This window comes from Pinus tabuliformis, chromosome 2_2 (genome assembly GCF_031772625.1).
Source record: "Pinus tabuliformis cultivar Carrire ecotype Pingquan chromosome 2_2, CPIR1, whole genome shotgun sequence".
NCBI lineage: Eukaryota > Viridiplantae > Streptophyta > Pinopsida > Pinales > Pinaceae > Pinus > Pinus tabuliformis.
The window spans coordinates 261,656,955-261,945,312 of NC_142300.1; the positions used below are offsets into that span (position 1 = coordinate 261,656,955).

Sequence of the window (288,358 nt, forward strand, 5' to 3'; positions counted from 1 at the left end):
AGGTTGATGACTCTTCACCTCTACTTCCCTTAAATTCTCTATACATTTCTTCTACCATGGCTCTCATGGTCATGAAACTGTCCATGAACTGGGAGTCTGATTCCAAGGGACTTTCTTCTGACATTTTCCTCCTAATATAGACTTTACCAATTTCTGGGTTAAATTCAGCCAACTCTCCTTCTCCTAATTTAGGCTTTGTCCTAGTTAGCACTCAACAAAAAAAGAATGCAGCACAAGCTTTTCTAACCTTAGCAACCTAGAGTTCTGATACCACTTGATCTGATATTGATCCAAGACAATTAATAAGGTATTACAGACTCATGTGCATGGATGTGCCTATGTTATTTTATGCAACAGATCGATAAGATTGTGAAATACACAGGCAATGAAGCAGTTAAAGAAAACATAACAGGCAAACATATAAACACAAGAAGTTTAATAAGGAGTTCACCCAATACTCCTGGGCTATGTTTCCCGGTCCAGCCTTCAGTGGTGGCCTCTCTATTATGTTTTCAAAGCAGAGTTTTTACAACAGTGAGCTCAATTTGAGTCTCACTCAACAGATACAAATCAGTAAGATTGTACTTGGATTCCCCAAGTCTCTGGAGTACACAGACTCTCCTCACTGAACTCTTGACCTCTATTGGTCACAGTAGTATGAGCCCAATCTGAGACTCATACATGACAGACATTACAGAGGAGTGCGCTTGAACCTCTCAAGCCTTCTCTGGAGTACACAAACTCTCTGACTCTCTCTGTCTCTATCTTAACTATGGCTTGATGCTGCCTTTACTTCTGTAGGTCAGCTCAGCTTCGCCTCTCTGATTTCGGCTTACTGCCTACTGCTCTCTTCTCTTGACTTACTACTTGATTCTCTCTCTATCAGTTTGTGGCTTTAAAGCTAATTTGCTTCCTGACTGTTCGTTTTTGCTTCCCGAATTTCTGGTTCCCCTGCCTCTGTCCATTTGACTCCCTCTATCCTGCGTAATCAGTCACTATATAACGCCTCACAGGGAGGTGGCCACCTATTTCATAACGGATGAGTGTCAGTGCTCTTGGACATATTTGAAACGACCGTTTTTTCCGTTAACTCCAAGAATACCTGCGAAACACGACCTTCTGCGAACGCATCATCCATATCGGACTTCAAATCCTACATGACCTCGCTTCATAACCTTGTCAAATCCAGTCATCCATTGGAATGCGTCTCCACCGTTGATCTAGGGGCCCCAGATCTGACAGTCATCGTTCATATCGGGAAGCTAAGTAACATGATGTTTACCCGTCTGATGTGAGCGGTTCTCTCTCTCTTCCCCAGGACACGTGCACTCGTTGTATGGCATCGGGCAAAACTCAGCTGAAACCACTTACCACTCGAATCCCCTCTAATATTCTGCTAGTTTTGTGCAATCCCGCTCCGACAGAACTGAAACAATATTTTCCACATTTTATAATTATTTCAAGTCCAAGTGCTCGAGGCTTCTCTTCACTGAGAGGTTTTCCCTACAATATGTGATTAGAGACTTGTCGTTAATCGCATATCAGAAACTACCTCCACTGCTTAAAATTATCCCTGCATTTGTTGGTTGGTGTCACCGCATGTTACCATGGTCCGTCGCTCTTCGTGCTAGATCGACAGCCCTCGCTAATCCGCGCTAATCGCTATTGCAACTGCCTGAGGATTCCCTCTAATAGCTTGACCTTATAAGACTTTTAATCTTTTGCATGATTTTTAGAGAGTTCATGAAAACTTAGAGAGTGTTCTAGGATCCATTTGGATCAATGGTTGTCCAAGGCCCATTGGATTTTAATCTACTCCTTAGTCGTGACTATGTTTACGTCATGGGAGCTCTTGTCTCTTCACTCTTTCGAGTGATGTGTTTCCTTCATGAAGGAAACATTGTGATCATTGATTAGCTGACATTCATTGGTCTTGAATCAACTCCCAATCAACCATCATCCCTAAATGGTTCTCATATGCAAGCAGTATCACCCCCACCACAATTTAATTACATGGCCACCTGTTCCATGCCCACCTCTACTAGTGATCTAATGGATGATATAGTACACCATGTATTGGGGGCACTGGAGCCCAATTTTTCATTTCGACCCAGGCCTGGATATGTATCCCTTCCAGAGTGTTGTTCTCCCATCCGATGAGAACCTCTTGGAATCCATGGCCTCTTATGGGTTGTGATAAATGGTTTGGAGCAGAGTTCCTTGTCTTATGTCAAGCTTCTTAAAAAATGAAACAAGGGATAAGAGATGAGTTCCTTGTCTTGTGTCAAGCTCATTAAAAAACGAAACAAAGGACCATGAGGATAGCTTTTTTACTATGTCAACCTCGTTCAAAAATGAAATAGGTCTCCATGAGGATAGTTCTTTTACTATGTCAACCTCGTTAAAAAATGAAATAGGTCTCCATGAGCAGAGTTCTTTTACTTGTGTCAAGATCGTTAAAAAAATGAAAAAGGTGCCATGAGCATGGTTCTTTTCCTGTTTCAAGATCGTTAAAAAATGAAACAAATCCCTTTCCAATTCAAGTCTTTGATTAGACCTCGTAAAATTCCAGTCAAGTCTTTCACTTGATCTCGTAAAGTGAACCTTCATTCCATCCACCTGTTAGTAACCAATAGTCTACTTAAGTGAATGAAATGAAGCTTGGGGGGCATGTACCTCGAATTGAGTCATTATGTTGGGGGCATGCAAACAAACTCAAGCATAGTTTATCTTTGTTTCAAGCTTGTGTAAAAATGAAACCAAATCCAAGCATAGTTTGTTTCTGTTTCAAGCTTGTGTAAAAATGAAACCATCCTCAAGTATACTCAAGCACAGTTTCTCATGTTTCAAGCTTGTGTAAAATTGAAACCATTTCCACTTTATATCTCGTGATTTCCATTTTTATTAGCTGGTTTTTTCCAGATGAGCCTTGGTTTGTTCATTTCATCGTCACCATCTCTTTGGCTGATCATATGCTTTCACTTGATTGTTTTACCCTTGCTTGGGGAACATCTGTGATGAGTGGTCTTATTAGCCAACCTCTTGACCCTTACGTGTTTTGAGCAGTTCCATCATTATCGGAACCAGTTGCTATCCTTTTATACCACTCGTTCTTCCAGGCAGAGTCATCTTTCAGCTCTTTTCTGAATCTCTAAAATGAAAATATTATCGAGCACTTGTCATTTCTAACTCATTAAAGTAAATTCATTGACGTCATCTCAGTATATGTTTACCCCTTTTCTTGGCTAAGGTTGACTATTCACGAAAAAGGTACACTTTGTTCGATATGGTCAAGAGGTTCCCTCAAATATTGTTTTCCACCTTTTCGGGTTAGAGGGACAATTACGAAAAGGGACATGACCGAGTTTTATTTTTTTCGTCTCTTTTGCAAACTCTCTAAATATGAAAAATACATCGAGTTACTCTTCTTTCGGACTCGTAAAAATTAAACAGCGAAATACTTGTCCCCATGACGAGCCCAAGTTTCTCCTTCCTAGGACTCGTAAAACTTACCAGGATGGATTCATCCGAAGGGTGAACTTATACAACAAGCATATGGTATCCTCTTCAATCTTGTGTAAAAATAAAGAGGTACTCGCGATAAATAGTAGGAAAAAATGAAGATGAAACATCTTTTATATAGGCGGCATGTCGATCTTGAACATGACACTCTTCTGCTCTCGTGTCGGGTTTGGGATATCCTCGCTCAGTCACTTGTCCTCCTGGGTTTGAGTAATCCATTTTTGCCTCTCGTTTGACTATGCCATTTTTTCATATTGACCTTTAGAGCCTATGTCGAGTAAGATGCGGCCACACTCCGGAGTCGTGTCACCAGCGTTGAAGAGAAGTCCAATCTGCAGTTATTTACCTATACATTGTCTGACCCATTGTTATAGTCTTGGATCTCATTCATTTCATTCCATTTTATTCCTTGTTTCGTGTCAATTATGAGGGACTCATCATTTCCATCCTTCGATGGGTCGCTTCCTGTCGACTTCAACTCATTATCCAAGAAGATGACTTAGAAACTCCCTTTTTGTACCTTAGAGCTTGCATGCCCTAATGGAAAGTTCTTCACATCCGACAATGGGTCTTCATCATTGACTTCCGATTGGATGATTCCACGAGTGTTAGACTTCAGTTTCATTATCACATTCACAGATTGCACTGTCGTACCTTGAGAACCATTGTCATTATTGGTGGTTTCTCTCGTACTTGTTAACAGTCCACTTCATTGGTCAGTAATCAGGTGGTTTTCTAGCATGTTCAACTTCAACGCATTTATTTGCATGTTAGGATTCATACTTTGCTCAGGTTGGGATGGAGCGCAAGACCCTGAGTCTTGTCTTATATGACTCAAGTTGCGTGGAGTTATATGTTATTCATGATTGTACACATGTTTCCACTATATTGATGGTTGTGACCATATCGTGGGACTTTATATTTATGATGATCCTCATTATCTGGATGGTTGCACCCATACCATGGATCTTTTCATATAGTCTTCATCATCCGAATGGTTGCGTCCATGTTGTAGATTCATGTCTTGAACTCAGATATGTATATGTATGTGTGTCCTTGATTTGCAAGTCTTCTGATAGTGTGTTTCCTCGTCCTTGCACAAGCTCGTAAAGCATCTCAGCCGCTACTCCTCGTTCTGCCTTCATGCTTTAGGGGGCATCTATTACACAGTATTTTGTCACACCTCCTGCACTTCCTTGTGACATACCCTGAAGTTCCCGAAACATGACCATTATGCAGTGTACTCATTCATGTATACAGCTCAAATCCCTCCTAAGACATTGATTGGAAAATGCCTTGAGATTTCCTTGAAGAAATAGCTCTAAAACCCTAAATTGAGAATCATCGCTCTTATAAGGCTTAAAACAGCGATGGTCGTGTGTTGCACTGTACTTGACCAGTGATGGCATCACTTTGTTCCCTTGCATACCCATGATGATCCCAAAGAGGTAATTTTCCCAAAGAGGATGAGAAGCTTCATGATCTAGAAGCTTCCAGAGCGACGAGCTGGAGGTTGTTTGGCATAGATGAGGTTGAATCCTCCCAAATTGGCCTCTTGGTCTTATCCCTATGAGCTACCTCCTTGAGATGAGGGCCTAATCCTATCTTTGGATAGGTCCTAACTCCCTTTCCCAACCTATAAATTCATCCTCTCCCATTCCCAAATGGTTAGAGGTTGGTTGGTCTATGTCTATTCGCACCCTTATGCTAAGATTGTGTCGAGAGGCTATTCATTTGACTTGGAGAAGGCGTGCTTGGAGAGTTCTTGGCTTGGACTTGGATTACCACTCAAGGAGAGCTTATCAACATCAAGGCTTTGGTTGTAAGCTTCCCTTTATTTTCTAATAATACATAATTGTTGGTTCATCTTCCCAAAATGCATATGTTCATGTATCATTTAGCTTGACATTCCTTGATCAGTTAAGTAGGTTGCTATTGGATTTTCTATTTGTTTTGGTATGCCTTGTTGTGTCTTGATTACTTGTGTAGGTACATAAACACTGGGAGAAGCAGGAACAAGCCCGTGATACAAGTGGTTCAGGATCCTCAACAAAGAAGATCAAAATAGCATCAGAATGAAGTAGGCCATCTCTTTCGTTCTTATTTTTAATTGTAACCTAGGAAGATGTCTAGTTGATTGTCACTTCAGTTGCTAGACCCACTCATTGGACTAGAGGGATCGTGTCTGTCCGCAAAGAGGATTAACCTTGATAATAGGGTTCAAATCAATGTATAGAATATGGAGACAATTTTCCTTCACTTGCAGGAAACAAGAATGCTACCTCTCAAGCATTGAGTCTTGAGTTATTCACACTACCAAATATGGCCATTGTGGGCCTACACGATACAAAATGAAATCCCTTCACTTATCTCTACATACCCTTAGTGATTCTCCTTGTTGTAAGTGCTTCTTGTGCATAAGATGTCCAAACAACTGAGTTCCCTCAGTCTTCCCAACTCAGTTAGAGGGTTTTCTCACTAGTTTCCTTAACCGACATATTTCACTCATGGACTCCCTCATAGGTCTGCCATAACCCAAGGAACTATCCTATCTCCTTGTTTCTGGGTCACTCTCTCACATCCCATGCAATTCGAGTTCCACGCGTGGTTTTACAAGTCGCCTACACACGATAGGTTCATGGTTCATACCTAGTCCCCCTCAGATGGCAGTGTGTGACACACTCCTTTTCTTTCTCTTTTTCCCCTGTCTCTAATGGCTAAACATTTTTTCCCTTTATTTCTCACGAGCATTTCCTCCCATATGAGTGTTTTGGGTCCCTCACATTATGGATTCAACCGAGACCTGCCATATGGTACGTAGCACATGCTTAGGGTAGTCTGGTACCTCCCTCCCCCATATCTCTCATAACTACTTGGTATTTAGGTAGTTCAACTAGAACATTAGGGGTCAAAAAAATTATTTCAAGAAATATAAGAGACTTCATAATCACCTTATAGGTTTCCTCAAGAAAACTATCATTTCATACATCAAGAATCATATATGCAAGTCATTCTTTTTAGCTTTAGTGATTTATAATTTAATTAATAGGATATTTCCGTCAAACAAATTTGGCAAGCTACTCGCAATAACCCTTCAACATTATTATCCTTTAATTATATTTACAAAACTTGGAGATTAGAAAAGGGATACTACTATAGTGCCTCACTCTAGTTGATTGACCTTGATATGACACTAGCCTTGTTATAGCCTTGAGGCTCATACATTATTCATTAAGAACCTCAAGTTGAGGATTTGGATATTTGAATTTTACTATTTGTAGATGTGATAATAATTATTTTCGAGTTTGATGTGATTATGATAATAGTTGGGATGGATTTTTTTTATGACTACATCTAATCATATGATGGATTCATTATTTTGTCTCTTTACATTAGTTCTTGCTCATGGTTAACAAAGATGTTGAGTATTATATCATGGTGATGATTTAGCATGTGAGTATATTGGTGACTAATGTTGTGTACAAGTACTACTAATGATTATTCAGTGTGGCTAGAGACTACCCAGATGCACGTGCATACGACGAGTCAACAACCTCTTATTTAATTTGAATTACATACTATTGTCTCAAAAAAAAAAATAAAGCCCAATTTAAATTTTTTTGTGAATTCCAATGGCATGTTAATTGTTTGCAGGGACAAGTTAGGTGTTTGGTCGAACAACTCACACATGGGTAATGGGGCTATACAAATAAATGGTACTTCATGGGAGGGGTCGAAAAGTGTCCCTGATTGCACATTCTAGCACTCACAACATGACTGGCTCTGAAAGGTGTTAGGATACCTTCGCCTTGAAGATCGTGATGTCATGGGGGGAAATCCCAGATTGGCCCACTCACGAGGATTTTACTTAGGGGGTGCATCAAGGTAAATTCCTTGATCTCAGACACCATTAATCTCACTATAGAAGGCGAGATAGGAGAGGATAACGATCTCCATTTCCGCACCTAGTTTTTTCCCTCATAGACACTGGATGCTTGAAGGGCAAGCGGTGTGGCACCCTTGGAACTTCAAGGGAAGTTCTTAAAGGGATGGACCATCTTGGCACCCTTAGCATCAAGAAGAAACCGATTGGTGTGGCATCGTTGGAACTTCGAAGAGAATTTCTTGAAGGGCATAACCGACTTGAAACCCTTGGTATCAAGAAGAAACTACTTAATATAATTAAGATATTATAATCATACTAATTCACATAATGTGGTAAATGAGATTTTAGAACTGCATTACCTAAATCAAGAATAAACCTTGGGGTAAAGGGAGAATAGGAAGAAATTAAAATATTGGACCAATTGAGAACTCTACCCTTCCCACATTTGGAAAATATTAGGTAGATATTGTGCATATAAAGTAGGTCCAAAGTGCATAATTGTTTTAATAAGCAAAAGGTGGGGGAAGGGACATAGAGTTAATTAGAAACATTAATCCTAAAATACTTTAACCCCATTAAAAAAAGAGGGCAACGAATGAATATAAATAATAATGAATTAAATTAGAGAAATTTAATTTCATGAGAGAACCTCCATGTGGCAAGAGCCAACACAATGATCTCCATCTAAGAGTAATTTAAGTTAAACTAGTGTGTATTTGGGGGACCAAATCTGAGACCTACGACTTGACTGTAGTAATGAACACAAATCGAGCATAAAGGGGGGATCAAGAGACAACTAGGAGAATAAATAGGGAGTCGTGTTGGGCTGAGGAAAACTATTATTTTTGACTAAGAATTTAAGTAAATAATTTAGAAGAACCTTGGTGAGAGGTCGACACATGGGTGGGTGAAAAACCAAACTTTTAAATTAATTAATATAATTATTTTTGCATGAAGTGTCAAATGTCGCCTATGAAGCCTCGTATAGAAGGAACAAGTTATGAGAGCATTTTTTGCCATATTGTTGGATGGATTACATAAAACTATTATGAATGACTATGAAGTTGATAGTGAGTTTGGTGTGGTGGAGGTCATTAGAGTAGAAATTGTTGAGCCAAGGGTGTTTTCTCCATCGGTTGGTATTATTTCTCTAATTTGCAACCACATTGCAGCTCGGGGGTCCGTGGGAAGGAAGAATACCCAAGGAGTATGTTAGGGGGTATGTAGAAAATCATGTAGATTCACAAGCAATGTACTAAAGCACACGGCAATAATCCACTTCTACTGTCAACCAGTGGAAGCCAATAGATTGATGAAAACAATATAAACAAGAAGAACATAAATCAATGGCACATAACACAAGATGTATCTGGGGAAAGCCACTGCTCAAAACCCTGCTATCTATATTGCACATATCAGAAATATGAGTGAAGATACAAAGTTTGTTCTCACTAAAACAATTCCACACAAGTGTTCTCAACTATCTCATATCACAAGCTAGCTCTTGGCCAACACTTAGCCAATTCTGCAGCTCTCCAAGCCCCTAATCTCTTGCGTAATTCTTAGGATGAATAGCCTATATTTACAGGGAATTCATGCTTCCAAAACTGTGCAATCTAAACATAGGATCAATCTTTGATGCATGTGTGATATTTACACTCCAGTAAATAATACCACTTATAGTACATTGTCCCTGCACTCTAGTCTCAACTAAGTCTTTTTATGAATTGACATGCATGAGTTTCTCATGAGGGAATCTTCAGTTAACTAAAGTAGCACTAGTGGATTCATTAGTGCATCAACTGACTATTAGTCCTCTATTAGTTCCAAAAAAAAACAGAACTAATTTAACTGAACTTAACTCAGTAAACTGAGTGATCTAATTTCCAACTCAAGTTAGATGCATACTAGACCCCTAAAACTTAGAGAGAACATATACATGACTACAGAAAGACTTCCAACTCGAAACTCCTACGCTAATTAAGTTAATTAAACTTAATTAACTATTTACAAGTTGCTATGATAATATAATTCGATTTTAATTCTCAGTTTAATTCAAGGAAAAATTAAACTGGAATTTCTTGTTGACATCCTCAACACTCCCTCTCAACAAGAAAAGGATTATCAGCTACCTTGATCATGTTTTTGTGAAACTCGAATTTACATCTTAACAATGCTTTTGTCAAAATGTCAGCATCTTGCTCCTCCGTGGGAATGTACTCTAACAACATAATCTGCCTCAATACACAATCTTTGAGATGATGATATCATATATCAATATGTTTGGACCGATCATGAAAAATTAGATTTTCAGAGAGTTTGATACAACTCTGATTATCGTAGTAAATCACAGTTGCATCCATATGTTGACCAAAAAAACTAACTAGGATCTTCCTCATATAGATGGCCTCACATGTTGCCTGACTCACAGCCATGTACTCTATCTCTGCCGCACTGAGTGCAACTAATCTTTGTTTCCTGTTGTACCAAGAAATTGTCGCCGACCCAATATTGAAGATCCCTATGATGTGCTTTTCTAGTCGAATGGACTCCCTGCCCAATCTTCATCGGTGAAGCCTTGAAGTTTCACTCCCTCTATCCATCTATACCATAATCCATAATGAGAAGTGCACCTGAGGAATCTCAACACATGCTTTGTTTCCTTCCAATGCAGCTTGATAGGCCTAACCATTGCTTGACTAAGTTGGTTAACTGCATAGCACATATTTGGTTGAGTGTTCACCAAGTACATGAGTGAACCCACAAGCTATCTGTAAACAATAGCTTCCACTACTTCCCCTGAAGTATCATCCTCCTTCCTCTAGTTACTTGCTAAAGGAGTCTCCATGGGTTTCCTGCTCTCCATGTGGAATCTCCTGAGTATCTCATTGGCATACTTGCTTTAAGACACAAACGACTCCCCATCTCCCTGCCATACCTCCATGCCAAGAAATTAATGCATGAGCCCTATGTCCTTTATCTCAAACTCTTTTGCAAGGTTCTCCTCGCAAGACTTGATCAGTTGATCGTCACCTGTCAATATGAGATCATCAACATAAAGTATAATGATTAACAGTTTACCTTCCACCACTATGTGGTACAAGTTCGCATCTGCTTCATTCTTCGTGAAGCCCAACCCAGTGAAGTAGCTATCTATCCTAGTGTACCAAGCATGGGATGCTTGCTTCAGCCCATACAACACTATCATGAGCCGGCACACATGCGACTCACGGTCAAATGTCTCAAAACCTTCATGCTTCTCTATGTACACCTATTCCTCAATCATGCCATTAAGGATGGTTGTCTTCACATCTATTTGATGTATCTTCAAACCCATCTGTGTTGATAGTGCCAATATAGATCTGATTGATGAGTACCTTGCAACAGGAGAAAAGGTATCATCATATTCAATCCCCTCTACCTGTGAAAAGCCACGGGCCAAAAATCTAGCCTTATGTTTCTCCCATTAGGGGAATTTTGAGGTCTAAAATGGGCCTCCTAAGAAAAATGTACAACCAAAATAAACTTTATAAGATCCAATAGGATTCAATATGATGATGTCAACCATGGGAGATGATTCACCATTTTTGAAGTAAAAAAGTAAAAAGATAAAAAAATAAAATTACTTTTTAAACTCATATTTTCAACTTATCTCCCTAAGTTTTTATTCAAATTTTGAGTGAGAGGACTCGTTGGAAGCAAAATTTAATTCCTCATCCAAGGAGTACCAATGTTTCATACTTTCGATGGGCCCTACTACCTGAAAAATGAGAAATACATGAAAAAACATGATTGCAATCATATTTTTCATGTAGTAGAGTCCATCAAAAGTATGCAACATGGGTACTCCTTGGACGAGGAATCAAATTTTTCATCCAACAAGCATTTCTGCTCAAAATTTGAGTAAACCCATAGGGAGATAAGTTTAAAATACGAGTAGGAAAAAATAGTTTTTTTTCCCTCTAAAATTTGATGATGTAATCTAATCTTATTTTATTATTTCCACTATTATTTTATAATTTTCTTAGGAGGCCCATTTTAGACCTCAAAATTCCCCTAATGACACTACCATATGCAGCTTGCTTTACCTTGTAAAGCCAATGGGAGATCACCACTAACTTGTCCTTCGGTCTCGGTACCACATCCCAAACATTGTTAAGAACTATGGAGTCATACTCCTCCACCATTGCATCAACCCAAACTAGCCGCTGCACTGCTTCGTTAAAGGAATATGGCTATGTCACAATACATTCGCCCATAAGAGCCATGTATCCAGTGTACCTCTGAAGTGACCTCCTCTGCCTGCACGAAGAAGTGGGTGCTCCCACATTCTCTCGTGCATCATCCAACAATCTGTCAGCCTCTCTGGTGCGCTTTCTTCTCTCTTTGGAAGACTCTGCCTGATTGGATGTCTCCACTCCTGGATCCTCTGCATGTGGCTGCTCCACATCAATCTAAGGCTCCTTAACCTTAGGAGCTAAAATCTCCTCATCCGCATGTAGCTCAAGCTCCCTCTCAAGGGAAACTTGTATGGCTTTCTCCTCATCGAATCTGACATCCCTACGAACCACTATCATCAAGTTGGTCAGAAAGTACACCCGATAGTTGTGAGGTGTATCAGTGTACCCCCCAAATATCTCCAACTCTGTTGGAGGCTCAAGCTTCTTCCATGCATCTTTGGTGACATGGAAATATACCGATGACCCAAAAATCTTGAAGTGACCAACATTTGGCCTCTTGCTAGAATAAACCTCCTCATGTTTTCATCTCAAGTATCTGATGTGGGCTACAGTTCTAAACATAAACCGTTGTGTTGCATGCCTCAGCCCACAAGTGTAGTGGTAGGCCCTGATCATGCAACATTACCCTTGTTGCCCCTATTATGCTTATGTTCTTCCTTTCAGGCACCCCATTATGTTGAGGGTTATGGGGTGTCCCCAACTTTCGTTTAATCCCTTCCGCTACACAGAAGTTCTTAAAATCGTTTGAGACATACTCACCACCATTATCACTCTGTAGAGCTTTAACCTTATTTCCCAACTCTTTCTCCACCAATGCTTTAAACTCGCAAAACTTTGTGAAAGTTTGATCATTTTTTCTGCATGAAAAATATGCGTCATTTTCGAGAAAATTCATCAAAAAGATAACATAATACATGTGTTTGGCCGTGGATGCTGTCGAGAATGGTCCACACACATATGAGTGGAATCGCTCTAGAATAGCCTCTGCTCGATTGTCTATTTTGTGAAAGGAAGACTTGGTGTATTTTCCCAAAGTACACCCCTTGCATGTATCAACTTGCTCAAACGTACCTTTGGGAAGACCGGTAGAGATCTCCTTCAATATCTTCAAAGCCCCATGATGCAAGTGGTCAATCGCCTATGCCACAACTCGCCAACGTCTCAGCTTTGCACCTTTTCTGCTTTTGTGCTCAAAGCAGCACACTCCTCTACCTCCATCTTATAAGATTCTTCACCTGAATCCCTATATTCTTTACTTGACTCGTGGCTATGTGTCGAAGGAACGCCTTCCCTTTAGAGAAGATCACATCATAGCCTTTATCCTCAAGCATGACGATGGATACCAAGTTCTTCTTCAGCCCAGGCACATACATAACATTCTTCAAGGTGAGTGGAGCCCCATGCTCCCTCTGAAAAGTAATCATGCCCAATCCAGTAGCATTATACTTCCCGTCGTCACCCATCTCGATATGTATCTATAGATCTTTCTCCTTCGGCTCACTGAATAACTATTTGTCAACAGTCATGTGGAATAAAGCTCCACTGTTGAAGTACCATACACTTCCCATCATTGATGACACCATGCATGCAATGAGGGAAAATTCCAATTCGAATTGAGAGGCCAAAGCCTCACCCGCCACTCCTCTTGGGGACTTCTTCTTGGACTTCTTGAGTGGACAATTTGTAGCAAAATGGCCCAGCTCATGACAATGAAAGCACTGAACTTTCGTCATGTCTTTTTTCTTACCTCATGATAAGAATTTGATTTGGAATGGGAAGATTTCCCTTTCCCCTTCTTCTCCTTAATCACTAAGGCACAGTTCTCTTCATCATCAGTGTTTGGTGAAGAGAAATCCCTGGTGTTCCTCCTTATCTCCTCCCACATCAAATCCAACCACAGTCGTTCACAATCCGGCAATTTCTCCCGACCATTCAAAGAGCCCTGATAACTATGCCAGCTCTTTGAGAGTCCTAGAAGAGCAAGGCTCACCATATCATCCTCGACAATCGTGATTCCAACACTTCAAGTTCATCATGACATTGAGTGAACTTGGTCAAAAATTTTGGAATAGTCTTGCCTTTCTCCATTTTGATTTTTCGAATTTTGTCCTTCAGTGCCAATTTCCTTTAGTCATTGTTGTTCGGATACAATCCCAACAATGCTTTCCACATAGCATATGGAGTTTCCTTGCCATGGAGACTCGAGACAATGTGGTCTCGAACTCCCTCATGGATTATCCGCATCGCCTTCGCCACACACTTCTTCCATTCTGCCAAATTCTATGCATCTGATGCCGCTGGCTTAGGAATTTCTTAATGAACGAATTCCTTCAAGCCATTATCCTCTAGCACAGCCTCCATTTTGTCCCTCCAGGCTATAAAATTTGAGCTGCCTTCCAAGGCACACTCGAGCCGCAAACCGTAGAACACCACCTACCGATCTTGAAGTATGTATTGCAAATTCGAATTTCACTTGTAACCCAAAACTCAAAACTTCGAAATCTCCTCTAGTATATTGTCTTCAACTTCGATACCATGTAGAAAATCCTATAGATTCACAAACTCATGCAATGTACTAAAGCACAGAACAAGAATCCACTTCTACTTTCAACTAGTGGAAGCCAATAGATCGATGAAAACAATATGAACAAGAAGAAGGTAAATCAATGGCACATAACACAAGATGTAAAGCCACTACTCAAAAACCCCACTATCTATATTGCACATATCATAAATATAAGTGAAGATTCAAAGCTTGTTCTCACTAGAACAATTCCGCACAAGTATGTTTAACTCTCTCAACTCACAAGCTAGCTCTTGGCCAACAGTTAACCAATTGTATAGCTCTCCAAACCCCTAACCTCTTGTGTAATTCCTAGGATGAATAGCCTGTATTTAAAGGGAATTCATGCTTCCAAAACTGCGCAATCCAAACATAGGATCAATCTCTGATGCATGCATGATATTTACACTCCAGTAAATAATGCCACTAATAGTACATTGTCCCTACACTCTAGTCTCAACCAGGTCTTTCTCTGACCTGACATGCATGAGTTTCTCATGAGGGAATCTTCAGTTAACTGGAGTAGTACTAGTGGATGCATTAGTGCCCCAACTGACTGTTAGTCCTCTATTAGTTCCAAAAACAATTTAGAACTAATTTAACTTAACTTAACTCAGAAAACTAAGTGATATAATTTCCAACTCAATTTAAACTCATACTGGACCCCTAAAACTTAGGGAGAACATATACATGACTACAAAAAGACTTCCAACTCGAAATTCCTAAGCTAATTAAATTAGTTAAACTTAATTAACTATTTACAAATTGCTATGAGAATATAATTCGATTTTAATTCTCAGTTTAATTCAATGGCACATTAAACTAGAATTTCTTGTTGTCATTTCTCAACAAACTAGTGAGTTGGCAATGTTCAGTTGAAACGCAACATCATTCACATGTGTATGCGGACAGCACCAAGTGAATGGAAGAAGCAACAAAACCAAGATCAAATTTCCACTTGTAGTGAAAGGTACCTTGTGTTTCTATAAAGTTATATTACTTGTTAATTGTTGTACATAATTATCAATATGTAAAAGTAAAGGATATGACATTGAGTTTTAATTTTGAACTACTAAAAAAATCTTTATAGTGCATCATTACTTTTATAGTGCATCATTACTTGTATTATAGTAACTTAGAATTTTACCTCTTATTTCACTTATAAAAATATGAATATGATTTTCTATAATTATAGTAACTCAGAATTTTACCTCTTATTTCCTTGATAAAAATGTGAATATGGTTTTTTGTATTGAATAACTTGTTGGTATGATTTATGTCTGGTTGTTTAAAAAAAATATTAGTAGTAACATATGAGTGAATTTAGCATCACAAGGATGAACATACAACTACAATGAGTCAATAATAAGAATGTTGGTGAATATAAAGGCATCATTCAACATCCTACGTAGCAAATATTGTATTTAAAAGAGCACACTCCCCGAAAGAACACTTTTATCCTCTTTTTTAATAAAATAATTATTTTGGCATTGAAGCTTTCAAAGGATGATAATATATATGATTGGGAAGCTAATTTAAAGAGGTTTAAGAGTGAGTGCCACATCAAATGGTTTATGGAATTGGAAGGAAATGAAAGTTACATTGTCTTTAAATTACTTTATTAAATAGGTTTAAGAGTGAGTGCCACAAAAGATGGAGCTGGAAGGAAATGAAAATTACATTTTCCTTAAATTATTTTATTAAGATCTATTTTTTAAACGAGAAACAAAATTAGTCTTTTATAATAAGCACCTAAATTTTAGATAAACCCGTTATAAATAATGAAAACTAAATTTGGTATTTCTATTCAAGAGTCTAAATTTTAAGTAAACATTATAATACCCCAACAAAGTATAAATTTGTATTTACCTAGAAAAGGAGACTCAATAATATTACAAAACATTCCTTGCGTGATTTAAGTTGATTTTTGTAGCATCAGATGTGCTTTAGCCTCGATATCTTGTAGAGAGGCTAAGACACATGCATTCTCCCAGGCCCATAAATTATTTGGGAAAATTCCACTTAAAGATGGCTTAATTAAAATAATTAATCAATTTTAATGTATTTCTAAGTCTAAACATAGGAAATGTGATTAATTAAAGCGTATTAATTAAATCTAGTGTGAATCTTCTAGATAAAAACAAGGATCAACTCTCAGTTAATCTTAGACCTTGATTATGTTTTAATCTTGGTCGTTGGTGCTCCAACAAGAGATTATAAGAAGGATTTTGATGGGAAATTGAAGAACACACCAAGATAGTGAGATCTAGAGATCGAATTGTTGAGTTGTTGGAGAGAGATCGAGTGATATTCTTGCAGTGAGGGGCAAGGATAGTAGGCCGGAGGGGATTTTTCCAATCTCGATGAGTGCAAGGCAGAGAAGGGATCGAGAGGTCCAAAGAGGCATCGCAGTGCTTTAGAGGGAGTTCGCAATTTTGTTGGGGAGCAATCGAGATCCAGTGCTAGAAGTTGTGGTGTGAGTCCAAAAGGCCAGGGAGTCGAGTTTCCAGTGGGCAGAAAATCAAAAGGAGGGTGACACAATCCCTTGAGCTGTGACACAGTGACTACATGAGCCCACGCAAAGACTGTGCAGAGATAGCGTAGGGCAGCTCATCAAGAGCCCGGATCAATGTAGGATCTCCAATGACAATGTGAGATATTTTCTCACTACATATTTGCTAGTTTATTCTCTGTATCGGATAGCCAGTTTGGGCATCCAATGATTTGTACTCAAAATACTAGTGCACACTAATAAAACCCTCAATTGCTACATTTTCCAGGGACGTTTGTCCAAAAAAACCGGTGTACTTGGGTGTGTGTTTATTTCTCTCCTATGCAGTATTTTTTTTCCGTAGTGTTTTATGTTGTGGAGATTGCAGTAGATTTATTTCGATGTTTATTGTGTAACACTGTAAATAACTTGATTCAGAAATTAAACAAGTAGGAGAAATTTAATCAGTTGCTACAATAGGGATTCGGGTTTCCGAATTTTCACATGGTAGCAGAGCACAGTTTGTAAGCCAGAGAGCTAAGAGCATGAAGGGAGAAGGAGGTTCAAATTTCTGCATAGGCAGCAATTCGAAACCCCAGGGGCAGCGTATTTCCTTGGCTAGGAGGGTCAGTTTTTCATGGAAATTTAACTTCTATGAGTGAGTCGACAGAGAATAAAATTTTCCAAATCGAAGAGTATCAGAGGCAGAGGCAATAGCAGCAGTTTCCTTGCAGAGCATATCTTCAGCTGGGACACAGATTTTACAGCAGCTTGGTAGTGCAAATAGCGTCAAGAGGGAGGAAGAGCACACACTGAGGGAATTCTTTCCTTAGGGGACTTCTAGCCAAGAAGTTTGAATTTTCCTAGCAGAGCAGCAGTCGATGTGTGTAGGATTTCTCACTCCCAAAGGGAGTGCGAATAGCAAGGTAGCAATTGCTTAGAGGAGAAGAGGAGTTCGACATTTTCTGAGAGATGACATCATTTGGATTGAAAGATCAAGATCGGTTGGACGAAGCCTCCAACTATGTGATCGAGAAGGCTAGAAATTCCTGCCTTCTAGATGAACATGATCTCAAGACCTATACCAATAGTGTGGTAGTTGTACCCGCATATGCAAATCCGCTTAAGCAGTACAAGAAGGAGATAGCGAAAGCTAAGAGGTTGATCCTCGATGGGGTTCGAGATCACGTGGTATCCACATAGTTGGCAAAGATACTGCTCAAAAAATGTAGGAAGCACTAGCTACGTTGTACAAAGGATCTTCTAAGCAATGGAAGATGTATCTTGAGGAGAAGATGAGATGCACAAGGATGCAGAAAGGGGAGCATATAAACTCCTACCTTTCTAGGCTTCAGGATCTCTGAGACCAGTTGTCTTTAGTAGGGTCAGCGACCCAGCCTACAAAGTTGGTGTGATTAGCTCTAAATAGTGTTTCTGAATAATGGCAAGTTTTCGTCCAGAGTATCTTAGGCAGAGAAAATTTGCCAAAATGGGATCTTATGTGGGTTGATCTATAGCAGGAGGAAATGAAATAAGATCTGGTGAAGAGCACCATTAGTGTTGCTAGTAGCAGCAGTGGAACGAAGCAAGTAAAGGAAGAGGAAAATGTGGCCCTCGCATCAAAGGGGCAGCAGGAGCAACACAGGAGGAAGAAGGATGTTTCCAAGATCAAGTGCTTCAGGTGTGGTGAGCTTGGCCACTACATCACTCAATGCTATCTAAGAAACAAGGGTAAGGAGGAAAAGCAGGATCAGCAAGTTGCATCTGCTGAGATCGACAGGTTGACCTCTAAATTGGAGGAATAGTTTACCATAGTCACCAAGTTACCTCCACGAGTTAGGTGGGGTGATTTGGAGTTGTAGCCCCAGAGAGCTACGGGATGGTCAGGATTCTTGAGGAGGTCCACATCATGAATCAATACCTTGCTACGAGAGCCCAAGACATGCATTAGTAGGATGGATCAGTGGCAGTTGGTGCATCCAGGTGCCAAAGTGACAGATGCAATAGCTTGTAGCAATCAGAATTGAACAGTGCAAACTAGAGTTGACAACAATGCAGATGGCACAGAGCAGAGTCAACAGTAGTGTAGAGGTTTCAGTGACAGCACAGAGTCTAGCAGCAGTCCGGACTCAAGTGACAGATGCATCATACTGACCACAATGGTTCAGTATTTTGGATGCTTTTTTGTTGAAGTTGTTGTAGTTGCAGCAGCAGCAGTAGGAGAGGGTTGCAGTGCAGATGCAGTGTTGGAAACAGTTCAGCATAGTCAACAATAGCACGGATGCAGCAATTAAAGTAGCACAGTAGTTGATGGGTAGCAGCGCCAGACATCAGCAGCGCAGTAGGAGATGGTGCAAAGACGGAGTGATGCTTCAATGGGTTGCAGCACTAGAGCACATTCATCGCTAAGAGGCATTGTTGATTTCTATAGCATCGGATGTGCTGTAGCCTCGAGATTTTGTAGAGAGGCTAAGACACATGCATTCTCCAGGACCCAGAAATCTTTTGGGAAAATTTCATCTACCAATTGTTTAATTAAAATAATTAATCATTTTTAATGTATTCCTAACTCTAAACTTAGAAAATGTGATTAATTAAAGGGTATTAATTAAATTTGGTGCGAATCTTCTAGATAAAGACAAGGATCAACTCCCAGTTAATCCTAGCCCTTGATTATGTTTTAATCTTGGTCGTTGGTGCTCCAACGAGAGATTATAATCAGGAGCTTGATGGGCACTTGGAGAACACACCGAGATAGTGAGATATAGAGATCGAATTCTCAAAAGTAGCAGTGCTAAGTTGCCATAGAGATATCGAGTGATCTTCCTGCAGTGAGGGGCAGGGATAGTAGACCGGAGGGGATTTGTCCAGTCCTGGTGAGTGCAAGGCAAAGAAGGCGTCAAGAGGTCCAAAGAGGCAGTGCAATGCTTCAAAGGGAGTCCACAATTTTGATAGTAAAGCAGTCGAGATCCAGTGCCAGAAGTCGAAGTGTGAGTCCAGAAGGCCAGGGAGTCGAGTTTCCAATGGGAAAAAGATCATAAGGAGAGTGTGACGCAGTCCCTTAAGCTGTGACGCGGTGACTGCGTGAGCCCATGCAGACTCTGCACAGAGATAGCATAGGGAAGCTCAACCAAAGCCCGAATCAGTGTCGGATCTCGAGTGACATTGTGATATATTTTCTCACTACCTCTTTGCTAGTTTATTCTCTGTATCAGATAGCCAGTTTGGGCATCCAATGATTTGTACTCAAATTACTACTACATAATAATCAAACCCTCAGTTGCTGCACCGATTTTCCCACATTGGGTTTTTCCAAGGACGTTTGTCCAAAAACAACGGTGTACTTGTGTGTGTATTTATTTCCCTCTTATGCAGTATTTTGTTACGCAGTATTTGATGTTGTGAAGGTTGCAATAGATTTATTTGGTTGTTTATTGTGTAACATTGTAAATAACTTAATTCGGAATTTAAACAAGTAGAAGAAATTTGATCAGTTACTGCAGTAGGGATTTGGCTTCCCGAATTTTCACACCGTATCAGAGCATGGTCCGTAAGCAGGGGAGCTCAAAGACGAAAGGGAGGAGGAGGTTCGAATTTCTACGTAGGCAGCAATTCGAAACCCCAAGTGCAGCGTATTTCCTTGGACAAGAGGGTCAATTTTTCATGGAAATTTAACTTCTCTAAGTGAGTCGATAGAGAATAAAATTTTCTGGATAGAAGAGTACCAGAGGTAGAGGGAGTAGCAACAGTTTCCTTGCAGAGAAGATCTTCAGCTGGGACGCAGATTTTGCACCAGTTTGCTAGTGCAAATAGCGTCAGGAGGGAGGAAGAGCACACACTGAAGGAATTCTTTCCTTAGGGAACTTCTAGCCAAGAAGTTTGAATTTTCCTAACAGAGCAGCAGTCGCTATGTGTAGGATTTCTCACTCCAAAAGAGAGTGTGAATAGCTGGGCAGCAGCTGCGCAAAGGAAAAGAGGAGGAGTTCGACATTTTCAGAGAGATGGCATCAGCTGGGTTGAGAGATCAAGATCGGTTGGACGGAGCCTCCATCTGTGACCTAGAAGGCTAGAATTTTCTGCCTTCTAGATGAACTTGATCTCAAGACTTGTATCGATAGTGTGGTAGTTGTACCCACAAATGCAGATCCGCATAAGAATTACAAGAAGGAGATAGCGAAAGCTAAGAGGTCGTCCTTGATGGGTTTCGAGATCACGTGGTATCTCACATAGTTGGCAAAGATACTTCTCGGCAAATGTGGGAAGCACTAGCTACGTTGTATGAAGGATCTTCTGAGCAGCGAAAGATGTATCTTGAGGAGAAGTTGAGATGCATGAGAATGCAGAAAGGGGAGTGTATAGACCCCTTCCTCACTAGGCTTCAGGATGTCCGAGACTAGTTGTCTTCAGTAGGGTCAACACCCCAGCCTACAGAGTTGGTGTGATTAGCTTTGAATAACGTTTCCGAAGAATGGAAAGTTTTCGTTTAGAGTATCTTGGGCAAAGAAAAACTGCCAGAATGGGATCATAAGTGGGTTGATCTACAGCAAGAGAGGATGAGGTGAGATCTAGTGAAGAGAACCATCAGTGGTGCGATCTACAGTAGGAGAGGATGAGGTGAGATCTAGTGAAGAGAACCATCAGTGGTGCTAGCAGCAGCAGTAGGACGAAGCAAGTAAAGGAAGAGGAATATGTGGCCCTCGCATCAAAGGGGCAGCAGGAACAACACAGGAGGAAGAAGGATGTTTCCAAGATCAAGTGCTTCAGGTGTGGTGAGCTTGGACACTACATCACTCAATGTACTCTTAGAAAGAAGGACAAGAAAGAAAAGCAGGATCAGCGAACTACATCCACTAAGATCGACATGTTGTCCTCTAGATTAGAGGAAGAGTTTGCAATGATCGTCGAGTTACCTCCAGGGGTGAGGTGGGGTGATTTGGAGTTGTAGCCCCAGAGAGCTACAGGATGGTCAGTATTCTTGAGGAGGTCCACCTCATGAATCAATACCTTGCTACGGGAGCCCAAGACATGCAATAGAAAGATGGATCAGTAGCAATTAGTGCAGCTAGGTGCCAAAGTGACAGATGTAGTAGCTAGTAGCAGTCAGAGACTGAACAACACAGAGTCTAGCAACAGTCAGGACGCAGGTAACAAATGCATCATACTGACCACAATTGGTTCAGTACTTTGGATTATTTTTCGTTGTAGTTGCAGCAACAGCAGTAAGAGATGGTTGCAGTGCAGATGCAGTGTTGGCAGCAGTTCAACAGAGTCAGCAGCAGCATGGATGCAGCGATCAGAGTTGTGCAGTAGTTGATGGGCAGTAGAGCCAGGCATCAGCAGCTCAGCAGGAGATGGTGCAGAGACAGAGTGATGCTTCAATGGGTTGCAGCACTCGCTAAGAGGGAGTGTTGATTTATGTAGCATCAGATGTGCTCTACCCTCGAGATTTTGCATGGAGGCTAAGACACATGCATCCTCCAAGACCCAAAAATCGTTTGGAAAATTCCACCTAAGGATGGTTTAATTAAAATAATTAATCATTTTTAATGAATTCCTAACTCTACACTTAGAAAATGTGATTAATTAAAGGGTATTAATTAAATCTAGTGTGAATCTTCTAGATAAAGACAAGGATCAACTCCCAGTTAATCATAGCCCTTGATTATGTTTTAATCTTGGTCGTTGGTGCCCCAACAAGATATTATATTCAGGAGCTTGATGGGCACTTGGAGAACACACCGAGATAGTAAGATCTAGAGATCGAATTCTCAAGAGTAGCAACGCTAAGTTGTCGGAGAAAAATTGACTGATCTCCTTGCAGTGAGGGACAGGGATAGTAGACCAGAGGGGATTTTTCCAGTCCTGGTGAGTGCAAGGTAGAGAAGGTGTCGAGAGGTCCAAAGAGGCAGCGCAGTGCTTCAAAGGGAGCCCGCAATTTTGCTGGTAAAGCAGTCGAGATTCAGTGCTATAAGCCGAGGTGTGAGTCCAAAAGGCCAGGGAGTCGAGTTTCAAGTGGGCAAAAGATCAAAAGGAGAAGGTGATGCAGTCCCTTGAGTTGTGACACGGTGACTGCATGAGACCACGCAGAGACTGCGCAGAGATAACGTATGGCAGCTCATCCAGAGCCCGGACTAGTGTCGAATCTCCAGTGACAGTGTGAAATATTTTCTCACTACCTCTTTGTCAATTTATTCTTTGTATCGAATAGCCAGTTTGGGCATCCAATGATTTGTACTCAGATTACTACTGCATAATAATCAAACCCTCAGTTGTTGCACCGATTTTCCCACATTGGGTTTTTCCGTGGGTGTTTGTCCAAAAACAATGGTGTACTTGTGTGTGTGTGTGTTTATTTCTCTCCTATGTAGTATTTTGTTTCCGAGGTATTTTATGTTGTGAAGGTTGCAGTAGATTTATTTCGATGTTTACTGTGTAACATTGTAAATAACTTGATTCAGAAATTAAACAAGTAGGGGAAATTTAATCAATTTTTGCAGTAGGGATTCAGGTCACCAAATCTTCACAATTTACAATTTAACTCCTTTAAAATGACTATTTGCTAGAATTTAATAATTTTATATTTCCAAAGCCACACTTGTTGTAATCAATATATAAGTCGATTGTCACTTAGATATAAAGCTTTGGAGGCAATGATCACTATCTAAATAGGCTACATCATGGCCTTGAGCTCAAATATCTACTACAATTGACTGTATTTTTTCTACATTAGGTTGTGACATAGGAAAATAACTAGATGCGTTATAATCACACAAAATGTTACAATGAAAAATCAACATGATGGCCAACCAATAAAAATATTAGATTATGTAATTGAAATGTATTGTTTCTATACCAAGTTTTGCCATAGAAAAAAAAAACCATGTGCATTATAGTCACATAAAGTGTTGCTATGAAAAATCAATATGACATTCACCTAAAGAAAATAATAGATAGTGTAATCTAAAGCTTATTCCATATGTAGAAGGTCATTCTATGTGCTCAATAAATGCCTTTTTGAAACTTGCTAAAGCATCTACCCTCCTTAGTCTCCAAAAGATTGCCAAGGATGAGGTCACCAACTCACCCTTCTTATGGTCAATTGGGTTTAGTTCTAGTGGTTGAGAGAAATGTTGTTATCCTCCCTATCCGGGTTCAATTCCTACTTGTGACATGTTGGGCTCATAGACTTTAGTAGTCAAATCACTACATTGAGTTGGGTACCTTGTCCCTTAAACAAGGAGGTCTCATATACCAATTTGGTGTTTGGCTTGGTTGTAACTTTAAAATTAGATTTATTTATTTATTATATATATTTAATGTTGAAAATATCATTTTTGGGTATATATCACTAAGTTCTGGAAAAAAAAAATATTGAGAAAATATTAGAACATATGAACAAACATGAACTAGGACCTGTAGAACTCCTAGAAATAATATAGAGAGCTCAATTGGTTTTACCCTTTTTACTGAGGCATATGCTCATGTAGCTCATGGGATCCATACTCAGAATCATGGAGGGTTACCGTCCACGAAACAGAGGAGTGCTAACAAAGTACCACTTTCCTCACTCAACTCTGAACAATAAGTGCAAAAATATGAGAGGAAGTATTTATCCTCACACACTTATATATAATGTCCACGTGTTTCATGCACAAAAGAGCCAAAATAAAAATAGTGACAATTGATGATGCTTCTTAGATTAGTGGCTTGACTACACTGTAGTAAAACCCACTATCCAAATCCTGTTTTCCCTTATAAATCAAACAGACAGTTATTTTGGTCTTGCAATATTGATCATTAACACACATGTTGCAAACTATCGAACTAATTCTTGAATGGATGAAAATAAATGCCACAATGATCCTACCTATGAGAGCTTAACATATACTTCACTCAGTATTGCACGAACCAGCCCTAAGATGTAATTTATCAATGTTATATCTTTTATAGTCATGTTCTGTGTTTTGACATAAAAAACATGAAACTCTTTTGCTTCTTAGTTTCCGTTGTTCTGAGGTCAGGGTTTTATTTTTTATTTGAAGTCAATGTTACATATATTTTAGATTTTTCTAAGGGTTCACCGGGAGTCTGCCAACAAGGCGCGAGTCCAAACAACCATCCTCGATTTGTGCACTTACCCTTCTGTCCAATCCCTAGCAAAAAACAAAAATGGGATATATGGCATGACACAGATTGGAACAAAAATCAGTTAAATGCAAAAGTACAATGCGAACTAGATATGAGTATCACTCCGATCTAGTATGTCGAATATTTTTAAACTTATTTGCAACTGCAGCAACCCATGCTCTCTCCTTATCTCCATATGCTTGTGGCACCCTGGATATCAAAAAGACAAATCCTCCCGAATTTGTTATATTCTCATCTGACAGAATCCTACAATTAAATGGCTGTACCAGAAGTGAAGCTGCTCCTTTGGGTATTATCTCCCATCCTTGCTCATCTGGAAAGTTAAAAATGTAACATGCATGCAATAGTGTTAGCGATAAAACATATTCTATCGTATGGAATACTAACTGCTTTTCATATGCATCCAAAATACAATTCCCCGTGAAAAGATAGAATGGAACGGTAAAATTCACATTGAGAAAATACAGCATTCTTTTGTTCTGCTCTCCTTCCATCCACTTTACTACCACACTACCCAATTTGATTTGTTTATCTTGAGGGAATCAAGGAATGTTTGATATTTCCTTCCTAACCTGCATTATTTGCAAAATAGAGAGTTGTTGTCAAATGTGACAAGCCCAATTGTTCGATCTTGCCCTTGAATAAATTAAATATATCATCGTTTGATGCTTCTGTTGGCATATCCCAGAAGCCACGTGCACATAAAACTTCTGAATGAAAAATGAGCTGATAGTGATGAAGCCCAGCAGAGAAAAAAGTGTGTTAGAGAATCGTGAATGGAATGGAAATTCACATCAAAATGGCAGCAGAGAAAAGGTACAGAAGTTACACTAATTAGATACAATGTTGACCTTGGAACTCCATACGAATCCACATGGAAAACCACGAATAAGAAAATATTTAGATATCCATCTAAACTTGTAAGACAATAAAAGATCTCACCTAAACCGTGCAAAATAAATAAGACTTTGACTTTCCTATAAAGGAATCCATTGCCACTGAAAACTTGGACAATCTCAAAGGAGAGATGAGTAATAGCATACCACGGACATTGAAATAGTATTCCGAAGCAAAGTATATGACCCCCACGCCAGATCTTCTTTGTCATCAATAGACAGATTTTCTGACATCAGAAACACTTGCCTGCAATCTGCTGGAAATTCCTGGCGTCTCGACGCACTCATACCCTGCAGTTAAAGAAAACTATTACCTTTAGAGAGGGAAGCTGTTTCTATCAAAACCCCTTTACCAAATTAATAGTGGCATTTGATATCTTCAGTGGTATACAAGCACTGAGTTAAGACTGTAAATGAAGTTTGTCACAGATCCAAGCAAAGGCCCAAACCTTAAAGGTTAAGCTCAGTGCAGCTAAAAATATTTCAAAATATCTTAAGATAATTAATGTGTATTAATGGTTATTGTCAGCAACCCATAGATTGCCAGCATGGAATGTTGCTGGGTGGTTTTAGCTAATTGATTCTGTTTATGCAGCCAACTATAGTTCTGAATAGCATATTAACACCTCTATATAAGCATCTTTAGTAATGAAAATTAACGGAATTTTTTTGTGCCTCCATCCAGTAACACCAACTCTCCTATTTTGAGTCACTGTGTTACGTCTAACTAAGTCACATGGTTTGGGTTTGACAATGATTAGGTTTGGTTCGAATTTGAATTTTTTTATGAGGTTGCCATTAGGATTGTTTATATACTTTTTCTGAAAATATATATAGATATACATGTAGGTATAGAAATTAACTTTAAAATGAAATATATGACATAAAATAGGAAGAAATCAACATCTATAAACATAAAATTTATTATGATGGACTTGGAAACTACAGGGATAGATTACGAGCTTGAGCTTGAGCTAAAACACAAGGTTACATGTTATAAATATAATTCATATAAAAATAATAAATGTAAATACAGATATAACAATAATTAATTAATTAATAGTTAGTTAGTTAGTAATGAAGAGGCATTTCTTAGAGACATGACCATTCATGATAGGGCACCTATCTAGGTATATAACCATTCATGATATGGCACCTACCCAGGTATATAAGTGAACCCTCATTGTAATCATTTCTTACATTTTTTGTACATTCAACAATTTTTATATACAATTACTACTTGTCCTACAATGGATACTTACATATTTCAGTTCTTCTGAATTATTCCGTTGTGTATACGAGCTTTGTTCATTATATTCGTATCAGAGTATTCTTTTGAGTATACGAACTTTGTTCATTACATTAGTATCAGAGCCATGTTTTATCCGACTTTTGGCCATCAATTTCGTCAACTTTGTTGCTGTCACAATTCAAGAGTTTCACTACGTAGCGCGAAATTTTCCATTCTATCGGATCCGCTATCAAGGTTTTGGCCATTTAAAAAAAAAAAAAAAAAAAAAAAATATATATATATATATATATATATATATTAAAAAAACCCTAAAAAGAAAGAAAGAATATATTAGAAAGAAAAAGCGCATAAAGACAAAAATTAATCAAAAAAATAGAAGATTATATTAAAAAATAAAAAATAAAACCAAAGGAGAAAAATTATATAAAAAATAATAATTGATAAAAAAAAGGAAAAAGAAGGAAGAATATAGATTATATATTTTAAAAAAAATAAAAAATAAAAAATAAAATTATTATTAATAAAAAAATAAAAAAGAGAAAGTTCCACATATATATAAAACAAAAACATAAAAGGCAAAATAAAAAAATAAAAAGCAAAAATCAGCTCGATTGGCCTAACGTCGTTGCAGCCCGACAAGCAACAAAAACCAGCGACCACTCGACTGATTTACAAAACTATTCTCAGCGATGCACTGCTCGTGCAGTCGGTTCACAGTAGTCAACCACCCTCATCTGTAGGCGCCTCAACATTTCTGCAAACAACCAACGTCCCCTAGTTCCCTAGCACCGACGTCACTGTTCATCCCAAACAACCATTTTTTTTTTCTTCCTCCAGCAACAACATCCGAGCTACCACCGTTTTCCTCTGTCTGATTTATTATTTACCTACCCATATCTGCACACTTCGTAGGTTACCACCTCACCGCAAGGCACCATTCACACTGATGCGTCCGTTCATACTCACCACCAATTCATCCTTTCACCAATCACAGAGATTGCCTGTAATTATCACATTCCATCGTCATTGTGCACGATTAGTTAACACAATTTATACACATAAAAGTCCATAACCATACCCAAGATCCGCTAAGAATTGCATCTTAAGATTAACTAAAATTTTAGTTATTATAACTTAACCAAGGTCAAGGATTAGATGATCAGACCAACATTTATTTAAAATGATACTAAGCCTAAGAAAATAAAGAAATTGTTCTTTATTATTAAGAATACAAAATACCTAGGGAAAAATTGAAATATATATTAAAAGGATTTAAGTGGCCAAGTTATACCCTAAGGTAAAAAAAATTTAAGATTCATTTTAAAAGGAAGAGAGTTATTTAAAAAAAAATATTATTATTATTATTATTATTAGATAATAAAAAGGGATTATCATCTTAAGAAAAGCCAATTCAAAAAGAGATATTTTTGCGAAAAAATCATTATAGTGGAAAAAGTGTTTTTATAACAAGATTATTTGAGAAAAGTAAAAAAAGAATATATTCTTATATTCTCAAAACTTATATAAGAGGAAAAGGAAGCACTTAAGATGAGTTCCACATGCAAGTCAATATTTCGGACTAAATGTCCATTTTGTCTAAATGAAATTGGATATACATGTATTCAAAAAAATTGAAAATTAAGTTATCCAGCGTGTGGAAGATTATTTAGTACAAAAGAACGTCAAGATAATGAGCAGATGCAAATAAAAAGAGAACTCGCAGAACTACAACAAAAGAACGAAGCATTGGAAAAGAGATATAAAGATCTCGAGGATCGGTTTCATGAAAAATCAACAAAAAGTAATGAAGAAATTTGGCGTCTAAGGGACCATAATAAAAAATTACTTGAGAAGCTCAAGAATTGTTCTTTTTAGTATGGTCTTCTCAGTTTTTTCCCTCGTCTTTTGGATTGTTTGTTTTCCTTTTTATTCCTTCTCTGCTCTTTGATTTCTATTCAGTTTTTTTTTTTAATATTACTTGATTAAAAATAAAAATAAGATGTTTTTGTTTGAATAGGTAATAAAATCTTCTTACGCCTTAATTAATTAACATAATGTATAAATAAGCCCGCAGAGGTTTGGTCTCGTGGCCAGCGAACGATCTGTTAAGTCGTCTGTGCCGCTGTGCAAGTCACGAGTTCGGATCTCGTCTTACCCGAGGTCCGTTCTTCTGGGCAGGGCGGTTCCTCCTAGAGGTTCGACCCTGTGTAACGCGAGTACAATACCACCACCGTTGCCAATTCTACTAGTCACCAAAAAAAAAACATAATGTATAAATAAATAAATAAAAATTATACCTGAATATAGATGAAGGAATTTTAAAGATTGAAACTAATTATCCCGTTATACTTTTAAATATAAATAAATAAAATTTATAATGAATTAACTAACTAATTAGAAACAACTATACTTTTTCTCAATAGTTCTTCAATGACTTTGTTAAAATTGGCAACCAGGGAAAAACTTCATGTGGGTCATCTTATTCATGGCTGATAATATTTTTATTAGATTCCTTTCATCGAGAGGTGTAGGATTGATATAAAGATCATCCGATTCCGATAAGTATTCATGGAGATATGAATTTATTTTGATTATGGAATTATTATCAAGCCGACTTACAACTCATGTAGGCTCAGAAGCCCAACAGTCGCATCTATTCAAACACCAACGTTGTGTATAAATACAAGAGGACTTTTCCTCATTTGCACTCACTCTTCTCATCACATCTCTCTCTCTCTCTACTGCGCAGAAATGAGTCTCTTCTTTACTGCGCAGAAATGGGTCTCTCTCTCACATGTGAAGCCAAAAACTGTTGAAACTGAAGCCACAACTGCAGAAGTAAAGATTGACATGCGTGGCCTAAAAGATCTCCTCATCTGAACTGCGCTATAGGTTCATCTGAACCTCCTCTGAAAGCCGCAACTTTTGGTGGTGGAATGAAGTCAATCCGATGAACAGTTTGCAAGATATCGACTGCCCTAGTTTGAAGCCGGAAACTGCTGAAACTAAAGCTGCAACTACAGAAGTAAAGATTGACCTGCGTGGCCTAGAAGATCTCATCATCTGAACTACATTATAGATTCATCTGAACCTCCTCTGAAAGCCACAACTTTTGGTGGTGGAATGAAGTCAATCCGACGAACGGTTTGCAAGATATCGACTACCCTAGTTTGAAGCCGGAAACTATTGAAACTGAAGTTGCAACTGCAGAAGTAAAGATTGACTTGTTTGGCCTAGAAGATCTCCTCATCTGAACTGCGTTGTAGGTTCATTTGAACCTCCTCTGGAAGCCGCAACTTTTGGTGGTGGAATGAAGTCAATCCGACGGTCGATTTGTGAGATATTGTCTGCCCTAGTTTGATAAAGAAGCCGCTAATGCTGATGCTGCTGATCTAGGGTTTGCTACTGCTGATATGAATCAGATTTATTGTACTATTTATCTCTGTTGAATTATTGAAGATAAAAGGAGATTTGATCGAAGGGTTTCCCCACACATTGTGGGGTTTGTCGCTGGCTAGCCACCACATCTTGTGTCTCTTGTCTTGGCTTGTTTTATGTCGATCGTTTAATGTTCTATCTACACTTTACTTTATGTACATGTGATTGCTAATCTGTGGAATATAATAAGGAAAAGAAATAAACGGTTATAAGCATAGAACATACCATAACTTAACATGGTACCAGAGCTGAGGTGAAGACAAAGCCCGAGCAAGAGCAAGAGCAATCACCGAAGAGAAGATTGGTGAGGCTATCCTAAAAGAACTATGGGGTCCTCAACACTCTGTCGAAGGCAAGCTTCGTAAGAAAGATGACTATCACGAATGGAAGATGTCTATTGATCTAACCCTAGACGATCCAGGAGTGCTAGACCATGTAAGAGGCAATATTGTTGAGCCTCCATCAAATGCATTCGCTGCTACATGGAACAAATGGAAAACCGAAGAAGTCTAAATAGAAGATCATCCGGGACTATCAACAAGCACTTGGTGGCCTACATCTCTGAACTAGACACCTCCAAGGAAATCTACGATAGACTAGGAAATGGCACTCACAACTCTTGGAGGATTACCATCCGAATGGTACGTGTTCAGGACTACTCTTTTGAACTATAATGTAATTCTTGGTTTCGAGGAATTAATGGCTAGATGCATTCAAGAAGAAACAAGGGAAGAAGAGCAAGAAATGCCCATGCCTAAAGGTCCTCCTGCTGCCTTTTCTTCTCATGCTAAGAAAAGAAATAATTCCGGGACTAAATCAAAAGGAAAGGCTGGACCTAAGGGTGGAAGAAAAGGACAATGTTACATCTGCGATAAAGCAGGTCACTATGCAAGGGAGTGCCCTGATAGAAAGGACTCACACCGGGACGATGATCAAAATCCCTCTGATGGCAAATCAAAGGAATGACAAATTCAACAGCAAAGGTAAGAGGAGAGCTGGGGATCGAGGAAGAGGACAACCATTCAAGAAGGCTAGAAAGTCTAGGATGTATTAAATGCACCTAACCTCAAAAAGAACCTAGTGTCCATCTCGGCAATGGAAGACAAAGGCTACAAGGTAACCCTCAGCAATGGCAAGGTATGTATATGGAAAAATAATGTTAAAGATGCCTTTACTCTTGGGTTTAGTGTTGATTCATTATATCAAGTCAATGGAAGTCCGCTAGGTGTCATGTCTTATGACACATCTCTCAGTCCGAACTTTGGCATCGGAGGTTTGCCCCCCTTCATTACAAAGCTCTACCCGATGTAAGACAGATGGTAACAGGGATGCCCGAATACCAAGTAGAGAAAGAAGGTGTATGTCCGGGATGTGCCGAAGGAAAGCTCAAAAGGGGACCATTCCCCTCGAGCCAAAGCAAGACCTTCGATATATTACAGTTGGTTCACTCAGGCATATCTAAGGCTGGCATTAAGAGGGAGACTACTACACCACGTACTCCTGAGCAGAATGGTGTGGCGGGAAGGAAGAACCGCACGATTGTGGAAGTTGTCCGGGCCATGCTACATTATCAAAGACTTCCGAAGTTTCTATGGGCTAAAACTACAAACACTGCCGTATATGTACAAAATCGATGCCCTCATCAAGCATTGGGTTCCAAGACTCCTGAAGAAAAGTTCACCGGTAAGAAACCTGATGTTTCTCATTTTAGAATTTTTGGAAGCCCTGTATATTTTCATGTGCCGAAAGAGAAAAGAAATAAATTGGGTGCATCTGGAAAGAAGGGAATTTTCGTGGGCTATGGTGAAAATACTAAAGGCTATAGAATCTATGTAGCCGGTCAAAGGGAAGTTGTAATTAGTCATGATGTCACCTTTGACGAAGATATGGCTCTCAGCAAGGTGAACAATCTTCCGACTTTGAGGAGCTCTCAAGAAGCCGACACCGGGGAACCGAAAGAAAAGGATGATGAATCAATGCCTGATGTAGAAGAACCCATGGATCTGATTGATCCTCCTCCACATGAGCCTTCCTCTTCTAGGAAGAGGCCTTCATGGCTTAGGGGACTACTTGATGATGCTGAAGGACATTCTGCACCCCGAGGAACCTTTCGTGAAAGTAAGAAACCTAATAGGTATCAGGGATACCTGACCATCATGAGCACGATCATACAAAATAAGCCTTCATCATTCTCAGACGTCGTCAAGCATCAAGTATGGAAGGATGCTATGACCGAAGAATGAGTCTATAATGAAGAATGATGTCTGGGAAGTAGTTCCCAGACCCCAAGACAAGACAGTTGTTACTTCCAAATGACTTTACAAGATAAAGCATGCAGCAGATGGAAGTACGGAAAAGTATAAGGCTCGTTTTGTTGCTCGTGGTTTCTCCCAGAAGGAAGGTATAGACTATGATGTGATATTTGCACCTGTTGCCAGATATACGACGATCCGCTCGATCATAGCCCTTGCTGCTTCACAAGGATGGAACCTACATCAGATGGATGTCAAGACTGCGTTCTTACATGGCTCGATCAAAGAAGAGGTCTACATGGAGCAACCCGAAGGATTTGAAATTTATGATCGAAAATCTCATGTATGCAGGTTGAAAAAGGCTCTCTATGGGCTAAAGCAAGTACCCCGAGCATGGTATGAGAGGATCGACAGCTACTTGATGAAGCTGGGATTCAATAGGAGTGAAGCCGATACTAACCCTTACTTTAAGGTTGAAGATGACAAGCCTCTCATACTGGTGTTGTATGTGGATGACCTCTTTCTAACAGGTGCAGACCCTCTCATTCACAAATGTAAGAGGGAGTTGGCTTCTGAATTTGAAATGAAGGACCAAGGACTTGAAGTATGGCAGAAGCCAAGGGAAATTTTCCTATCTCAAGGAAAATATGTGGTAAAGATATTGGAAAGATTTGGTATGATGGACTGCAAGCCTATGACTACCTCGGGGATCTTAACTTTTAGAAGTTATATGGTAGTGATGTCGGACCGGATTTGGGAAATGCCTCTGAGTTTCAAAAACTCATTTGCGTTGATGTTCTTGGTGAACCTCCTTCCGAACATATGTTTTGCAGTTAGCACTGTGAGCTCATATTTGGTTGAGCCTCACTGCATTGATGCCAAGAATCTTCTAAGATATCTTCATGGCACAATTACTAATGGATTGAGATACACTACCAGAAATATGAAACTGCATGATTATTCGAATGCTGATTAGGCAGGTAGTGCGGAGGATCACTGGAGCACTTTTTAGTGTCGTTTCTCTTTGGATTCTGCTTCAATATAATGGATGAGCAGGAAGCAGAAGTCAGTCGCCATAAGCACCACCGAGACTGGATACATATCTACGAGTATGATCTTGTATGAAGCTACCTGGTTGGGGAAGCTCTTCAGTGAGCTATTTGAACAAATACCATTGTGATTCTCTATAACAACCAGAGGTGGGATTCGATTATTGAGGAATCCCGTATTCGTCGATTGCTCCAGCAGATAGACATCATCTGGGATATGGTAAGTCGATGAGCAAGGAGGCTCCATCACATTAAGATGATGTACAAGTCAATACACCTTGTCAAAGCCCCGAGAAAATATCTAATCTGTGATTTTCCCAAACGACTTGATGTCGTCAAGAAACCCTTGTGCAAGGGTCCTGCATGTTGCATACATTGAGCTCTGGGAGCTCTAAGGACTTGCGGTTCTTACTGGAGCAACATACGACCACAGGGTGACTCACCCTCCCTTGGTGGTGCGCACTAGAACAAGATGACTCGCTCTCTTGTGGGACAAGATGATTCGCTTTCTTGTGGAACAGGATGATTCGCTCTCCTGTGTAGCAGGATTGATGTGTTCTCCTGTGAGGCCTGGATTGATCTGTTCTCCAAGGCGATTGTAGCAGGATTGATGTGTTCTCCTGTGTGGCCTGGATTGATGTGTTCTCCATGGCGACCTGGATTGATGTGTTCTCCATGGCGATTGTAGCAGGATTGATGTGTTCTCCTGTGAGGACAGGATTGATTAGTTCTCCTGTCGAGGCATCCTACCCATGCAGTTTAGGACTCATGGGAAGTACCTCTCATCTGATCAATGAGCAGGGAAATGAAGTTAGGGACCATAGTAGTACCGATGGACGCATCGTTGTATCTACCGTACTCCCTACGCTAGGAGGACCTACATTGATCTGGGATCAATGGTACTGGTCTGGGACCAGTGGTACATACTCCGAGACTGACTTCGTGTCAGTGCAGTACTGGTCTGGGACCAGTGAGAGTGGTACATACTATGACGCTGACTTCGGGTCGGTTGAGATTGGTCTGGGACCAGTGGTACACTCTTTGAGACTGTGATACTGGTCTGGGACCAGTGGTAGGAGTGGTACTTACTATGAAGCTAACTTCGGGTCGGCTGAGACTGGTCTGGGACTAGTGGTACGCACTCTGAGACTGACTTTGAGTCAGTGGAGGATGATACTGGTCTAGGACCAGTGGAGTTGTACTCACTATGACGCTGACTTCGGGTTGGTTGAGACTGGTCTAGGACCAATGGTACATACTCTAAGACTGACTTTGAGTCAATATGATACATCCTCGATCATTTCTTCTTCTTCATAATTCAGACAAACACAGAGCAAAACAAAACAATGCAAGAGCAGAGCAGAACAGAGCAAAACAGTACCAATTAGTACAGGGTAGAACAAGACAAAGCAGAACAGGCAGGATAGAGCAAAGCAGGGCAAGGGTCAGGCTGTACAGGGCAGTGCATTTGATGGATGAATAGTAACGACCGATAGACAGATTGCAAATGAAGTTCTCCCTGGTTAAGAGGGAGTGTTAAAATTGGCAACCAGGGAAAAACTTCATGTGGGTCATCTTATTCATGGCTGATAATATTTTTATTAGATTCCTCTCGTCGAGAGGTGTAGGATTGATATAAAGATCATCCGATTCCGATAAGTATTCATGGAGATATGAATTTATTTTGATTATGGAATTATTATCAAGCCGACCTACAACTCATGTAGGCTCAGAAGCCCAACAGTCGCATCTATTCAAACACCAACGTTGTGTATAAATATAAGAGGACTTTTCCTCATTTGCACTCACTCTTCTCATCACATCTCTCTCTCTCTACTGTGCAGAAATGAGTCTCTTCTCTACTGCGCAGAAATGAGTCTCTTCTCTACTGTGCAGAAATGGGTCTCTCTCTCTCACATGTGAAGCCGGAAACTGCTGAAACTGAAGCTGCAACTGCAGAAGTAAAGATTGACCTGTGTGGCCTAGAAAATCTCCTCATCTGAACTGCGCTATAGGTTCATCTGAACCTCCTCTGAAAGCCGCAACTTTTGGTGGTGGAATGAAGTCAATCCGATAAACGGTTTGCAAGATATCGACTGCCCTAGTTTGAAGCCGGAAACTGCTGAAACTGAAGTTGCAACTGCAGAAGTAAAGATTGACCTGCGTGGCCTAGAAGATCTCCTCATCTGAACTATGTTGTAGGTTCATCTGAACCTCCTCTGAAAGCCACAACTTTTGGTGGTGGAATGAAGTCAATCCGACGAACGGTTTGCAAGATATCGACTACCCTAGTTTGAAGCCGGAAACTGCTGAAACTGAAGCTGCAACTGCAGAAGTAAAGATTGACCTGCGTGGCCTAGAAGATCTCCTCATCTGAACTGCGTTGTAGGTTCATCTGAACCTCCTCTGGAAGCCGCAACTTTTGGTGGTGGAACGAAGTCAATCCGACGGTCGGTTTGTGAGATATCGTCTGCCCTAGTTTGATAAAGAAGCCGCTAACGCTGATGCTGTTGATCTAGGGTTTGCAACTGCTGATATGAATCAGATTTATTGTACTATTTTTCTCTACTAAATTATTGAAGATAAAAGAAGATTTGATCAAAGGGTTTCCCCACACATTGTGGGGTTTGTCCCTGGCTAGCCGCCACATCTTGTGTCTCTTGCCTTGGTTTGTTTTTTGTCGATCGTTTAATGTTCTATCTACACTTTACTTTATGTACATGTGATTGCTAATCTGTGGAATATAATAAGGAAAAGAAGTAAACTGTTATAAGCATAGAACATACCATAACTTAACAGACTTTTAGTTAGATTCCTTAAATTTAGTATTAGGTCAAATATTTAACTAACTAATTAGGTTATCCATTTAAGAAACATTTATTATTTTTTCTTATTATAATAATATTATAAGTTTTTATTTAGTTTATATAGTTTTAATAATAAAAAAGGTATATAAATTAGTTATTGATTTATACTCATTGTAGTTAAATACAAACAGTTACATTTAACCAAATATGGAAATAAATATAACAAAACTAACTTATTAATTAATTAACTAATTTTCCCTGTCCCTATCTCTTGGTCCAATCCAGTTACCCAGTCAAATATAGTTGTTTCCTGGCCAAATATAGCCGTTGAATGATCTGCTCTCTCTATTTAACCTGTAGCCATGATCTGGTTCTTCAACTTGCCCTGACGACGAACCACACTTGTTGGTCCGAAACACGTCGACAAATGAATTATGATGTGATTTTTGCCGAAAACTCTTCTCAATAAATTCCAAAGCTACCAGGAAAAAATTAGAGGAAGAAAATGAATGTCTTGAGAAGAAATTCAACAAGAATCTATCAGAAAAGGAAGAAGAAAAATTACGTTTAAAAACCCTTAATCAAAGGTTACTACAACAAATCAAAAATTTTAAAGATGAGAAAGAGACTAAGAATAAAGTCAACAATCCAGAAAGCGAAGATCTTTTACGTCTAAGGAATAATAACCAAAACCTTTGTACACAAATAAATAAGCTTAAAAGTAACAAGAAGTCACTAAATGACAAGTTAGAACAACTTACTCAAGAAAAAGTATTGAAGTCTCCACCCGTAATAGTCCAAGTCAAAGATAAAAGAACAAATATTGATCTAGTCAATATCACATCTCAAGAAGAGGATAAATTAGCGAAGGTGAAGATGTACTTAGAAGTTGTAGTCCAAACAACAAAAAATTCAAGTGAAGATCTCACAATTAATCAAGCAATTTCTGAACCTGAAAGAAATCAGATGCCCCCAATAAAACAAGAAATCACCCTGAACAAATTAGGGCAAAATCAAACCATAAGAGCTCTTTATCGACATCCGAATTGTTGAAGAATGTAACTAGGTTCAGCCTTCATATTTATATTTGAGTCAAAGAATGAAAAAGAAATTATTATTATTATTATTATTATTATGACTTATTAAAGCATGGGTTTCATGCTTGGGTCATCATGTTTTAGGTCAAAGTCCCCATTGAGAACTTCTAGGATTTATTTTGAGCCATTAGAGTCATTGTCCATTTAAAGAGACGCTTCTTGGGCTTTTGAATAATGTAAAAAAGTTTATTGTTGAGTCAAATAAGGTATTTGTCACCTCCACACCAAGTCGACCTCAAGGAGATCAAGTCAGCCTCAAACTAGGTAATTCGACCTCACCTAAAGCCTATATATACAAGCAATTCAAATTCATTTGGAGATATCAACTCAAGAAGTTCGATCTACATCAAAGAAGTGCAGAAAAGTGTGGAGTTCAAGGTGAAGAAGAAAGAAATACAAATCGAAGGTTTTGGGCCATCTCTTTCTCTCTCTTATGCGAAGTTACTGGGCTAGTTGCTCGATCGAAATTTTACTGTTGTGAGGGTCGAAGTTCTGAAAGTGTTGGGTCAAAGATTCTACTGCTGGAAGGTCGAAATTCTGGATTTGTTAGGTCGAAGTGTTGTTGCTGCAAGGTCAAAGTTCTAGGTCGAAGTTGCTGGAAGGAGAGGCTGACTTAGTGGTTGGAGGAGGTCTGGGTCTAGATTGAAGAGTCTTGGATTATCTCATCTTAACTACTAAAGGAAAAAGTTTGACTAGGTTTTCCCCTAGATAGGGGTTTTTCCCTAGCAGAGTGCCTACATCTTGTGTCTCTTGTTCTTGGGATTTTCATACACATATAACTTGGTAATTGGTTGATGAAAGATAATATAACAAAGATGTAAAAGAAGCCAATACAATTCACAAGTAATTATCAAGAAAGACAAATCTAACCCTAACTTTACTAGCATTGATTTCTCAACATGGTATCAAAGCTAAAATCAGGAAAGATTGGAGATCACTCCATTGGCTTGAAAGAAAGGACTACTCCCTCTATGATAAGATACTTGAAAATGGGATTCAACATTGTAGGACGCTGGATCAAAAGGGTCATCTACAACTTATTCAACAAAGTCAAAGACAAAGGGTTTTTGGCTGTGTTGACCACTACGTGTCAACTACCCATAGCAGCGCACCCACTTTTCTTCGCAAAAGGGATAGCGCTTGATTGATGTGCCCGTGCCATTTGACAGTCATCGTCGAACTGATCATGTTATGTTGTAAACCCAGTCTGCATGTGTAAATTGTAAATAATCTTAGCAGATCTTAGTCATGTATGTAAATTGCCTAGGTGGACCTAATTTTCTAGTGATAATCTACGCTCCGGAAGGTTTTTTGTCTCACCGATCCATGATCGACAGAGTTTTCCTTCAACCTAACCGCAATGCCGGAATGAATTTTGTCATTAGAATCTTAGGGGAATCCTAGTGCGTTGATCTGCTGGATTATAATTGTGACGCAGAACTGGGTGGTCCATGAGGGTCTATCTCAAATGAGTTTTCCCCCTTGAGATGTAAAGTTGTTAAATCATGATGTAAAATGTCTTGAAGGTTAGAAAATGTTTTATCCCCTCATAAGTCCTAAGTCCTAGGTCCTAGGTGATTTTTCCAAAATGCTAAGTTTGAGGATCTAAAAAAAAAATCATAAAAGATAAAAATAGTTTCTTTTTTTTTTTTAGTCTTTAGATTAGATTTTATTTCTATTTAGGATTTTAATTTTGATTTTTAGTTTTAAAGAAAAAAAATATAAAAATGTATAAAAAATAAAATAAAATAAATAAATAAAATTGAAAGGCTTAGCTAAAAGTTGAAAAATCATTTTGGTGTCTTTTTGTGGTATTTTTCTATAGCTAAATGCACTTAATGTTTATTTATAAGTTGGCTATGTGAAAGTGGTAGTGGCCAGCATTTAAATTTTGTGGTCGCTTAAAGCATTTAATCTTTTAAAATTTAATTGTTGGATCATTATTAAAGCGTGGAGTTTATTGAATAGCTTGTATTGCTTGGGATATTCGATGATAAATTATTGTTTTACATGGTTTATACTTCTGCAACATTTAACAAATAATCTTTTAATCATTAGCTCCATAAGGCACTGGTACATTAATTTTTAAATGAATCAAGTGCTAAGTTGCCTTGTTGTGTCTCCCAACCCAACTAGTCCACAATTCGTCATCTATTGTCCCATAGGGTCTACCCCCCTTAGCCGCGGGAGACAGCTTAAACAGAGAGATTGGAGATCAGGATGACAGCCCCCCATCTGAGCGTTGTCGTGACAATCTATGCGACAACATTTTTTGGCGTCGTTGCCAGGGATAGAGTTTTTTTGTCCCTGGCGTTTCATCGACATTCATCTTCTCATTTCTCATCATTCTTTCATCTTTCTCATCTCTCATTTGAGCTAGCAGATTCAAACATTTTTTGGCATCATTTGGATCTTTTCATCGCCTTATCTTTTGTCATATCAACAGCTTCTCTTCGATTCATTTCTTGTCTGGGTGGCAACTCCATTTCTTTTCTTTTATTTTTCCCAGACGAGAAGCCTCCCTCATATTTGCTTGTTTGTTGCTTTTTGGATCCTAGAATTAGATTCATTGTTCAAGTGGCAACTCCACTTCTTTCATCTATTGATTTTCTTGAGCAGAGATCTTGTTCTATCATCCATTTGGTCCCTCGTTATTCATCATGGATTATTCGTTTAAACCATGTCATTTTAGTGATAATCTCCATGATTTTCCGGAAGAGGCCGTTTCTAAATTGTTTTTGTTCTCAGGTGGTGATTCAGTCGCTGTTAGAAAGCATATAAACAAGTTTACTTGTGTAATGATCATATATTGTAGACTTCCTCAATATAATCATGAAGATGACAAAATGCGTCTATTTGTCCGTTCTTTTAAGGGTGATGCTTTGAACTGGTTTAATAATTGTCCTGAAGATTCTCTCACTTCTTTACAAGACATTGTCGATGCTTTTAAAGATAGATATGGTGATCCAGATAGCTCGCCTTGTGCCCTTAAAATTGTGCAATAGAATGAAAGTAATCTTGTAAAAGGTCCAGCTGTCGATGAAAGATTTGAAGACAATTCTTCCTATCAGAATGTGCCATCTACCTATACCATTGCAGATCAAATCCATGAGAGTGGAAAAGCAGGGACAAATTGTAAAAACAGTGTTGACAATGAAAAGGAAGATAAGAAGCAAATTATACAAGAACTAATCCGGCTGGTAAAAAATATGGAGATCAATCAAACTAATTTTGCCAATGATGTGAGAACTTTATGCACCCACCTGGAAAAACGTAATAAAGAGATGGAGATCATGAAAATTAAACACTCTGATTACATAACCGACATGCAAAATCAGCATGCTAAGGAAATTGAGGCCATGAAAACTAATCATGACACAGAAATTAGTTTTATGCAAAGCAAGTTATCAGGCTTAGAGGAAAATATGACGACCATGAAAGCTAATCATGATAAGGAAATTAATTCTATGCAAAATAAATTATTGACCATGGAAGAAGACCATGCCAGGGAAATCAGTGCTATGAAGGTTGAACACTCTAGTTAGATGGATGCCATTAAAATACAGGTTCAGAAATTTCAACAGCTATCAGAGGATGAAAGAAACCAGGGAATGTCAATAGATCAAGAGCCTCCTTATCTGTTACAGCAAGCTCCATCTTATTATGAGGTCCTTTGTTCCGCTAAAAAGTGGATAATTGAAGGTGACCTGGGTAAAAGGGAAACTAATAATCAGATTGATGCTCACACGGTTAATCCACCAGTCATTAAAGATCAAGTTATAACTCATGGCACCTATGAGATTGGTCCATCATCCTTGACAGGGCAGATGCAGAATGAAGAAAGACATGTCGCGCATATCTTACATACTTCATCTGAGAGCTTTGAAGCAGAAAGTTCCATGTCATCAGTGATACAACGTCCCACGAAGAGAAAACACAAAAAGAAAGAGAACGAGAAGAAGATTTGATGCATCAGACGACCGCGAGCAGCTTGATTTTCGGATAGGAAAAAGTCCTACCATATGCAGAATTGGACATGGCATATCCGACAAGCAACCGACAGATTTGCTTGAAAGCAGGCAAATGCTCATATACACTATATTGAAAACATCTGATGCCATGGAGCATCCTCTGTATTTCTAACCCTACTTGTTTTTTCAACATTTTCATTTCTATTTTAGATTTAGATTTACTTTTCTTGTTACTAAATAGTTAATAAATGAAGAGCTTATATCTTCCATGTGCTTAATGTTATATGATGATTTTTTGGATGGACGCTACTTATTTTTGGTTGTGTGTTGCATGGGTGCAGATTCTGGATTCTCACATTTCTATAGTGCAGCAACGTGTCCCCAAGTAGAGCCAAATGTTGACCACTACGTGTCAACTATCCATAGCAGCGCGCCCTCTTTTCTTTGCAAAAGGGATAGCGATTGATCGACGTGTCCGTGCCATTCGACAGTCATCGTCGACCTGATCATGTTATGTTGTAAACCCAGTCTGCATGTGTAAATTGTAAATAATCTTAGCAGATCTTAGTCATGTATGTAAATTGCCTAGGTGGACCTAATTTTCTAGTGATAATCTACATTCCGGAAGGTTTTTTCTCTCACCGATCCATGATCGGCAGAGTTTTCCTTCAGCCTAACCCCAAAGCCGGAATGAATTTTGTTATTAGAATCTTAGGGGAATCCTAGTGCGTTGATCTACTGGATTATATTTGTGACGCAGAACTGGATGGTCCATAAGGGTCTATGTCAAATGAGTTTTCCCCCTTGAGATGTAAAGTTGTTAAAGTCATGATGTAAAATGTCCTGAGGGTTAGAAAATGTTTTATCCCCTCATAAGTCCTAAGTCCTAGGTCCTAGGTGATTTTTCCAAAGCGCTAAGTTTGAGGATCCAAAAATTAAAAAATAAAAATAAAAATAAAAAAACAATAAAAAAAAATAAAAATAATAATAAAATAATAAAATTTTAAAATAACTAAATAAATAAATAAAATAAAATTTTAAAAATAAATAAAATAATAATAAGTCAAAGTTTTAAGAAAATAAATGCAGAATTTCAATTTTTTAATATATTAAAATGCATTTAAAAATTCGACGGATGAGATTAAAAGGGATTTTGATCGATCATTTTGACATGGATCACTCAAACTAGCCGTTGGGAATTTTTCCTTTAAATAGGGTGTCAGGGGTCATTTGATATGAAAGTGGATCTCAGAGTTTGGTGCTAAAGAAAGCTCTCTTGTAGTCATTTTTTTTGTGCAATAAAGAAAGACTTTGGGGTTGAAATCTTGCTGGTGTTACTCTTCTAAAGGTGTTGTAAGATGATTTATTTTTCTGCATAATTTTGTTTTCAGCGATAGATAATAGCTTGACAAAGATTGATTTAAGCATAGGTATCTTGTTTGATCTTTGGGGTTTGAATGATAGTTTAGATTCTGAAATATAATGGCATGTATCTCCATTTGATCTGGATTGCGCTATTGTTTTCTCCCTCTATGTTAATGGTTGATTTTAAGTTGTGCAGGAAATCTTAGTTTTGAGTTTACCGGGGGTTAGGGGAAGTTCTCAGCTGAACCAGCCAACTCCTGGATTGCATTTTCTGAAAGAGCCCAGCTAGTTTTAATCCCAAGCTTATCATCTGAACATTTTTATGAATGCATGCAGGGTTTTCTGGAGTATCTCACATTAAGTTTAGAATTCCGAAAATATTACTGTGGATTATTGACAAATCTGGCTGCTTAATAGTCAAAAATTTGTAAATATTGTAAAAAAAATTTAACTGTTTTAGGCTTTTTAGGTTTGTTTCTTTCACATTTTACTTCTTGGTGTTCTGTTTTTGCTATTGCAGGTTGCAGGTACAGATTTTAAAAATTTGCAGGGTTTTCAGCAGACAATCTGAAGCAGCGGTTCAAAATTTTAAGAGCCTTGGTAAATCTTAAGAGGGTTTTCCAATCCATTTATCTGTTGTCTGGGGTTTCATCAGGCAATCTCAAGCAGTCTGCAGCCCAAGGTTTCATTTTTGCAAGGATAGTCTTCAACGGATTTTCAAATTTTCTGAGGGAGTTTGATGGTTTATCAACGCTGCCTTCACACTACTAAACGCAGCTCAACTCGTGGCTCTATCTCCTTTGCTCATCACGCAATCTTCAGCACTTTACGCTGCCATCTCCTCTTAGTCTGTACGCATTTCCCTCTGGCATCCTCAACTCTTCCTCATTGTTATTCCTCCTCTTTCCAACCTGCAAAAATCTCCTACGCTGCCTCCTTTCCAAATTTCTCCAAGCTGCCTAAACCCTCATCGCTTTCCCCCCTTGCTGTCTGCTAAACCTGCAATCAAATATTTGAATCCGTGGCCTCTACGTCAATTTTTTTTGGGCTCCATGTTGTTGCACGCAGTGATTCTACTTCTATTGCAGACTTCACCTAATCCGCAGCAAACATCTGCGTGTTTCTTTCACGCCCTTCTCCACACCATCCATCCGTCTCAAACCATCCCTCGGTCTCCATCGAGCTTCTCCTTTCCGTTGTTTTCTTTAATCTTTCACGCAGCTGAACCTTCCATTCAAGCTGCCAACTGCCCCACGCAGCCTTCAACCTGCAAGTTGCATCTCCCATGTTGCGATACTCATCTGCACAGTGTACCTCCTTGCCTGCTCCAAAACCTGCAAGCAAACCCTCGGAACTGTGTAGCAAGCAAACAAATCAAACACAGATTTCTCGCCATCGATCTTACGTCAGCGACACCTGCAAACTCATCTGCAGCTCCACGCATTTGCTGTCAAACCTGCAAAAAGGGTGCACCCTCATCTCCTGCAAATACGTGTGAGTTCCCCATCGTACCCGTCCAGCTCCATCATGCAACCATTATGGCCTTCAACCTGTAGAGAAAAATCAAAGAAAAAAATAAAAATAAAAATGTAAAACGCGTTTTCTTTTTTACCTTCTGTCCATTCATAGGTTTAGCATGCGTATGGTAAGATATTGGTTAGTTTAGGTTTAGATTTTATTTTATTTTGAATGTAGTTTAGAATTTTATTAGTTTTGTTATTTTAAAATGTCACTTTCATTTAATTAGGGTTTGATCTTTAGTTTATTTTAGTTTTGATTTTTCTTATTTTAGATTAGTTTAATATTTAGATTTTGATTTTAGTTTTAAATTTTTGTTTTAGTTTAGATACGTTTCCCTTCAAGTCATGTTTCAAAAAATAAAAATTTTAAATTTTTGTTTCACAAAAAAGTTTAAGTTTTAGATTTTAATTTAGATTTTATTTTATTTTTTCTATAGTTTAGTTTAGTTTTATTTTTTATATATCAAAAATCAAAAAAAAAAATCATAAAAGATAAAAAAGTTTCTTTTTTTTTTAGTCTTTAGATTAGATTTTATTTCTATTTAGGATTTTAATTTTGATTTTTAGCTTTAAAGAAAAAAATATATAAAAATGTATTAAAAAAAAAAAATTGAAAGGCTTAGCTAAAAATTGAAAAATCATTTTAGTGTCTTTTTGTGGCATTTTTCTATAGCTAAATGCACTTAATGTTTATTTATAAGTTGGCTATGTGAAAGTGGTAGCGGCCAGCATTAAATTTTGTGGTCGCTTAAAGCATTTAATCTTTTAAAATTTAATTGTTGGATCACTATTAAAGCGTGGAGTTTATTGAATAGCTTGTATCGCTTGGGATATTCGATGATAAATGATTGTTTTACATGGTTTATACTTCTGCAACATTTAACTAATAATCATTTAATCATTAGCTCCATAAGGCACTAGTACATTAATTTCTAAATCAATCAAGTGCTAAGTTGCCTTGTTATGTCTCCCAACCCAACTGGTCCACAGTTGGTCATACATTGTCCCATAGGGTCTACCCCCCTTAGCCGCAGGAGACGGCTTAAATGTAGAGATTGGGGATCAGGGTGACAACCCCTGGTCTGAGTGTTGTCGTGACAATCTGTGCGACAACAGGCTGCACTCACAGGTTCACTCAATGATAACAATGCATGGATTATTGATAGTGGAGCATCAAGGCAAATGACAGGTGATAACAAACAACTTCATACTCTATCAGAAGAACAATCTTTTCATGCAGTGGAATTCGGAGACAACAAAAGATATGTTGTTAAAATCCTGGGATCAACTTCTTTAAAGCTAGACAATGGAACAAAGCTACATCTCAACAATATACTATATGTTCCAGGTTTGAAAAAGAATTTACTTTCAATTTCTTGCTTAGAAGATAAAAGTGATAGAGTTACTTTTGTAGACGGAAAGGTTTGACTTAGGGTAAATATTCAAGCATCAATAAAGCTAGAGTCATTGGAATTCGGGAAGGAAGTTTATATAGAGTATTGACACCATCTCCTCAAGTCCTAGTTCACATGGAAATCAATCCCATTGAACTATGGCATAGAAGATATGATCATTTACATTACAAGGTTATTCCCTCTCTCAACAAATTGGTAAATGGCATTCTCAATATTAAAGAAGATCATGAAGGAATTTGCAAGTAATGTGTCATAGGAAAGAATACAAGGAAACCATTTACAAGTAGTGAAACAAGGTCTAAAAAATTGGACCTTATCCATTTAGATGTATGTGGGCCTATGTCTGACAAATCACTTGGAGGTCATCTCTATTTCGTAACCTTCATTGGTGATCACTCTAGAAAGACATGGCTCTATCAACTCAAAACAAAGGATGAAGTATTTGAAAAGTTCAAGGAATTCTAGTCTGAAGTAGAGACCTTAACCGAAAGAAGAATAAAGACTTTAAGATCCGATAATGGTGGAGAATACACTTCAAAAGAAATAATTGCATATTACAAAGAAGCAAGAATTAAGAGGGAGCAGATTGTTCCCTACAATCCCAAACAAAAGGGAGTTGCATAAAGGAAGAATAGAACACTTGAAGAATTTATTTGAACAATGATCTTTGATCAAGACATTCCAAAATTTCTATAGGGAGAAGCTGCAACGACTATTGTATATATTCAAAATAGAAGTCCTCATAGAATCCTCGATAATATGACACTCAAAGAAGCATTCACAAGAAAGAAGCCTTGTGTGGACCATCTCTGAATCTTTGGATGTCCCGCCTATATCCATGTTCGAAAGGACAAACGAAAGAAGCCAGAGTCTACAAGCATTAAAGGGATTTTTGTTGGCTACAGTCTTTCTTCAAAGGCATATAGAATCTACATCAAATAAGGAAGACACATTGAAGTAAGTAGAGACGTTATATTTGATGAAAATCGTGCCTACAAAAGATCCAAAGATATTCCTATTGATTATGATGACGAAGACATACCACTATTCGAAGAAGAAGAGCACCATGACAATCCTACTACAAATCAAGAAGAAGAAGAAGGACCAAGTGAGCCTATTCAACCTGTGATCATACCCGACACAAGGAAAAGGCCAAATTGGTTAAAAGCTACTCTTGAAGATGTTGAAGGACATGGCGCTGCGAAAGGAACCTTTACGGAAAGCAAAAGACCAAAAAGATAGTCTAGATATGTTGCATACATGACAAAACTAATAGAAGTTGAACCAACTACATTTGAGGAAGTTGCTCATCAAGAAGTATGGAAGAAAGCCATGCAGGAAGAATATCAATCCATCATGAAGAATGGGGTTTGGGAAATTGTTCCTAGACCTAGTGACAAATCGGTTGTCACTTCCAAATGGATCTACAAGATCAAACACGCTGTTGATGGAAGCATAGATAAGTACAAAGCTAGATTTGTTGCTAGGGGTTTCTCTCAAAAGGAAGGCATAGACTATGAAGAAACCTTTGCACCTACTACAAGATATACTACTATAAGATCTTTGGTTTCATTGGCTGCAACAATGGGATGGAATATCCATCAAATGGATGTAAAAACAACATTTTTGAATGGGACCATAGATGAAGAAGTATATATTGAACAACCTGAAGGATTTGAAATAAATGGCAAAGACACTCATATGTGTAAACTCAAGAAGGCCCTGTATGGTTTGAAGCAAGCTCCTAGAGCATGGTATGCAAGGACGGATGCATACCTTCTATGAAATCGGGTTCGTCAAAAGTTCTACTAATCCAAATCTCCATATCAAGGTTGTGGATAATGAGCCAGTCATTATTCTACTATATGTGGATGATCTATTTAGTACAAGTGTAGAGCGAAGGATACAAGAATGCAAGAAGATGCTGACAGCCGAATTTGAGATGAAGGATCTGGGTCTAGGACTGGAAGTATAGCAGAAACCTGGAGAAATCTATTTGGGGCAAGAAAAGTATATAATCAAGTTGTTGCAGAAATTCGATATGATGGATTCCAATCCCATGACTACTCCCACGATCACCAATCTCAAGAAGTTAAGAAGCTCTGACTGTTAATTTTAGGTATGTTCTGCTAATCCAAATCTCCATATCAAGGTATAGCAGAAACTTGGGGAAATCTATTTGGGGCAAGAAAAGTATATAATCAAGTTGTTGCAGAAATTCGGTATGATGGATTCCAATCCCATGACTACTCCCATGATCACCAATCTCAAGAAGTTAAGAAGCTCTGACTGTTAATTTTAGATATGTTCTATGCTTAGAGCAATTTATTTCAATTTTCACAGTGAGCTCAATATCTTTTCTAGATTAGCAATCACATCAGCATTAAAGTAAATTGCAGATAGAACATAAACATAGATCGCAGAAGACAAGCCAAGACAAAAGGACACAAGATGTGGCGCTAGCCAGGGACAAACCCCAATGTGGGGAAACCCTTGATTAATTCTTCTTATATGTTCTTCAATAGTTCAGCACAGAGAGAGAGAGATAGTATATTTACAACAGAAGTCAACACTTTGTTTATCTCAATAAGAGCATAGATCATCTCTAAGAAGATGATACATGAGATAGTTGAACTCAATTGAAGACATGTTGCTTCAATTGATTCTCCAAGGTGACTCCTTCACCTATCATTGTGTTGCACCTTGCCATCATGCTGCACCTCACCGTGCTACACCATGTTGCGCCCATCATCACTATGCTAGACCTCATGACCATGTTGCACACAGCATACTACTACACCTTATGCTGCCACTGCTGTCCCATGTGGCATACTATTGTCCCCCTGTTAGTGACATTGCCATTCCATGTTTGCTTGTTGTCCCATTGTTTAGCATGTTGTGCCATGTCATAGCTTGTTGTCCCAAGTACCAAGCTCCAGCAAGCACCATGTCCTATTGTACCACTTACCATGTTGTTGTTCCATTGTAGCCTTGTTGTACCATGTCATTGCTTGTTGTCCTATTGCTTTCTCCACCAAGTGACCTTGTTGTCCCATGTATCTAGCTGCCAACACACCATACAAACGTTGCTCCAAATATGTTTGTATATTGTTGTTCGTGACTGTTCTGGTTAGGGCACTAGGGCAACCCTAAACTCCTCACACAGTCCTTGAACAACCCTCTGGAAAACTGCAGCACACCCTCATGAGACACCTCCCCTAGCACGTTGTTGTTTTGGGCATGTTTGAGCCCTCAACCTCTCCACGTTGTCCCTGTTTTGAGGTGGTTAGGACTGCGGCCTACCACATTCCCACGCTGTCACCTACAGCCCACTCAAAACAGGCTTCCTTTACCTTTTCGCTGCCCCAAACAAACCTGAGATCACCCTTCTTCAACTCGGCCTTCAAGCTCAGCTCCTCGGCCCTCTAATAGCAGCTCGGTTAGCCTTGAACCAAACCTTAACTCCCTTGCTACGTTGGCCTCTTCTTGTAGCATCATACCCTGCCCTTTCTTGTACCCAAGACACCTCAATAGACCTGCGTCTAGGGCTTGAACAAACCTGTGGTTAGGGTTGGGGAGACTTGCGGTTAGGGCAGATTTAGGGCAGCATTAGGGTTGCTTTAAAACTGCGGCTAGGGCTTGTTAAGGCCTCCTCCATAGCTGCGTTAAACTTCTTCCATGAGCTCCTTTAGATCAACGTAGATCCCTTCCATAGCTTCGATGGCCTGTCTTCTTTGCTGCGGCTAGCGCAGCGTCCTTTCCTCCAACATCTAGGGCTTCCACTCCTTGATCTCTCTTCCACTAAAACCCAAAACAAGTGGAGAGAAATCAAGAGTGAAGTGTGCGTTGAAATGACAATCAAGTCACCTCTTTTTATACTAAAACGTTGAGCACATGTGGGTGTTATTTAGTTGTTGGCAGACCTTGATGAATTGCCTTATAACACAAATACATTCATAACTCCATGAATACTTATTGGAATTGGATGATCTTTAGATCAATCCTACACCTCTCGATGGGAGGGATCCAAGAAAAATATCAACTGCCATAAATAAGATGACACACATGGAGTTTGGCCCTAGTTGCCAATTTTAAAACTGACTCAAGTCTCGTAGATCCTACCTCATATCGAAAGTTGGTGGGTTCTCTAATGTATCTGGTAAATACTAGACTGGATATATGTTTTGCTGTGAACATTCTTAGTCAATTTCAATTGGAGCCTCAACATGATCATTGGATCGCTGCCAAGCATATATTGAGATATCTACGAGGTACTATTCATCACTGCCTAAAGTATGATAGCAAGGAAGTCAAGCTGACGGGTTTTACAGATTCTAATTGGGGTGGCAATGAGACCGATGGAAGAAGCACTACTGGTGGATGTTTTAGTTTGGGGTCTGTGATGATTTCATGGATGAGTAGAAAACAAGATCATGTTGCTTTAAGTAGTGTTGAAGCTAAGTATGTGGCTGCATGTGAAGTGGGAAAGGAGGTTGTATGGTTAAGGAAGCTTTTGTCAGATTTGTTTGAAAAACCTCTTAGTCCTACAGTAATAAATTGTGATAATCAAAGCAACATTAAGATGTTTGAAGATCCCATGCTCCATGCAGTGACTCTATCATTTTATGACTAGATGACAAATAATTCCTAAAGACTCTAAATGGAAGTCTTGACTCAAAAATAAAATCTCTTACTCATGAAACCCATGAAGCAAGTAATACAATAACTTTATTTTTCTCTTTTACATCTCATTACATAAAATCATAATTACATGTCATTATGAAGACCGAACCTAGTTACACTTTTCAACATTATGTTCCAAGGAATATTGAAGTTTGCAGAATCTCGTCCTATGATAACGATTCATTACTTCAAGTGATTAGAAGATTCCAAAGAAGATTAATCTTGGATGGTCAGATCCATTCTCAGTCCGACAATTGTTTTTATCACTCAGAGGATCATATCTTCTTATATCAACGAAGATGGAAGTTCTGAGACGAGAAGATATTCGAAACAAGAAAAGAGATCTTGCCCTTTCATCAGTAAGCTTTGAGGATGAAGCTTTTTGAAGAGAGGGACAATGTTATGAATATAATTCATATAAAAATAATAAATGTAAATATAAATATAATAATAATAATTAATAATTAATCAACTAATAGTTAGTTAGTTAGTAATGAAGAAGCATGTCTTAAAGAAATGACCATTCATGATAGGGCACCTGCCTAGGTATATAAGTGGGCCCTCATTGTAATCATTTGATACATCTTTTGTACATTCAACAATTCTTATATACAATTACTACTTTTCCTAAAATGGTTAAATATTTCAGATCTTCTAAATTATTCTGCTGCGTATACGAACTTTGTTCATTGTCTTCGAAGTATTTTGAAGATTATTGCTGCATATACGAACTTTGTTCATTACATTGGTATCAGAACATTCCTCTGAGTATACGAGCTTTGTTCGTTACATTAAAAAAAATTTAGCTATGGACTCAATCAATGGCCATGAGGTTTGACGAACCTCAAAATTTATTTTAGGTCCACCAAATTTCGAACCTCAAGCTACAAGTTCGACAAACCTTGTGACATAGACTAAGTTGTAATGTCCCTTTTTCTAAGCGTTGGGAATGTGCAGCCTCTCAGTAGCCTGGGCTATAAATTAAAATTAATTGTGGGCTATGAGGAAATTAATTAATTAAAAGTGACTAAGAAAAGAGAATATTATAAAGTCACTTTACTAAGAGAAAAGATCAGCCATGGGTCTTGACCAATGTATTCGATAAGCCATCATAATAAAAGGAAAAACAAGAGTTCATTCAGGGACATGAGTGAATGGTTTGGTGAATTGATTTTGTGGCTCCCTGAGCTTGTATGAGGGTTTGTAACGCTGAGTGTGAATCATCTTCGTGGGTGATACTATCCTCCCAAGGGATCTAACTATTCTCTAGTTTCAATATTGCAAGATACACCCTAGCTAGTCATTTGGAGGGATCAACCAAATTCCTCATTGGAGCCTGGCCAGGAAGAACGAAATTTGGAATGTTTCTTAAAAGGTGGAAGTAGCGCACTACTGCATACAAGGGAGTCCAGCCACACAAGGTTTCCCCAACTTATTTATTGTCAAGTTCCTTTCAAATGAATTTGAGACAATTTCCTTCTCCATAATAAATAAATAAATAGTTGGGGTTTTGCAGTGGAATTTGTCTACAAGCTTTATAATAATTGGTTTTAAATCTACCAAATTCTCGACAACAATTATTGTGTTTTTTCTAGAGAAATTTCATAGAATAATTTTTGAGAAATTAAATAATTTTAATAAGGGATAATACAATGGTATTCGAGCTAGTTTTTGTTGAAAAATGTGTAACCAAGTTCGGTCTTCATAAATATGAAATGTACTTTTGAGTCTTGTATATTGTAAAATGAAAGAAAAATTATTATTGTTATTTTTGTAGCATGGGTTTCATGTTCAAGGTCTTTTATTTTAGAGATCAAGCAGCCATTAAGTGCTTCTAGGGTTTTTCCTAGGGTCAAGAAGTCAAAAGAGTCATTGTCATATGAAGAAGACCTCATCGGGAACATTGTACCCTGTAAAAAGAATTATTTTTGTATTTAAAAGTGTCAAAATACCCTCCAAGACCAAGTCGGCCTGCCAACTAAGAAGTCTGCCTCAATTAGGGCATTTCGTCCACCTCAGAAGCTTATATATAAGAGGGAACTCGACCTCCAATGGACATCAATCATTCTCTCATCACTCAAGCAAAGGAGAAGAAGAAGAAGAAGGCTAGCGAAGAAAGAAGAAGGACGAAGGACAACTGTTTAGATTATTTCTCTCTCTCTTTTCACGCTTGCAAAGGAAGGAGGCTAGGGTTTTGCTGCTGCAAGATCGAACTTGGAGAAATTGTTCAAGAAAGGTTTATTAGGTCTCCTCAAGCCCTAGAAGAAAGAGAAACTCAAGTGAAGGTCAAAGGATGCCTTGGAAGCCTTAGATTTTCTCACACGTGTGAAGGCAACAGCGATTTCAAGGGTCGAAAATATTAGACCTGCAGTAGACGCCGAAATTTTGTAGCTGGGGGTCGAAGTTGTGTAGCTGGAAGAGATTTTACTAGGTTTGACTTGGACAAAGGAAGCACATCATCAAGAAGGTTGGACTTGGCCTTGGAAGGGTATTGGTCCTGGTCTAGAGGTCTTGGAGTTCATCATTTGAAGAATCTATAACAGAATAGATTTGTGGGTTTTCTTCTCAAGTGGAGAGGTTTTGGCCCTGGATTGCAGCCTATATCTTATGTTCCTACGTACTGTTGATCTTCTTGTTTTGGCAATTGTTTGATGATAAGAATAACATAATAATAAGAGAAGAAGCTAATAAGAAAGAAAAAGTAAAAAGACATCACAAGCAGTGATCAAGTTTAAGAGAAATCATCCTAACTATAGCCCTATAGATTTCTCAACAATTTTCCTACCAGCCTAAAGAGTTTTAATTGAGAAATGTTTCAGCGGAATATGCCAAAATTGTTTGGTGGAGCAAGTTTCTGTACAAAAGATGAGTTCGACTAGTGGAAGCCTGGAAGTGCAAGTGCAGAACGAAACTACCACCTTCCATTTTTCTTGTCCATGCTATGGAAACCCTGACGAGGCATTTCTCGCCCTAAATTCCTTCCACAAGAAAATAAGAGAATGATAGATGAGTAGTCCAAGCTTCAAATCACAAAAAACGCATCGCCCCAAAACTACAAGTTGTGAAATCACAGGAGGCAGTACAAGAAAGATCAATCATGGCTGACAAGAAGAGATAACAAAACCTTTGCTCGCAATCCCTCATAGTTATTTCGTGGTATCCCCTCATCAGCAAGTTGCAGCAAAGTGAGTGGCAAAGTGACGCATTAGGCACGACAACGGGTACATCGAACAATATTTGGGTTCACAGAGTCAAATTCATTGACTATTATGGTCGCATACAAAATCATGAAGTAGTAGCACATTGTAATTAAGGGTCGAGAAGAAGTAACTATCGAGGTCGATTAGGAAATTGGCTGAGACCAGGGTGTAGCCTAGTGGGTAGTAGAGAGGATCACGGCCATATCACATGAAGAAAGACGACATATAATAATGGAATTGAGGCCCAAAGTCGTAGTTGCACATCGAAGGAAAGTGTCAGGTTCAAAAACCCTCACACAGGTTGAAAACAAACAATTATTTGCGAGTCGAATTATTTAACATACCCTAGGCCGAATTGACAGTAGAAATTGTATTACTCATATGGCAGGGACCAAGTTGATTAGGAGGGTGAGACTATTGTTGGGACCGAGACCAACTATTTTAGTGGCAAAATCCGAATTGGAGGGTCTATTTAGCTAAGTAATTCTCGAGGGCCGAAACCCCAATGAGCTGCAAACACATTTGTGAATTAGAAATCGAGATTCAGTGGGCAACCAAATTAATTTATTGAGGGTCAAGCCTCTCCTTGCTGTAGCCAAGAGCTAGGAGGCTACATATCCCATTAGTGATAGGCCAAATCGATTGTTAATTTCATGGAGAACGAGATCCACAGGATGGCTATGTAAAGTTGGAGGGCCGAAAATTGTGGCAGTATGTTGAAATGGGGTAGATCTATGTCTAAATCTTCTCATCTAAAATGCCTTGTGTTGAGTGCTAGAGAGATATCTTGTCATTAAAGGAAGATCGAATATCCTTGCTGCTAACAATGGCGAGTTTTCTTGTGAAATTTTTCATGAATAGAACAAGGTTATTTCGCAATTATAGTTTCTTGTACCAGCTGGTCCAGTTTATTATTCAGTAGCAAATAAATTATTGGCCAAAACCATTGTCTTGTAGTAGCTGAGAGTTATTGTTTAGAGGGGCAGCTAATTAGGGGACGAGGAGTCCAACGATAAGCATAGTAACCATTTATCGAGGACTATCCTGTAACAGAAAACTTTGGTATTAGAGCTCTGCAATCAAGTGCGCAATTGGCCAGCTTGGCGAGAAATAAGTAAGCACAGATTTGAAAGCAAACATACATACAACCATTATGAACGAGTCCATAACTGTTAAAATTGGCAACTAGGGCCAAACTCCACATGGGTCATCTTACTTATGACAGCGGATATTTTTCTTGGATTCCTCTCTCCGAGAGGTGTAGGATTGATCTAAAGATCATCTGATTCTGACATGTACAAATGAAGTTATGAATTTATTTTGATTATGGTCAAATTGTGTGGTAATATCTTCCTTGACAAAAAACATAGATGCGATGAATCCGGAAGAAATTACCACACAAAATGCAGATCGCAGAAGCCTCAAATCTATCATTTTCAACCTATATGGTCAAATTGTCAAGGTCAGTCGGCAAACTTATGTACGCTCAAAAGCCCAAGAGTCACGTCTATTCATCCTCAACATTGCATATAAATAGAAGGTGACTTATCCTCATTTGGACACACTCATCTTCACACTTCTCTCTCTCTCCCCTCATTGATTGGGTACGGATTTCTGGGCCTCTCTCTCTCCACACGTCCAAAATTTCAAGAGGTCGAAATTTCAGCAGAGCGAAATTTTAGAAGGCCAAAATTTCACGAGACCAAATTTCTGAATAGTTTGGCCAAGCGTTGACCAGCATGCGTTGACCTCCTTTGACTGCGTTTTCGTGAGGACTATATCTGTTTAGGCAGGGTGCATTTCTGGGCACAAAAATCAAGGCTAAACGTTGATTGTTGACCAGCGTTGACTGCAAACTTATGTAGGCTCAAAAGCCCAAGAGTCACGTCTATTCATCCTCAACATTGCATATAAATAGAAGGTGACTTATCCTCATTTGGACACACTCATATTCACACTTCTCTCTCTCTCCCCTCATTGATTGGGTACGGATTTCTGGGCCTCTCTCTCTCCACACGTCCAAAATTTCAGGAGGTCGAAATTTCAGCAGAGCGAAATTTTAGGAGGCCAAAATTTCAGAAGACCAAATTTCTGGATAGTTTGGCCAAGCGTTGACCAGCATGCGTTGACCTCCTTTGACTGCGTTTTCGTGAGGACTATATCTGTTTGGGCAAGGTGCATTTCTGGGCACAAAAATCAAGGCTAAACGTTGATTGTTGACCAGCGTTGACTGCAGCTAGCGCTGACCACAGGTGGTCTATTTGACCAGAATTTGAATAGTTTGAATTTGACTATTTTGAGGATTGTTTTATCTAGCTGTTTGGAGGGCGAAGTTGAATGAAGTTGACCGATTTGCTGAGGGTCAAATCTGCCCTATTGACCAGCGTTGACTTTTCTAGTTAGGGCTCTTTTGTTGCTATTAAATTATCAGATTTGCAAATTGTGCTATCTCTCTCTGCTGAACTATTGAAGACTAAAAGAAGATTTGATCAAGGGTTTCCCACATTGGGGTTTGTCCTTGGCTGGTGCCACATCTTGTGTCCTCTTGTCTTGGCTTGTTTTCTATTGTTTATGTTTATGTTCTATCTGCATTTTACTATCATGATGATGTGATTGTTAATCTGAATATTGATATTGGGCTAATAAAGAAATTGAAGTAAAATTGCTCTAAAGCATAACACATACCATTGTTGCCCATTATTAACAATAACATATTATGTATATGAATGCACACATACGAATGCAGTGAAAATATAGAACAGCCAACACAACCACTATGAATAAGCGTGGGAATCAGTGCCAGAAATGAAAAACATCTTATTACTATTGCTGCAAATACAAGCATATATATTGCAATTCATCCAAGCCCAACAGTGGAACATGGGTTGCTCATGCCATTATCTAATACAACACCCTAGCCTCACTTTAGCTCACCCTCCTAGCTTCCAAGAGTTGAGTGCCTCTAGCTCTCAAGCACAAATCAGTGATCTAATCCTAGCCCCAACTCAAGTGCTAAAGTCCCCTAACAATGAGGCGTGAGGGCACATTTATAGAGGTGAGGTAACTGTTCACCTACCGTGACCTTTGACCTCCTCTCACGACTTTTGAGCTTTCTCATTGCTCTCTCTCATCTACTGACTGTTACATGCTCGAATCAATATCAACAAAGTTGTTAGTATTATGATGAGAAATATTTACATTATCATAGCAAAGGAGACATAACGTTGTTGTTGGAAACCTTAAAATCCTTGCAGTCAATGTTGCTATACAGCCATGGGAATTCACATGAACTGTTGAACAAGCTTTAGGTGTTGATCTGCGATATTGAATGTCCATTCGCTTGCTTCTACATCTACCACTAAGGCTGACATAGTGCCTTGGGCTGCTACATGAATTTGGATAGCTTGTTTGTCAAATCCTATCCATGTTGCCTCCATTGGAAACATTAGCTCCCTCTATTTTGCTTGCACGCAAAACATATTGGTCATATACGTAGGCAATTAAAATCAAATGAAGAAAACATAACATGTTCATGAAAAGTACATATCAGTTTTGGACCCCTATATAGTCCATTCCATGTAGCTATGTTGTCAGGGCAAGTGGCCTTTGGAGGGTCTTTCTCAATCATGTTTTTATCCATAGACCTACTATCATGCAGCTTCATTCCCCTATAGTGCTAAGAGGCACGTATGCTTGTCTCTCTGGACCTGTTTTTTGGATAGCCATACTACTCCTCAGGAAGTGGATCTTCTTTCTCTATAGCCTCTTCAGTATCTCCTTCATCAATTTTGTAGATAACCTGTCAGTCTTGTGTGCATCCTATAGTTGTCCATGTTACTGTATCTTGGTACAACTCCTTTCAGGTACATTAGAATTGAATGCTAGCCCTCTTGGACACCTCTCAAAGATCAAAACTAGGTTTCTATTCAATGGCTCCAATGTTATTAACTTACATAAAAGCTATAACCATATTTCTGTCCACCTTACTATGTTTTCCTGAAACCCCTTGATTGGCATGGAGTTATCCAAAGTATGTGTCAGAATTATGGCTCATTTTGGTAAAGGCGAGGCCACTTCTTTGCTTCTAAGGGTCATAGAACGAAAGGCCAACCATGCCCTTCCCAAGTCGTACGTGTGGAGCCATGTGCAGGTGCGTTGCCCACGTGCTAAGGCTGCGTTGTGCACTGCTCTAGGAGAATCAATACGCAATGGCGCAACTTTTATAGCACTTATGAAATATGCATTGTCAAGACTAATTGCAAGAGTACACTATATGCTCTTTATTTCACTTAATGCACTGTCCAACTTCTGCGTTGAGCATGTTTACTTGGCATTATCTCTTCGATTTTATGCAACACTGTTGTATGTAGACTTTGTCAAAACAATGTCTTACTTTATTACATTAGCACATGTGATACCCCTTATTCTCCAGCACAATACTTTCTTCAATGGTTACATAAGTCCGGTGCCAATGGTCAACAATCTTGATTGAGGTCATGAGGAGCTCAAGTGACATATTGTGGCTTGTGGAGAGGTCGCCAGAGAGGGATGCGACTTAGACAAATCGCATGGTTGCATTTTAGTTTAGGTCACAACTCTAGTCTTTTGTTGGGGCTGACAATTGTGATTATGCGACCACACAATGCTAATCAGATAATCTGAGGGTAAAACAAGTTGCGAGGTCACATTACAATGGAGTTTGCTCACTCCGGCTGCTTCTCTGAGGCTCTGGAGTGCGATTCTGCAACCCGGGTGAAAGTGCGACTCACTGGAGGTTGCATAGTCGCGTTCAGAGGTGGTCGCACTTTATGGGCGTATCCCTAGGGTCTGTAATGCGGTTTTGCGACCCGGAGGCATGGGACTATTCAAATCCCATTTTCAGAAGTGCCACTTCAATCCAATCGCATTTGGAAGATGGGACCTCACCCAAGTCACTCTCACAAATCCATGTAAACTAGGATTCTGTTAAATTTGAAACTAAAGATGTGCTTGGAGTGCCAACATTGTAGCACAACCTTTTGGCCACCACTTTAGAGCATAAAGATGCAAGACGCATTGCAAGAGACACAGTATACTTGTATCTATGCTCAATGTATTCTTTCAACAACTCTTAACTATTCTTGTGAATATTCTTTAAACGCTGCCCTGGCATAATTCAACATATTGCATAATGTATCTGACAATGTGTTCCACGCCCATTTTAAACAGTCTTCAGCATTATTTTGTATTGGTATGGTGAATGGTTAGTCACCTTATGTCCTTGCAATAGATCGCACCACCTGTGATAAGACAATCATCATAATACATGTTGTGCGCCTTTTAGGTTTGGTCTATTGCTACTATTCCAACCAAGACATATCCATTGTTTCAGCGTTCAACTTGCAGCTGGATTTTCTCTTCCACTCGACATATATATATTAATGTCCATCTGAAATGCTAAGTGGCTTGCGCTCAGTGGTATTTGAGGCCTTCGTCTTTCAAACATGCATTTAAAATGTCGTTATGGTATGGTGATACTTAGGACAGACTCCTGACCCCTCTTTCAAAAGCATGTTCAGAATGGTCATTTGGATTTGAGTATCCTTTGAATAATTTTGTTCAGATACGGAGTTTGAAGATGTTCATTGCCCCGAAATATTTCCTTTGGACCCAAAAAGCTAATGAAGATATGTTTCTCACTCACTTATTGCGGCCATTTAACCATAAATTTTGACATCCTTTACCATTTAATATTTATGTAGCATTTTGGAATGCGTGTTAGCTTTTATGGTGAACGCATGTCTTTGATCATCCTCAGCAAAAAAATTCCTCCATGTGAATTTTGGATACATCATGATGATTTAGACTCAAAAGAATTAACCATTTATTGATTTTTAAATACCCACCAAACCATGTCATAAAGAATTTGCCTTTGTGGTGTGTTTGCCTTGTTTCGACTTCATTTTTTATAGCACTCTTCTCTTACATTCGCTGCACGTTTTGTTCCTATCTTTTGTCTCATTACCTTGACAACGGGCTGGATGGTCCTAGTTTCATGGTGTTAATTGTGCCTTCATGCAACTGTCCTTCACCTCACCCAATGAGCATGTGCTTCCTTGAATTTGGTGGCCACGCTGCAAGTCACAACCGATATATATTTCAAGCTTGGTAATAAGACAATTTGAACTATTATATTATAGATTTCAAACTACCACTTTCGTGAGTGAATGTCTCTAATTGAAGCAACAAAACCCCTAGGCCGTATTACATTTGTGAGATCAACATCCAAGATGCAACATGCACTGTGTAAGTAAGTGCATTTAATGATTCACCATTTTGCTAGTGGCACCCTTTTCAATTTTATTTTATTTTTTTATTTTCAAACTAAGATTCGAAATGCAAGATGGATGGTGGAGGTTACAAAAAGTATCCAAGAGAGTTTTGGCAAAATAAATTCCATAAATTCTAAGGAGGCCTCTAGGAAATTTTGCAAATACTAGGACTCTTTTGATTGAGATAGAGATTGGTAAGAGCATTCATTTTAGAGACTCAAACTGAAAGATTAAACGGTCATCTTCCTTGGGGCATACAAACCAAGTTGATGATCGAAACATCATGTGAACCCTTAGCATGAACATGCGAACCTTACTGCTTCTAAAATTCCATGCAACCACGTAGGAATTCAAACCTAAGAATGCTAGACAAAGAATGAATAGAGAGATGAAACATGGTCAGTAATGAAGGATATACCTACCATTTGTATAATAGAGAACGTGAGGCAAAAGAATGCATCGCTAGAATAATGGGAACATATACCCTAATGCACTCCAAAAACCGGGATAAGCAATGGCAGACACACGCAATGAGGGGCTATAGGGTTTCGAAAGAGACAATAATTACCAAATCCCTAATGCACATGCTGAGATGGGGAACCAATCATGAACCAAGGGGGGTATGATATGCAACGATTCTTACCATGATGTTAAACAATGCCGATGAGAACATGTATTTGAATTAGGTTAAAACATGGAGGGAACCTTTGCTTTGACAATCTAGGTTTTTCTGAAACCTTAATACGGTCAATCATAAGGAAAGCCAAGTTGAAGTCTTGCTCATCCACACACAATTCCTCTGTTGATTACGATGCATATTATGGAAAGGTAAGTTTCAAAGTCACGGGAGACTCTTAACACATCATTGAAGTAACAAACCTTCAAAACCCTAGTGCAATAAATGTAGTCGCAAGATAAGACAAGTCAAAAGAGTGTAATATTCATTGGATGAATGGGCACATTGACAAGGTTTGATAGAAATGAGTTAGGGGAGATTTACCAATCAAAACCCTAATGGCTTGAAGCGAGCAAAGGGGGGACCCAAAATTCTAAATATGCCCAAAATTTGGTTGTTGTTATAGCGGCTACAACAAAACCAAAACAAGGGAAAGCAAAATTGTCCATCACAACAGGAAAAGTGGACTAGTCACAGGGGTGGAATTGGTAAAGGAAAATACCTTTTATAGTCAAATGGTGCTAAGGACAAAGGAGCAAGTGGAACTATAGAGCATGCAGTCAATGCCATCCTTCGAGAAGAAAAACGAGTAGAAGGAGAAAGGGCTGGTAAAGCACAACCCTCATCGTCTACAAATACCATAACATAGGAGGAGGAGAGAAGCTTTGACACTCAAGGCCGGAATGTTGAACTGAATAGGTACGAAGAATCTGCAGATTTGTAGAGACTTGAGGAGAGATATAGTTTGCAACAAAAGGATCATGAATCACCTCCTCCGGTGAACTCACCAAAGGCTCAAATGGAAGTATTGGATGAAATGGTTGAGCCTTCATGTTACAGACCAGCCATCAATGAAGTGCAAGCAAGCGTGAAGACATCCATCGTGGCTACAAGGCTTTCAAATGATAGTCACCAGGAACACTCTTGGGAGGAGATTAAAAAGACCTTTCAACAATAAAGGACAAAACCAGGGCACTAAGGGCACAATACTACAGCAAGACAGTGCGCTTAAATAGTTGGAAGTTAGGTGTGCTGAGACAAATAGCAATCTTCCCCAAACAAATCCCAACCAAATATTTATCACCAAACCCAATCTTCAGATGTCTCGCTATTTGTGCAGGGGTCAAACTATTTCAGAGGAATATCACAAGAATAATTTTTGATAATGCATATGTTGAAGAATGATATTAGGTCTCATTTTATAGACATGTCTTGGGTTGAGAAGGGCTTCAAGAAGACCTCTGACTTCTAATTTTGAGGGGGGTTTTCTAATTAAGAAAAACATTAATTTTACTGCGTTAAGCCCCAAGCAAGAAGGTCGCTTGCTTTTGGTGAGTGGATTGACTTTTTAATTTATAAAAGACACCTCTAGTGAGTGCTAAACAATTTTATTCCCTCCACAAGGTGATTGCATCATAAATTATGATGAAAAACTCTTAAGCATGATGTTTAATAGAAAACAACCAATGGTAAGGTGCCATGTCACCACCCCTTGAGGTTTTTACCCATTCACTAGGGTCTTCAACTTTAAACACACATGTCTCTCAAACCGTGAGGCCTCTCGAGGTGTACCACATACCACCGGAATCAGCTTGACAAGGAGAATCCATATAGGGTGGTATGGATGCAAGAATCAGTGATTTTCCATGTCATATTTGTCAATGAAAGCGGGGCATCTCCAAGTGTTATTTGGTTTGACATCAATGACAACCACCTATCAAAATATCTCCCTTTGGCATTGACGGCAACACACGTACTCCCCCTACGATCACTGCTCCCCCCGACATCATGCCTCTAACCTGCCTAGCTTGCTTTCTCTCCCCCTTTAACATCAATGGCAAATAGTAACTCCCCCTGACATTTTTTCTGCTCCTATGGACTTGTAACCTGCCTCTACTCCCTCTATCTTCTTGATTGGATAAAAAAACATTTTAATGTGAACTTGGGAGAATCCCAAGTTTTTGGTGAATATACTCAAATGTCTCATGGGGCAATGGTTTAGTGAAAATGTTAGCTATTTGCTCCTTTGTCCCAATATATTCCACCTTTATGTTCTTCTTTGCAACCTGTTCTCTAACAAAGTGGTACTTTATCGGAATGTGTTTGGTTTTTGAATGCATGATAGGATTTTGGAGATGCTTATGGTGTTGGTGTTGTTGCAGAACATTGGAATGGGCTCATCAAACTTGACTTGAAGATCTTGCAATGTTTGTTTCATCCAGAGGACCTGAGTACAACATGTTGTTGCTATATATTTTGCTTCCGTTGTAGATAAGGAGACTGAAGATTGTTTCTTACTTAGCCAAGACATAAGACAACCACCTAGATAGAAATTTGCTCCACTAGTGCTTTTACGATCATCAACACTTCCTGCCCAAAATGCATCTGTATAGGTTGTGATAGTTAAGTTATTTCCTTTAGGATACCATAAGCCAAATTTTGTTGTTCCCTTGAGATATTGAAAGATTCTCTTCACTGCAATGACATGGGACTCTTTTGGTGTTGCTTGGAAACGTTCCACTTGTCCAACTTCTTGCATTACATTTGGCCTAGAAGTTGTCACATATAGTAGACTGCCAATCATGGATCTATACACCCTATAGTCTGCATCTTTGGATAACTCATTTGTGCTCAAATTGCAACCTGTCACCATTGGTGTGTTGACCGGTTTACAATCTTCCATCTGAAATCTATTCAACATTTCCTTGATATATTTGGTTTGACAGATGAATAGCCCCTTGTCTTCCTGAGAAGCCTGAAGTCCTATGAAGAATTTCAACTCACGAAGTAATGACATCTCAAACTCACTCTGCATATCAACTACAAGCTTCTTGTTTATCTTGTCATCATCACTACCAAATATGATGTCATCCACATACACTTCAATGATGGTCAAACTGTCACGTTCAACCTTTACATAAAGGTTGTTATCAGCGTTTCCTCTTTTGAAACCTTGTTTCTGTAGATATCTGGCAAGACGAGCATAACAACCTCTATGAGCCTGTTTGAGACCATATAATGCCTTATTCAACCTGCAAACATAATCTTGTTAGTGAGAAAAAATCCCTCAGGTTGTTCTATGTATACCTCTTCGTCTAATTCTCCATTCAAAAACGTTGATTTTACATCCATTTGGTACACTTTGATCTTCCTTGAACATGTATAGGCCAAGAACATTTTAATGGCTTCCATTCTGGCAACGGTAGCAAATGTTTTTTAGAAATCTATTCCTTCAACCTACATATCCCTTGCAGACCCATCTTGCCTTGTTCCTGGTAACCTGTCCATGCTCATTCAGCTTGTTCCTGAAAACCCATTTTGTGCCAATGACATTTTTATCCTTCGGACGTGGAACCAATTCCCAAGTATCATTCTTTTCAATTTGATCCAACTCTTTGTCATAGTTGTTATCCAATGTTCATCATGACTAGCTTCTTCAAAATTGTTAGGCTCAAATGTGGCCAAGAGTGCAAGATGTGCTTGTTCTGACATTTGTAGCCGTCAGTTTCTTCTAGTTCAAATCCCTTCATTAATGTCCCCAATGATTTGATCTGAAGGATGGTTCTTTTGATGCCATTTCTTGGGAATCTTCAAAGGTGCCTGTTGTTCATCTCTTGTTTCTTCTTCGTTGGTTGTTGTTCCCTCATTTGACTTCACTTGCTCTGGGGCTTCCTCTTTGACCTTTTCTAGTTTTGCCTTTTGTGTCTTTGGTTCGCCTAAACATAAGCTTCCTTGTTCAATTTTTGGTCCACGAGCTTCATCAAACATTACATTAATGCCTTCAACTATCTGATTAGGTATCTGATCAGGTATCTAATTATAACATATGTATGCTTTCCTTTTGCATGAATAACCAACGAAGATGCCTTCAGCTACTCGAGAGTCAAATTTTCTTGTTTTCTGGCCTTCCCTTTTAATGTAGCATTTGCTTCCAAAGACTTAGAAATGTTTGACATTTGTTGGTCTTCCCCTCCATAGTTCATATGGAGTCTTATCACAGTGGCTTCTAAGCAATCATGTGTTTAAAATATACACAGTTGTATCAACTGCCTGAACCCAAAAAAAATTGTCCAATTTTGAATCATTGAGCATTGTTCTGGCCATCTCTTCCACAGTTCTATTTTTCCTTTCGACAACTCCATTTTGTTATGGTGTCCTAACTGTTGAGAACTGTCTCTTTATTCCATGTTCCTCACAATAGTGCAGAAATGCTTTGGATGTGAATTCTCCACCGTTATCCAATCTCAAACATTTGATCTTCAAATTAGTTTCATTTTCAACCATTTCCTTGTAGATTCTGAAACATTCAAATGCTTCGGACTTATTCTTCAAAAATTTGATTGTTGTCATCCTAGTATAATTATCAATCATTAACATGAAGTATTGTTCACCATCTAATCCTTTAGTCTTCATCATTCCACACTCCACATAGATCAGTGTGTATCAATTCCAATGGTTTTGATGTGGAATGTTCTTTCATCTTGAATTCAACCCTTATCTGTTTTACATGCTTGCAATGTTTACATGTAGCGCTGGTAGGTTTTGAAATCAACAGCATTTCTCCTACAGCTTCCTTTTTGCTAATTTTGACGAGATTGTCAAAGTTCATGTGTCCCATCTGTATGTGTCAAAGCCAACTTTCGTCTTCTTTTGCCAAGAAACAACCTTTAACAGTCTCATCCAAAGAGTATATGTCGTTTGGAGTTCTAGTTGCAGTAGCCACCGATTGGCCGGATTTCCCTCTTCTTATTTCACATTTCTTTGACTCAAAGAGCAATGTGTGTCCTTGATCACACATTTGACTTACACTCAGCAGACAATGATTCATATTTTCAATGAGAAGCACGTCCTCTATTGTAGCATCCTTGCTTCCAAGCTTGACTGTACCTATTCCTTTAACATTTGCAAATCTGTCATTTCCAAAAGACATCGTTCCACCCTTTCCTTCTTTAAGAGTTATGAATTTATTCTTGTCTCCGTTCATATGCGTTGGGCAACCACTAGCAACATACCATACATTCTTCTTGATTTAAGCTTTTAGGGAAAGTGTGCATCTTTCAATTTTCTTCCTCCAGACTTGAGAATTTTGATTCTGTTGTGATTCCCTTGGGGGAACAGTTAACCTGCAATCTTTAGCCAAATGTTCAAAATTGTTGCACTTATAGCATTCTACTTCATTGCTCAAATGACCAAACTTCTTGTAGTTTTGCTTGTAGTCCTCTTGCAAGTTTTTGGGATCCCTGAAAGACCTTCCAAAGCTGCTTTTGTTTCTACCATAGGCTTGACAATTTATAGCTTTATGTCCAAAATTTCCACATGAATAACAAACACCAAGAAAGATATTTTGATACCTAAGGGGGAGACCTTATTCGCATCACTGTCCTGCATGATCCTTCTTGTTGATCTTGAACCTTTTGTTCCATTGGGTCCTAGGAATCCTCTTTCCTTCTCAGTAGATCCTCTACCAATTATTGCATAAGATTTCTATTCATTTCCCTTTTCTATTGTGCGAGAGGTTGATCCTTTAACAAATGTTTCCTTGTAGTCGAATCTTGTCTTGTCATTGTGCATCTTTTGACTATTGATGAGCTCATCTAATGCTTTGGAGTTGTTCGCAAAATTTTGCTGAACATTTCTCGTCTTCTTTGCTTCCTTACGTAGATAGATTATCTTTGCTTCTAAATCTTCTCTTGCCTTGTTGCTTTCAAGTTCTTTTTTGAGAGAATCTTCAACTTTTCTGGCTTCTTCCAATTGTACTTTAAGGTTGATAATGGCTTCTTCTAATTCTTTATTTTTCTTATTGAGGCTTCTGGAATGATCTTTTGCTATCTTCAATTCGGTTTCAAGAGATTTAACATTTTCTTTTTCAACCTTAAGATCCTTTATAACTCTGACCATCTTGTTTTGAAAATGAATCTTGTCCATCTCTTCTTCTTCTTCCCCAGATCCTTCCTTCTTGTTGTCCCTATCCATGAATAGTACTCTTCCTGTATTGTTTTCTTCGTCATTGTTACTTTCTTCTTCAGATGTGGGCTTGTCTTCTCTAGAGAAAAATATTTTCTTAAAGCCTTTCTTTTTGCCTTCTTTGTTGAATCTTCTTTGACCCTTCTTCCCTTTCTTGGATTCTTCTTCATTCTATTGAGGACAATTAGTTGCAAAGTGACCAATCTCTCCACAATTGAAACATATTAGTGGAAGTTCACCTTTGAACTTACCTGTTCCTCAGTTCATCTTTCTCACAAAGTTACCAATTTCTTCATCTGAGTATTCTACTTCTTCGCAACTACTGTAGCCTGGTTTTGATTCTTATTTATCCTTTCCAGTCTTATTGGAAGTTGTGAATGTTGCTTCTCGGTTAGATGGACCATCTTCCTGTTCAATCCTCATTTCATAAGATGTAAGAATCTCGTGTAGCTCTGTAATGTCCCTTCCTAAATTATTTTGGAACATGATTAATTTCTACATTTTGGGGCCGATTTTGGAGGTGATGGTGCCCATTCGATTGTATTAGGAGGCTAGACTTAGTAGAAGTTATTTCGATGTGGTTAATTTGTACGTGGGGGCCACCCACACTAGGAGAATATGCATTCCCTAGTTCAATTTGCATGGAGGGGAAATAGATGGTTAAGTGAGGAACCCACGATGGAGGGAAAATGGAGGGAAAAGTGCTCCATGAATTCTATATAAGGCAACTCTCCTCATTTCAGCATCTTATCTTTTGACATATTGAACTCAATCTTAGTTGCTCGAGCTGCTTAGCCGGGTTACTGTGTTGTTTAGCACACGAATGTCTCCGAGCGGAGATCTCAACCCTTTCTTTGGTGGACTTTGAGTGCCATCCCTAGAAGGGAGTTCTTCTTCATCTCAATTTGTAGCAGAGCAAGAAGACGAGTTACAGCAGTTGTAAGTCGAGTACCAGCATCAGGGGGAGTAACAACAACGCAGGGATTGCATAGTCACAACGTGAGGCACTCCAGGAAGTTGGGGAGATAAGAGCATCCTTCATCATTTTCAGGAGTATAGAGGGAAGCTACAGACAAGAGGGCCATCCTACACACAGCTCTCATTTCATCACACGCAGCACTGCGTCATCTCCTCCATGACTGTGCAATCATTAGAGTGAGACTCTTTGGGCAGCACCATCTGGGGGAGTTTGGAGCTGGGAGGTTGGGAGATCATTTGGAGGGCCATTTGAGGAGGATTGTTGGAGTTGGGAGAGCAGAGATTGACAAGATCAGTCACAGCAACAAAATTCAAAATTGGAGGAGGGCAAAGCTGTGAAGGGTCAATTTTTGAAGGTTGGAACCAAGGGAAACATTCTCTAGGTTTTTTTGAGTTTTGGTTAAGGATCACACTCCTAATTTTATAGAATTTTAAGGGCAGATCTAAGGGGTCAAACAGGGTTCACAACTCAGCCAGCATCTAGAGGAGCTACGGGGAATTTGGGCCAAAATTATGAGGTCAACATTTTGCCAATTCCTTTGTGGGTTACTCTAGGTATTTGGTGGAGAGGCCGGGGCTAATTTCCCATCATTTTCTGACCGCCGGAGGTGGGGTTTCCAGCAGCATCTTTGCAGCAGACAGCATAGTTTCACAAGGGCAGCGCAGGGCATCATTGCAGCAGTTATTTGTGCCATATGGACTTGACATATTACCACCTGGGCATGATCACACTTTTCATTGAGGCAAGCCCAGGTGCACCAATTCCACATTATTGTACTTTCCTCCCAGATTATAATAAAATGGCTCAGCTGTTGGTTATTCCTAGACTTTTTATGGGTGTGCACTCAACGTTTCAATTGTATGGTGTTGTTTTTATTGTTTGCTTTGCATAGCACTATTTTTCCTAGTTTGGAACATTACAGTGGTATCAAAGCATGATCTTGGCCCAGCTATGGGAAACTAGCCAAAAGATCATGGAAGCTTTGGGTATGAGTGCACAGTGACGGGTGAAACCGAAGACAAACCCATGGCTCAATAGAAATCCAGTATGCAGAAATTATGGGGTAGAATTCATTAGGACGATAAGCGGTTGGCCCAGTTGAGGAGGGTGATAGACCAAACCCATCCTCACCCTTACAAAAGAGGCATTAGAGGTGATCAAGTCATAGGGGTGCAACCATCTACATCATGTGGGGAAAGTCGACCAAATCATGGCACCAGATCTCCTGAAAAGGAGCACGCAAGATAGAGACAGTTAGAGGGTGAAACCAGGGGGGCGATTTTGTTGGTGGAGACCTAGCTTTAGATATCAGGAGCCTGAGAAGGAGGTTGAGCATGATGCTGAGAGCCCACAGGATGGTGAGGAGCACCCGATGTGGCACAGGAGTCACCTTTATTAGAGACCTCTTTGATAGCCCCAATTGACACCTTGGTGAAGAAGATAGAGCCATCTATTGAGGAGGAGCCCCCCATGGACGAGATGCCAATAGTTGCTGAGGTATCTGGAGTTGTGACCGAGTTCACAGGCGATAGATGCCCACGGCAGTTCCACCAGTTTCAGGGTGACCTTCTAGCATTAAAAAGGAAGGTCACATTAGTGCGTGAGGACATTTTGCAGCAAAACGAGGAGCTGGAGGGCATGAGAGCGGTTTGTGCCGAGTCCAGGACCAAATTGACTCAGGTTGGGGAGCGGTTGGATTCCCTACCAATGCGGCTAGAGTGCACGTTGGAGCGTGAGAGCAGCCCTCTTTGGGCATACATAGACGAAGTTGGCAGCACTGTTAGGTTACCTTGACCCATTGGACAGAGAGAGACAGAGCTACCTAGTCAGATTTTATGTATTGACCATGATAGTGAGATGAGACACCCTGAGTTGCATAGAGTGCAACACCCGCATGTTGAGGTTGTTCTATGTGCGGGAGTTTGTGCATTTGATCCCTCTCTTGGGGTTGGGTGGCAAGAGATTTTGAGTTGGTACCCAGTGGAGTGGGCTATGGAGATGGTAGTGGACCCAGGTGGAGCTCAGTAGGAGTTTCCAGGCACTGGGGATGCTGGAAGCCCCGACTGGCATTGGGATCCGAGAGGGACCACCTATCATTTCCCAGGTATACCGGTTGACTACGACCTAGAGGGTATAGTTGACCTAGCAGTCGAGCGTGCACCTCCGCTAGGAGAGTTTCGGTCAACACCAGTGGCCAACCAGTTTATGGACAGGCTTCTTGGGTTGACTTGGTACGACGTTTGTACACAGGATCACGGGGTGATCAACACACTCTGGCAGGAGTTTGTCAGAGGAGGTGGCATTGGCAGGCCACCAAATGGCACCTTGTATGGAGTTGGGGATTCTTCACTTTTGTGTGGGGCACAGAGGACGCAGAGGAGTAGCGCAAGGGTAGCATCACTGTTGACACATAGGGAGATTCACTTCTCGGATCCCTCAGGGAGGATTTGGAGTGAAGATCCATTCACCAGAGGGTATGATGATGCGACGATGGAGGTGATGATACCGATCAGGTGTGGGCCAACGCATAGGGACACAGCTTTAGGCCATCTCATTCGGGGATGGGTAGGAGCATTTAGCGTGGAGCATTGGCCTGCAGATGGGCATGGTTGAGTGCATGCAGGGAGTGACCAGTGCAGTGACACACGAAGGACATAGGACAGTACAAGATGGCATAGCCATAACCGGGGGTATCCAGTGGTGTACAGGGACAGGTTGCGGCATACAGTGGCATGTCGAGGAATGCGGTGTTGCTTAGGGGTGTGCAACGACGCATGGTGCGACGCAGCGGGCTCTTGGAGCATTGCCTCCAAGGAGGCATATGGACAGGGGCATTAGGTGTATCGTTGGATGCAACTCACCTAGGATCGATGAGGACATTGTTGAGCATCTAGGGACACCATGCTTAGCGGAGACAGGGCTTCGAGGGAGTTATCAGCAGATCCAAGGCGGAGAGTGTCGTCTGTAGGATCACTCTTGGGCATTACGGCAGAATTTTGATCATACCATTTGGGACATACCTGCCCATCATCCTCCAGTGTTGCTTACAGTCACAAAGTGTTTGGTTGTTTCCCCTTGACACTCTCCATTCAGGCAGCAGGGTATGGGAGGCTCACCCTAGACAATTGGATGAGACACTGCATGCCATGAGCCGGGAGGAGACGCTTCAGTTGAGACCCTTGGTAAGTGCACGAGCTGTCGAATACAAGCTTAGGGATGGCATGGTTGATAGCCGAGGTAGCATATATTCCACCCATGAGCTCACACTTGAAGGACGGTGGATGGTAGACTTCGTCTATAGGAGGGTACCCAGACTCCGAGCAGTGTCGAGGTGTATCATCAGGAGTTGGGATAGTGGATTTCACTGTGTGGTCTGGCAAGAACAGGGCAGGTTCACAAGCATGGGACCTAATCCTTATACTTGGGGTCCACCCAGAGAATACATATAGGGATCGGAGATGAGGACCAAATGGGTTCTAGCTGGTAACGACATTATGTAGCGACATCCTATGAGGGGTGGGAGTTATGAGCTCCCCTTATGTTTGGGGAATTTGGGGTCCGGTTGGCGAGCAGATCACTCCACTTTATGACGAGCAAGGCCATGGCAGAGGATGATCCAGTTCACTTTGGGTTTGACACATGGGGGATCACTGAAACCTCCACTGCATGGCGAGGCAGACTTGTCCTGTTATGGCGAGGAAGACTTGTCCTGTTATGGCTTAGAGTTGAGATTGGAAGTGGAGGGGTAGATATTGGCATCATGGAGATGCTCGGGCAAGATTAGCTTGACTCTCACAAATTTTTCGCCACTAGGCCTCAGGAGGGGAGGATATTGTCTGCGCACAATGGGGAGTATGTCATAGTCAAAGTAGAGCAGTGTCAGCATGGTGGCACCACTTTGGGACTAGCAGGGAACTGGGGCATCACATCTCTTCACAACTCAATAACCTTTAGGGATGAGTTGGCTGCTACAGGGGGAGATCATACAAATCTTCCATTAGGCTTTTGCAAGTCATTGATGGAGCAGGGGACTTCTGGTACTTGCACCGAGCAAGATAATGAGTGGAGCGAGGGGAGCTTCATGTTGGGCAGGATGGCCTGGGATCCTGGTATTGAAGGATTATTTCATATTAGGGCAATGCAGAGGTCAGGCACGATCCAGTGGCACATTTGGGACCCTGGCACATTTCGCAGTGACAGTGGGGAGCAGCAGTTAGAGAGGATGCTTGCTCAAGCAATGCTTGAGGACAAACGATTCTTGGTGCATTGGAGGAGCTTGCCAGATGAGGATGCCACTTGGAGGGCGAGCACATACTTGAGCATCCAACACTAAAGTTGCTTGGGGACAAGCAACATTTGGGAGGGGAGGACTGTAATGTCCCTTCCTAAATTATTTTGGAACATGATTAACTTCTACATTTTGGGGCCAATTTTGGAGGTGATGGGGCCCATTCGATTTTATTAGGAGGCTAGACTTAGTAGAAGTTATTTCGATGTGGTTAATTTTTACGTGGAGGCCACCCACACTAGGAGAATATGCATACCCTAGTTCGACTTGCATGGAGGAGAAATAGATGGTTAAGTGAGGGACTCACAATGGAGGGAAAAGTGCTCCGCGAAATTTATATAAGGAAGGCAACTCACCTCATTTCAGCATCTTATCTTTTACATATTAGCCGGGTTACTGTGTTGTTTAGCACACGAATGTCTCCGAGCAGATATCTCAACCCTTTCTTCGGTGGACTTTGAGTGCCATCCCTAGAAGGGAGTTCTTCTACAGACAAGAGGGCCATCCTACACGCAGCTCTCATTTCATCACACGCAGGACTGCATCAACTCCTCCATGACTGCATAGTCATTGGAGTGAGACTCTTTGGGGCAGCACCATCCGGGGGAGTTTGGAGCTAGGTGGCTGGGAGATCATTTGGAGGGCCATTTGAGGAGGATTGTTGGAGTTGGGAGAGCAAAGATTGACAAGATCAGTCACAACAACAGAATTCGAAATTGGAGGAGGGCCAAGTTGTGAAGGGTCAATTTTTGAAGGTTGGAACCAAGGGAAACCCTTTCTGGGTTTTTATGGGTTTTAGGCAAGGATCACACTCCTAATTTTATAGAATTTTATGGGCAGATCTAAGGGGTCAAACAGGGGTCCCAACTCAGCCAGCAGCTAGAGGAGCTAAGGGGAATTTGGGCCAAAATTCTGAGGTCAACATTTGGCCAATTCCTTCGTGGGTTATTCTGGGTATTTGGTGGAGAGGTTGGGGTTAATTTCCTATAATTTTATGAGCACTGGAGGTGGGGTTTCCAGCAGCATCTTTGCAACAGACAGCACAGTTTCACAAGGGCAACGCAGGGCATCATTGCAGCATTTATTTGTGCCATATGGGCTTGACATATTACCACCTGGGCTTGATCACACTTGCCATTGAGGCAAGCCCAGGTGCACCACTTCCACATTATTGTACTTTTCTCCCAGATTATAATAAAATGGCTCAATTGTTGGTTATTCCTGGACTTTTTATGGTTGTGCACTGAATGTTTCAATTGTATGGTGTTGTTTTTATTGTTTACTTTGCATAGCATTATTTCTCTTTGTTTGGAACATTACAAGCTCCTCCATGCTAAGGTTGTTCAAGCCTAATCTATCTTCTAAGGCAAACTTTAGGATTAAATCTTGTTGGAAGAGATCTTAGGACTTTTCGTACAATAACCTTTTTATTGGTTGGTTCTCCTAGTCCTTCCAAGGCATTTGTTACTTCATCCACTTGTTGAAAGAAAGCTACAATGTTCTCATCTTCCTTCATCTTCAATTATTCAACTGAGCTCTGCAAATTTGAAGTTTTGCTTCTCTGACCTCTGAGTCTCCTTCATATATGTTTTGAAGCTTGCCCCAAAGTTCCTTAATTGTTTTACAACTCAACACCTTAACATAGAAAAATTGAGTGAGTCCACTCATAATGGCATTCTTGGCTTTTACATCATAGCCCTGTTCGACTATTTCCCAAATATCATATCCTTGTGCAAGTATATATACCTACATCCTTCCATTCCATGGTGCATTAATTTGTCCATCAAATAGAGGAACTCCATTCTTGGTGTACTCCATGATCTCCCTTCAACGGTTAGACTAATTTTACAAGGACCAGCTCTGATACTAATTGCTGGAAATACTGAGAGGGGGTGAATCGATATTTCTTAGCAATTAGTAGCTTATTAATCTTTTAAGAGCATTAATTAATCTTCAGTAGTAATTCAAAACATGAATAAATAGTAGACACGAGAATTAGGTGGAAAACCCCCTCCAGGTCAAAAACCACCAAACGTTTTTCTAATAAGTTATAGTAATCTTCGGCTCCAACTGAAAAGAAAGCCCCAAGTCCCTAGAACTCTAGAAAAGCATTCATTCTCAAGCTCCCACTAGAAGGGCACCCCAATGCCTTGGTTTTATCAGGAGTCAGTTGAAAGGATGCTCCAACACCCTAGCAAGTTCCAACTTGCCCTTGCACCACCCTACCACCCTGAAGTGTTTTCAAGCTCCAACCTGAAGGTGACTTCAACCACCTACCTAGCACCAACTGACCACCCTCAAATGACAATAGATAAAATCAACTAATGTGGGCTCCCGTACCAAGGACAATATACCACTTACAATTAATAGACTTCTTTTTGACAATGGTAGGCTCCCCTACCAGGGATAATGGCCAACTTACAATGAATTGACTTCTTTTGACAATGGTAGGCTCCCATACCAGGGATAATGGCCTACTTACAGTGAGTTTGGAATCTTGGATATGACAATAGATGAAAGCCCAAAAAAAACCTTATAGCAATCAAAACCCTTACAATTCTTGAGATATGTAAACAACTGTACCTTGATGATTGAACTGTTGTAGATGATTCAAGATGATGTAATTACCATACCGTTGTGGATGATGAAGTCCTTATGAACAGTCACCAATCACGGATTCAACTCTTCAACTTCTTCTACTTCAGAATTCCTCTGTATCTGCTACACCACTATTCTACCAAAATTTTCCTTGTTTATGTCATCAATGATAAGCAACAGTAATGCCACTACCAATGCCTCCAAACATACCATGTTATACTGCAGAACCACTCTCACTGCTCAGAGAACAATAGGGAAGTTTCAAGTAGCCCTGTAGGTGCCACTGGATGCTCAAGAATTGCTTACTGTCAAATTGATGTGAAATTCTTGCTACGAAGTAAGAGACTATCGTAGCAACTTCAAACTGCTAACAGTCAACCCTCATGACCAAACTGGGTCAGCAATCATAGGATTTTGTACAATACATTTTCAAATTGCAAGAAGACTCACCACTTCCTTGATACTGCTGCAACACACTTATTCTGACTGCAGTAATAGTGACAATGAAGCCAAACTCGTATAATTAATAATGTTGCTCAGAATGGTCTGCTTTAAGTGATGAAAGCCCTAGTCACGATTTTGATCCTTCTGAAGATGTAGACTTGTAGCACGCTGATGTTTCAGGACAATTTTGTGATTATACAACCTCTTAGGTCGGCTTCACTTCACAATAGGACAGTTGACACAACCATAACTGATATATATATATATATATAAGTCTGCTTCTGGAACAAGGTAACAACTCAGAAAACTTCTATACCTTTCTTGTGTGATTTGAATACCCAAAATTGTTATTGTGCAGTGTGGAGTTGCCTTAATATGCATGTTTGTGTCCTTAGCTTGATATATATATATATATATATATAAGTCTGCTTCTGGAACAAGGTAACAACTCAGAAAACTTCTATACCTTTCTTGTGTGATTTGAATACCCAAAATTGTTATTGTGCAGTGTGGAGTTGCCTTAATATGCATGTTTGTGTCCTTAGCTTGATATATATATATATATATATATATATATATATAAGTCTGCTTCTGGAACAAGGTCACAACTCAGAAAACTTCTATACCTTTCTTGCATGATTTGAATACCCAAAATTGTTACTATGCAGTGTGGAGTTGCCTTAATATCAGTGTTGAAAATATCGGTATTGGCAAAATATCGGCGAGAGTCCAAAAAACATCTTATCAACCATATTGGAGAAAATATCGGCAAAATATCAGCAAATATCGGCAAGCATAAAAAATGCATAATATATTCATTTTTTTTCAGATTTTTAAGCATATAAAGCAATAACAACATGAAATAAACACATTGGCACATAAATATGAAGAAAGCACTGATATATATGATGTCAAATAGAAATGATACATCAAAGGCGATACCAAATCCTGTTGATCCCTGATAATTGTCCATTCAATAACTCAAATGTGGAGAACCAATACAAAATAAAAGTATCTCATCATCATGAGTTATATGTAGCAAAACAAATAAAACTAGCAGCTATCTATCTGAAATCACTGCCCTCTCCCCCTTTTACGGGAAAACATGATGGGCTATTTGTCAGGCCTGCCCCTAGTAGTAGAAGGCCTTGGGCCTACCTCTGCACCTAATGTCAAATAATGAGTGTTAGGTATGGAGTTGTGCTCTCCTATATCTATAGCAGATGGTGTTGATGTTGATGCTCCCACAATGTCCTCCTCCTCCTCCTCCTCTTGCTCCTCCTCCAAGTGTTGCTCCTCCTCCAGGTCCTCCTCTTGCTGCCCCTGTTCTAATGGATCATCTAGCTCTAACCATGAAGTTGACTCTTCCAAGATGGGCTCCTCAGACTCCACCCTCCACTGAGACAATACATCAATATTGTCTAAGGAAATGGCATCTAGATCCATTGGTGCTTCTATTTGCCTTACTCGAAGTCGGATGTTGTAATGCACATACACTAAATCATTGAGGCGTGCGAACTCCCACCTGTAAGAGTGTCAAAAAAACTAATGAGTCTTGACTCTTGACACTTGAAGGTCTTAAATTAAAAATTACAATAAGTGTAATTGCTCAACTGAAGGTTGGAGCTCAAAGTTATACCTGTTGTGCTTTTTTGCGTGTATTTTCTCAAATACACTCCAATTGCACTCACACCCTGAAGAGCTACATGTTTGACTCAAGATTCTTATGGCCAATTTCAGCAAATTTGGTGCCCTTGCACCATAGCTTCGCCACCAAATATCTACAACAAAATAAAGAAATAAAAAATTCAAAAATTTAAAACATAATTAAACTTTCAAATAAAAGTTACATAATTGAATTTTAAAAAAAATAGAATTATAGGGAAATTCTAATTTCTAATGAGTGATGACCTGTCACTTACGAGGCATGAAGAGGGTCCTTTCCTTAATAGCATCATCAAAGCCAAATAGGCCAATACAATCCCAATAAAATTGTATCTCGTGATTGATTTTGCTACAAAGCTCAGGATCAGGTACCATCCTATGAATACAGGAATGGAGCCCTTCCATCACCTCACCATCAAAATCAAAGCCACACTTATATGAAAATGCGGGGTTGAGGAAGAGTGTTGCTGCATGAATGGGTCGATGAAGCATCTCTTTCCACTGACTATCAATCACATCCCATAACATCATATGCCTATCAAGGCCAGCAGAACCCTTGTTTGCATAATAAGAACAAATGGCCTCCTTAGCCCTATCCATGACCTCATACAAATAAGCCATTGCAGGCTTCTCCCCATCTACCAATCTGAGAACCTTTACTATAGGTTCACTAACTGAGCATGCTTCTTCTACTCCACGCCAAAACGTCTCAGAGTACACCATTTTTGCAATGGCTTTCCCGTCCTATCTCCTGCGGTATCTACAATTACGCCAGTCATCAAACACTAACATTTGCTTCAACTTGAACTGACATCGAAGCAAAGGCTGGAGAGTAATAAAGTTTGTGACAAAATGTGTGATCGCAGGACGCCGCAACTCCTTGTTTCTAGTGAACTTCCTCATGAGGCTAAGGACAAAAGCATGGTTATAAATAAACTTGGGGACGCTTTTAGCCATATCAACCGCCTCCTTGATGAAGGAGAGTTTCCCCATATCCTCAAACAGCAAATCGAGACAATGTGTTGCACACGAAGTCTAGAACAATGTGTGATGCCTCTCCATAAGCATCTTGTCGGCAGACACATAATTAGCTGCATTGTCTGTTATGACTTGCACCACATTTTGCACACCAATCTCCCGAATGAACCCATCTAACAACTCACATATCGTTGTTGCATCTTTGATATGTTCTGATGCATCCATTGATTTAATAAACATGGTGCCTTTAGGACAATGTAAGAAGAAATTTAGAAGGGTCCTACCCTTCCTATCTGTCCAAGCATCAGACATCACTGTGCATCCAGTAACTTCCCATGTTTTTTTCAACTCCGCCAATCTAGAGTTGATGTCCTGCTTTACTGCTTGAAGAATTGGCCCCCGCAACTCCTCATATGTAGCACTTTTTTCCCTGGACCCACAACAGCAATAGCATCACACATTGTCTGCCAAAATGGATTGGTTTTGGTGATGCTGAGAGGTAAGTCGCTCCAAAAAAGACACCTCCCCATGACTCTATCTGCTTCTTGCTTCTCCTTTTTTTTAACAAGTGATTTTATGCCAAGTTGTGATCCATGTCCTATTCGTGGAACAAAAAAAGGATGACCTCTCACTAGCAGTAGCAGGTGATGTTGTGGAGTCCCTCCCACTACCCTCAGCATCAAAATCAGGAGAAGATATCTCAAAAGATCTACCTGCATGTTCAACCTTGTTTCTTTCTGTCTTTTTCATCAATTGCCTCAAGAGCTTTTTGTATAAGCTCCAGACTAGAAACTGTACAAATCCCAACATCATGTCAGGTGAGTCTAGCCAGATGGTATTTCAATCGTGTAACCCCTCCTATCATCCTGGTCCCACATAATTTGCATGTAAGATATGCCTAATTTGTCCCACCATCAAGCTCCCCATACTCCCAAATGGGTCCAAGGCTTTTGGCATGTTTGAATTTTGTAGTGAGCTAACTCAAACCTAGGGCACCAAAAAAAAAAATTGGAATTAATAAGTAATAACCACCTCATTTTACAAAATAATTTTTTTGCTACATTATTTGCAATGTGAATTCAATGAAAAACCATAAATGACAATAAGAAGGTGCATTTGAAAGTTAAAAAAAAATGGAGTTTGTTGTCCAAATATGGAGAAAACACTTGCATTTGCTCATGGGCATGAAAATCATAGCAAATGGACAAAAAAAAAACAAGCAAAATGTTTGTAGGCAAATAGGCAAGCAAGAATAATCCTAAGACTATCAAAAAATTCATTAACATAGGGGTTTATTTGAACATACCTGTAAAGCCCTGAAATTTTTAACAGGATATAACTATTCAAAATATAAGAATTTATCAATTTGATGTTAAGTACCTACCTGATGTTGTAGGTACTACAACATCAGGTAGGTACTTAACATCAAATTGATAAATTCTTATATTTTGAATAGTTATATCCTGTTAAAAATTTCAGGGCTTTACATTTTGGTATCAGAGCTATGTTCAAACTCTCGGATCTGTTAAGTCTGTTAAGATAAGGTTACATTTGAATTCAAAAAAAAATATTATGTTCTAAAGTCATTTACTGAACTCTTGAATAATGAAGAGACAAATAGAGGGATTTTACAGTGGTTGATTTTTACAATGATGTATTAGTTGGATAATTATAGAGACGTGAAGCTTGTTCTATGGCTCCAATTTCAGGGAATTAAGTCTATCTCCAATATAGCTTATCGTATTGCTGAAGACTCCACGATAATACATATAGGGTTTCAGGGTCTCACTAGAGGTCCTTATGTTATTTAATTCAAATATCATCTAGTGTGAGAATCTATCACTGTATTGATTTATCATCTTAGATATTCGTCCCTGTAATGATATGACTCATACGTTATGTAATATGTGTACACCAAAGAGCAAAAAAATAACAAACCATTGTAAATTAAAAAATAAAAATAAACAAATAAATAAAAATAAAAATTATATATATAGTAAGTCAGAACTAGTAATACAAGTTTATTTAAGCTTCAAAAACAATTATGTAAGTCTCCTCAGTGTTATTAATGGCTCATTGATGGCGATTTTAGAAGATGATTTCCTCAGAAAAGAAGCCAATGTTGGACAAGAGAATGATGGAAGTATTATACAATTTATGCCCAAAAACAAAGAACTGATAGACGGCCAAGGTCGGTGATTTGCATCTGCAACGACATAATTTCATCTGTTTGTAGTTATTTAAGTCCTTGTTGAACTGATATTACACCTTCTTCTGCCAAATATTGTCTAATTTCTGGCACCAACGATAGAATTCTCAAAACTCCACCGCTACCACACCGATGCCAATAGCAACCAAATTCTGAATTACAAAAAAAAAAAAAAAAAAACAAAAAATTATCACAGCTACTAAACTACACACTAGAACTGCTTAGCTGCTAAGCATGAGATTCGAACTTATTATGCTAATACTCACGCTTCACAGGAGTCTCACCGTTGTTCAATAGCTTATGAGAATACCTTCCATGCATTGTTCCATTCTCCCTCCATCCTGAGTATTGTTGGTCATTTTGTGTGTTGCTGTCTATTTTACCATAGGTGAATATTTTCCTTAGCCACAGCGTAGCCTCTCCGCAAATCTTATGCACCTTTTAGAATGAAACTAATGACCCTGCATGCATTATAAAAGCCAAAGTGCTCATACATCGTTTTTAAACACCTGACATGTCGAAACTCATTTCTTAGGTGGCGTTTGGTGTCAAACGATGATACTAATTGCCTAAACCTTTGACGTATGTCAACCACCGGTGGATAGAGGAACATCTAATCGAATGATTATCTTTCTGTATCATCGTGGGGTTCACAAAATATACATTGAAGAGTAATGATGTGTCACTTCTATTCATAGTTTTGCTGATAGGGTAATCACATGGTAGCATATCCCGGTTATAATCGCATATGACGTCTAGCTATAAAGCAGATGTTCCATCAATCCATCAAAACGCTCCCAGGCCTTCACCGCCTAGAGCTCAAAAGGTCACGAACAGGGCGTTCATCGAGAGACGGGTGGCAGTGGAGACCCCCAAACATCACAGTGTTTGCGCTCTGACCCGAGAGCCATTGTAGGCATATATTAGTAAGTAATGACATGTATTAGTCACAATATTATAAACAACACAAGCAATATAATAATAACCCATCGTAAACCATCTCCGCTAAAGTTTTCAATATCTCGAATGGCTACATCTTGTATAGGGTTTTACATCCTTCAGCCTTCGACTCTGTGCTTAAAATCCTCCTCATGTACAGCGTTATCCATTGCTCGGCTCTGTTGTGCAAGAAATGCACACTTACAGAAGAGAAGTAAGAATCTGTACTGGAAAATGCCACTTTTGTGGGAGAAAGTGGTAAGTCGTCGAGCTCTAACGTGCAATTTCTTCCGGCAACCTGTGGAAGAGGATAAAGCCGCGGACAACGATGAAAGAAATGGAGGACTGGAACCTGAGCGACCACCTTTCGACTTAAATATGGCCGTAGTTCTTGCTGGTTTTGCCTCCGAAGCTTACACTACACCCACGAAGAAAGTTGGAGTACGTGAAATTGATGCAGGAGAATGTGAAACAGTTTTTCTCTCAAAGTGAACAGTTCCTCCATGAGGTGTATGAGGGTCAATTACTTGTTAAATTGAAGAAAGGGGTTAACTTGCCTACGATGGATCCATGGTGGATGAGAGCAATTGACCAAGAGCCAAAAGAACCAATCACCATATTGTAAAAGATGTTATTGAGCATGGAAATGGCCGAGCTGGTGTGCAAGACACAGTTATCTACATGGGCAGCACATAAATTAAAGCAAGAGTGGTACTCTGAGTTGGATAATTCTAGTGATTTTGATTCAGTGCGTGGTAGTTGGAGAGATGAAGATAGTGCTCCTGACATTTCTGGGGAGAGCAGGTTATTGTCTCCTGTTAACACTCATAGAATTGAGATTTTACAAAATAGTATTTTGGGGAAAGAATTTCAGAATGTACATTCTGATGCTGGAGAATCTCTCAGCCCTTCTGTAGAAACAGTTAGAGAAGACACTAATGATTCCTCAGTGTTTGAAGGCAACACTTTGGCAGATGAAGAAACACACTTGGATTTGCAGAATTGATATGTTGAAAATTTTTACCATGAATCTCAGGACATGGAGAGAGGTTTTCTTCCATTGGATGGATGGAGAAAAGCCCAGTATATTACCTACAAAAGGGAGTACACTGGTCTATTAGAGACTGAAGGGCAGGAGGTTGAACCAAAGCATCCTTTGACATTTGATGAATCTTCAACAAAGGACGTTGTTTCTAAGAGAAGTTCAGCATTGGGTGCTTCAGCTGCTTTAAATACTATAGATTTGCATACTACAGAAAGCAGAACTATATGTAAGCCACCAATAGTGGAAAGAAATGGTGTGACTGTTCACTTGGGAATTTTTAACTCAGCATCAACGGTTTCTAAAAAACACATGCCTGACTTCAGAGGTCAACAATGTTTTAAATAGAGGACAGAAGAATCCGGGACTAAAGGAGATTCTGGCTTCATATGAGCACTCTGCTGGGTGATATTAGCCTCTATTTCTGTGTTAGTCCTCACTGATTTACCCCTCTTCAAATTCCCCATTCATAAGACCAGTCTACCTAGTATAATCACACTCCATATCCATGCTAATGACAACAGCTTCTCCACTCTTTTGAAATTCTAAGCTGCATGTTCAGTTTCCTTTGCACACCTATCCATTATCTTCATGCTAAACTGAGCAATTTGCATTGCTTGTTGATAACCATCAGTCACAATTTTTTTTTTAGAAAAGTAAGGTCATTAAGATTCTGTGGATAGGTGGCTTCTAGTGTAAACTAAGCTGATCTCTCAATCTTTTCAGGTTCGTCTACCAATGGATAAGTCTTATCAATACTTCCACCCTCTGTTTCCATAACCGTTTTGACTATCTGCATAATATGTCTACAAGAATCAGTTGCACTTTTCCACACATTCAATACTAATTCATTAGACTGCTGTTTAAGATGAGGCTTCTAATCCGTGTCAATCTGTGAAGGGCCCAATAAAAGGAGAATGAGAAATGCTTTCCCTCATTTTACATTTAGACTTGATTTCGAAACTAAAGACATTGTAGAACTAAAATTTATTTTCCAACAAAAGTTTTACTATACACATTGGCTATTTACTAATCAAATTATTAAGACTTGTAAAAGGAAAGGCTCTATCGAATTAGAATTTTTTTTAGTCTCTGAGTTTTCACTACATCACTTTCACTCAAATTAGCAATGACAAAATTGTCAAATTTCTTTGATTCTGTCAAAAACGAAACCTTCAGATCCTCAATGTTTTGGAGCATAATAATATCAGTACCAAATGTTTTCTTCCAAACAAACCCATTATCATTCTCCATTTCTACATCTATGACTGCATCTCCTCTTCCATGACATTTTGAATCTTTCAACAACGCATTAATTTCATTGTGCCTGTTAAATTGAATTTTGGTCAGAGATTTTCATTTGGTAAGCACGTGAGCAGTCTGAAAATCAAAAAAAAATCTATCGAGAATTGACAATTGTTTGTTCATTGTCATTTCCTAACAATTGTAATTCATCCAGGTGACTCCTTTAAACCCTTGATTAAATTCATGTTTAGGAGGATTCTCATTAATGTGAACCAGAGGTTTTAAAACCTCTTGCAATCCAACCTTGTGATGTCTAGTTCAGCAATCTCCATGTCATGCATCTCTGGAATAGCTTGACAACTTTCATCCAAAAAAAAATGAGTTGAAAATTCCTTGCGTTTGAACTCTCTAACTCTCTGACTCAAGCATGTTGATAACACCTACAAATTCTACCATGCTTCGGATTTATCATTTCTCTGATAATCGAACAAGCATTTCTCCCAATTCCTCCACAAAAACTTCTCAGAGTTTCACTAAAGTTTTTTTTTTTTGACATACAATGGCAATATTTGCAAATGCATTGTTGCAGAAACTTCATCCAAAGAATTTGTAACATGCATTCTTACATCATTCTGACTGGTTTCATCCAGTGACAAATATAAACTATTGCCTCTCCCACCAACACAATAATTTTCACAATGCTTTTGCAGGCATAAAATTGAACTCTGAACAAACTGCCTCAGTTACTGCATTCTTACTGTGAACAAAGCACCAAAGGAATGGCACACTCTTCACCATCATCTGGGAACACACTACCTAGTGAGAGCCCACATTCTCCAGTTGTAATGAAACAAATTCAACACCAATCTCTGAAGTCTTGACCTTGAATTTTTCTTTCTCAATCTCTTCTTCATCTTTGTCAGCAACTTTTTCCGTCATGCATGGCACATCTGACCCTACTACTGTTGCTTCCTTGATGTCCTTTCCAAGGTTTTCAATGACAAAGTTTTCCTCCACATTGTGTGCTCGGACTCATTACAATAAAATGGCCCAAGCAAAGTCACAAAGGATTACTCTGCACCACCTACAAGGATATTAAATGTTAAATAAACTATTTTAATAATTAACTCTTAACTCAATGCCATTTTCAAGATATAGGAATAGCCATTCCTTCAAAAATATTTTTATCAGTAATTGCAATGTATATACCTTATATATATACACATATATATATTTCAAATCATATTGCTCAAAGATTTAAAGGTTGTCCTCTATTTTAGAATAGGTAAAATACGATTTGAACAAATGTTTTCAGAGAGGTTAGAACATAACAGAAACATATATGTGCCGAAAATTTGGGCATATCCAACCTTTTGACCAAACCATCCAACTAAGCTTTATCCAACTCGCGTATTGTTACCAAGATTCACATGCTAAATATGTGCCGAGGAAAGGCATGCCCAAGTAAGCACAAAGATCAAATTATCTGCTCAACTGGGCATATCAAACCTGAACTCTAATGCCTGTTAACTATGCAACTTCAAGTAGCAATGAGAACCAATTTTACAATTACTTCAATCTGAAATTATGATGCATTACTCAGTACACGACTTCAATTGTCTTCCATCTTGTTGTATTCTTTCAAATGCTCTACAGCCTTCATTTAATTAACATTGTTAGGATATAAATACCAATATGAAACTTGCTATAAAATCTAAATCATGAATTATGTTATGAATTAAGATATCTATAAATTTGTCTCATTGATGCATATGCATATGATTGATGAGCTAGAAATAAAAGAATAATTACAAGTTAATATGAAAGCTAATAACATGAGCTGGATATGGCCAAGTATGTTATATTGTAGATAACATGTATGAATTATACAGAAATTGTTTACTTTGAATATATTAATGCATATGTTATAATGTATGGACAAGTTTTTACATCGCAGATAGCATCGTTACCAAAATGACCACGTGATGACAAAAGTTTTAAGAACAATTGAGGCTCAATAAGATTCCATGATAGGGTGATAACCCTAGTCCTACAGGGAGGGGTGGAGGTATTACCCACCGTTTATCCTCCAAAGCATGGAGTCATGGGAGCACTGTGCGAGTCACGCTCCCCTAGATGTGTGATGATGACTGCCGGATGCCTACTGAGAAATCAAGTCGATATAGTCGACACAGATCAGTATAGTTGAAGCCATGGCATACTCCAGTAGAGGAAGGATAGGATGGGAGCGGAAGAGATTAGGAAGGATAGGATGATTTTAGAATAGCTTGGGAACCCGGCTGGGACAAAGCATGGATATTAAAGTTGTAACAAAAAAAAAAAAAAAAACCTATAAGTTTTCAAAATATAAATTTTAAAGTGTCCCCACATTAAACGAAAATCCAATTATGGAACATAATCCTTACATGATTATACTTATCGCTAAATAATTACTAATACTTTATATACCCTAACTTCAGGACGAAGTTTTCTAAAGGAGGGGTGTATGTAAGGACCCATCTTAAATTAATGGGGACATAGAGATATTAGCATGCACACGAGACATGCATATGATAGCTACATATGCATGCATCGCCTGCACTGCACTAGTATATATATTAGTTAATATTGAAAAAACGTCCGTATTTAGGTAACGAATTAACTATTGAAATGAATACCCAACTTACAAGAATATAGTAGGGTATATGATATACGTACCACCACCATAATACATATATATAATTCTACTATATAAAATTAAAGATAAATGCAGTATAGTGAACTCACAACAAAGGAAGTATGTACCCTACTACATACAAAGGAACTATACCCAAAAGTATTATGTACAAAAGAGTTATAATATACATATTATTCTACAAAAGAAACAACATATTCTATAAAATCAAAGGAAAGTATACATATATATATAGTGAATATAATAAAGAGAAGAATATATAAAACCATAATACTATGAAAATAATTCGATTTAAACAAAAGTGAAACATAACATTATGATAAAGGAGATACTGTATAAATAAGAGTGCATGGTCAGCAAATTGGGAAGGGAGAAGGCGGTGACCGCCTCTGCAACTTATGAACTTATCAAATTAAAACAATAAAGAAAGGGGAAGCGGTGGAGGAGTCTCTGGGGGCATAAAAGGAGGAAGGGTACTATAGAAAAGGGGACATTCTTTTATACAGAGGGAGGCAGAGGAGGAACTAAGAAGAGGAAGACACAGAAAATAATGGAGCTTGAGCAGTTGTTCTTTAGACTTTTGGGCACGGGGGCCAGAATACTTCTGATTTGAAGTATTTTGGGGCTAGGTGTTGAGACTGTACCTAGTTTCGCTGGGAGGTTTTTGGTCTTTTGGTAACGGAAGCGGGAACTGGAGCAAATGAGAAGCATCTTCAGCCAGGTAGGTACTCAACATCAGGTAGGTACTTAACATCAAATTGATAAATTCTTATATTTTGAATGGTTATATCCTGTTAAAAATTTCAAAGCTTTACAATACCTGTTAATGGAAGAAATGAAATTGTCTCACTGTTCTTCAATCTTAGATCAACAAAATCTTCGTTGTTGGTGGCGATAATGGCTATTCAACACTCAAATCCTCCTTGGCAGCAAGCACATAGCTCTCCCCTTCCTTCTCCAACAATCAGAAATGAAAATGAATGAAAAAAAAAAAAAAAAATCAGCCTTTTCTAGCCGCGACGGCAATTTTTTTGTGCCTGGGCGATATTTTGCATCGTAGCGCGATATTTTCCCGAGATATCGCCGATATTTCAAAAATATTGCGATATTTTCGGGGAGAAAATATCACGATATCTCGTCTCCTCGAAAATATCGCGATATTTGCGAATATCGACGATATTATCAATACTGCTTAATATGCATATTTGTGTCCTTAGCTTGATACCTGAATTGCACAGAATTAGGGCCGAATGGATAAGTGAAAAATTGAAATGTTTCACTACCTTGAAGGTCCTAAAAGTTGTACAAATCAAGTCCTTTTGGAGAGCCGAATTTCAGAGATCAAGCTATCATTTTGAAACCTTCAAAATTGTGCCAAAATGAAGCCCTAAAGAAGGGCTGAGGTCTTTTTCTTCCAACGAATCCACAAATGTATAATTCCTTCTTTGATCAAGAGAACATGCTTCAAGAATGCCTCTCAATATCTTGTTATATACCTCACTGTTTGAATCTTCCCTTGCAGTCTTCTTCCCAAGATTTTACCATGGATCCTCACTCTCCAACATTTCTCAACAACTGCGAAGACTGTGGCATTCTGTTGGATGAACAAAACTAGCCCTAATGGAGGGTCGAAGGGATTAGAGATCCTACATTCAAGTGGGACTTTCTTCGTTGGTCCAATTTGATGCCCTAGAGCCTTTTGTTGCCCAAATTACACCTGCAAAAAAGCTTCCCTAAACGGATCCCAAGTCCCAACCAAACATTTATCACCAAACCTTACCTTCAGATGTCTCACTGTCTGCACAAGCGTCGGACTATTTCAGAGCAATATCACAAGAATAATCATTTGAAAATGCATATGTTGAAGAGTGATATTAGGTCTCCTTTTATAGACATGTCTTGGGTTGAGAGGGGCTTCAGGAAGACCTCCGACTTCTAATTTTGAGGGGAGTTTTCTAATTAAAAAAATAAACATTAATTTACTTGCCTTAAGCCCCAAGCAAGAAGGCCGCTTGCCTTTTGGTGAGTGGATTGGCTTTTTAATTTATAAAAGACACCTCTTGTGGGTGCTAAACAATTTTATGCCCTCCACAAGGTGATTGCATCATAAATTATGATGAGAACTCTTAAGCATGATGTTTAATAGAAAAAAACCAGTGATAAGGTGCCATGTCACCACCCCTTGGGGTTTTTACCCACTCACTAGGGTCTTCAACTTTAAACACACATCTCTCAAACTATGAGGCCTCTCAAGGCATGCCACATACCATTGGAATCGACTTGACAAGGAGAATCCATCTAGGGTGGTATGGATGCAAGAATCAATGATTTGCCATGTCATATTGGTCAACGAAAGCGAGGCATCTCCAGGTGCTTCTTGGGTTGACATCAATGACAACCATCTATCAACAGTGTGTCAAGACACAAAATGAAATGTTTACTAGGAAAGTATGGAAATCATTGAAGAGAATGATAGGTTGAAGGAAGAAAAAGAGAGGTTGAAAAAAGAGAATGCCTTGTTCAATGTTGCAGGAACCCTCCGCCCCCCCCCCCCACATGGATCAAAGGCAAAAACTGCAAACCGTGCGGATCTGTGCTCAAACCATGAACCCAAAAATCAAAATCACACTTCACTTGAATTATGAATAAACATGTTTCCTGGACCTGTGTGAACCTTGACAGGTCCATGCACAGTTCTAGAACACTTCCCACGTGGTTCCAAATAGAACACGCGTGATTCTATGGGGAGGATTTTTTTATTTTTTTTATTTTAGTCAATTGTTGTTTAAGTGAGGCCTAGGGTGAGTTCAGGGAAAAGGGAAAGGGAGGATGAGGTTAAAAGGCCTCTTCCCCCTCTCTTTTCCTCATTCTTTCATCTTTGGCTTGAGTTTGGAGAAGAGAGGAGATAGCAAGCTTTTGAGATCATATTTGTGAGAGGTTGGAGGAGAGAGCAAAGGAGAGCTTGGAGTAGAGGAGGAGGTTGGAGGGTTGAAGAAGAGCTACCATCTACCTCAAGTTCTCAACTTCTTAAGAGATGAAGAGGTAAGTGCAAACCCTAGTTAAAACTTAAATCCCTCATTTTCTTGTCATTCTTGTTTGTATGTTTTCTCCTCCTCTCCTACTCCTTCCTATTCTTTCTTCTTCCTCATTATATTGCAGGTTGTCCATCTAAAATGGTGTTCCTTTGGTTTTTCATACAATTTTTTGCTTTCAGGTGTTAATGGTGGTAGGCATAGAAGGGAAGAAATGGAAGATAGTGGTCACACTCATAGTGACGTTGTATGATGAGGAGGAAGGGTTTGAAGGGGAAGGGGATGAAGAGGGCGCTGAAATGAAAGGAGGAAAAACTGCATTAGGACCTTTGTGGAAATTTGTGCCAAAACTTGAGGGGGGGAGAGGTAGTGGAACCTTCAAGTTTATATGCCCCCACGATCGTCATGGTGGAAAACCTTATAGTGGTTCATATACTCGTGCAAGGAGGCATCTTTGTGGGGTAATGAATAGTGATGAAAATAAGGGTGCCATAGAGATCTCAATTTTCCCTAAGCTATCAATGGAACAAAGGAAAAAATACATCAAAATAGTGAAGGTTGCACAAAATAAACAAAGTAAGAAACAAAAACTTCAGTCTGGTGCAAGTGCAACCTCTAAATTTGATGGCCACGCTTCATCTCCTCTTAGCATTTCTAGAACCTCAGAATCTAGAAGAACAATAGCAGGTTTCCTGAATATTGGTGGGAGGCATGATGTGGATGTCGGTTTCTTTGTCATTGTGGTATACCATTCAATGTGCTTCGCTCTCCCTACTAGCATGATTTGGTTAAGGCCATCAATGAAGCCCGAAAAGGATACATGGACCCCAACTATGAGAAAGCTAAAAATTTGTTATTAGACAGAGAAAAAGAAATATTCATAGAGCTTTGACACAATTTATAGATTAGTGGGTTGATTACGAGGTATCCATTATTTCAGGTGGTAGGGAAAATGTTAGTAACCAACATTTGATAAATGTTCTTAGTGTTTTTGTTAGTAGTGTAGTGTTTTTTATGTAAATCCCTTAGGGAAAATTTACCCCTAGGGTTTGAAAAGAGCAATGAACAGTGCAACCATTATTCAGCAGCTCATTCACATGAAGCTAATTGAACAATACATAATGACTTTAAGTTCACAATTCTCCCAATTTCACACTGTAGTGTTAATTCATAACATTTTCTATTACATTAGCTAACCCTACCGTCCTAATATTTCTCGATCTGGCCTTCAACCAGCCTTTTGATACTTCTTTGTTGCCAACCAGCCAAACTTCGTTGGCCACAATTTGATGCCACAGAACTCCTTGGAGAAGGTTACATAGATGATGTCGTTGTTCTTGAATCAACCTGAATTTGCCCAGACAGACCCTCGCTGCCCAGACCAGATCTCGGGAGGGTTGAGCAGTCGTAATAGGCAGACCGACAGCTCTCAACAGGACTCTAAATTGTACCTAAGTGTAAGTCACTACCATTTGATGTAGTCATTGCCACAATAGGGCCTCCAATTTCAAACACTGCCACAGATTACGACGTTGCCACAAAATTGCCTTAAAAAATATTACAAAGGCAAATCGTTGTCACAATACAATATTCCTTTTAATTATTTTATTAAAATTTTCAGGAAATTGCTTCAGCAAAATTTGCCGCAAATTCTCTTAAAAGAAAATGGCACAATTTCGTACAAGAAATAACAACACAAATGAATTTGCACATAAACCCCAAAATGCTACACCTCAAAAATACACATGAGACATATCCAGCAAAACTCAACCTGGATTAGAAACCTATTACAAACACCAGCATATACCTAAATGACTGATAATAGTTCCTCCTCACTGGATCAACTAGATTAGCCTCAGGTCGAGAAATCACCAGAAATGAAGCCCAAATAGGTGATCCCCACTTCAAATGGACATATCTACTCCAGATCTTCTCACCAACTAATGTCGATGAAGCTCTATGATATTTATGAATGAAATACCACAATAATGAGTTGGGGTTACGTCTAACATACCAAGAAAACTATTGAAAATAGTAGTAAGAGTGGGTCTTCTCGACTCGTGCCTTAATCAAGAAAGACCACGATTAGTCCTTCCTTTACCATGCACGAGTTCATGGTGATAGGACAATTTCATGGAGCAGTTTATTCATGCGCAGAATTGGAGGCTCATTTATGTTCAAATTTAGAAGAGTATGAGTGGGAGCTTCAAGTTCTAATTGAGGCAAGGACGAGTTGAAGAGTCAGTTCGACTTAGTTAACAAGTCAAACTCAACTCATGTTCTAAATTTGGGTTTCCCGGATATAGCATCATTGAATTGCTTAAAAGGAGGACAAAAGGCACAATTATTTGCATGAGTTCGTGTGAGGAGAGCTTCTTGCTAAGAGAACATATCAAGGAGGAGCCTATATGTAGATTTGAGAGAGAATTCCTTGTTGGTTTGCATTAGGATTTAGGAGTAAATTGCTAAAGAATAGGAGCCTATTCTGCGCTAGGAAATAGGAGATTTCCAATGCTATGAAATAGGGAGAAACTACACAATGAAAGAGGAGTTGGATCAAGGTTATTTGCAAGGTGTTTCAAGCTTAGTCTAAGTAGTGAGAACTAGTGTGTTTTCTATTGAAACAAATTTCCTTGTAAAGAGATCAAATTGTTCAATTTTTGTTAATAAATTCTACAGCAAGGAGAGAGTTTTCCCAGTTGGGTTCCCTAGAAAAATTATTGTGTTATTGTGTGACTATGTTTCTTTATCTTTGTTTCTATTATCCTACTTATTTAGAGTAGAAAAATTATGTGTCTTAGTGAATCGAAGTTAGTTTCAGATTCTTCATCATAGTGGTTGCAAAATTTCAAGGAAAATCTACATGGTATCAGAGCTAAGAACAGTGTAAAGACCAACACCAAGAAGTTCATATTTGTGAGGAACAAAGATCAGATTTGAGTAGAGCAGTTCTTTGGACAAGGAGGATGGTGTACCAAGGACTGAGAGCATATCATTGTTTAGATGGAGCATCGAACTTCTCCTCATGGAAGGAAAGGATCACAATAGTGTTGGAGGATAATGAGGTGGGAGAGTTTATCGAGAATCAAATTCTGCCACCTCAAAATCCCCAACAGTTGGCCCAGCACACTAAGAATGATATCAAGGCAAAGAGGATTATACTAGAGGGGGTCAAAGATCATATTATTCCTCCCCTATGTGGGAAGAAGATAGTGTATGTGATGTTCAAAGCCATATTGGATCTGTTTCAAGGTACCAGTGATGCTAGGAAGTTAGGTCTCAAGGAGAAGTTAAGGAGCATCAAGATGACCAAAGGAGATCCCATCGTCTCATATCTTTTGATGTTTACGCAGGTTTGAGATGAGCTAGGTTGTGTGGGTGTCACTATACCAGAGAGTGACCTCGTGAGCTTTGCTCTACTAGGACTTTATAAGTCTTGGTCTGGTTTCCAAGATGCTATCAGTGACCGAGAGAATTTTCCTGGTTGGGAAAGATCACGGACTAACTGTGTTCAAGAAGAGATCAATAGATGAACCAGAGATGGTAGATCAGCAAAGAGAAAGGATGAGGAAAATTTTGATCTTGCAGGGAAAGCCAAGGGCAAGAAAGCCAAAGGGAAGGCCAAGTCCAGTCAGAAGGGCGAGAAGAAGAAGAAGGATCTGAGTAAGATCAAGTGTTCCCATTGCCATGAGTTTGGGCACTATGCTACTAAGAATCCCAAACAAAAGAAGAGATCCAGCAAGGATCATGTGGTTGCATTAGCTAAGGTAGATGGGTTTGCTTCTCAGTTTGAGAAAGATTTCTCATTAATAGCTTTCATGTCAAGCTCAAGCATAGCACGTGGTATATTGATTCCAGAGTGTCCTTCTACATGACTAGGAACAAGGAGTATTTTAGCCAGTTGAAGGAGAAGGACATGCAGTTTCAGATCGAGCTAGGAGATGATGGCAAGTTTGCATCTAGGGGAGTCAGTACTGTCAGCTTTAAGAGGGAGTCCAGGAGCCCTCTCCATCTCAATGATGTCCTCTATGTTCCAGGCTTGAAGAAGAACCTTATTTTAGTAGCTACCCTCAAAGACAAGGGATATGATGTCATCTTCAGCAAAGGTAAGGCGTACCTCAAGCACCTAGCTTCTAGAGCAGTGACGCAAATAAGTGTGAGGGTGAAGAACCTTTACAAGTTGCAGGCTGAGACATGTGCAACCTTGTGCAGTAAGGCAAGTGGTGCATGGGTCACTTGCATCATGGGGTGCTGAAGATTCTTCAGCAAATAGCCACAAGATTACCATCATGCGGTTTTGATCAGCATGACATGTGTAAGGCATGTACACTTGGAAAGTATGCCAAGACTTCTTTTCAGGGCCAAGACAGCAAAGCCAAAGGGATTTTGGAGCTAGTACATTTATATGTATGCAGGCCCTTCCCTTCTCCATCTCTTATGAGACATAGGTATTATGTCACTTTCATAGATGATTATTTTCGTAAAACTTGGATATTCTTTATGAAGAAGAAATATGAGGTCTTCTCCAAGTTCATGGAGTATAAGGCCCTGGTAGAAAACTAGCCAGGGAAGAAGATCAAAGCATTGAGGAGTGACAACAACAGGGAATGTCTCCAATGCCTTCAAGGATTTGTGTGAGCTGATAGCACCCCATAACCCTCAGCAAAATGGTGTGGCTAAGAGGAAGAACCGCAATATTGTTGGAGGGCCAAAGCCATGTTGCATAATCAACGACTGCCTATGTTCTTGTGGGCAGAGGCATGCAACACTGCAGTATTTTTATAGAACAGGAGTCCACACAGCGTTCTTAGATGAGTTACACTAGAGGAGGGTTTTCACAGGCAAGAAGCTAGGTGGTTTCACACTTCGTATCTTTAGCACAAAAGTTGACTGCCATGTGTCCAAACATAGTAGGAAGAAGTTGGAGCCCATAGTAGAAAAGGGTAATTTCATGGGATACAATTGTTGAGAAACCAATAGGCTAGCAAATTAGGGTTGATTTCTCTTACTTGATAATTGCATGTGAATATTTGTTGGCTTCTTATTTCTTTTATTATGTTCTCTTCATCAAACAATTACCAAACCATACAAAACATGAAGATCATAAGAGACAAAGAACACAAAGATGTAGGCTCCAAGCCAAAGAAAAACCTCACAAGGGGGAAACCCAAGAAATCCTCTTCTTATAGAATCAGATCAAATTGAGATATCCAGGATCCAAAAACCAAGACCAAGACCACCACAAAACCCAAGTCATCCCTCCTTCAAAACCTTCTCAAATCCAAGTCAAAGTCAACGCTAGTGAAACTTAGTCAAATCTGTTCAAATTTTAGAATTCAGACCTACAATTCGGACTTGTAATTTCATAGAGTAACCCTAGAACCTTCGCATGTGTGAGCAGAAATGATCCAGGTGGATGTTGGTGGCCACCCACCTATCCCATTTGGACCCCCACAACTGTCTCTTTCAGTTTTTCTGTTTCCTTAATTATAGCACAGCTTACTATTTTTAGCATTTTTTCGGGTCCTAAACTTCCGGAGCCGTTTTGAGGCCCTAAACGACGTTTTTTGGGAAATCCACCGCAGCGATTTTTCTGTTTAAAAATCGTCTTTTACGTCGTAGTCCTCGAAGAGATCTTTCCAACGGGCTATCATGCGCGTCAAACGGAGATAGTACGACCAATTCGCGACCCCCGGAAGTTGATGCACCAACTTACCCAAAAACGGGGCCCACAATTTGGTGTTTCAACTTCTAGGTTTAGGTTTTGGAATGTGAAGGGTTTTCCATTGTTTCTCAACAATAAATAGGCCCTCGAGCCTCATTGTAACACAGTTTTTGGAGAACAGTTCAGAGGCATGTAGCCGACACATCTCTTCTCAGAGATAAGCTACCATTGCCCTAGCTGGGTTTTCCATTTCTATTTGTAAGAATATTTCAGTGAAATGAAGTATTATTTCCGCTGCATATTTGTCTTTATGGTTATCTCTGTGTTTTATTGCGTTCCTGTTTAAATTCAGTGGTATCAGTGGTATCAGCGCGAGGCCTTGACTCATACACAGCATCAGCAACAGAGGGATACAGTCATGATAGAACACAGGAACAACTTCTCCTTACCCGGAGGGGTACCACACAAGTTTCAGGTGGGCGACAAAGTTTGGTTACATTTGCAGAGGGAGCGCCTTACCAAAACCCATCAGAAACTCAGACCACTTCGACATGGTCCTTACACCAGTAACAAGGCTATGGGAAACAATGCTTTGAAGCACAACATTCCTCCATTCCTTCGCTTGCACCGAGTGTTCAATGTGGACCATCGCCGACCATGCTCCCCACCATTTCTGGACACATCAGAGATTGCAGAACAGCTCACCAGAGACCCAGCTCAGCAGAAGCTTCCTCATCTCAGAGAGGAACTCAACGCAATGGGGACCATTGCTTCCTAGGGGGGAGGAATGATCCAGGTGGATATTGGTGGCCACCCACCTATCCCATTTGGACCCCCACAACTGTCTCTTTCAGTTTTTCTGTTTCCTTAATTATAGCACAGTTTACTATTTTTAGCAGTTTTTCGGGTCCTAAACGTCCGGAGCCGTTTTGAGGCCCTAAACGACGTTTTTTGGGAAATCCACCGCCAGCGATTTTTCTGCCTAAAAAAAGTCTTTTTCGTCGTAGTCCTCGGAGAGATCTTTCCAACGGGCTATCATGCGTGTCAAACAGAGATAGTACAACCAATTCGCGACCCCGGGAAGTTGATCTACCAACTTACCCAAAAACAGGGCCCACAATTTGGCGTTTCATCTTCTAGGGTTAGGTTTTGGAATGTGAAGGGTTTTCCATTATTTCTCAACAATAAATAGGCCCTCGAGCCTCATTGTAACACAGTTTTTGGAGAACAGTTTAGAGGCATGTAGCCGACACATATCTTCTCAGAGATAAGCTACCATCGCCCTGGCTAGGTTTTCCATTTCTATTTGTAAGAATATTTCAGTATTTTACATCAATGAAATGAAGTATTATTCCGCTGCATATTTGTCTTTATGGTTATCTCTGTATTTTATTGCGTTCCTGTTTAAATCCGGATCAAGAAATAAGGCACAAAACAAGATTTTCTCTCTCCTTTGATTTTCACTGGTTTCTCCTCTTCTTGGCATAGAAATCGAAGTTGTCAGTGAATGATGAAAAGAGGTTGAATTTGTCTTATTTATACACATCTAGGAGGGTCGAATAGCTGCCTCTTCTAGGCCGAGTTGTCCAAGAGGGCTGACTTGGTCTTGTAGATGACAAAATTGACTTTTGGACTCGGATAAAATGATTTTTTCCTTAACTTACAAATATTCCAAATGGGACTTTGACTCAATAATATTTCTTTAACTCATGACAAATTTTCTTTTGACTCAAATAACCCTACAAGCATGAAGAACATGCTTTGACTAGAAAATAAAATAAAAATAATAATAATTTATTTTTCTTCTTTTGTTTTTACATAAAATACATGTTGATACAATTACAATGATAATTAAGAAGACCGAACCTAGTTACATTTCCAACACTCCCTCTTAACTAGGGAGGTATTTATAATGACACAACAGGATACTCTCAAATTACAATATTCTCATATGAAGGGATTCACATTGATAAGCATCATCATAATCATAACCATCATTGTCAAACATAGCAAGGCTTGACTAACAAACTCTATCTCTCCACTAGATTAGAGCAAAATGCTAGGAGGCATATATTTGGACACCACCATTGCCTCTCAAGGCACATACCCCATTCGAATGTTCACCAGGTATGTCCTTATAGGACTATTCTTGTCAAGGATATCTATTATCACCCATCCTCAAAGAATATCGGTCCTCAGGACTACTCTTATCTTGGACACCCTATCCTCAAAGAGTATTGATCCTTGGGACTACTCCTATCTTGGATATATTTCTTCAAGAAGTATTGGTCCCAGATGCTTATCTAATCCACCATTCTCCCTACCAATGCCTTCACTAGGCTTACGGTTGTTACTCTTGGCCATATTGCATGACACATGGAGAATATGGTGTCCACTCTCACTCCCTCTCAACAAGGGAGGAAATCTTCACTCCTTCTCAAACAGGGAGGAACAACCACAAGTTTAAGCTTGCTGTTGGGTTGTGTTATATTCTTTCCACGACTAGCTCCCCTAGTTAACTAGGGGGTTAGAGGGGGGGCTCCGCCCCCCATTCGTCGCGTCAATTGTGCAGCGAGGGGGTCACAGCGGGGGCAGGTAGCCCCCCTCTACGAGGTCCAGGGCAGCGCCCTGGGGAAAAATATTTTGGACCCTATATTGGGTTGGGCGAACCTACCTATGGTTTTGTGCATGGTTTTCGCACATGGTTTTGGACACGATGGTTTTTCGGTCCATGGTATTGGATGCTTCAGCATGTATATATATATATATATTGTAACATTGAAAGGAATATTATAAAAAATCAAACTGGTAGTCCCAGTTTTGGGATCCAGGGAAAAATCTCTGTATATGTGTTTTACGTGTTATGCTCTCGCATTGTTTATCTTCTGTTCTTAGAATTCGTATGCAAGTAACTTCTGTACAGGGTTAAAACCTACACTTGTTTCATATAATACTCATCAATGTATCGGCTACATGTTCTTCCATGGAGATCTGTTGTAACTGCTTTGGCTCCTAACTACATCACACTTTTGAATCATAAAACACTTTGAACTTCCTGATTTTCTAACATTCTTTATGTAGCTTTGAATCTAGCATGTCATCAAGTAGTTCGTCAAACAAGCTTTATGGAGCCAAACTTCTTCACAGCTGATCACACAAGCCTTCTCAACTTCTTTCTTCATGCTGCAACAGAATTCTGCTTTCCATGTAATAATATCAACTTCCAATCATCTATAGTATTTCTAACAACAGTACCAATCAAATCAATCAATTATAGCTCCCCCTTTCCGGCTAAGATGGGTGAACTTCTTCTTAATCAATATCGAATCCAACATATCGTCAAACTGTCTTACACGAGCTTGCTGCCATTTCTACCTCCACACTTCTGCTATATATTCTTTCTAGAAACCATACGATATTCCAAATACTATTGATATCATTTTAAGTTATCAGAGTTGCCTAACTATATATGACCTCCATTCTTGCTGCTAGCTCCCACTGAAATCGGTGTTTACTTTCTTTACATTATTTTTTAAATAATGTCGTCAATTAGTGTCGTCATAAATTTTGCAAATAATTTGTTCTACTGCCATATATTAAACAACCATTTTGGCTATCCTTTTCAACTATCAGACCAAGACATATCATGCTTTTTGCCCAAGTATATTATATGCATCATGTTCTTCCTCCAACTCCCTCTGAATATATGAGTCTTCTTATGAGATAGTTGATCACAAAAACTTCTTCTAGAGTATGCTTCTTTCTTTTAGGCTGTCATAAAACTGCTTCCTTTTGTAGAATAGACTTCTGTTATGTTCCTTTGATTCTTCCATTCAGATGTTAGAGTTTGCTAGGTTAATGCTTGAAACAAAATATCATGTTGTAGAGACTTCTATAAATGTTGCACGATGACCTTGACTCTGTTAATGGTTCTGCTTCTATAGTAGATCCTTGTAGTCCTTCCCTGCTAAATGACTGCTTCTAGATCTTCATTATAAAACTGCTAAAGCGGCAGTAAAACATTGTATAAACAAAACTTGCTAGATGATATGGTGATTGCTTTCAACTCTTTGTGAGGATATGTAACAGAGTGTTCCTTGCTTTATGCTTTTCCATGATGCTATAATTTGTGAATCTCAGAATCTCCTTTTACTTCAAATATAACTATAGCTTTTATGGTGACTTGTAATTGTAGACAACTTTTGATGACCCAAACTATATGCTTTCTTTACAAGTTCAAGAAAAACTTTCAACCTTCAAATATAACTGCAACTGCTACTCTAACTGCCATCTTTTAACAACTACTTGTAAACCTGGTATTTGCCAACTCCATCAATAGTCGAGATCTTTGTTGTCTTCAGTCTTTGGTTTCTTCCCAGGTTCTTCATCTTCTGCAATGTGTGCTCCACTTCTCTCTTTCCTCTTGTTGTTCTCCTTGTTCTTAGGATCCTTGGGACAATCCCTTTTATAATGTCCATATTCATTGCAACCAAAGCATTGCACTTTGGACATGTTTCAGTCTCCACGTGGTTGATTGTTGTTGTTGTTGTACGACGAGGTTCAAATATTCCAAATTTTCCAAACTTCTTCCTTGATTTGGCAGCAAAAGTTTGAGACTATTCATTGTTGGGTTCAGTGTCATCCTTGGCCTTCAATCTTGTTTCTTCTAGAACACATAGATCCCACAGTTCATCAAATGTTGGAGCATCTTTTCTTGAATAGATGCTGGTCACAAAACTACTCCAATCTGAAAGTAGAGCATTGAATACACAAGTAGTTAATTCAGAATCAGATATGACTTCTCCAAGCCCTTGAGGTTGATCTTTCAATTTCGAGATTTTCACAAGGTATGAGGCCAAATCTTCAGCTTTTGATATCCTTGTTCTGTAAAGTTGATTCCTCAGGGATATTTTTTGACCTATAGTATTGACAGAGTATAATTTTACCAATTTGTCATGGACTTCTTTTGATGTGGTCAAATCTTCGATAGACTCAAAGAGAATTCTTTGAGCCCTAATTTCTCCCTTATTGTACTTGGCCACTTTTTGAGCATTGTTCTTGTCTGGTACTAGAACTTTGCCTTGTACAAAATCCATGACTTCATTTTCTATGAGAACCAAATCAATTCGTTTCTTCCAAGCCTTGAAATTTGAGGCTCCATCAAGTTTGTTGTCTTCCGTACAGATTGATGCCATTTGAGTAGAAACTTGAGACTAGAGTACTTACTTGTTAAAGGAGAATATGTTGCTATGATGATGCTTCCAAGAGTCTTCAAAAGTGTTCTTGAATTGATGCCTGCAATAGAGATGTCTTCTAGGATGGTTGCTACAGCAATATCTTCAAGCTGCTATGATGATTCCTTCAATGATGGATGATGAGTGAGTAGGATTTCCAAGAGCCTTTAATAATGTCAAAAGAGAGAGATAATTGTCGTAAATGTCTTCTTTAAAAGTAAATAATGATTGCTAGAAATATGATGATACTTGGGTCTCCTGCTGCAAGAATTTTTTCAAGTGGTGTTGTTGCACATTGTGTCTTCCAATGTAGCTGATGCAAATGTGTCTTGAGAAAGAGATGATTGTTGTAGAGATGCCTTCAAATGTGCCAACAAAAGTGAACTTCAAGCTTGCTTCTCCTCACCTAAGCTCTAATACCATGTTGAGAAACCAATAGGCTAGCAAATTAGGGTTGATTTCTCTTACTTGATAATTGCTTGTGAATATTTGTTGGCTTCTAATTTCTTTTATTATGTTCTATTCATCAAACAATTAACAAACCATACAAAACATGCAGATCACAAGAGACAAAGGACACAAAGATGTAAGCTCCAAGCCAGGGCAAAACCCCAAGTAATCCTCTTCTTATAGAATCAGATCAAAGTGAGAAATCCAAGATCTAAAAACCAAGACCAAGACTGCCACAAGACCCAAGTCAGCGCTCCTTCAAAACCTTCTCCAATCCAAGTCAAAGTCAACACTAGTCAAACTTAGTCAAATCTGGTCAAATTTCACAGTGTAACCCCAGAACCTTCACATGTGTGAGCAGAAATAGGGCACAAAACAAGATTTTCTCTCTCCTTTGACTTCACTCTCTTTCTTTCCTTTGACTTTCGCCCGTTTTTCCTCCTCTTCTTGGCACAAAGATCAAAGTTGTGAGTGAGTGATGAAATGGGGTTGAACTTGTCTTATTTATACACATCCAAGAGGGTCGAATAGCTGCCTCTTCTTCACCGACTTGTCCAGGAGGGCCGACTTGTCGAGGAGGGTCAACTTGGTCTTGTGGATGACAAAATTGACTTCTTGACTCACAAAATTATATTTTCCTTTACTTATAAATAATCCAAATGGGACTTTGACTCAATAATATTTCTTTGACTCGTGACAAATTTTCTTTTTACTCAAATAACCCTACAAGCGTGAAGAACAAGCTTCGACTAGAAAATAAAATAATAATAACTTATTTTTCTTATTTTTTTTACATAAAATATATATTGATACAAGTACAATGATAATTATGAAGACCAAACCTAGTTACATTTCCAACTACAATGAGACAGCTCAGACATACAAGGTGTATCTACTAGGACTCAAGAAGATAGTTCTCAAGCGGGATGTGAGGTTTGAGGAGTCCAAAGCTCTGAGGGAATCCTTAGAGCGAGAGCAGGTTGCAGTACCTAAGATGGAGGAGCTACTTGTTCCTAAGGAGGAGCCTCAACTAGGATCACAGATTGAGTCTCAGCCAGGTGGAAAGAGGGTCGCATAGCAGAATCCACAGCAGGATGCAAAGTTGGATGATGAGGAGAAGAGACCAGGACGAGAGCAGACAACTACTCAATTAGAGACTCCTAGCATAGGGAGGAAGAAAGCCAAGTGGGCCGAGAAGTTGATTCAGGAGGCCCAGGAGCAGGTTGAAGCTCCTAGCACCATGTTCAGGCAAAGCAAGCAGCCACAGAGGTACACAAGATATATGGCACTAATGACAAGGATGGTGGACACTGAGCCTTCTAGTTAGAAGGAGGCAGCTTCTTAGCAGGTTTGGCAGAATGTCATGCTGGAGGAATATTCCTCCATCATGAAGAACAATGCCTAGGAGATTGTGTCATGACCTGAGGGAAAATCAGTAGTAGGCTCATGTTGGCTGTACAAGGGGAAGCATGGAGCAAATGGGAGTGTGGAGAAGTACAAGGCCAAGTTTGTGGCCAAGGGCTTCTCACAGATTGAAGGCATAGACTATGATGAGACTTTTTCCCCAGTAGCACGATATTCATCCATCAGAACTATTATGGCACTTGCAACACAAATGGGGTGGAAGATCCACCAGATGGAGGTGAAGACAGCATTCCTCAAAGGAGTGGTTGAGGAGGAAATTTATATGGAGTAGCCATAGGGGTTTGAGTAGTTCAGCAGAGGCACATGTACAAGCTAAAGAGAGCTCTTTATGGGCTCAAGGAGGTTTCGAGAACATGGTACACTCATATTGATAGCTACCTTCGAGGATTGGGCTTCATTAAGAGTGAGGCGGATGCCAACCTGTACTACATCATGGTTGGAGGGCTTCCACTCATTCTAGTGATGTATGTCAACGACCTTATATTGACTAGAGCAGATAGCTTGATCCAAGATTGCAATGAGGGCCTTGCAAGGGAGTTTGAGATGAAGAACATGGGGCTTATGCACTATTTCCTTGGCTTGGAGGTTTGGTAGGGTGATGGTGAGATCTTCGTGGGACAGGGGAAGTACACTACAAAGATTCTCCAGAGATTTCATATGCAGGATTGCAGGCCCATGGCCACGCCTCTAGTCACAAACTGGAGGAAGGTGGATGCTAGTAAAGCAGAGCGAGTGGATGCTACAGTATACAGGCAGCTCATCAGGTCATTGATGTACTTGGTCAACACACGACCTGATATTTGTTTTGCAGTCAACTAGCTAAGCCAATTCATGATGGAATCGACCAAAGTTCACTAGGTTGTTGTGAAGCTTGTTTTGAGGTATCTCAGATGCATAGCAAATTATGGATTTTGGTATAGATAAGTGATGGAGTGAGGCTTGAGGGCTTCACAAATTCAAATTGGGCAGGGTGCTCCACAAATCGGAAGAGTACTTCAGGTGGCATCTTCAGCATTGGGTCAGCAGTTGTTCCCTTGTACAACAAGAAGCAGAGATCAGTTGCACTCCGTTCAACAGAGGTCGGGTACATGGTTGCTAGTCTGGCAGCATGCGAGACTATTTGGATGAGGAAGTTGCTTGTGGGACTTTTCAGACAGGGGATGGAGCCTACTGTGATACATTGTGATAATCAAAGTTGCATTAAGCTCTCTAAGAACCCAATGTTTCATGATCGCTCAAAGCATATTGAGATCAGCTATCATCATCTCAGGAATTGTGTACAAAAAGGGAAAGTGAAGTTACCGTGCATTCCAACAGAGGAGCAAACAGCAAATATCTTGACCAAGGCATTGGCAAGAAGCAGTTTTGTCCATTTTAGAGATAAGTTGGGAGTTGTATAGTATCCCTTCTGTGATGCAAGAAAGTGTTCCCTCTGCGGACAAAGGCAACCCCTCTAGCCCAAGAGTGGGTCTAGACACAAACAAGGACAGATCAACAATAGTTTTCCTTAAATAGTCATAGTTGGAAGCCTACCTCAACCGGTGGTCGATGGAGTTCCGTTGCGCTGCTCCAGCTTCCGCTTCCTTCTCCTAATGAGTGATCAACCTGAAACAATGCAAAGGAAATACAACAAAACACGTAACCGGAAAACAACAATGATCTATTTACTCACAAAGTCACGAAGTCATGAACTATCAAGTACATTACACACAAGACATAGGAAAATATCATTGATTGTATTAATAATGCAATCAGAGTAAGCTTACAACCAAAGTCTTGACGTCACAAACCTTCTCAAAGGGATCCAGCCAGCATGTTCTTCAAGCATTCACTCTTTGAAGATGGACCTCCCAACATACAAGTCTCTCTCACTCACAAGTTTTACACAAGATTAAGGGCACTTCACAACCTTCCACAAGTTATCAACAATCCCACACTTGTCACACTCACACCAGCTATCTAGCAAACTCACAAACACTAACAGCACTGCTCAACTAGCCAACTATCAGAAACTAGCAATGCATAGCAATAATGAGAGTTTAAATAGGAGAAGGAGTCTCCATGAAAAGTGGAAGAGTGAGCTTATCCCAAAGGAAGGTAGCACAATTAATAGAACAGCCACGCCAAAGAAAGGAGGGCGATACAAACTATGCCAACAACCAGGTCTGGAGTCATCTGGAAGGCTGACTGCTGGAACAAATTCACCCAAGGAACAAATTCACCCAATCTGGATCATCGCGGTGGCATAACTGATCTATAGCGCTGACACCGCTATTGAATAACGTAGCTAGTCAAGTCATTGCCAAAGATTATAAACAACCTCGCGCTGGGACATAAAATCGGACCATCACGGGAATCAAGTGTACTTCCGCGATGGCAACGCATCTAGACCGTTTAGGGGCGCCCTTCAGCGCGTATATTTAGTCCATAGACGCGATGATGCAGATAACTTAGGAAAAGTGGGTCATTTGGCAACATCAGAGAGCATTTGTCTAATGTGAGCATGTTTGACTTGGACACATGACACAGTAGAAGGACTGGAGTGAAGACAGTGACAAATTACTGTGTAACAGATGCCCCCTAAAGTATGAAGCCCGAGAGAGTGAGAGGGGTGAAATGCTTTACGAAACTGACTGAGCTGGAACACCATCTGGAAGAACATGCACGCAAGTACAACTGATATATCTGATAATGAATTACATGTAGTCTAGGCATGGGCGCAGCCATCCAAAAGACATATGAAATGGGTCTGTGGTATGGACGCAGCCATCCAGCTAATGAGACCATGATAATGATAAAGGTATGGTCGCAGCCATCCATGAGGACTCAGGTATGGTCGCAGCAATCCATCAACGAGTCATGTAATCATAAACCAATCCATGCAGCCCGAACATATGTAATCTGAGTTCAAGGTCTTTAACCCATCCGTCATAGTACAAATTCTAGCATGCGAATAGATGTGTTGAGGTCGAGCATGATAGAAAGTCGCTTGATTACCGGTTAATGATGGACACCGTTAACAAGCGCGAAAGAAACCACCAATAATGCTAATGGTTCTCAAGGTATTATCTAGCACAATCCACGAAGTGTGAAAAAGGAGCTGAAGTCGAACACTCGTGGAATCACCCAATCGACAACTGTTAAATTGGCAACTAGGGCCAAACTCCATGTGGGTCAACTTATTTATGGCAGCTGATATTTTTATTGGATCCCTCTCGTCGAGAGGTGTAGGATTGATCCAAAGATCATCCGATTCTGATAAGTATTTATGTAGATATGAATTTATTTTGTTTATGTAATTATTATCAAGTCGACCAGCTCTTATGTAGGCTCTAGAAGCCCAAACGTCATGTCTATTCATCATCTACACATTAGTATAAATATAAGAGGATTTGATGTCATTGAGACACACTCTTCATGTGATCTCCTCTCCACGTCTGGGTTTTTGGAAAAGGAGAAACGTTGAGAGTATATGCTAGTGTATAATGCCCTAGCTACAGTACAAACATGCCCTAGCCGCAGGTCATAAAGACAGGACATACGCTGGTCTTTGAGACACTAATAATCACAACAATGAATTCGGTCTCCATATCTATGCGAAGAAGACTGTTTTAGAAGTGCGAGTTAAGGGTGAAGGAGCCACAGAAAGGATAGCCGCAGAGATACTCTCTCACGTACGAATCTAGGTCATCTATCTATCTGCTCCGTTTGACAAGAAAATTACTCGGTCTTGAGTATATCTGAATAGCCGAATTATTCGAGGAACAGTGACAAGATAAGCGAGGCTGTGGGAGAGCTAGGAGAGCCCTAAATCCTCTGAACAGGCAAGGGTTCTGGTTATAGTTAATGCTGCACGACAGACCTGTGCATTCCTCATGAATACAGATAGATGCATCGCATGACAAAGAGCAGTCTCGGCATCTGATCTCGCATGACAAGGAGCAGTCTCGGCATAGATCTAATTCCCATGATGACAATCTCGACAATACAGATAGATGCATCGCATGACAAAGAGCAGTCTCGGCATCTGATCTCGCATGACAAGGATCAGTCTCGGCATAGATCTAATTCCCATGATGACAATCTCGACAATGCAGATAGATGCATCGCATGACAAAGAGCAGTCTCGGCATCTGATCTCGCATGACAAGGATCAGTCTCGGCATATAGATCTCGGTGGTTTTCCTGTGGCAGTTTAGATGCGATGAACAACTGTAACTCAGATTACCTAAAGCAGATCTACTCTTTTGCACATTGTCTCGGCTTAATGAGGATTACGTATATGTTATTGTCTTGGCATAACCACAATGATGAAGCAGGTTTCAGTATTGATCAAGAGCTTCTCGGCATACCTGTAAAAGGAGACATACAGTGTCAATAATCATCACAGTATTCAGATCTAGTATTCTTGATATGAATAAGTATCTCAAAGGCAGTCAAGATGATAAGGATCATAAGTAGTATGATCATTACAGTCTCAGCATGATGAAAGAAGCAATAATCATCAAGTCAAGGAGAGTCAGCTTTGGCTAGGAGCAGTGTATAGGATCATGATCTCACAATGATCTCATCCTACAATAATGTACAGTCGTGATCTTCATAGGTGCAGAGATCATCTCAATAATAATCTCAAGGAGAAGTCATGGTGCAGCAATGATGCTCTCAAGAACCTTGCGTAATGAAGTTCTTGATGCAGTAGTGATGATCTCTGAGGTGCTGCAAGGATGATGATCCCACCAGCATGATGATGAATGAGACAACATGATGATGAATGATGATGGGCATGTTAGTAAGGAACAACATAGTGTTTGATGGGAGCAGCTCAGTGACCAAGTGTAGCACAATGACGGGTGAAACATGAGTACGAGCTGCAACACTATGAAAGGTGAAGCAGACACCTTGAAGAATCAGTTGAAGCAATATGTCTTCAACTGATCTCATGCAGATATCAAAAGTCAAAGTGTTGACTTCTATTGTAAATGTACTATCTCTCTCTCTCTCTCTCTCTTTCTCTGCTGAACTTTGAAGAACATAAAAGAAGAATTGATCAAGGGTTTCCCCACATTGGGGTTTGTCCCTGGCTTGCGCCACATCCTGTGTCCTCTTGTCTTGGCTTGTCTTCTGCGTTTTATATTTATGTTCTATCTGCAGTTTATCGTAATGCTGATGTGATTGCTAACTGTGAAAATTTAAATAAACTGCTCTAGCATAGAACATACCAAATCTTAACATGGTATCAGAGCTGAGGTGAAGACAATGCCCAAGCAAGAGTGAAATAGCAATCACCAAAGACAGTTGGGACAAGACAGAAGGATCAATGGGTTCCTCATAATTCACCGAGGGTGAATTCAAAGCAAAGAATGTTATCAGAATGGCGCAGCGGAAGATTTTGATGGTCCATCTAAAGATCACTTCGTTGGGAAGTTCGGATCTAGGGGTGGAAGGAAAGGCGGATGCCTTGTTGAAATAAGTTCGGCCGTTATGCGCAGGAGTGTCCGAATGGCAAAGACACATCTCTTGATGAAGATAAAAACCATTCCTTGGACATCTTCAATGATCAAAGGAATGGCTGGTAATGCAGGTCATCAAGGAAATGGTCGATTCTTCCATGAAAGCAAGGAACCCCTGAATCTCTTTTATGTACCTAATCGAACCTGATGTCCATCTCGGAAATGGAAGTCAAAGGTTACTCGGTGGCACTTATCGATGAAAAGGTACGTGTTTGAAAATAGATCTTTTAAATATGTTTTTGAGTTCAGGGTTGTATCAAGTTGCAGGAAGTCCACTGGGGACCATGTCCATTGACTCAACACCGAAGGTCTGTGAGTCAGATGGTGACTAGGATGCCTGAATTCAAAAAGAAGCATGAAGGTACATGTCTGAAATGTACCGAAGGAAAATATTATAAGGGGACCATTCCCCTCATGCAGCAAGTTCACAGGTTTGGAACAACCCGAGGAGTTTGAGACTCATGTATACAGGTGGAAGAAAGCCCTCTATGGCTTGAAGAAAAACACCTCGGGCGTAGTATGAGAGGATTGATAGCTGTCTAATGCAGCTGAGATTCACTAGGAGTGAAACCGATCCAAACCATTACTTGAAGGTTGTGGATAATAAACCTCTCGTACTGGCACCTATGTCTGACAGGTGCAGTCCCTCTCATTTATAGGAGACAGAGGGAGTTGGATTCTGCATATGGAAAGATAAGCTGCAAGCCTGTGACTACCTCAAGGATCTTAACTTTAAGAAGTTATATGGTAGTGATGTCGGACCTTATTTGGGAAATGCCTCTGAGTTTCATAAAATCATTCGCGTTGATGTTCTTGGAGAACCTTCGTCCGGACATCTGTGTTGCAGTTAGCATGGTGAGCTCATATTTGGTTGAGCCTCACTGGATTGGTGCCAAGAATCTTCTGAAATATCTTCCGGGCACAATCTCTCATGAATTGAGATACACTGCCGGAAATATGAAACCACATGATTATTCGAATGATGAGTGGGCAGGCAGTATGGAGGATCACTAGAGCACTTCCCAGTGTTGTTTCTCTTTGGAATCTGCCTCGATATCCTGGATGAGCAGGAAGCAGAAGTCGGTGACTCCAAGCACCACCAAGGCAGAATACATTGCTGATATTATGGCCTTCTGTGAGGCAGTCTGGTTGCTGAAGCTCTTCAGTGAGCTGTTTGTACACATGATGAATACCACTATGATTCTCTGTGATAACCAGAGGTGGGATTCAATTATTGAGGAATTCTGTATTCGACAATTGCGCCAGCGGACAGACATCAGATACTGCCTTATCTGGGATATGGAAAGTCGATGAGCAAGGAGGCTCCATCGCTCTGAGATGATATACAGGTCGCTAAAGCCCCGGGGGAAAGATCAAATTTGTGATTTTCCCGAATGACTTGGAGTCATCAAGAGACCTTTGTAAAAGGGTCCTGCATGTTGCATACATTGAGCTCTGGGAGCTCTGTGGGGCTTACAGAATCTACTGGAGCAACATACGACCACAGGGTGACTCACCCTCCCCTGGTGGTGCGCACTGGAACAAGATGATTCGCTCTCTTGTGGGACAAGATGATTTGCTCTCTTGTGTAGCAGGATGATTAGTTCTCCTGTGAGGCTTGGATTGATGTGTTCTCCATGGCAATTGTAGCAGGATTGATGTGTTCTCCTATGAGGCCTGGATTAATGTGTTCTCCATGGAGATTGTAGCAGGATTGATGTGTTCTCCTGTGAGGCCTGGATTGATGTGTTCTCCATGGCAGCCTGGATTGATGTGTTCTCCATGGCGATTGTAGCAGGATTGATGTGTTCTCCTGTGAGGACAGGATTGATTAAGTTCTCCTGTCGAGGCTTCCTACCCATGCAGTCTGGGACTCATGGGAAGTACCTCTCATCTGATCAATGAGCAGGGAAATGAAGTTAGGGACCATAGTAATACCGATGGATGCATCGTTGTATCTACCGTACTCCCTACACTAGGATGTCCTCCATTGATCTGGGATCAATGATACTGGTCTGGGACCAGTGGTAGGAGTTGTACATGTTATGACGCTGACTTCGGGTCGGCTGAGACTGGTCTGGGACCAGTGGTACATACTCCGAGACTGACTTTGTGTAGTGCAGTACTGGTCTGGGACCAGTGAGAGTGGTACATACTATGACGCTGACTTCGGGTCGGTTGAGACTGGACTAGGACCAGTGGTACACTCTCTGAGACTGCGATACTGGTCTGGGACCAGTGGTAGGAGTGGTACTTACTATGAAGCTGACTTCGGGTCAGTTGAGACTGGTCTGGGACTAGTGGTATGCACTCTGAGACTGACTTCAGGTCAGTGGAGAATGATATGACTCATTCTCGATCAATTCTTCTTCTTCATAGTTCAGCGGAGATGAGCAGAGCAGAGCAGAGCCAGCAGAGCAAAGCTAACAGAGCTGAGCTGAGCAGAGCAGAGCCAGTAGAGCTGAGCTGAGCAGAACCAGTAGAGCTGAGCAGAGCAGAGCCAGCAGCGCTAAGCAGAGCAGAGCCGAGCCAGCAGAGCTGAGCAGAGCAGAGCAAAGCCAGCAGAGCTGAGTAGAGCCAGCAGAGCTAGGCAGAGTAGTGCAAGGCACTAATGGCAGAGATAGTACAGTCGTACACATGGATCAGCGGATGGAGTTCTCCCTAGTTGAGAGGGAGTGTTAAATTGGCAACTAGGTCCAAACTCCATGTGGGTCAACTTATTTACGGCAGATGATATTTTTATTGGATCCCTCTCGTCGAGAGGTGTAGGATTGATCCAAAGATCATCCGATTCTGATAAGTATTTATGTAGATATGAATTTATTTTGTTTATGTAATTATTATCAAGCCGACCAACTCTTATGTAGGCTCTAGAAGCCCAAACGTCATGTCTATTCATCATCTACACATTAGTATAAATATAAGAGGATTTGATGTCATTGAGACACACTCTTCATGTGATCTCCTCTCCACGTCTGGGTTTTTGGAAAAGGAGAAACGTTGAGAGTATATGCTAGTGTATAATGCCCTAGCTACAGTACAAACATGCCCTAGCCGCAGGTCATAAAGACAGGACATACGCTGGTCTTTGAGACATAAATAATCACAACAATGAATTCGGTCTCCATATCTACGCGAAGAAGACTGTTTTAGAAGTGCGAGTTAAGGGTGAAGGAGCCGCAAAAATTAGAGCCACAGAAAGGATAGCCGCAGAGATACTCTCTCACGTATGAATCTAGGTCATCTATCTATCTGCTCCGTCTGACAAGAAAATTACTCGGTCTTGAGTATATCTGAATAGCCGAATTATTCGAGGAACAGTGACAAGATAAGCGAAGCTGTGGGAGAGCTAGGAGAGCCCTAAATCCTCTGAACAGGCAAGGGTTCTGGTTATAGTTAATGTTGCACGACAGACCTGTGCATTCCTCATGAATACAGATAGATGCATCGCATGACAAAGAGCAGTCTCGGCATCTGATCTCGCATGACAAGGAGCAGTCTCGGCATAGATCTAATTCCCATGATGACAATCTCGACAATACAGATAGATGCATCGCATGACAAAGAGCAGTCTCGGCATCTGATCTCGCATGACAAGGATCAGTCTCAGCATAGATCTAATTCCCATGATGACAATCTCGACAATGCAGATAGATGCATCGCATGACAAAGAGCAGTCTCGGCATCTGATCTCGCATGACAAGGATCAGTCTCGGCATATAGATCTCGGTGGTTTTCCTGTGGCAGTTTAGATGCGATGAACAACTGTAACTCAGATTACCTAAAGCAGATCTACTCTTTTGCACATTGTCTCGGCTTAATGAGGATTACGTATATGTTATTGTCTTGGCATAACCACAATGATGAAGCAGGTTTCAGTATTGATCAAGAGCTTCTCGGCATACCTGTAAAAGGAGACATACAGTGTCAATAATCATCACAGTATTCAGATCTAGTATTCTTGATATGAATAAGTATCTCAAAGGCAGTCAAGATGATAAGGATCATAAGTAGTATGATCATTACAGTCTCAGCATGATGAAAGAAGCAATAATCATCAAGTCAAGGAGAGTCAGCTTTGGCTAGGAGCAGTGTATAGGATCATGATCTCACAATGATCTCATCCTACAATAATGTACAGTCGTGATCTTCATAGGTGCAGAGATCATCTCAGTAATAATCTCAAGGAGAAGTCATGGTGCAGCAATGATGCTCTCAAGAACCTTGCGTAATGAAGTTCTTGATGCAGTAGTGATGATCTCTGAGGTGCTGCAAGGATGATGATCCCAACAGCATGATGATGAATGAGACAACATGATGATGAATGATGATGGGCATGTTAGTAAGGAACAACATAGTGTTTGATGGGAGCAGCTCAGTGACCAAGTGTAGCACAATGACGGGTGCAACATGAGTACGAGCTGCAACACTATGAAAGGTGAAGCAGTCACCTTGAAGAATCAGTTGAAGCAATATGTCTTCAACTGATCTCATGCAGATATCAAAAGTCAAAGTGTTGACTTCTATTGTAAATGTACTATCTCTCTCTCTCTCTCTTTCTCTGCTGAACTTTGAAGAACATAAAAGAAGAATTGATCAAGGGTTTCCCCACATTGGGGTTTGTACCTGGCTTGCGCCACATCCTGTGTCCTCTTGTCTTGGCTTGTCTTCTGCGTTTTATATTTATGTTCTATCTGCAGTTTATCGTAATGCTGATGTGATTGCTAACTGTGAAAATTTAAATAAACTGCTCTAGCATAGAACATACCAAATCTTAACAACAACCAATGATGAAAGTCGACTGTCAGGGGCGAAGAACTTGCCATTGAGGCATGCAAGCTCTAAGGTACCAAAAGGAATCTCTAGATCAATCTCCTAGATAATGAGCTGATGTCGACAGGAGACGACCCGTCGCAGGAGGGCCATAATGTTTCCCCCATCAACGACACGAGATAAGGAACAAGTAGTAGATGGTGAAACAGAGTATCAGAGGAGAAGGCGAGGGTGTAAACTGCAGAAGGATTATACTCTTGAACATGTCGGCGACACGACTCCGGAGGGTGGCAGCATTCAGGTACCAAGGGATCAGAGGCTTAATGGAGATGGCATGGATCAGATGGAATAAGGGTAAATGACAACCCAAACCCGCGGAAGGCCAAATGACGATGTATGGACGTCCCAACCCGACAAGAAGCAAAAGTGTTGATGTTCGAGAGTGACTAGTTGCCAATGATGATTTCCAAATTTTCCCCCACCATTGCTGGCGAGTACCCCTGTTATTTTTTAAAACAAGCTTGAAGGGGATAGCATATGCTTGTAATATAAGCTTGACCTTGGGTTGAATCCAACCTAGTAATAGTTTAACGAGCCCTAGGGAGGAGAAGCTCGAGTCTCGTCATGGTGACAAGTCCAATGTCGTCAAGGTTTAACAGTTCGACATAGGTAAAACTCGGAGTCTTTTTCATGTTTAGAGAGTTTGAAAAAGACACGGAAAAGAAAACTCCAGGGGGGTCCTTTTTCATAGATTTGTGTCTCTCGAGCCCGAAAAAATATAAAACGATACTCGAAAGAACCGCCCGACCATTACGATCGAGGAGTACTTTTCATAACTAGTGACTTCGACCCGAAAAAGTAGAAAAGCGGTCGGAATCACGTCGTTTCGTAACCAATAACGAGCTTGAAACAACAAAGACACAGAAATCTTTTCGTGTTTACACAGTCAGAAAAGAGTTGAAAGCAGACCTCCATTTTTGTTCTTTTTAACGAGTCAAAAAGGGAAAAAATACTCGGCAATCTTTTCATCTTTTACGAGTCAGAAAAGAGCTTAAAGGTGACTCGTCCTAGAGGAACGAGTGGTATAAAGGGTAGCAACTGGTTCCGGTAATGGTGGAACTGCTCAAAACATGTAATGGTCAAGAGGCTGGCTAATAAAACCACTCATCACTGCGGTTCCTCAAGAAAGGAAAAACAACCAAGTGAAAGCATATGATCAACCAAAGAGATGGTGGCGATGGAATGAAACAACCAAGCTCATCTAGCAGAATTTAGTGGATAAACGGCAATCACGAGATGTAAATCAGGTATGGGTTCATTTTTACACAAGCTTGAACCATGGAGAACTCTGCTTGGATTCGGTTTCATGTTTACACAAGCTTGAAACGAAAAACTATGCTTGTTATAAGTTCGCATGCCCCCAACATAATAACGCAAATCGAGGTACATGCCCCCCAAGCTTCATTGCATTCAACGAGGTGGATGGAATGAAGGTTCACTTTCAAGATCTTGGAAAGACTCGACTTGGATATTACAAGATCTTAATCAAAGACTCGATTTGGAAAGGGAGTTGTTTCATTTTTTTTAATGAGGTGGACACAGTAAAAAAGAACTATCCTCATGACTCCTTGTTTCATTTTTAAACGAGGTTGACATAAGATCAAGAAACTATCCTCGGGCACCTTGTTTCATTTTTTAACGAGGTCGACACAAGAAAAGAACTATCCTCAGCACTCCTTGTTTCATTTTTTAATGAGGTTGACACAGGAACAAACTATCCTCGTACCCTTGTTTCATTTTTTAACGAGGTTGAGACAGGAACAAACTATCCTCGTAACTCTTGTTCATGGGCCACACGAGAACATGGCTCCCAAGAGGTCTTCGCGGGATGGAAGAAACGCACTCTATAAGGAATACATGTCATGATGCACCAATGACAGATCGAGTTCCAAAGCCCCCAATACATGATGTACAAGACCATCTGCATGATCATTAGCAGAGGTGGAGACGGAATGGGTAGCCACATAATTGACCTGTGGCAAGGAAGGTACTGCTTGCGAGCAAGAACCAAGAGGGGATGACAGCGGCGCAGGAGGACCGGGGACCTAAAGAACAATAATTGATCTATGGTCACCACTCTTCTGTCGTGTGGAAAACAAACCACACGGAAAAGCGAAGAGACGAGGGCCCCCATGGCATAAACATAGTCACGGCCAAGGAGAAGACTGAAATCTAAAGCACCTTGGACAACCAGTACATCTATATAGACGATTTTGCCTCCCAAAGTAACAAGGAACTTCGGAAGGATCCCTAACAGTTGACTGGTTCCTCCGTCAAATGCTAACAAATGCTGTGCAACCGGCACAAGCTGTGAGGAGCCCAAAGTTGCCAAGTAGTGGAAGGCATAAGACTGACACATGCACCCTCATCCAAGACAGTGCCAGGTACTACCTTATCATAGGCATGTACTGTAATCTGGAAAGGCACATGGGATGGAAGGCGGAATGTAGTCAAATGACTCCAATCGAAAGAAACGACTGAACTACTTGGTGGGGGAATCATATGATTGCCCCCCTGCTCTACAGGAACCGAAGGACACTCGTGATCCGCAGGGATAGGAGGGTCGTTCTCGGATTCAGGAGAATCTGACTAGAAGAGAAGAACATGAGCATGACACTCTTCCGAAATAGAGTGATCAACAGGTGGTGAACCTAAGTTAACACTCTCCCTGACCAATGGTTGGTCTGGAACAGGCTTAGCACAGCCAGGCTTGGAAGGAGGACAGACAAAAGAAGAATCTAAGTCAATCTCTTTGTCAATCGGGAGAGGGTCTGAAGAGAGCCTCTGATAACCAACGAGAAGTTGGGGTGAAGAAGCTGTAAGACCTTCCAAAACGGCAGAAGCTTTATCCAAGAGTGGACAAAGGTGAAGGGGATGGTTGCCTTCACATAGCCTACAGGGGAATCGAATCTTCCCTTTCTTCTTACCATTGCAAGTTGATATGGTAGTATCGCCATGAGCTTCAGAGGACAATGAGGGACAAGCCGGATCATGAGACCATACTTCTAAGATCCTAGGAATGCCAAGACAATCACGAAGAAGGTGGTCACCCTTGCACAATTTACAAGGAAACTTAACCTTCCGCAGAGGAGCAGAAGGTGTTCCGACCTGAGATGTACTCGGAGCAATAGCTGCCTCACGTTTATTGGACTTCTTCTTCTTCTTCATCTTCTTCTTCTTCTTCATAGACTCCTGGTTACTAGATGTGAAACTTTCACCAGGCGAAGGAGGAGAGGAAGAGGAAGCAACAGGGGAAGAAGGCGTAGGCTCAACCTTGGAATCAACATGTCATGGTTCGGACGAAGGAGACGGTGGAACAGGAGTCATGACACTCGAGACCACCAAGGTTGAAAACAACCAAACGGGTAAACCTATGGTTAACCCAGGCAAGGACAGTGTTGCCATATATAGACCACCGGAATTTCCAAAAGGAGGAAACGGACCAGGATTTCCATCTGGGGGAAAACCTTGGCCCGGTAGATTCGGGGAATGTTGCCATCAAGAACGAGCCTGAAAACACTCTTCCCACAACCAAGAACTTGAACTGTTACCAGGAATGTTTCGTGGGCAGATAAATTTTATGACACAGGAACAACACTTTACCTTTTCATGTTTCAAGAGTCGAGAAAAGGACGAAAAGGTGACTCTATCTCTTTCGAGGTTTAATGAGCCTGAAAAGACAAGTGCTCAAATGGACCTTTTCTTTTAAGGAGTCCGAAAAGGAACGAAAGTGACTACTCTGGAAAACTAGGCAAAAGGTTTACCATACAACCCGTAAAACTGCATATACACCTTGGCAGTCATATGAAAACCAAGGACTTTCCGTACGGCAGTCAATCTTCCCGAATGTTGTGTTTGGTGCGTTACGGGTTGCAAGGCGGCAGACACGGCTTCCTAAGGATAAAGGATGATAACCTAGTGGGGTCTCCCAACATATACTCGACGGTACATGGGAGCACAATTCCGTACTAGACCGCTATTGAGTCACAAAAGGAGGAATCACCCAACCTTGAGTGCAAACAATAGTGACTAGGTTTAATGATGTCGGAGCACGTCTCTAGCCTAGACCTCTAAATAGTGTGCGTTATGTTCCAATGCATTGTTAGGTTTATTCAGTTCATTTTAAAGTTGATCTTGAATTATGTTTCAGTTTCCAGGCCCTACCGTATGTATATCAGAAACCTAGGATGCAGCTAGAATGAGTAAAACATCTTTCATTTCGATGAAGACCTACTTACAGAAAGGTAGAGAGTTCATTCCCAAACCAAGACAAGCGAATGCAAACACTAAGAAACACAATGCATCAATACACTAATCTCACGATGCATCGATACTACTAATGAAAGATTTAAAATTTGCTTTCCAATTTCTCAAACATGAAAATTTGTAATGCAAATGTACTTCCACTTTCGTATGCTAAATGAATGCAAACTTTTAATTTTTCTTTTTTTGAATTTAAAGAGACAAACAAGCAAGTCTGGACTCTGAACTGATCGATCCAAACAATTGTGATCTATGCTTGGTAGTGAATAAATTGAATCAACATAAAAAATTGGTTCAATGATCGACACTAAAAATCAACCAGCAAGAAAACAAGCAGTGAAAGAGCCTCAAGCAAATCAATAAGACGGTTGTGGATGAACCTTGAACGGACAAGTAACCTAAGCAAACGGTTTATCGACGAAACTTCTAAAGGGCCAGGTCACATGGTCTAAAAACACAAGACTCACTCAATGAAATCAAAGAGACAATACCCTAACCAAAAGCAATTAAAACAAGCTAATGAGAGACAAGAAACAATAGGGGATAAACAAGATTGATGAATTCAGGAGGTAAAAAGTTGTAAAAACAACTTTACAGGAATCATCGCAAGTGTTACACTGACAACTAGAGATGTCATCGCTAAATGAGATACCATCGCTAGTGATGGACAGACAACTAGAGATATCAGCGCAAATTTTACACTGACAACCCGAGATGATCGCAGAAATACACCTATTTTCCGCGATGATGCGATTTCGAGAGTCGTCGCGAGAATTAAACTAGCAACACGAGATCATCGCGGGTGAAAAGCTATAAAGTGGCGATGACATCGCGACTGTTAGGCTTTTTCCGCAATGATGTTCAAAAACAATGACAAATGAACAAAAACTCCCAAACAAGAACTAGTCAATCCAACAGACAACAGAGGGATTTCCCAAATCGATCTAGGTAACCCAAAAGACTGATAATTAATCCCCAAAATTCAAAAGAGACAAAATCAAAATCAAAACAAGAGCAAACAAGAGAAGAACATAGGCCAAACTCCCCAGTCGAGTCGCCAATTTGTGATGCAGGAAAGTGTTCCCCCTGCGAACAAAGGCAACCCCTCTAGCCCTAGAGTGGGTCTAGACACAAACAATGACAGATCAACAATAGTTTTCGTTAAATAGTCATAGTTGGAAGCCTACCTCAACTGGTGGTCGATGGAGTTCCGTTGCGCTGCTCCAGCTTCCGCTTCCTTCTCCTAATGAGTGATCAACCTGAAACAATGCAAAGGAAATACAACAAAGCACGTAACCGGAAAACAACAATGATCTATTTACTCACAAAGTCAAGAAATCATGAGCTATCAAGTACATTACATACAAGACATAGGAAAACATCATTGATTGTATTAATAATGAAATAAGAGTAAGCTTACAACCAAATTCTTGACGTCACAAACCTTCTCAAAGGGATCCAGCCAGCATGTTCTTCAAGCATTCACTCTTTGAAGATGGATCTCCCAACATACAAGTCTCTCTCACTCACAAGTTTTACACAAGATTAAGAGCACTTCACAACCTTCCACAAGTTATCAACAATCCCACACTTGTCACACTCACACCAGCTATCTAGCAAACTCACAAACACTAATAGCACTGCTCAACTAGCCAACTATCAGAAACTAGCAATGCATAGCAATAGTGAGAGTTTAAATAGGAGAAGGAGTCTCCATGAAAAGTGGAAGAGTGAGCTTATCCCAAAGGAAGGTAGCACAATTGATGGAACAGCCACACCAAAGAAAGGAGGGCGATACAAACTATGCCAACAACCAGGTCTGAAGTCATCTGGAAGGCCGACTGTTGGAACAAATTCGCCCAATCTGGATCATCGCGGTGGCATAACTGATCTATAGCGCTGACATCGCTATTGAATAATGTAGCTAGTCAGGTCATTGCCAAAGATTATAAACAACCTCCCGTTGGGACATAAAATCGGACCATCGCGGGAATCAGGTGTACTTCCGCAATGGCAGCGCATCTAGACTATTTAGGGGCGCCCTTCAGCGTGTATATTTAGTCCATAGACGTGATGATGCAGATAACTTAGGAAAAGTGGGTCATTTGGCAGCATCAAAGAGCATTTGTCTAATGTGAGCATGTTTGACTTGGACACATGACACAGTAGAAGGACTGGAGTGAAGATAGTGACAAATTACTGTGTAACACCTTCCTTGTTAAGAGGGAGTGCTGAAAATCGTAGGCCTTCTTTACTCGTGCCTTAGTCAAAAAAGATCACGATTAGTCCTTCCTTTAGCATGCACGAGTTCGTAGTGATAGGACGAGTTCATGGAGTAGTTTATTCATGCACAGAATTGAAAGCTCAGTTATGTTCAAATTTAGAAGAGTACGAGTGGGAGCTTCAAGTTTTAATTGAGGCACGGACGATTTGAAGAGTCAGTTCTTCTTAGTTAACAAGTTAAACTCAACTTGCGTTCTAAGTTTGGGTTTTCCAGACATAGCATGATCGAATCGCTTAAAAGGAGGACGAAAGGCACAATTGTATCATTATTTTTGCACGAGTTTGTGCGAGGAGAGCTTCTTGCTAGGATAGTGTATCAAGGAGGAGCCTATATGCATATTTGAGAGAGAGAATTCCTTGTAGGTTTGTGCTAGGATTTAGGAGTAAATTCCTAAAGAATAGCAGCCTATTCTACGCTAGGAAATAGGGAGAAACTGCACAAGAAAAGAGGAGTTGGATCAAGGTTATTTGCAGGGTGTTTCAAGCTTAGTCTAAGCAATGCGAACTAGTGTGTTTTCTATTGAAACAGATTGCCTTGTAAAGAGATCAAATTGCTCAACTTTTTGTCAATAGATTATACAGCAAGGAGAGGGTTTTCCCAGTTGGGTACCCTAGAAATATTATTGTGTGATTGTGTTTCTTTATCTCTATTTTTATTCTGTTGCTTATTTACAGTAGAGAAATTCTATGTCTTTGTGAATCGAAGTTAGTTTCAAATTGTTCATCATAGCAGTTGTAGAATTTCAAGGAAAATTTACAAAACCCAAGGGTTTTCATCCTAGGGCTCTCTAAACTTGAAAACCAAGTTCTTAAACTTATCAAAGAGAAAATATTCCAAATCCAAAATATCCCAAATGACTTGCTTTTCCCCTATTTTAAAGATTTAATGGATCTCTCTTCAACCTTCTAGAAGCACTTTGACTTTATTATTTTATTTTCATGCTAGAAGCTTCTCCCTTTTATTTTATTTAAGTGACTCTTTTTATTTCATTTTATTTAAGTCACTTTTAATCCGGAAATTGATTAATTTGCCTCTATGAGTCCTTTAGCCACTAAAAGTCACTTTTCCTCACCCCATCCTGTAGATCTCTTCATCCCGGTTCAAGTGAGCTATTACACTAAGGTGTTTCTCCAAATAGCACCTTTAGCGTTTTTAATTAAAATATGCTTAATAATAACCCTGTTTTACAGGAATCCTCAGTATGCAACGGAACCAAGAATGAACTGTGTAGAACTGACCCTAATGATGAAATATAGCAAGCAAACCCTGTTGGATCCAATAAAACTCCTCCAAAACCCTCTAGGCCCACCAATGACGTAATTTCGCTCCTGTTACCTGGTTGATACAAAACCTAGAAATCCACACAAACCACACAGTAAGGGAAACCAAAAATGGGGATATTACAAGAAAATGGGCCTCAAAACCCCCCACTGCCACAGGTAAGTATTTGAGGATGGTTCGTTGGCTTAGATGACAATTCCCTGCCCAAATAATGCTAGTAACCCTCGCTGCCACATAAATTAGCCCTTCAGAAACCCAACGTTGCCTCAAGACTATCCCAGTTCCAACGAACTATTATACTAAGGTGTTTCTCCAAATGATTCGCTTTAAATAACACCTTTAGCGTTTTAATTAAAATATGCTTGATAATAACCTTGTTTTACAAGATCATCATAATGCAACAGAACCAAGAATGAACTATGCAGAACTGACCCTTATGATGAAATATAGCAAGCAAACCCTGTCGGACCCCATAGAACTCCTCCAAAACCCTCTAGGCCCACCAATGACGTAATCTCGCTCTTGTGACCTGGTTGACACAAACCCTAGAAATCCACCATAACCACATAAGGGAAACCAAAAATGGGGATATTACACACAAATGGGCCTCAAAACCCCCCCGCTGCCACAAGTAAGTATTTAAGGTTGGGTCGTTGGCTTATATGACAATTTCTTGCCCAAACAATGCTAGTAACCCTCATTGCCACATAAATTAGCCCTTCAAAAACCCACCGTTGCCTCAAGAAACGTCATCTCTTCCCAATAGTACCTCAAAACAATGCATTGCCACATCAATCTCCTTCAAATTGGCAGCATGCCAAAGATAAGGTTGTTTGCTACCTCGCTTCCCTTGGAAGCCTAGAACAAGCCCATGCTTTCACAGATTTTGTCCTTTTTGCTGCCCAAACAACCACAAAACCTTGATGCCACAGATTTGCTTCCTAAAAACCCTTGATTGCCACAAATAGATGGATGATGCCTCATCAATTAGGTTAATATAATAAAGAGAAGGGATTGGCTAGGGTGGAATCTTTCACCACCAAAACCAATCAGAGATAAGGCGTCTTAAAACCCTCCAAGAGCCTTAACTCACAAATCAAAAGATCAACAATCCATGATGAGAAAAATTATTCTTGCCAAAACAATGCTAGTAACCCTCATTGCCACATAAATTAGCCCTTCAGAAACCCAACGTTGCCTCAAGAAATGTCATCTCTTCCCAATAGTGCCTCAAGACAATGCATTGCCACATGAACCTCCTGCAAATTGGCAACATGCCAGAGATAAGGTTGTTTGCTACCTCGCTTCCCTTGGAAGCCTAGAACAAGCCCATGCTTTCACAGATTTAGTTAAATTCTTGTGAATTTGGTAGCTCAAGGACAAATTCCCTCCATTGGACAATCTTCCTCGCCAAGTTGCACTGAAATGGATACGAAAACGGGGTTTGAAACAGATACGGCAAGTTTTCAAAAAATATGGATACGATACGGAAAGGAAACGACATATATATATCTATATATATACACACACACACACACGCACGACAAAATAGAACTTTCATATTACCATTCATCTTTTAGAATCTAGATTCTATATTTAAAAATACATAATCATCATCATGAAATCCACATAAACAAATCATCATCATCAATTCAGCATAAACATTGTCATCATCATTAGTGATTATCATAACATTCAACCTAAGTTGCAGGAAACGCAGGGGAGGGTCCGTTTCCGTACGGAAACGAAACGGAAACGCGTTTCCGTGTACCGTACGGCCTGGAAACGCGTTTCCGGCCGTACGGTCACGTTTCCATGGGCGTTTCCCCGTTTCCTCCAAAAAATCACTTGTTTTTTAATTTTTTTTTTTTTTTTTCTAATTAGTTTGTAAATTTTTTTAGGGTTTCTAAGCTGTTCTAGAAACCATTTCTAAAGTTTCTAAGCCGTTTAAGTAAATGTATCATTAATGCTTTATGATTGCACATATGTATATTAATAATTTTTAAATGTTTTTAATATATATATATATATATATATATATTATTATATATATTCGCGTTTCCCCGTTTCCAAAATTTGGGGAGGTCGCGTTTCGTTTCGCTTCCGCGTTTCGTTTCGCTTCCCCGTTTCCCCGTTTCGTGCAACTTAGCATTCAACATATCATCAAGTTTATGTTTTCCAATTTCAATCATCAACATCATCACCAAAATTAATAATGCTATATGCACACTACATAGTGCAAATTACAAAATGAACTATGACTGGCAGTCTACTATCATATGACATATTATGGTATTCAATGTTCATTGTTCAAAAGTTTAAAACATCATCATAAATTACATTTACATATCATCAAATATGTCTTCATCCATGTAATTAAGATCCACATCATCATTTGGATCCTCTCCATGAGTGGGAGCACTGCTGCCATGTCCACTTGAAGATGCAATTATTGGTGCTTCCTCATTAAACAAAGTCATATGAGACATGGCATTCAATGTCATATCCAAGTCAAGAAACTCTGGAAATGGATCCAAAACCCTTAAAAATGCCCGAAACGTTTCAGAAATAGGATTCTGCGTTTCCAAAAAAATGGAAACGTTTCAGAAATAGGATCCTGCGTTTCCAAAAAACTGAAACGTTTCTGTGCCGTTTCCATCCCGTTTCTGTGCCATATCGTACCCGTTTCTGTTTCCGAAACGCCGAACGACGTTTTTGGGGTTTTGGAGGGACGTTTCTGGTAACTTAGCTTCCTCATCAAGGAAGACCACTTCTAGCCCTTGGAAGAATTTAATTTGGTTAAAGAAAAATATATTTTTAATATGGAAACCCACGTGCACAAAAGGACAGGTCGGCCCAAAAGAGAAATTGGACACCCTTGGATGGTTAAAAATACAAGTCAAGTGACCCTCATTTGGTGACAAACATTAAGCATTCTCTTCTTCTCTCTTCTTTCGTTTGACTCGCACAGGTTTGAAGTTCGTTCACGAAGATTGGTTCGTACAGGTCCGAAATTGCAAAGTCCAAAGCTCACAGGTGTGATTAGGGTTTTTGGTTCGTAGCCGCGGGCTTGCCACATGAAAATTTTGGTTGTAGCCGCACGCACAAAAGCCTCTATGTGCAGCCAGAAAGTTTCAGCTGCACATATATCTGTCTCTTCGTACGGCTAGGACCTAGGGTTTCATGTGACAGTTGACCACAAATGTTGAACATTGACCACAAGCTTCTGAATCATGGTTTTGATTAATATTATTGTTGGGTTCATCTCTAGGATATGATTTGGTTAATTTTGTTGGATAGTCTTGTGAATGAAGAAATGGATTATTGTACTCTCTCTTTGTTGAACATTTTATGACAATCTAATAAGAAGAAGAATTTGAAAGGGTTTTCCCCCTTTTGGGGTTTTGCCCTGGTCTCCGACCAATCCTGGTGTCTCTATGTGTGAATGCTTTTCTTCTATTGTTCCTTTATGTTCTGTTGCATTGATGATGATATTGTTCTTTTGGTATAATTGTATATGTTGTTAATGATGTTGTGGGGTAAATTCAATATGTAAATAATGAAATGCAATTATCAAAGCAAAGAACAATGTAACCTTAAGAAAAAATAACATTTATTACATGATCAAGTTTGCAGATTCAGATCAACCAATAATTGGGGAGGTGTATGAGCAGACAAATAGCATGTTGGGGAAGATTAAAGACATTGTCAAGCCTAGAGATATCATCTCGTACAATTATATTCATGTTGAGGTGGAAAAACAATGGGAAATGCTAAACATTCCATTGCATGCCTTAGCATATGTTCTTACACCTAAATATTATCATGTATCATGGTTTTCAAAACCAGCACCTGGTGGGGGGGACCAACAGAAAACCACACCAAGATCTAGAGGTTCTGGTTGGTTATATGAAAGCATTGGACAAATTAGTCCTTGATGAGGAGTGTGACACCATACGAAAACAATTGAGCCACTATATCCTTGCCAATGGTGCATTTGGGACCAAAATGTAGTTGGAGATCAAGGGAAGTTTTCAAATCTCAAGTGGTGGAACATACCTAGCGTTGCTACTCCACATCTACAATCTTTGGAAATATAGGCACTCTCACAGGTGGAGAACACTTCTTCTATAGAGAGTTGGTGGAACACCTATAGTTTCATCCACATTGTCAAAAGAAACAAGTTAAATATAAATCAGGCAAAGAGCTTGGTTTGTATCATTACAACTTGAGATTGTTGTCTCATTACTATGAGGCGGCAAAGACAAATAAAGACTTGAAGGTTTGGGACAAAATTCCAGAGGAGGCCAATTTGGAGGATGGAGTGTTGTATTTAGATCAATTGGTGGATGCTCTTATCCAAGATGATTATGATCGTGTTCAGATGCCACCCCGATCCAATGCCATGGTCCCCATGTACCAATCTTCAACAGCAGCAGCAAGGGCTTCATCTTCACTTCCACAGCCACCATCTTCTTCACTGCCACCACATGGAGGCTGACGTAGTGGTCGTGGTGGTGTAAGGAGGAGAAATTAGTAGATAGATTCACAGTTCACTACTTTTTTATCATAGTCTATAGATGATAGATTAGAGTCCCAGACTTTAATGTTGTGAATCCGAACTTTTCAGTCTTCCTATGTGCAGTTGGTGGTGGTCAGGTGGCCTATTTTGTAAACATTACTATTTGGTCATGTTGATAGCTGCTAACTTGCTAGATAAGTTATTTGAATGTTTTATCTTCTAATGGTCTACTTTCTATTATATGCTTAAAAATTTGATACTTTCTACCTTCTACTATCTATGATATGCTTAAAATTTTGATGTTTGTTTGTAATTGCTAGAATCTAGATGGTTGATGCTCAAATTATGGATGCCATATTTATTTTGATTTATGTACAAATATGCATGTTTTCACATCTTCTGCAACTAATTTGGTATTTTGGATGTTTTTATAATATAAATGCAAAATAATATATATAATAGATGCTTCCAAAGATTTTTGGAAAATCACGCTTCCAACACTTTGCTTCTTCGTACAACACTACACTGGTCTCCCAAATTTCAATATTGAGCAATAGGGTGTGCGCATGTAATGTCCCTTAGGGGAAATTTACTCTTAGGGTTTGAAAGAGCACATGATAATTTGCACTAGTACCACAGTGTTTCTACTAATTTCAAATAGAGATGATTATTAAATGCACCACAATATAAACAAGTAGTTGATTTTACCAACGATACCAATAGTATGTAGCAAGTTACAATTCTCAATCCCACTCCTAGTATTGTTACTCTAGCAAACCTTGTTGTATAGTACTTGTCAATTTACAAATAGTGGCAATCTTTATTTTAGCACAACCGTAATACAATATTAATTAATCCTATTAGAAATACTATATATTAGGTACAACCAACTTACAAGTTTTATCAATTCCTTGCCTCAGGACACACAATACCTTTTATTGTTCAAGTTACACTTCACAAATTTGGTTGAATAGAACTTCACTACCATCTAGAGAAGCCCTAATAGGCTTCGTTGTCCAAATAAGGGATTTGACCAGTGATGATAATATCGGCGATATATCGCCGAAAATTGGAAATATCGTGATATTTTCAGCGAGCCGCAATATCACCGAGAAAATATCGCGATATTTTGGCTCAACACCAGGCCTGATCTTGTTCCAACAACTGACAAAATTGACCAATCATGCAGCCATTACATGAGCCTTTGCGCAATGCTTGCACAAGCCCCAACTCACTAAGCCCGGAACTGCAAGAAAAATGACATCTTGGCTAACACTACCTCTAGGAGAAATTCGCTTGGCCTCCTGGAGAATTTCAGACCAACAGCTATTGAATTTCTCTCTTCAGCAAAATCAATCTCCCTCTGAAGCCTTTTGTGTTGCCTCTACACAGCTCCACTTGGAAATACAGCCCTTCTGCTGCTGACTCTCCGAATCTGGAAGAACTTTCCTCTGAACTCACTGTCCATGCCCCTCTCTATCTATGCTTCCCTTCTGAAGCTCGAAGTCCTCCAACAAGAATTGCTCTCTAGAAAAATCAAACTCTCCAAGGAAATTGATCTCTGTGTGTATGTTCTCCATCTACCCATCGACTTCTTTTTATAATCTTCTATTGGACCTCCAACGACCAAGATTAAATCTTAGTCGATGGCTAAGATCATATCTGAGTCAATCCATGTGAGTTTCTCGATGATTCACATCTTTCTCAATTAATACTGATTAGGAAATATTTAAAAATAGGATAATTATCTGATTGAGACACTTCTAGGTGGAATTTCCAGAAATGATTTCTAGGTTATGGAGAACTCTTGTGTTTTAGCCTCTCCACAAAGTTTCGAGACTAGAACACCTTTGATGCTACAAAAACTAACACTCAGTACCAAACTCATAAGCCTACAGGTTGTTATCTGATGATCTTGGTCTTGTAATCAAACATTTTGCTATGCAAGCCACGTCTTTGTGCCTGTATATCACTTCCATTTTACAAAAACTAACACTCAGTACCAAACTCATAAGCCTACAGGTTGTTATCTGATGATCTTGGTCTTGTAATCAAACATTTTGCTATGCAAGCCACGTCTTTGTGCCTGTATATCACTTCCATTTTCTTAGTTGATATAGTTTGAGGGCCACCATTGGACATACGTCTCAACATTATTTTGTTGCCATTTGATGTTTGAAATTCCATTTCCATCACCCAGTAGTTCATTGAGAATTTTCCTATCAAGTACAACCATTGTACCCCTAACACAACATTAGTATCTACAAGGTCTACTATGTAGAAATCAGCAATGAATGTGTAATTACCCAGTGTCACGCTTAAACATGGGATCACCTGCGTGCATGTCATGTTGTACCCATCAACTGCTCTCACACCAAAGCCCTCAAATTCTTCTATGGCAATACCTCTTCTTTCCACCAAAGTTGCATCGATGAAATTGTGCATAGCTCCACCATTGACCAAAGTTGTGATTTGTTGCCCCTGTATGACCCCCATGATCTGAAGGTGTAATACTTAGGGACTCCGGAGAGAGAGGGGATAGTACCACCCTTGATTCTTGTACAGGGTTTCTTGTCTCCTTTGGCCTCCTCAAGTGATTGTTCTTCCCCGTAACTATTAGGCTCCTTGCTTGGTGTTGGCGTTGTATCATCTTCATCATCACTGTCGAACACCACCTCAATATAATGGATCTTCCCCTTTCCCAAACATTTGTGACCGAGTCCCCATGATTCCTTGCACGTGAAGCAGATTTTCTTCCTCCTCAACTGGCTTCGAGTCTCCTCATCCAACATGTCCTTCCTAGTCCCATCTTTCTGAAATGGTTTCTTATCTTTGTCCTTAGAAGGGATGAGTGGTTTGGATGGAAATTTCATCTTTGGTCCTCCATCTCCCATATCTCGTGTCTTGGTGATGGCATCATGTAAGGTGGTAGGTTTGAAAGTCTTGACCCAGTCATGCAATGGTTTGGCTAAACCTTCTATGAAGAGCATGACCAATCTCTATTAAGATATGTTTGTCACCATGACCGATATCTGCTGGAATTCTAAAATGTAGGACTCTGGTGTCCCGGTGTGCTTGAGTTGTGCTAGTTCTCTTAAGTGTATATCTGGATCCTTTCAGTCGAATCAATCTATCAATATTTGAATGAATTCCTCATAAGAGGTTATGCTGGCATGTCCCAAAGTGACCAATCATGGTACCACCACTCATTTGCTTCCCCTTCCAAATGCAAAATGATAAATTTGATAGCATCTACTTCCAACAATGGTTAAGTTGGAAGTAGGGTTTTGGTTTTGTACCCAAGCCCTTGCCGAGAACTTGGATGACCCACCGAAAGAGGGAATGGACAGTTTCCCAACCTTGTGCATTAGATCATGATTTTGTTGTGCCTTGGGCCTATTTCTATACTTAATGCTACTGAACTCATGAAAAGTCACGGTTGCTCGTACATATTCCCCTAATGATGCATGCACCCAAAATATTATGTAAGGTCTCCATTCTGTTATGTTGCTCCTTGAGTTGCTGCCCCCTAACCATCTAAAAATTGGGGTAGTAGAGGTCTATGGTTCCTTCTACTAGTTTCCCCTGTGTTTGCTTGTTCAAAATTGTTGAAGGAGACAGGATTATGGTTGTTTCTCCCTTTTGGAAAACTCTCATTACCACCATTAGCAGCATTGTTACTTGTAATTTTTAGATTTGCCATTAATTGGGCAAAAAAATTGGGTCATTAGTTGTTGTCCTTGAGCCATCCGTTGTTGCCCTTGTGCTATTTGCTGCTGCCTTTGGATTATTTGTTCTTGGCCCCTTGATAGCTCATTTAAGATGCTAGAAGGGTTATCTTGCTCCTTTTCTTCCATGACTGAGTTGTGGGCACCCCTCTTCTCTTGAACTATAAGTTCTCCCTATCTTCCGAAAACATCCAAGGTTCATATGCTCACAGGCTCGCAAGATGCACAGGTCTAATACCACTAAATGTCCCTTAAGGGAAATTTACTCTTAGGGTTTAAAAGAGCGCATGATAATTTGCACCAATATCACAATGTTTCTACTAATTTCAAACAAAGATGATTATTGAATGCACCACAATCTAAATAAGAAGTTGATTTTACCAATAATACCAACAATATGTATGTAGCAAGTTATAATTCTCAATCCCACTTCTAGTATTGTTACTCTAGCAAACCTTGTTGTATAGTACTCATCAATTTACAAATAGTAGCAATCTTTCTTTTAGTGCAACCGTAAAACAATATCAATTAATCCTATTAGCAATATTGTATATTAGGTTGATTCCACACACATACCACCAACTTACAAATTTTATCAATTCCTTGTTGCCTTAGGACACACAACCACTTTTACTGTTCAAGTTGCACTTCACAAATTTGATTGAACAAAACTTTGTTGTCATCTAGAGAAGCCCTAATAGGCCTCTATGTCCAAATAAGGGATTTGACTACCACAATTGGCCTCAGATAAGGGCACAAAAGTGATCCATGGCCCAGAAATGCTCGAAGACCTTGCTGCCACAGATATTCCATCCCAGAATTACCCTTCATTGCCCAAATAGTGTCACACAATCCCACTGTCATAGAATTTGGCCTGGAATAGACCTAGGTTAGCAAATAAGCCTTCATTGCCTCCAGAAATGTTCTTAAAGAGGGTTCACTACTATATAGAGAGCTCCAAAAGTAGCTCGCAGCCACAGGATGTCTCCTTCAAACCTTGTTGCCCAAGGAAGCCTCAGATGTCCAACAATATTTGAAAAAGGTGGCCTCAGAGGCCCTCGCTGTCGAGTTAGGGCATTCATTGCCACAAGAAATGCTCCAAAAAAGCTTTGTTGTCATAGAATTATGCCACGCTGCTTCAAGTAAGTCTTCTTGTTTGGTTAGGGCATCCACTGCCACAAGAAAATGGTTCTCCAAGGTGGTCACTACCTCAGGTAAGGTCTCAGAACGCTTTGCTATGAAGTTTATCCCTTCAATAATTTTTACTGCCATAGAAAACTCCTTCAAAAATCCTTGATTGCCACAACAAATGGATAATTCCTCAAAATTTACATGAAGTAGAGTAAAGGGACAGAGGGATTGGCTAGGGTGGAATCTTTCACCACCGAAACCAACCAGAGAAAAGGGGTCTTAAAACCCTCAAGGGCCTCAACTCACATATCAGACAAAATCAAGAATCCATGATAAGGATTCTCCTCTCTCCTTTTCTCCTAATTTTAATTTGAGGGGCTAACAAGTTTCCATCCATTTTGCCCCAAATTTGGCTTCTTTCACAAGTTTTCCTCCAATTACCCCAATTTATCTAATGCTACCCCAATAACATTGAATAATGGGATTCCCCCTCTATAAATGACTATAGCATACGGGGTTGGATAAGTTACTTCATCCTCCCTTGGGCAATTAATTAGAAGAAGACATTACAATGCAGAGGGTGTGCATCTGGCAAGAATGCCAAGGTTGCTTTTCCAAGCAACGAGAGCAAGTCGAAAGTTATCTTGGATCTCATTCATTCAAATGTGAGCGGTTTGATGTCAGTGACATCAATATAGGGAGCAATGTACTGTGAGACATTCCTTAATGATTACCCCAAGAGGACATAGATTACTTCATGAAGACCAAGGATGAGGTCCCCAGTTGGTTTCGGGAGTTCAAGGTTCTCATGGAGAAGCAGGCAAGAAGTAAGATCAAGGTATTGAAGTCAAATAATGGGGCGAGTACACTTCCAATGACTTCAAGTATTTTTGCAAGGACGCAAGGATCAAGAGGGAGTTGACAATTTCATACAACCCACAGTAGATTAGGATTGCAAAGAGAGAGAATCAGTCCATCATCAGTGCTACCGGGCTATGATTCATGACCACGATCTGCCTATGTTTCTTTGGTTGAAGGCATGTAATACAGTAGTATATATTCAAAACAGAAGTCCTTACATAATATTAGGGGACAAAACTCCAGAGGAAGCATTCACTGGGGTGAAGCCAGAGATAGTGCACTTCCGGAATTTGGTTGCCCAATATACATCCATGAGCTTGTGGAGAAGAGGACAAAGCTAGAGCTTTTAGGAGAGAAGGGTATATTTGGGGGGTACAACAGGACTTCAAAAGCTTAAAAAATCTTTATTCCAACACGAATGAAGACAGTTGTGAGTAGAGATGTGAAGTTCGAAAAGAATTTCGCATATAGGAAGTGTCATGAGCCACTACTAAGGACAAAGGACAAAGAGAAGGAGCTTCCAAAAAATGAATATCATTTAGCAGCTTCTAGTTCAAGGAGTCAGACATCATCTGGGGAGGAGGGGTCAGTAGTTCCTCCCAACTCTGTCAACAGACCCAGATGATTTCCACGAGCATTGAAGGATGCTCAGGAGCATGTTGAGGCTCCTAGGAGCACATCCAGGGAGAGCAGGCCTCCGAAGAAGTTTCCAAACTATATGGCACTAATGAGTAACATCATTGAGAGAGTGTTGATGTCTGTAGCATCGAACTGGAAATTCTGCACAGATCTAAGAATCAAAACGTGTGAAAGTCATCCAAAGCCTTCAACCTTAGCAAATTCACTTTAATTAAAAGAATTATTAAAGTGAATTGTTTTTAATAAAAAGTGAGTTTAATTTTATGAGATGTAAAGGATTTTACATTAGTGAATTAGAAGAATTTTAACCGTTGATCTTAAGGTAGGTGAGATCTAATCTTAACAGTCAATTACTTTGGAGATTAGGGTTAATGGATTCAATCATAACTCAAGATTATGAAAGCAAGGCCAGGTGAAGGAGAAAGACGCAAGAGAGACATTGAGTGAGTGATTAGGAAATCTCAGCAAGGGTGATAAAGGACTTTCATCCAGAGATCAAGTCCAAAGGAGTCTGAGTACAAGCAGATGGCAGTAAGAGGAGAAAAACCCAAGAGCCAGAAATTGAAGGATAGTTGTACAAACCATACAACCATCACAGCAGCAGGGCAGCAAGGTCTTACAGCTGCAGGCAAGACATACAATGCGCGGGCAGGGCCAATAAGGCCCCAGGCAGCCACGAAGTGTGCGAGCAGGGCCATACAGGCCATGAGGGCAGCTGTAGCAGGGGTTTCTCCAGCAAAATAATTCACCAGGCTTTTCTTGTAGTTTGTATTTTCCTCAATGGAACATTTTCCCAATAAGGGTGCCCTTGTAGTCTTTGAAGAAATAAAAAATAAAAACAGATTTGAAGGGCAGAAAATTTCTCTGTGCGTGTGTTGAAATTGGATAATTTGTTTCCGCTGAAAATAATTTATTTTAACAGTTAAAAATCCCAGTAATGCATTTTATTCAGTAAGCTGCAATTTAAATTAATTCAGAGAAAGGAAATTACTAGGAAGTAATTTGCCAGTTTACTGGGGTTAGGAAATTCAACAAATTGCAATCAAGAACATGTCAAAATTGTGTAAGGCCTGGGGACTCCAACCACACAGAACAGCTAAAATGGACGGTCTACTCAACTAAGAAATTCTCAAGCCAAGTAGAAAGAACAACATGGGCACTGCACCAAACCCGTGGTCTGCAACCAACAATGGTGGCACACTGGTTTTCATCTAAGGAAAAGAAAGGGAAAATCCCTTGGTCAGATTGCAAGTGCCAGTGCAGGCCAACCGGACAAATAGAATAGGGAGTGATTTTGGCAAGGAGAGATCCAGACCACAATTGCAGGGACTGAAGCTCTAGCATAAACCCTAACCCTTTCTCCTCAATGAGATAATTAATATGATCATATCATACTATTTAGAGAGCACAGTATGCTTCCAGCAAATCAAAAGGGGAAAAATTAAAGACTTTTTATCAAATCAACCAGACTGGAGAAATATAAACCCCGGTTTGGCCATATATAAAAGCTGTTCTCAGATTCTAAACAGCAATCCATATGCGATGTAACAGCTTACAATCTTTACTTTCCAAAAAATCACTTTTTCTGTAAAATTCAAGCAAGTCAGGTAGCCTAAATGATTGTCCCCAGAAGTTCTTATACCGAGGTAGAGTCTGTCAGTGGTATTGGATTTGAAAGCCCTACTGCAGGTGTAGGCAATGACCCAAATATACTAATGCTAGCATTTAACCATTAGCAAATGCTACCATAACCACTAATGACAAGACCAAACTCACTTTTTCAAATTTAATAAAATTATTACACAAATGTTTCCGGATGCATCAAGCTGAAGAAAGTGTGGAAATTAAAATTTCACTTTGCTCACAACAGAAGCAGATGGCAAGTTGAGGGAGATTTTAAAAAGTGTCTCTATCTTCTTCCCAGTATGCAAAAAAGGATGTGCAAAAATAAAAACAGACAAAAAGGCACTAAGCTTAGAGCACATACTTTCAGGAGTCTACCGGCAAATGGAAGGCAGACAGCAATGGATGCCAGAACAAGCCCCACAGCTTCTGATCTCTGTCAAGATAGTTGGCAGACAGGAGTTGTTTAGATAACCTTTGTCGCATAATAATAAATAAAGATTCCTTCTATAAACAAGTTAAGGTAAAGACCAGAGGACTGCTAACTTACTAACTGTGCTGGAGTCGCCGAATTTTGGGACAGAATATGATTTAACCCCAACAGAAGGCCACATACAATACCAATGACTCGAGGCAGATTGGACTCGTCAAAACCCGGTATTCCTGCAAAAACCCAATACATTTTATGGACATAACTTATAAGAAGCTCACGTGTTTCTGATAAATGCAATGCGGGAAACAATTTTCAAAATTTCCATAAATCCTAACAATAGCCGATCTTTTTAGATGCAGATTACTTGAATTTCTGTTCAGATAGCAGTTTTGTAAAAATGAATAAGACACAATGGACTATTTGTGGAAGAGAACATCGCACATACATCCAATCCAATAATGTTCAAAATGCCTAGGATTGAAGCGATTGCGGGAAATCAAATTAAAATCAAGGCTAGATATGGTGGAGTCTCGAACCCAGAGTAAAGCGGAATACAGATAAGTCAATTTCTGAAGCCATATTTTGATCCTCTTCTCTCGAATTGGTGGCATGAGCCACCAAGCTTTGCTTTCGTGTTCCTTCTCTCTGGAAAGCATGGCATTCATATTTTTTCGCGATTGGGTAGAAACTATGACTGTCGCATACTCGATTTGCGCCATTGTAAAAAGTATGATATTGATATTGGGATTGATATCGAGAAAATGGCACACCGTTATCGAAAACCAGCGACATAAATGGGTGGCAGGAAGCGGCCATTACCTTCCCCAGAGCATAAAAACAAAATAAAATAACCACTATTTTGACATGACCATGATTCAGGATAAGAAGATAATTTAAACGTGTCCACTTTAATATTACTATATTTGTCTGTATTTGTGAGGAGTTGCCATCATTGAACAAGTGGGGAGTTGCAAAGTTAACAAGTCCCTCCCTTGGGGTATGTAAGTCTTTGCCGAGCGAGACTGGTGCTTAGAGAGCAGCATATCCAGCAACCGAGGTTCGTATGGTTGGTTATGACTTGAAGTAAAAGAATATCCAGATCTAGCGATTGAAACAACAGTATATCGGCAAGCAGCACGCGGTGGAGGGACAGCATAGGTTGCAGAACCTAGGGTTGCAGGTGGTGGAGATCTAGATCGTGTGCAGGTGCTGGTGAAAAGTCAAGTGCTGGTGCAGCAAAGTAGCTTTGTCCACCACTCAAGACGTATGGGTACAAGGCACTTCAGTCTCCAGGCATGTTTTTGTGTAGAGATTTCTGGAAAAAGCTATCCTCGAGATGCATAAAGAGTTCATGGAACTGGATGTAGAATCAAACAATATAGATTTAGCTGATTTAGCTATTTGAGTAGACTTTTGTTCCTGCTCTATTTCACTTTCATTATATTCAGCGCGGCTTCCAAAGATGTAGAATTTTCGATCTTCTTTTATGTCTATGATAAATGGAAATAAGATAGGGAATGTCCAGCAATCGCCATCTATGATTAATGGAAATAAGATTTAAGGAATGTCCAGCAATCGCCATCAAAGGTGCATTCATATGCTTTTCAAAACAGAGGTGATTCTTTAATCTGGCAACAGTTTTACAGAGCTTCAACCTAAATGACTGGGCAAGCAATTTTGCACCGGCTCTTAAATATGCATGAGTAAGTGGGATACCCTGAAATGTTTCATGGTGTTGTGGTACTTCGATTTTCTTATGATCATTTCCGTTTTAAGTGGTTAAGTTTTTAAAATTCACTTGATTGTTTAGTTTTTTTTTTAATTTAAAATGAAAATATAATTATTTAGTTTTTTTTTAAGTGGTTAAGTTTTTTAAATTCACCTAATTGTTTAGTTTTTTAAAAATTTAAAATGTAAATATAATTATTTTGTGTTTTCAGTGGATAAGTATTTTAAGTTCAACTAATTGTTTATTTTTTTAAATTTAAAATGAAAATATAATTATCTGTTTATGATAATTTGAGTGGGTTTAATGGTTAAGAGTATGTGTTTTCTCATGACTTGTCATAAGTTCAAAACCATAGGGGTAGAGTATGTATGCCTTCTTGGACATCAATTAGGTGTTTGGATTGGTCGTGACCTTAAAATTGGATAATAATATTATGAGTTTGTATAATTTTTATTAATATAAAAATTATAAATATTCATAGGGTATAGTTGGGTTTGTTAAGCATTATTTATAATAATAAAAGTTTCACTCAAGCACGAATGGTCAAAAGAAATTTAATTTACCATGAAAATTTATCTCTAGTCATTTGAAAATTAATTTATCTATAATCAATCCACACTATAATTTGGCTGAACTTGTTCTATTTTGTTGATGAAAAAAAAGGTTTTTATGTAATGTAATTGTACTTTGTTTATAATTTATTGTTATCCCTTAAAGTAGGCGTGGGATATTGCATTTAGTTTGTGGTTAAATCTATATTAATTTAGGGTTGACTAAAAATATTTGTAAATTTTCCATAGTTTTACTTTGCACATTGAAATTTAATATTTTTTTACAATATTTTAATTTAATTTTCTACAATCTCATTGGCCATCGTATTCAACATGTTATTGCTCAATGCATAAATTAATGAGCAAGTACAAAGGTCTTATCAATTAATATGCAAGGTACAAAAGTCTTATCATAAATTTGTATTCCTATGTTTAATTAAATAAAGGTCTTCTTATGTTAAATTAAATAAAGTGCAATAGGGGAGGGACGCCATTACCTGTGCGCCCTCCCCTCCACCTGGCGGACGGGCACGTTGCAGGCACGTGGCCTCGTACGACACCACGCCAACTCAATCCGCCACCTGTTGCCGAACGTGTCAAGGGTTTAGGGTTTATTAAACGAGCATGGAGGGGCTCATTTCCGCCTTTACCGCGCGATGTATGCTCCGACTGTGGGTTTTCTGTTCAGGTCTGGTGGTTGTTCGAAGCCCTCCGCCGATGATGGCGCGGGAGGGCTCCATTACCTGTGCATGAGGTCCGCCATTGTTGAGCTCTTGTCCGCCCATTGCTGTTCAGCCAGGACCGCCGGTGGTTTAGGGTGGTCCGCCATTGTTGAGCTCATGTCCGCCAATCGCTGTTCAGCCAGGACCGTCGGTGGTTTAGGGTGGTCCGCCATTGTTGAGCTCATGTCCGCCAATTGCTGTTCAGCCAGGACCGTCGGTGGTTTAATTCGTGCTATTTGCTGTTTGGGGAGGAGCCAGTACCAATTTACAGGTAACTGCAAATTTCGGTGGTATTTGACTGGTTTTTTGGGTTTTTTTCTTCTGCATTTGCTCATTTGTTAATTTTTTCCAATTGTTGCAGGTGTGGCAGGTCCGGCGAGCACTGGAGAAGGTCCGCCGAATGTGTGGCGAGCTCTGGACTGATGGCTTCTATCCGGTAGGATTTTTATCCTACCAGCCATTTTCTGAAGTGTTTTTCAACACCTCTCACCGTGTGTTTCTCAACACCTCACCTCGCTTATTGGAAGTTTTGTTGTAGCTTTTCGGTGTTAAGGTCTTGTGCTTTTTTCGGTGTTAAGGTCTTGTGCTTTTTTCTGATATAATGGTAGCCCTCTGGTTTTGTTGAATGTATAATTTATTAGCTGCTTTGTTGAAGGGTTTAGGGTTTTGGATTCTAATGGCAGCTTGGTTTTTCTGATATAATGGTAGCCCTCTGGTTTTGTTGAATGTATAATTTATTAGCTGCTTTGTTGAAGGGTTTAGGGTTTTGGATTCTAATGGCAGCTTGGTTTTGGTTGCCATCTCCAAAGCTTGCAGCTAGTGTGAGACTCGGAACATACGGAAATGATGTTGTAGCTTTTCGGTGTTAAGGTCTTGTGCTTTTTTCTGATATAATGGTTTTCTGATATAATGGTAGCCCTCTGGTTTTGTTGAAGGTATAATTTATTAGCTGCTTTGTTGAAGGGTTTAGGGTTTTGGATTCTCATGTGTATATTTCTTAATAGGAATTGTAAATGCTCTTCCGAGGCCAAGATATGCTATTTTTACTACACCTCTTCGCGTATCCACCAGGAGATTGTGAGGCTTCAGGTCCCTGCCATATTATAGGCTGCCTTTCAATATTGGAGCATGAACAGAGAATGTTTCAACTGCCTTTCGAGCTTCTGTACCATTCCATATAATTTAGGCATACTTCATGAATTGTAAGACTCCTAAGCCGGTGGTGTTCTAAGTTGTTTGCTTGTAGGAAGTTTGTCAGACTGTCTTAAGGTGGCTAAGCTGTTTCTAGGGTTCTACTGCGTCTAGTCTTGTTCTGAGGGTTTGAAGGGAGTTATACAGATAAGATGGTATGCGGATTCCTTCCTAAGCAGGTATTGGAATTGAACCACTAGTTCTTTGATATCATGATTTGAACAAGGTTACTGCTACTAATTTGAATACATCTTATATGTGTTAACACTATCATACCTAAGCTTTGAACAGTGTTAATTGAGTACCCCACTAGTTCTGTCCAATAATGATTGTTGTTGTATTTTATTCTTATCGCTAGTTCTGTCCAATAAAGATTGTTGTGGTATTTTGTTTGTATCGCTAGATGGAAAGTATCTCCAACAACAAGTAGCTCTAACATTGTTTCTCTTACATTTACTCTACTAGGAGTTGAATAGGGATAAAGTCTACAGAAATATCAAAGACTTTGGAGGAGTTGCCCAAGGCCATAACGCAATACAAGAATTGAATTGATGTTTATATGGAACCATAAAGTAATAAATAGTGGGTAAAGTTACACTATCATTACATGGATCTTCTTGAAGCGTGGTTGAGCTTACGAGTAGTCTAACTTATGACTACTAGATTGTTTCACTTTCTTATATTCTTTTTTCACAATATTTTGGGACCTTAACGCATGCTCTAGGATGTTTTCTTTTTGTTTTTCCACCTTATGTTTTCTATGAGATGTAAGGTTGTTTGCTTGTAGGAAGTTTGTCAGACTGTCTTAAGGTGGCTAAGTTGTTTCTAGGGTTCTACTGCGTCTAGTCTTGTTCTGAGGGTTTGAAGGGAGTTATACAGATAAGAAGGTATGCGGATTCCTTCCTAAGCAGGTATTGTAAGGATTCAAGGTCTAGTGTTTCATTCCAAAGATCTAGCTTCCTCAGTCCTTCTAAGCTAATGTCTCAGACCATCTTCAGATTGTCTCTGTCCTTCTTCGGAATGTTGGTTTGCTTCTTGAAGGATACTAGAGCCTATGGTGTAAGCAGCTTACGTATTATTCATATATTATGATAGCTTGTTTCTCTGTATTGGTTACTAGTAATCACAATGCATAACCTTATGGACAGTGTTCACATAATCTACATGCCTTAATTACGATAAGCTCTTGTTCCTGTATTAGTATAGCTTGATTACAGTGATATCATAACTCTTACATATTACTGATATAAGCTCAATGTAAGGATATGGAATATGAAGCGTATAGTCTAATCACTTACACGGGATCAATTGATGTACCATATATAATTGACTAAGCTTAAACTCCATATTAGTAGAAGCTGTAATACATTTATACCTATAACTATTTCACACATATGGCTCTGATTCCCATTGAATTGATTACAATGAGTACTCTTATTCAAGCATTGTGTTAGCTTCTCACTTCCATGGGACTAATCTGATGAATACCGATATAGTGCTTGCAGTAGTTTGGGTTAGGTTCCTAAAGACTATCTCCCATGTTTGCCTATGCCATTCAATTTTGTCTATCACATGCATTTTGTTCGTTTCCTTGGAAAAATACTTAGCTCAATTATTTTAGAACTATATATGACTACATATTTGATTATATTAAAATCAGATTTGTTGGATTTATTTACTTATTTATGGTTGAGAATTTATTTGCAGCTCTGTGTCTTATTATCTCAGTGTTTCAGGTTTTCTTCAACAAATTTAAATAATAATTACTTCAAAAATGAAGAAAATGACTTCAAAGAGTCCAGTAGTTCCAATTGTAACTCTTTATGATCTTTGTGGAGTAAATATGTTGTGTAGGCTTTAAGTTTAGTTCAGTTTTGGTTTTGAGCTATTGTTGTGTATTGACTTCTTTCTGTATTCAATAGAAGATGGATGTGTTTGAGAGTTGGGATATTTTACAGAAGTATGTGCTTGTAGGTAAGCTTACTTAGATCTAGGTTATTCTTTCAAAGTTGAAAAACTGCTTACAGTGGCCTGCTTTCTATGATACTTGTTGACTGCAATGAATAATTAGATCTAAAGCATATTGCTACGGTGACTGCATAAATACCATAAGACAATAATAATAAGCCCAAGACCACTGCACATTGACCATAAGAGACTAATAAAGTCATATGTTTTTCTGTTGGTGACTTTCCAAGTGTTTATCTAAGGTCTGGTATATGTTTTCTGATATCTGAAATATGCTTTTCGAGATCTGGTGTACTTGTTTTAGTAAGAAGAAATCAATTTGCTAAGGTTTAATATCCATAAGAAATCACTTATCAGTGTTGGGAGCATCATTTTGAAGCTAATGGTGAAGTATTAAGTGATTTATTTTGTGAAATATAGTTCATCTTTGCAGTGGAAAAAGATGCCCCAAGACATAATATGAATTGACATAACAATTTCAAAAGGGAAATAAGTATCTAAGTTATCATTGTAGTGTATTTTGTGGACTGATATCATTTGTGCTTAACTCGCAAATAAAACTACTTTACAACCAACCAAGCTGATGTTGGCTTTTCAATGTAGTGAATGCATAGCACCATAATGTTGTTAGTGTTTCAAAGCAATAAAACAACCTAGGTTGTAAGCCAGAATGTTTTTGTGACAAGAAAAAGACACAATCCATCCAAAATCCACATCATAATGTGGTTACAAACAAAAACATATGACACCCCTATTCTTTATGGCCCTGAGAATCTTGAGTGCCAAAACTCCCCGAGTTACCTTCTTGAGCCAAGTAGGTTGGCCTACCTGTCAAGGGTTGATTAGGAAATGGTTGATTGCTGCCATATGATTGACTCCAATTTGCAGCTTCCAACCATGGAGGTATTGAGTACCCATACCTCACATTTGCACTACTGGTCCCTGCATTAAGTGGAGGTGTGTAATGAGCATACATAGAATTGGCACCAACTCTGGTAGGAATAAGGCAAGTGGGTAAACCCTCAGTAGTATAGTGAGGCACTTGAATGTTTATGAGATCTTGGAATAATGGTGTATTATCTGCAATGGAGTCCAATGAGTTTGAAATAATTCTGGTTTCATTAGCTATTCTTGTATCATTGTCAACCATATTGATCATCCCTTGTTCCTTTTCAAGCATTTGTTGTGCCTTTCGTTTTTCCTTTTCCTGTCTTGCCATTTGCTTTTGTTGGTCCTTAATTTGCCTTGCTTTATCTCTTTCAATCTTTTCATCTGCTCGATGTTGTGCGGCAACAATCCTTGCTGCCTTCTTCTCCTTGACTAGATCCTTCTTTTTCTGTTTTAATTCTTGCATTTCAAATTTCTTTTTTTCAGACTCAACTAACAGGGTTATATAGTCCTCTGAGGTGAGTAACTGTGAGCTTCGGCCCAGACGAAGACTACCTGGTGCACCTTGCTTTTTTTTCATTGATACTCTCTGTACTGGTAGCTTTAGGAATTGTCCAAGTGTCTTCTCCACCCCTCCCACCTGCATGTCATTGCTTGGTACTTCCCTTCCAGTTTCTGTTGGAACTGATTGAACTATATCATTATCTTCATTTGATGCCTCATTATGTCCTTCATCTTCTTCCATTGATATATTGTCCACAAAAAAATGAACAATTTCACTGTTCAATTCTGCTGGTTGTGAGGGCATGTTCATGCTTTCTTCATTGGTTGCTGAGACACTATGTGCATTCATATTGATCATTGCTTCTGCTAGCCATGAAGGTGGGGTTACTTGGCTTGGCAATGTCAATTGGTCATTGTCAACTGCATGTTCAGCAATAACATTAACAATATCAACAACAGGAATTTCATGTTCTTGAGTTGGTGGAACAATCTCCATGTTACTGCGAATTTGTTCATTGTTATATTGTGTTTCACATACAGCTTCATCATCTTCAGCATATAAGTGTCCTTGAGACAAGGAAATCATATTACCAGCTGCAACAACATCATCTTGGTCATCTACTTCTTGCACTTCAACACCTGTTTGGGCATTCCCTTCTTCCTGACCATCCACATGAAACGCTTGGCTACAACCAGTATCATGCATGAGAGCATCATAGTTCAGTGGCCAGATTCCTGTCCTCCTAAAGCCAGCCTTGATATTTGATGGTGTCAAAGCCCTTTTAAAAGCTTTACTTGCAAGCTCTGCTAGCTCAAACCTTTTCACCTCAACCCCTGGATTCTTTGCCATCCATGCAGCACGCTCCGACCTGAAATAGTTCTTGAAAGGGCCAAACACACTAACATCAAGGGGTTGCAGTCTATGAGTGGTATGAGCTGGCAATGTCAATAGGTCGATGCCTAAATTGTTTGCTTCCTCAATTGTTTGTACAGCCATGTGGCTCCCATGGCCATCTAATATCAAAAGGTGTCTGTTATTAGGCGAGACGCCACCTGGTACCGATGCAGCAAAGTGAAAAAGCCAACTTAGAAACAGTTCTTTAGTCATCCATGCATGGGGATGTGCAGCCATGCATGCACCTGGTTCGCAGTTCTGTATATAGTTTTTCAGTTGATTTTTACCTTTGAATAGATAAAATCCTGGGATTGAAGTACCAATTGCATTAACACAACATAAAATAGTTATCCACTCCCTGCTCTTGGGCAAAATCTTTGGCACATTTCGGCTCCCTCTCTTGGCAATTACCCGCATGCCACAATTCCTCCCTGCCTGTAAACCTGTTTCATCACAGTTCCATATATGGTCTGCTCCATAAGAATGTTTATCATAAGCACTAGAAAGTGTGTCATAGAATTTTTGCACAACTGCAGGGCGCAAATTTAATGCTCTGTCTCTGTCAAGGCCCTCAGCAGTACGCAATACAAGTTCTGGATGCCTTTTTTTAAACCCAAACCACCATGATTTACCAGGAAACCCATCTTTGAATGGGTTTGGCCTCCCTTGACAGATTTGAGCAACTGTTGATTTGAGTTGTATCAACTCTAGCCCATGTCCCAGTTGGGCCATCTCTTTACACCACTCAACCACCTCGGCCTCCTCATCCTCAGTCATAACTGTAAGAGGCCCTCTACGTTTTGTATGAGTCAGTCCATTTATCCAATAATGTATTGATGAGGGAGGAATACCATGTTTTTTTGCAGATGCCCGAACTGAGTATCCATTAAACTCTATGTCGTCAATTGCAACTAACATTTGTTCTTTTGTCCATCCTCTTATAGCACTGATTTTTTTAGTTGAGCTTGCCCCTTGGACTGTTGTTGATGGTGGTTCTGTGGTTGATGGTGTGTTAACATCAGCAGCTGTCACATGGTCATCTTCAACAATGTTCCCTGGTGCATTGCTGGCATCGACATCAGCTGGCCTGTCATCATCGGACGATGTGCATCGCAGCTGCGCACCCCTTGTCACTCTCCTGCCACTTCTCCTTGTACGAGCAGAGTAACTTCCTTTTGCCATAGATGCAACAACCTATAAAATTATTGCATGCATTTAGACATTAGAATATATGTTAAATTATGCTTTATTACTTCTGCAAAAATTATCCCTATGAAGCTGATGATCGAATAATTCCTGTAAGCTAACCTTCAATTCCTGTAAGGTAAGCAACAAATAAGGTCAACAAATAAGGTCAAAACAAGATTTTTACGATGGAGGTAAACTTGTGCTTTTATTTACATTATTGGGACATGTCTTCCTCTGCTTCGCATATCTGGTTACAAAAACTTAGAAATGCTTCCCACTTGACTGATATGGAATTTGTGAGTTTGATTTTAGTTTTTCATGTAATGTCTAAATGAGTCTTTTTCTCTATCTTTACATAATTTCAAAAGAGTTGAAATTATTGCTTCAGTGCTTCCTGTAAGGTAAGCAACAAATAAGGTCAACAAATAAGGTCAAAACAAGATTTTTACGATGGAGGTAAACTTGTGCTTTTATTTACATTATTGGGACATGTCTTCCTCTGCTTCGCATATCTGGTTACAAAAACTTAGAAATGCTTCCCACTTGACTGATATGGAATTTGTGAGTTTGATTTTAGTTTTTCATGTAATGTCTAAATGAGTCTTTTTCTCTATCTTTACATAATTTCAAAAGAGTTGAAATTATTGCTTCAGTGCTTAGTATTTTATTGGTGTTTACCATGCTTACTGGAAATTTGAATCGTTGAAATTATTGCTTCAGTGCTTAGTATTTTATTGGTGTTTACCATGCTTACTGGAAATTTGGATTCAGTGCCCTGTTTTGATTGTTTCCTTTACAGTTACTCTGTCTCTTCTTTCAATTAATTTGTCCTTAGGCTTTTTGAAACAAATGGCTTGCATCTCCTCATATTACTTCACCGATAGTTCACTAAAATCCTATTTAGTTTGTTCCATGTGCTTGTTGCATGAGCAAAAATAAGCGCGACCTTTGTAAAATGTGACTGAACTTAAAATTCGGCTGAGAGGTCTCACTTTTCATTATATTTTGATATATTTGTGAAATTTTCTCTCGTAATCATGTAAGTTCACGGGTTTCTTCAGTATCTGTTTTTCCTGGTATACCACTTAAGCGCGACCATTGTAAAATGTAACTGAACTTAAACTAGTATTTCTGAAATTGGCACCTTTAAAGTTTTGAGTTTTGCAGCTATGGCTTAATAGCGAGCTGGATTACTAATGTAGCCCAAGTATTTTTAAACTTAAAAACACCTGTTTTATTAAGCAGACTTAAAAATAACCCACAGTCGGAGCATACATCGCGCGGTAAAGGCGGAAATGAGCCCCTCCATGGTCGTTAAATAAACACTAAACCCTTGACACGTTCCTTAACAGGTGGCGGATTGAGTTGGCGTGGTGTCGTACGAGGCCACGTGCCTGCAACGTGCTTGTCCGCCAGGTGGAGGGGAGGGCGCACAGGTAATGGCGTCCCTCCCCTAGCCCAAGTATTTTTAAACTTAAAAACACCTGTTTTATTAAGCAGACTTAAAATCTAATAGCATCTTGTCCTCTTATTTGATTTGCTGTCTTTCTGAGCAATATGTTTGATAGCTTACTGCACTAATTTGTTTGTAATCCTAGAAAAAATGATCTATAAACTCTGTATAAAAAAGGTTAATTGTAACTGTATAGGTTAACTGTCACCACCCTATGGACAGAACTGTAATGTAAGAAATCTGATAAATGAATGGACAGAACTGTAATGTAAGAAATCTGATAAATGAAAACAATGAAAACAGAACTGTAATGTAAGAAAAATCTGATAAATGAAAACAGAACTGTAAGAAGATATAACTAACTTGAATATATTGGCCACTGTTTTGTGATGTTGTCTTCAAGTTTGCTGAATAGTTTGAAAGCATAAGATGCAACTTCAACAGTGGGTGGATTTGTTTTATAGTTTTGGGGACTTGATTTTAATTGGTGGACATGGATGCACATGGATTGCAATGGCTTCATTTTGAATGTGTGGTATGGATTTAATTTGCTGTGATCTAATGGTTGGGAATTGTTTATTTGTTGATCCATGTGCTTTGATTTGTTTTAATGAGAAATACAATGAGTTGGGTGTCATTTATTGCAGTTATTGGGTCTGGGTGTCATTTATTGAACAAAGTGGATTTAATTGTTATTGGGTTGGGTGTCATTTATTGAACAAATTGGATTTAATTGTTATTGGGTTGGGTGTCATTTATTGAACATAGGGTGCTTAGTTGTTGAACAACACAGCAGTTATGGCTGACATACATTCCTTTTGTTATGTGCAGGTAGGCATATTTATTTGGGATGCAAAGTTGGAGTTCTCATGAGTGGGGGTTGAAGTGACTGCTGTTTTGTACTTCTGGAATAGACCAGTTTGGAAGCCTTTATGGCTCTAGCTGTTTTCTACTTGGGTCAATATGTTTTGCAATATTAAGTAGTAAAATACTATTTATGGACAGTTGTGGGCCCAGTCAATGTATGGGTGATTTTTGGACATAATTTAAAACTTATTTATACATAATGTTATTTATTTCTGTTTAAAATTTGGTTTCACAAGTCTTAATCACTGGTGGTTTGGTGGGACCAGTATTATATCAACTACTGGTCCCTGCACAAGAATAGGAATCCCTCCCCTAGCTAGTAGTAAGAATAAATTTATATACTAGTATATCTAAGGCCTGATATGTAGTATACTAATACCTCTTATTCTAAGGGATGAATTTATATGTTATAAGCATAATTTATTGATATATATAATCAACATGATACATGTTGACATCTAATCATTGGGATTGGGTGAATATATGTAAATAATGTAAATAGTAAATAATGGAGAATAGGAATATGAAGAGACACTCGATAGTGAAACCCAAGAGTCTCTCCCTCCTTGTATATATCCATGAGCAATCTCAATGAAGAAACACAATTTCATTTGAGGAGCCTCCTTGCCTGACATGGTATCAGAGTCATCGTTATTTTTGGCTTCCCTCTTTGCCCTTGTAACTCCCTCCTGCCTATGTCCTACCTATTTTGCAAAACTGACACCTTTGTCATTGCTTCATTATCTGCGTTAAGGGTTAATCTACATCGAAACTTGTGTTGTTGGATGTTAGGTCCCTATTATACTAGTGTATTCCCCCATTATTATTGTCATTATAACCCCTTATTGTCATTGTTGTCCCATGTTGTCCCCATATTGTTATTATTATGCCCCATAGAAGCCCACTATTATTATTGTTGTGCCCTTACATTATTATTGTCATGCCGGCTCTGATTATATTGTGAACCCTTAAACTCCTATATATAGAAAGAAGGTTTTGTCATTTGTACCATCCAAGAATTATTCATTTGTGTAATGTAAAAGAAGTTACCCCCTCGAAGACGCTAATTTTGAAGTCGTTGATCTATCTCTTATTCTATTTTGTGAGTTGGTTGCATAACATTTGGTATCAAAGCTTTGGATTCTAGGGTTTTGCTGCTTCAAATAGGTTATTGTGGCATTTTCGCTATAATTTTTTTTCCATGAAGTTTCAAAAGCATAAATTAAAACCCATTTGAGCCAAAATCTTGGTGAACCTCGTATACGAATTTCAGATTTTGTCTCGCTATATTTTCGGAGATATGATCTAAGGAAGTTAGGGTTTTTGCAGGCTCCAGAATTCGATCTCAAACAGGTGACCTTGGGAGAATCGTCACAACTTTCTCTCTAAGAATCGAATTCAAATTTCTTAAGAAGTGACAGAAAAAGGACGGAATATAGTTTGTTAGGTATCATTTCAGGGCCGAAGGTCGAAACATTGACATGTGGCACTCGTATAAGTTTGCTCTATTGAACTAGTTTATAATCAGGTCATTGTGGGAGATTGTGCATAACTCTTTCTTGGAGAATCGTATCTCGATAAGACTTGTGGTTTTGGAAAGAGGACTCAGAGGGCTAACATAGGAAGAAATTGCAGGCACTGGAGATCCGAACTTACAGAGATACATCAGATTCAATATCAAGCTCCTATAAAAAATGTAGTTTTTTTGCATAAGTTTTGTTTGAGAAAGTAGTTTGAAGTGATTCAAATGGAATTGTGAAGAAAAATTATCATTAATTTATGAACCGAAGAAATAAAATGGAAACACCTAGTAAGCAACCCAAAATCTCTACTGCGACACATGAATAAGAGGAAGAAATGCAACATGATATATCAAAATTACGAGACCAAGCGCAACAAATTTCGCTCTCACAAAAAGTAATAGAAGCTAAGATGGATGGTTTGAAGAATGGCATTAATGGTATAGAAGCAAAACTGAAAGGAAACATTGAATATTTGAAGAAAGGCATGGAAGGCTTGAAAGAAGGTTTGACAAAGTTGCTACAAGAAAGGCTTCCTAATGGCGAAAGGAAGTAGAGGAAACTCATGCTGAGAACAAAAGAAATGTTAATCATGATTTGAAGAAAGACAACATTGAAGATTTGAAGAAAGACATGGAAGGTTTGAAGGAATGTTTGACAAAGTTGCTACAAGAAAGCTTCCTAATGGCGAAAAGGTAGTAGAGGAAACTCATGATGAAAATAAAAAAATTGTTAATCATGATTTCATAGACTCTAACGTTGGATTGAAGACCCACCACGTTCCAAAGATCGATGTGAGGAAGTTTGATGGTAAGGATCTCGTAACATGGATACTACATATGTAACAATATTTTGATCTCCATAATGTGCGAAACACACAAAAGGTACACATTGCAACTATATATTTGGAACCCAATCAGTTTGTATGGTATTGATGGCTTTGCTCTCGTAAACAAACTATCACTTGGTCAATTTTTACGAAGGAAATGATAACACATTACGAGGATACAAGAAAAACACCTTCTTTAGCCAATTGATAAATCTCAAACAAAAGGGTTCAATGCTGGAGCACATTGAGGACTTCCAAAAATTGAATATAAGGGTAAATGATATTCCATATGAGTGTAAGATTGATGTGTTCATATGGACTTTAAAGGATAACATCCAACATTAGGTTCACCTTTGGGAACCTGATTCATTGAAGAAGGCATTTAGGTTGGCAAGAAAAATTGAAAGCAATATTATGGCAACAAGGAAGCCTACCACTCACAACTATAAAGATGGAAGTGTTGTTGCCCCTAGCCTTCCATAACCTATAAGGTTGACACAACAACAATTGGAAGAAAAAAGAGCAAAAGGGATCTGTTACAGTTGTGATAGCAAATACACTAAAGGTCATAAGTGTGCTGAGAAGAAATTATTTTACATAGATTGTGAAGAGAAGGAAGAAAAGGAACAAGAAACGTCAAAAGAAAAGGATATGCACCAAGGACCAGCCCTAGAGAAAGAAGAAATGAATTTGACCATATCTTGTAATGCACTAGCAGGAATTACCACTCCTCAAACTCTCAAGATAGAAGGACATATCAAGAAGAAAAAGGTAATAGTGTTGATTGATTTGGGTAGTACCCATAATTTTATTCATTGTAAGATAGCCAAGGAATTGAATTGCTTCCTATATCCAGCACCAGAGTGTCAAGTGATGGTTGTAAATGGAGGAACCATAAATTGCTCTGAAAAGTGCCATAATATCAAGCTATCCATGGGAGAATATGTATTAAATAGTCCAATGCTTTTTATTCCAATGGGTGGTGTTGACGTTGTACTAGGAGTCTAATGGCTATAATCTTTGGGGACGATATCTTTTAATTTTCAAGAACTTTTCTTGATTTTTTTTTGGGAATGAAAAGAAGTTGAATTAAGGGGTATCGCAGGGAAACTAGGAAATATAATCAGCTCTAACGGTATGACAAAGCTTCTAAAGAAAGAACAACGGGGCATAATTGCACAATTATTTTCATTAGAGGTTCCCACATCGAAATCATCTATTTCTCCAGATCTCCTAAAAGTCTTGGACAATCATTCCAAGGTATTTGAGACTCCCAAAGGCCTCCCACCTATTCTTAATCATAATCATGCTATTCATTTGATTCCAGGAAATGTTCCTCCAAACATCAAGCCTTATAGATATCTTTATGCCCAAAAGAGTGAAATTGAATGTGTGGTTGCATAAATGCTAGAGGTTGGTATAATTCAACCCAGTCAAATTTCTTTCTCTGCTTCAATAGTATTAGTGCACAAGAAGGATAGATTTTGGCGCATGTGTCCGGATTATAGGGAGCTCAACAAGCTCACTATTAAAGATAAATTTCCCATTCCCATCATTGATGAATTATTGGATGAATTACATGGAGGAATTTACTTCATCAAGCTAGATCTTCATTCAGGATATCATCAAATCAGAATGAAGACTGAAGACATTCCAAAAACAACATTTAGAACTCATGAGGGTCATTATGAATTTTTGGTCATGTCTTTTGGCCTTACCAATGTACCTTCTACATTTCAAGGTTTGATGGATTCCATTTTCAAACCCTTTCCTAGAAAATTTGTGTTAGTATTCTTTTATGAAATACTAATCTACAGCAAGTCTTGGAAGGATCGTGTTCAACATGTTGATAGAGTGCTCAAAATATTGGAGGAGAAACAATTATATGCAAAAACTTCCAAATGTTTCTTTGGAGTACAAGAGGTAGAATATCTAAGTCATATTGTCTCTCATTAAGGTGTTAAGGTAGACCCTAGAAAAATTAAAGCCATTAAGGAATGGAAAATCCCCACATCCATAAATCATCTGCGCAGAATTCTCGGTTTGACAGGGTATTATCACAAGTTTGTTAAGAATTATAGGAAAATAGAAGCACATCAAACAACATTACTGAAGAAAGTTGCAATTTCTTGGACTCTAGAAGCAACGAAGGCCTTTGAACATTTATAAAGAGACAATGTGCCGAGCATTGATCTTAGCTACGCCAGGCTTCACAAAAACCTTTATTGTGGAATGTGATGCCTCATGAAATGGAATTGGTGTTGTTTTAATGCAAAAAGGAAGACCCGTTGCTTTTTAAAGTCGTCCAATCAAAGGAAAGTATTTAGACGAAGCTATTTATGAGAAGGAAATGTTGACAATACTACATGCACTTAAAAAATGGCGACCTTACCTAATGGGAAGACACTTCAAGGTAAAAATAGATCATGATAGTCTTAAATACTTTTTAGAGCAAATATTATCTTCAAAAGAGCAATAAAAATGGGTCACAAAGATGTTATGACTTTGAAATCATCTACAGAAAAGGGAAGCAAAATGTTGTTGCAGATGCACTCTCAAGAAAGGATGAGGATGTAAAAGCATTGTTTTGTGTCATTTCTATCATCCAACCAGATTGGATAAATGAAGCAAGTGATGAATGGAATAATGAAGAAGAAGTGTGGGCACTCATTCAAAAGTCGCAGCAAGATCCCAGTACATCTAATACATTTAGTTGGAAAAATGATTCGTTATGGTACAAAGATCACTTATACCTTTGTAAGAATTCCCAACTCAAACAAAACATTCTTCTAGAATTGCACACCTTTCCCTTATGAGGGCACTCAAGATTTTTAAAAACTTACCATAGGGTTAAGAAGGAATCTTTTTAGGATGACCTTCAATCTGATATTCAAAATTTTGTGGCCGAATGTTTGGTTTGCCAACAAAAAAAAGTTGAGACAATTAAGACCTCGAGTCTGTTACAACCTTTATCCATTCCAAGTCAACGTTGGGAGGAGGTTTCAATGAATTTTATCACAGGTTTACCCAAGTCCGAAGGAAAGAGTGTCATCATGGCGGTAGTTGATAGACTTGACAAGTATGCACACTTTTGTGCATTATCTCATCCATTTAAAGCTAGTACAATTACTACTGTATTTATGGAAACAATTGAAAAGCTACATGGAAACCCAAATATTATTGTAAGCGACAGAGATCCTATTTTCACTGGAAAATTTTGGACCAAATTATTTTCTTGTATAGGTACTCAGTTAGCTCATAGATCATCATATCATCCTCAATTTGATGGGAAAACTGAGATAGTGAACAAATGTTTGGAAGGTTGTCTTTGTTGCTTTGTATTTGATAAAAAAACACAATGGGTCAAGTGGTTGCTTCTCGTTGAATGGTGGTATAACACTTCCTTCCATACTGCAAAAAAATGACCCCATTTATGGCACTTTATGGATATCATCCATTGTCCATCACATCATGTTTAAGAGAAAATTCTAAGATTCAAGCAGTGGAAAATCACATCGAGCATCAACAACAAGTTCTCCAACTCTTAAAGGATAACCTCACTTTGGCGCAAAATAGAATGAAACAACAGGTATATCAACATCACAACGAAATAAGTTTTGATGTAGGTGATTGGGTATTTCTATGACTACTACAAAACAAACAAATGTCCCTCAAACAAGCTAAGAAGCATAATTAATTTTCACCAAAGTATTATGGTCTATACAAGGTGTTGCAAAAGATTAATACTATGGCATACAAATTGGAGCTTCCTGCATCTTCCCGAGTGCACCTAGTTTTCCTTGTTTCATGAGTAAAGAAGGTTATAGGTGACAAGCTCCCAGTTCAAACAATATTGCCAGAACTTGATGAGGAAGGAAAATCATATTAGAACCTGAAGTAGTCACAGAAACAAGAACTCGACAACTACGAAATCGATCAATTTCAGAGTATCTCATCAAGTGGAAGAACTTACCCGCTGAAGATTCCACATGGGAGGATGAGTATTTTATACAGAAGCATCGAGAACTACTCAAGCGTTGAGGAAAACATTTTTAATGTGTTGAAATTTGTGTTATTAACGTCGTCCATATGTTGTCTGCAAGTATCACAGTTAACGTTGTGCCATACCACCACTACATCGCCCGATTTCTTATCGTATTACTTGCAATTGGTTAACGCTACTCCAATGCACAACCCATACCACACTCTAGTTTTTTTAATACATGTGTTTTTAATATAATTGCATTCCAATATATTATTGTGTTGTCGCTCTTAATATATAACGATGATCGGTTTCTCCGCATTGAACGTTGTGTATCATATTACACGGTGCTCTCCCGCCATACAACGTCGCTCTCTCCTCAATGCTGCATAAAGTTTCCTCCCAAGGCCCTAACCCACCTCCCTCTGTCACAATGGTATCATACCTCCCTCCTGGTTTTATATAGCTATGTTTTTTATACGACATATTCTCGACTCCCCAAACCACATTTGTTGGTTCATTACCTCTCATATGTATTACTGTATAACCCAACTAGTCATACACTCCTCCCCGTGGCATACACTCCACCGTTAAACACTACATACCATTGTGTTGCATTGTGTCAGTCAACATCCTCCATATATTACATCCTCTCGCCATACGACTCACCATACCATACCATCCATTAATATCGCTTCCCACATAGTGTTCTCGGTTATAACAGATACATAGTTGGTGACTGGTATATAACGTGACCCCTCCACATTACTCTGCCATATGTAACGCTATCCATACCTCCCCTTCGTAATACCTCTCCCATGCTACCTCCCCCAAATACTCCCTCCCCCATATACCACCTTGCCCAAATTGCACCTTTGTCCTATATATATCAGAGTTTTTTTTACAAGAAATTACCACTAGAAGTGAATTTTATTTTGCAGTACACATATTTTTAAATGCATTTATTGATCTATATAGTTGGAGTAGTTCTCCCTCTGGGAAAGAGAACTATCCAGAATGGTCACGAAAGATAAAACACACTCATTTTCAATGAGTTGTGGAAAGGAGTTTGTGTAGGAGAAGGAGATGATGAATCAACAAATCCCACCTCAGATAAGGAGATTGTAATTTAGGAAAACAAGAATAGAAAGGCCTATGACTTGATTGCAGTATCTATAAATGAAGAGGTGAGTCACCATATTTCATCATTTTCAAATGCTTTTGAATCCTTAAAGAAGTTGAAGGAACTCTATGACTCACACTTTGAACTTGAAGTTGTCCAATTGATGAATAAATTGTTCAGTCTTGAATTGAAAAATGATGACCCTCTTGCTTTAGCATCAGAAGTAAGATCTATTATGCATGATATCAAAACCACTGATGGTCAACTATACATTCATCTCATACCTTTTATCAATGCACTATATCACACTTACTCAAAATATCTTGAGTCATTGCAAGCAAGTGGAAACCTTAAAGAGATTACCTTTGACTCCCTTGTGAAGAAGTTTGTTGAGAGAGAGAAACCTTTTAGGAAGAAGACTGCTCCTCAATCTTATGAAGAAGTTGTGTGTCTTGCACATAGAGAGAAGAATCATGCTCAATATTCTCCTAGAGGAAGAGGTGGTCGAAGAGGAAATGGAAGAAGAAATTTCATAGGCAAGGGGGGCAGACACTCTCAAGGAGAAAAGTTTGATCTTCATTGCATACATTGCTATAAAGATGGACATGATGCATCTACATGTAAGTTGCCTTGGGAAAAAATTGCGCCAAAAAGAAATCAAGCCAAAGGTAAAACCAATGACAAAGAAAAAGGTAAATCATATGAATCCTCTCACTATGTTGTGGCACATTGTAATATTGGAGTAAATGGAGACTTGTTCAATGCTTCACTTGCTTCTTGGAAAAATGATTAGTTGCTTGATTCAGGGTCAACTTGCCACATGACTTTTAGAAGAGATTTTTTTGAATAATTTACTGACAATGTTGATGGAGTAGTATACTTTACAGACAAATCAAAACTCAAGCCATTAAGGCTTGGCACAATCAGGCTCAAACTTTCTGGTCTTCCAGACTTTCTTCTACATGATGTTTTTATATCTCCTTGAATTGAGGAGAAACTTGTTGTCCTTGGTCCACATCCGCTAACAAGGACAATCCATTCATAGTTTGATGGCAAGGTTGAGGTCAAAAAAGCATCAGATCACTCACTTGTCATGATGGGGATAGAAGAAGAAAGACTTTTAAAGTTGCAAGGTACCTCTGCTCATGCACAAACTTCTCATACAATTCTCATTATGATGAAGGTAAATTTCCATTAAGTCTTTTATGGCATGCTATATCTGGACACTTGAACTATGGCAACCTTTGCTTGTTGAAGGAAAATGGTGTTACTGGTTTGCCTACAATTCCTAAGAAAACATAAATAATGCGATGCATGTATTCTAGGAAAGAATAGCAAACAATTTTTTCATGATTCACATTCCAGAGCACATAGAAAACTTGAACTCACTCATTCAGGTTTATGTGGTCAAATGCATGTTCCTTCTGCAAATGGTAATAAATATATGATGACAGTTATTGATGACTACACCAAAATGTGTTTGGTTTATTTATTGAAGAACAAATTTGATGCTTTTCAAACATTCAAGAACTTTCATACATGGATTGGAAATGATGCACAATCTCATATTGGCTCTATTCGCACTGATAATGGAAAAGAATATACCTCAAATGAATTTGAAAACTATCTTTGTGAGCATGGGATCAAACATCAAACAATTGTGCCTTATAATCCCCAACATAACGGAGTAGCTGAAATAATGAACAGGGCAATCTTAAATATGGTACATTCCATGATGTTTTTCAAGAATGTAAAATTGATGTTTTGGGTTGATGCAATTTTATGTGTTGTGTATGTAAAGAATAGATGTCCATCTAATGCTACTAGAAACAAGACTCCTTATGAAATGCGGTATGGCCACATTCCTTCGGTAAAGCATCTCAAGGGCTTTGGTTCCACCTTCTATGCCTTGATACCAAAGGAACAAAGAAGAAAACTTAGTGCAAGGAGTCGTAAGTGTATCTTCTTGGGGTATTCAAATACCTCCAAAGCATACCATCTCTATGATGAAGTTAATAAGAAGTTTGTTGTATCTAGAGATGTAATCTTTCTTGAATCTTCCAAAGCTGACAATGTTGTTGAGTGGCAACTCGATCGCTTGGATAGATTTAGACATGCAAAATCGTTTCAAGAATTTGATAATCATATTCCACATCTTGAAGGGGGGATTCCTATACTGGATCAATATGTGAAACCTTCTTCTAAAGCACTCTCTCCCCCACATGAAGCTCCAACCACTGACGATACTTTGAGTGATGTGATTGACAAAATTGGGAGACTCAATATTAATTCAGTCCCAACTCAATCAATTGATCAACTTGAGCCATCTTAGAAAGGTCCTCCAAAATGGCTGACAAAGACACTTGAAAGTATTCATCTTGATGAGGTTGGAAAGACATGAATAAGAAATTCAACTAGGCAAAATGGAGGTGATGTAGATGATTTTGATTCACCTGTTGATATGGATGTTTCTTATGATTGTGAACTGAATTTGTCTACAAATTTTGAACCAACTTCCTTAAAATAAGTTGATTCTCATGATGAATGGAAAGAAGCAATGCAAAAGGAGTATGATGCCTTGATAAAGAATGGCACTTGGAAGTTGGTTGATCCTCCATTGGGAACCAAACCAATTGGCTGCAAATGGGTTTACAAGAACAAGTATAAAGTTGATGCCTCACTTGACGAGCACAAAGCTAGGCTTGTGGAAAAAGGTTTTGCACAGAAGGAACGGGTCGATTATGAGGAGACTTTTGCCCCCACAACAAAATGGGCTACCATCTAGACACTCTTTGCCTTGGCAGCTCAGAACGGTTGGAAATTCCATCAAATGGATGTAAAAATTACTTTCTTGAATGGAGATCTGAAAGAGAATGTTTTTATGTCCCAGCCAGAAGGATTTGTTGTGAAGGACCAAGAACACAAAGTATGCAAGCTTGTGAAATCCTTGTATGGCCTCAAGCAAGCACCGCGAGCCTAGTATGAAAAGTTAACTGAGCATCTTTTGAAACTCAACTTCAAACATTATGATCTTAATGATGCAACTTTGTTTGTCAATAAAGTTGGAAAAACAGTGGTATATCTTATGGTGTATGTAGATGATATTTTGATGACAGGGAACAATGAGAGCTACATTGCATCCATAAAGAAGGAATTGAGGAAAGGTTTTGAAATGACTGACTTGGGTTATGTTCACTACTATCTTGGTATTGAAGTAACTCAAAATCTGAAGTTTATATTCCTCTCTCAGAAGAAGTAAATTGGAGATATGTTGAACAAGTTTGGCATGGTTGAGTGCAATCCTTTGACTACTCCAATGGAATAGAACTTGAAGCTCACATCCATTGAAGGAAAAGAATTTGAGGATGCAACAAAGTATAGACAACTTGTAGGAAGTCTCAACTACCTGAATACTACCAGATCGAACATTTCATTTGTTGTTGGAATCCTCTCCAGGTTTATTCAAAAGTCTTATGAGGGACATGTTGTGCTGCAAAAAGAGTACTAAAGTACTTGAAGGGAACTTAAGACTTTGGACTCAAGTATACATAGGTGGGCGACCTCAGCTTGATTGGATACTTTGATTCGGACTTTGATGGAGACAAAGAAATTGGGGTATCTATTTCAAGTTATGCTATGAGTCTTGGATCAGGAGTTGTCTCCTGGAGATCACGCAAATAATTAGTTCCTGCAGATTCCACAACAGAGGTAGAATATGTGGTAGCAATTGAGGCAACAAAGGAAATTGTGTGGCTCAGGAAAATTCTGGAAGATTTGCAGGTGAAACAAGTGCATTCAACTCCACTCGTGATTGACAACACCTCTGCAATAAAGTTGGCCAAGAACCCAAAGTTCCATGATCGAACAAAGCACATCAATATAAAATACCATCTGAATCGACATCATGTTGAGGCCAAGGCAATCTATCTGCGCCATTGTTCCACTAATGAGCAGATTGCAGACATCTTCACCAAAGCGCTTGGAAGAGAAAATTTCGAAAGGTTCAGAATGATGCTTGGACTCACCAACATCCCTTCATATTAAGGTGGGGAATGTTGACGCCTAATCATTGAGATTGGGTGAATATAGGTAAATAATGTAAAATAATGGAGAATAAGAATATGAAAAGACACTGGGAGGTGAAGCCCAAGAGTCTCTCCCTCCTTGTATATATCCATGAGCAATGTTAATGAAGAAACAAAATTTCATTTGAGGAGTTACCTCCTGGCCTGACAATACATATAAGCACTAACATGATAGAGTTTCAGTTCCATTCGGCAACATCTTCCAGCTGTGAGCAAATTAATTATAGAGGTTGCAGTACTCGTCAACTGCATCTTGAGTCTGTGACTCCACCCACGAGCAAATTAATGGAGGTTGTAGTTCTATTTATCTTTGGCTTGAAGCGATGACTCAAATTAATATAAGAAATGTGGCCAACAGGGAACCCATGCCACTATATGTTAATTTTATAAATTTTTAGAATCTAATGTTTAAAAAATATTTTCTAAATCCCGCAAGATGTTTTGCAATTAAAAATTAAAATATTTTTTGTTATTAAAAAAATATTTTCTAATTAATAAAATATTATAAATGTAAAAATTATATATATATCTATAATTTATATTTTTTCAAATAATTAAAATATTAATAAAATTTAATAATTTAATATCTCTAATACTACATAGTAGCTAGTGTAATATAAATTTTCAATTCTTTAGTTCACACTTATTCTAAAGTTAATGAATGCTTGAGTCGGCTAGTGGAATACAAATTAATAATAAAAATAACATATTTAACAATAACATATATTTTAATTTAGCTATATTTAAACTAAATAGCAAGGACTAGCTATTATGTAATTTAGCTATATTTAAACTAAATAATAGAAACTAGCTACTATATAACACTTGTTTATTTCATTTTCAAAACATATAACTATATATAAAAATTAATTTTATATTTTACATAATACTTACATAAATATATATATTTATTACATTTTAATAAACATTTTTTTTTGAGGAATATTACTAATTGTCCTCGAGGATTATATTACTAATTGCCCCTGTTTGAAAACCTTCCGCACTTTCCACATTTCATCTAGTTTAAATTTTATACTTTGTACTTAACCCATTTCAAAATCGTGTGAAAGTTATTTCTAAGTCGCAATGCATTCTCCCTTCTTGATGATGATGATGATGGTTAATGTCCATTGAGACCAAATTGGTCTATCGGACCTATAATTTTCTTAGTTCTTAATTGTTTGGCTTCTCGTCATTCTTGGCGAGATTGGTGCTGTAGCTTTCTTTTTTTTCTCTACAGTCTTCCAACTTCCTTTATCTTGCATCTCCTTCATCTCTTCTAGTTCTTGGGACATTGGTGTCTTAGCTTCGCGATCTGTTGTTTTCGTCCTTTTGAAGATAGTCGGAGAAGAAGTTTGGTCTGGGAGATCTAATTTGTTGTTAAATGAAGATTTATTTTGTGCGGTATTCGAATCCTCATAACTGTTGATGCTTGAGGGGTTGTCGAGTTCACTTTTTTGCTGTTGGGCAGGGCTTTCCCTGTGCTTGTCTTGAGAGTTGTTTCTTTCTTGCCCGGTTTCTTGCAATTCAGAGTTTTCTGGAGAGTATTCTTCCTTGATGACAGTGTAATGTTATTTTTGTGCTCCTTCCCACCATGTAGATTTGTGGTGATTCTTTCTAGCATAATTTTTCTGGGAGGCTTTTGGGCAATTTTTGGCTAGATGGCCTGTCTCAAAGCATGATCGACATCTAAAGAGGACACTTTCATAATCGAGTTTCTGGTTCCACACATAGTCTTTACTTGTTAGGTTTATTTCAGCTGGGAATCCGACATTGAAGTCCATTTCCACACAGATGTGTGCATAGGTAGTTCTGGCATATTCCTCTGTTTCTAGGCACCAACAGTAAAATTTCCCAATTGCATTTCCAATGGCTTTTAGTGAGGAGAGATTCCAGAGATGCAAGGGTAGGTTTGGCAATCTCACCCAAACTGGTGCTGAAGTTATGACTATTGTTGAGGGATCGAATGATGGGTTCCATGGCTTCATGAATAGGCCTGAGTTTTCCCAAAACCAAGGACCAGAATCTAGTATACATTGTCTGCTTTTAGGTTTTTCAAAATCCACTATAAAGAAACCCTTAGCACAGGGGTAGATATTAATTTCATCAGAAATGGCAGGCTTCCATACCTCCGAGAATGTATTATTTGTGGCCGCAAATGTATGAATGTGATTCTACCAAATATAAGATTGAAAGAAGTTTTTTTTTTTTTTTGACAGAAACGGGTATGGGGTGTTTATATTCCTCTTGGGCTAAATGCCAAAAAACTGATTACATAGAGGAATTCTGTGTCCTGGTGCGGTTCACTTTTGTGAGTGAGCATGCCTCTAAAACTTGCAGACTTCTTCCTTGATATAGCGTCTATATTTTCAATTTCTGTAATTTTCCCCCACTTGGAGATATAAACAAATTGCTTTAAGAGAAAACAGTAAAACATGGCAGCATTCAGATTAAGGGATGGGATCCCATGATTCTTCTTTGTCTTTCTGCTTGATCCCTGTTGAGAGGAGAGCAACTTTATTGGCCTCTTTGTCCGCCTCTTTATTGAGGGCTCTCAGCACATGGAAGTAATTTAACTTCTGGAAGCCTTTTCCCAGGTCCTTGATTCTAGTTATCAGTCTTGCTAACTTGAGGTCCAGCACTTGGGAGTTAGATATCATTGCATTTATAATAATTTGAGAGTCATCAATTACATTAGCCTCTTCAATATTTATGTCTTTGAGGAACTTGAGGCCTTGAAATAGGGCAAGAGCCTCTGCTTGAATACTGGTTGTATGCCCAAGCCCCCACGCGAAGGAATGGATTATTTCCCCATATGGATTCACAATGACACCTCCTGCACCGGCTTTGCCCGAGTTTCCCTTTGCTGCCCCATCAAAGAAGAGAGAATGCCTTGAGAGCAATTTGAGCCAGTCTTGAAAGTCATCTTCAGATTTTCTTATTTGCCAGTTTTTGTTAGGGAGAACGATTCTGACTGCTGGTTGGAATTGCAAGTCAAGGAGGGAACCCCAAGTAATGTCCTGTTGGCTGAGGTTAGTATTGTCTTTAATATCAACTAAGCATTCCTTGATTTGGCATTTAATTTTGATTTCTAAAGCCTTGCTGTTCTGCTTTGTGCTTCTGAAAATTCTTCTATTGCGTTCAAGCCAAATCTGCCAGCAAATAATCTTTGGAAGAGTGGCCCATGCTGTTTTAATTACCTGGTTTTTAGGAGGCGGACCTGGGTATCTGGCTGCCCAATTGGAGAACAGCTCCACAGTGGAACAAGGCATCAAGAAGTTGGGATTCAGATTCTGAATGAAGGAGAGCCAGATTTGCTTGGAGAACTTGCATTCAAGAATTAAATGAGCAACTGTTTCAGAATTTTCTTTGCACAACGAGCATATGGATGGCCAGTGAAATCCTTTCCTTTGCAGAATATCATACGTTAGGATTCTTCCATGACAGAGTTGCCAAGCAAAAAAATCGATCTTGGGCCATGAGGGAATGCGCCAAACTCCTTGCCAAGGTGCTGGATCAAGGGCAACGTGAGGTCTCTCATTTAGTTTGATGTAACCCATGGAAACCGTGTAACCTCTGTCAGTCGATCCCCATCCTTTCAGATCCTTTTTCCTCATTTGCGTTGGTGCCAGTCCGTGGAGATGATCTAGCAACGTGGTCCATTCACTGCACAGTTGGTCCGGCACTTCAACGTTTTTCCAACCTGCCCAAGTCGAATCTCACCAAAGGGAAATGTCCCAGAGAGTGCGCAACCCTTTTCTGTCCATCCAGGAGCACAATTCTCTGATGGAGGTTATGTTTTCAATAGGATCCATATTCATTATTCTATCGTTCCAGATGCTAATCTTTCTGTCATTCCCAGGGATCCAGAATGAGTGCATTCTGATTAGAGGGCCTGCTTTTGCATACAGCTTGAGGAATGGCGAGTTCTGCAATTGAATCTCATTCTTGAGACATCTTAGACGAGGACCTTTGAAATATTTTTTCCATAGAGCCAGCTGGGCCCATCCAGGTTTGGGCGCAATGATCCTCCAAATGGTCTTTGCTGCCATAGCCACATTCTGCTGAACTATATTTTTGAAATTCAATCCACCTTCCCACAACGGCTTGGTAATAGTTTCCCAGCTGATGAGAGGAATTTTCTTTTCATTCTGTTTTCCGCCCTTCCAGAAGAACCTACGCATAAACTCATCCATTTTGTTTAGAGTGGTTACTGGAGCGAGAAGACTTGCAAATTGGAATAATGGGAGGCTGGAGAGCACAGATTTTATAAGGACTGACTTGCCAGCAGCGTTGAGCCAGCGATAGCCCCAGGTTTGGATCATGGACTTGAATTTTTCAAGCTGAGGATGCCAGTATTTGATTGAAAGTCTTTTATGAATAACAGGGAGGCCCAACTATTTAAATGAGTTCCAGGAGGATGAGGCTGCAAAACCCAGACAACTAGAGATGGCAGAGAGGATCCTGGGTGAGGTGTTCCAGCTGTATATGTGTCATTTATTCTTGTTTAGAGTGCTGCCTGAGACCTTATTGAAGACATCCAGGGCACCTTTAAACTTAGAGGTAGAGGAGAGGGTGGCACTGCCTAATAGCAGGGTGTCATCCGCAAATAAGGCATGATTTATGCTTTTGAACGCTCTAGCTATACTCAGGCCATTGATTTCATGATCTTGCATCTTTTTTTCTAACAAGAAGCTGAAGACAGAGGCTTGGATGACAAAAAGCAGAGGGGAAAGGGGGCAACCCTGCCTAAGACATCTCGAGGCTTTGAAAAATTTAGTGGCTCTTCCGTTTATAAGGGGGGCTATCCAAGGCTCTGAGATACATTCCCGGACCCAATTTATGAAATTTGCTCCAAAACCAAATTTGCACATGACTTTTAAAAGGAATCTATGGTTAACTCGATCAAAGGCATTTGCTAAATCGAGTTTGATCACCATACCTTGTTCCTTTCGGAGAAGACTTGAATGTATTGCCTCTTGAACGAGAGTGAAGTTGTCCACGATTTGCCTTCCCTGGATGAAGCCTCCTTGATTTTCCAGAATAATTTTTGGCAGGATGGGCTTAAGTCTATTTGCAATGACCTTGGTGATTATTTTGTACCCAGTGTTGCATAATGAGATCGGGCAAAATCTGCTAAAGTTGTTGGCGCCTTTTTCCTTTGGTATGAGGGCTAGGAAAGCGGAGTTAGTGATGCCTCCTATTTTCTGAGAGTTTTGAGACTTTTGTATCATTTTGAGAAGGTCCTTTTCAACAATCGGCCAACAGACTTGAAGAAACCTGGCGGAGAAGCCATCTGGCCCCGGGGCCTTGTCCGGATCCATGTCAAAGAGGGCCTTTTTAACTTCCTCTTTAGTGATTTTGGCCTCTAGGATTTTGTTCATACGAGGAGAGATTGCTTGAGGGATGATGTATAGCAGCTCTTGGTGATGGAGTGACTCCTGTTCATCACTGTACAAGTTTTGGAAATGAGATAAGGCTGCTTTTTTGATGTCTGCGAATTCCTTGTACGTGCCATTGTCTTCCTTGATCTCAGAGATAGTGTTAAAGCATTTCCTGGCCTGGGCTTGCTTATGAAAGAAACCCGTATTCCTGTCCCCTGCTTTGAGCCACAGGTTTTGAGATTTTAATCTCCAGTATTCTTCTTCGGCTAAGCAGGCCTTATGATAGCTCTGTTGCAGCTGAGTTTCTTGGTCTATCATCTCCTCTGTGATTGTGGCGCTCTCCATGTGGGTTTGATGAGTGGCAAGAGTGGCTTTGATGGCTTTCCTTTCTGTTGCAGGATTGGAGAGGGTTTTGGCCCAATGTTTCAGGACTCCTTTAACCCTTCTGAGCTTTTCCTCCCAAATGAAGAAGGGTGAACCTTTGACAGGCTGGCTCCAGCAATCTTTGACGGTTTGCATGAAAAGGGGCTCCTTTACCCAAAAGGAACTAAATCGGAAGGGGATGGGGCCCAGATCTAGGTGGGCAAGGAGCTCTAGCTTTACAGGCTTGTGATCCAAGACACTACTTGCAAGTATGTGCATTCTAGGTTCTAGTCCAAGTAAAAAGAAAGAGCTTTGAATGAAAAACCTATCTAGCCTGGCAGCAATATGTCCAGGGCCTACTCTTTCATTGGACCATGAGAACTTACCTAATGAGGGCTTGATGTCCAGCAAGTCCCAATCTTGCAAAAGATCCTCCGCCCATTCTCTTGCCGAATCTCGGACTGCACTTCCTCCCCTTTTTTCAGATGAGTGAAGTGTGAGGTTGAGGTCTCCAGCAATGATTGTATTTTCCAGATTTTTCAGGTCTGCTTGTCGTCTTATAGTGTCCTAGCAATCCTTTTTCTCCCGGATATTAACTGGAGAATATACATTGAAGAGACTGAAAATTTCCTTTGTGTCAAGATTCTGCATTTTTAGCAACAGCCAATGAGTGTTGCTCGCTTCAAAGATGAGAGCATATTTATTGGAGTTCCATAGTGTACCAATCCCTCCCGAGGCACCCCTGGCTGAGATTGCTCTTGCTTCACTTTTAGGCCACAAATTTTTGCTTGCTTGCAGGAAGATTTTGTCTTCCAGCTTGGTCTCCTGGACGAGAAGTATGTCTGGGGCTTCTGTTCTTATTAGATTTCTTATGGCTTCTTCCTTAACTTTGCTCCCCAAACCTCTGCAATTCCAGGAGATGACCTTCATTATTTATGTTTCTGGTGGGCTCCCTTGGAGCCTTGGGGCTGATTTTTCATCATTTTGGGCTTTGAGGCTAGCAATTTTTCGAGAGTTGTTTGGCTGCCCTGTAATTTATCTTTGTAGGTCTGCTATTCTCTTTTTTCTTTGTCTGTTTTGCGGGCTCTTGTGGATCTTCTTACCAAGGTTTGGGACTCCCCTATTTCTCCTTCTTCTTCTGACTCATCGATTTCTTGCTCTTCTTCCTCATCTTCTAGGGCCATGCCTTTGGGGTTTTCAACTTCTTTGGGGGAAGCTGGAGGCGTGCTTTTACTTGAAGAATCTGGTTTTTGAATTTCTACCTCTGGTGTGTCTTCTATCGGCTGGCTTAGAGGGTCAAATTTGTTTTCTTGCGCCTTTTTGGGAGGAGGCCTCTAGGAATTCACCTGGAGATTGCCTTTGCCGGAGGGTCCACCCTGTTTCTGCCCCTTATGATTGGCTCTTGCTCGTCTGAATTGATTCCAACCCTCTTCATTCCCTTTCTCTGGCTCTGCATTGGTCGGACAGTTTCTAGCGAAGTGCCCATAAACGTGGCATTTCCTGCATTTGAATGGCAGTTGTTCATAATCCAAGATCTGCACATGGGACCAGCTTCCGACTTTGATTTTGATTGCCTCTGGTAGACCCACCTCTAGATCTACCTCTACACAGATCCTGGCACAATCGTACTGATCCTTGTTGCTTGCCCGATCTATGAATTTCCCGAGGGAGTTGCCAATGTGTTTCAAGGAGTCCCAGTTCCAACAGTGAACTGGCAAATTTGGGAGCCGAACCCATATCGGGACAGCCTTGGGAACATCGACCGCCGGGTCAAAATCCGGGGTCCATTTGTTCAGGTAGAGACCCTGAGGACCCATGAAATACGGCCCATTTCGAAAGATCAGATTTTTGTCTTCTTTGGAGGTAAACTCGAAAAGAAAATACCCTCGCCCTAGGAAGTATGAGGTAACACTTTGACTGATCAGGGGTGCCCAATTCCTGTTGACCCATTGCTCTGTAGTTTTCGGAGAGGGCCAAAGTCCCGTGAATTGGCCAATAAGTCTGCGATCCGCCAGCGACAAAGCTACTTGCATGGGGGTCTCCGGAGGCAAAGAGATCTCAGGGATTTCATCGAGTTTCTTGACGAATTTTGAGGCATTGCTTCTTTTTTTCGGAGGCAAGCTTGCTGGTAGCTGATTAAAAGTGTCAACGGCAGGATCAGAGGGCGAATCTTGGCCCTGTGTCTCCATATGGTCAGGCTTGGTGCCGGCTGCCACAAGGGCAGCGCAGCAGCGGCCACGCCCTAGCCAGAGGGTCGATTGACAGTCTTAGATTCGATCCAGACTGGTATAGGCAGGCCCGCAGGGAGGATAAGCCGCAGAATGCGGGGAGGATCGCAGGTTCAGAGCTCGCAAAGGGCGGATCTCGAGGGGAGCCGAGGCGCAATTGCAGAGCTTCCAGGACGTGATCGCTCTTTAAGATTGAAAGAAGTTTTTAATATTAATATAACTGTAATTTTTTTGGAGAAGATCATATTAAATTTTATTTTTGACGTGTTAGCCTGGTTTATTATCAAGATAAGATGGAAAATCAGATCATGACAACGGATTAAATAGAATCAACAATAAAGATAATTTATTTTTGAACATTAAAATCTAAGAGTTAGTTTTGATATTAACAAAAATATTTTAATGTAATGAAAGTAATTGTTAGAGTCTCCTTGTTAATTAAAAAAAATATTATAATTCCATAAATAAAAAATATCCAAATTAAATAGATTAATATTTTGATCAAATTTAAATAATACATTAAGGTCAAAATTGATTAAACTAAGGTTAAAAGAATAGGTAAATATTTAATTTTGAATAAATAGAGACATATTTTATTTATTTATTTATATAAATTGTGAGTTTAAGATATACAGATTTATAACTAGATAAATATTTATTTATTTATTTAGTTCCTTGTTTATTTATGAAAGTTTTGAATAAAAATAAATATATTTAGAGTAAATAAATATTAAGATTTGAAATACAAAAATGGATATTGATTTTGATTAAATAAATAAATATTTCATTTAGTTTTGATTTAGAAAATGAATAAATATTTAGTTTTGGCTAAATATTTTATTTATTTTATTAAAAAAAGGAAATATATACAAAATTAAAGGAAAAATAAAAGTAAATATACTAAGGAAATAAGACAAACAATATAAAGGGAAAAGGTTCAAATAGAAAGGAAAAAAGAAAAGTACAAACAATAAAAAGGTATGAAAGGAAAGTAGGTCTCAAGAATAAGAATTTAAGAGACGGGAATACTATGAATAACTAAATGACAACTAAAAGAAGATCATATATATATATATATATAACAAAACAATTAAAATAATTAAGAAAAGATGAAAACTAAAATTAATTAATGATAAAGTTAAATTAAAAAAAGAAAAGAAATAGAATGTAGAAAAATAATAAAAATAGAAATAGAATTCGATGAAAAAAAATCAAAATTAAGAGGAAAGTGCAGGGACCCAACAACTACTATTTTCCAGCCATCATCTTTATTTAGATTGTTTGGCCTCCTTTCAATTTCTATGGCCTTCCTAAACTTTTGGTGATGAAAATGATCAATCTTAACAATGACCCAAATTCTTTAATGCAGATGTGATCTTTCGGCTTTTCGGCATGTTCTGCGATATTTGAGGAGCGGATTCTCCCATAATTAATGTCGATTGTGTGCTCTTAAATTTTATGATTAATTGAGCGATCAGTTTCACCAATGTAGAGGTTCCCGCAAAAACATGAAATTGCATAAACACCTTTCATATTCTTCAAATCAATCAAATTAAAGAAACATATTAATTTGATTTTAATGGTACATTAATATATTATTGAGTTCTACCCAAAAAAAAAATAAAAAAAAAAAATGTAATGATAATTTAAATCTCACCTCTGTATTCTCAAGCCTATACGTGGGGTAATGGGCGTTGCTTGGAACATTAATCCTCTAAGCAAAGACATGGATTGCCAATGTGCAATGAAGTCAAATGACAAATGATGTGTGTTTTAAGCTTGAGTTACCCTAGTTCGTGCTTATGTTTAGTGTTGTCTCCGGTCGTTAACTAAAAATGAGTAATGTTTATTTGATATCAAATTATGCCATGAAAATTTCCCATTTCTTAAGATTTAATTTTTCATGGTCAAAGTAATAAAACATTTTATTAACCACAATTGTCGTAACCTTGACCTAATTTACCAAATCACTACATCATAGTATGTAATGATTCTAAGAGTTCTTAACATCATAGCACCATGTGAATAATTGTGTTTAAGGTTATGTTATTATTATTTATCGAAATTACATCTAACAATGCTAATAACATTTTAACAATTTCAACCACGTCAACAAATAAATATTCAATAATATTAATACTAGTTTAAAAATATAATACAACAAAGACTTGCATTTTTCTTGCAATTATAAATTATTTGATGGTATCACACATTAAAATATTTCATTTTTATTGTGCCAAGCTATAGTTAGAAGTTACATTAAATAAATGTGGTGTATGAATGAAAGAAAACACATAATTACATATATAATTTTATATACAAATCTAATTAGAATTATTTTTAATATTGAAAGAATAATGATACCAATTTTTTTTTTTATATTTTTTAAGGGAATGGGATATCTAGACCCAACTTTTAAGGTTACTTTATGGAGATGGGTTATTCAAATTCCTCTTCCTCCACCAAACTCTTGTCTAATGTCATCGTTGTCTTATGCTCATCAAAAGATTTCCAATGATATAAATTTCATCAAAATTTGAGTTTTGGAAGCAAATGTCCAATTGAAGGTGTGTCCTCCCAAGCATCACATCATCATATGTACCATTTCTAGGTAACAGTCTCTTTGCCCCGATGTCCCCATCATATAATGCCACATTTTCTACACATGTTTGACACATGGCAGTCCCTTTCCACGTGTCGCCACTTCATAGGGCCACATTCTTAAAAGGATATGTCAATCTAAGGATCACATTTGGATATGATATTTCCAAAAATCCCTGCTATAATGATTTACTAGATCTATGAACTTCCATATTCATCCAATATTTTTAAAACTTCCACATCCTAGTTTTTCCTTTTTCCCATTACAATCAACAAGTTGACCTTCTGAATAATCTAGATCCAAGAAATTTCAAAAGTCCCTTTTAAAAAGAAAATTTAGATATTTGAACTTTCGTTATCTACAACTTTTTTCCATCCACATCACCTCTACCTCGATTTCCATATGGCCTCCACCTCAACATCATTGCACGACTATGATCCTTTTCAGCACTTGCCACATCGACCTAGGTCCTCATAGGTTAAACTCCTAGTCATCTAGCTATTTGGATTTTTATCTTTTATAGATTCATCTGGATCCATTTGAATACGAAGAAATCCAAAAGGTCTCATTTTAGAAAAACTCTAATTTTTCGAATTCCACATTACCCTTCACTACAATAGAACAGGTAAATAACGCCTAAAATAACGTCGGAATTTAGTGTATTTCAGTCCACGAATTGGACACCTTTTTCGGCACAAAAATGCGCGCAACCAAGTCTGTTTACCATAGCATCAAATTTAGCGGCCAAAATTATGTCAGAAATAACATCGGAAATAGCAACGACAATAACGTCATCGATAGCAACAACAATAGCAACGACAATAGTGCCAACAATAGCAACGGCAATAGTGTCGGCAATAATGTCATCAACAACGCCGTAAATAGCAATGACAATAATGATGAAAATAACGTTGGCAAAAACAATGGCAATAGCGCCAAAAATAGCTCCAAAATTTCACCAGAAATAGCGGCAGAATTAGTGCCAGGATTTGCTTCCAACTTGGGTTTTGGTTTGGCTTCCAGTTTTGTGTCCAATTTTTCTTCTCGTTTTGCTTCCAATTTTGCTTCTAGTGTGGCTTCCAATTTGGCTTCCATTCTTGCTTCTTTTTTTGCTCCCAAGCATTAGGAATAGTTTCAGGTTTAGCGCCAAGACTTACTTTCTGTTTGGCTTTTGATTTTTCTTCCCATTTTGCTTCTAGTGTGTCTTCCAATTTGGCTTCGATTGTTGCTTTTTTTTTTGCTTCCAAAAATGATTATTGTTTTACATATAGTTAAATTAATATATTTTATTTCAATTTAATTAGTTAAATACATTACGTCTCTTAAATAAGTTATATGATTATATAGTAAGTCATATGAATGCATTTGAAATATTTTATAGGATAAAATTTATAAAGAATTTTTAGGGAAAGAGACATCCATACAAATTAACATCATTATACTTATTACATCTCCATTAAAATAGAATCTACAACATCCGATATATATAAAATAACAAGATATTATTGTAACATGATCATCATCTATAATTAAAACAAGAGAGTCAAATATCGATAATTTAAGTGAATTTGAGCAGTAAATCAAAGCCATTATACGTAATAAATATGTATCCAAATCGTCAAACACTTTCAATATATAAAAATTGACGAGTCAATATTGATAAGATCATCATCATATATAACTAAAATAAGTGAAATTCGCATATACTAGTAGATCAACAACATGTGAAAATGATACATGTCCAACCGTTGACATAAGTCAAAATGATACATCATGTACATATGATATAAATAAAAATGATAAAATTATGTAAGACAAAATGATACAAGTCAATATGACACGTCATGTCCAAATGATATAAGTCAAAATGATACATGTCAAAAAAATACAACTCAATAATATGGCACTGGAGGCCATGAAAATGATACATATGATAGTAACCATGAAAATCGACATGAGAACAATATATCAAATATTATCCATGCTACAATCTATATGATCATGAATGTTACTTGTTGCTACCAACAACTGGGTCATCACCATTATGATCATCATCATCATCATCTGTATCGGCATCAACCTCACTGTCATTTGTATATGTGTCATCATGAGCATCATCTGACATCTCAGCATTGGACCTAACATGATCTGAATATATGTGATGATCATTCAAGTCTTCTGGAAGATCCTTGTTCTGCAGAAAAATAAAAAAATAGAAAGAAAAATTATTATTTATTTCATGCAATAATTAATTTATTTGTTATATATTTAATATTACAACATATGAAATGAAACGATAATCATATTACATCATATCAAAGTATACATAACTTAGTTACGGATCAAACGGGAACTATTACCTCAAAACGGGTATTCGAGCCCAAAAACCCCAAAAAAACATGAAAAAACAACCTAAAAATAAAAAGCGTTGATTCTGCATCACCATTTTTTTTTTCAGAGTAAATTTTCAATATTTTTTAAAAATAACAGTAAAAAACAATAAAGTCATTTTGTTTGGTGCAAAAACACCTTGAAATCGAAAAGTGTTGATGCCAGAATAAAGTCAACATTTTTTAATAATGTCGTTAAAAATAAAATATCATGACTCTGAAAAACTTTAAATTTCCAACAATTTTCAAGCATAACATTAAAGATAAAATATCATGTCTTTGAAAAGCCTTAAAATTCCAACAATTTTTAAGCATGACATTAAATTTAAAATATCACTTCTTTGAAAAACCTTAAAATTTGAACAATTTTCAGGCATGGTGCTAAGAAAAAATACTTATAATTGTTTTCAACCGTAACATTAAAGATAAAATATCACGACTTAGAAAAACATTAAAATCTTGACAACTTTTCAACCATGGAATTAAAACCAAAGATTATGACTACAAAACAATCTTAAGTTTTCAAAATATTTCAAGCATGACATTATGGAAAAATTTTATGACTAAAAAAACTTAAAAAATGAACACGTGAATAAAAGAGTTATTATACCAAGAGTATATATTTTTTAATGCTAAATGTATAGCGATTTTAAAATTTTAGCATAAGACAACTTGATACATTGCAAAAAAAAAATTAAACATCAACTATCAAATTGACATGCAATGTAAATGGACTCAACCCATTGTAATGAAAACTTAAAAACCAACTATGAAATTGACACATTGTGGGGGCAGACTCGATTCATTATAAAGAAAAACTTAAAGTCAATTATGAAATTGCACGTAATGGGTTCGGATTGCTAGACAAGCATCGACACAGTGCCTACAATATATATATATATATAAGAAAACAAAAATTCAAATACTAAAAAAAAAAAAAGAAGAAAGAAAGAAAGAAAGAGAAAGAAAGAAAAAGAAGAAAAGAAAAGAAAAAATAATAAAACATAAAAAAAAACATGACAAAAAAATCAAATATATAGAAAGGACAAACAAAAACTATAAAATGTAAAAAAATTATCAAAATTAACTTGTAAAATTTTAGAATTAAAACAAAAAAAACAAATATATATATATATATATATATATATGGGGGAAAATATTTCAAAAATAGACATAATTTAAGAAGAAAAAAAAGAGAGTTAAAGATTAACGAAAAAAATCAAAAACAATTTTCTTTTCAAGTTAAAAAAATAAAATGTTTGTCTCGGGTAGCTTAAGTGGCAGTGGCCGTGGAAATGAAGTTTCACCGAACCAGAACCCTTAGGGTTCAAATCTTGCGCTACCCTGCCATCGTAGCGAGGTGAACAATGGACATGTAAAAACACGAAAATCGAAGCCCTACCAAGCTTTAAAAAAAAAGTTAAAAAATAAAATAAAATAAAACCAAAGAAGAAATTTAAAAATAAGAAAAATAAAAAAGTTACAAAAATAAAATAAAACTTTAAAACTTTAAAAAAAATTCCCCAACCACCATGAGGCCCAACCGGGGTGGAAAGAGAACGATTCACGACAAAAAATAAATAAATAAATAAACCATACAAATGTAAAAAAAAAAAACCAAAATTAACTTGTAAAAATAAAAAAATTAAATAATATATATTAAAAAACTTCTTCTTTTTTTTTTTTTAAACCTCATTTAAAAAAAAAGTTAAATTAAAAGTTAAAAAAATTCGAAACAATTAAAATTAGAATTAAATAAAAAATAAAAATAATTTAAATTAAAAAAAAATCATGCCACCCGCCACACCTCCCTCTGCTCCACCCCACCGTCGTTGCGCCTCCCTACCCCTGCCGCCTGACCCAACTCCACCGCCCTTGCTTTGTCTCCCCCCTTCCCTCCCTGTCTCACTCCACCCCTCCTCCCTTGCTCCCTGCCCACCGCCTCCCTCACCCACTCCCCACTCCCCCTCCCTTGCTCCCCGCCCGCCCGGGCCGCTGGCCAGCACCCAAAGGGTCGTAAAACGATTCTGGGAATCGACCTGCGACCCTTTGGTTGTTGGCCGGGGGCCCGAGCGGATGGGGGATGGCTGCGTGTAGCCTCCCCCCTGCCCGTCCGCGCCCCCGGCCAACGACCAAAGGGAATCAGCCTGCGGCCCCTTGGGCACTGATTGGGGGCTCGATCGGGCGGGGGATGGTTGCGCGTAGCTTGCCCCGGCCCCCAGCCAACAGCCAAAGGGTCGCTGGCTAGGGGCTAGGGCAGGCAGGGAGGGCAGAGTGGGGAGGGTAGGAGCAGTAAAGGGGGTGGCCGGGGAGTGAGGAAGGGGGGCTGTGTTGGGGAGGGGAGAGGGAGGCATGGAGCGGGTGGGTGGGGTGAGCGGGTGGGGTGGGGGAGCGATGGGGTTGCGTGGGGGGTGGGGGAGTGGTGGGGTTGAGTGGGGAGGAAGAGCGACGATGTGGTGGGGCGGAGTAAGGGGTGGCAGTGTTTTATTTTTATTTAAATTTTTATTTTTTTTTTAATATTTTTTGTTTCTAATGTTTTTTAATAGATTTCTATAAATTTAACTAAAAAAAAATCCTAAATTTTTATTTTATTTTATTTTTCTATTTTACTTTTAATTTTATTTTTTTTAATTGATTTTTTTTTTTCTTGTAATTTTTTTGAATGGGTTGTTTATTTTCTATTTTTAACTTATAAAATGGTTTTAGATTTATTGTTTTTGGGTTTAATTTGTTTTTCCGTAAATTATTATTTTTTTGAAAAAAAAATATTTTTGTTATTTATGATATTTTATTTATTATTATTATTATTATTTTTATTTTCTTCCATGAATTTTTTATTTTTACAAGTTAATTTTGGTTTTTTTTTTTTACATTTTTATGGTTTTTTTGTTTTGTTTTGTTTTTTTTATTTGATTTTTTTTGTCATGTTTTTTAATTTTTTGTGTTTTATTGTTAATCCAGGTTGTCATTGATGTCAATATAGCACTATTTGTGATGAAAAATTCTTTGATACATGATTGCCCATTGATGCCCATTGATCATAATGCTCTAAGTTTGATATATGATGATATGATGAGATGGAGGACCCAAGTGGATTGAACAACAAGAGGTCAATTGAACGACAAATTACGCGTCAATTGAACAACAATTGAACATCAAATGACGCAGGAGGTCAATTGATCAGCAATTGAACAACAATTGAACAACAAATGACACAGTAGATCCAGTAAAGTAACAGGAGCAAGAAGCCAAAGAGTAAGATGAAGAGTTTATCGAAAGCCATCAAAGAAACAAGTCACGGTAGCAACAACTATCAGAAGAGTGGGGGTAGGAAAGTACAGACTTCCTTGATCTTGGCTGAAGTCCCACACTCAATCCTAGCCGTCGATCTCATAGTCAACCCTTAGATCACGGTCAATTGCGGGGGTTAAAGCCGTTTTTAATCCATGTGCCATTTGAAGTCTTGCAAATCCTCCGATTGCGATAACATTGTGGACCCGCTACACCATTATAATACGTCCTAAAGAAATATCGCATCCGTCGCATATCGCAAGTCTTGAAGAAATGTAACGATGGTAAACTGCGATTGCAATAAGACTTGTGGACCCGACAGACCACCGATTGCGATGGAGCTATGGACCCGACAGATCTATTGACGACTGTTTAATATTATATCACGTCCATTTCATCGGCAGTATGAATATCGGCCATGTTATATTGGTGATGTTAAGAGTTACGATTGCAATTGATGACGTGGATGTGGGCCCTCATTGGGTACGGTCTCTCCTACGAAATCCTTCGTAAATAATGAGTCTATTGTATGAATATTAAAAAAGGGCCTCTCTAATATAATTTTAATATGCAACATCTATTGTAATTCGACCTCTCTTCCAAATGAATGTGTCTTTTGAGTATTGGTGAACTCGAAGAGACAGAGGAAGTTGAAGATCGGGAAGTCGAAGGTCAAGTGAGCACAGAGGAAGTCAAAGATCAAGCGAGTGAAGAAGGTCGAGTGAGCGTAGAGGAAGCCGAAGATCAAGTGATCGAAGAAGGAAGCCGAAAGGTCCAGCGGAAGGAGAAAGGAAGCCAAAGCGCGAGCGAAGAAGGAAGCCGAAGGGCCCAAGAAACTAAACGTCAAACATTCTGTTGACTAGGTTATTTATTGAAAAGCTCAGACCTGTTTTTTGAAGTGATTTCAGATAACAGTTCAAAATGACGCTCTGCGGATCTAAGAAGATTATCTAAGTATGAACAGGGGAGGGTTGTTTTTTTAATTGAACGCACAATATGAAACTGTGACAGTCACTCCTCTGAAGAAGTCATTCTTGAAGCAGTTACTCCTGAAGCCTCACTCCCGAAGCAGTCACTGTGACAGTAAGAACAGAGGGTTGAAACAAAGTTGTTTTTTAAAGACATTGAGGCCTAGCGCAGATATCTTGTTGATAAGTATCAGTAGATCTTGAAGACATTATTGGAGATCATGATGGCTATTTGAAATCATCATGAGGTAAATTTGCAGACTCTGAGTGGGAAATATGAAGAGTTGTGAAGACTCCTTCATATGAAGACAGGTTGTCATTGATGATGTAGCATGGAGACTACAGTAAAGCTGTAGATTAACAGAATTCAGTGAAGAAGATTTTGGGAGCAAAGAATTACTACCAAACATATCCAGACAATATATAGCAGAGGTTGGAGCCCTTGGGGTTGGTGCCTCAGAATTGGAAGGATTGGTGTCCTTGGAGTTGCCGCTCCTAAATCCAAGGTTGTTGCCTTGACAAGACAGGGTTTGTGCCTTGGAGGTTGGAGCCTCACAAAAAGTCCAAGTTGGTGCTTGGAAACGTGTTGGAGCCTTATATATATTGTATCTGATTTATTGTAAACATTATATCAATAAAAGCATTTATTCCTATTGTTCATTTTGTGTTCTAAATATAAATGATTTAACTGGTAAAAATAACAATTGAAAAGGAATACTGATTCACCCCCCCCCCTCAGTATTTCCAACAATTGGTATCAGAGCCAGTACCTTCACTCAAAGCCTAACAGCTTGAAGGACGATCATTAGAACACAAATGGCAAAGCCAAGGAAGAAAGTCTCCAATCCTCCTAAAGATGTGTCTCCCTCTACCACTGAAATAGAAGACAATCAATTTGTGGAGGCTCCATGGTTCAATGGAAACTTTGATATATGGGAAGCAAGAATGAGGAATTTCTTAAAGACTCAACACATTGAAATTTGGAAATCAGTGATAGTTGATAGCATGATGGATGGAGAATCCAAGGAGTACAATGCAAAGGCAATGAAGGCAATTTTGAATGGGCTACCTGATTCTATAAAGAACAATTTAGGAAAATGTTCGTCAGCGAAGGGTATATGGGACAAACTTCATGATCTTCACTCAAAAGGAGCATTGAAAATGATTTCTAGTCAAGAAAATGATGGAAAACAAGAAGAAAATCCAGAGCCCATCAAGGAAGCTGAAGATAAGAATGATGACATCAAGGCTAAAGAAGAGCTAGAAAATGAAGAGAATGAAAAAGACTCTGTAGAAGATCTCCTCACTAAACTTATGGCTGCCATGGAAGAGATTATCAATTTGAAAAAGGAAAACGAGAAACTTAATAAGAAAGCACTAGTTGGTGACCAAGACCAAACAAGGAAGAAAGTTGACCTTTTCAAGCTTCAAGTACAAGAAAGGGATGAAAAGCTTGCCAAGCTTAAGAAGGAATTTCATCAAAGCAAAAGAAAGCATCAGGAAGAAGTCATATCCATGAAAAATCAATTGGATAAAGCAAATAAACGGGAAGATACCTTGTCAAGTCAACTTGAACAAAGGCACAAGAGCTTGAACGAACTTGAAGAAGAGATTGGTCAGTACAAGGTAGAGGTATACTCTCTCAAATCTCAACTACAAGAAGTAAGAAAGTTAGTACAAGGAGCTGAGAAGACAATGGAAGCATTGGCAATCATAGAAGGACAAGTTGATGAAGTAGAAAAGGAGAGAAATGCCATGACATGTCAACTAAAACCAAAGGATGGAGAAATCTTCAAATTAAAATCTAACATCAACCTTCTCAATTCCGAAACATGTAAAGCTACAAGGATCAAGGAAGAAATGGAGAGCAGTCTAGCAAAGGAAAATGAAGAAATCTTCAAAATTAAGTCAGATATCGTCTCCCTTAAATTAGAAGCAAATGAAGCAATACGTATTAAGGAAGAGATTAAGAAACAACTTGCTAAGAAGAATAATGATTATGAAAGATTGGAAGAAGAGATTGTCTCCCTTAGGAAAAAGGTTGAAGGAATGGACAAAACCTTGAAGAACTCTGAAGCCTTGGATGACATGCTCAGCCATCAAAGATGCCCATTTGATAAATCAGGTCTTGGGTATGCAGGTGAATCCTCAAGCAAGAATGATAATGCTTCAAACAAAAAGGATGTGAGGAAGCCAGAAAGAAATGTTGATGCTCCCAGTTCCAGCAAAGGCAAGGAGAAGAGTCAAGGCAACAATGGAAGAAATCTCGCTCCAAGAAGAAATGTAGATGATGTCAAGGATGCGAGAAGCAATGGTTATCATCAAAGGATCTCAAGGCAGAAAGACTTCAGAAGTACATCAAGGAAATCTCCATCTCCCAGGTACCAAAGTTTATTTCTTGGTTATTGTTATGGTTGTACAAACTTTGAACACATGGAAAAATATTGTAGGGCATATCATAAAGATAGATATTATGGTCCCCAACAATCTCCGAGGAACAATTTTGCAAGAAGAAGTCATGAATTCTTATTCATGAACAACATAGAATGCTTCAAGTGTCATAACATTGGTCATATGGCACGTAATTGTAACTTGATTTGGGCACCTACTCAAGCTAGAACTATGCCAGATAAGAAAGTTACACAAGTATGGAGAAGGAAGCAAATACAATTTGAAAGTCCCTTGAACTCTCCAGCCAACAACACATGTTGTTGACCTGATCTTCGACAATCTAAGCATTTGATGGGGAGACTCTGCCAAAAGGAAGATCATGCATACAGTTAGGGGGAGCTTATGATGATTAAGCATTCTTGCAGAAGCCATCTGTGAATGGGCCTTATGTAATCCTTGATGAGCTATATTAACAATCATTCTTTGATAAAGATCATTTCTCAGGAGCACTACATTGAAGAACATGATCCTGTGACCATTCTTTGGACTGTTGTTGAAGATGTTCTCCACTTGATCACGAAGTAGAAATTGGAGCAGCAGAGAAGGCCATCCAATGCTAGAGAAATAGGGACAATAACTATGTTTTTGGTATTACAGAAGTTGAATGTCTCGACTCAGGGATATAATGTGAGAACAGATAAATCAAGGACAGTAATAGAGGCTTTCTTTGAAGGGAAAATCAACTAATAGTTTTTCAATTTTGTAGCAGTAACATGAATCCTGATATGATTCCGAAGTATATGAGGTGTCAGTTGTTAGAGGAAGATCTGGAAGGATGGATTTATAAGGGCATAATGCCAGAAACAGGGGAGGAGGTGACTCTCAAGGTCGCTTACACACATTTTATAGAAGGAATTCCCCCCACTTCCATCAGAGAGATGTCAATTTTACGGATGCTGTCCGATAGCGCCTACAAAATCGTCAAGTTGCGAGATGTGGAATGCTGAAAGAGTCAACACGACAAACTTCGCCTTCATATAGTATTTGATGATATGAAGTTGAACCTTTTTTATTTATCAACATATATCAGACACAGTCACTCACAATACTGCCCCTGGTTATCAAGAAAATTATGTACGAGCTTGTGAAAGGCATTGCTTCTATGCACGACCATGGCATCATGCACAAAAGCTTGAATCCTAAAGCTATATGGATAGAAACGGAGGATAGGGAATTTGTGTCACTGAAAATTGCAAGGTTTTGTCTAGGAAGAGCTACCGATTTATCTGGCAAGGCTTATACGAAGAGGGTAGGGGTGCGCTGGTACGTATCTCCCGAACTGCTCTTGGGTCAGGATACCTACTGTCTTTCTGTTGACATGTGGAATGTCAGCTGCATTTTTGCTGAATTGTATAGAAGGGAGCCTCTCTTTGTGGGATGGAATGATTTCGAGATTCTTCAGGCGATCTTCAGCTTGCTCGGAACTCCAAATGAAGAAGTTTGGCTGGGAGTTTCACAACTCAGTTATTGGCATCCTTTTCCTCAATGGGAGCCCTGTGATCTCAGAACCGAAGTCCCAGATTTAGATGATGATGCTTTCGATTTGTTATCGAAACTGCTGGTATGTGACCCTTCGAAGAGAATCTCTGCCAAGCGTGCTCTGTTGCATCCTTATTTCTCTGAGTTGAGTAGAGCATAGCTACACAGTACTTTGAGAACGTGTCCCTCTCCAACATTTAAATTTTTCATAGGACAGTTTGTGAACGGGTAGATGCAAAAATATAGTTTGAGTGGGTTTCCACTGCTCGAAGGTAATGAATACTAAGTATACAATGTGGATGTCACAGTACTGGCTTGAAACTACATGAACATGTGAAAGAAAATATGGTTTGATGCTTTGAAGGAATCCTGATTTGAAGAAAGATAGCGAGAATGACAATTTCAGTGGCATCTTCTCTTGATTCAGACTATAAAGACTCCTTAATTCTGACTGTGACGACAACAAAATTCAGATTGCAAAAGCATAAAAACTTGGACTTGAACATTTGGTGTATGGCTATTTGAAGCCTATTTGGAAGCATTGAAATGGAGCATCTTTAATCATTGTTGAAAGCATTATGAAGAAGTTTTAAGACATGAAGAGGTTGATGATGATGCAACAATCCTTCTATCTTGAGTAAAAAGAAGAGCACCATGACAGGGGGAGTAACATACCCATAGAAATATACTATTCATAAAGTACAGAAGCAGTTCGACAGGGGGAGTCCTTGTGCACTCCTTTGCCATTGATGTCAAAGGGGGAGAGAAGAAGAATATTGCCATCAACAAAAAAGGGGGAGATTGTTAATCTAGGTTGTCATTGATGTCAATATAGAAGTGTTTCTGATGGAAAATTCTTTGATACATGATTGCCCATTGATTCCCATTGATCATAATGCTCAAAGTTTGATATATGATGATATGATGAGATGGAGGACCCAAGTGGATTGAATAATAGGAGGTCAATTGAACATCAAATGATGCATCAATTGAACAACAATTGAACAGAAATTGAACAGCAAATGACGCATGAGGTCAATTGATCAGCAATTGAACAACAATTGAACAACAAATGATCTAGTAGATCCAGTAAAGCAACATGAGTAAGAATCAAAAGAGTAAGATGAAGATTTTATCGAAAGCCATTAAAGAAGAAAGTCACAAGAGCAACAACTATCGAAATATCGGGGGTAGGAAAGTACAAACTTCCTTGATCGTGGCTGAAGACCCGCACTCAATCCTAGCCGTTGATCTCATAGTAAACCCTTAGATCACGGTCAATTGCGGGGGTTAAGGCCGTTTTTAATCCATGTGCCAGTCGAAGTCCCGCAAATCCTCTGATTGCAATAACAATGTGGACCCACTGCACCATTATAATACGTCCTAAATAAATATGGCATCCGTCGCATATCGCAAGTCTTGAAGAAATGTAACGATGGTAAACTGTGATTGCGATAAGACTTGTGGACCCGATAGACCGTCGATTGTGATGGAGCTATGGACCTGACAGATCTATTGACGACTGTTTAATATTATATCGCGTCCATTTCATCAGTAATATGAATATCGGCCATGTTACATCGGTGATGTTAAGAGTTGCGATTGTGATTGATGACGTGGATGTGGGACCTCATTGGGTACGGTCTCTCCTATGAAATCCTCCGTAAATAATGAGTCTATTGTATGAATATTAAAAAAGGGCCTCTCTGATATAATTTTAATATGCAACATCTATTGTAATTCAGCCTCTCTTCCAAATGAACGTGTCTTTTGAGTATTGGTGAACTCAAAGAGACAGAGGAAGTCGAAGATTGGGAAGTTGAAGGTCGAGCAAGCGCAGAGGAAGCCGAAGATCAAGCGAGCGAAGAAGGAAGCCAAAAGGTCGAGTGAGCGTAGAGGAAGCTGAAGATCAAGCGAGCGAAGAAGGTCGAGTGAGCGCAGAGGAAGCCGAAGATCAAGCGATCGAAGAAGGAAGCTGAAAGGTCCAACGGAAGAAGAAAGGAAGCCAAAGCGCGAGCGAAGAAGGAAGCCGAAGGGCCCAGCAGAAGAAGAAGGAAACCGAATGTCAAACATTTTGTTGACTGGGTTATTTATTGAAAAGCTTGGACCTGTGTTTTGAAGTGATTTCAGATAACATTTCAAAAGGATGCTCTACGGATTTAAGAATATTATCTGAGTATGAAAGGGGGAGGGTTGTTTTTTTAATTGAACGCACAATATGAAACTTCGATAGTAGGAACAGAGGGTCGAAACAAAGTTGTTTTTTAAAATACATTAAGGCCTAGTGCAGATATCTTGGTGATAAGTATCAACAGATCTTGGAGACATTATTGGAGATCATGATGGCTATTTGAAATCATCATGAGGTAACTTTGTAGACTCTGTGTGGGGAATATGAAGAGTTGTGAAGACTCCTACATATGAATACATGTTGTCATTGATGATGTAGCATGGAGACTACAGTAAAGCTGTAGTTGACAGAATTCAGTGAAGAAGATTTTGGGAGAAGAGAATTACTACCAAACATATCTAGACAATATATAGCAAAGTGTTGGAGCCCTTGGGTTGGTGCCTCAAAATTGGAAGGATTGGTGTCCTTGGAGTTGGTGCTCCTAAATTGAAGGTTGGTGCCTTGACAAGACAGGGTTGGTGCCTTGGAGGTTGGAGCCTCACAAAAAGTCCAAGTTGGTGCTTGGCAACATGTTGGAGCCTTATATATATTGTATATGATTTATTATAAAGATTATATCAATAAAAGAATTTATTCCTATTGTTCATTTTGTGTTCTAAATATAAATGATTTAACTGGTAAAAATAACAATTGAAAAGGAACACTGATTCACCCCCCCTCAGTATTTCCAACATTTATTACCAACATGAAAATCACCAACATTTTAAAAAAATTATCCACACTTGATACATTAGAAAATTTAAAGTGTAAAAAATAAGCCCTCTAAACAAAAAGGGTTGATGCTCATCAACACTTTTCAAAATCATGATGAAGATCACTAACAAAAAAAATATGTTCACACTTGATACATTAAAAAAATTAAAGTGTCAAAAATAAGCCCTCTAGAAAAATGTGTTGATGTTGCATCAACATTTTTCAAAATCAGCATGAAAATCACTAACATTTTAAAAAAAATGTTCATACTTGATACATAAAAAAAAATTAAAGTGCCAAAAATATGCTCCAAAAAAAGGGCGTATTTTGAATCACCATTTTTCAAAATCGAGTGATTTTTTGCTACCTCAAAAAAATGGGTACTAGGTAATTTTATTGTTTGATCGGTAACTATGTTACATATGATAATAAAATTTCAAATAAGTTACAACTAAAATGTCATTCCAATGAAGATTTCAAGATCTAGTGAGAGAACAACCAGAGCTCAAAGACGGGAAGAATACCGCTTATTTAGATATATGATTATCAAGTTGATAGGTGAAAAAAGAAACAAACATCAATACAAAGCATCAGATTGAATTATGTTTGATATTAGAAGAAAAAGTGACAGTACTTGAAACATGTAAAGCATAGCACCAAACGAATTGCGTAAACTTATATGACTTTCATTTCAAATATGATGACTAAAAACACTTATGAAATTGCACAAGAAAAACATCATTAGGAAAATTGTTTGATAAGCATCACTAAAAGAATATTTGATATAAGAGTTCAAATACTTTTGCCTTGAAATCTCTATTAATCTCAAAATGGAGTCAAATACAACACAAGTCTTTTTCTTCAGAAACCAACCCTTCTCTCTACTTTTTCATCTAATTTATACAAAAATTACATAAGCTTTGAGATCCATAATATCTAGAAAGTTTTAATTACAAAATACTAAAAATATATACATATCTTGATGACTTTAAATTAAACCTAAAAAATACATTTACAAGGAACAAGTGATGCGTTGACACTTTGAAACATAATCCACCGTGGAAAAAAAGTAGGCATGTAGCATCTGCTGAAGATGTGGATTTGAACTGGTTACTGACATTCTAGAACAAAATCTGGAAAACCCCATCTTTATAGCTCCAATATCCTAATTTGATATTGATTGATCTGCTCAAAATAACAATTTCCTTTTGATCTATGCCCTGAATTTACCCTATCTTTCCAAGATAATGCTTATTGTATAAATATAGCCTCTAGAAATATTTGACAAAATCTATATCCTTATCGTTGTCAAAATTGTGTTGCTAGGGAGTACTATTCAAGTGTTGACAAAATATCTGGGTATACATTGTCAAAATCAAAACAGTGAAAGCATTGCCAAACTATTTGGCAATGTTGTCAAAAACAAAATCAAAGATCAATGTTGCCAAAACATCTGACAGAGTTGCCTTTTCGATGCCCGTTTTAATGTTTCTGTTGCTTCTAACAAGAGGTCCACATTGCTTGACTTAATTTGTTTTTTGTTTTTGCTTTTTTTTTTTTTGCCTTGGGGCCCTGTTTTTCTCCTTTACTTTGTTTCTGGATCTTCTTATTTTTAGAGGAACTTGAAGCTTTCTCTTTGTTGATTGTTAAGTCCCTTAAAGGTGTATCATCAAGATCAATGACTTGATCCTTCAAGGTTTGGTTCTACCGCAATTTGGAGTTGAGCCTAAGCTTATTTGTGGGCGCTGTTAGCTCTGCTACATGTTGTGGATCTTCAGAGGACAGAAGTGGGCTTGGTCCTTGTTTTGGCCCAAAGGAAGCTCATACCGATCACTTTCACCTTCCCCTCCACCTCTTCCATCCTCCTTCCACCTCCATTTCCCGGGACTTGCTATCAGAAATCATATAAAAACCTTCATCCTTGAGCCCCAAGCGCTAAAGTTAAAACCACATATAACCCGCGCCCATACGACTCTCCGCCGCAATCGCAATCACAATCGCAGCTTTCAGGAGGTCTTTTATAAGTCATGCCTTTAACATTGCCGATGGTCGATTACCGATTGCCCCTATCGGATGCGATATTGCTGTTAAATCATGTTACAATGGTGTAGTCGGGTCCGGGCTTTAATCGCTATCGGCAAATCAGCAAACGTAAAGGCCCAAAATTATCAAAGGAAAGTGCCGGACCCAATATGACTCACCGCTCCCATGTAATAAATTTCAAGTCCGCTTTCCGCCTCTGATAGTGTATTTGCCATATTGCATAGTCTTCCCCGGTCGTCAAGCTCCGTGTACCTTCAGCCCCCGATAACCGTTGGATCTATTCGCCCAAGATCCAATGGCTCAGGACTGTTTATTCTCGCTTCTTCCTAATGTCTCACGTTGATAGATCTCCGCCATCCATCCATGTGATCCAACGGCTGATATTTGTTCCCGTCTTGCCCATTCATCCGCCATGTAGTCTTCATGTCCATAGCCTGTCCTGTGCGCCCGAAGGAAGAAGGAGGCTAGTATCCAGTACCTGGCGCATTTGCTCCTCAACAACCGCTTTCAAGAGACAGAATGGCCGAGAAGGAAAGGACATGCCTCGAGCAGTTGAATGCATTTATCAGTTATGGAACTCCTTCCATATAACACTCCACCTGCTCGAGAAGGACAACAGAGCATCCAAGAAGGTCAAATTCACTCGCAGACACAGTCAGATTGCAGCAGAGACCCATATTAGAGAGTTAAAGCAGTTGGTGGCCCATTATGACCCCTCCATGCATAGAATATCAAAGCATTTTTGTAAAGAAACCCTATATATACCTAGAAAACAGATGTAATCAGGGTTGATGGTTGTTGTTTTGATGTAAGGTTCAACTTCTGGAGACTGTAACTACTTTGATACTTGCAGCGTCTAGTCTTCATTTTCAGCTAATACAAGCTTCTTTTGCTATTAATTGCTCACTTTCCATTTATACTCTGTTCTAGGTTGTGTCTGTTATGCATTTGTTCACGTGCTCTTGATACTTAGCATTAGAGGGGTTGTCATCCCACCTCTCTGTTGAAGTCTAGTATGTATCATTGAATGTGTTATGCAGGTTTCTGTTTACTTGGTGCCAGAGAGCTGTCATCTTGTCTGTGCATTAGAAAATAGATTTGCAGACCTCTTTACTGGTTGCAGCCGGCCATCACATGGTCTTGTGCATCTGCTGGTGTGGTCAGTATTCTCCATGTACACATAATCCTCAAACTGTGAGTAATTGGTGGTCTAAAGCCTTGTAGTCTGGGGGTGTTCACCCATGTTTGGAGTTAAGCATAGTAGAAGTGGTTATTTGGCTTGAACAAGCATCATTCCTTCCATTCATCCATTTCCAACATTTTGTTGAGTTTGTAATGTTCCCGAGCATCTATGAGATACAACCTAGGAGAGTTTCTTAGGGTGATAACATTAACTGGTGCCGTTGCAGGGGAGAGGAGATTGAAGCTCAGCTTCCGTGGGAAAATGACACAGTTCCAGATTTTGATGATAGACAAAGTCTGGGCACATTTCTGGTTGTAATCATCTATCTGGCGACTCCACTGGAGGAAGACCAACCTTTGGTGACTCCACATCACAGTCCTGGCTCAGTTTGTGAGACGTACTCGAAGAAATCCTCAGAAATCACCAGCTGAACCAGTGCCTGACCCTGAGAAGATCATTAAGTAGAAGAAAACATCGCAGAAAGGAGCATCAGGATCAGGTAAGCCCAAGAAATCTTATTTGTCTCTGCACGAGGAGTTTTTAGTTGAGAATACACAGTTTGAAGATTTGAAGCCTAGTATTGCTAGTGAGGAAATACCTGTAGAGATTCATAAAGCTCCTTATCCGTTTAGTTCCCCTTTGGATCTCAGTCCAAAGAAAGCATCCCATACGGTCCCTAACATCCCCGTGTCTCTGTCATCCATTGCATTTTCCTATACTACTCAGCCTGCCAGTATCCTTCCACATACCCTAGTCATGGCAGGCCAGCAAGCACCTACAAAGATAGAAAGAATCGTTGCTGCTAGGTATGGACCTTTGGTCTTGCCTGTTCCTTTGAATCCCATGCCTGCGGGAGAGTATCAGAAATACATGCCTAAATTCACTGGTACAGAGGGAGTAACAGCTGAAGAGCACCTTGAGTCTTTTTATAGCTATGCTGATAATCTGGATATAAGTGAAAATGATGTGTGGATGAGAGTTTTTGTCCAGAGCCTCGATGGAGAGGCTAGAAAGTGGTTCAGAGAATTGCCCCCTGGATCTATTGCTGATATTGAAGCCTTAGATGAAGCATTTTTGAAGCACTGGGGAGATAAGAAGGACTTGCTGTATTACCATACTGAGTTTGGTAACCTGAAGAGGGAAAATGGGGAGTCATTGCCTGATTTTAATAAAAGATTTAATCATATGTATAATAAGATACCAGCTGAAGTAAAGCCTACTCCCACCTCTACCAAACTCACTTATGCCAATGCTTTTGACTCTGATTTCTGCCTATTATTGAGAGAAAGAAGATGTGCTACCTTAGCTGAAATGCAAGATGCAGCACTAGAAGTAGAATCTAATGTTATAGCAGCAGAAAAACTCAGAAGTCATGCTGATAGAAGGAGGCAGAGAGGTGAAGCTTCTTCTTCCTCTGCCTCATCTTCCGATCCCAAATTTGATAAAATGACTCGAATGATAGAGTCATTGGCTGCTGAGATATCTAAGCTGAAGGTTGAACAGAACTCAGGGAAGACAAGGCTCCCAAATACATTTGCTCCAAGAAATCCAAATCCGTTCAAAAGAGAAAATGAGCAAACACAAATCATTCAGAAGGGTAAAGAAACTAACGAGGATCAAAGAGTTAAAGCTCCTTTCCAAAATGTAGTCATGGAGGAGGAACAGATTGAAGATGAGGATGAAATTCATTGTATGGAAGATAAAGGCAGTGCTCCATTTTTTACCTTCGCTGCGTATGAGGAATCTTTGCTACAAGAACAAGACAGTCAAAGGTGGGACAGAGAGGCTGTTCTACAAACTGAGGAGCAACGAAGATATAATCTGAGGTCAAATGCAAAAAATGTCAAGGAGAATCCTGCCCAAATAGCTGCTATCCATACAGAGTCACAGAATAGTAGACAGAGAAGACCAGCAACTGATCCTGTCATTCTCAAAACACCATTTCAAGAGGTAAGAGGTATTGGCAAGTCTCCTTCCCCTTTCAGCTTTGAGTCAGAAGTCCAGAAATTAAAAATATTTGTAACTCTGATAGAACTTGTGAAGAGTGAAGTGTTTAGAAAGCCTATCCTTGAAGCTCTTGAGCTGAAAGCCACACAAACCTCCACTGACTCTGTCAATTTGCAAGATGATAAGCCTGCAGTTGTGCTTAGCCCGATGACCAAACCTGCTGATGATAATTCTCCATCTTTTTATGTCTCCTTGACTATTCATGATAAAGTCCTCCACAATTGCCTGCTAGATACAGGGGCCAGCCACAATTTAATGCCTAAAGTTGTCATGGAACAGTTAGGCCTTGACATCACCAGACCACATCATGATTTATTCTCATTTGATTCAAGAAAGGTGAAATGTATGGGGTTGATTAAAGATTTAGCCATTACCCTAACTCAGCTGCCCATGAAGAGTATGATCATGGATATGGTGGTAGCAGATGTCCCTACCAAGTTTGGCATGTTGTTTTCAAGAGGATGGATTAAGAGACTAGGTGGGATGCTACAGAATGATCTATCTTACGCCACTGTCCCTGTTTTTGGAGGAGAAAGCAGGAGATTATACAGAGAAGCACAGTTGGCATATATCATCAGTGATGAGAAGAATCCTTCTAATCATCCTATTTATGTTGTGGACACTGATTTTGGAGCATGTATCCTCCAAATTGAAGAATCTCAGAAGGCCTTGTTGCAGCTCAAGTCCTTGCCTGATAACGTCCACCATTGGAAAGTTTTTGAGGATGATGATGAAGTGAACAGATTCTTGCCAGTCATTGATGAATTTTCTGACATGCAAATTGACCCAGAGAATGAAGCCTTGCAAGAAAGCCCCCAATTCCAGCTTAGAAATAAGATTGGCAAAGATAGTATTGTCCAACTTCCCAGCAATCATATTCCTAAGGGTCTAATTCCTCTAGAAAGACTGTTTGACCAGAATGACGTGCCTTATAAAGCTGCCCAAAATGAAGATCAGTCTGCAGTCTGTAAGCATAATATAGGGAGTCCAGGTCAGCCAAAATATGTAAATCTGTCCACTCATCTGTCTGCTGACCAAAGTTCAGAATACTGCAATTTAATGAGGCAGTTTGCTGATGTCTTTGCTTGGGAATATAGTGACCTGAAAATGTATGATAAGAAAATCATCCCGCATAAGATTCCTTTAGAGAAAGACACCATACCTTTCAAGCAGAAGTTGAGACCAATAAACCCTTTGCTCCTTCCTCTGATTGAAAAAGAACATAATGAGGAAGAAGACATGGCAAAAGGGATCACTAACTTAGCAGAGGTTCATCAGATCATAGAACAACTGATTGAAAGGTCTACAACACATCAGAAGAAGATCAAGGAAGTTTTTGACAGAAGGACAAAAACAAATAATTTTCAGGTTGGAGACTTGGTTCTGAAGTGGGATGCACTAAAAGAAAAGAAAGGAAATCATGGGAAGTTTGACGCTTTCTGGACAGGGCCTTTTATCATTTCTCAGATTCAAGGGAACAATACCTTCATGCTGAAAAGCATGGGAGGAGAAGCAGTTTTTGATGGCCCAGTTAATGGGCGTTTTTTGAAAATTTATGTGGTTTAAGGTCTTTTGGCCTTAAAATTGTAAATATTTTGTTTTATTAGTTTAGTGTAAGCAAAGTAGACTCCATGCCCAATGGAACACTAGGAAATTTTTCTAATTTGTTTTTCACAGGAAAGGCATTGATCAACAAGTTCTTGAGACCTCACATGGAGGATCTCATCCCCAGAAGGAGCCAGTGTTAGCTCTGATACATGTTGTGGCTCTTCAGAGGACAGAAGTGGGCTTGGTCCTTGTTTTGGCCTAAAGGAATCTCATACCGATCACTTTCACCTTCCCCTCCACCTCTTCCATCCTCCTTCCACCTCCATTTTCTGGGACTTGCTATCAGAAATGATATAAAAACCTTCATTCTTGAGCCCTAAGCACTAAAGTTAAAACAACATATAACCCGCGCCCATACGACTCTCCGCCGCAATCGCAGCTTTTAGGAGGTCTTTTATAAGTCATGATTTTAACATTGCCGATGGCCGATAAACGATTGCCCCTATCGGATGCGATATTGCTGTTAAAACATGTTACAATGGTGTAGACAGGTTCGGGCTTTAATCACTATCGACAAATTGCGTGTGTGTAAAGGCTCCCCCTTGACTTCCGCTGATGTGATCTAATTGCTATCAAAAAATCGGAAAACGTAAAGGCCCAAAATTATCAAAGGAAAGTGCCGGACTCGATATGACTCATCACTCCTGTGTAATAAATTTCAAGTCCGCTTTCCGCCTCCAATAATGTATTTGCCATATTGCATAGTTTTCCCCAGCCGTTAAGCTCCATGTACCTTCTGTCCCCGATAACCGTTGTATCTGTCTACCCAAGATCCAATGGCTCAGGACTGTTTGTTCCCGCTTCTTCCTAATGTCTCTCGCCGATAGATCTCCGCCGTCCATCCATGTGATCCAACGGCTGATATTTGTTCCCGTCTTGCCCATTCATCCGCCATGCAGTCTTCACGTCCATAGCCTGTCCTGTGTGCCCGAAGGAAGAAGGAGGCCAGTATCTAGCACCCGACGCATTTGCTCCTCAACAATTGCTTTTAAGCGACAGAATGGCCGAGAAGGAAAGGACATGCCTTGAGCAGTTGAATGCATTTATCAGTTATGGAACTCCTTCCATATAACACTCCACCTGCTCGAGAAGGACAACAGAGCATCCGAGAAGGTCAAATTCACTCGCAGACACAGTCAGATTGCAGCAGAGACCCATATTAGAGAGTTAAAGTGGTTGGTGGCCCATTATGACCCCTCCACGCATAGAATAGCAGAGCATTTTTGTAAAGAAACTCTATATATACCCAGAAAATAGATGTAATCAGGGTTGATGGTTGTTGTTTTGATGTAAGGTTCAACTTCTGGAGACTGTAACTACTTTGATACTTGCAGCGTCTGGTCTTCATTTTCAGCTAATACAAGCTTCTTTTGCTGTTAATTGCTCACTTTCCATTTCTACTCTGTTCTAGGCTGTGCCTGTTATGCATTTGTTCATGTGCTCTTGATATTTAGCATTAGAGGGGCTGTCATCCCACCTCTTTGTTGAAGTCTAGTATGTATCATTGAATGCGTTATGCAGGTTTCTGTTTACTTAGTGCAAGAGAGCTGTCATCCTGTCTGTGCATTAGGAAATAGATTTTCATACCTCTTTATTGGTTGTAGCCGGCCATCACATGGTCTTGTGCATCTGCTAGTGTGGTCAGTATTCTCCATGTACACCTAATCCTCAAACTGTGAGTAATTGGTGGTCTAAAGCCTTGTAGTCTGGGGGTGTTCACCCATGTCTGGAGTTAAGCATAGTAGAAGTGGTTATCTGCGTTGAACAAGCATCATTCCTTCCATTCATCCATTTCCAACATTTTGTTGAGTTTGTAATGTTCCCGAGCATCTATGAGATACAACCTAGGAGAGTTTCTTGGGGTGATAACAGGCGCTGTATGGGATTTTCTCATCCCATACATCTCAGCTAAAGTAACCTATTTTTCCTTTGGATGATTTGGTTTGGCCCTCTAAATCCCCTGTTTCACTGAGCTTTACTTCTAAACCCTCCTCATGTTTATCACTACGAAACGTATTAGTAAGGTTCTCATCTGGAAACTCTAGAAAGTGTTCTTGATGGGAGGTTGAAGGCTTTTCCTCAAGAACCCTCTTACCCTTTCATACATATACCATTTCTACCACAGCAAGCGAAACAGGGTTTTCAATGTGTTTGTCCATGGAAGATTTCCTTTTGTTTCTGGTAAGGACAAATGAGATTGATTTTTTGGAATTTCAACAGTCTGGACAGGGTTTTAAACCTTTCTTTGTTTCTTTCTTTTAATGGTATTAGGCTTGACAGAAACTGACTCAACAAACCCTCCCCAAAATAAGAAATGCTCCTAAGTTCTACCAATTTTCCTCAGGTGATTAATAATTGACAATTTAATTAAACCAATGGTGAAAGGAGAAGGAGGGATTCTTTTGACTCTTGAGGGAATAATTATGGAAAATTTCTCTTGGGGGCTTGGCGGAAAATCCAACAATCGGGCAAAGATGCTCGGTCTTTTCTTGGGGCTAACCTTAACATCCAAAAGGAGCATCAAAGATATAACTGTCATATGTGACTCCTTCCTAATTATTCTCCATCTTAGAACAAAGACTCCCCCAATTGATAATATGCTAAGTTAACTATTTCATCACATCATTACTATTCTGGGATCTTTCTCTAATTATTCCCCCTACCATATCCTTCAGAGTCTCAATAGTGATGTTGACCTCCTCGCCAACAAAGCTTGCCTCTTGGCGGAAGGATAAGTAGAAATCAATGGAATCATTGACCAAACTATCATCCCCTAATTGATGTCTATGAAGTATATTTATTACGCCTCCCTCATCCCATGACTTCTCCATTTTGTTGAAACTAAGTTAGTGGGTGGAAATTTGTTCCCCCAATTCCTATACATTCACTCCCCCCTCATTCCTCAACGTTTAATCATTAGCGTCATTAGAATATGGTTAGTCAGACTACGACTTAATTAGCGTCCTCATAAATATGGTGACATCAACAATGATGGATGGACTCATTCCATACCTGACAATCGTGGCAACCTACAAGGCTCGAATACATGCAAATGTGTGGCATTCATTGGCATTAACTATGGCCCTTGTCATCCTTTTCTCAACATCTACGACTCCCATTTTAATTACCCTCTCCAGTGAGCCATTCCCATGGGATATGAGGAATATTAGACAGGGGAGTGAGGTTGATACCATGGCGAGCGAGGAAAATGCATCTTTAGGGAATGGGAAGTTAATTGTCTGGCTTTGGGAACCCGGCTCAGGTGAGACAAATTTGCAGTCACACATGGATATGTTCTTCCGAATGGAGTTAAAATGGTGGATATGAGGCATAGATTCCTCAATTTCAAATAAGCAGCTTCGGGAAAGGGTCATCGACTCTCTGAGTCTTGAGAGAAAGGTGACTTCATTTCGTCAAGCAAAGAACACTTGGGAATATTGGGAATTTTATGTGGAGTTTCCATAAGCTCTTCATATTTTTTGGATTTCATATCTCGGTAGGAATTCCAGGCTTTGTTATGTCGAGAGCGGAAGGCACAACATTTTTGTTGATTCAAAGGTAAAATTCTCCATTCTTGGCTCAATTTCCTTAATGCTCCATCAAACAAGCATTGGTGTTCCTGAATTTCTGAATTGTAATCTAGAGCAAGGTCGAAGTGGGGTTTTGGGAAGGGGTGATATTCTGTTGAATTTATTTCCTGGATAGGTTGGGTAATTTCCTTTGACGTAGGTATCCGCGTTATCTCGTCCAATTCTGAACTACTCTATCTATATTTGGTTTGCGTCGCCGCATCTATCACCTATGGATTCAGTTTTGATACTGACACTTTTCTCTAAATTATTTAAAACCATTTCCGTAGGGCCCATGAAGAGATGATTGCAGATATCTATGAATTGTAGGTCCTAATTTACAAGTGACACGAGGCAGATAAATTCCAAACATAATCAATGGAGGCCCAACAAAATAAAATTAGTTGGTCAGAGGATGAAGTGGATGCTCTGCGCAACATTACCATGGACTTGAACTTCCAACTCAATCATCCTCCAATCCCTCCAAGTGATCATCCTCAAGACTTTGATCTCAATCATCTTGTTGAGGATTCTGATATGACTTAATGTAATGGTAGGAGTTAAATGTACTTTGATGGTGTTCCAATTTTGTTGCGTATATACATCTAGAACAAAAAGAGTACTTAATCAGTTTGGGGCTTTTGCTGTAATTTGGGATGAGGTGGATAGATTAAATTTGGAATTCCAAATGCCCAAGAGAAAATCAACAATTTTGTTGTGTATATACATCTAGAACAATAAGAGTACTTAGTCGGTTTGGGGCTTTTGCTGTAATTTAGGATGGGGTAGATAGATGCAATTTTGAATTCCAAATGCCCAAGACCAAATCAGTAATGTAAATCTCCCGAGTATTTTCCGCGATCGAGGACAAACTTAATGAAAAAAATACTCATTTTTGTTAAAAAATGAATTGCATTGCATTGATAATTGATTAATGAATTGCATTGGAAAAACTCATTGAGTTTTAGAGACATCATTGTTTTATATATATTTATTTTCATAATGATCCATGTTGATGAGATAAACAGGCCATAGGCCTACTATTTATGGATCATATGTTATCAAAGCAGCTGAATTTGTGGCCTTGAAGGAGATGTAGCACCATGAGGATAAAATTGAGGGGGGTACAAATCCATTTCATATTTCTTTTCAAAGCTTGAAAGTGGGCAGCCAAAGAGATGTTTCTGCCGCTCAACACTACACTAGCACTTGGAGGATCAAGAAAACAAATTGAGAAGCACAAAAATAGGTTTTCTCTAATGATGAGAGAAGAAGACTCAATGTCTGTCATCATTTAGAGCAAATATGATAATGTTCACTTAGACCTTTGATTATCATGTTGCTACTCAGGAAAAAAGAACAAACCATTACAATAGAGCATCACAATGAGTTAGGTGCAGCTTTAGCAGAAATGGTGAAAATATTTGAATCTCATAACTATAGAGCGTCTCAACAGAGATGAATTCCATGAAAGTTAACTTTAAATCAAATATGAAGACTTAACATCCATGAAATCTCACACAGGAAAGAAACATAACTAAGGAAACAAACTAATAAACACCACAAAATGAATCTCTGACATGAAAGCTTTAATACTTCTGCCTCAAAAATCTTATTAATCTAAAAAATAAAACATAAACAATATAAGTATGTTTTCAAAAAAACCAACTCTTAGTTCTTCGTTTTTCACAACTTTATAGAATTTTACAAATGGAAATCCATAGTTTTTGGGCAATTTTAATTACAAAATACTAAATATATATATGTATATATATATTTAATCTATTAAAACTAAAAATGAAAATACATTTACAAGGAAAAAATAATGCGTTGATAATTCATGAAAACAAAAAGTGGCCTTGTAGCTACGAAGTCTGCTGAAGATGTGGATTGAAACAGGTCAAGTATAAGTTGCAGCAAAATCTGGAGAATCCTTTGTTTCTAGACTCAACGTCCTGCTTTGATGTTGACTAATCCACTCAAAATGGAAATTCCCCTTTGATCTATGCTTTGTCCTTATCAAGATATTGCTTGTTTTGCAATAGATATTCTCCAAAAAGATTTTGAAAAAATCCATATCCTTATCGCCTTAAAACTATGTTGCTAGGGAGTACAATTAAGGTGTTGACACAATATCTGGGTATATGTGTTGTCAAAATCAAAATAGTGCAAGCATTGCTTAAACTTTTGGCAGCACTGTAAAAAACAGATCAAAGGTCAGTGTTGCCAAAATATTTGACAGCGCTATCAAAAATAGATCAAAAATCATCCCTACCAGAACATTTAATAATGTTATCTTTGGGATATTTATTTAACATTTTCTGTTGCGCCTAATAAAAGGTCAACGTTGCTTGTTTCAATCTATTTTGTCTTTTTTATTTTCTTGGCTTTAGGGTCCTGTTTTTCTCTTTTAATCTTTTTTCAGGGCTTCTTCTTCTTAGAGGAACTTGAAGCTTCCTCCTTGTTGATTAGAAAATCCTTCATAGGTATATCATCAATAACATTGACTTGCTCTTTCAAAGTTGGGTTCTGTTCAATTTAGAGTTGAGCCTATGCTTATTTGTGGGCCTTATATGGGGTCTTGTGATCCCATATATCTTAGCTAGGGTAACCTCTTTCTCCTCTTCCTTTTGTGCTAGTTTGGATTATTGGATTTGATCTTTTAAGTCCTCTGTCTAACTGAGTTTAACCCCTGAGCCCCTTTCTTGTTTATTATTTCTAGGGTTATCAGTAGGGTCATCTTCTAGAACCTCTGGAAACTATTTTTTAGGGGAAGCTGAAGTGTGTTTCTCAAGAAACCTCCTACTCCTTACATACACTTTTTCTCCCATAGGAAAAGAAACAAGGTCTTCTATTTATTTACCTAACGAAGCTTTTCTCCTGCTTTTGGTAAGGACAGAGGAAATTGTTTGCTTTGGAACTTCAGGAGTTTGGATAGGGTTCTTAGCCTTTCTTAAATTCTTACCCTTTACGACTTTCGAATTGGTAGTGATTGGTTCAACAAACCCTCCCCGCAGTAAGAAACAAACTCAATTTCTTCCAATTGTGCTCAGATGATTGAAAACTAATATTTTAATCAAACCGTTATGACAAATGAAATGGGGGGAAGACTTGGGTTTTGCTCTAATTTTTTCAGACAATTTCATAAGAATGTTTAACAAGAAAAATGGCATGTTCATTCTTAATTGACTGGCTAAATGAGCCAAAAAATTGAAGTGGTACATGGAAATTCTATCATACCTGCCCTCACATGTAAAATACATTTGTATGAACTTTAGGGCGTCGTTCTAGGTGGTTTTGATCCACGTTCTTTACACATTCATCCTCCAATTTTCATTTAAGTGCTCTTCCTTCAGGAAAAATATTATGTTTATATCCAGAAGGTTTTGGTTTTTAAACCATTTATCCACATAACCAGGCAAGCATGTTGCCTCAACAATGACTCCCTCTGTAACTGGGAATGAAATGTCAGCAAGAGTTACCACATTCCCATCAAACCCCTTTGCGAAGGTCCTAGAAACATTATAATTGAACCCCTAGAGCCTATGACAATACTCTGTCGAACCCACCTGCTGTTATGGTGGAAAAATTGCTCTTGCGGACAAGAGAGATCTCCCTAGACTCTAAAGAGATCTAGTAACAAACAAAACAAGTGATTGTTTCCTTTCCTCAATTCATAATTGAAGCATAATGTATGAGATATGCAAGAGCCTCTTACCTTTCTACGAAATTCCTATGGAAGTCCTTCCGATGCTTTCAAAAGCCTTTCCTCATTGCTTCAAAGGAAGATCTACATAAACATGAACAAACAAGGCATAAAAGCATATTGTAGATAAAGATGAAACCCAAAGCAAATGAAACTTGCCACATATAACATATCATAGGATTAAACCAATATTCAGTTATAAATCATGCAAAAGATCAAGGAGCTTTGCAAAGAGAATTAAAACAAGTGCAATTAGGAAAGAAACAATTGCTTGTATTAATATTTAAACAAGAATAAGCAATGCAACCTTGCCTTGATGATGTAAGCTTCTGTCCAATGATCTTCAATCCTCTGCTTAGGTGACAAGTTTTCTAGCCCTATTCCAACAACATAAGTTTTCATTCAGAAGTCCCCCCTTACCCTTTGGCCTGTATTGAATTTATAGGCCAAGAGGAGGAGGTTTGAGATCCTCTTCTCAAGGGATGAGATCCTCAAAAGGAGGGATTAGGGTTCCACAAAGGGAGGAAGTTTTCTCCATGAACAGAGGGATGAGGCCCAAGTATGTAGAATCTTTAGGCTTTCAATTGGGAAATATTCCTCCATCAAGGCTCTTGGAAATCACTTTTTATTTTTGCTCGCGTTAAGTGATTTGTGCAGTTCATAGTGGAAGACAGAGCACATATTTGCACATGCCATAATGGTAAAAATTGTGGTTGCACAGATTCTGGCTAGGAAACTACGCAAGTTCTTAAAAGTAGGTTTCTGAGCAATGTAATCCAGGATTCTTGTTGTCTTTGGGATTGTTTTGCTTCTAACATTATAGGGGAATGCTTGGAACACTTCATCAGATAGCGATAGATCCAGATTGGCCGTAATTTTCCAGATGGTGACAAAATGATGTGTGACAGATTGCCCCCTAAAGTGCAAAGTCAAAAAATATGTTTAAGGACTGAAGCACTTTGTCATGCTAATTTCGGATTAGAGACCATGGTTGGAGACCTGAAACAATCAATCAAGGGTTACAATACATATCTTCATATAATCATCACTGAGGCAAGCATTCCCATGCTGAGAGAAAAAGTATCTCAAAGAATTAGTATGGAAATGTACAAAGATTCATGCCATTAATAGACATAGTATGGGAACAACCATTGAAAATGGATCCATCTTTACAATAATGAACATTTAAAGCTCCACGCATCCTGGATGAATGGAACTAAATCCAGGGTATTGGTCTTCAACTCTATCGATCAGTAATACGAATCTAACCATGTGAATGAATGTCTCGAAGTCATACATGGTAGAAACCACTTGATTACCAGTCAATGATGTGAACCATTAACAAGTGCAAGAGAAACCACTAATAATGACAATGGTTCTCAAGGTACCCTAGTACAATATATGAGGTATGATTATATGCCTTTGAATTCAAACACTCATAGAATCATTCGATCAAAGGTTAATGATGAGAACATGTCATCAAAAGCAAGAAACCTGCCATTGAGGCATGCAAGCTCCAAGGTATTAAAGAAGGTTTCTATATCAACTTCCTAGATAATGAGATGAAGTCGATAAAAAGCGATTTGTCGCAGGAGGGCCTACGACACAAAACTCATGTCAAGTTTTGAAGAACAAATTTGGAGTTATCAGGACTTCCTTAGGGATGGTCGACATGATTGAGGGCTATGAATTGTAAGGTAACTTTAACTAAAGTTGGACTTCTCTTGAACATATCGACGACACGATATTTTGACTTGGAAAAATTTGACTAAAAAATAAGACCCAAAACCAAAATGAAGGCTTTCAATGAGGTATGATTTCCAAACCCAGACACAAAGGTGACAGAGTGTCATGTTCAAGAGTGACATACTGCCTTCTTACAATACAAAAACAAATGTTTCTTCCCAATTCCTCCCCACCATTACTGTCAAGTACCTATTTATTTTTGTGTAAGCTTGAGGAGGATAACATATGCTTGTCATGTAAGCTAGTCCTTGGGATAATTCCTTCAAAGTATTTTTAACAAACCCTAGGAAGGAGAGGTTCAGTCTCGTCATAATTAACGAGTCCTACAATGTTGTCTTTTAACGAGTCCAGTGAAGGGGTAACTTGATGTCATTTTCATATTTAAAGAGTTTGAAAAGGCATACAAAGAAAACTCATTCAACTCTTTCAATGTAAATTTTTAATGAACCCAGAGAAAGTAAAGCTTGATGTTTTTCATTTTCAGGGAGTCAGGAGAAAAACATAAGCAAACTCCAAAATCTCCTTTTTCGTAAATTTAGTCTCTCAAGCCCGGAAAAGGGTTAAATAATGTACGAGAGAACTCTTTTGACCATGATTAGTCAAAGTATACCTTTTTCATAAATATTCCACATGATCTGTAAAAGGGGTAAACTTATATCAAACAGACATTTGTTGTTTTCTTTAACGAGTTCGAAACAAACAAGTGTACTCGACAATCTTTTCACATTTCGAGAGTCGTAAAAGAGCTTAAAGGTAACTCTAGTATTTCACTTTTTCTTAATTTTTAAGAGCCCAAAAAAGTGATAAAAGTTTACTTGTTGCCAAAATGATCTATTTTTGTAATTAAACCTATAAACTGCACATTCAAAATAAAAAAATCATCATAACTGCTCGAAAAATAGCAACGAGGAAAGGATTTTTAAAGCATAATATAAATAAAGATGAAACCCAAAACAAACGAAAGTTGCAACTTAGCACATATCATAGGATTAAACCAATATTCAGTTATAAATCATGTAAAATATCAAGGAGCTTTGCAAAGAGCATTAAAATAAGTGAAATTAGGAAAGAAACAATTGCTTGTTTTAATATTCGAACAAAAAGAAGCAATACAACCTTGCCTCTATGATGTAAGCCTCCTTCCAATGATTTCCAATCCTCTGCTTAGGTGACAAGCTTTCTAGGCCTATTCCAACATCACAACTTTACATTCACAAGTCCCCCCTTACCCTCTGGTATGTGTTGAATTTATAGGGATGAGATCCTCAAAAGGAGGGATAAGGGTTCCACAAAGGGAGGAAGTTTGCTCCATGAATAGAGGGATGAGGCCCAAGTATGTAGAATCTTGAGGCTTTCAGTTGGGAAATATTCCTCCAGCAAGGCTGTTGGAAATCACAGTTCATAGTGGAAGATAGAGCGCAAATTTGCGCATGCCATAATGGTAAAAACTGTGCCTATTCAGATTCTGGCTAGGAAACCACATAAGTGCTTAAAAGTAGGTTTCTGAGCAATTTAATACATGATTCTTGTTGTCTTTTGGATTATTTTGCTTCTAAAATTGTAGGGGATTGCTTGGAATACTTCATTGGATAGCGAGAGATCCAGATTTGTGGTCATTTGCCGAATGGTGAAAATATGACGTGTAACACCTGCACAAAACACTCATATTGTTTTGAATAAGCTTCAATAAAGTTTGTTCCCTTCAACTGATCCTTGCACAAAGTCCCTTCCTTTCCCATCTTCGTGAATTGATCTGGAAATCACAGAAGAATCGGTAATTGATTAGGCATTGTTTTTGGAACAAACAACCGAGAGCTACTTCCATGAAAACCCAACACAAGAAACACAAAGAAGTTATAACCTTAATCGTAAAAATATGGAAATTCAAATTAACAGGTGGACATAAAATGAATAAACCCCGCGCATCCATCATACCCACCATGCGAATTTTTATTTCGGTCATCAAGATTTTCTGTTGGTAAATTTGATTTGATTGGTAAATAATGATTATAGTGTGTGACTTATCGGATCAGATATTTTACGTCACATGGTGTCAACACATTTGACAACACCTCCCTTACAAAAATGCATATTATTTGTTGCCATTTGTTTTTGCAGCACCTTCTTTTATATCATTAGAATTGGCGCCACCAAAACAAATGGCAACGCTCATAAGAATTTAGCAGAACTTAGATCCTAAATCCCCAATTGAGCTGACCTCAAGACTTTAAATGTGATAACAGCCTCATCGATATAGGAATTACCAAACTTTGATGGGGATTCAGGCTTGGAGATCCAAGAATCATAAGGCTTCTTTCTTTCCAAGACAATCATCCCATGCTCCTTAATACATGTATCTTGGGTCTATAATCAATCCTATGTAATGTGCTCTCAACCCAAGCATCCTGAAGTGAAGTGCTCATTCGCCTAAGGTATGCCATGTGTCCCAATGCTCCTTGGGTCAACTTCCTTTCATCCTATTTCCTAGTCCTCATCATCTAAGGTAGGTCCACCTCCTATTCCAAGAAACCATCTTCTCAAACCTTGAGAACTGATAGGTTCGTTGAATTATGAATGAGATATGAAAGTCTACTTTCTCCATATGAAGTGTCATATATTGACTGTGGGGAACGTCTCACTTGAACAAACCCATGTCCCAAGAGTGTGGGGAGTGTAGGGAACAAGTCTCTTACGCTTAAGAATGCACCCCCATGTAACATTGCAAAAACTTTGGAGGCTTGGTTTGAAAAAAATGTTGTCGCCTAAAGTGTACACCTAAGGCGCAATACTCAGAACAAGGGTTGTCACTCTAATCCCTATTCACTCTGTTTAGACTTTCTCCTAGCTAAGTCAAGGGGGGTAGTCCCTAAAAGGTGAAAACTAAAGGATGAAACTTTTAGGAACAACAAGTCTAGGAGATATGAGGGTGAGACAATTGTTATTAATGCAACTTAATTATTAATTGGAACAAGTTTAAGAGTTTATAAGCAATATTTTAAAATGGTAAGATCAAATGAGGCAGATATAAGATGTAAAGGTGATAGACTAGTGCCTTAACAATGTTCAAGGGAAATTTAGAGACTAAATATATGTTCAAACTACAATAACAACAACGTTGCAAGAAGTGTTAGAAATGGCACAATATCAAATATGAGTAGCTAAAAATTAATTGCACAACAAGGATAGCGTGTACTTTCAATAAAATGCTCAAGACAATGATGACAATGTAAATAGACAATGAGAAATATAATCAAACATGAGTACAGAACAACAATACAATATTGCAAGGAAGATATAATACCCACAATGATAGTTATGCCACAAGATATTAAAAGTTAGAAGGGTGGAATGGAAAACTAAACTAGTTGGAATGCAAGATCTTGGTTACTTTTAGTTAAATGCCTAGTCTAGATAAATCCTTCTTCTCAATTATTTTGAAGTTAGTCACAAACACAAGTTGTAGAGAGAAGGTCCAGGGAAGAAATCTAGGGCTTTATTAACGATACCTCCCCTTGCTTCTAACTACCCAAGTGCCTCTGGTGCTACAAGGACTATGGCCCTAATGATTGCAAGGTCACATGTGTTAACCATGAATGAGGATCTAGCCTCTCAAATTAGATGAAGAAGGTGGCCCTCAAACTTTCTATCAACTAAGTTTAGGCCTGGAGGTAAATTTTTAGGATGCAAGGCTAAATTCTAGGATGAAAATATAGTTGCTTCAAATGAGACAATGATATCAAAATTGCTTTAAAGAGAATTAATATCAATGTGTTTGCAATCACAAATGAGATAACTACTTCAAAGATACAAGATTGCTAGAAAATAACAATGCTCAACTAAACAATAAGAAATTACCTCAACGAAAAACTAACATTAATAGATGTTCATATATTAGAGAAAATCCCACAATGCTTTTAGGTAATAGTGTGTTTATTAGATGTTCTCACTTGTTTAGACAATTGAAAATGCAAGAAATTTATAGAGATCTCACAATTGTTAAATGGTAGATGAGATTGCCAACATTGATTAGAAAGATTAATTAGATCAAAATTGTAAATGAAACAGACAATAGGTTTTTCAAGTGCAACTTAGACCAAGTAGTAGTGCAAGGAATGCAAGTTAGAAATGCAATCAGATTGTAAATGTAATTAAACTAGATTAGAAATTCAAATGCAATAGGATCAAGTTAGTGAATTAGTAGGTTAGCTCTTCCTTTAAAAAATGAGATAGAGGATGCCAAAGGACCAAAATCCAATGCTCCCCAAAAGAAACATTTGCTTTTATTAATGAGGTTACAAGGAGGAAGAAGCCCTTTGCCAAGATAAAAGACCCTCTACTCAGGTCCTTTCTTTCAAGTCAGGCCTTCAAATTTCAAACAGGCTCCAACACAAGCCTACATCATAAATGTTCCTATTCTAATAGCCATGTCCCTACATATCTGCTTAATTCATTCAATATATATATATCACTACAAAACAAATGTTTTAGACCTCAATACACCCTTCATCCTACCATATGGCAAATAATTTCTAAGACAAGTGCTAAGACTCAAGATCATCCCTAGTGTTAGCATTCATCTTCATTTATTCTCTATGGTTTATGTCACAAACTCAAGGTCTTCCTCTATTGCATCACACAATCACTAAGAACTCTCCATGACAATTATATAGATGGAATAATGAGTACAATGTAGACAAAGACATTCTCTTCCCCCTAGACATAGTAGGTGAGTGAGGCCAACATTGGTAAAGTTGACTAATTACACAAGCAAATTAATTTAATGCACAAGATAAGGTCTTCTAGTGAAGTGCTCTCTCTCCAAGGTATACACGTCAAGAGACCAATCCTCAGGTGGCGCATTCTCTAAGCATGGGTTGCAAGTGTCAAGTGGTCTTCATCACAAGGCTTCTTTCTTTCCAAGAAAATTATCCCATGCTCCTCAACGCATGTATCTTGAGTCCATATTCAATCCCATGTAATGTGCTCTAAACCCAAGAATCCATAATCAATCCCATGTAATCTAGTTTGTTGTCTATGGATTATGTATTATGTTGTACTTAAGTCTTTGAGCTTTTCCAAAAAATTATACTAAAAGGGAAGGGGGGAGGAATATTAAATGAAAACAAAGGAGAGAGAATTATTTGGGTTAGCACACTTGCATTTTTTCTTGCTATTTCCAAACCAAAATGCCTAGACACAAGTTTCTAAAAAGGTGTCCACATCAATGAGCACCAATGGTTAAGCACCATGCAATTTCAACGGTGGATCGACATAGGTTCATTGGCAGTAGCATCATATGAAAATAGGCCACACCCAGTAACAAAACTATTAAGTTAGGTTGGGGGGGGGGCACAACGCGGGATTGTACTCTCTTCGATTATCCGAACAACGACTATGATCTATTGCGCCACCCCAACTCATTTTTTGGAAAAGCGCAAGTGTGCGTAGTGCAGGGCGGTAAATTGTTTTCAAAACCGCCCTTGTTCTTATCATGTGGCATATCCATTTGTCAGGTGAGTCTACCTGCCACCTCACCCAACCACATCAGCCCCACTCCACATCACATCCTACATCATCCACCCCCTGAGTCATTTTCCTACCTCATTTCCCACGTTATTTCCCTATCGCATCATTACTCTCGTCTAATGCGCATTCCATCGAATTTCCCGCTACTATCAAACTCAAACAAGAAAAGGGTTTTATTTATAAGTCTTGCATGTTCCTTGTCCCTTTCAAACTGTAAGCCACCTTGCTTTCGGCATCCAAGTCAGCTTGTGAACAACACAATTTGACTTCCACTGCTACCCTCTGGTTTTAGGTACTTATACACCTCACTAAACCCAATTATCATCATGTTGAAGTTAAATAAGTCTTAGAAAATTTCCCCAAAGCCTGCAAGCTCTAACCCCTACACTAAAGGAACACTGATGGATATTGAAGAAGAGATACACGACCCAAGGTGCTCATTGGAATTCAACTAGTTTCGTCGTGACTCTTGGGGAAATTTTCTAAGCAAACAAGATGATTTTGACATAGTGAATTTTGGTTTGTATCATATGTTAACCCCAAGCACTTATCACTTTCCTGAGTTTGTGACTTGGTTGGCTTCTACATATGTCCCTCAGAGAAACTGTGTTGCATCTTCCACATGAGAAGTTATCCTTTAAGTCACCTTTCATATCATTCATAATTCTTTTTGTTTCCCTAATATCCAAAACCCAAAGCCATCCAATGAAGACTCACTGACTCTATAATTCACACAATTATCAGAAGAGAATAATTTATCTTGTTTGAAATAACTTCACTACCAGGGACACCAACTCCTCAGCCCGTTGAGACCTATCCTATGTATATATTTTCTCAAGATGCCCAGAAGTTCTTAGCCTCAATTTTGGTGCTACTTGGTTAAGACGAAACCACCAATGTGACTAGGTCAACCTTAGGGTTTATGAGCCACATGTTAGAGCACACTGGTTTTTTAGACATACTTGAATTCCTAGCTAAATCCACTAATCTCTAGTTTGGGAATTTCTACATTGCCCATCTCTTCATATATATCTCCATTCTGGTCTACTTATTCATGTATGTTCATATGGATAAATTTGAGTACCTAGGTCTAAACACTTTTGACTCTAGTAACGAAAGAAAAAGCGTGATTGAACAAACATAGATAGTCAAACGAAAGCATGAAAATCAAGTATTTTTAGATTTTCTGTCCACTTTTATGGCCATCATCTACACTATACTGAATGGAACACCACCCCCAAGGATCCTCCCACAACAGAAGCAATTATTGCAGTTGAGTAAGGATCCAAAAGTGGGAGATTGGTATTTTTTTTAGGATTTTACTTAGATAAGGATGTATTGATTTGATGAGAAACCATACAGATTGCCAATATTTATGCCCATGAGGGTTTTCTCTTTTGAATTTATTTGACAAAGCTTATATGTGGACAAAGTTCATTTCTTTCCTAGGCGTAAAGGATACATGTTCAAGTTAGGAAATATTGTGGGTCCATTCATTGTAAATTCTAGACAAGCTCTAACTTATGTTGAAGACAAGATTAAGGAGTTCCATTTTGAGTATGGAAAGAGATGGAAATATGATTGTCATCATATTATTTTTGATAGGATAAAAAGTGTCAAATAATCCCCTAATACCCATGAAAGTAGGCCTAGAATAGAGTGGAAGGAAAATTAAGAGGTTTGACCCATCAATGAAGAATTGGAGATTGAGACGCCCGCAGCCAAAGAGAAAATTTTGAAAAGGAATAATCCTGAAGCAATGGATATATATGTGGATGATTTGAAAATGGGGCACTAAAGGCTTCTTGTGAGCTTACAAGAACCTCTCCCACTTCCAAAGCTTAAATATTCCCAAGAAAAGTTGATTAACCAATGCAGAATTAATAATGTGCTTGAACATAGGTGTATGCTTATATTTTTTTTAAAACCGTTATGTGTTTTAAGTTCACTTGCTTATGCTGATATAAAATACATATGACAGTAAATAACGCAGTAGATAAGCAAAACATGCATAGCAGCAAGATGCAGCAATAAAACAAAACACATAACAACAATATTAATTTGGAGTTCACCCAAAACTCTTGGGCTACGTCTCTTTGAGCTCTAATCAACTCAACTAGGCTCTCTGGGATTATGGCATCAGTTCTTTTACAAGCTCCATGCTCAACTCCACTAGTTTACACAGAGCATAATGGGCTTAGAACACCATCTCATCCCTGGCTTTGAAGCTCTCAGCTTTTTGGCTCTAGCTCTGGCTCTCAACTCTAGCTTCTCTGATCTTTCTCTCGCCCTCTGTGTGCATCAATGGTTCGCTCGACCTCCAAGCGACCTTTTGCAACCTTCCAACGACCTTTAGCAGCTTTGCAGCCAATCAATTGTGCTCTCTGGCTTTTCACTCTCTCTCTCAGCTAACAGCTCTCCTTCAATGACCTCCAACTCTCTACATGTTAGCTACAACAATCTTCAGCGACTTCGTCAATTGAACTCTCTGACTCCTTTGAGGCATTTTTCCGGCTCTGCGGCTTCCCTAGCCATTTTTTTGCGTGTAATCATCCCTCTGCGGCTTCTTTGCTCTCTGTCTCTTCGACTGGCCATCTGGCTTTGTGTCTCTGTGGCTCTGCACGTTCCCAAACGCATCATTGTCTACAAAATGCCTGCTTGCAGCGTGGCATAGTGATCAGGAGCTGTTACAAAGGGATTGGGGCCTTTTTCCAGGCAAAAGCTTGAAAATGGACAAAAATTCCAATACACAGAGATTTTTCGAAAAATACACTATCGGGCGTGAAATTCGGACTTCAAATTCCATTAAATCGCCCCTATAAACCCTATCGGGTCCACCATTAGTCGCATATCGCATCGCATAGGTGGATTGGCCAAAACCCCAAATACACGGGAATACATTGAAAAATTTGAATTCCCAGACTTCAAAAATTATAGAATCGGGTCTATTATCCCGTTGAGTCTGGCCTTTTATCACTTACCGCTATCGCAATCACATTGGCCCTATTATTGGGGATTTCCAATCACCGATCATCGATTAAATCTGGACCGCTGATCTGATCCCTGATCGGACAGTCCATATCGCATCTTATATCGCTATCGCATCGGTATTTTGTGTCGGGGATCACCGATCTCCTGATCGCCGATTAAATCATGGTCGTTGATCTCTTTTCCGATCTGAAGGCTGAGATTGCACACCACAAATCGACATATCTCATATTGCATTTGCTACGGCCTGGGGGTCTTTCCTTATATTATTTGCATATGCCAACGTCGATCGTTGCAGTCACTTCATCGCCTTGCCTGGGGTCCCGACATCGGGAAAAGGCCTACCTCCGATGCGATAAGTCGGAGGTTCCTTCCGCCTCTGCTTTACGTCCTCCGCTCGACCCTTCCGATGCGATTTTCCTTTATAAAGCCTTTTAGACCAATTTTTAGGATAAATGCTTCCTTTTCAAAGGACAAAGGCAATCTTCTTTCTATGATAACTTCTGCATCTAAGGTCTGTTTTAGCCCATTCAAGTTGCAGTAGATCCAGAATGAAAAGATATACACAATGGGACTATTTCCAGGAGCATCCTTAGACTTTCATTTTCCTTTATGAGGAGCACTTAGACTTAGAAGTCTATCCAAAATCCATTTTGGATCGGTGGAGGAGGTATAGAAATTAAAGAAGGATAAGACACATCATAAGGACAAGGATGAAATATAGGTGAAATTAACAAGAAGTACCTCTGAGCAACCAAGTTTTCACATGATCCTAGAAAACCCAGAGCAAATTGTACCATCCAACTCCACAAACCTGAAAGTGGCTACAATGGAATGGAGTTCTTCTGTTCTAGATACAACATTAAAGATTATCATAAAATTGAAGAAAACAGTCAAAGAGAAAAGGGAGAGACGATGACTCAACTAACCAAACATGTATCATCTTCTTCTCATACCATATTTTTTTAAGCAATGGACTTGGAGAAGAACCAACTCAAGCTTTCCTTTTTGCATCCTACTGCTCAATTACTCTCTATATGGGTTGAGTTTAAAATTGTGTACTTTTCCCTCAACACTACAAATGTTCCTCTGCATGACAATATTAATTTACATAGGCAGATTGGTGAGATGATATATCATGATCAGAGCAAGGCCTTTTTGTCGATAATTTGTTACATGTCATTCTGTCACCATGACACTTGACCGTTAAAATGGATCTCTCGTCATCCATAAACATGTTCCAATACACTCCCTTAGAAGTCAAACAATCAAAAGCCCTTGAAGAAGATGTGAATTTTGGGTAAAATGGCTTTATGAATTGTTAAGTATTACCTGTGCACTTTTCCTAGTCAGTTTCCGTGCATTTGCAGTTGCTATCCCTAAAAATTGCATCGAACTGCGCTCTGTCTTCCACTATAGACTACACACATAACTCAAAGAAAAGTGAAAATAAAAAGTGAATTCCAGAAGCATTGTTGGTCAAATATATCCCAACTGAAAGATTCTAGGTCATATCTATTCGAGCCATACCCCTCAATCCATCTAGCTGATTCCCTCTCATCAAGGAACCCTAATCCCCCAATTAGAGGATCTCATCCTTCTCTTTTGGATCTGGAACTTCTTCATCTTGGCCTATAAATTGACTAGAGGATAGAGGTATTAGGATGTTCAAAAAAGATACACTTATGTCGTTGGATTTAGATTGGAAGGCTTGTCAGCTAAAGAGAGGTTTAGAGGCATTTGGGAGGAACCTCATGATATCAAGGCAAAGTTTGTAAGGCTCTTGTTTATCCTTTAATTAATACAACTGAATCATTTTTTCCATTGTATTGTCTTATTGAAATGATGAATGATTTATACTTCTTTTGATATTCATTAAGATGATTTCAATTTCTAATCTCCTTGATGATTAGAGTAAGCTTGTTTGAATTCTTATGTTGCATATGCCTTTGATCTCTCTTATGTCTGTGATTGTAGGTCTTTTTGAGCATTAAGAAGCTGCACCAGGATGGAGCAGGGATCTCCATCAAGCATTTCGAAAATAGGTGAGAGGCTTATTATCCTACTCTTGTATTTACAATTCAAATGAAATAAGCTAAGGGAAAGAGTTATTCAATTGTCAGTTTGTTTCTAGTTTCCTTTAGGATCTAGGGAAATCGCTCTTGTCAGCAAGAGGGGTTTATCCACCATAAAAAATTGGTGACTTCACTGGGGAACGTTTTTGTTCTCTTCTCTTTCCTTGGTTTTGCTTTTCGATCTTTTTTGTTTAGCTCGACCTAAGTCTTAACAAGTTTACGGTCTTTCATATATTCTGGTTTGATTTATTTCTTTTTTATTTTTTCTTGGACTTCCCAGATCTGTGCGGTTTTTGTTCATCCACAAAGCACATATATGAGCATTTGTTGCCCCAAAAACTACGTGCATGCACATTGAACTATAATACTCGCTTGCACAATTTCTAGAAATTTTTGAAATATTAGGTTTTCTCCTACCCAGAGTCTAAATTTTGGTTTCTAAATGTGAAATCATATTTGTTTTGATTGTCCAATACCTTTTCTGAACTTGTTTGAGTGCTTTGGTGAAGTATTTTTGGGAATCAATCCCTTTTGCAAAATTGATTAGGGTTTTGTTTGGCTTGTTTGCTGATTGATAAAAAAGAGATAGGTTGTTGTCAAGATCAATGTATTCCTGTCTTTTTCTATCAAATACACTAGATCCATTATTAATCTTGCTTTTTTGTGATCAATTTAATAAAAAATTAGGGTTTATCAAGAGTTAGTGTTTCGATGAAATTTGCTTCTAGTGCTGCATTGAAAACATGTCATTTTTATTCCAGTACTGAAGTTTGATTAGGATTACACTTTAGGTGTTGATTTCATAACATTCATTCAAGAATCTTCATTTTAAGGATTTTATTGGGTGTTTTGAATTTGATTTCCTTTGGTTGTTGCTCAAGGATTTGTCTCAGCTTCTTAACAATTTTTTCATGTTTTTACTTTCATTTTTGTAAAAAAATAATTCCCCCTCAGTCACCGGGGGGTAGAATTGTGTCTGAGTGTTAATCGCCTTTGAGTGTCATTATTTTTTATATTTGGAATTTTCACCCGATTTCCTTTACTTACACTTGGTTGGTTCTTTAGTTGTATTGGTGAAGGAAAATAGTCTTGTTGTTCTTTTGCTGGGAATCATCTTGTGTTTGTTTTGAAGAATTCTCTTGCATATATTACATTTGCATGGTTAGAATTCTCATTTCATGAACGAAAGTGTGCATAGATTACATTTTCATAGTTGATTCAGGTCCAGGTGTGAGGAAGGACCCTTCCAAGACCTTTTACTTTCGTGATGTGTTAAATTGCATTTTTAAAAAGAACATAAATGAATACATCTGCATGTTGTAAACAAGAGGAGTATGACAATCATCAAGACATGAAAACATAAGCCGTTGATAACGGAGTTCGTCCAGGAGGGATTACATTTCCGGGCCCCGATGTCAAGATGGTGTAGGCCGCTGCATTAAGTGCTGTCATTAGTGATGATGTACATAAGAGGTGACATCGCTATTGTTAGTGTCAGTATTTGCATCCTGCCATCAATGATCAAAAATCCTCTTTTCATATCATTTTAAGGGTCCGATTCAGAATTTTTTTATCATTCCACTAGGTCATGCAAAACAATTAGTCATTGATGGTATTCCTAGTCCAAAAACATCACTCTTCCATAAATGTGTTTAATTGCTGGCATAGTTTCATATCTTGTTGACTGTACATCATCCATAAAGTTATTTTTATCATCCCATTTGTATCAGTCATGAGGTCATTATGTCATCTTGAAATTCAGTCCTTCAAGGTCTCATTAGGTCTTTAGGGTTTTTCAAGGTTTCATTAGGTCATTAGGGTTGCCAAGGCTCCATTCCATTGCATAATACCAGCAAGTAAAGGGTGTAAAGAGAAATGCTTATTTCATTATGTAATTTTATGTCTTTCAAATGTAATAATTTCACCATCCCAAGCTGTTAACTCGGTGTTCCAAAGATGCCAGACCATCAAAAGATCATTTTTTCAAAGGAAATATTCAAGTGAAAGGGTAAAGTTTCAAAGGGTTAAGTGCATGCCAAAGGGAGTTGTTTTTCCTAAGGGTGTCCAAATCATCATTTTCCACAAGCACTAAACCCTAATTTCCTCACCCATTGAGCTAGGGTTGGCTATGAAATCAGAGACATCTAAGTATATGAGGCATAAGGGAGGTCATTTCAGCGAGTATGAGGCCATTCCAACTCATACACATCATGTCTCCATCATTTTCAATAAGTCATTCCAAGGGACAAATCATTTGCCACACATAGGGATGGTTTTTCTTCAAACTATGTTTTAGACAAAACATGGAAGAATTTGGAAAAAGTGAGAGAGGTTTTTGTCCACAATAGGCCAACGAAAAACAACCTCCTTCGCTTTTTACATAGGTGTCATGGTTTTAGAGAAATGTAAAAAATATTGTTTCTACAAGAGAGTTGCTGCACTTCTGGAGTGACCTTGGGAAAATCAAGATTTCTCCTAGATGGAGTGACCAAATGACTTGCTTGATGATTCAAATGAGAACTAGACACAGAGAGATTTCCAATGAGCTATCATGAGTTCAATTTGGAGTTGAGGAATACCTCCAAAAGTTGACTAAAACAACACTCTGCATTTTGGCAGCCTCATTCTACACATTTTGACTAGTCTTGGGTGATTGCACTTTTGACAGGGAAAATGAGCTCCAAATTGAAAAATTCAAGATGTTCTAGAAAGTAGATTCGAAAAGATTTCCAACTAGCTATCCCTTGCATAATTTGGACACAGGGAAGGTAGTCAAAAGTTGTCTGAAATTGGCGTTGCGCGTTTAAAAAGTGGCGCTGCGCATTCAGGAGGTGGCACTACGCGTCTGGGTTGGCGCTGCGCGTTGAGAAGAAGGGCCATAAAGCCCTCAAAACTTCAAGAAACTTCAAAATTTCTCTCTCTTACCTTCATTTCAAGTAAGTTGACCTACCTCACTTCAGTTTTGGTTTGCAAATCAAACTTTTAAGCATCATTTCCCATGGTAAATATGAAACCCTAAATTTGCCCCTAGTATGCCTAAAACCCTGAACCCTCATTGTTCATCCTATCACCTATCACTACAACTCTAAAATATTTCCCTATCCCTTTCTCCCTTTATCCTTATTCCATATCATTCCTATCCCTTTATCCCTCTTCTCAAAGGGAAATTTCTCAAACAAAACAAGCCCTCCCTCTCATTTTTATCATTCCTACTCCCTCATTCTTTTTCCAAACCATAAGGTCATCTCTCATACTCACTCCTTCCATACCTTCTCTAGGGGTACACAACTTCAAAACTTAGCAAACATGGACAAGGAAGACCTTCCAGTAGTGCTCAGGTGAAGACAGATGAGAAGGCCAAAGAGACTAGAGCTACTGAGGTGCCCGATACCTACATGACATATCAGAGGGACACAAGGAGATTGTTTGTAGCTGATAACATGGCCTATCATTACAGGACCCGAAACAAGATTTTCAATATGAGGGTTAGGAAGATGAAAACTAGGCTAAGGCGAGCTTTGAAAGGCAAAAAGGAGGAGGATAGGCTTAAGATGCTTGCTGAAGCTTCCTTGGCTCATTAGGACACTTGATGATGGTGCTTCTCACCAATTTTGGGCAAGTTTGGAGAAATTTTTGTCATTTGCCAATTTTTGAAATTCTACACAAAGGAAAACTGCCTAGACGTGCAACGCCACCGGTGCTATGCTTTTCCTAGGGGAACCCAATGAAGAAATGGTTTGCATTTTTGGATTAAAAGCTATGAGGACATGCACCCTAGCAATTTTCAAATTTTTTTGGGCAGAACTGGTCCACCAAAAGGTAAAAAAACACCCTAAAAATGACATTTTGCCACTTTTTGGATACATAGAAGAAGTCTTGGGAGAATCAAGTTTTGAGGGGTCAAATGAACTTCAAATATAGAAATTGTAGGTTTTTTGGAAAGTAGACTTGAATACCTTTCCAATGAGCTATCATGAGCTCAATTTGGATGTCAGGAAGGCCTCCAAAAGGGACATAAAAGTGGCGCTGCGTGTTGGGCCAGTGGCGCTACACGTAGGGCAGTTTTTGCTCAGGATGCCTATTTTTCCAGTTTTTGACTATGTTCATGGATTCTCTCTCAGGGAGGATGATTTATATTTGTAAATTATGACTTGGCATGTAAATGTGATAGATAATAGTAATAGAGGGTAGATTCATTGCTTTAGAAGTTAGTTTGAGCTCAAATGAATCAATTTTTCACTTTTAGAGGCAAGTTGTTGAAATGCCTATATTCCTGTTTCTTGTTCGGTATTAGTTAGATTAGCTCCTCATCTTAGGGATTCAACCCCTGAGTATGGGAGGAGGTTGAATTCATGTCTATATCTTCTTCTTCTTTCTCATTGTAAAGGGTTGGACTCAATTGGATGCTAAGAGCTTGATTGTACACCTTTTGTAAGCAGTTTGGCAGGAGATTAATAACAATTGCAACTATTTTCATGGGATTCCTGTGGTATGAGTTTTAGTAAATTTTCTTCTGATGTGATCATATGTTAATGTGTTTTTAATACTTTTTTAATCATTTCATTGCTTTCTAAGTGAATGCTTTCAAGTTGATAGGCAGAATCCATTACATCAGTGCTCTGCCTTGGGAAACCATTCACATTTTCATGTTTTCTACAATCTAAGAAGGATCCATGGTTTTCACATGCTCTTCCTAGCCTCTCACCAGTCTAAAACATCTCACCTCATTAATCCCTTGAGTGCTAAAGCTTATGTCTACCTTGCCCAATTGAACACCCTGCAATTCTGACCTAATTCCATAGATCTAAACTTTCCAACTCCTCCTGATCTGGCAAAACCCCTTCAAAATCCAATCAAAACTTCGTACTACTATACCTAGCCTAGTATCCTTTACCTGATCCAGTCATCTTGGCTGAGATCCTTTACGGAGAGAGCCCTCTCCCAGCCTAGTAGGGCTAGCTACTTGGCTAAGCATGGTTTGTGGTTACCCTAGAATTGCCTTCCTTCAGCCTGAGGTTCAATCCAGTTGATAACATAGTGGCGACCATACCAAGGAATGTAGTTTTATGTTCCTCAACAAAATGTATCAAGTTTAGATCTGATTGTTTATGGTGGACAACGATCAGACACTGGAAGGCTAAAATCATTCACCTGGCGACTCCAAATTAGTTTCGAGATCAGATCCAAGGACTCCACTAGAGGATGAACCCGACCATCAGAAACATGAAAGGACAATATGGAAAGATCAGGAATTCAATTTGGAATTTCATCCAAGACATTACGTTCTTTGTTATAAATTATTTCTTCTCTTTTCTTGAGAATGTCAAGAAGGCTTTACAAAGTATACTATATTTGAGAAAATATTCTAGACCAGCATGTGACTCCTTCTCCTTTAATATTGCAAATACAAAATATTCGCATGCCTTTGATCTTGATCAAGACCCTTCTTCCAAATCTTATGATGACCGTCTTCAAACTGATGAGCCTCAAGAGATCAAGAATAATTATACAGCTTTTGTATATACTCCTATACCTTGTAAAATTCTGAATAGATATAAGCCTTTGATTTTACCTCCTATATCCCATGCTTTCCCTAAAAATCATTACCTATATCTACCAAGATTTGATGGTGAACGTGATAAAATCATTGCTGAGAGACATGTACTGAATTTTGAGTCTTTTCTTGACCTTTTTGAAGTTGATGAAGAGGATGTCAATATTAGGCTTTTTGCTCTGTCTTTGCAAGGCAAAGTCAAGAGTTGGTTCAAAACCCTGCTTGATGCGAGCATCTCAAATTTCCAACAGTTCGTCAAAATTTTCCTCGATAAGTGGGTGGTCAAACAAAACCCTTTATTAGTTCTAGAAGAGTATAACCAACTGAAAAGATTGTCAGGGGAGACTGTACAAAAGTTTTCTGCTAGGTTTAACCAATTCTATTTTTCGATGCCTGCTAATATAAGGCCTCCTCTTGGATCCACTCTCTTGCACTACCTGGATGCCTTTGATCCAGAAATGGAGTTTCAACTGAGAGAAAGGAACCTTGCAACACTTGAAGAGATGCAAAATAGTGCAGTAGATGTAGAGGCTAATCTGCTGATCAAAAGGGAAAAGTTGAAGGAAGGAGAGAGGAAGAACATAGATCCAGAGGAAACGACATCTTTAGAGGTAAAGCTTGAAATTTTGGTAAGTGCAGTGGAAGAGATGATGTAAAAGATCACCACAAGGAAGAGTATGATGTTCAAGACCATGGCTCGTTGACTGAAGAAAAACAAGTGGCTGATCCAAAACATTTTCTTTCTTATCCCAGTTGTCATAGATATGATAATGATTGTTTTATAGATCATCTTGGAGAAGAGAGATCTGTTGATCTGACATGTATGATTGATGATGTGTTTTATATTGACGATTTGCCTAAGTTTGATTAGTATGATGATGATTATGTTCTCCAAACAGAAGCTAGTCTTGCAGACGAAACACTAACTGGTTTGTGGAAGGAGGAAGTTCACTTTCAGCAGCTCGGTGATCAGCCGATGCATATCAGCTATGGGAGTGAGGAGGAAAGTGGAGCAAATATTTAAGTAAGTGAAGGATCTTTGCCTCTTTGTTTTACTTCGTTTTAGTTCATCAGAGACAACTTTCGTGCAATCAGAAATCAACCATCGATAAGTTTTGATCTTGACCATCTAGAGGGCAATGAAATCCTTGTTCAAGAATTCCGATATCTAGATTTGCAGTCCCCCGAATGCCATTGAATGTCATATTGCAGATGAAGACTTGGAAGCTGGAACATATGATCAAATGATGCAAGATGATTTCGTACCATTATGTTTTGAATCATTTAAGTTTTTGAAGGGAAATTTGCATAGTATATCTTCAATAAAGGATGAGCAGCCTGTAGAAAATCATGCAATCTCATTGGAACCAATAGAAAATGGGTTGCAACAGTCGTTTCAAGTTTTTCACGATCTAATAGATGATGTGTTGGATGGTATCTGCAGTCAAATTCCTCCTCCATTAGCTAACTTTGAGCTTGAAAAACGTCTTGATACAAACTTGATCCGATAACTAGTTTCTTTGTCATTTTCAACAGGAGTCTCATCACAAAACTCAGATGAAAGTTTGCATTCATGGTATGAGGAGAAGCAACGTAATCTAGTGGATGAGCTAAGTCCCAGTGCACATGAATTTCAAGATCCTCATGCAGTATTTTTGGAGTCTGATAGAGAATCCATATTATTCAATCTGGGAAAATTTGGATCTATTTACAAGTTTTCCTGGGAGTTGCATTTCAGTAGTTCTTTTTTCTTGCTCATAAACAAGCACTTGCGGAGAATTCAAACAGCAGCCAGAATGCTTACTTGGTTGCATTGGTTGTTTCTTTTCACTTGATCAGGTGATGAATGGAACAGTTAGAGTAGGTTTTCTTGAATAAGCTTCATTTTGAGCATCTTTTCTAGTTTTTCAGCTGTGTTTTAGTATTGAGTCAATTTTTAGTTGAGTAAAAGTCAGTTTGTGTTGTCAAGTCGTTAATTTTCAGTCATGCATTTCAATTTAAGTTTTTGACCGTATTGGCCCACATGGTTAGGCACTTGGTCTGCGGTGTTCTTGACACCTCCAAGGAGTTGCCATCCCCAATAAGGCTGATGCTAGTGTTAGTATTTGCATCCTGCCATCAGTGATAAAAAATCCTCTTTTCATATCATTTTAAGGGTCTGATTCAGAATTTTTTTATCATTCCACTAGGTCATGCAAAACAATTAGTAGCTGATGGTAGTCCTAGTCCAAAAAAATCACTCTTCCCTAAATGTGTTTACTTGCTGGCATAGTTTCATATCTTGTTGACTGTACATCATCCATAAAGTTATTTTTATCATGCCATTTGTATCAGTCATGAGGTCATTATGTCATCTTGAAATTCAATCCTTCAAGGTCTCATTAGGTCTTTACGGTCTCATTAGGGTTGCCAAGATTCCATTCCATTTCATAAGCCCAACAAGTAAAGGGTGATCAAATAACACCCTTCACCATGTGAAGATGATTTGTAAAGAGAAATGCTTATTTCATTATGTAATTTTATGTCTTTCAAATGTAATAATTTCACCATCCCAAGCTGTTAACTCGGCGTTCCAAAGATGCCAGACCATAAAAAGATCAATTTTTCAAAGGAAATAGTCAAGTGAAAGGGTAAAGTTTCAAAGGGTTAAGTGCTTTCCAAAGGGAGTTGTTTTTTCCCAAGGGTGTCCAAATCATCATTTTCCACAAGCACTAAACCCTAATTTCCTCACCCATTGAGCTAGGGTTGGTTATGGAATCAGAGACATCTGAGTATATGAGGCATAAGGGAGGTCATTTCAATGAGTATGAGGCCATTCTAACTCATACACATCATGTCTCCATCATTTTTCAATAATTCATTCCAAGGGACAAATCATTTACCACACAGAGGGCTGGTTTTTCTTCAAACTATGTTTTAGACCAAATAGGGAAGAATTTGGAAAAAGTGTGAGAGATTTTTGTCCAAAATAGGCCAAGCAAGAAAAACCTCCTTCACGTTTTACACAGGTGTCATGGTTTTAGAGAAATGTCAAAAATATAGTTGCTACAAGAGAGTTGCTGCACTTCTGGAGTGACCTTAGGAAAATCAAGCTTTCTCCTAGCTGGAGTGACCAAATGACTTGCTTGATGAGTCAAATTATAATTAGACACATAGATATTTCCTATGAGCTATCATGAGCTCATTTTGGAGTTGAGGAAGACCTCCAAAAGTTAACTGAAACAACACTCTGCATTTTGGCAGCCTCATTCTGTACATTTTGACCAGTCTTGGGCGATTGAGTTTTTGATAGGTAAACTGAGCTCCAAATTGAAACATTCAAGATGTTCTAGAAATTATACTCAACAAGATTTCCAACGAGCTATCCCTTGCCTAATTTGGACACCGGGAAGGTAATCAATAGTTGTATGAAAGTGGCATTGTGCGTCTGGGTTGGCGCTGCGCGTTGAGCAGAAGGGACATAAAGCCCTCAAAACTTCAAGAAACTTAAAAGTTTCTCTCTCTTACCTTCATTGCAAGTAAGTTGACCTCCCTCACTTCAATTTTGGTTTGCAAATCAAACTTTTAAGCATCATTTCCCAAGGTAAATATGAAACCCTAGATTTGCCCCTAGTATGCCTAAAACCCTGAACCCTCATTTTCCTCCTATCACCTATCACTACAACTCTAAAATCTTTCCCTATCCCTTTATCCATTTATCCTTATTCCATATCATTCCTATCCCTTTATCCCTCTTCCCAAAGGGCAATTTCTCAAACAAAAAAAGCCCTCCCTCTCATTTTTATCATTCCTACTCCCTCATTCATTTTCCATCCCATAAGGTCATCTCCCATACTCACTCCTTCCATACCTTCTCCAAGAGTACACAACTTCAAAAATTAGCAAACATGGACAAGGAAGACCTTCCAGTAATGCTCAGGTGAAGACATATGAGAAGGCCAAAGAGACTAGAGCTACTGAGGTGCCCGTTACTTACATGACATATTAGAGGGACACAAGGAGATTGTTTGCAACTAATAACATGGCCTATCATTACACGACTCGAAACAAGATTTGCAATATGAGGGTTAGGAAGATGAAACTAGGCTAAGGCAGGCTTTGAAAGGAAAAAAGGAGGAGGATAGGCTTAGGATGCTTGCTGAAGCTTCCTTGACTCATCAGGACACTTGATGATGGTGCCTCTCACCAATTTTGGGCAAGTTTGGAGAAATTTTTGTCATTTGCCAATTTTTGAAATTCTACACACAAGAGAATTGCCTAGTGGCGCTGCGCTTTTCCTAGGGGCACCCAATGAAGAAATGGTTTGAATTTTTGGATTCAAAGCGATGAGTACATGCGCTCTAGAAATTTTCAAAGTTTTTGGGGCAGAATTGGTCCACCAAAAGGTCATAAAACACCCTAAAAATGACCCTTCTACCACTTTTTGGACACACATAAGAAATCTTGGGAGAATCAAGTTTTGAGGGGTCGAATGAGCTTTAAATGCAGAAATTTTACGTGTTTTGGAAATTAGACTTGAATACCTTTCCAATGAGCTATCATGAGCTCAATTTGGATGACGGGAAGGCCTCCTAAAGGGACCTGAAAGTGGCGTTGCGCGTAGGGAAATTTTTGCTCTGGATGCCTATTTTTCCGGTTTTTGACTATGTTCATGGATTATCTCTCATGGAGGATGATTTACCTTTGTAAATGATGACTTGGCATGTAAATGTGATAGATAAATAGTAATAGAGGGTAGATTCATTGCTTTAGAAGTTAGTTTGAGCTCAAATGAATCAATTTTTCACTTTTAGAGGCAAGTTGTTGAAATGCCTATATTCCTGTTTCTTGTTCAGTATTAGTTAGATTAGCTCCTCATATTAGGGATTCGACCCATGAGGATGGGAGGAGGTTGAATTCATGTCTATATATTCTTCTTCTTTTTCATTGTAAAGGGTTGGACTTAGCTGGATGCTCAGACCTTGATTGTACACCTTTTGTAAGCAGTTTGACAGGAGATTAATAAGAGTTGCAGCTATTTTCATAGGATCCATGTGGTATGAGTTTTAGTACAGTTTATTCTTATGTAATCATATATTAATGTGTTTTGAATACTTTGTTAATCATTTCATTGCTTTCTAAGTGAATGCTTTCAAGCTGATAGGCAGAATCCATTACATCAGTGCTCTGCCTTGGGAAACCATTCACATTTCATGTTTTCTGCAGTCTAGGAAGGATCCATGTTTTTCACATGCTCTTCTTAGCCTCTCACTAGTCTAAAACATCTCACCTCATCAAGCCCTTGAGTGCTAAAGCTTATGCCTACCTTGCCCCATTGAGCACCCTGCAATTCTGACCTAATTCCCTAGATCTAAACTGTCCAACTCTTCCTGATCTGGCAAAACCCCTTCAAAATCCAATCAAAACTTCATGCTACTATACCTAGCCCTAATATCCTTTACCTGATCGAGTCATCTTGGCTAAGATCCTTATGGAGAGATCCCTCTCCCAGCCTAGTAGGGCTAGCTACTTGGCTAAGCATGGTTTGTGGTTACCCTGGCATTGCCTTCCTTCAGCCTGAGGTTTAATCCAGGTGATAACAACTATCATACAAGGAAAATGTCGTCACATAGGAGTGGCTTCAAGAGATGTTCTGATATAGGAACTCTCCGTAAAAAAGACTCCTATCAGTATGACACAAAACTCATGCATGATTATCATCCCGCCAACATGGCATACAAGGGATCTCTATGCAAACATACATGGCGACAACATGAGTATCCCATCAACATGAAGACAAAGGGATATCAAATAAAACATGACGAATCATGACAATAAGTACATCACACAGATGATTCCGCATCACATCATGTAGAAATCATGAAATCAAGTAAGAAACAGGATCCCACATCGAACATCAAACAGGGATCTGTGCACCACAATCCGTCGAAAAAAGAAGTACATGAACACACTACATATACCTCACATCCTCGGGCCATCTGAAGAAGCAGATGTCAAACTGCTGAAGCTGTTCGAACCATCGATCTCACGACATCGAATTGCATGGAAATGACTGCTCGCACATGAATGCTAACACCTGCACTCCACTTAGAAAAGTGGTTGAAAAATGAAATGAGAAAATGGAAAATCTGAGCAGACCATTAGATTTGTGGCATCGAATAGTGAAAAATCGAATGTCAAATTTCTGAATTTTGAGAAAATAGAAATATGGGGCTTAAGGAATCTTTTAGATTCCCCCTAGATTCCTCAAAGATTCCCTCCTCCGGGTCCTCTGTAAATAGGCTACTCAGATCAGGAAACTGACTGCGCCATCGGGTTCGTATCACTGAGAAGTGTAAGGTCGACACAAAGTTTTTCCAATTCGGACATTGCGAAAATTTCACCCTCCTGGAAATTTTGCTAAGTCATGCTTCCACCTGCATAAAAATTAATTAAAAAATTAACTCTGCCTCGTTTTTCGTGCCTGCTCCTGGTTCCTCCATCTGCCTAGGCGCACTGGTGAACTGGGTTTAAATAATAAAAAGGTGGTAGACTTCATAAGGAATCCATTGTGGCGCAGTTGGTTTGAGTTTCCTTTGTTACAGAGGAGGTCGGGTGATCAAACCACACCTCCTTAGTTTTTTACATACAAAATTCTTTAATGGGAAGGGAGGTTGGGCTGGTCCCACCTTGGGCGGCCCGCCCACCTCAGCTATCCCCTCTCCTTGGTTCGTAACTTTTTTTTTAATGGGTGGTTGAGGCTGGGTCCGCACCCCAAGGGCTGGCCCACCTTAATGCACGTTGTTTGTTTTGAAATGGGGTTGGGTCCGTGCCTAAGGGCCAACCCACATTAATGCACGTTGTTTGTTTTGAAACGGGGTTGGGTCCGTGCACAAGGGCTGGCCCACCCAATCTTGTGTGTACAGTATAGTGGTTCTGTGGGAGGGGCCGGGGGTAGTGGCCTGCCACCCTTTTTCTTATATATATTCTTTTGTTAAATAAAACAAATTGTGCATTTTTTAAAATTCAGATTTTGACCGAAGGAGTCGTTTTAACCAACCAACAATTTTGCCAGGAACCTGGCTAGAGTTGGCCGGATTTCATCGGCCATAAAAACTCCAAATTGTGTCTTCATTAATCTTGCCTAGTCAACAAAAGTCAACCAAACTTTGACTGCCTCTATCTCCTTCATCCAGACTCGGATTGGAGTGTCGTTCACACCGTTGGAATCAGGGTGACGACTACTTCGACCTGATGTCAAGTTAATCATCTTTCTGACACTTTGAATTTTGAGCCTTTTCCATGCCACTTGTGTCTGGAGATCCACCTGGATCAATCCTCCCCACTGAGGAGCTTTTGGTCCTCCAAAAGCATGAAAAATAATCTGCAACTTCTCTATACCTTGTATGCATCACAAGCATCCTGAAAGGTCTCGCTTCCATCTCCTTCACGTTTGTTCTTCAGATCCTTAAGCGATGAGCCGACACCTGCAACCTTTGTAACTTGCAGTACATTGTTTTGAAAATTACATGCTAAATTTACATGACCAACTAATGACCCAAGCATCCCACAGCTGCCACGAGTTTATAACACATACTCGGTGGTCAAATTTACAACAAGATGGACGCAACACCCCAACTACGAAAACAAGGCCAACATATCATTGTTGCTCCAACAAGTGATGGAAAAAACATCATCATTGCGACACATGATTTACAAAGATAAGGCCAAACACTATTTTCTTTGACAAGTGATGGAAACACGACATCACTTTCACGGTTTATCATGCCACAAAAAATAAGACCAAACATCATTTTTGCTGAACAAGTGATGGAAAACACATCATCACTTTTACATTTTGAAATGCAACAAATGATTTACAAAAGCACGACCATGACAAGCTAACATATCTAGAAACCATTTTTTACTTATCAAGGTGAATGGGTCACCTCCTTGTGGCAGTTTTGCTTGTCGAGCAACTGTTTCATTTGGTTCATGCATCGACACTTTGTCTTTGAGGCGCTGCTCTAGATGGAGCCTCCAACAAGTGGCTCTGTGATGGCCACTTTTGTCGCAATGACTGCAATAGGTTTTCTTCTTGCAGATCTGTTTAACATGTTTCTTTACTTGTTGTTGAGAGGATCTTTCACGCCTCATCATTTTGTGTGTTGTCATTCTTTTCCAACACTCATAAAATGTATGGTTATGTAATCCACAAAGGTACCTATTTTTCGATTCCATGTTTTACTTTAATCTCTAACAACATGATTATAACTGAAATGAACATTCGAATATCGAGAGTGGTTATACCTTTCCTTGCTGTCTCCGGTGTAAGTATGGCGATGAGAGCTTGCCTTAGCTCTTTCCTTGCAATGGACATTGCCATGGGATGATGGGGATGTGTTCCTATCATTCACTTTCCTCGACGATTTTGACGATGTCTCGGAAGCATCTGACACCTTTGAGCATTCCCCTTTGGTGTATCCCATGCCTGCAAATTGAGGTCGCTACACAACCTCCAATGGTTGAGTTATGCATTGGTTATTAATACCAAGTTTTTCTTCCTTCTCATGCCTCGTCTTGGTAAGGAGCCTCATGTTTGTCTCTGTAATTGGGATCTCCAAATATCCAACAGAAATCATACTACGTGACGATGAAACTTAAAGGAAATCAACATCTTTTACCTCCTTTGTGGATTTGGAAAGAACTGATGATGGCTTCTCATCATCTGTCGTTGGTGGTTCGCTAGCTATCTCGGCGCATTCCCTGACTTCCTTTCTAACATACCCAAGTCCTATTTGACAGGGAAATTCTTCTACTTTGATGGGGTTGACAATGCCTTGGCCATTAACGCCTAAGCCTTTTCCTTCATACTCCATTTTCTTCAACAGTTTGGAGCCAATTCTTGTGGTGTGATTTTCAAAAACAGCGAAATCATCATCAGGATACATACATGAATTTAGAGAATTACTTTTTACCTCACATGGGTCATGCTACATCTTTTTCAAGGCCTCGTACTTTGCTTGCAGCTGCCGTAGTAAACTATGCTTCTCCTCTTTCTCTTCATGTAGAAGCATCTTCAATTCAACGTTCTCTGCTTGAAGATTCTGGTTGTTGTGTTTCAATTCTTTCAGGGCCTCATCCGTGGCTCGCAACTAACGTTGCAATCACTCCTTTTCCTCTGTCTCTTTCTATAGAGTTTCATACATTATTTCCACCCTTTTGGAAATTTTGAGCATGGTCTCATATATCGCTTTTTCATCCTCTGTCGCTGCACGTTCCATTGTTCACGCTGCAATTCACATCCATGCAAAGACCGCTTTGATACCACTTGATCTAGGTCTGGGTGTGGCGAAGGACCCTTACAAGACCTTTTACTTTCGTGATGTGTTAAATTACATTTTTAAAAAGAACATAAATGAATAGATCTGCATGCTGTAAAGAAGAGGAGTATGACAATCATCAACACACGAAAACATAAGCTGTTGATAACGAAGTTTGTCCAGGATGGACTACGTCTCCCGGCCCCAATGTCAATATGGTGTAGGCCGCTGCATTAAGTGCTGTCAATAGTGATGATGTACATAAGAGGTGACATCGCTATCATACAAGGAAAATGCCCTCACGCAGGAGTGGCTACAAGAGATGTTCTGCTACAGGAACTCTCAGTAAAAAAGACTCCTATCAATATGACAGAAAACTCATGCATGATGATCATGCCGCCAACATGGCATACAAGGGATCTCAATGCAAACATACATGGCGAAAACATGAGTATCCCATCAACATGACGACAAAGGGATCTCAAATAAAACATGACGAATCATGACAACAAGTACATCACACAGATGATTCCGCATCACATCAAGCAGGAATCATGAAATCAAGTAAGAAATAGGATCCCACATCAAACATCAAACAGGGATCTGTGTAGCACAATGCATCACAAAAAGAAGTACATGAACAAACTGCATATACCTCACATCCTAGGGTCATCTAAAGAAGTGGATGTCAAACTGCTGAAGCTGTTCGGACCATCGATCTCACGACATCGAATTGCATGGAAATGACGGCTCACACATGAATGCTGACACCCGCACTCCACTTAGAAAAGTGGCCAAAAAATGAAATGAGGAAATGGAAAATCTAAGCACACCATCAAATTTGTGGCGTTGAATAGTGCAAAATCGACTCTCAAATTTCTGAATTTTGAGAAAATGGAAATCTGGGGCTTAAGGAATCTTTTAGATTCCCCCTAGATTCCTCAAAGATTCCCTCCTCCGGGTGCTCTACAAATCGTCTGCTTAGATCAAGAAATTGACTGCACCATCGGGTTCGTGTCACTGAGAGGTGTAATATCGACATAAAGTTTGTCCAATTTGAACACTGCGAAAATTTCACCCTCCTAGAAATTTTGCTTAGTCATGGTTCCACCTGCATAAAAATTAATTAAAAAATGAACTCTGCCTCGTTTTCCGTGCCCACTCCTGCTTCATCCATCTGCCTAGGTGCACTGGTGAACTGAGTTTAAATAATAAAAAGGTGGCGGACTTCACAAGAAATCCGTTGTGGCACAATTGGTCTGAGTTTCGTTTGTTACGGAGGAGGTCAGGCGGTCAAACCCTCCTTCCTCCCTTTTTTACATACAAAATTACTTAATGGGAAGGGAGGTTGGGCTGGGCCTGCCTTGGGAAGCCTACTCACCTCACCTGTCCTCTCTCCTTGGCCCGTATCTTTTTTTTTTAATGGGTGGTTGAGGCTGGGTTCACGCCCCAAGGGCCGACCCACCTTAATGCACGTTGTTTGTTTTGAAACGGGGTTGGGTCCATGCCCAAGGGCCAGTCCACGCAATCTTGTGCGTACAATATGGTGGTTCCATGGGAGGGGCCGAGGGTAGTGGCCCGCCCCTCCACTAATAAAATTTCTTTGGATAGGAATGGGGTGGCGGGGTTGGTGGCCCGCCACCCTTTTTTTATAATTTTTTTGTTAAATAAAACAAACTGTGGATTTTTGAAAATTCGGATTTTGACCGAAGGATTTGTTTTAACCAGGCAACAATTCACCCAGAATCTAGCCGAAGTTGGCCGGATTCCGTTTGTCGGAAAAAGTCCAAATTGTGTCTTCATTAATCTTGCCCAGACAACAAAAGTCAACCGAACTTTGACTGCCTCTATCTCCTTCATCCAGACTTAGATTGGAGTGCCCTTTGCACCATTGGAATCAGGGCGACGAGCACTTCGACCCGATGTCAAATTAATCATCTTTCCGCCACTTTGAATTTTGAGCCTTTTCCATGCCACTGGTGTCTGGAGATCCACCTGGATCAATCGTGTTCGTGGAAATTGTGAATAGATTACATTTGCATAGTTTTCAAGCAAATTGTGCATAGATTACGTTGCATGGTTTGCAACTCAGAACTTTGAATTGCATTGAAAAATTAGTAGTACATGCTGGAGTTAATATTTTAAAGAAGAACCTCTTTACTTACTCTAGCTATAATTCATTGAAATGAAGAGATTAAAAATTTCAGATTTGTTGCATTAGAGTTTTGAGTCAAGTCATAATACCATTAGTTTCACGTCTATTTACCCTTTGAGTAAATAACAACTTAATAACACAATGTTAATAAATTCATTTAGAATTTTTATTATTTTTAGGGATATTTACACCTACAATAGATTAGGTTGTAGGGCTTTGGAATAGGGAAGTGAGTAAATTTTCCAAAGTTGCAGACAAACAATAGAATCTTGTGATATGGAGATAAATCCAATTATTTTAGTTTTGCTAAGGGAAGCTCTTCTAACACATGAGTTAAGCATGAGATCATGTCAGACATGGTGAAGTGATCTTACCCACTTCATTGGCTATGATAGAGTGATTTGCACGTATTACAACGGTGCCGAAAAGTACTTGGGGTCACTTGAAAGTAAACCTCTAATTATGCATGTTGAGGAGCTTTCAAGGGGATTGAGCTTTGTTACTCTGCCCTTGCATGTACGTCTGATTTGCGACTGTTCCCCCAGGTAAAATTGTTGTAGTTGGTAACTTAGTGACCATAATCCTAGGGCTGTTACCTGAGGTGACGACAGAGGGAAGGTCCTGTTGTACCTAAAACATACATTGACTTGAATCACTTAGACTTTTTGGAGGGTAATATTCGCTAGAGATGGCATAAGTGAAGTTACTTGCACCAGATTGTTTCATTAAGTAGATTGTCAGTGTAACTGGTTCCACTTTCTCATATCTACAACCGCTTTTCACTGTTATTTCTGCAACATTGGATTTCATTACCAACTAGTGATTTCATTGTGAAAAGCTTGTTTGCATGGTTTGAATCCTTAGATTCTTTAGCGTGTGTTAATTGTTTGTTTTTACTTTTTAGTGACTTTAGGTGTGGATTGTGATTTTTCAACTATTAATACTGATAGTAAATTTATCTAAGTTGAATCGAATTGAAACAATTCCCGAAGTTACCGATAAAGACCTCCGTTTAAACAAGAACCCTAATCCTTTCCCTAATTTTTCAAATGTCGATCCTCCTTATATGGCTACATTGTCACTTCCCGGATTCATGATAGGTTTACCTGTATGGTTGTTCTAAACTTCTTTAATTCCAAATACTCCAATTGTACCAGCTGTGGTGAAGTAAAATTATAAGTGCGGACACGAACGAATTCCTCTAGCCTGATGATGGGTCTAGCCACAACATATACATTCTATGGAAGATTTCTTTAGGTTAGAACCAAATAAGAGGGCCTACCTCTTAGTCCGCTTGTCCTATTTGATGATGTCCTTGCTTGCTTGTTCCAACTATCTCTAGCTTCCTTCTTCAAGCACTTGAAACAAGTAAACAACAACAAACAACAAATGTGACAATAGACAAATTACAATTCAACCTACTTAACAAGTCAAGAAACATTAAGCCATGAATGTATAATATAACAAAACATGTAGGAAATTAGTCGATAGTTGCATATATTAATATCAAAGAGAGATCACAACCATTTGCCTTGATGTTGCAGTCCTCCTCTGATAAGGCCAGGTTCCTACACACTTATGCTAGCATTCCATGATGGCCTCAAACAACAATAGTTTTAAGGCTCTTCCCTTTAGGCTTCACTCCAAACCAAATCACACTTCTCCCCCACACAACTAGAGAGTTGCAGCTAGTAATAGCTTGTTGTCTACTCCAAACCAAAATAGCATAAGCACACCAATATCAACACTAGCTTGTGCTTGGGAAGAAGGGAGGTTTATATAGGAAAAATGGGTGGGAGATGGATCCTCCTTTCATGGGAAAAAGACTTATCCCTTGAGGTAGTTCCATCATTACAGGGGAAAGGATCCCAAACTGACATCCTCGACCCCATCCAGCCAAACCATTTACCAGACTTCCGTTACGAAGCTTCTAGAGTTGGAAGCTTCGACTCCAAATTTAAAAAACTTTCCAAAATAGGACTGGTGCAATTGGAACACAACTCAGAGATGCATCCTAAATGATCGAAGATGCATCCTAAAGTAAACTGGGGAAAACAGAAGTTTCAGGGGAAATGGTGCAAAAGGGAATTGGTCTGGTCATGAAGAGGGACACAATGGGAGTTTCTTCATGAAGGCAAAGCATGCGAGGTTCACTGTAGTGGTCCTCTAGTATAAAGGAATGGGGAGTATAGGGACAGTGAAAAAATGTTGTGTAACAGATGCCCCCTAAAGTGTGAAGGCCGAGCTAGAGTGAGGGATGAAATTCTTTATAAATCAGTGCGGGGAACCGGTTTGCCATCGGAAAACCTGCAAGCAAGTACATATACATATACATAAACTGAGATTTCTGTCAAATGATACATGAATCACGCCATGGATGCAGCCATCCAGAGAATGACCATGTAAATGGATCTAGGTATGGTCGCAACCACCCATCAAAGAGGATCATTACGAAACCACAGTATGGTCGCAACCATCCAATAATGAGAAGGATCACATATGATAACTCATGGTCTGGTCGTAGCCATCCATCTAAAAGAGACATGCATATCATCATAACCATGTCACACCATTTCACAACTTGGACTTGTGTGATTTGAGTCCAAGGTCTTGCACTCCAACATGACCCAATCAAAGTACAGATTCTAACATATGAATAGATGTGTTGATGTCGAACATGCGAGAAATTCACCTGATTACTAGTCAATGATGTAAGCCGTTAACAAGCGTGAGAGAAAACCACCAATAATGACAATGGTACTCAAGGTACTATCAACACAATTCATGGAATGTGAATAGAGGAACTGAAGTCGAACACCCGTAAAATCGCTCGATCGAAAGCCAATGATGTGAACTCATCGTTGAGTGCGAAGAAGTTGTAATTAGGGCATGCAAACTCTAAGGTACTGGAAGGGAGTCTCTTGGTCAAATTCCTAGATAATGAGTTGAAGTCGACGAAAAATGATTGTGTCAAAGAAGGGCCATAATGAATCCCACATCATCGACGTGAGATGAGAGGATGCAAAATGATTTTGGATGATATAGAGAATCAGAGGTAAGTGTAACCGCAGAAGGACAACTCTTGAACATATCGACGACATAACTGGAAGTTTGGCAACTTTTGGATCCATAGGATCGGTGGTCATGATGGCGTGGCAGAGATCAAATGGAAGGAAAAAATGAATGACCCAACCCAGGAAGGTCAACGATACAAAGTAGGATGTCCCAACCCGACACGAAGCAGAGAGTGTCATGTTCAAGAGGAAGCTACTGACACAACTGATAGATTTCCAAATTTTCCCCCACCATTTCTGGCAGGTACCCCAATTATTTTTTAATCGCAAGCTTGAAGGGGATAACATATGCTTGTACTGTAAGTTCATCCTTTGGACGAATCCGACCTAGTAAGTTTAACGAGTCCTAGGAAGGATAAGCTCATGTTCGTCATAGTGATGAATCCGATGTCCTTTAATAGTTTAACGAGTCTGACAAAAGTGTAACTCGATATATTTTTCATGTTTATAGAGTTTGAAAAAGACACGTAAAAGAAAACTCCACATGGTCCATTTTCGTACGTTTGTGTCTCTCGAGCCTGAAAAGGTAGAAAACAATACTTGAAAGAACCACTTGACCATTTCAGTCAAGGAGTACCTTTTTCATAATAGTGTCTCCTAGCTCGAAAAAGGGGTAAACTTATACTGGGTGCACGATGTTTCGCATCTGTTAACGAGTTTAAAACGACAAGGGCTCGACCATCTTTTCGCTTTTAAAGGGTCAAAAAATAGCTGAAAACGGACCCCCCGTTTTTATTCTCTTTAACGAGTCAAAAAGGGAAAAATACTCGACAATCTTTTCATATGAGTTTAACGAGTCGAGAAAAGAGTTGAAACATGACTCATCATCATCGTCAAACATCCATTACCTGTCACTGCACAAGTAAGGTAAAGTGTATTATTGAGTTCTTGAGGCAAAATAGGTCAAAATATTTACAAAACCTCATATTTTCATGAAAAAATGAATAAAAAGGGGAAAAGTAAATATATTTTTACCATTTACCATTTTACCTTTGTTGTGAAGACTTTTTGCTCACTTTTGCCCTAATTGTTCTGGAGTAGATTGTGGGAGATCAATCGACGAGTCGCCAGTTCCAGGGAATAACCGAAGCCCTGAGCTCCATTTTTATGTTCTTTATTTATGCTTTTAGCCATTTTTTAGATTTTTTGAGGAGGTTTTTGAAAATCTTTTTCGCTCTTGGTCAGAGCAATTTTTGGGCATGGAATCGTGCCGGCTTGGGGTGATTAACAAAGCCAGCCGCGCCGATCAGCGCAACTATTTTTAAAACAAGCACGTCGGCGCCTGGATAGGGAAAAACCCTATTTCCTCAAAAACTGATTGTTTAAACTTGAATTTTATGTGCCAAGGATGATTATTGACTTAAATTAATGGATTTTGTAGGAGAGAATCGCTAAAAATGGTGGACTGGAAAGAACGGGAACATGAAGATGTTGACACCCAGGCAATGAATGGCCCAAATTTCCTAGATGCTTTGAGGGCTTGTGGGCTCCTCAAATTCTGTCTTATGCCAAGGATGCGGGCCCAACTCGAGTTACTCTGGTACCTGATTAGTCATTGGGACATTAATCAGGAGATCTTTGTCATTGGGGACCAGGAGCTACAGTTGGAAACTTCAGATATATACTTCATCACTGGATTATCCCGCAGAGGGGAACCAGTGAGCTTGTACGGTGTTATGCTCCTATACCAATATGTGTCATATTTCATGATTAACTGGTAAAATCCCAAATATGTTCATCCTTTTCATGCTGCAAAGGTTCCATATGTTGAAAAAATCAAAAAATTTAAAAATGAAAAGAGGGTATGCCCTAAAAGAAAAATCAAAGGGAAAAAAGAATGAATTGGTCAAAAAGAAAAGAAGTGAACCCCAAAGAAAAGACCAGGAAAGTGTGCTAGTCCAAAATGCCACTACTATTCTATTTTTGCATAAAAATCTCATGGTGCACAGTTGGTTGACTCTTGCCGCAGTTGATGGATGGCCAAACAGCTCAATCTTGGCCAAGTCCATATTTAAATTTACTTGTCTTAGAAATAGAGAATAAAATCTGTCTAAACAGTTCAAGCTTGGCAGATAAGTAGTTAGGTAGAGAAGCAAAGGAGTTCAAAAACTAAATCTGAGCCCCTGGAAGAAATAAGGGCAGCCTTAGATAGGAGGGCAGTTAAAGAAAAGAAGGGAGTAAGGGTTTGCTAGTTTAAATGCACCCAAGGAAAAAGGAAGAAAAATGTTAGGTATAATAGGCTGGGTAGGCAGTTTTGATGTTGCAGAAGCATGCTTATGAGTAATTTTTTCTTTTAAGAGGTGATTCATCTTATTGCTATCCTAAATACCATGGCAACTATGTGGTGACAGATCAAATGATGCATGTCTAACTTCCCCTCACATTTCTCCCAAATCACTTACTAACCTCCCCCCAAGGATATTGAGATCTGCTCAGTGATCCTAAAACACTCCATTTCATGAAAAAGACTAAGTGAAACTCTGTTTTTACTTAGGCAAAAGAAGCCATGTTTCTTGTGTAAAAATACTTTTCTCCTCTCAGCCTAAGTATCTCAAACATTAGACTTAGCACTAATTCCTACCTCATTTTCATATTCACACTTTAACTTTATTATGTAAATCCCTATGCTCTTTCCCTTTTCCCGTACTATATTAATATATAAAAACCCCTGAAATATTTGAATATTCCTCGCCTCAGTTGTAATATCAACTATATTGTCATATTTTTGGGAATTAAAGGTTTATCATAAACCTTGTAATAACCCTTGCGCGTGACCATGGGATTTATTTTAACCTTCGGTTAAATAAATAACCAAATCCACGATCCCGATAATCAAAGGTCATAACCCACCCACATTGAAAAATGTTGATTTAATTGATGGGCCCCATGCCATAGTCTCCGCCATATTCCATTGACCGCCCCCCGTCGGATCTGGGCCCGCTCATCCAACGGCCCAGATCAATATCGCAACCCCTCCGCGTCCAATGATTAGCGCACGGGGAATGGTGGTTTTCCCACCATACCAAGGGACGTGTGGCGGCCTCCCGTAGTGCTCGCTGCCCTCTCCCCCGATACCACCTTGGCCCAAAAGCGGTGCGGGCCAATACCGCTTACCACCCCCGCTGACCCTCTTGCTGACATCATCTTCGCGTCATTAGCTGACGTCACAAGCACGTCAGTGCTACGTCAGTGCCACGTCACCCCGCTACACGACAAAACACCACATCATGCTGATGTCACCCAACTAAAAAGCGCCAAAAGGCCACCAAAGTCGATTTTTTTTCAAAAACCCGTGAATGTGTGGTTTTCTTTCATTTCTATTGGTTGTTTTCACGAGACTGGTGCATGCAAATTACGTCCAAAGCAGCGCTCGACCATATAGTCTGCCACCCAACCAAATCAAGCCCGCAGTTCTGTCCTTCAGCTCATCCCGCAACTTGCAATCCGCAGAGTGGGTTGTTAAAAACATGTATTTACCGTAATTCTGTTTCGAAACCTTGTGAATTTCGGTTTTCTCTGCAAAATTGTCCAAAGGACCCAAATTCTAGTTAAATTCACCATACTGCCTTCAACAAGCACACCGGAACCACTACTCTTTTGCCCATTTTTACCAAAAAACCCCGCAAATTTCGTTTTCTCTGTAAATTTGGGTTTTCGAAACGACTTTGGTTTGCAATTCCCGAAGAAAAGCCCCAAAACTATCATTTTGCCTATTTTTGCTACAAAAACCCAAATTCCAATTTGAATATCACAGAAAATTGAGCAATGGCAGCCCCTGTGGCCCTTAATGTTACTCCCCTCAATGCACCTCACAAAGAGTTAGAGTGGTTGCCCTTGGCTGATATGTATTTTCAAATACAAGACTTAACTGGTGACAAAAACCACCTCCAAGCATTCTGTGAAATTAGGAACAGTCACCTAAGTAAAACTGATCTCTATGGGATATGGGAATCCAATCTGCCCAGGTACTACCTTCCCTCAGTAAATGTATTCCCAGCTGTTATCCACCTATGCTGTGCCAATTATGAGCCTACTCAGAGAGCAGTTATGACTCCAATTGGAACTGTCCTCTTTCATATGACTCCTAAGTCCATAAATGAAATGCTACACTTCAAACCCACTCAGCCTCCGGCTCCTCTTTCCATGGGATATTTGCTAGAGCAAGGTTCTAAACTATTCACTGCAGAAATAGGCCGGATTGCCAAGTTATTCATGAGACCAGATTGCTAGCCCAGAGAGCTACCTCCTTTTCACCATGTCTGGTTCAATGAAGCTGGAAGATTCATTATTGATATGATATCCTATGTCCTGGGATTTAAGACAAGCGAATATGTTGATGAGACCATCTTTTCTTTGTTGTCCATGTTTATTCCAGGACATCCTCCTACTATCAAATATGACTTTGCTACTTTCATTGCCAACAAGATTCATGACCAATTCATGAGTCTAGAAAGAGAGGGATCTTTAAGTACACATCTTATATATATCATATGTTCTTATACTATCAAACAGACAGTTTCAGTTTCCCATCAGAAAATTGGATTCTAAAGGAGAAAGGAGGTCTATGATATTTTGGACCTCAGTCTTCCATGAAGTCCGTAACTCTCCTTACACTTACTGTCAATTCATTGATTTGTTTATACATCCGGTCTCCTCTCTACTAATGAGAACTCCTCCTCCTAGACTCTCTGGTGATATGCAGAAAATTTTACAGCTCTCTAAAAGCTACAAAATAGGTGACTGGTACTTCTACCAGAACCACACTGGGATCAGAATATATATGGCTGTGAGCTGTGCCCCTATAAATTGCCAAAATATGTGCCTATGAGACTGTTTGCTCTGGAATATTTTAGGCAATTTATCAATTCAGATTTGACTCACTTTTACGGTGCAAAGAAAAAAGCTCAACTGAAATTAAGAAACCATTAGGCCCTTTTATCATTAACAAAAAGGAAGCATGGCAAGATGCTGACAAGATATTGGGAGAACAACTCAAATTAAAGAAGAGCTTTTGGTGGGTACCCTATGACCCAAATGGATTTATCTATGAAAGAAAAGTAAAAAACAGGCTGTCAGCTTATAAACATTGTAGGATCCCTGAAATAGAGCAATTTTCTAATCAAGATGAATGGGTAGAAGGCACACTGATAGAAGAGCTTACTGAGCAAGAGAAAATGGAACAAGCTATGAAAAATTTAGAGAAGACACTTGACCTGGACTCTTTTGGACAAGTATTCTTCAAACTGCCTTAGCAAATCGGAGTGGGTACATCTGCTGCTGGGACTTCACGACAACCTGCCCAAGAAAGCACTACACCAGATACAGGGACATCAAAGGGTAAAGAAGTGCTAGATACAGAGTAGCACATAATAACAGATCAACCAGCAACACCAAAGGAACAGGGCCAAGGGCAAATTCCTCCTATCCAGACCAAAGCACTAGAGACACCAGCATTACAGATTCCTCTAAATGAGGAAAAGGGCAAGAAAAGGGACAGAGAAGAGACCACACCTGTAAGTGGACCAGCAGAGCAACCAGAGGCAAAAAGGCTGAGAGTGGATCCTCTAGATGAAGAGGAAATGATTGAAGAAACCATAGAAAGCCTAAGAGGCGAGAAGGCAACCAGCCCACAGATCTCCCTGGTTATAGAAACATCCATCAGCTCTCATAGGCAGGAATTAGACAGGCAGCATAGTGTGGAAATTTCCTCCACAAGGCCGCAAAGCATATCAAAAGAACATTCATGGACATCAAGGCCCAGAATGAGCCAATAAGATTGCAACTTTATGATCAGTTTCTCAAGATGACCCCCACCAAACAGCAAAGGTTAATGTCTGCATATGACATTAAGGAAGGTAAAATAATCTTGAGCCACTTTAAGCCTAAAGTGCAATAGCCACAGTCAGCTGCTGATTATATTAGAACAAATCTGGAGGTCCTTGCCAAAGACATTCATCCTATGGACCAAATTGAGCTGCATAAGCAAACTGGTGAGATGGTCTACTCTACATTGGCAGACAAGGCAATGTTAGCTCACAAATTGCAGAACTCATTAAACAACACATCTGCCCAACTAGATTTGGAAAAGGCATCTTCTTTAGCCAAGGACAACAGGATAAAGTCCTTGGAAGAAATTATCATTGAGCTGGGACATGATCCCAAGGATGCCAAGGGAATAAAAGCATTGATGAAGAAAAAGGAAGAGGACATTGCTACCCTCAGGAAACAACTGAAGCTGCCTATTACTATGCATCCACAAACTTCAGAGGTTGTGCAACAAAAAGAAGAGGAGGACATGATGGACTTGCTGATGAGAATGAATGAAGGATTAAGTGAGACAGAGCAAGCTTTGGAGAAAGCTTTACAAGATAAACAGGGAGAGTCGACCTCCCAGCCACCTGAAATAGCTCCAACGGTCACAAAAACAGTCCCTCCCACTGTCTCAGCATCAGCAGTAGGTACTTCAGCAACAACAGCAGCAAGAGGCAGCAACACTACCATGAACATAGAGGAGTTAATAAAAGCTATGGAGGATTTAAAACTCCAAGTGTCAAAACTGAAAGAAACCAAAGAGAAATTAGCAAAATTAGAAGTAAGTAATGACAAATCCAAAATGACTGTGGCAGAAAAGACAAGAGAGGTGAAAGCATTAGAGAACAAAGTGAAAGAATTAGAAAAGGACCTCTCTTTAGATAAGCCTCTGGGAGAAATCAAAGGCATTTTGTGGGCTAGCATCAGTGAATCCATTTGTAATATGTGGAGATCTATTCAAATTATATATGAGCAGATTGACTTGATAGCAGTAGCCCAGGTGGAAATTCAAAAGGCCATAAATTTATTGGGACATATGCCCGAACAGACCAACAGGTTAATACATTTTCTGAACACTAAAACCAGCGAGGAACTAGTAGCATTAGACATCCGAGATAGGATAGCCACCATTCTAACAGTCAAAAGAGATCTGACCATGAAAACCCTGATGCAGAATTTGGAGAGGAAGAGCCAGGACATGCAAGTGGAGGTAGATTCTTTTGTAGAGACATTTGCAGTTTTGCATGAAAGGGGCTTGCCAAGTCTGTTGGGAAGTAATGAATGCCTGCTGAGACAAGCTGAGTACACACACAGGTTGAATGAACATGCTGCTGATCAAGTAAATGCATAATCAAGTACTTCAGCAGAAAGGGCCCTTCCATCTGGCCAAACTCTCTACAACAACTTGGAAAATCTATTTTATATCGAACATGAAGTGAAACATCTTTTTACAGTCCAGCCTAACTTCTACAAGTACACAGACACTGATGAGACTTTGAGAAAGCTGCGAAGACATCAGTTACCAGAGGAGAAGTGGTGGCAGAGCATGTTGGAAATCCTGTAGGCGTGTTTCAAGCTTTTGTTTTTCCCAGGATACAATAGATACCATAAAGTGGAGGATAGAAGCGGATAAGAATCACGCTGTGCAGCGGTCTATCTAATCAAAGTTAAATACACCCAAGAAAGCTAAGGCAGCTGCACAGAATATCAGTGGAAACAACCACCAGCCGACTCACCGAGCTTACAGTCAACACATATCACCAACTAAGCGGCCAAAACAATAGCAATTACTTCTTCATTTATTTCTCCCTGTTTCCAAGATCATTTATTTCTCTTTTTGATTAGGTAGAATGAATTATTACTAGATATTATCTCTTTGAGATATTTTGTAAACACTTTTGTACAAATACCTCCCCAAGTGAAGTATTCGGGGTTGGTGATACATTTCTTAGACTGCGCTGTAACTTTGAAAAACTTCTGAATATAAAAGCTGTTGGAATCCATTGTTGCTGGACTATCTGGATGTGGAATTGATAGTAGAGGACTATGTTACAAACTTCCTGAATCATTTTGTGGATCAATAAGTCTCTCTTACTTGTGTTTCAATTTCTGTGTTTACTATATCATATATGTTTCATGATCTGAATAATAGGGAAAAAGAATAACTCAGAATTTTTCTGCATGCACTCTGAGTTCAATCTCTGTTATTATTAATGTTTTCTTCAGAATTAGCATAAACAGGAATTCTTAACTGCTCCTGTTTCCCCTGGTTCTTACATCTTGAATATTAGCCAAGGAATTCTTAACTGCTCCTTGACGATAATCATCCCTTTCCCTCTGCCTGCATGATGAAGGATTCTTAATTACCCTTCACCCACAGACTCCATCCCATCTGATTCCAGCATATAAATTGTTCCATGATTGATTACCTTGCTCTGCAGTACCCCCTCTGTCTAAGAAACCATATCCAGCAGTTCATCCTCATAGATTCCATTATCCCAATGGACTGAAATTCTCAGATTTACACCCTTGTTCTATTGAATATCATCATCCGAAAATAAAAAAACCCTTGTTCTTCATAACTAGCCTAATATACCTCAAAACAAAGCTAAATTATAAAGAGAGAGCCCTCTCTGGATGCAGATTGGCTATAATCTGTGTCTAAAATATTGGTCTGTGGTTACCTCGGTCGTATTACTTTTATACAACTTTTGGGAACAACCTGAGTGATAACATACAGTTCACGTCCGATTGGGGCAAGCATATCTTCCTTACTTGCCGAACACTGCCTTGAGGCCCTGAAATCCAGGAGTGGGAAGATAGAGATTTCTAGTGTTCGGGATCTGACACTGAGAGTGCTTATGTTGACTATCAACAGAGTGGTGGGGTCCCAGGCGGAACATGAGACTAATAAGTCGAAGTTTCTTTATTCTATTGACTGCACAGCTCCTACGATCTTCAAGTGGGCAGAGGCCATGAAGATCAACATAAAGCGCCAACTGACCAAAGTTAAGGCGGGGAATCTAAAGAAATTTGGCTTCAGATTAGTGCTTGTGACCTTATTCCTCGAACGAGTACCACTGTTATAGTATTAGCTGGCTGAGGTAGATCCTCCTATGCCACGTGATCTGCGGATGGCCCGTTGGAGCCGTTTGATGCGCAAGATCACTAGGGCCTAGCACATGTCATATCGACCTGCATTCTTTTCATGGCTACGACAATAGAAGATTGTCGTGGAGGACTGGCCATACATCGACACTGATTTCTGAGGAGATCCAGACATGCCCTTACCAGATGGAGAGGACTTCGATGATGAAGGTAAAAAATCAAAATTTTTAATTTTGAGGTTTTTAATTGTTTTTTTGTATATATGTGCTTATAACATTTGTCTTGTTAATGCAGATGTTGGACTAGAGAGGCCTGCTGGGATGTCCCAAATAGTCAGGCGTGTCCCCCGCCCCATTGATGTAGTCGCCCCTTATCAGGAAGGGAGTGACAACGAGGAGGAGATCGCGAGGAACCTTGAGGGGTTGACTCATGGTATCCCGGAGTATGCTCGGGTAGGAGACATTCCTCATCAGTACCAGAGACATACTGTGGGAGTCTCGGAGTGGATTTTCCGATTGCTGACTCATGTTGCACTAGTCGTATCATGCTACCATGATCACTATGCTGATTAGTTCCTAGGTCCATCACTTACATATTTTTTGAGGCCTGGGTGCCACGAATATATGAGGCCTGCGTGCCACAGATATATGAGGCTTGTGAGCCGCCGATGTTATTTTGGCACACATATTATTTTTTGGGGTTCTGATGTATCAAACATTAACACCATATATATATGTTGTATTTTACTGTCTACTATGGCACAAATGGTTTGTTTTATCTTTCACATGTTTCGTAAATGTCTGTCCAACACATGATTAGCTAATGCATCTATTAATGTATTCATGCGTCTAGGAATATGGTGATATGTAATATAATCAAAATGCCTTTCCAATAGATGAATACAGAGACACATTCTCAATATTTGAGAGTTTATAAAGGAATATTGCCCATTGAGTTGAAGGAAGACAAGCTGTGAATCTAGTTGACAACCAGTTCTCTGATTCCCAGAGTGATGGCTTCTGACAACAGTTCGATGACCGCACTGTATTCAACAATGTTGTTGGTTGTGCGACCTAGATAGATAACTTGAAGGTCAATCAACTCACCGTTAGGTTCATAGATAGCCCATGCTGCGGATTATAGGTTCTAGGTACTACGACAAGCACCATCAGTGAAACCAAAGTGAGGAGTCGCGGACATCTACAAAGTAAGAAAAACATAGTAAACAAAAAAGCTATTTGAAAACTATCACACAAAACCACACTGTACAAAAATGAATGACACACTAATGTACACAAGTAACCATGCAAGATGACCTAAGCATAGTACTTCTTGAGGTAAAGCCCATTTCAGGGCTTATTGAGAGGATTTCCTTCATAATCAATAAGCTCATAGGCTCCTTTCTGCAAAACACGTTTCACGATGTAGGGCCCATGCCACATAGGTTCGAACTTGCCTGCCCCCAACTTATCATTAGCTTGGTCATATAGGAGGACCAAATCACCCTCATAGAACACACGAGGGGAGACCGACTGATCGAAATGGGACTTGAATCGTTTCTTCTGCGCTTCGATGACCAAGGCAGCGAGACATCGAGTCTCATCGAGTCGTTCTAAATATAAAAGGCATTTCTCTTGAGGTGATGTTTCGGGAGGAGTTCAACAACTAACTTGAGTGAAGGAATCTTGCATTCGATCGAAAATGTTGCTTCTAGACCACAGACTAGATGGAATGGTGTGAAACCAGTTGCGTCTTTGGTTGAGGTTCGGTAGGCCCATAGAGTTGAAAAGAGCATGAGATGCCAATTTGACTTGTGCATCCCAATAGTACACTGAAGCATTGTGACCAAGACCTTGTTCACAGCTTCAACTTGGCCGTTGGCCTGAGGGTAATATGGGGTCGAGCCATCATGGCGCAAGCCTAATGCAGATGTCATCTCGGCCATCATGTAATCTCTGAAATGGGAGCCATCGTCTGTGACAATGGCTTGGGGTACGCCGAACCTAGAAATAACATGGTTAAAAAGGAATTGAGCCATCGTCTTACCATCTGTAGAATATGTAGGCATTGCTTCATCCCATTTGGTGAAATAATCTAAAACGACAATAATATAGCCATGTCCCCCGGTCGAACGAGGGTTACATGTCATATAATCGATGCCGCATTTGGCAAAGGGACCAACGGTAGTGACGGGGTGTAGGTGAGCGGGTGGGGCACACATCTTGCGTTGGTAAATTTGGCATTCATGGCACTTGCGAACAACAAGAATGCAGTCATTGAAGACAAACAACCAAAAATAACCAACACGAAGGATTTTTTGAGCTATAGCATAACCAAACATATAATCACCACATGCCCCAGAGTGGCAATCATTGAGAACTCTTTAAGCTTCCTCGATCATAAGACATCGACAAAGAACTGAATCGACACTGACATGATATAAAGTATCACCAATAATATGGTAGGGTTTGGAGTGATGTCGAATCCTTCAGCGATCATCCTTAGTCAACGCGGACCGGAACATGGATGTTTGGAGATACATAATGATATCACTATACCATGGATCGAGGGCGCTAATCAGGAAAAGGGTCTAATCTGGAAGCTGTTCATTTGCACCAACAGGGAGAGCCTTGGAGGGAAGGGAACAAATCAATTCTGCGAAAACAAGTGACTTCTTAGATTTGGCTGTAGTGAAGACCAAATTGAATTCTTGTAGGAGTACGATCCATTTAGAATACTTGCCTCCTAGCAACTGATGAGTCAGGATATAGGTCATAGGGTTGCATTCAGAAATCACTGTAGTTGTGCGTAACAGGATATAGTGCCGAAAGCGTTGAACAACTTGAATGACAACCATAGCCAACTTCTTGACATGTGCATAACGCGTTTCAGTGTCAAGGAGATTCCGACTAAGGTAGTATATTACATGTTCGTTGCCTTCGTCGTCATCTTGAACCAAAACCATAACAATGGTGCTATGGGCCGCTGCTAGGTAAACAAAGTAATCTCGATAATAGTCTGGCGGATGCAACAGAGCAACATTTATGAGGATGGCCTTGAGATCGTCAAAATATTTTTGGGCCACCTCGTCCCATACAAAGGGCGTTCCTTGTTTGAGCAACCGAGTAAATCTTGTGGCTAGCCCAACATAGTTGGGTATAAAATGACAGAGAAAGTTGGCCTTTCCTTGTAGGTTCTGGAGTTGGTGCAGTGAGGCTGGAGCGGGTAAATTTACAATGGCCTCAACTTTTAGCGGATCTAGGCAAATACCATCCTTGGAAACGATGAAGTTGAGGAGTCATCCTAATTCTACACAGAAAACACATTTGTGCGATTTAACCAAATGTTATAGTGTCTACAACGCAAAAAAAATCTGCTGAAGATGGTCTAGGTGCTCTCGGCGCTTACGAGAATGAGCGGAAAGGCCATCCAAGTAAGGCTGGACAATGTTGCGAATGTCATGAAACACATAGGACATTGTTCGTTGAAACGTGGCTCCAACATTTTTGAGGACGAAAGGGAGATTTTTGTATGCAAACGTACCCCATGGAAAGATAAATGTTGTCTTTTCTTGACCGGCTAGTGTGATGTTGATCTGGTTATAACCAGAAAAACCGTCCATAAAGGAAAATATCTCGCTCCTGGCACATTCATCAATGATTTGATCGATGAAGAGATTAGGATAGTTGTCTATAGGCCAGGCACGATTGAGATCTCCATAATCCATGCAAACACGGATCATGCCCTATTTTTTAGTCACCATGATAATATTGGACACCTAGTTTGTAAGGGGGATGGGATAGATGAACCCTACTTTGAGAATATTTTCCACTTCAGTCTTAACAGCGGTGGCCTTCCTAGGGTGCACCGGGTGAAGCCATTGGCGAATGGGCTTTGCATGCGAATACATTGGTATTTTTTGCACCATAATGCTAGGATCAATGCCAGGCATTTCTTCGTAGGACCACGCAAACACATCACAAAATTATTGAAATAGACGAGTATATGTCTTGATCTCATCCGGAGAACAAGATACCCCAATATGAATGTGTTCAATGATACCACGTTTGATAGAGATATCAATCATCATCATTTGGGTAATATTACCCAGATTTCCTTCCGACCATACTTTATGAGTAACAATCGGTGGCAGAAATGGAGAAGAGAACCTTTCGAAAGCGGTAGACATGAAAACCGGGTGAGGCAGGAACGAGGAGTGATGATGAGTATCGATCCATGGGGGTTCCTCGAGAGACATGACTTCCATGATATCTTCATCAACAAGGAAGGTCTCGACTAAGGGATCAGGCAATTCCAAGGTGCCAAGCTGATGCAGGAGCATACAACTCAATAATTTCATTATATTCTAGTTAACTTAGGGGGTCTTGTGTTTTCAAGGAAGTTGGATTCCTATATATGTAATTATTAATGTTTTGAGTGATTGGAATACGAATTAATTAGATATTGCGAGGATATTTGTAAATGCTCTCGAATGTAAGAGAACATGAGTGATGATGAGTGATTAGTGGATATTGAGAGAGTTTGAAATCAATTGTAAGTCTTAGACTAGAAAGTGGTGTCATGATTCATGGAACTAGAGAGGATTCTTAGGGATTATTGGAGTTAAAAGTGGACTTAGAGGATATTCAGGATTTAGTTCAACAGATTAAGGATCTGAACCAGAATTGGTTAAACACGACCTTTTGTATAAATGTAAGACAAAAAGGCATAGTAGTCAGGTAGAGAGTAAGTAAGTCAGTCAAGAGTCATAGAGTCAGTCATTTAAGCCTACGGGCAGGAAAGTGTTGGAAATAATACTGAGAGGGGGGGTGAATCAGTATTATCAAATTCCTTTAATAAATCTTCCTTATTTGTTCTTTGAATTATTTTTGCATGTCAGTACCATAAAAACATGAACAAAGAAAACAGATAGTCACACCAAAGAACACAAGATGTAAGGTGGAAACCCAATGTGGGTGAAAACCACCTGCTGCAATATGTCTCTATCTTCTTTCAAATTAGAAACTCCTTTTACAATGGTTTTGTACTGGTGCAGTCCTTTACTAGTACACAGGCTGCAACCTGCAGAGAGCTACAACTCTCTCTCTCGTTTTCCAGTCTCTCCTGGAAGGGAGCTACAACCCCCTACTTCTTTTCATAAAGCATCAAGTACATAAAAGTTACAGTCCACTACATTTATCAGATCAACAATAACAGAACTAACCCAGAACACCTTATCAACAGAAAAATTCAATCAACAGAACATTTTAAGACAGAGACGCAGTTTTCCCTTCTGTGGCCTGCGTCGCTACGCAGTTCACCTTCTGCTTCCCTGCGTATACCCGCAGAGATCCTTCTGCCGCGCTGCGTGCCCACGCACTGTTCCTTCAGCCGCACTGCATACTGTTACTGTAGGGACGCACCCAGTTTCATTATCGCGCCGCGTACTGTTACTGCAGGTACGCACCCAAAAATACTATCGCGCCGCGTACTTTTACTGTGCGGACGCACCTGAACCTTAGTCGCTCTGCGTACCCACACAGGTCTCCTGTTTCTGCCCTGCGTACCGACGCAGATCTCCTGTTTCTGCACTGCGTACCCACGCAGCTCTTCTGTTAGACACCTGCGTCCTTCTGATTAGGGCCGAATAGACAGTCCACCAGAGTGGCACAGTTGCTCAGATCTGATCATGCGCTCGAGAGATCACCCTTCACAGATTCGTCTTCAACTTCCCTTTCATATAGATCAAGCTTTTAAGACCATAACCCAATATTTTAGATCTAAAGATATTCAATTGTAAAAGATACTTAGCCAAGTGATCTCCTTTGCTTTATATAGGCAATCTCCTCCTAAAATCATGGAACAATACCACGAGCCGACACCATAATAACCCAATACCGTCGGCTAAATACCAAGAGTAAAACATAAGAAAACCCCATATGTGAATTTCTTTGCCTTGAAATGTGTGCACTGGGGGTACGCACCTCCTGAACGGCTGGCCTGCGTATCTGGACGCGGTCCCTGCATGGTGTACCTGTGGGTACGCACCTTCTGAACTGATTTCCTGCGTACTTCTGAATTTTCAACAAATTGAGAGCCTTGCCACAGGAGTTGCCATCAAGTACAACATCTGTAACATATAGCCATACCAGAAACATAATGCCAACAATCTCCCCCTTTGGACTTGATGGCAACCTCACAATCTTCAGCTTCATTCTCCCCCTTTGACATCAAGGGCAAAGGGGTATGCTCCCCTTAAGAACATGCTCCCCCTAAATATGAACCAGATCTGTAACAAAGAACCATAATCCTCCATGAAAGAGATAGAGACATATTGCAGCTATTTCCAAGAACTCCTTCTGACCATCCTCCATAATGCCAACAATGCATTATATGCTCCCCCTGAACCTGTACCATCAACCAGAAAAGGTTCAAAAATAAGATGATGCATCAACAACCCCCAACTTTTGCCTGAGGTATTCAAAAGTGTCCCTGGGCAATGGTTTAGTGAGAATATCAGCAACTTGTTCCTTAGAAGGAACATACTCCAACTTGACCTTCTGTTCAAGTACTTGTTCCCGGAGAAAATGGTACTTGATTGGTATGTGCTTGGTTTTCGAATGCATAACAGGATTCTTTGAGATGCTGATTGCACTTGTGTTATCACATAAGATGGGGATTGGTGGTGTACAAGTGATTTGAAAATCCTGCAAAGTCTGCATCATCCAAAGGAGTTGGGTGCAACAAGATGCAGCAGCAACATATTCCGCTTCAGCTGTAGACAAGGCAATTGAACTCTGTTTCTTGCTGAACCAAGATACCAGTTTGGAACCCATAAAGAATGCACCACCACTTGTGCTTTTCCTGTCATCCACGCTTCCGGCCCAATCTGCATCTGTATAAGCATGAAGTGTAAGATCTGTATCTCTAGGATACCATAAGCCATAATTTTGAGTCCCTTGAAGAGATTTGAAAATTCTCTTTACTGCCTGAAGATGAGTCTCCTTCGGATTTGCCTGAAATCTTCCAACTATTCCAACTGCATGCATGATGTCCGGTCGGGTACCTGTCAAATAAAGTAAACTTCCGATCATAGATCTGTAGGTTGGTTGATGTACTGCTGCAGATTCATCATTTGCACTAAGGCTACATCCTGTGACCATGGGTGTACATACTGGTTTTGCATCTTCCATACCATATTTCTTCAAAATCTGTTTGAGATACTTGGTTTGAGATAAAAAAATTCCTCCTTCTTTTTGTTCGATTTGCAAACCAAGGAAATATGTCAGTTCTCCTAGCAAGGACATTTCAAATTCTTTCTGCATGACCAAGGCAAAACTTTGACTCATAGCTTCTTCATTGCTCCCAAAAATAATGTCATCTACATACACAACAAGTATTAGCAATTTGTCATTTTCAACTTTTATATAAAGATTGCTATCTGCTGATCCTTTTGAAAAGCCTTGTTGATGAAGATATTTGTCCAAACAGTAGTACCAAGCCCTTGGAGCTTGTTTGAGACCATAGAGAGCCTTCTTCAATCTGCATACAAGATTTGGATCATTACCAAGAATGAACCCATCTGGCTGTTCAATGTACACTTCTTCTTCCAAGTCTCCATTCAGAAAGGCTGATTTCACGTCCATTTGAAATACTTTGAAGTTTTGAAAACTTGAGAGAGCAAGGAACATTCGGATGGCCTCAAGTCTTGCAACAGGAGCAAAGGTTTCTTCAAAGTCTATTCCTTCTTGCTGCGCATACCCTTTACAAACAAGTCTGGCTTTGTTTCTAATTACTTCTCCATTTTCATTCAATTTATTTTTGAAGACCCATTTTGTTCCGATAACATTCTTATCTTTTGGTCTAGGAACCAGCTCCCAAGTGTTGTTCTTTTCGATCTGCTCAAGTTCTTCATCCATTGCTTTCACCCAACATTCATCTTCGCATGCCTCTTTCACATTTTGTGGTTCAGTAGAGGAGAGTAATGCCAAATAGCTTGAAGCTTCTGCAACTGTTCTTCTTGTTTGTACACCTGCTTCTTTCTGCCCCATAATCTTAGATTCTGGATGATTCTTCTGAACATATCTGGATGGAGTCTTTTCTTCTATTCTTGTTTGCTCCTCTGGTTCTTCTTGAGGTTCTTCTTCTTCATCATTCTGTCGTTGGGGGTAGCCTTCATCTTCTTCGATGTCTTCATGATGTACTTGCCTAGGAATGTATCCCTTCTCATCAACCACTACATCAATGCTGTCAACAATTTTGCCAAGTCTTTTATTGTAGCATTTGTATGCTTTGCTATGTGGAGAGTAACCAAGAAGAATGCCTTCATCTGCTCTAGGTTCAAGTTTGCCAAGCTGCTCATCAGTATTCTTGATATAGCATTTGCTCCCAAAGATTTTGAAGTGCTTTACTGAAGGAGTCCTACCACTCCAGAGCTCATGAGGAGTTTGAGTGCTGTTCACCCGGACATTTGTTTTGTTGAGAATAACAACTGCAGCATGTGCAGCTTCACCCCAGAAAGTTGCGGGAGTTCCTGACTCATCAAGCATAGCACGAGCCATTTGTTGGACTGTTCTGTTCATTCTTTCCACAACTCCATTTTGCTGAGGAGTTCTTGCTGTAGAGAATTCTCTTCTTATCCCATGTTCTTCACAGAAATCGAAAAATTCATTTGAAGTAAATTCCCCACCTCTGTCGGATCTGAGGCACTTAATTTTGTGACCTGATTCATTTTCAACCAAGGCTTTGAAGGATTTGAATTTTTCGAATGCTTCATCTTTGTGCTTCATAAGTCCTAACCAGACAAACCTGGAGAAATCGTCAATGAATAATATCAAGTATTATTCTCCTCGAGGTGTTCTTTTCCTGAAAGGACTGCATGTATCTGTATGTACTAGCTCAAGAGGCATGCTAGCTGATCCTTCTTTCTCTGGAAAGTTAGTTCTGGTTTGTTTTCCAAATTGACATGATTTGCATATGGTGTTGTCAGGAATTTTGATATCTGGAAGATCGCGAACTGCCTGATATTTGCATGCTTTCCTTATTTGTGAAAAGCTTAGATGTCCCAACCTCCGATGCCATAACCAGTGCTCATCATCCTTGCTCAGATAGCATTGTTGTTGTCCTTCTTCAAATATGTACAGATTATTTGGAGTTCTTTTGCCTTTGATCACTGTTTTACCTGTATCAAGATCACGAACAAGACATCCATTTGATCTGAATATAACCTCGGTTCTTTGATCACACATCTGGCTGACACTTAGAAGATTATGCTTCAATCCATCAACATACAAAACATTTCCAGCCTTGACCTTTTCTTTTAACTGAGCAATGCCTTTTCCTTTTATAGTTGCAGGAGTATCATTTCCAAAAGAGACTTTCTTTCCTTTTTCTAGAGCAGAATATGACTCAAGTTTTTCTTTATCACCTGTCATATGCTTCGAACATCCACTGTCAATGTACCATAGATTTTCCTGTCCCTCTGCATAAAATGCTATCCCACATCTTTCTGTTTGTGGTTCCTTTATTCTCCATGTTTTGGTGCTTGAGGCTTGTTCCTTTTTCTGCTGAAACCTGCTCCTGCATTCAGAGTCTTCATGACCAAAGTTATTGCAAATAGAACATTCAACTTCATTTTCAAGAACCGAAAAGTTGTTATAGGTCCTTTTTGTAATCCCGGTCATACTTCTTTGTTTTTGAGCTTCCCTACTCATGATCGTTTTATATGCAGCACATTGAGCTGCTTTGTGACCAAAGTTTTGGCAAGAAAAGCATTGTCCATTGAAGAAACTTCTGCGGTTATCGAATCTACCAGCCAATTGATTGTAATTTCTATTGTCATCTATTCTTGAACCAAATTGAGAAGATTTTACCTGTGGCTGGTTGTAGCTTTTGTTCACCCTTAAGATGGATTGCCCCTGATAGTTTCTGTTTGTAATTCGTCCCTGCTTTACCTGATGATCTTCATTGTGCTTTTGCTCATTTCTTCTTGCTGCATCAAGATAACTTTTTGAGGTGGATGCTTGAGAAGTTTCTCCATTATAGCCCAGACCTGTCTTGTTTAGTGGAGACCGCTGCACATTAATAATCTCATCCAAAGTTTCAGATCCCTTGACAAACTTGAGATTAATAGCTTTTGTTTTCTCAATCTCTTTTCTAAGACCAACAATTTCACCTTCTAATTTTTCAAGATGTTTTTCCTTTTCATCAATTTGAAATTGTAGAGTATCAATGATCATGTTCTTTTCTTCTATACATCTCTTGAGTCTAGTAATTTCATCATAAAGGTTATCCACATCTATAGCATCCATATAATCATCATCTTCAAATGCCATTAACAACTTATATTCATTACCTTGTCCATCTTCATCACTGTTTGATAGACCATCACTATCTTCATGAGTGTAGTAGCTTTTCTTATTTGCGTTCTGTTTCTTGTTCCACCTAGCAGGTTCCTTTCCTTTATCCTTATAAGGACATTTTGCAGCATAATGACCTACTCTTCCACAAGCAAAACATTTAAAGGGTAACTTACCTCTGAACCTTCCAGAACCTCTTTGAAGATTTCTGACAAAATTTGATTCTTCTTCCTCTTCTTCTGGGACGTGGCTTGCTTCATAATAATCTCCTTTGCCTGATGCCTTGAAAGCAGCTTCTCTTCTGTCTGATGGACCTCCCTTTCTCATTTCATAAGCAGTTAGAATTCCATGTAGCTGAGACATAGTAAGAATTCGTAGATTTTCCTTTTCTTCTATTGCAGATACTTTAGATTCAAACTTGGGAGACAATGATCTTAGGACTTTTTCAACTACAATAGCCTCTTTTATTTCTTCACCCAAATTTTTCATACAATTAACAACCTCATCTACCCGAAGAAAATAGTTAGCCACACTTTCATCATTATACATTTTGAGAGTCTCATACTGAATTCTGAGAGTTTGAAGTTTAGCACGCTTTACCTGTTCATCTCCTTCATAGCTTGTGACAATTTTGTCCCATATCTCCTTTGCGGATTTATAGTGCATTACCTTCATGAATTCTGATTGAGATATACATCCTAATAGAGTACTGACTGCTTTCACATTTGTTTCATACTTCTTTTTCTCGGCTGCATCTGTAGGAGTAGCTGAAGGAAAAGCGTAGCCTGTCTCTACGATGTCCCAAACTTCTGTACCAAGAGATTGAAGATAGGCAGTAACTCTTACCTTCCAATAATTGAAGTTTGTCCCATCAAAAACTGGTGGCCTGATTGATGCTTCTCTCTCGTAGTTGCTCATGATGAACGATCTACCTTCAAGCGATCAAGCTTCTCTGAAGGACCTGCTCTGATACCAATTGTTGGAAATAATACTGAGAGGGGGGGTGAATCAGTATTATCAAATTCCTTTAATAAATCTTCCTTATTTGTTCTTTGAATTATTTTTGCATGTCAGTACCATAAAAACATGAACAAAGAAAACAGATAGTCACACCAAAGAACACAAGATGTAAAATGGAAACCCAATGTGGGTGAAAACCACCTGCTGCAATATGTCTCTATCTTCTTTCAAATTAGAAACTCCTTTTACAATGGTTTTGTACTGGTGCAGTCCTTTACCAGTACACAGGCTGCAACCTGCAGAGAGCTACAACTCTCTCTCTCGTTTTCCAGTCTCTCCTAGAAGGGAGCTACAACCCCCTACTTCTTTTCATAAAGCATCAAGTACATAAAAGTTACAGTCCACTACATTTATCAGATCAGCAATAACAGAACTAACCCAGAACACCTTATCAACAGAAAAATTCAATCAACAGAACATTTTAAGATAGAGACGCAGTTTTTCCTTCTGTGGCCTGCGTCGCTACGCAGTTCACCTTCTGCTTCCCTGCGTATACCCGCAGAGATTCTTCTGCCGCGCTGCGTGCCCACGCATTGTTCCTTCAGCCGCACTGCGTACTGTTACTGCAGGGACGCACCCAGTTTCATTATCGCGCCGCGTACTGTTACTGCAGGTACGCACCCAAAAATACTATCGCGCCGCGTACTTTTACTGTGCGGACGCACCTGAACCTTAGTCGCTCTGCGTACCCACGCAGGTCTCCTGTTTCTGCCCTGCGTACCGACGTAGATCTCCTGTTTCTGCACTGCGTACCCACACAGCTCTTCTGTTAGACACCTGCGTCCTTCTGATTAGGGCCGAATAGACAGTCCACCAGAGTGGCACAGTTGCTCAGATCTGATCATGCGCTCGAGAGATCACCCTTCACAGATTCGTCTTCAACTTCCCTTTCATATAGATCAAGCTTTTAAGACCATAACCCAATATTTCAGATCTAAAGATATTCAATTGCAAAAGATACTTAGCCAAGTGATCTCCTTTGCTTTATATAGGCAAGCTCCTCCTAAAATCATGGAACAATACCACGAGCCGACACCATAATAACCCAATACCGTCGGCTAAATACCAAGAGTAAAACATAAGAAAACCCCATATGTGAATTTCTTTGCCTTGAAATGTGTGCACTAGGGGTACGCACCTCCTGAACGGCTGGCCTGCATATCTGGACGCGGTCCCTGCATGGTGTACCTGCGGGTACGCACCTTCTGAACTGATTTCCTGCGTACTTCTGAATTTTCAACAAATTGAGAGCCTTGCCACGGGAGTTGCCATCAAGTACAACATCTGTAACATATAGCCATACCAGAAACATAATGCCAACAGAAAGGAAAGGCCACTAATATTGAAAATCAGGCTGAGGAAGAAATTCCTGTGTAAATGGTTATTTATTAATACTAAAAACTTGATTTTGAGTTTGTGTGATGTGTATTTGAATTATAAGATGTGTGTGAGCTTGAGTAATTTTGCATAATGTAGGTTGCAAGTGTGCAAAATCAGAGAAGAAGTGCAGAGAGTAGTGTTATGGTTTTACACACAGACAGTATCGGAGAAAGCCTTTAATGTTACAGCGAAGGTGAAGGAAGCATAAAGGCGCGAGTGGAGATCGAGATCAGAACAAGTGAAGATCATGAGGCGAAGACAAATACACAGGTAGAAAGCCGAATGGCCACTATACAGTAAGAAGCAAAAGAACATAACAGTGCATAAGAATCGTTGGATCTGTCAGATCAACAGATGAGGTTGTGTGCGATAGACGGATAAGATTAAGTCATGCGAAATAAAGTTAAGAAGATGAACAACAGAGATTAAACCCGTGTGCTTGAAGAAGGATGAAGTGTTATCCGCAAGTGGAAAGCAGTTTCTCGCACGCCCTAAAGGTGGTAAGCAATCTTTCAAAATTTCACGCAATTACCTTTAGATGTTGACACATAGCACATGGTGGAAAGAGAAAACCACTTTTGTCATGTGCTCTCGACCTGATATCTATCGGTCGTGCACGATTCCATGCGAAATTGTGCGATAACCGTTGGATCAGGCGGGATTAATCAACTGTGGAGATCAACCAAGCTGGTTGGTGATCGGGTGACACGACAACTGTTAGATTGGAGTGAGCAGATCAACGGTAGAGATCGTCTGGGTTAGTTGATGATTGGGTGATGCGATAACCATCGGAGCGAGGAACGAGATTGACGACGAAGATTTAATGTGCTAAGGAGAGCATCGATGTATGTGTAAAGGTTTGTGAAATGGCAAGAAGGTAAGGTTTAAGTGTGGTTTATGAGATATTTCTATTATACGGAAATTATAATAGAAATAAGCAGATTAATGTTTTATGGTTTAAGTTTGAGTTTAACCAAAATCTGAAGACCATGGTATGGTTGAAATATGCGGTTAATAAAATCAATCGAAGGGTTGAGTTATAAGGATTAAGAGAGAATATAATATATTTCTGCTTAAAGACTTAAACGTTGATAAAGTGGGTTTTCACCATTGATATTGGTGTTTATCTTGGGACACACATAGTGTGACATGCAAACTTAATTTGCATACTGTGGGTATGTGCAACTTAGGCTGCATCATTGGGTTATTTGTGACTTAGGCTGGCATCATTTGGTATCAGACCAGAACAAGGAAATTCTGCATGTAAGAACTCTTAGAACAGAGTTATGTTTTGAAGGTATATATGTAGGAAAGAGGAGATCAGATTTTAAATCTGAAAAACAGTAGGCACACAGAGATAAAGTGTAGCAGAATTTCAGATGCAAAGGAAACAGAGAACAATCCATTCAAAGTGTAGGTGAATGGTAGAACAAGATCATGCAGAGGTTGTGAAGATAGCAAGTGAGAAGATTGCAGCAACCTAGAGCAAGGAGTTCTCAATTGGTTTTAGAGGAGAGAACCAGAGAGATGCCAAAAGACTAGGCTCAGAGGAGAGAAGCTTAGTGAGACATGTGTAGTAAGAAGGAGACTTGTTACTAAAGAGGTTTTGTTGCAGTTCATGGGAAGATCATAAAGGCAATTCCATAGAGGATGTGGGTCGAATTGCTAAGGGATGAAGAAAGTTGGTAAGAGTTTCTGAGTGAAATAAGAAGTGGTCAGAACCTAGTATTTCATTGTGATTGAAATACAAGAGGACAATTGTGTTTTTAAAAGGTGCAGATGAGTTGAAGCCTAGGAGTAGAGAGAAGTGTTCAAAGAGGTTCAAGAGAATAGAGAACCAAGTGCTTGCCAAAAGACCAAGTACATAAGAAATCTTGGTGAGGTAAGTGGCAGCAGGGAGGACTTGTTGTTGTAGAGGCTTTAATGCAGCTCATAGTAAATGAGTGAGGAACTCATGAAGATAGAGAAGAAGATGACTACTGATAGTCATAACAGAGATAATAGAGGTTCTAACAAAGACCACAACAAAAGAAAAGTGAAGAAAGAGAATGCCGAGGCAAATGACAAGAGAATGAGTCAAGAGGAGCGTGACAAGGAGATTGCAGAGTTAAAAGAACAACTCAATGTATTAAGGATGATACTAGAGGAAAACCAAAGACAAGGTTGGGTCTTGAGGAAAAAGGCAGTGAAGTGGTCTAAGTTATAGAGAAGGCTACAACAAAGGCAAGTGAAGTGGCTGGTGGAAAAACTCAGAGAAGCTGAGTTGGAAATGGAAATTTCCATTTGTGAAGCAGAACAAGGTGAAGTTCTGGGTGAAGATGAAAACTGGAGATCTGTGGAAGATCTTATGAATTATTATGAGAATTCAATACAACAAGGAGATATGATGATTGAAGCATCAATTGAGACCACAAGGTCTTATGTTTTTAAAACTCATTGTTTGTGTATGATTGTAGGTATTGCAGGAGAAAAGCAACTTTGTGAAGATGTCTTCAGAATGGATGAAGATCTTGAAGTGAAAGGTGACAAAGAAAATTTCTCAAAAGAGGAAGAATTTGACTGGTTATAACAGGAAGAGTTTATGGATGAGTTACTTAATGAGAGAAGACAGTCATTTAAAGCTGTCATAGAGATGGAAAATCAGGATCTTATTCTGATGAAGAATGAAGGAATATTGTCTCAGAGAGGTAATCTAATGAATCTGATTAATGTTATTGATGAAGAACAAATGCAGGAGAATATTAATGCAGATGATGAGACAAGGATAACTCTGGAAGAAGGGTTACAGAGGGACAACAAGGCAAAATTTATTGAAAAAGAAGGAAATCTACTAAAATATGTTAAGAAAGAAGAAGTCTATGCTAAGATTTAGAAAAGGGAGAAAGGACATCTGCAGATTGGTCACTAAAAAAAGAAGGTTTTGCAGAGGATGAGCAGTCTTTTGAAGCTGTCAAAAGTATGGAAGAGTATCTTTCAGAAGATAAATACTTTGAAGTAAAGAATGATGGAGAATGTCTCTTGAATGAGAAAAGCAGTGAATTATTGCAGCATAAAGAATGTTGTAATACATTGATGTTTGAAGCTGTTACAATCCAGGAACAATTTCTTATGAAAGGAGGAGATGATAATCAGTCTGAAGAACTGATATGTGAAGCAACAGTTGAGACGTTGAGCCTTGTAATTTTCAAACTGATAAATTGTGTAAAAATGCAGGAATTATAAGTGATGATGAAGTACTTATGAAGTGTCAAAGCGAAATTGAATTGTTGGAAAACTCAGAGTATGAAAGTGTGATTGCAGAGGAAGGAGTTCATTACAGTGGAAAAGAGCAAAAAGACATCATTGAAGCAGATGGTGTGTAAGAGAGACTTGCTGACAGTTTCGAGAGTCCTTTAGAGAATTCTTTAAAGAGGTTGAATCAACATACTGATGTGCTGATAGAGGAGGAAAAATCAGAGCAGCACACTCAAATGTTGCCAAAGGAATAAGAGGCATTGAGGCCTTATGTTTTTCATTTTAATAATTGTTTTGTGAGTGCAAGTTTTGTTTTAGATGCTGGAGAAAATTTGGCACATATGAGCAGCCAAGTAAAGATGGAAGAGGAAGGAAAATATGCTGGAACTGATGAACAACATAGTGATGTATTTGAGGGGAATCATGTACAAAGGAAATTGGAGGACAATTTACTTTTTGAAAGTAAATTTACAGATATTGAACAGAGGTTGTTTGGACAACAACAAGAGGGTAAGGATGAAAGGGCGGTAGTAAGAATCCAATAACTTCAAAGCGAAGACAACAAATAGCAGTTTGAAGATGAGTGGACAGAGTACAAAAACAAATGGCAAAGTAATTATCAGTCAAAAGATAATTTGGACATAGAGATTGAAAGAATAATAAGATTGATGATGAAGGTGCCTTCGAAGAAAATAACAGTAAGAAGGCCAAGGAGAAGCAGAAAGAGAAATACAACAAAAAAATGTGAAATCATAGCTAGTGGAACAAAGCAACATAAAGTGTGGAAACCTAGAGAACAAAAACAAACAACAACAACAACCAAAGACAAATTACAAAACAAAGTATGGAATCCAGGAAGACAAAGGTCAGAAGCACATGATCAAGAGACCATGATTATTTTAACATTGGGAGTCTGATGCAGGAGCATACAACTCAACAATTTTATTATATTCTAGTTAACTTAGGGGGTCTTGTGTTTTCAAGGAAGTTGGATTCCTATGTATGTAATTATTAATGTTTTGAGTGATTGGAATATGAATTAATTAGATATTGTGAGGATATTTGTAAATTCTCTCAAATGTAGGAGAACATGAGTGATGATGAGTGATTAGTGGATATTGAGAGAGTTGGAAATCAATTGTAAGTCTTAGACTAGAAAGTGGTGTCATGATTCGTGGAACTAGAGAGGATTCTTAGGGATTACTAGAGTTAAAAGTAGACTTAGAGGATATTCGAGATTTAGTTCAGCATATTAAGGATCTGAACCAGAATTGGTTAAGCATAACCTTTTGTATAAATGTAAGCTAAAAAGACATAGTAGGCAGTTGGGAGTCAGAGAGTCAGTCATTTAGGCCTACGGGCAAGAAAGGAAAGGCCAATGATATTGAAAATCAGGCCGAGGAAGAAATTCCGATGTAAATGGTTGTTTATTAATACAAATAACTCGATTCTGAGTTTGTGTGATGCGTATTTGAATTATAAGTTGTGCGTGAACTTGAGTAATTCTGCATAACGTAGGTTGCAAGTGTGCAGAATCAGAGAAGAAGTGCAGAGAGGAGTGTTATGATTTTACACAAAGACAGTATTGGAGAAAGCCTTTAATGTTACAGCGAAGGTGAAGGAAGCATAAAGGCACGAGCGGAGATCGAGATCAGAACAAGTGAAGATCGTGAGGTGAAGACAAATTCATAGGTAGAATGTCGAATGGGCGATTATATAGTAATAACCAAAAGAACGTAATGGTGCACAGGAACTGTTGGATCCGTCAGATCAACGGACGCGATTGTGTGCAATAGACGGATAAGATTAAGTTGCACGAAATAAAGTTAAGAAGATGAATGACAGAATTAAACCCATGTGCTTGAAGAAGGATGAAGTGGTATTCGCAAGGGGTAAGGAGTTTCTCTCGTGCCCTGAAGGTGTTAAGCGGTCTTTCAAAATTTCACGTGATTACCTTCAGATGTTGACACGTAACACACGGTGGAAAGAGAAGACCACTTTTCTCGCCTGCCCTCGACCTGATATCGGTCGTGCACGATTCCATTTGAGATTGTGTGATAATCGTTGGATATAGTGGGATTGATCAATGGTGGAGATCAACCAAGCTGGTTGGCGATCGAGTGACGTGACAACCATTGGATTGGGTGGAGCAGATCAACGGTAGAGATCGTCCGGGTTAGTTGATGATCGGGTGACGCGATAACCATCGGATCGAGGAACAAGATCGACGACGGAGATTTAACGCGCTAAGGAGAGCATCGATGTATGTGAAAAGGTTTGTGAAATGGTGGAAAGGTAAGGTTTAAGTGTGCTTTATGAGATATTTCTATTATACAGAAATTATAATAGAAATAAGCAGATTAATGTTTTATGGGTTAAGTTTGAGTTTAACCAAAGTCTGAAGACCATGGTATGGTTGACATACGCAGTTAATAAAATCAATCAAAGGGTTGATTTATAAGGATTAAGAAAGAATCGAATATATTTCCACTTACAAACTTAAACTTTGATAAAGTGGGTTTTCACCATTGATATTGGTGTTTATCTTGGGACACACATAGTGTGACATGCAAACTTAATTTGCATACTGTGTGTATATGCGGCTTAGGCTGCATCATTGGGTTATTTGCAGCTTAGGCTGGCATCACAAGCCACGGGTATTGAGAGTACATATCGAAAGAGGTCTTTGACATAAAAGAATCAGAGGATACAGAGTTCGAAGCCGAAACAATTTCCACGTAATTGACTTTGGTGGGACTAAGTGGCATAACCTCGCCCCATGTATCAACAAGATCTGGTGCAGGTATGACCCAAGGATCATATTTGACCGAGATCATGTTGACGGACGCAACATGAGGAGGTGGGAGTGGGAAAATTCCCATTAAGGTAGAAGCTTTGAAGAGACCTGCCCCCACACTCTCATAGGGAGCTCCAGAGTGCTTGACATATAAAACATTGCCATTTGAGGAGGAAGAGGCAAAGAAATACAGCTGGTCGACAGTGTCAATCTTCCCTTGATGGGGAAAACGAATCACTCGAAATAAAGAGGAGGCCACAGCATGCATGGAATGAGTCCAACTTCGATCGAGTAGAAGATTATAATTGAGATTAGCATCAACAATTTCTACTTCGACTTACATTGTCTCACCTTCCACTGTGATGGCAAGGTTAGGTAAGACACCAAAGGGTCACGAATCGTGCCCATCGAAAGCTTCCAAAGTGTTCAGAGATTGGTTTAGTGCAGTAGAACCAATAGCCTTCCAACACGCGGTTGACATGATGCAGGTGGAAGCACCTTCATCGATGACATTTTGGTGGATGGTCTTCTCATTGATGATTACATAAATAAGAAATGCAATCTGATGAGGGAGCTGCGGAACATGGTTCTATAGATCAAAACATGCCAAATCGGAATCGGTGGGATCGATGCCCTCGATAGTTGACAACAAAGATTTCCGCTGCGATGGGCAGCTTTGGAGTACCTCGAGAGCCGACATGGTTGACGACGCTTGAGCCAAATCCTCAATAATATTGTAATGCTGAGTAGCTCAGGCATTGGGATTATACAGGGATTTACGTAGTACACCTCTAGAGGGTGGATGCATAGCGAAATCAAGGTTAGGGTGCTCAATATGCAAAGGGCCAGAACTCGGGGTAGAAGAAGAAGGTGCAACTTCTTTATCTTTCCTAGCTGCCAGAGGAGGGGTTTGATAGTCTTTTGACTTAGCAGCCACATTAATAGGCCTACTCATCATAAACACTTGAGATCTAGAGGAAGCAGATTGGGGTTGGTCTACCATTTGGGTCTGCTGAGATGGAAACGACTCTTTGAGGATAGCGGGGGTCCCTTTGAGCAAGCGACTAACTTCAGATCGTCGGGGAAAATCCTTAGTGTAGTGATATTCCTCGCAAATGAGGTAGGGATACTTAGGTTTCCATTGCGAAGATTCGCCAGCAGACGATTTGGGAGGACCATGTTTTGGGGCATCAGCTCTAGCTTTGCCTGTGCCTTTCTTCTTTCCTTTTGAGGATTTGTCCGCTGTGGTAGACTGGACAACGTGGACCTTTGAGGTTTTACCAGGGCTAGGTGGATTTTGAGATGAACTATTAGTAACAGTATTTGAGACCGAATTCTGTTTAGAAGAAATTTTAGTAGGGGTCTGGGATATTGAACTAATAGCTCCATCGAAGGGAGGAACATCTGGTGACTTTGATGCTGCAAGATCGGATGATGGTCATGGAGCATTAGGTAATAACTCATACAAAGTGCTAGGCTGAGAGTAAACTAGATCCAAGTACTAGGCACGAGTGATGTCCTGCTCTTCAGTGACGCATCCACCCATAGCTATATCGCGAGCAATTTGGGCTACAAATGATTTGGTAAACCATTCAGTGAGCAACTGATCAACAATATCAAATTTGATCAGGCGACGTCTACCTCTCCATTCATGGATATGATCAGAGATGTGTGTCGCAGTTTCTTGCTTAAGCGATGTGAGAAAATAGGTGCCAGTTTCATGGTGAACCGACAACTGGAAATGCGCGAGGAAGGCCATGGCTAAAGAGTTAAATTCATGGTAAGTAGTAGTACTTCGAGATAGCTTGATGTACCACTTCGCTGCAGTTCCCATGAGGGTTCGTTGGAAAAGATGGAGACGAATGGAATCGTCTATATACAAGTTCAATGAGCACCAGAGGTGATATGTCATCACATGGGCCAGAGGATCTTCTTTAGCTTTCCCATCGAACTTTGGGCAATAACTTGGTATCTTGGACGACACCAGAGGCCAGTACGGCTAATGAAGGATCAGATCATTCGTAAGGCGAGATACATCTGGCAAATCGAGTGTAGCCAAGAAAGGGAATTGGGTGTTAAAAGGCATGGGAGGTGGATAAGCGGGCCCATAGGGAGGAGCCCATCCCTGCTGGTAAGAATTTTGGCCCCACAGTGGGGGATTCTGGCCATATGGCATCTGAAGCTGCCCCCATTGTGGATTACCTTGACCATAGGGAGGATTTTGACCTTGAATACCCTGGAACTGTCCAGCCATAGGTTGCTGATAAGCAACATACGGGTTAAAAGGTTGTTTAGCCTGTTGACCTTGGACATATGGATATGGGACCTGTTGTCCTTGAAGATACGACTGATGAACATATTTCCCTTGAATAAGAGGGCTTTGGACCTGTAGTCCTTGGGCATAAGGTTGATTCAATTGTTTCCCTTAGTCATAGGGATTATGTACCTGATGCCCTTGGCCTACAGGATTCTGAACTTATTGACCTAGGACATGAGGATTTTGAGCCTACTGCTGCAGGACTTGACCTTAACCCTTCCCCTACAAGGGTTGACCTTGTTGATATGTATACAAGGGTTTCCGCTGCCCTGGTTGGTTTTGCTGTTTCAAGTGTTGACCTTGTGGTTGCAAAATTTGTCTCTGGGGCTACAGAGGTTGGCCCTGCGAGGACATGGGTTGAGAGATGTGCAGAGCATATTGCATTTGTTGCTGCGCGGTTTGCTGTAGGTGTTGCAAGGGCTGACCTTATGGTTGTTGCAGTTGACCTTGCTGCGGGATCATCTTCCCTTGCTATTGCGTGGAGAGCCCTTGCTGCAACAAAGGTTTCCCTTGCGGTAAAAAAGGCTGCCCTTGTTGTTGTAGAGGATGTCCTTGCTGTTGCAAGGGTACTTGAATAGTGCCCGGGAAATTACTGAACTGAATCTGGCCATAGCCAGGCTGGATGTACTACCCAGATTGGAGGGTGTAAGGTTGATTAACCATTCCTTGAGAACCATATGGAACGTAAGGATTTTGGTATTGGACCTAAGCCCCATAGGGCTACTAATACTAAACATTGCTTGATCCAGATGAACCAATAGGATTCTGAACCTGTTGTTATTGGACATTGCTTGACCCAGTAGGATCAGCAGGGTTATAAACAATACCAGAAGAAGGCTAGTTTATACCAAGCATGTGAGCTTGTGAGCCACTCACATTATTGGCACCTAAAACCATAGAAACATTTAGGTTCTACCCCCCAGGCGGTGGCACAACTTGGCCACTGACTAGCGGGACGGAGGAACTGACAGAGACAATATTTGAAACAACTGGTTGTGCCTGACAAGTAATTGGGATTGATGATATAAGGGTATTCAGAATAGTGGGTTGCACTGGGACTGAAGTAATAGCTTGTTGGGAAGACGTGTTCGTAATGAATGAACCTAATGTAGCCTTGGCGCTTGATGCCCATACAAGATTATGGTAAAGTGATGAGGCACTAGGTGTACCTAAAACCAACTGCGCCAAAGACACATAGTTGGGTGGAAAACTGGTGAGAATACCTTCTAAAAAAGGGAAACCCCCGGGAGGAAACTGCAACTACAATTCTTCCCCCTCAATAGTGTGTGGAGTAGAAACTTCGGACTCATCCGGAGATGTGACTAGAGCATCGCCTTCGGGTTCATGTCTGAAAACAAACGACGACAAATGGTCGAACGAGTACGAGGGGATAGTTGCAAAGGAACACCTGACTGGTCATACAGACTGTAAGGACGCTATAGTGATATCACAATAGGGTCAAATAGAGGGTTCAGAGGGTAGATAACCAGTCCAAGCTGACGTCAGTGGTCGGTGAGTTCTCTGGAGTTTGAACGGGATTGTCTGGGGATTCCAGGCCAAGATTAACATATGACCCAGTTTTAAAAGTAGGTGGAGGACGAGATGAAAAGGGTTGAATGCTCAGAACAATTGCGAGTTCAACATATTGGTCCTTAATTGAATCTGGTAACTCAGGAAACGACTCCTTAGACAATCTTTCAGACGGAGGAGAGGAAGAGGAATTGGGTGAACTGGATGGTTCAACCACAATGACCTTGTCTTAGTTGACATAACAATTAACTTCAAGGCTTTCAAATATTCTTTTAAGGGAAACTCACGATTTGGTCTCAGAAAAGTCTAACAGGGTGTTTTTGGATCATGGGCAATCAATTATTAAGACGCATAAAAGACTGGTGCTCTTTCATTTTTTAAGAGTCGAGAAAGAATCAAAGATGACTCCATCGCTTTCGATTAGAAACGAGCTCGAAATGTCAAGTGCTCAAATGATATCTTAAGTTTAATGAGTCAAAAATATCAAATGGTTTCTTTGGATGATCTAGGTAAATAGGATTACCAGGCAACCGTGAACTGTAAAATACCTCCCGGTGAACCAAGAAGTACGAGCAGGAAATCTCCCCGAATGCTATGTTTGGTGTATCACATTTGCAAGGTGGCTGACTCGGCTTCCTAAGGATAAAAGGATTGTAGCATAGTGGGGTCTCCTGATATATACTTGACGGTATGGGGAGCACAAATCTGTACTGGCGCTGTCTAATGCCAAATCTAACGACAACTGCTAGGTTTAAAGACGTCAGAACATGTCTCTAGCCTAGACCTTCTAGATGTGATCATTAATGTCAAATGCGCCTCAGGTTAATTGAATTCATTTTAAAGTTGATCTTGAGTTATGTTTCAATTTTAAGGTCTTAGCGATGCGACTCGAAAGACCTTAAATGCAACTAAATGAGACAAGACCCTTTCAATTCGATGAAATGCCTACACTAGATAGGGTAAAATCTACTCAACCAAATGCAAACAATCAAGCAACTGAAAACAAAATGATCTTTCACTACCTTACTTTTTCAAAAAATAAACTAATGAAAAATGCATTCCAATTCCTAATTTCCTGATAAGCACTTATCTATTAGTCCTTTCAAAAGCAAACAAGTTCTCTTCCTTTTTCAAATGCCGATGCAATTCTAGTCTTTCAATGATGCAAGTTATCGTAACATAATAATGCAACAAACTAGAATTTCATACTTTTTCATGAAACAACGAAACAAACTTTTCGCATACAATCTTTCAGTGAAAAAGTTCTTGAGACAATAATCTCTTCAAGAAAATGAACACGTGAAAAGAGAAACTCATTCAGACTAATGAAACACTGACTTTACCAATCACAAGACCAACAATGTAATCTATGTCGGGAAAGAAACATTTAGGCAAGCAAACGAAAACTTTTCAAACTTGTGTAAAGGAGGTCAAAGACATAAAAGGACCAAAAAAATAAATGAAAAGAGTAAGTAAACCTACAACCCAACTTATTGAGTTCGCAAACAGCTGAATGGATGACTGACTGAATTCCCTAGTGTCGCTGGCCACTTAACGACTCAATCAATCAATCAAGCAGAAAGATGATAAGCCAACAAGCAAAGAAAACCAAATGAGAAGTAGCTTTCTAATCAGGGAGAAAATCGTCCAAAAGGCTTACAGGGTCAAAACTACAAGAGCAGAATACACTGGCCAAGATTGGGGTCAAGCCCTAATCTTCACTTACAGGCATCGGTGTGACTACCTAACTAACAACAAGAGCCAGAGGCTGGTCGGAGCGACTGTTCCTCAGTAACTCATGTTGGTCACCACGACTATTAGCAAATTAAGCACGCTGATCAAGGGAGCTAAGGAAAAAAAAAAAAAAAATTGAAACAGGGACTAGATCTGCTACTATGAATTTTAGACTCAGACCAGTAAGCAGGAGAAAAGAAATAGATCCAAAGGGAAAAAGTGGACTAGAAAGGTTCTCACAAAATCATGAAATCCAAGACAAACAAAAGGATCGATATCCCTAGTAGAGTCACCAATTTGTGGTGAAGTAAAATTATAAGTGCGGACATGAACAAATTCCTGTAGCTCGATGATGGGTCTAGCCACAACAGATACATTCTATGGAAGATTTCCTTAGGTTAGAACCAAACAAGAGGGACTACCTCTTAGTCTGCTTGTCCTATTTGATGATGTCCTTGCTTGCTCTCTCCATCTATCTCTCACTTCCTTCTTCAAGCACCTGAAACAAGTAAACAACACCAAACAACAAACATGACAATAGACAAATTGCAATTCAACCTACTTAACAAGTCAAGAAACATTAAGCCGTGAATGTATAATATAAAAAACATGTAGGAAGTCAATCGATAGTTGCATATATTAATATCAAAGAGAGATTACAACCATTTGTCTTGACGTTGTAGTCCTCCTCTGACAAGCCCAGGTTCCCACACACTTTTGCTAGCTTTCCATGGTGGCCTCAAGCAACAATAGTTTTAAGGCTCTTCCCTTTAGGCTTCACTCCAAACCAAATCACACTTCTCCCTCACACAACTAGATAGCTACAACTAGTAATGGCTTGTTGTCTACTCCAAACCAAAATAACATAAGCACACCAATATCAACACTAGCTTGTGCTTGGGAAGAATGGAGGTTTATATAGGAAAAATGGATGGGAGATGGATCCTCCTCTCATGGGAAAAGGACTTATCCCTTAAGGTAGTTCCATCATTATAGGGGAAAGGAGCCCAAACTAACATCCTCGACCCCATCCAGTCAGACCATTTACCAGAATTCCGTTACGAAGCTTCTAGAGTTGGAAGCTTCGGCTCCAAATTTAAATTTTTTTCCAAAACAAGACCGGCGCGACTGGAACACAACTCAGTTGCACCAATCAGTTTGAGGGATAGTGCTAATCTCTACATATCAGCACGGGGAAGACAAAGGTCATTAGCATCAGTCTTGTAAACTAGGTAAAACAGAAGTTTCAGGGGAAATGGTGCAAAAGGGAATTGATCTACTCATGAAGAGGGACACAATGGGAGTTTCTTCATGAAGGAAAAGCATGCGGGGTTCACTGTAGAGGTCCTCCAGGATAAAGGAATAGGGAGTACAAGGATAGTGACAAAATGCTGTGTAACACCAGCTCAATCGAGTTTTTCACCTCAACCAAGTTCACTATATCAACATCACCAACCTACTGTTGACCCTTTACCTTCTTTACCCAACATGTCATCCTCCCTTTCTTCTTCTTCACTTGATAAAAGCCTTGATGCTACTAACCAGGTGACGAAGAAGAAGAAGAAAGGGAATAAGAAGAAAGATAAGAAATAAGTAAACCAACCAACCATGGGTGTAAGTATTGGTAATGCTAAGGGAACTTCTACAATGCATCATAAGCCAAAATACCCTTGCAAGCTTTGTAAGGTTGACCACTTCCTTATCTATTGTCTTGATATTCCTAAGGTCTTAGAAGTATGGTCAAATAATTCTCATCAACTTACTATTGATCCATCAACGAACGATTCTCAGATTCCAGGGAAAAAACTTAAAGTTATGTTTCCTTTTTAGGTTATGCAAAGGGACTCATCATAGTCACCTTTCCCTCACATGGATGAAGCCTCAAAATTGTTGGAAAAATTTATTGTTTTATAACAAAAACTGCCAACTATTTACCATAAAATTTCTCCCATCTGCCGTTAGTTGACGAAGTGATTGATCTAAATCCAAGTACAGTCAATCCCACTCTTCCATTGGAGGGTGAAACATGTATCACTCAGATTGATGGACTATTTAATGATCAAGTGGTCAAATCGATTCCATCTTCGGTCAATCCCACTCTCCCTTTATAGAGTGAACTTCATACCACTCATTTTCTTCATGTTAGCTCAGATTCTTTTACACAAGGGGGCATTTCATCTATTGATTTTGAACCCCATCCAAGTAATGAGGCTATTTCTTTGATTGGAGTATACTGCCAGAACCTCGTCTTCTTTATTTCACCCCTTTCCAAATCATTGTGAAGGCTCATGGTAAGAATGTGCGTCACACAAATGTAGATGAAGGTGCTCCTGTCAGTATTTTATCCTCATCTACTTGGAAAGCTTTGGGTTCCCCTCAGCTTGTTCTTGTTACACAGAATCTGTTAGGTTTTAACAGAACCGTTAGTGAACCTCTAAGGAACCTTCCTAAGTTACCTATTACCTTGGAAGGTAAAATTGTATGTATTGATCTTATGGTATTCCAAAGTCCCTTAGACTTCAATTTTATCCTCGGGCGGGACTATGTCTATGCCATGGAAGCTGTCGTATCGACACTCTTTCGCGTGATGTTTTTTTCCTCACAATGGAAACATTGTGACTATTGACCAACTTTCATTCATTGATCTTGATTTGACTACCAACTATCTGACATCCCTGAATGCTTCTTATTTGTAGGTGGTATCTACCATGCCACAGGCTGATTATGTGGTAACCATTTCCATGCCTTTAGTTATTGTTGCAAGTGAGCCTCTCACTGTTTGCTCGAATTCCTATGACTTAGATCTGGTAATTGACATAGGGAACCTTAAGGGGGAACTTGAAATGGATTTTCTTACCCCTTCTGATTCTCTTCACATGCATTCCTTCCAGAGAGATATTCTTCCTTCTGATGAAGATCTCTTGGAAGCCATGGTCGGGAAACACCCTTTGGCATGTGGTTCTTCCAAGAAGAAGCCATGAAAAAATCGCTAAGAGGATAGTTCTTGTACTGTGTCAACCTCATTAAAAGAATGGAACAGGTTCTTATGAGCATATTTATTTTTGTTTCAAGCTCGCATAAACATGAAACAACCCATGAGGATGGTTCTTTTACTGTGTCAACTTCGTTAAAAAATGAAACAACTCTTTTTGAGGATAGTTCTTTTACTGTGTCAACCTCGTTAAAAAATGAAACAACTCTTTTTGAGGATAGTTCTTTTACTATGTCAGCCTCGTTAAAAAATGAAACCAATATTTATGAGGATAGTTCTTTTACTGTGTCAACCTTGTTAAAAAATGAAACAAATCCTTCCCTAATTAAGTCAAGTCTTTCCTTTGATCTAGTAAATGAACCTTCATTTCATCCACCTATTAGTAACCAATATTATACTGAGGTGAATGAAACGAAGCTTGGGGGGGCATGTGCCTATGTCGTTATGTTGGGGGCATGAAAACTTATCTCAAGCATAGTTTTATTTATTTCAAACTTGTCTAAAAATGAAACTACTTTCAAGCATAGTTTTCTTTGTTTCAACCTTGTATAAAATGAAACCTACCTCAAGTCGATTTTGGTTATTATTTTCAAGACTCATTAAAGTCATGAAAATCCTGAGTGTATTTTGCTATATTTTCATGCTCGTAAAACATACATGAAAATGTCGAGTTCTTTCCATCTTTTCCTGCTCGTTAATTAAATTTAAAGTCGGTGATATGAGTAAATTTTTATCACTTTTTCAGACTCGTTAAAACTTACGAAAAAGCAAAACCCTAGAGTCCTCTTTTAAGCCCTTTTCAGACTCTCGAAACATGAAAAGATTGTCGAGCACTTGATTGTTCAAACTTGTAAAAGTAAATGAACAACCGTCCACTCAGTATAAGTTTACCCCTTTTACGGACTGAACTGGACTATTTACGAAAAAGGTATACGTTGACTAATTATGGTCAATAGAGTTCTCTCCTACATTATTTTATCCTTTTTCAGGCTTGAGGGACTAAATTTACGAAAAAATACTATGGAGTTTACTTATGTTTTTCTTGTGACTCCCTAAAACTGAAAAACATTGACCTTTACTTTCTCCGGGATCGTTAAAATTTTACAGTAAAAGAACTGAATGGGTTTTCTTTTTTGTGTATGCTTCAAACTCTTTAAATATTAAAATGACATTCAGTTACCCCTTTACTGAACTCATTAAAAATTAAATAGCATAGGACTTGTTAAGCATTACGAGACCGAACCACTCCTTCTTAAGGTTTGTTAAAAGTACCTCGAAGGACTCATCCAAAGGATGAGCTTACAGGACAAGCATATGTTATCCTCCTCAAGCTTGTAAAAAATAAAGAGGTACTTTCCAGTAATGGTGGCGGAATATTGGGAAGGTATTCATTTTACATTCATTATAAAGGCAAAATGTCTCTCTTGAACACAACACTCTGTCACACCTGTGTCCGGGTTGGGGAATCCTTTTTTCTTATAGTTAATCGAACCCCATTGAATTTTTTCAGCTGGTTTTGAGTATTATCGTTGAGACAAATGCTGCCAAGTTGATTGTAGTGTCACTATGTGTTCAAGAGAAGTTCAAATTCAGTTCATATTCCTTTGCAAATTTTGGCCTTCAGTCATGTCGACCATCCCTGAGTCAGTCCTTGCTTCTATTCTTAAGAACTTGACTTTGTGTTTTGTGTCGTGAGCCCTCCTGCGACGGGTCACTTCCTATCGACATCAACTCATTATCTAGGAAGTTGATTTAAAAACCTTTAGTGCCTTGAGGCTTGCATGCCTTAATGACAAGTTTATCACCTTCGATGACAACTTCTCATCATTGGACTTCGATCAAATGATTCTATGAGTGTTCGACTTCAAATCATCTTTTCACACTCTATAGATTGTACTGAGAGTACCCTAAGAGACATTGTCATTATTGGTGGTTTCTCTTGCACTTGTTAATGGTTTACATCATTGACCTATAATCAAGTGGTTTCTACCATGTTTGACTTCGAGACATTCACTCGTGTTGATAGATTTGTACTACGGATCGAGAGATGGAGATCAAGACCTTGGAACTAGTTTCATCAATCCAAGTTGCGAGGAGATATATATTCATGCTTCTGTAGACAAATTCATAGTTGATGGTTGTGTCCATACTATGTCTACTATGGATATGATTTTTGAGTTTTCCTGTACTTATTCACTGAGTTAGTTTTGCTCTGAGTATGGGAATGCCTAGCTCAGTGATGATTATATATTGCATTGTAATCCGTGAATGTTTCTTGTAGGTTTTGAACCATTGTATCTAATCCAATCTTTGGCATGATAAAGAACTTCAATCTTTAAAAAACTTGTTTTTCAGACTTCGCACTATAGGGGTCAATATGTTACATGTCATTTTGTCACCATGACAATTGTCCGTTAAAATGGATCTCTTGCCATCCATAAACATGTTCCATTACACTCCCTTAGAAGTCAAACAATAAAAAACCCTTGAATAAGATGTGAATTTAGGGTAAAATGGGTTTATGACTTGTTAAGTATTACCGCCACAGTTTTCCTAGTCAGTTTCTGTGCATTTGGAGTTTCTATCCATGAACACTACTTAGAACTAAGCTCTGTCTTCCACTATAGATGCACACATAAATAAAATAAAAGTGAAAATAAAAAGTGAATTCCAGAAGCATTGTTGGTCGAATATATCCCAACTGAAAGATTCTAGGTCATACTTATTCGAGCCATACCCCTCAGATCATGGAGCTAATTCCCTTTCATCATGGAACCCTAATCCCCCAATTAAAGGATCTCATCGTTCTCTTTTGGATCTAAAACCCCTTCCTCTTGGCCTATAAATTGACTAGAGGATAGAGGGATTAGGAGGCTCAGAAAAGATACACTTATCCTATTGGATTTAGATCGGAAGGCTTATAAGATAAATAGAGGTTTAGAGGCATTTGGGAGGAACCTCATGACATCAAGGAAGAGGTTGTAAGGCCCTTCTTTATCCTTGAATTAATACAAATGAATCATTTTTTCCAATGTATTGTCTTATTGAAATGTTGAATGATTTTTACTTCTTTTGATATTCATTATAATGATTTAAATTTCGAATCTCCTTGATCTTTAGATTAAGCTTGTTTGAATCGTTATGTTGCATATGCCTTTGATCTCTCTTATATCTATGATTGCAGGTCTTTTTGAGCATTGAGAAGCTACATTGGTACAAGGCGGGGATCTCCATCAAGCATTTCAACCAAATAGGCAAGAGGCTTATTCTCCTACTTTTATATTTACAATTCAAATGAAATAAGCTTAAGGAAATATTTACTCATTTGTTTGTTTGTTTCTAGTTTCCTTTTGGATCTAGGGAGATCACTCTTGTCAGAAAGAGGGATTTATCCGCCATAACATCAACAAAGCAGAGAAACTTCTAGAAAAGGCCTCTAACATAATCAATAAAGAAGAGGCACACTATAGGGCCTTGTATGTACAAAATGAGGGTTTCAAAGAGTTGATCATAAAATTGGGTGTTAATTCAGAGGACAGAGAAGTAATTAAATCCTTAATACAAGGAACAGAGGCTGAAGTCTAGTCATTAAAACAAAAGCTAAAGATGCCTACAACAAAACCTATGCACATTGTTGAAGTATCTTATATAGAGAAAGAAAATGAACAAATAATCCTTCAGTTGATTGATATGAACAAAGAGGTAGCATCCTTGAAGGAGAAGGTTCTGTTAGAAAAGAAAAAAGGTATAAAGATTCTCTTATGTTGATAATTACTTGTGATATTCTTGTAGTCTTATTAACTTTCTTTATGTTCTTCTTTTATCTTATTTCATCAAGCAATCATCAAATCAAAACATGAAGATCAATGACACCAGATGTAGGGAAAACCCAATCAAACTCTTTCACTAATAGATTCAAATTAAATTGAGACAAACCAAGACCTTAAACTTGACCAAAATACCTTCCTCCTCCACCAAGTCAGCCTTCCAAGATGATTCTGAAAACTTCAGTAGTCTCCTCTTTCCTCCCAACTTTAAGCCAACAAAAACATATAATTTTTTCCCCCCAGCTTCCAAAATTTTGGCTCTACTGCAGATCTAAAATTTCAATTTCCCTAGCAACTTCAAGATTTCATATGTGTGAGTCAAAGAGAGAGAAAAAAAACTTATTCTTGCTTGACAAATGTTTCCTCCTCCTTCGCTAATGTTTTCTCCTTCTTACTAGGTATTTTAACTATATTTCCTTTCTCCAGCTACTGCAGATCAAACTTGCTTCAAATGTGCTCCAAATGAGGTCAAGTTTCCGCCTTTATATAATGGATTTTTCCTCACAATCAGGCTTACTTGTCTAGGTTGAGGCCGATTTGGTGGAGGAGGCCTAAAAGAATTAATTGACACTAAAATAAATTTCTTTCTTGACTTATAAATCCCAAGAAGGGTCTTTTACATGATGACAAGGACAAGGACTCTTGACATAAACCCTAGAAGCCTACAATGGAGGATTTAACCTAAAAATCATTGACCCAATCATGAAACCCATGCTTTAATAAGTCATTTTATTTTACAATAAAATTTATCTTTCTTTCTTTTAACAAATACATTACATTATGACTCAAATACAATTATGAAGACTGACACTAGTTACATTTTTCAGCACTCCCTCTTAACTAGGAAGGTATGCATAATTACATATATAAAGAGGTACATGGAAGATCTCAAAATGATATGCTTCATGAAGATTCAAAGCACACACAATGTTATAGATTAGATGCATGACGAGGGCATGCTAATCGGGTGGGACTAAGGTGTACTCAAGCTTTTAAGATCTAACACCAACCTAGGGATCTAGGTGCGTATCCAAGGTTGGAGCTCCAAGACCAACGTGACCCTCCCTATTTCAGGATCCAGACATCAACACATAGGCCGACCATATGTCCTCCCAAGAATATTTTCACTTTTTTCCCCAAGATGCTTTATCTCTCTTCATATACTAAATCACGCGCGCACACACACACATATCCACCAGTCCAAGCATGCTTCAATTGTTCAATTTTTTTACAGAGAGATCCTGTGTAATTAGAACCCCAATAAGTAATTAACCTTTATATATATATGTATAGATAAGTAAACACAAACCTTTGGGGTCCTCAATCATTCCGATGTTACTTATATCATCATCAAATTATCCAAATACAACTTGTCGAAAGCTTTCTTCTTTCTTTAGTAGTACCAACTACAACCTCAATACTTCTCAAGCAAGTACTTTCATTTGTTCTCAGGCTTCATTCTTTCTTCAAGGTGTTTACTATGACTGTCATAATATGCCCTCCCTCTTAATTGGGGAGATATACCCTTTCTTTTATCCAAGCTCTCTCTCAGCTCAACAATTTCCTTATTTTATATAATTGGAAAGACTTCAATCTTTCAAGGATTTATTTCTTTCTCATGGCATCAAGGTCATTTTTATCATCATCATTCTTGTAGCTTTCTTCATCATGCTCATCATTATTATCATATTCAATTGTGAATATCTTCAACATTTTGAAGATTATGTACCTACAAAACTTCAATAACAAGTACAACCAAATACAAATATCCAGAAGTATGAATTCAAATATATCAAAATCATGTCATTATAATGGAAGAGTCAAAACATTCAAGCTTTTAGATGTCAAATACCTAAATATTGTTAGGTTCATGATCAACAAGTGTTACATATTTTATATACTAGACTTCAACATCTTGCTAGCGTTTTGTCATAAACCCTTGACTCCATATTCAAGACATAATGCTTTAGATATCAACAACTCAATCAAGATATTAATCCAATCATAAGGTTTCAACAATATGCTTTTAGAATTACATGTCAAACTCTACTAGGGTTTGTTGCAAACCCTAGACTTTAATAAAGTCAAATTATGTATATTAACAATCAAATTATCATACTAATTATACTTATAGGGTTTCATTATCATACCCTAGATGAAAGCATCAAGCTTCAAAATTAGATATACAACAAATTTTGACCAGGCTAGGATTTTGATCAAATAGAAGAATATACACCTAGGTTTTCATTCCTATGACCTTATTATTACAAGGGTTTCATTCATAAACCCTAATTCACCAAACCCTAAAAATATAAGGCTTCATTATATAACCTAGACATTAACAACAAACCCTAAAGAACTATGGTTTTTTTACCAAGACATTACCAAAACCCTGAACTTAAAAAAAAACAAGATTTTATTATATGTTCTATACTTTATCAGTGACCCGTAAGTAGACTAGGGTTTCATTATTAACATTGACATACCGTTAGAATTAAAATTCTAGGGTTTTCCAGTGAATACTAAAGGTTAGGGTTTCAAAAAAATAAACAATTGACAAGAGACAATATAACGAGTGTAGATTCAATCTAATGATTAATCACCCTAACAAGAATCTTTATAATTCAAAACCCTAGACATAAATATGGTAGTAATATAAAGAAAATTTTAAGTGAGAGTGATCATACCTTTCGCAACAAAACTTGTAGTCCAAGACATACCTTGAGTTGTTCTTTAGCAAACCTTGTAAAGTATCATTTTGAAGGTCTTCCTTTGCAACAAAGCTTCTTTCATGACTCAAATCTTTCCTTTGAAGTTTCCTCCATAACCTTCTTGTATTCTGCAATATTTCTTACCATGGAAAATATAAAGAAAAAGGTTATGAGTATACAATACAAAAAAATCTTGAAGTGAGGAGGAAACCAAACATGAAAGATGAAACAGAGAAAAATATACTATCTTTTGGTAAAATGGTGAAGGCTCCCTCTCAATCTAGTGTTTCTAAGGGATACCTACAACTTAAAAAATCAAAAAGTTCTAAAAAGATATAATATATCTACGAACTCTAGATATTAAAACATAAAAGAAAACACTACAAAACCTAAAATAGTAGACTTAAAAGGATATGCAAGATAATATTTAATAATATAAGTCTTTGACTTCAGATTCTTTAGTCTTGTTTTTCTTGTATGGAGCTTCATCGACAAAATTTACATGTTCTCTTTCTCCCTTCTTATTTCTTGGATTCCCAAGACAATGACTTTTGTAGTGACCCATATTATGAAAATTGTATCAACCTTATTCTTTGGTCCTTTTAACTTCTTGTACACCCCCTTCTTCTTGTGATGGGCAGAGTAAGCATTTGAAGTATTGTTTTCTTCATCCTCCTATTTGTCACTCACTAATGAGATTCAAGCTTCTCCTTAACAACATGCATTCCATATTTGTTCAAAGGTTGGTGTTGTTAGAGTCGGTCTAGTAGCCCTCCATCAACGATCAAAGCTCTTTGCATTTGCATAAGTAGGTGTCTCATCAGTGTCATCTTATTGCATTCCATTAGGCATGCCATAACCCTGATGGAGGAGCTGGTGTCTTTATTCCCCTCTTGGCACTGCTGGATCAAGTTGTTTCAGTCAATAAACTATATCAAAGTTGTTTGTCTTGTCTTGAGGTCAAAAGTCTTAGGTCTAGGGTTTAGGTCCAGTTTGTCTTCAAGGTCATGTCTCTAAAAGTCAATAAATGCCCAGCAGGCCAGAGGGATGATTATCAAAGTGTTTCTTTAAAAGATTTCATCTTGTACAGTTAATTTTTACCTTGGATTTAAAAATTCAAAAATTCTTTGAAAGGCAACACGCAACCCTGGTCCCCTTTTCCAAGACTCTTCAGAAGCTATCCCTGCAAAAATTATCAAGGAAAAACATCAATTCAACCAATTTCAGGACAAAAGGAAACCAAAAAGTCAGCAGCATTCAAAGTTTAAAAAGTGTCATGAAAAACATTAGAAAGAGGGTTTTGACATGAAATTAATTCAAAACAAGGCTATAAAGTCTCTCTCTCCCTCCATTAAGCTTCATTGTGCCTTCAAGAAATAGAGCAAATCGTTTTCAAGAGCATTTGGGCGAATTTGGTGAAGTGTGAAGGCGCGCGACCCGTCGAGACTGGCGCGCGACCCTTCAGGCGAGCGCGACCCATCAGGGCACCTCCGCCAGTGTAAATTTTATACGGGCGCGACCTGTTGGGCAGTGCACGCGACCCATCAGGGTTTCCTCCACAGAAAATTACCAGCAAGCTGCCAAGCGACCACAAATTGTTCAAGCTTGTCAGGTAGGCTTTCAATCATATAAATTATGGTTTGCTAAAGCTTGAGAAGATCATGATAATATTTTAAAAGCCTTCATTTGCAAGTAAAGACTCCATGTGCTTTTGCTTGAAAATATCAAAGTTGCTAGGGTTTGTTTTGCTGTTTTAAGGTATTCCTTTTCATTCCTATTGTTCCTACATTTTCCCACCTCCCATTTCTTACTCCCTTATCACTGTTATTTAATTTCCCTACCAAAAATATTAAGAAATCAAAAATCAAACCCTAAACCCTACCTCCCATAACATCCTTGCAAATGAAATTGTATGATGATGTATATGTCATAATTCTTCCCCTAAACTCCCTGTTTCATATATTTTTCCCAATTTCCCTTCCAAGTCTCCCTTCCCTAACATTTCCCTTGTGCTACTTGTCCCCTTGAAACAACATTTCAAAACAGTTAAAACAACAGATTTCAAAGCAGAAGCAGCAGTACATTTCAGCCACTTTGCTCCTGAAACCATGTCAGAAACCGAAACCGATTATGAGCAAAGTGATGACCATGAGTCAGCTTCAGAGTTTGAGGTACATAGGAGGCCTCACAGGGGTGGTAAGAGCGGTCACCATAAGAGAGAGGAGCCCACCTCTTTGACCGATTTGCAGGCCTGTCCAATTGCAGTCACATGTTTCCGTTATCTGTCATGTTATGAGTTTTGCGAGAGGATCTCTCAGATTCAGCATCACAGGGAGTTGGCTCGCTTGTTTGTTTTGCATTTGCATGATGGGCATGTGAACCTTGCAGGGGTGGATTTTACATTGACACCTGAGATGATTGCTCAAGCAACAGGGATAACAAATGTTGGAGAAATGTGGAACAAGCGCAAAATATTGGACAATTTTCAGTATGAGCCTTACATTAAACCTGCATTTATGAGACAAGTGACGGGTGTATTTCCTTTCAGATTTTTGAGGAATGAGTATGCTCCTTTGATGAGGCTTATCATGCGATATTTCACCTGTGAGGGCAGATTTTCACGTGTGTATTCATACCATATTCGCTTGTTGATGCATTTCACACGGGTTCGGATGATGAACATCCCTGTTTTCTTGTGCCAGAATATTGAGAGGATGGTGCCCTTGATGCAGAGGAAGAGCCCAACACAACAATATAGGAGCCTCTATCATTATGGTTTGATTCAGCTTGTGGTCATACATCAGTTGGCTCAGCATGGCATCCCATGGGAGGAGTTTATCTCTCATGAGTTTTTCACAGCACCACTACCACATCCTGAGATTGTTCATGAGGAGGGAGGACCATCACAGCAGCATGATATCCCTGAGATTAGACATGTCAGCTCTCCTCCATTGGTCACTTATCAGAGAGGCCACAGGGCCTTATTTGCAGCAGCTCGGCGAGTATTTTCTCCACATCAGGTGGAAGGGGTCTCGCCTTCTTCATCAGCACCACGAGTGTTATCTCCACACCAGGTGGAAGGGGCCTCGTCTCCGACAGCAGCACAGGTATCAGAGAAGGGCAAACAACCCAGGATTGATGAGGGGCCATCAGCTGTTCCAGACATAGAGGTTGTTGATCTTGATATCAGTTCTCCTAGCCTAGAGTCAAAGGAGATCATTCAGCACCTAAGAGCTGAAAATGATTCATTGCAGCGAAGATTGGAAGGGGCACAATGGACGATCACATATTTAGAGCAGCGCAACAAGCAGTTGGAGGATGAGCACACTCTTGATGAGTTGCAGAGGATTCATGAGGACCGCAACTTGGCTCGAAAGAGACCCGGTGATTTGGTACCCGTTGAGCGAGAGGCTATGCTTCTCCAGGTCAATGCTCATTTGGAGAGGTTGCTGGCCAAGGCCAACCAAGATAAGGACTTGCTCAGGAACATGAAAAATCATTATTGGGCGCGGATGCACGTATGCAAGGCAAGAATGAAAGTGCTCCAAAGACGGTTGGCCAAAGCACAAAAACGAGGGAAAAGGCCCGACCCCCTCCACATCTTGGCTGAGGCTTCTTTGAAGGAGCATGATACTAAATAACTCAACTCCAGCACAATTTTCAAAAAATTTTGAGCATTTTGGGTCATTTGTGATTTTTCTGGCAAAAAACAGGTTTTCTTCACCGATGGGTCACGCGCCGCGCGCGACCCTTTCGTTTGGCAACTCCATTTTGGAAAAACTCAACATTTCTAGATTTTTCATGGAAAGTTACACTTGATCAGCCATTACCAAGAAATTTCACCAAGTTTTGGGCCTCCAGAAAGTCAAAAAAACTTTCTGCCACATTTTTGACACATAGGAAGCAGTCTTGGGATATTGCAATGTTGGAGGGGCAAATGACAACCAAATTCATACATTCCACTTGGGTTGGAAAGTAGACATCTAGACCTTTCCAACAAGCCCAATTTTGCCTCATTTGGACACCTGAAAGTGCCTCAAAGGTGCCTCCAAAGGCGCGCGACCCATCTAGGAATTGCGTGCGACCCATCAGGGAGTTTGCACAGGAATTCAACCTACAGCTCAGCAAAACGCAGTTTTGACTGGATTTGAATTTTTGGAGTTGATTTTCATCCTCGTTGTTGTAAATGATGTAATTTTATGATGTTTAGACACTTATTTATCTCTTCTAGAAGATTCATTCATAAGATAGGCAAAATTTAATGAATGAATTGGTTTCCTAGCTTATAGAGGCAAGTTGTTTTGATTGCCTAGTTTTCAATGCTTAGTTTAGAATTGGTTGAAACAACTCCTAGAAGGATGAGCTCGACCCCTAGAGGCAGGGAAAGATGTTAGATGGCCTATATTATGTACTTTCTTGCTCATTTTCATGGTTGGACTCTTGAGGGAGAAGCTCTTATTGTATTACTCACTGTATCTCTGCAATTTTTGGCAAAGGAAGACCAGGGTTTTGCAGTCCTTTTTGGGATTCTTGTGGTCACATGTATTGATGGTGTGTTTCTCTTTGTGCTTGTAAGTGTGTTATGTGAATCATTTCCTTACTTTTCTTTCTGCAAATTAGGCAAATGAAGTGTTAAAGTAGAATTCATGACTGTCATGCTCTGCTTTTAAGTTTGCTTAATATCAATGTTTTCAACTGTTTAAGGGGAATTCAAGGTTATTGCTTGCTCTCCTTAACTCCTCACTGGTCATTCTCATCCATCCACCTCTATCAAAGGCATCAATACTGTCTCCTACCTCGCCCCAAAGAACCCCCTGCAAAAACTGTGTCCAATCCCCGCACCTGAAATTGCCATTCCCCAATTTTCCACCAAAAACCTAAAAATCCCAAATCAAACCTCTTGATTAGTTTACTAGCCTAAAATCAGTGTTTACCTATTGGTTATCTCGCCCATTGAAGATCTTTACCGAGATAAACCGGAGAGAGCCCTCTCCTGCCCCGTAGGGCTACCTACGAGGCTAAGTGGTTTGATGTTGCCTTGGAGTTTACCTTTTTCAGCCTGAGGTGAAATTCCAAGCGCTAACATATTGGCGACCATACTGGGGAAGAAAAAATGGTTTGTTGATTGATGTGTTTGCTTCGTAAGTCTTAGACGGAGCCTGAAGTTACGCCAGGTAGCCTTCGAAACGCTTTTGCTTTGCATAATCGGAAGTAGATAAACGCTGCTTCAGTCAATCTCCGTGAGCTTGTGAATACAACACTTCAATTGCATTTTACCCCAGTTCGTTTGTAAACTCTGAACTTTTGGATGATTAGTTAAGAGTTTTCACAGGCTGATTAGTTATTTGTTCCTTGATTTCCAAACTGGCTTCCAATTCTGGTCGTATATTCAAATCTCATTCATGTCCAGTTATTTTTGAGTATCTTGAAGACATTGATTTTGACGAGAGTTTTGAGTCGTCTTTGTTCAAAACCAAATCTGAAAGTACACTTGATTCTCTAGTTCCTAACCCTGATTTCACAGCTGCTCTTGAAATTGAGAGACACAATAGATTGGTTGACAATTTCATCCTAAGATCTCTTCAGTCAGATATTCATGCTACAAATCTTGCCGAGTTCGTTGAAACTATATTTGGTCATATTGGATCTACTATCACGGCGCATGAGCAGTCCAATCCTCCTTTTATTTCTGTTTCTCCCATAATCACTTATCCCGCATCTACAGTTGGTTCACCTTCTACATCCCATACCACTTCTCCTCCCCATACTCCTCATACTACAGCTACACCTACTCCACCCGCTACTCCTAGACCCAATCTACCTAAAGCAATGGCTGCCCGGTTTGCCCCACTTGCTCTTCCCCAAAATCTGCATGATATGCCAGCCGATTATCAAAGTAAAATTCCCATGTTTGATGGCACTCCACAGAGTATTTCTGCTCAGCAACATATAGATAAAATGACGACTTTCTTTGATCTATATGAGATAGATGAAGAGGATGTAACTATGCGTTTGTTTGTACAAACGTTTGATGGCGAAGTAAGAAAGTGGTTCAGAGGTTTGACAGCCCGGAGCATTGCTACCTTGGAAGCACTTCAGAACCAGTTTCTAGATCGATGGGAAATCAGAAAGGATCCGCTTCAAATTAATGCCGAATACAACAACCTCAAGCGTAATCATGGTGAGTCGGTCCAAGACTACATTATCAGATTTAACACGGTTTACAATGCTATTCCAGATGATTTGAGGCCATCTAGAAAATCAACACTTCTCAAATTCCCGGATGGTTTCGATCCGGAGATGGCTTATTCATTGCGAGATAGAGATCCGCCTACCTTGGAGGATATGCAGAAAATTGCTGTTAGTGTTGAAGCGAATTTGAATGATAAAAGGTCAAGAATGAAGGCGGAAAAGCGAGTCACAATCAAAGAGGAAGCATCCACATCAGATCAGCTTCTTCGTGAAGTTGAAAAGATTAAAAGGGCACTTAAAAATGTTCATATTGATAAGCCGGAGCCTCAGATTCGTAATCCTAATTTCCGAGGTGCACAGCAGCCACAATATAGAATCAAGCAGCGTGAAACAAAGGCACAAGAGGCAGCAGTTCAGCAGCAAATTAAACCTCCTTTTCAGCAGAATTTTGTTAGCCAAGAATCAGAGGATGAAGGTGATACAGTGGGAGAGGAAAATCACTTCTTCACTCCTGATGATCTGCCCACTTATGTTACAGAAGAAGAAGAATTGGTAAGTCACTCCATCATCCCTCAGGATGAACATTATATCTTGTCAAATGATGCAGCACTTGAAGAAGAATCAGAAGAGTATCAAAGAGGGTACCTAAATGCTTTATCCGCTCAGCAGAGACAATTAAGAAACCGAGCTGTTCCCATAAATCCCATTCAGAAAAGGAAAGATACTTCAGCAAAGAATGATTCGGCTTCTCCCCACAAAAAAGGAAAAGACATAATTGATCCTTCAACAAGTCAATCATCATCAGCAAGCAAGACAGATCAACCATCAAGCACACCGAGAGATAAAAGTGAAAAAAGAGAGGTTCCGGCTAAAGAAGGTGAGAAGGTTTCAGTTTTCAGTTTGGAGAATGAAATTTCAAAGTTGAAAGTGTCCATTCCTTTGACGGAAATCATGAAGAACAACACTTACCGAGGCCAAATTTCCAAGATGCTGAATTTTGATCCAATGCTAGACACGGTGAATGTAGAAGATGATCAGCCAGAGCTGATTTTTGGGCCTGCTTTAAATGGTGAGTCTCCCGAAAGTGATGTTCCTCCATTCTATATCAGTTTGCGATTGCATGAGTATGTGTTGCACAATGCCATGTTTGACTCGGGAGCTTCACATAATTTGATGCCGAAAACGATTATGGAGAAGCTGGGACTTGACATCACAAGGAAATACCATGATTTGTATTCGTTTGATTCCAGCCGGGTAAAATGTATTGGTTTGATCAAGGACTTGGTGGTGAGCCTAGATCAAATTCCAGCGAAGAATGTTTTGATGGATGTGGTGGTGACGGATATTCCTCCACGATTCGGCATGTTGCTTTCTAGATCTTGGGGAGCGAAACTCAAAGGTACACTTCAGCTCGATTTTTCCTATGCTACAACTCCGGTCTTTGTTCAGATGAGGAAGTTATATCGGGAACAAAAGATGAAATACATGATCACTAGTAAGGAAAAGCCAATCAATCATCCTGTAAATTATGTACATACAGATTTAGAGTCATTTGTTTTGTTTGCGGAGAATTTTAATGAGATAGATAGTCAGTTAGTTCAAGCAGAAGATATACCAGACATTTCAGAAAATTTCAGAGAAATTTTGAGAAAGGAAAGGGAAGAAAGGTCCGCTGTCATGAAGCCAACAGCTGAGATCAATGGGCAGCAAACAGAAAATGCAGAGACATCACATTTTCAGCACTTAGAGGATGATGAGGATGGTCTTTGGACCATGGATTTTGATGGCGCTGTGGGCAGCGATGGTGCTGGTATAGGTGTGTGGATTCGAAGCCCATTTTCAGTCCAAAACCAAGTCCCCAGCAAGGTACGGGTATGTTCATACAAATTGGCATTTGATTGTTCAAATAATGAGGCGGAATATGAGGCTCTCATTGCTGGTCTGAAAATCCTTCGGAAGTTGAAGGCAAAGAAGATAGCGGTATATGGCGACTCCGAGTTGGTTATAAATCAAGTGAAAGGTGAATTTCAGGCCAAGCATCCTCGTATGTGATCATATCGAAATGCTGTCCTAGATATCTTAAAATTGTTTTCTGAACATACATTGACATGTGTGCCCCGTATTCAAAATGGTGTTGCGGATGCATTGGCTAAGGCAGCAAGTAATCTGAAAATACCCATGAATTCCAGCAATAAGTTTGAGATTTATGTGAAGCATCGTCCTACAGTTCCAGACAATCAAAGATGTTGGCAAGTTTTCCAAGATGACGAAGAAATCAAGGATTTTCTGCAAGTTGAGGGTGATTTCAAAGACATCTCCATAGACACAGAAGCTGAGGAAGTAAATCAAATGGATGTATTGCAGCTTAAAGACAATTTCATTCCTAAAGGCTTAATTCCTTTGGAAGAGTTGTTTGATCAAGATGATGTGGCCCGCAAACCCACCTTAAGGCCCACGGAAGGAGGTGTCGAAGAAGTGAATCTCGGGACAGCTGAGAATCCAAAGATGGTGAAGCTATCAAAAGCATTGTCGCCCAAGGTAAAGAAAGAATATATCAGATTGTTGTCTTTGTTTTCTAATGTTTTTGCATGGGACTATTCAGATTTGAAAACTTATGACACAAGTATCATTCAGCACACCATTCCCATAAAGCCAAATCAAAAGCCTTTCCGACAAAAGTTGAGAAGAATTAATCCTAAGTTGCTACCATTGATTGAAAAGGAAGTCAACAGGTTGTATAAGTCTGGAATCATAGTGCCAATCAGATTTTCTGACTGGATTTCCAACTTGGTGCCCGTGAGAAAGAAGACCGGCGAGATTCGCTTGTGTATAGACTTCAGAAATCTCAATAAGGTGTCGCTAAAAGACAATTATCCGCTGCCCAAAATGGATCATATATTGCAGCGGGTAGTTGGTGCATCAAGGATGTCTCTACTTGATGGTTATTCCGGGTACAATCAGATTTTGGTGCATGAGGATGACCGCGACAAGACTGCATTCACAACTCCATGGGGGACATTTCATTATGCCAAGATGCCATTTGGATTGAAAAACGCAGGTGCTACCTTTCAGCGGGCGATGGACATGGCCTTTGCTAATGAGAAGGATGTCTTTTTGGTCGTTTATCTTGATGATTTAACTGTGTTTTCTAAATCTGATGAGGAGCATTTGTATCATTTAACAATGGTGTTTCAAAAGTGCAGAAAATATGGTATCTCATTGAATCCGAAGAAGAGCCTTTTCGCTATGAGCGAAGGCAAGCTGTTGGGCCATATCATTTCTAAAGATGGCATTCGTATAGATCCTGCACGTGTGGAAGCAATTCAGCAGTTAGAGCAGCCCCGAAACAAGAAGGAGATTCAGTCCTTTAATGGCAAGTTGAATTTTCTGCGTCGCTTTATTCCCAATCTTGCTGAACATCTCAGAGAAATAACCAACATGCTCAAAAAGGACAGCCAGCTCAAATGGACCGAAGAGGCGGTAAAGTCTTTCAATTTGGTAAAGTTAATTTTATCTTCAGCCCCAACTCTAATCAGCCCGGATTATACACAAGATTTTATTTTATTTTCATTTTCTTCAGAGCATACATTGGCAGCTGTGCTGATGTAAAAGAGAGATGGAGTTGAAAAGCCCATAGCTTTTTTCAGTCGTATTATAAGGGATGGAGCGCTGAAGTACAATATCATTGAAAAACAAGCATTGGCGCTGGTAAAAGCTCTAAAAGATTTCCGGGTGTACATATTGAATTCTCATATTTTGGCATATGTTCCCAACGCAGCTGTTAAGGATGTTTTGGTACAAGCAAAACCAGAAGGAAGAAGGGGAAAGTGGATCGCTGCACTATTAGAATATGATTTGGAAATTAAGCCTACCAAGTTGATCAAGGGTCAAGGTCTTGCTAAGATGATGGCTGAAACAAATCTCCATGTCCTAGACATCAATTTGATTGCTGCCTTATCTGATGAAGATGAAGAAAATTCAGCTCTACAGGTATCCGATATCTTTGTTTCCTCTCCTTGGTATGCTGGTATTGTATATGTGCTTCAAAATTTATCTTCACCCCCTGGGATGCCTCGAAACAAAGCTAGGACATTGAAATTAAAAGCTGTCAAATTTTGCATCATCAAATCTACACTTTATTGGAAAGACCTCGGTGGCATATTGCTGAATTGTTTAGTCGAGGAAGAAGCTAAGAGAGCTATTGAGGATTTTCACAAAGGTGACTGCGGGGGTCACTTGTTTTGGAAGACCACGGCTAATAAAATCCTGAGAGCAGGTTTCTATTGGCCTTCATTGTTTTCTGATGTCTATAAAGTAGTTAAGAGTTGTCATGAATGTCAAATTTTTCAAGGAAAGCAGAAATTGCAGCCGTTACCTCTCAAGCCCATTGAAATCAGTGCACCATTTCAGCAGTGGGGCTTGGATTTTATTGGCGAAATCCACCCAGCATCTTCTGGGCAGCATCGATGGATATTGACCGCCACTGATTACTTCACGAAGTGGATTGAAGCCATTCCCACCTGGCAGGCCACAGACTCAGTAATTATTTCTTTCTTTGAGAATAACATATTGTCACGTTTCGGCTGTCCACATAAGTTGATTACAGATAATGCAGCATCATTTAAATCAAAGAAGATGGTTGATTTTTGTTACAAATATAACATCAGCTTGGGGCATTCGACCGCCTACCATCCACAAGGAAATGGGCTGGCTGAATCTTCGAATAAATATCTAGTAAACATCATAAAGAAATTGCTGGAAATCAATAAGAAGAGCTGGCACAAAAAGTTAGTAAATGCATTATGGGCTGATCGCGTAAGTAAAAAGAAGTCAATTGGTATGTCACCCTTTGAACTGGTTTACGGGACAGATGCAGTGTTTCCTACTTCACTTAGTATTCCAGTAGCAAAGTTGCTTCAAGAAGCTGATGGTGAGGAGGATCCTATGCAACGACGGATTAGTCAAATGATTCATTTACAACAGACATGAGAGGAAGTTCTTCAAAATTCCCTTAAGTTGCAAGAGCGCATAAAGAAAATCTATGACAGAAAAGCAAAACCGGATGATTTTCAGATAGATGATGTTGTGTTGAGATGGGATGCCCGAAATGAAGACAAAGGGAAACATGGAAAATTCGACAACTTGTGGAAAGGTCCCTACAAAATTGCAGCATACCGTGGTCCAAATGCCTTTCTTCTCAAAGAAATGAACTGTGATGATTGTCTCGGTGGGTCGGTAAATGGTCGACTTCTCAAAAGGTATCATGTTTGAGCATTTTCTGCTCTAGTCATTATCATTGTAATTACCATTTTACTTTCATTCTGCTGCAAGTGTGAACTGATCTTTCATCTTTAGTCTGGGGCCCGCGGTGAAGGCTATAATTCTGAAGATGGAGATTAGTTGGTGTGAGTTTTTCAGGTTGTTTTAATCAGTCCATTTTCTGCACAAAGTTGAGTTAGTTTGTGTCGAAGTTAGTTTGATTTTCAGTCAAGTGTCAAAGTCAATAAAGTTGTCCAAAATTGGGTCACATGTGTAAATAATGACTCCATTGCCCAATGATTATAAAGCACTAGTCTGCTCTCCCAGAGGTCTAAGGTTCTTGGTACCTCCAAGGAGCTACCATCCCCATTGGAGCCAATGTTAGAGTCGATCTAGTAGCCCTCCATCAGCGATCAAAGCTCTTTGCATTTGCATAAGTAGGTGTCTCATCAGTGTCATCTTATTGCATTCCATTAGGCATGCCATAACCCTGATGGAGGAGCTGGTGTCTTTATTCCCCTCTTGGCACTGCTGGATCAAGTTGTTTCAGTCAATAAACTATATCAAAGTTGTTTGTCTTGTCTTGAGGTCAAAAGTCTTAGGTCTAGGGTTTAGGTCCAGTTTGTCTTCAAGGTCATGTCTCTAAAAGTCAATAAATGCCCAACAGGCCAGAGGGATGATTATCAAAGTGTTTCTTTATGATTATCAAAGTGTTTCTTTAAAATATTTCATCTTGTACAGTTAATTTTTACCTTGGATTTAAAAACCCTGTTTTTAAAGCCAAGGTCATTTCTCAAAATTTTGTAAAAATTGTAAAAATTCAAAAATTCTTTGAAAGGCAACACGCAACCCTGGTCCCCTTTGCCAAGACTCTTCAGAAGCTATCCCTGCAAAAATTATCAAGGAAAAACATCAATTCAACCAATTTCAGGACAAAAGGAAACCAAAAAGTCAGCAGCATTCAAAGTTTAAAAAGTGTCATGAAAAACATTAGAAAGAGGGTTTTGACATGAAATTAATTCAAAACAAGGCTATAAAGTCTCTCTCTCCCTCCATTAAGCTTCATTGTGCCTTCAAGCAATAGAGCAAATCGTTTTCAAGAGCATTTGGGCGAATTTGGTGAAGTGTGAAGGCGCGCGACCCGTCGAGACTGGCGTGCGACCCGTCAGAAGAGCGCGACCCATCAGGGCACCTCCGCCAGTGTAAATTTTATACGGGCGTGACCTGTTGGGTAGTGCACGCGACCCATCAGGGTTTCCTCCACAGAAAATTACCAGCAAGCTGCCAAGCGACCACAAATTGTTCAAGCTTGTCAGGTAGGCCTTCAATCATATAAATTATGGTTTGCTAAAGCTTGAGAAGATCATGATAATATTTTAAAAGCCTTCATTTGCAAGTAAAGACTCCATGTGCTTTTGCTTGAAAATATCAAAGTTGCTAGGGTTTGTTTTGTTGTTTTAAGGTATTCCTTTTCATTCCTATTGTTCCTACATTTTCCCACCTCCCATTTCTTACTCCCTTATCACTGTTATTTAATTTCCCTACCAAAAATATTAAGAAATCAAAAATCAAACCCTAAACCCTACCTCCCATAACATCCTTGCAAATGAAATTGTATGATGATGTATATGTCATAATTCTTCCCCTAAACTCCCTGTTTCATATATTTTTCCCAATTTCCCTTCCAAGTCTCCCTTCCCTAACATTTCCGTTGTGCTACTTGTCCCCTTGAAACAGCATTTCAAAACAGTTAAAACAGCAGATTTCAAAGTAGAAGCAGCAGTACATTTCAGCCACTTTGCTCATGAAACCATGTCAGAAACCGAAACCGATTATGAGCAAAGTGATGACCATGAGTCAGCTTCAGAGTTTGAGGTACACAGGAGTCCTCACAGGGGTGGTAAGAGCGGTCACCATAAGAGAGAGGAGCCCACCTCTTTGACCAATTTGCAGGCCTGTCCAATTGCAGTCACATGTTTCCGTTATCTGTCATGTTATGAGTTTTGCGAGAGGATCTCTCAGATTCAGCATCAAAGGGAGTTGGCTCGCTTGTTTGTTTTGCATTTGCATGATGGGCATGTGAACCTTGCAGGGGTGGATTTTACATTGACACCTGAGATGATTGCTCAAGCAACAGGGATACCAAATGTTGGAGAAATGTGGAACAAGCGCAAAATATTGGACAGTTTTCAGTATGAGCCTTACATTAAACCTGCATTTATGAGACAAGTGACGGGTGTATTTCCTTTCAGATTTTTGAGGAATGAGTATGCTCCTTTGATGAGGCTTATCATGCGCTATTTCACCTGTGAGGGCAGATTTTCACGTGTGTATTCATACCATATTCGCTTGTTGATGCATTTCACACGGGTTCGGATGATGAACATCCCTGTTTTCTTGTGCCAGAATATTGAGAGGATGGTGCCCTTGATGCAGAGGAAGAGCCCAGCACAACAATATAGGAGCCTCTATCATTATGGTTTGATTCAGCTTGTGGTCATACATCAGTTGGCTCAGCATGGCATCCCATGGGAGGAGTTTATCTCTCATGAGTTTTTCACAGCACCACTACCACATCCTGAGATTGTTCATGAGGAGGGAGGACCATCACAGCAGCATGATATCCCTAAGATTAGACATGTCAGCTCTCCTCCATTGGTCACTTATCAGAGAGGCCACAGGGCCTTATTTGCAGCAGCTCGGCAAGTATTTTCTCCACATCAGGTGGAAGGGGTCTCGCCTTCTTCATCAGCACCACGAGTGTTATCTCCACACTAGGTAGAAGGGGCCTCGTCTCCGACAGCAGCACAGGTATCAGAGAAGGGCAAACAGCCCAGGATTGATGAGGGGCCATCATCTGTTCCAGACATAGAGGTTGTTGATCTTGATATCAGTTCTCCTAGCCTAGAGTCAAAGGAGATCATTCAGCACCTAAGAGCTGAAAATGATTCATTGCAACGAAGATTGGAAGGGGCACAATGGACGATCACATATTTAGAGCAGCGCAACAAGCAATTGGAGGATGAGCACACTCTTGATGAGTTGCGGAGGATTCATGAGGACCGCAACTTGGCTCGAAAGAGACCCGGCGATTTGGTACTCGTTGAGCGAGAGGCTATGCTTCTCCAGGTCAATGCTCATTTGGAGAGGTTGCTGGCCAAGGCCAACCAAGATAAGGACTTTCTCAGGAACATGAAAAATCATTATTGGGCACGGATGCACGTATGCAAGGCAAGAATGAAAGTGCTCCAAAGACGGTTGGCCAAAGCACAAAAACGAGGGAAAAGGCCCGACCCCCTCCACATCTTGGTTGAGGCTTCTTTGAAGGAGCATGATACTAAATAACTCAACTCTAGCACAATTTTCAAAAAATTTTGAGCATTTTGGGTCATTTGTGATTTTTCTGGCAAAAAACAGGTTTTCTTCACCGATGGGTCGCGCGCCGCGCGCGACCCTTTCGTTTGGAAACTCCATTTTGGAAAAACTCAGCATTTCTGGATTTGTCATGGAAAGCTACACTTGATCAGCCATTACCAAGAAATTTCACCAAGTTTTGGGCCTCCAGAAAGTCAAAAAACAAGCAAAAAATGACTTTTTGCCACATTTTTGACACACAGGAAGCAGTCTTGGGAGATTGCAATTTTGGAGGGGCAAATGACAACCAAATTCAGAAATTCCACTTGGGTTGGAAATTAGACATCCAGACCTTTCCAACAAGCCCATAGTTGCCTCATTTGGACACCTGTAAGTGCCTCAAAAGTGCCTCCAAAGGCGCGCGACCCATCCAGGAATTGCGCGCGACCCATCAGGCAGTTTGCACAGGAATTCAACCTACAGCTCAGCAAAACGCAGTTTTGACTGGATTTGACTTTTTGGAGTTGATTTTCATCCTCGTTGTTGTAAATGATGTAATTTTATGATGTTTAGACACTTATTTATCTCTTCTAGAAGATTCATTCATAAGATAGGCAAAATTTAATGAATGAATTGGTTTCCTAGCTTATAGAGGCAAGTTGTTTTGATTGCCTAGTTTTCAGTGCTTAGTTTAGAATTGGTTGAAACAGCTCCTAGAAGGATGAGCTCGACCCCTAGAGGCAGGGAAAGATGTTAGATGGCCTATATTATGTACTTTCTTTCTCATTTTCATGGTTGGACTCTTGAGGGAGAAGCTCTTATTGTATTACTCATTGTATCTCTGCAATTTTTGGCAAAGGAAGACCAGGGTTTTGCAGTCCTTTTTGGGATTCTTGTGGTCACATGTATTGATGGTGTGTTTCTCTTTATGCTTGTAAGTGTGTTATGTGAATCATTTCTTTACTTTTCTTTCTGAAAATTAGGCAAATGAAGTGTTAAAGTAGAATTCATGACTGTCATGCTCTGCTTTTAAGTTTGCTTAATATCAATGTTTTCAACTGTTTAAGGGGAATTCAAGGTTATTTCTTGCTCTCCTTAACGCCTCACCAGTCATTCTCATCCATCCACCTCTATCAAAGGCATCAATACTGTCTCCTACCTCGTCCCAAAGAACCCCCTGCAAAAACTGTGTCCAATCCCCGCACCTGAAATTGCCATTCCCCAATTTTCCACCAAAAACCTAAAAATCCCAAATCAAACCTCTTGATCAGTTTACTAGCCTAAAATCAGTGTTTCCCTATTGGTTATCTCGCCCATTGAAGATCTTTACCGAGATAAACCGGAGAGAGCCCTCTCCTGCCCCGTAGGGCTACCTACGAGGCTAAGTGGTTTGATGTTGCCTTGGAGTTTACCTTTTTCAGCCTGAGGTGAAATTCCAAGCGCTAACAGGTGTATCCTTCCAACTGCTAATTCCTAATGTAAAAGAGCTCCAAGATTTTGGTATACCTAGTAGTGCATCAATTACAATTTCTTTCTCTAGTACAACTTCATCAATAGATTGGAGGTCATCTCTTATTCTAGAGATCCTTACAAAATATGATGATACAATATCATCTTTTGTCATATTTATTGTCCTTAGTTCATTCTTGAGACTAGATATCTGACCAATTTTCTTGATGGTAAACAAATTGGAGAGGGCTTCATCCATTTCTTGTGTAGAGTTTATATTGGAAATGTATAGGATTAGATTGTCCTTCACTCCATCTACTATTATATGTATTGTAACATTGAAAGGAACATAATGAAAAATCAAGTTGGTAGTCTCGGTTTTGGGATCCAGGGGAAAATCTCTGTGTATATGTGTTTTATGTGTTATGCTCTCAGATTGTTTATTTTCTGTGTTTTAAGAATTCATATGCAGGTAATTTCTATACAGGGTTAAAACCTACACATTCCCTATAGTTGGAGGCTCCTTCTAGCTTGTTTTTTGTCTTAATTGAGGTTGCCATAGACTTTATAATATCTCCTTCACTTGATATAGATAATAGGCTTTTATTCTTATATGATTCTTTCCTTAATGATCTTCTTTTAATGTACCTTCAAGCTTCCTTTTTCTTTCCTCCACCTAAGCTCCAAAACCATGTTAGAAAATCAGAAAGGTAGAAAGATTCTCTTATGTTGATAATTACTTGTGATATTCTTGTAGTCTTATTAACTTTGTTTATGTTCTTTTATCTTCTTTTCATCAAGGAATCATCAAATCAAAACATCAAGATTAACAACACCAGCTGTAGACACTCAGCCATGGCTAAAACCTCTCTATAGGGGAAAACCCATTCAAACTCTTCCACTAATAGATTCAAATCAAATTTAGACAATCCAAGACCTTAAACCTCACCAAAGGACCTTCCTCCTCCACCAAGTCAGCCTTCCAAAATGATTATGCAAACTTCAGGAGTCTCCTCTTTCCTTCCAGCTTCAACCCAACAACAACTTAGAATTTTCGGCCCCCAACTTCCAAAATTTTGACCCTACTGCAGATATGAAATTTTGGCCTCCCCAACAACTTCAAAATTTTTCACGTGTGAGTCAAAGAGATAGAAAAACAACTTCTACTTGCTTGACAAATGTCTCCTTCTCCTTCACTATGGTTTTCTCCTTCTTCTTAGGGATTTTTGCTCTTTTTTCTTTCTCCAGCTAGCATATTGAACTTGCTTCAGATGTGTTCTAAATGAGGTCAAGTTGTTGCCTTTATATAGTGGATTCTACCTCCCTTTTAGGTTGATTTGTCCAGGTTGAGGCCGACTTGGTGGAGGAGGCCTAAAAGCCTTATTTGACACTAAAATAAATTTCTTTCTTGACTAATAAAGCCCAAGAATGGTCTTTTACATGATGACAAGGAAAAGGACTCTTGATGTAAGCCCTAGAAGCGTACAATGGAGGCTTTGACCTAAAAACCATTGACCCAAGCATGAAACCTATGCTTTAATAATTCAATTTCTTTTACAATAATTTTTTTTTTCTTTCTTTTGATAGATACATTACATTATGACTAAAATACATTATGAAGACCGACACTAGTTACATTTTTCAATAAGTTCAAGACCTATAACACACTATTAGAGATCATGTTTGCACAATTATATTTCCTGTCGAATTAGATGATCCTTTAGAAAAGCTGACAAAGGTGATGACCGAGCTTAACATTTATGAGGAAGGAATGAAAAAACTTCAAGATCAAATCACCTTGCTTCAAGCAGAGTTAGATACTAAGGAAAGGCAATTAAAATTAGCCAAATTGGAGGCAGAACAAATTTTTGAAAGGGAATATGTCCCTAATTGATGCTAGACAGGTCGTTTGGGACAATATCATCCGAAAATTACGGGCTACATGGAAAATTTTCCAAGTTATTGCAGAAGAAAGGGTAGTATATGCTACTGTTATTGAAGTTTTGGATGCATGCATGAAAAAAATAAAAAATAATCACAAAGAGCGAGAAAATTTATCAAATTATTAAATGAAAATTCTGTAGCAGACTTGAAGGCAATGCACACTATTGATAGGGATGGGGTAGCTCTAGAGATAAATAAGGCTATTGAGAAGAATCAACTATGTGTTCAGGTTGAGAATAAACTAGAGGAATTGAATAGTTCTGTAACCACTTTTGACTCCAAGTTTGATCAGAGGAAGAGAGGTGGATTATCAACATGTAGGGGTATATATGAAAGTTTATTTTCCTAGGAAGCTTATGAGCAAGGGTTAATGCAACAAAGTGTATAATATACACCTCTTTGGAGAAGACTGTGGTATTGAAAGGAAAGACAATAGTTAACTTCTTGTAGAGGGATTTCGAAGTATTTTGGTTAATAAAAACTTTATTTGAATCCACTCCAGACTACACCAAGCTATCAGAGCTACA

The 288,358-nt window shown here is 39.2% G+C and overlaps 3 protein-coding genes and 1 pseudogene across 4 annotated transcripts; 1 reads left to right on the forward strand and 3 right to left on the reverse strand.

Annotated features, from left to right (window-relative positions):
• Positions 1–24,593: 24,593 nt before the first annotated feature.
• On the reverse strand, positions 24,594–134,234 carry HCF208 (chaperone (DUF2930)). 2 transcript variants are annotated; one of them, XM_089404533.1, is made up of 7 exons: positions 133,280–134,234; positions 132,861–132,973; positions 132,675–132,746; positions 117,429–117,500; positions 25,895–26,038; positions 25,424–25,577; positions 24,594–25,164 (listed from the first exon to the last, which is right to left on the reverse strand). In XM_089404533.1, exons 1-7 carry the CDS (start codon positions 133,557–133,559, stop codon positions 24,950–24,952), a joined length of 1,050 nt encoding a protein of 349 aa, XP_089260659.1. In that variant the 5' UTR covers positions 133,560–134,234; the 3' UTR covers positions 24,594–24,949. The 2 variants fall into 2 exon arrangements, with proteins under 2 accessions (XP_089260659.1, XP_089260660.1); XM_089404534.1 differs by lacking the exon at positions 117,429–117,500 and having other exon boundaries at positions 24,606–25,164.
• Positions 76,012–80,229, reverse strand: LOC149192299 (uncharacterized). Its single transcript, XM_089406166.1, has 4 exons — positions 80,175–80,229; positions 79,968–80,060; positions 76,696–76,837; positions 76,012–76,581 (listed from the first exon to the last, which is right to left on the reverse strand). Exons 1-4 carry the CDS (start codon positions 80,227–80,229, stop codon positions 76,170–76,172), a joined length of 702 nt encoding a protein of 233 aa, XP_089262292.1. The 3' UTR covers positions 76,012–76,169.
• Positions 134,235–159,957: 25,723 nt separating the features above from the next.
• On the reverse strand, positions 159,958–168,940 carry LOC149192300 (uncharacterized). Its single transcript, XM_089406893.1, has 4 exons — positions 168,838–168,940; positions 167,540–167,760; positions 161,509–162,552; positions 159,958–160,581 (listed from the first exon to the last, which is right to left on the reverse strand). The coding sequence occupies exons 1-4, from the start codon at positions 168,938–168,940 to the stop codon at positions 159,958–159,960; spliced, it is 1,992 nt and encodes a 663-aa protein (XP_089263019.1).
• Positions 168,941–176,987: 8,047 nt separating this feature from the next.
• Positions 176,988–177,554, forward strand: LOC149192301 (cyclin-dependent kinase B2-2 pseudogene; annotated as a pseudogene).
• The last annotated feature ends 110,804 nt before the right edge of the window (positions 177,555–288,358 follow it).

Bases quoted from the DNA above. Each gene is read 5' to 3' on its own strand.
- LOC149192299 (XM_089406166.1), bottom strand. From the start codon at position 80,229: ATGCATGGAAGGTATTCTCATAAGCTATTGAACAACGGTGAGACTCCT. The intron at 80,061-80,174 runs GTGAGTATTAGC...TTTGTAATTCAG, and splicing joins CGGTGAGACTCCTGTGAAGC to AATTTGGTTGCTATTGGCAT. The intron at 76,838-79,967 runs GTGTAATATCAG...ATTTTGTTGTAG, and splicing joins ACAATATTTGGCAGAAGAAG to ATATTTGGTGGCGAAGCTAT.
- HCF208 (XM_089404533.1), bottom strand. From the start codon at position 133,559: ATGGCCGCTTCCTGCCACCCATTTATGTCGCTGGTTTTCGATAACGGT. The intron at 132,747-132,860 runs GTAAGTTAGCAG...CTATCTTGACAG, and splicing joins CGGCGACTCCAGCACAGTTA to AGATCAGAAGCTGTGGGGCT. The intron at 117,501-132,674 runs GTATGTGCTCTA...GCATTGTTTCAG, and splicing joins TTGCCGGTAGACTCCTGAAA to GTTGATCACTCATTAGGAGA.
- LOC149192300 (XM_089406893.1), bottom strand. From the start codon at position 168,940: ATGTCAGATGATGCTCATGATGACACATATACAAATGACAGTGAGGTT. The intron at 167,761-168,837 runs GTAGCAACAAGT...GAAATTTTGGAG, and splicing joins TGGTGATGACCCAGTTGTTG to CTATTTTTGGCGCTATTGCC. The intron at 160,582-161,508 runs GTCTGTTGGCCG...TGGCATCCTCAG, and splicing joins TCTCCGCCAGGTTTCTTCAA to CTTGAAAAATTCAAGTCCAT.